General features: G+C 43.2%; 1 protein-coding gene across 1 annotated transcript; it reads left to right on the forward strand.

Moving 5' to 3' along the window:
• The first annotated feature begins 90,012 nt into the window (after positions 1 to 90,012).
• CAP2 (cyclase associated actin cytoskeleton regulatory protein 2) lies at positions 90,013 to 239,873 on the forward strand. Its single transcript, XM_068236942.1, has 13 exons — positions 90,013 to 90,372; positions 121,889 to 122,021; positions 125,118 to 125,218; positions 138,027 to 138,104; positions 186,546 to 186,689; positions 200,500 to 200,585; positions 214,204 to 214,309; positions 223,911 to 224,088; positions 226,432 to 226,607; positions 229,654 to 229,777; positions 231,930 to 232,012; positions 237,012 to 237,152; positions 239,460 to 239,873. Exons 2-13 carry the CDS (start codon positions 121,898 to 121,900, stop codon positions 239,541 to 239,543), a joined length of 1,425 nt encoding a protein of 474 aa, XP_068093043.1. The 5' UTR covers positions 90,013 to 90,372; positions 121,889 to 121,897; the 3' UTR covers positions 239,544 to 239,873.
• The last annotated feature ends 6,216 nt before the right edge of the window (positions 239,874 to 246,089 follow it).

Genomic DNA, 246,089 nt, shown 5'->3' on the forward strand with positions numbered 1-246,089 from the left:
GTATATGAGATCTCCCACAATGCATGCTAAATATGCAAATTGTCCATTAGTTGTCCCTGAAAAACCATAGCTATGGCTTAGCTGCTGCTCAACACAATGCCAGGACATGCTATGAGGGGTGGTATAGTTGGCATGAAAAAGGCAGGTATGTACACTCTGAGGCCCGGTGCACACCAAAAACCGCTAGCAGATCAGCAAAATGCTAGCAGATTTTGAAAGGTTTTTTCTTTTTCTGTAGCGTTTCACCTAGCATTTTGCGGTTTTGTGAAGCGTTTTTGGTGTAGTAGATTTCATATATTGTTACAGTAAAGCTGTTACTGAACAGCTTCTGTAACAAAAACGCCTGGCAAACCGCTCTGATGTAGCATTTTTCAGAGCGGTTTGCGGTTTTCCTATACTTTACAATGAGGCAGAACACCTCCCGCTCTGGTGTGCACCACCCCATTGAAATACATTACCCTAGCGTTTCCACATCCGCAATCGGATCTGAAAACGTGACCGAACCGCCCTGGTGTGCACTAGGCCTTATACTTATAAGTGGTGAGGGGATCCATATTTTATTTTATTTTTTTATTTTTTTTTTATACCGGTTCAGCCTCACGGCTATTTTCACCTCAAGGACTGAAGCAATTTTCCCCGGTCAGCGCTCCTCTCATTCATTTGCCAATAGCTTTATCACTACTCCTCACACACACATTATCTAGATCTTGTTTGGCTTTTGGGGGGTGATATTTGTTTTTAGTAATTACTAAAATTTCTATGCATTTTAAAGGGAAAAAATTATACTATTTCTCCAATTCCAGCCCTTATAGATAAATAAAATAAACCATGCTACTGAACATTTTACTCCTTTTATCTGCCTATTGTGGTTATCACAAGATTTAAATTATGTCCCTAGTACATAGTATGGTGACAATATATTATTTGAAAATAAATGTGCATTTTTTTTTTCCTATGTTGTGGTTTTTTTTGTTTTTTGTTTTCTCATTGCACACTACCAATGATTACAAGCCCTTATCTGCTAAAATAACAGTAATACACCCTCATGACATACATATTTAAAAAGCTGAGTCCCTAAGGTAACTAAGTATTCACTTTTCAATTGTCACTTTTGGTGTTATCTACAAGTGTATTAGTTTGGTGCACAGTATATGAAAATAACAATTGCATTGCTTCTCACTTGATTTGCTTCTAAAACAAAACAAAATCACATCACGTATGCTTAATTTCTCAAAGACCCCAAATACTATTCTCTGCCTTGTCCCAGTAAAAAAAAAAAAATGATACCCTATACACATAATCAGATTGCTTTTTGGCCACGCAATACTCTGTTAACCATGAGCAGCACTAATGCATTTTTCAAGGTCATTTTTTGCACCAAACGTAATTATTTCTTAGCAAAGCCCCTGGAGTGTCAGAACATTCGAAACAGGTTACAAATGTCAATTCTGAAAACTAGGGACCCAGGCCTACTCAGATATACAGGATCTTCTCAAAAATTAGCATATTGTGATAAAGTTCATTATTTTTTGTAATGTACTGATAAACATTAGACTTTCATATATTTTCGATTCAAATACACACAACTGAAGTAGTTCAAGCCTTTTATTGTTTTAATATTGATTTTGGCATACAGCTCATGAAAACCCCAAATTCCTATCTCAAAAAATTAGCATATTTCATCCGACCAATAAAAGAAAAGTGCTTTTAAAACAAAAAAAGTCAACCTTCAAATAATTATGTTCAGTTATGCACTCAATACTTGGTTGGGAATCCTTTTGCAGAAATGACTGCTTCAATGCGGAGTGGCATTGAGGCAATCAGCCTGTGGCACTGCTCAGGTGTTATGGAGGCCCAGGATGCTTCGATAGCGGCCTTAAGCTCATCCAGAGTGTTGGGTCTTGTGTCTCTCAACCTTCTCTTCACAATATCCCACAGATTCTCTATGGGGTTCAGGTCAGGAGAGTTGGCAGGCCAATTAAACACAGTAATACCATGGTCAATAAACCATTTACCAGTGGTTTTGGCACTGTGAGCAGGTGCCAGGTCATGCTGAAAAATGAAATCTTCATCTCCATAAAGCTTTTCAGCAGATGGGAAGCATGAAGTGCTCCAAAATCTCCTGATAGCTAGCTGCATTGACCCTGCCCTTGATAAAACACAATGGACCAACACCAGCAGCTGACATGGCACCTCAGACCATCACTGACTGTGGGTACTTGACACTGGACTTCAGGCATTTTGGCATTTCCCTCTCCCCAGTCTTCCTCCAGACTCTGGCACCTTGATTTCTGAATGACATATAAAATTTGCTTTCATCCGAAAAAAGTACTTTGGATCACTGAGCAACAGTCCAGTGCTGCTTCTCTGTAGCCCAGGTCAGGTGCTTCTGCCGATGTTTATGGTTCAAAAGTGGGTTCATGCTTCCATCTGCTGAAAAGCTTTATGGAGATGAAGATTTCATTTTTCAGCACAACCTGGCACCTGCTCACAGTGCCAAAACCATGGGTAAATGGTTTACTGACCATGGTATTACTGTGTTTAATTGGCCTGCCAACTCTCCTGACCTGAACCCCATAGAGAATCTGTGGGACATTGTGAAGAGAAGGTTGAGAGACACAAGACCCAACACTCTGGATGAGCTTAAGGCCGCTATCGAAGCATCCTGGGCCTCCATAACACCTGAGCAGTGCCACAGGCTGATTGCCTCAATGCCACGCCGCATTGAAGCAGTCATTTCTGCAAAAGGATTCCCAACCAAGTATTGAGTGCATAAGGGCCCTTTTCCACCAGCGCGTTTGCGCTGGCTGAATCGCAAAACCGCAAACCGCTAGCGATTTTACAATCGCTACGGTTTGCTTTTTAACATAGGAATCGCGGTAGGTCATTTCCACTACCGCGATTCGCTTTTGTCGGGAACGCGAATGCGTGGCGGAGCGATAATTGCCGCAATTTTGCTATGCAGTGCATAGCATAGCAAAATCGCGGCTGCAAACGTCGGGGGAATCGCCGGTTTTGCGATTCAGCAATCGCTAGCGTTCAGCGTGAACGCTAGCGATTGCAGGTGGAAAAGGGCCCTTACTGAACATAATTATTTGAAGGTTGACTTTTTTTTGTTTTAAAAGCACTTTTCTTTTATTGGTCGGATGAAATATGCTAATTTTTTGAGATAGGAATTTGGGGTTTTCATGAGCTGTATGCCAAAATCATCAATATTAAAACAATAAAAGGCTTGAACTACTTCAGTTGTGTGTATTTGAATCTAAAATATATGAAAGTCTAATGTTTATCAGCACATTACAGAAAATAATGAACTTTATCACAATATGCTAATTTTTTGAGAAGATCCTGTACATGTTTTAAACAATTGGACTTCTGCGGTTTTGCTAAAATTGAATCATAACTTGGAAAATGGTGATATGTCCAGGTTAAAAAAAAATTAATAAATCAGTAATCTGCAATAGTGTGGGAATCCCCAAAAGCAGGGGCCCCCAACCTTTTCTGTCCCGAGGACCGCTTTCTGACAATTTTCCGTGTGTGTGTGTGGTGTTATAGTGGACAGTGTCGTGCGCGGCGGGTTACTGGGAGGGGAGAGACGGGGCTGGGGTGCGGCGGCATAGATAGCATAGTTGCCCCAGTATGGGTATAGTGCCCAGCATAGCTAGTATAGTGCTTCAGTATACTTAGTATAGTGCCCAGTATGGATAGGTAGTGCCTACCCCCCCCCCCCCCCCCCCGCGGCTGCCTCTGCTGTTACCTTTAGCTGGCGGCCGCTTCCTTATACTGCCTTCCCCTGCGTATTATTGTGATTCCCAGCAGCGCGCCCCGCGCCCGCCCTCCTGCTTCTGCCTCATCACAGCAGCCGCGGGGCACACTGCTGGAAATCACAATACGCAGGAGAAGGCAGTATAAAGAAGCAGCCGCCAGCTAAGGTAACCGCAGGTGGGGGGAGGGGGGAGCAAGGGGACAGTCCCACGGACCAGTAGTGGGCCGTGGACCAGTGGTTGGGGACCCCCGCCCTAAACCACTTGATAAAACACAGTGCTGGGGCTGAGGGGCAATCTGGGCAAAATATCTCGACTCACACCTTCTCTTGTGCTTCACACACTCTTTTCAGGGGGGCTTTTTTCACTTCATTGGGGGGGGGGGGGGGATTAGTTCAGGGAAATCTCGCTCCCTCAGTCTAATGGTGTTCTCCAAATGAATAGTATCTTGTTGTGTGATTTGGCCAGGGATATACATTAGGGACTTGTGGACTTGAATCTGGAACTCAAGAAAGGTGTACTGTTGACTTGTTTGATAGACCACAAATGCATTGTGCATGGTCGTCTGCAACAAGAAGGTAATTTTTTTTTTTTTTTTTGTACCATGCTTTCCTCCTTCTTAGCAAATAATCCGCCAAGACTTGGTCTAAGTCCACAGCTCCCATATTTTTATTGTAGTCGACTATGGCCTCTGGCTTTGTAGTTTCTTCTGTTCTTAATGTGGCAAGAACTGTGGCCTCAGTGTGGATGGTAGATGGCATCAGCACCTCTCGCTTGTCGTGGTACTTTATTGCCAGGAGCTCTACACATCTGAGGGCGTAGGACTCTCCTCTGCATAGGTTTTTTTCTTTTATTAACTACTTGTTGTGGGATGCCTTTACGATTTGCTCTCACCGTCCCACATGCGCCAGTCTGGACTGACAATAGGAACTTAAACAATGGCACACTCGTGTAAAAGTTGTCTAAGTAGACCTGGTAGCCTTGGTGGAAAAGTGGATTTAATAGGTCCACCACTATTTTCCCACTGGTGCCAATGTACTCAGGGCACCCAGCTGGCTGCAAAATGGAGTCTTTGCCTTCATACATTTTAAAGGTGAAGGTATAGCCAGTGCCACTCTCGCATGCCCTATAAATTTTCACCCCACATCTTGCCCTGTTGCTTGGGATGTACTGTTTCATGGAAAGTCTCCCATGAAACGGTACCAGGGATTCGTCCACAGAAATTTCCCAGTGTGGGGTATACACATCCATGAACACTGCACTTAGGTGGGTCAACAGGGGTCTCAACTTAAACAGTCTGTCATGGGCAGGGTTGGTATGTTCCACACTTTGCGTGTAGTCATTTAGGTGGAAAAACTTTAACCGCTCAAAACGCTGCCTGGGCATTATTGCTGGATAGAGGGGTGCAATTAGGATAATGGTCCCTGGACCAGTACATTTTTATCTGGGGCTTTGGGGTGATGCTGAGTGTGAAGCCTACATAGGATTTCATTTTGGGCACGTTGGTGGGGTGCCATTTTCTGGCGCTATAGCTGGTGGGGTGGTCAGCTAAAAATTGTAGAGCAAATAAATTAGTTTGCTCTACTAAATGCTGCCACATTGCCTCCGTCATAAAAACCTGGAAAATGTCAATTGGTGCCTGATTGACAATAGGCACTGACACACCATCGGTGGCTGTGAAGGGTGGGATGTTGGACGCAGCATAATTAGGGGGTTCCCAGGTGCCATTCAGTATATGAAGCGGTACCTCCTGCTTGCGAGGTACCTGTGGCCGCCCACCCTGTCTGCGCCTAGCTCCCCCAGGCCAGTTAAATAATCGTATTCAATGCCAAGCCGCTGCAGCTAAAGCTAATAAAATTTTGAGATTCATTGAAAGGGAAAAAATTTGAGATACTAGCATAATCTTGCCTGTTTAACTCTCTAGTAAGGCAACATCTGGAATATGGAATTCAGTTCTGGGCACCACATTACAGGAAAGATATTGCAGTTTTAGAGCAGGTGCAGAGACTAGCAACAAATATGGGCAATATGGAGGAAAAATGTTTTAGCCATTTATTCAGGAAAGGGTTCTTTACAGTAAGAGTGATTAAGATGTGGAATGCATTGCAACAGGAAGTAGTTATGGCAAATGCTATATCTGCGTTTAAAGGGGGCTTAGATGCTTTCCTTGCGTGTGAAAGACATCCATGGCTATAATTATTAGGTAAAGCACAGTGGTGTTGATCCAAGGATTTTATCTGATTGCCATGTGGAGTTGGGAAGGAATTTTTTCCCTTCTGGGGCTAATTGGACCATGCCTTGTAAGGGTTTTTCGCCTTCCTCTGGATCAACAGGGAAGTGTGAGGGAGCAGGCTGGTGTTGTACTTTATTTTATGGTTGAACTCGATGGACGAATGTCTTTTTTTTTTTTTTTCAACCCAAATAACTATGAAACTGCATATTGGAGCACAGACTCACTCCTTAGAGTTTGTGCTCCGCCTGAGCTGATTGGTATGTCATTGTCCAGACTGATTTGCCAATAAAGATTGGACTTTCCTTCTACCTGTGTCATAAGCGCTCATCAATTTAATGAAAAATATAAGAGGTGGCAGACTAGTACAGGTTCAACATTTTTCACTAAACACTTCAAACAGACTTTCCTTGTACCTGTGTCATTTGGTCTGGTTATGCCTTGTCCTGCTTCCATTGGTATGGTGGTGTGGTGAGTCTGGTTTCCTCCTCAAAATGATGAGGGCTGCGCTTTGGACTGTTATGTAAATGTTTTTTTCCTGTTGTCATGGGATGACCAACAGAGCTTCAAACTGACACCAGCCATCTAGCAGACACCTATCACTGCGACGATTGCAGCAAATGCAGTTAGTTCTCTGTCTAATAGGCAATTGGGTGTGAAAGGTCTCACCAGCCACTCCTAATTCCTATGCTGCCAGTATACAGTAGTAGGCAGAGCCATCGCTAGGATCCCAGAAGAGCTGGAGCACTGTGTACCAAAAAGGGGATGTGGTGCAGTTTGAGGTTTTGACCTAGAAATCGACAGGAAGCATTGACTTCTGAACCACTGATTGTCCTAATGTGAATTTTTTTTCAAAGCAGGATCATTTAACCCATTAGCAGCCACGTATAGTAAAGCTATATGTGGCTGCAGAGCTAATTTTTTTTTTTCGCTGGGAAGTGTGCCTTCCCCAACCTGACTGGGTGAGCAGACCGGCGCAGGGAGCTTTCATATTTAAAGGACCTTTGTCGCGAAAATCTAAAAATTTAAAATGTATGTAAACATATACAATTAAGAAGTACATTTCTCCCAGAGTAAAATGAGCCATAAATTACTTTTCTTCTATGCTGCTGTCACTTACAGTAGGTAGTAGAAATCTGACAGAACAGACCGTTTCTGGACTAGCCCATCTCCTCATGGGGTGTCATAGGGATTTCTTCATATTCAAAATGCACTCAAATTGCTCCGTCCAACTGCCAAAAAAAGTGTATGGTGAGCAGGGAGGCTGGTCAACATCTTTGTATAATTCTTTTTCAGGGAGTGTCTTTATAAAGAATAAAGGCCATGCTGAGAATCCCCTATGGAGAGATGGACTAGCCCAAAACATATCGGTAATGTCAGATTTCTTAAAGAGACTCCGTAACAAAAATTACATCCTGTTTTTTATCATCCTACAAGTTCCAAAAGCTATTCTAATGTGTTCTAGCTTACTGCAGCACTTTCTACTATCACAGTCTCTGTAATAAATCAATGTATCTTTCCCCTGTCAGACTTGTCGGCCTGTGTCTGGAAGGCTGCCAAGTTCTTCAGTGTTGTGGTTCTGCTATGAACTCCCCCTTCCAGGCCCCTCTCTGCACACTGCCTGTGTGTTATTTAGATTAGAGCAGCTTCTCTCTTCTCTCTTATCTTTTACAAGCTGGATAAATCGTCCTCTGAGCTGGCTGGGCTTTCACATACTGAAGAATTCCAGACAAGGGCAAAGCTGTTTGCAGGAAGAAACGAGCAGCCTGAAACTTCATTGCATGAGAACAGGGGGAAAGAAACACACAAATGATCTCTTGAGATTCAAAAGGAAGGCTGTATACAGCCTGCTTGTGTATGGATGTATTTTCTATGTGTGGACATACTGTACATCAACCTACTTCCTGTTTTGGTGGCCATTTTGTTTGTTTATAAACAAACTTTTTAAAACTGTTTTTAACCACTTTTAATGCGGCGAGGAGCGGCGAAATTGTGTCAGAGGGTAATAGGAGATGTCCCCTAACGCACTGGTATGTTTACTTTTGTGCGATTTTAACAATACAGATTCTCTTTAAGTGACAGCAACATAGGAGAGAAGTAATTTATGGCTCGTTGTACGCAGGAAGAAATGTACTTCTTATTTGTAAGTGTTTTTACATTTTGAGATTTTTTGCAACAGTTCATTTCATCAACAGTTCTGCTTTAACTGTCCCGACATAACCCAGGGGATAGTGTCATATATGATTGGAACTCCGAAGAGGATACCGGGAATGCAGTCCAACTGGTGGATGAAGAGAAGCCGATCCAGCCACCTGAAACAGTTAAATGTAAAGAAGTTCCCCGCGCCTACCTGCACAGCTGCATTAGGCAGCTAAACGGCATATGCCACTTAAACAACCTAGCACGTATTATCTATCTCGAGATAATGCAAGCAGGACTGCTAATAGGTTAAAAAAATAACTTTTTTCCCCATTTTTTTTTCTTTCCCCATTTTATTTAAAGGGGAACATTTTTTACAGGATACGTAAAGTGAGAGTTATATGGAGGCTGTAATCATTATTTCCTTTTAGACCATACCAGTTGCCTGGCTGTCCTGCTGATCTTCCTGGCATGAGTAGTGTCTGAATCTAACACCAGTAACGTGCATGCAGCCAATCTAGGTAGGGCCCTTTTCTGCTAGCTGCGAATCCGCAGTGTTTATGTTGCATTTTGAAAAAAGCATTCACATTCACTTGAAAGAATCGTGGCAAAATTGTTGTGCCCTATTTTTAAAAACGCAGTGATTTTGCTGTGATTCTCATTAACCACTTCTGTGCCAGGGCTTTTTTTTGCTGATCAGTGCTGCGTGGGCTCTCCAGCCCGCAGCACCGATCAGATAGCAGCCAGGGCGATCAGACTTCCCCCCTTTTTTCCCCACTAGGGAGATGTCCTGCTGGGGGGGTCTGATTGCCGCCGGCTGTTTGCGCTTGCGGGGGGGGGCTCTTCAAAGCCCCCTTCCGCAGCGCTTTCTGGCCTCCTTCCCTCCCTCTCCCTCCCCCTGTGAGCGGCGCAGGACGGGTTTCCGTCCTGCGCCTGATGGGATAGGCTTTAACCTATCAGATGCCGGCGATCCCCGGCCAATCAGAGTCCGGGGAGCGCCGATCTCCTCTACGGCGCTGCGCAGCAGCAGCGCCGTATATATGTAAACAGCGGGGAAGATCTTCTCCGTGTGTTTACATTTACCCTGCGAGTCGCGATCGCGGCTCGCAGGGTGTTCACGGAGACACCCTCCGTGAACTGACATGGAACTGGAATCCACTTCAGGATTCAGGGGCGTACTTAAGCGTACGCAGAATCCTGAAGTGGTTAAAGAGACTATGTAACAACATTTTCAGCCTTATTTCTTCTATCCTATAAGTTCCTATACCTGTTCTAATGTGGTCTGGATTACTGCAGCCTTTTCTAGTTGCACTGTCTCTGTAATATATTCTATATAGTATGTATAATCTTTTCTTTGTCAAGCTTTATCGACCCAGGGAGGAATCTGCTGCCTTTGCTGTGATAGGGAGAAGTTATGCACGCCCCCTGCACGTCCACCTCTGCTCTTCTGTGTGCTGTGCGTATGAGTCACAGGCAAGGTCTCTGCTCATAGCCAGCGTCTCTGCAAGGCTGGTGGAGCTGTGACCTTGTGAACAGCTGTGAGTGCAGAGGATCAGAGCAGAGCCCAGACAAGCAGCTAAGGCAACAAGTGCAAGAAACATTCCAGCAGTCATGTCATGTTTGAGAGGAGCCTCTGCAAACAGGTACCTGCTTTGATGATGTATTTCCTGTTTGGCAGCCATCTTCATTGTTTACAAAAACAATTAATAAAACAGTGATTTTATCACCAAGAAAGCAACGGGGAGCTGCGAAAATGTCACAGAGTTGGCTAACCTCTGTAGGCTTCCTCCAATCAGCTTACGGAGGTGGGGAGGGAAGGGACACAGGCAGGGTGCCGCGCAATAGAGGAGGCGGGGGAACGGTGGTGATAGACAGCCTTAAGTAAACAGCCGGCTAGCGACAATCTGCGTGTCGCTAGCCTGGCGGGTTTTTTATGGTGGACAGCAGAGCACGGGGTGGGGGGGGGGGAGACTGGGGGGACACTGTACGGACACAGAGGCTGGGCATTGTATGCAGAATGTGCCTCTGTGTCCTAATAGGATTTTTCAAACCCACCTCGGGTTCTCTTTAACCACTTGATGACCCAACCTTTACCCCCCCCCCTTAAGGACCAGCGCTATTTTTAGTGATCTGTGCTGGTTGGGCTCTGCAGCCCCCAGCACAGATCAGCTGGCACGCAGAGCGATCAGATCGCCCCCCTTTTTTCCCCCCTATGGGGATGATGTGCAGGGGGGTCTGATCGCTCGCTCCTCCTGGCTGGCATGTTGCGGGGGGGGGGCACCTCAAAGCCCCCCTCCGCGGCGAAATTCTCCCTCTCCCTCTCCTCCCTCTCACCCCTGATGATCCGGGCTGCACAGGACGCTATCCGTCCTGTGCAGCCAGTGACAGGCTGTCCCCTGTCACATGGTGGCGATCCCCGGCCGCTGATTGGCTGGAGATCGCCGATCTGCCTTACGGCGCTGCTGCGCAGCAGCGCCGTACAATGTAAACAAAGGAGACAAATGTCTCCTACACTTACATTTAGTCTGCGAGCCGCAATCAGCGGCTCGCAGGCTATTCACGGAGACCCGCTCCGTGATCTAACAGGAAACGGCCGCTCGCGCGAGCGGCCTTTCCTGATTAATTAGGGAGGCACCTGGTGACGCAGATCTGCGTCGCTGGTCCTCCAGCTACCACTTTGCCGCCGCACGGTATGAGAGTGCGGTCGGCAAGTGGTTAAGTGAACCTTCTACTTACTCCTAATACTAACCAATCTTTCTGCTGATAACTGTGCTGCAATCTCAGCCGCTAAAGTATCCCTCTGCTGATTTCTGTGCTGCCCTCAACCACTGTTACACTGCTAAATATTGTTAGCGTGCGCCGCTGGGCCCCCAAATTATACATTGGGAGCCACTATGTGGTGTCCATATTACAAGCTGCCCGCTGAAGGACCAGAGCTTTTTTTTTTAAGTATAACCCTAATTATGTATACTCTCATTGCTCTGTTTAATTCACAGGTGGTCTGTCGAAATCTACATCCTGGCAAAAAAAAAGGCTGCAAGAATGGGATTGCAACAGCCTGTGTCCAGTAGAATATGGCCAGAGTGCCCGTATACATAAACCTTTCATGTAAAAAGGGAAAAAAATATGTTTTGGTTGAATAACTCTTAAAATGATAGTTGTCCTGTAATGTGCCATGTTCCATTATCAGTGTTGCAGTTACAAGATACGGTTTCATGCAGGCTGGCTTAGTGCCACACAATGAGAACATTCTATTCCTCTTTTGTAAACGAGCAATAACAGCTCTGTGCTCTCTGAATTTCAACAACCTTTTGCTTCATCTGCACTACATTTTTATTAGTTGTTAAAACAACGTTGTTTTATTGATCCAGTAATATTGAGGGAAGCTGCTGCTACAGAGCTACAGTGTATGATGAATGGGGTCTTGAAACTCTAACCTGTCCAGATCAGGTAGCAATTATACAGCACTGGGTTCCACTGTCAGGTTAGCTCATTAATGGCTAATATTTAATGAGAGATCTGTGTCCTTGAAGGTGTGTCTCTGCGACAGCACTGCGTCTAGGTGTGCAGGTGTGTTCTATTCAGAGCTTTATTAGTATTTATTTTTGGTGAAAACTTTCCATTTATGCACACACCACAGTTTGTATACATATTCCAAAGGAACCATTTCAAGTATTTCTATTGTAAATGCGTCACCACATCTTTGATTCCTTTGTTGTAAATTACAATAATGTTAATAATATTGCGGCATATTGGTTAGCACTCTCGTCTTGCAGCACTCAGTTCGTATCTCAGCCAAGGCACTATCTGCATGGGGTTTGTATGCCCCCCACCTCCGGGTCTGCGTGGGTTTCCTCCTGGCACACCAGTTTCCTCCCACATCCCAAAAACATACAGATAAGTTAATTGGCTTCCCCCTAAATTGGCCCTAGACTATGATACATGCACTACACGATACAGACATATGACAAGGATTACATTGTGAGTCCCTCTTAAGGACAGTTAAAGGAATACTATCGATACCCAAGTGTTCTAAAATGACAATGTACAAATAATGTCTAAGTAGCTGTGTAAACATTTTCTTACTTTTCATGTTAAATATCAGAGGCAAAAGCTGTAATTTATTGAGGGTAGGATTTAGCTATATTGGGACAAATCAATTGCAGAAGGGGTGTCAGCTTCAATGCACAACCGGAGTTGCATATCAGACTACAGAAAGCAAATATCAAGCATATCAAACTCTGAAAGCAAAAACAGTATGATAAAGCTGTGACAATTAGTTACATTTCCTCTGCTCTCTTCAGACAGGTCAGTCAGAAACACAGGACACAGGAGCTGCAGCTGTTGGGGGCTCTCTTCTCTGTCACACACAGAGCTACACATAGAGTTAACTGATCAAATGTGAGGGGAATTTCCCCTCTCCTCATAGCTCAGTCAGCCGTCAGTTTTGGCATCAGTAAAGTTTGAATGTATATTGATAACAGTAAACAAAGAAGTTGCTACTAAAATGTATACACCAGTACTTAGCAGCACTTCCCAAACAATTCCTGTGTCAATTGAAAAAAATATGTGAATCAATAGTATTCCTTTAAGTAACAAGGCTATATACTCTACAGCGCTGTGGAACATGTCAGAGCTATATAATACTAAATAATAATATTGAGAAGGCAGAATTCATTGGAGACAATCCTGATGCTGGGAGAAGGTCATGCTGGCAAAGATGGAGGGGACGGCAGAGAAAGAGATAATTAGATAGTATCATAGAAGCAACAAACATGAACTTGGACAAGCTTCGAGAGGCAGAAGAGGATAGAGGGGCCTGGCATGCTGGGGTTGCGGAGAGGTGGACTCTGCTGAATAGCTACTGAACCACAACAAAACATACGTTTATTAGTGTATAATATAGCTCTTCAAATTACAGAAAAGAGATTCTTTTAAATGAATGCCACCTAGATGGATCAGAAGCTATGCCCCAATCCAGGCCATTCTGTTTAGATCATGTAGGTGTCATAACATTATTGGGGAATGAATGGAAGCAGCTCTGAAATGTGAAAAGGTAACCTAAATTGAGGATATGGATTTTTCCTTTTAAAATAATACAAGTTGCCTGACTCTCCTGCTCATCCTGTGTCTCTAATACTTTTAGCCACAGCCCCTCAACTAGCATTCAGATCAGGTGCTCTGACTGAAGTCAGACTGGATTAGCTGCATGCTTGTTTCAGCTGTGTGATTCAACCACTACTGAAGCCAAAGAGATCAGGATTGACAAGCAACTGGTACTGTTTAAAAGGAAACATCCATATCCCTCTCAAGTAAGGTTCCCTTTAAGGGAAAGAAACCCCTTAGTAGTGAAGTGGTTAAATACACAAATCACCTGTGCACTGATGAACACTTGCCAGTGTAATGAGGGGGGCAGAGCAGACCTGATGGAAGACTGCTTCAGTAACATGCAAAGTATACATGCATATTCATGCCTCTCACGCACCCACCCACCCAAGCTCTGCAATCAGCAATGTGTCCAACCCATCGGCTCCAAGTCTCCTCCTGCAAAGTGAGTCATAACCCGATGACTCTACCTACCAACCAATGACTCCGCCCAATGGCATATCACATGACCGGCCCACATCCTCAGAGTCCATGGCCAGTGGGAGGCAACAGCACAATGCAGCCAATCACGAGCGGTGGTGGTGGGGTAACAAATGTAAATACAAGATTGGTAACATAGTAAAGCTGACCAGCCCAAGGTGTTCTACATCAGTGTTTCTCAACATTTTATCAGTGTGTACCCCTTTTAAAACCCTGTACTCACCAAGTACCCCCTAGCATAGTAAACATTATCACAAGTACCCCTTAATAAAATATAGATTTAATCATAGTACATGATAATTGGTTCTAACCAATTCCCAAGCATTTACTATTGCTTTTAAATTAGCTAAACTACTAATCTGGCATTGTTTAAATAAGATTTATCATTTTCTAAAACTCTAAATTTGTTTTTCTTGGCTAAGTATATCAAGCCTGAGTACCCCCTGGAACTATCAGAAGTACCCCCTGGGGTACACGTACCACACGTTGAGAACCTATGTTCTACATCACCTGGTCCTTATGTCCCACAAATTCATCTGTAGTTTCACAGGGCTATTCACACAAGTGGGAATACAATCTTCTTACTTACTACAGTAGTTTCATATAATGCAATGTTGTTCTTTTGATAAACAGTAAATATTTTTAGCTAAAATTGTATTCCTGCTCTTGTGTAGTGCCAATTCATTTATTTTCATCTCACATTTATGATGAAATTGCCACTGTTATATGTAAAAACACTGCTTGGTGTTTTGTTTCCAGGGTATTTACATATTTTCATGAAACTGGTTTTTCCATTCCTGTGTTTTGCAAGTTGTTTGGTTATTGTTTCTTAATGCTGTTTGTGTCACACATAGCTGAGAATAAATTGACTGTTATACAAAAAATATTGTTTGCATAATTCAGTTTGTTCATAGAGCATGCATATGTTGTGAACAAGTACTGTTTCTAATCATGTGTTAGGCAGATTCATTGCTTATTTTCACACTGCTGTTTGTGTGACAAATCTGGAAATGAAGGGCCATTGTTTTGTATTCACTTCTGTTGCCCACAAATAAATTATCCCAATGCCAGAGAATACTGCATGAATCTCAGATGTAAAACACCAGAGAGGTTTCATAAAAGTACAGATTTGAAACTAAAATATATAGTACACCTTCAGGCTAGGTTGACAGTGGGGTGTTGCATTGCCTTTGCATTGCCTCCCTGTAAAGCAGGAATGCATATTTATCAATATTAATCATTTGCCAGATCAAGTTTACCAACTTGCACCAACTGATTTCTGTCAGATTCACCATCAATTAAACCTTCCAACTTCTACCTTTTTACTGATTGGTGCAGTACAGAGCTATTCAGCAGTTGACTGCCTGCTGCTCTCAGCTATGGTTCTACTCACGCAGAAAACTGCTAGTGTGGCAAAGAGATAGAGGTGCTCCCTGCTTGCAAAATGCTAGTATGAAGACACTTTTTATTATTTGATCTGAGGAAGTGGACTGTGATCCGCGAAACGCATTATCTTTGAAGTATATGGTTTCTATTAAAATTTTATTTTATTTTCTTACTAGCTGATTGCCCGGCGTTGCCCGGGTATGTATTTGGCTGGTGTCGGCTCCACCCACTTTTTCTAACCCTAACAATTACTCAATGACCAAGTTTGTGAGCTTTATGGTCTTTGGCATCAATAATTTGCATTGAAATGAAAAAATCTGATGGGTTGTTTGTGGCTCCACCCCCTTTTCTGAATTTGAACCCCAGTCACCCAATGACCAACTGTACCAGGTTTGAGGCCTGTGCCATTAACAGTGCAAGAATGGTAGCAATTAAATATTCCCTTGAAAAGCAATAGGTGAAGCTTTATAAACTTTTGTAGGCTCCACCCACTTTTCTGAATATTAATCCCATTCACTGAGTGACCAACTGTGCAAAGTTTAAGAACCCTCCCATTAACAGTGTAAGAATGGCTGCAGTTTACATTTTCACAGTGAAATTTGTATTTGTCTCCACCCACTGATGACCTGGCATTGCCCGGGTATGTATTTGACTGGTGTTGGTTCCGCCAACTTCTTCTAACCCTAACGCACAAACACTCAATGACCAAGTTTGTGAGCTTTGGGGTCTTTAGCATCAATAATTTGTATATTCCCATAGAAATTAAACAAATCAGATTGGCTGTTTGTGGCTCTGCCCCTCTCCAGCATTTGAACCCCAGTCACCCAATGACCAACTGTAGCAGGTTTGAGGCATCTGCTATTACCAGTGTAAAAATGGCAGCAATTTAAATATTCCCCTTGAAAATCAACAGGTGAATTTTGATTGGCTATTATAGGCTCCACCCACTTCCCGGAATATTAATCTCAGTCACCCAGTGACCATCTGGGCAAAGTTGGGGAACCCTGCCATTAACAGTGTAAGAGGGCCTGCAGTCTACATTTTCCCAGTGAAATTTGGTTTTGGCTCCGCCTACTTTTTGTAACCTGGACATACAGTCACTCAATGACCAAGTTTGTGAGCTTTGGGGTCCTTGGCATCAATAATTTGTATTTTCCCAAGAAATGAAACTGTTTGTGGCTCTGTCCCCTTTTCTGAATTTGAACCCCAATGACTAACTGTACCAGGTTTGAGGCTTGTGCCATTAACAGTGCAAGAATGGCAGCAATTTTAATATTCCCCTTGAAAATCAACAGGTGATTTTGATTGGCTTTTTTTGGCTCCACCCACTTTTATGAATATTAATCCCAGTCACCCAGCAACCAATTGTGCAAAGTTTGAGAACCCTGCTATTAACAGTGAAGAAGGGCTGCAGTTTACAATTTCCCAGAAAAATCTGTTTTTGACTCCACCCACCTTTTGTAACCTTGACACAGTCACTACTCAATGACCAAGTTTGTGAGCTTTTGGGTTCCTGGCATCAAAATTGTGTGAATGGAAGCAGTTTATCCAAAAAAAGCAAATCTGATTGGATGTTTGTGGCTCCACCCCTTTAGTGAATTTGAACCACAGTCACTTGATGACCGACTGTAGCAGGTTTGAGGCCTCTGCCATTAACAATGTAAGAATGACAGCAGTTTCAATATTCCCCTTGAAAATCAATAGGTGAATTTTGATTGGCTCTTGTAGGCTTCACCTACTTTTCCGTATATTAATCCTAGTCCCCCAGTGACCAACTGTGTCAAGTTTGAGAACCCTGCCATTAAAAGTGTAAGAATAGCTTCAATTTATATTTTCCCATGTAAAAAGTTGTTTTTGGCTCTGCACACTATTTCGAACCTTGACATACAGTCACTCACTGACCAAGTTTATGAGCTTTGTGGTCTGTGGCATCAATAAGTTGCATTTTACCATTGAAATAAACAAATCTGATTGGCTGTTTTTGGCCCACTCCCTTTTCAGAATTTAAACCCCAGTCTCCCAGTGACTGACTGTACCAGATTTGAGGCCTCTGCCATTAAGAGTGTATGAATGGCAGCAATGTAAATATTCCCCTTGAAAATCAAAAGGTGAATTTTGATTGGCTGCTGTAGGCTCCACCCACTTTCCTGAATATTAGTCCCAGTCACCCAGTGGCCAACTGTGTCAAGTTTGAGAACCCTGCCAATAACAGAATGGCTGAAATCAATCTAAAAAATGTGATTGGCTGTTTGTGGCTCCACCCACTTTAGTGAATTTGGACCCCAGTCAACCAATAACTGACTGTATTAGGTTTGAGACCTCTGCCATTAACAGTGAAAGAATGGTAGCAATGTAAATGTCCCCCCTTGAAAATCAATAGGTACATTTTGATTGGCTGTTTTTAGGCTCCACCCCCATTTCTGAATATTAATCCCAGTCACCCAGTGGCCTATTGTGTCAAGTTTGGGAACCCTGCCATGTAAAAAATTAAGTTGTTGGCGCCGCACACTTTTTCTAACCTTGACATACAGTCACTCTATCAAGTTTATCAGCTTTGGGGTCCTTGGTATCAATACTTTGTATATTCCCATTGAAAAATAAACAAATCTGATTGGCTGTTTGTGGTTCCGCCCCTTTCTGATTTTGAACCCTAATCACCCAGTGACCAACTATACCAGGTTTGAGGCATCTGCGATAAACAGTATAAGAATGGTAGCAGCTTAAATATTCCCTTTAAAAATCGAAAGGTGAATTTTTATTGGCTGTTGTAGGCTCCACCTACCTTCCAAATTCTTATCCTCATTCACCCAGTGACCAACCGTGCAAAGTTTGAGAACCCTGCCATTAACGGTGTAAGAATGGCTACAGTTTATATTTTCCTAGTCAAATTTGTTTTTGGCTCTGCCCACTTTTTGTAACCTGGACACACAGTCACTCAATGACCAAGTTTGTTAGCTTTCAGGTTCCTGGCATCAAAAATGTGTGAATGGAAGCAGTTTATCCACCAAGGAAATCTGATTGGCTGTTTGTGGCACCGCCCCTTTAGTGAATTTGGACCCCAGTTACCCAAAGACAGACTGTAGCAAGTTTGAAGCCTCTGCCATTAACAGTGTAAGAATGGCAGCAGTTTAAATATTCCCCTTGAAAATCAATAGGTGAATTTTGATTGGCTGTTGTAGGCTCCACCCACTTTCTTGAATCTTAATCGGATTCACCCTGTGACCAACTGTGGCAAGTTTGAGAACCCTGCGATTAACAGTCTAAGAATGGCTGCAGTTTACATTTTCCTATTTAAAATGAATGGCTGAAATTTGATTGACTGTTTTATGCTCCGCCCACTTTTCCTGGATTTGTAACCTCGGTCACCAAGTGACCAACTGTGCCAAGTGTGGGGACTCTGGCTTGATTACTGTGAGAATGGCAGCCTTTTACATTTTTTCCATTGACTTGAATGGGTGAAATCTGATTGGCTGTTTGTAGCTCCGCCCACATGTGCAGGGGGGCCGTGAGACCCCCAGAACATATCATCCCAGGTAGTAAGGGATCTGTATACCAAGTTTAGTTCAAATCGGTCAAAACACACACACACACACACACACACACACACACACACACACACACACACACACACACACACACACACACACACACACACACACACACACACACACACACACACACACACACACACACACACACACACACACACACACACACACACACACACACACACACACACACACACACACACACACACACACACACACACACACACACACACACACACACACACACACACACACACACACACACACACACACACACACACACACCTTTTATATTTTATCCATTTGACATTCCCACTTCCACACATTACATCTTGGGGCACCTCCTCCCTCCCAGTGTGGCAAAGAGGAGGCCTTTCTCTGGCCGGATGATTTATGGAGGCACTGCAATAGGTTAAAATTATAGAGCAGCACTGCACTAAGCCACACTAGTCTAGGTATCGGGGCTCTAATTAAGGATTTACTTGCTCAGCACAGCCTAAAGAGGAAGGGGACAGGGATGTGGGAACCCTGTTCTGTAGGGAATTATTTTAGGAATATTGCATCTCTGTTTTAATTGATTTTAATACAAGTAAAACACTTCTTTGGCTTTAGTCATACATCCTTGTAGAACCAGAACCAGACTATTACTATATGTACTCGAGTATAAGCCGACCCCAACTTTTACTAAAAAAACCCCGGTAAAAATGTTTGACCCAAGTATAAGCCGGGGTGGCAAAAGCCGAAACCACAACACCACTCACAGCCATGGCCGGCCACAACCATATATATTAGAAAAGCAGCATAAATTCAGCAGGTTGCAATAATAAGCCAGAACATAGGTCTGCAATGGCGATGGGCATGCAAAAAACTGCTGTTGCAAAGTATAAGCTAGCAAAAAGATAAAGCAAGGAATGCAGAGCCATATTGTCATGTATCTAAAACTTGATATATGAATGCAAGGATTCTCACCACCAGTAGACACTGTCCCTGTATGCCTTCCAAGGCTACAACTCGAGATAAGGTTAGCTGGGACCTCCCATGGAAATGTAAAGTGTGTGGTCTCCCTCATATTATGTACCACTGTGCATATAGTGAGGTTACTGTGGGGGTTACTCAAAGAGTAGCGACTCAAATAGAAGCCGAAATCCCCACTTTTGGGCAACTTTTTTGGGGGCCCAAAAATTAGGCTTATACTCGTGTATACACAGTATACTCTTAAGTAAATAAATAATGCTACAAATCTGTATAAATATTTTTCGGTGTTCCATCACCAAGAAAGTGAAACATACAGTGAAAGATACTTGGCTCTTGAGTGCACACAAGGGGCTTGATTCACTAAAATGTGATAACTCATATCACGGCCGCTCTAGCAATCAAAAATTTTGCGACACGCACAAAAAACGCTATCGCGGCCGTGATATTTATGAGGTATCGCGGTTTAGTGAATCAAGCCCAAAGAGTGATATTGTCAATGCAAGGCTTTCTTAAAGAGAACCCGAGGTGGGATTTAATAAAGTTAGTAGGGCACAGAGGCTGGTTGTGCACACTATCACTAGCCTTTGTTGCCCTATTGTGTGCCCCCAGGACCCCCCTGCGCTCTGCTGTCCCCTGTAACAAAAACCGCCATGTCGCCAGCAGGCTGTTTACCTGTGAGTGTCTGTCACTGCCTCTCCCCCGCCTGCTTTATATTGGTGCTCCCAGCCCGCGTCCCTTCCCTCCAATCAGCGGGATGGAAGGGACGTGGGCAGGGAGCGCCGATGTAGAGGAGGCGGGGGAGCGGCGGTGACAGACACTCACAGGTAAACAGCCTGCTGGCGACATGGCGGTGTTTGTTACAGGGGACAGCAGAGCACAGGGGGGTCCTGGGGGCACCCAATAGGGCAACAGAGGCTTTAATTAAAAGCATTGAAATGTATATCAATTCTTTAAAAATCAAAGTAGTATCTCAGCACACAGAATAATAGGACACATCTTGCAGCCCTGTGAGTCTATTGGTGATGAGTCACATCCCATAACCACACCCCGATGAAGCGTATCACATGGACGATACATGTTGGTACATTGTCGCCTCTATGTCTGTCTCACCAGGGGTGGACTGTGCATAGGACATCTGACACAACAACACTGGTGTCCTTTTATTACTAGCTGCCATGCACGTATGCACTCCCTAAGGAACATCCTATACATCACCATGAGGTGGTAACTATACTGTGCTTACCAAGGACAGTATGCAGTTATAGTATTGTACTTGTGTCATGCGAGTCTGAGCCAAGCAGGTAAGAGTCTCTGTCAGGTATTACATATGGGAACCATTAGCAAAGTGGGTAGCAGAACGGTTGCTGGTTGCAGGCTGCGGGTTTAGGTCTGAAAATTCAGACCTGTGTAGGTCTCTATACTACTCCCAGATGGATTTTATAAGTTGTATTACTAATTGCATCTTTCACATCCACAAACACTTAGAATGGGAGGCAGCGGCAGCGACTAAGAAGCAATTAGGCACAGCATTGAATTATTGGGTACACACTGTCAGGTTGGCTGCAAAAACGTGATTTGTTAGCTTAACAGACGACTGCGGTATTTCAGAACATGCTTTTATAAGAGATTTATCACAAGCATGTAGTCCTGCCTGGATCACTGCATGCAGATGTATTCAATGTAGACTTTCTCACAGATTTTCATTATTGAGAAATGAACAGAAACACAATAAAGGGAGCTAATCACGGCATGTAATTTCCTTCTGTGTAGAATACGTGGGCTCAAAGTATAACAGTGCTGTGAGTGGCTAACGAAGAGTACATTGTGAATTATTCTTTATAACATGCTGAATATAGGGGAGGAAAAGTGTTTTCAGATTGCATTTCCAAAACAAGATTTTATGAAATAATATATTTTCAGAAGGTGACTTGGTATCCTTAGATGACATAAATCTCTTTTAGGGCTCTTTTCCACTAGCAATTGCCTAATGCAAACGCAAGCGATTGCGATTTTTCATCAATTGAGATTGAGTTTATCTTTGAACATTGAAGTGCAATCGCACTTAAAATCGCTCCAAAAAGCAATTACGCTCCACAAAAAAGGAATCGCAAAAATGGAAAGTACTTTCCACGATCCCTATTTAAAAATCACTAGTGTTTTGTGATTTTATTTCAAATCGCGCTAAGTGAAAAATACGTGGAAGTGGAAAACTGGATATTATGACACCTGTATGTAAGTAGGGGGAAGGAAACAGTGAATTATTACTGCTATTCATAGCTAGAGATGGCCCGGAGGGTTCGCACACGAATTTATTTGTGCGAACTTTGGTGTTTCGCGTTCACGGTGAACCGCAAACTATATGCGAGTTCGACCCGCCCCTATACCACATCATTAGGGTCAACATTGACCCTCTACATCCCAGTCAGCAGACACAGGGTAGCCAATCAGGCTACACTCCCTCTTGGAGCTCCCCCCCCCTTAATAAAAGGCAGGCAGCGTCAGCCTTTTCACTCACTCTTGTGGCTGCAGTAATTAGAGAAGGGAGAGAACCTGCTGTAGACATAGGGAAAGCTTAGTTAGGCTCTTGTGTTAGGCTTGTTAGCTTACTCCTCGCTGATACTTATTGCTAAAAAGCACTCCTCATCCTCAACAGCTCTTTTGAGAGCTAATGTTGTTCTTGTGATTAATTTTTTTTTGTGTGTGTCCCACAGACACTTGTGTTGCATATACAGCCCTGTCAGTCAGTCGCAGCTGCTGGACCTTAGCCCCTTAGTAATTCCTACTGTGCCACTGCCAGGCCCAGCACATTCAGTGACTACCTGTGTGTGTGACAGCTGCACATTTGTAATACCAATCCTTGCATACCTGTTCAGTAGTGCACCTACCTATGTGACCGCAAGCAGTATTAGATTATATACCAGTCAGTCGCTGCACCTGTTCACGGTCCCTGTGTGTGTGACAGCTGCACATTCATAATACCAATCACTGCATACCTACCTGTTCAGTTCACCTACCTACGTGAGCGCACGCAGTGTTATATACCACCAGTCACTGTACCTGTTCACGGTACCTGTGTGTGTGACAGCTGCACATTTGTAATACCAATCACACAGCGTTGGGTCAAGGGTCCATTAGACCACTTGGTCTGTAAAGCACAGTCAGGCCTGCCCAAAAGACTAAGTCAGTCCTCACACACAGCATCTCTGCCTGCATGCCGTGTGACTGCCTGCCCCAAGACTAAGTCACTCCCCACACAACATCTCTGCCTGCAGGCCGCTTGACTGCCTTCTCCGCCACCACCAACAGGGTCCAGGACTCCAGGCGGATTCTTGAATTTTTAAGGCCGCTGCTAGCTATAATAATTTTTCTGGTGCGTGTACATGCCTGCCTAATTTTTCTGGCACTGCAGCTACAACAACAAAATAAAAGGCATGTACATGTGTCAAATCCCCGCAGTGAAGGGTCTTGCATATCACAATGAAGCAATGACCGCCGGCTATATTAGTGTCTCGGGGGTGGCACACCAAAGATAATAAGGTTGTTGCTTCATTGTGGACAGACCAAATTCGATCAGCTTTACAGTCACTGTTGTTCTGTCATTGAGCTACCTCAGCCCGCCGACCATATGGGCTTGAAAACCACTATCGCCTGCACTCTCGTCATGGTGCGCACCAGTCCAGCACGGCCGTCACTACATAAACAGCTGTTTGCGGTGCGTTACACAGTGAGTTTGGTCTGTCAGTGTGAAGCAGTACACTAATTACACTACCTGATTGATGTATACAAATGCATGATGTTTTAAAGCACTTTAGGCTTCCAATTTAGCATGCTATGTGATTTCTGCCCTTAAAACGCTGCTGTGCGTCAAATCCGGATCTTTCCCAGGGACTTTTGGCGTGTATCCCACTCCGGTGTTAGCCCTTGAAACATCTTTTCCATCACTTTTGTGGCCAGCATAAATGTTTCTAGTTTTCAAAGTTCGCCTCCCCATTGAAGTCTATTGCGGTTCGCGAAAGTTTGTGCAAACCGAACCTTTTGCAGGAGTTCGCAAAACGAAAATCGAAGGTTCAGGCCGTCTCTATTCATAGCACATGTAGAGGTGACCATTACCACTATAGGACCAATGAGAAACTAATGCAGTGGCTAAAGATGCGCCCTACACAGGCCCTCTGATCCTGGGGCCCAGATGTGGTTGCAAACTCTGCATCCTCTATTGCTATGCAGCTGCACTACACAAGACGTTTTGTAATTTACTATTATCTGTCAATTTATGTCAGGAGCTAAGATAATGTTCTAGTGAACTTGCTGGAAACAATGGCAAAATGATAGGGCTAATGCTAAGTACACACCATACAATTTTCTGTTAGATTTTCTGTAAGATTTACCTGCCAGATAAATAATTTCTATCTAACCATCTATCTGCCTAGCAATTAGGCATTGTTCTACTCAGCAGGAGATAACCAGAAGCACCAGAGATAATGAGCAATCTCTACAGAAAATAATCTAACAGAAAATTGTATGGTGAAATCTAACAGAAAATTGTATGGTGTGTACTAGGCATTAAAGACTAGGCCTTGATCACAGTGGTCTTTGCATTGCGTTCTCTGTGACAGCAGGCATGCAACGCAACAGATGTGGACAGTGGCACCACATGTTATGCTAGCTTTTTGTTGGGTACAGCATACAGTCAATGAAAAGAATGCTTCACTTTTACAGTTCGTGCACGCGTTTAGCGCTAATGCACTGCATGCAGTGTATTATGATGCAGAAACCTGTTATACTGCAACGCTCCCGCCACACTGTGAATGCAATACAGTGCAGTAAGCCGTGTTACAAAGTGACCGTTACACCGCAAGGCACCGTTGTGAACATGGAATATAATGAGGATCAATCAACCCTAAACAGGTTGTATGCATGTTGGATTATTGTGGCTGACACATCATTGTATTCCAGTGGTTCTGGAGGTGTGTTAAGCTTTCAGGGACATCAAAGAGATGATTTGCATAGTCAGCCGTGATGGAGGTGTGGCTGGATTTCAGGGACATCAAAGAGATGATTTGCATATTCAGCAGTGATGCACTGGGAGACATCGTAGAGCTCTCTCCAACCTGAATAATTGTAAATACCTTCTGTTTTAACCACTTGCCGACCACCCAAAGCCGATGGGCGGCGGCAAAGTGGACGCCGAAAGGACCGCAATACGCCCAAGGGCGTTGCGTCCTTTCGGCATGCCGGGGGAGCGATCGCGTCATTGATGACAACTGGCTCCGCCCACCTGCGGCGACAACCCACCGTCCGTACGGAAGCGCCGGCGGGTTGTTAACCCCGCGATCGCCGCTACAAAGTGTATAATACACTTTGTAATGTATACAAAGTGTATTATACAGGCTGACTCCTGCCCTGGTGGTCCCAGTGTCCGAGGGACCACCAGGGCAGGCTGCAGCCACCCTAGTCTGCACCCAAACACACTGATCTGCCCCCCCGCTCCCTGATCGCCCACAGCACCCCTCAGACCCCCCCCCCCTGCCCACCCCCCAGACCACTGTTTTCACCCAATCACCCCCCTAATAACCCATCAATCACTCCCTGTCACTATCTGTCAACGCTATTTTTTTTTAAATTCCCTAAACTGCCCCCTGGGGACTCCTGATCACCCCCCCCCCCTCAGATTCTCCCCAGACCCCCCCCCCCCCCAGACCCTCCTCCCTGTGTACTGTATGCATCTATCCCCCCTGATCACCTGTCAATCACCCGTCAATCACCTATCAATCACCCATCAATCACCCCCTGTCACTGCCACCCAACAATCAGCCCCTAACCTGCCCCTTGCGGGCAATCTGATCACCCACCCACACCATTAGATCGCCCACAAACCCACCGTCAAATCACCTCCCAAGTGTATTGTTTACATCTGTTCTCTTCAGACCCTAATCTGCCCCTTGCGGGCATCCAATCACCCGCCCACACGCTCAGATTGCCCTCGGACCCCCCCTTATCAATTCGCCAGTGCATTAATTACATCTGTTCTTCCCTGTAATAACCCACTGATCACCTGTCAATCACCTGCCAATCACCTATCACCCATCAATCACCCCCTGTCACTGCCACCCATCAATCAGCCCCTAACCTGCCCCTTGCGGGCAATCTGATCACCCACCCACACCATTAGATCGCCCGCAAACCTGTCGTCAGATCACCTCCCAAGTGCATTGTTTACATCTGTTCTCTTCTCTAAACACCCACTAATTACCCATCAATCACCCATCAATCACCCCCTGTCACCACCTGTCACTGCTACCCATCAGATTAGACCCCTATGTGCCCCTAGGGCACCCAATCACCCGCCCACACCCTCAGACCCCAGTCCTGATCACCTCGCCAGTGCATTACTTGCATCTATTCCCCCCACTAATCACACCTTGAGACACCCATCAATCACCTCCTGTCACCACCTGTCACCCCCTAGCACACCTACCCATCAGATCAGGCCCTAATTTGCCCAGTGTGGGCTCCTGATCACTCGGCCAAACCCTCAGATCCCCCTCAGACCCCCTTCCGATCACCTCCCCAATGCATTGATTGCATCTATTTTCCCCTCTAACCACCCCCTGAGACACCCATCAATCACCTCCTGTCACCCCCCTAGCAGTCCTATCCATCAGATCAGGCCCAATACAACCTGTCATCTAAAAGGCCACCCTGCTTATGACCGGTTCCACAAAATTCGCCCCCTCATAGACCACCTGTCATCAAAATTTGCAGATGCTTATACCCCTGAACAGTCATTTTGAGACATTTGGTTTCCAGACTACTCACGGTTTTGGGCCCGTAAAATGCCAGGGCAGTATAGGAACCCCGCAAGTGACCCCTTTTTAGAAAAAAGACACCCCAAGGTAATCTGTTAGGTGTATGACGAGTTCATAAAAGTTTTATTTTTTGTCAAAAGTTAGCGGAAATAGATTTTTATAGTTTTTTCACAAAGTGTAATTTTTCACTAACTTGTGACAAAAAATAAAATCTTCTATGAACTCACCATACACCTAACGGAATACCTTGGGGTGTCTTCTTTCGGAATGGGGTCACTTGTGGGGTTCCTATACTGCCCTGGCATTTTAGGGGCCCTAAACCGTGAGGAGTAGTCTAGAAAACAAATGCCTCAAAATCACCTGTGAATAGGATGTTGGGCCCCTTAGCGCACCTAGGCTGCAAAAAAGTGTCACACACGTCATATCAACGTACTCAGGAGAAGTAGTATAATGTGTTTTGGGGTGTATTTTTACACATACCCATGCTGGGTGGGAGAAATCTCTCTGTAAATGGACAATTGTGTGTAAAAAAAAATCAAAAAATTGTCATTTACAGAGATATTTCTCCCACCCAGCATGGGTATGTGTAAAAATACACCACAAAACACATTATTCTACTTCTCCTGAGTACAGCGGTACCACATGTGTGGCACTTTTTTGCACCCTAAGTGCGCTAAGGGGCCCAAAGTGGGGTTCCTATACTGCCCTGGCATTTTAGGGGCCCTAAACCGTGAGGAGTAGTCTTGAAACCAAATGTCGCAAAATGAACTGTGAAATCCTAAAGGTACTCATTGGACTTTGGGCCTCTTAGCGCACTTAGGGTGCAAAAAAGTGCCACACATGGTTTCAAGACTACTCCTCACGGTTTAGGGCCCCTAAAATGCCAGGGCAGTATAGGAACCCCACAAATGACCCCATTTTAGAAAGAAGGCACCCCAAGGTATTCCGTTAGGAGTATGGTGAGTTCATAGAAGATTTTATTTTTTTGTCACAAGTAAGCGTAAATTGATTTTAATTGTTTTTTTTTTTCACCTGTGAAAAAGGTCTTCTTTCTAAAACGGGGGCTGTAAATGGACAATTGTGTGTAAAAAAAAATCAAAAAATTGTCATTTACAGAGATATTTCTCCCACCCAGCATGGGTATGTGTAAAAATACACCACAAAACACATTATTCTACTTCTCCTGAGTACAGCGGTACCACATGTGTGGCACTTTTTTGCACCCTAAGTGCGCTAAGGGGCCCAAAGTCCAATGAGTACCTTTAGGATTTCACAGGTCATTTTGCGACATTTGGTTTCAAGACTACTCCTCACGGTTTAGGGCCCCTAAAATGCCAGGGCAGTATAGGAACCCCACAAATGACCCCGTTTTAGAAAGAAGACACCCAAAGGTATTCCGTTAGGAGTATGGTGAGTTCATAGAAGATTTTATTTTTTGTCACAAGTTAGCGGAAAATGCCACTTTGTGAAAAAAAAAACAATTAAAATCAATTTACGCTTACTTGTGACAAAAAAATAAAATCTTCTATGAACTCACCATACTCCTAACGGAATACCTTGGGGTGCCTTCTTTCTAAAATGGGGTCATTTGTGGGGTTCCTATACTGCCCTGGCATTTTAGGGGCCCTAAACCGTGTGAAAAAAACAATTAAAATCAATTTCCGCTTACTTGTGACAAAAAATAAAATCTTCTATGAACTCACCATACTCCTAACGGAATACCTTGGGGTGTCTTCTTTCTAAAATGGGGTCATTTGTGGGGTTCCTATACTGCCCTGGCATTTTAGGGGCCCTAAACCGTGAGGAGTAGTCTTGAAACCAAATGTCGCAAAATGACCTGTGAAATCCTAAAGGTACTCATTGGACTTTGGGCCCCTTAGCGCAGTTAGGGTGCAAAAAAGTGCCACACATGTGGTATCGCCGTACTCAGGAGAAGTAGTATAATGTGTTTTGGGGTGTATTTTTACACATACCCATGCTGAGTGGGAGAAATATCTCTGTAAATGGACAATTGTGTGTAAAAAAAATCAAAACATTGTCATTTACAGAGATATTTCTCCCACCCAGCATGGGTATGTGTAAAAATACACCCCAAAACACATTATACTACTTCTCCTGAGTACGACAATACCATATGTGTGGCACTTTTTTGCAGCCTAACTGCGCTAAGAGGCCCAAAGTCCAATGAGCACCTTTAGGCTTTACAGGGGTGCTTACAATTTAGCACCCCCCAAAATGCCAGGACAGTAAACACACCCCACTAATGACCCCCTTTTGGAAAGTAGACCCTTCAAGGTATTCAGAGAGGAGCATAGTAAGTCCGTGGCAGATTTCATTTTTTTTTGTCGCAAGTTAGAAGAAATGGAAACTTTTTTTTTGTCACAAAGTGTCATTTTCCGCTAACTTGTGACAAAAAATAAAATCTTCTATGAACTCACCATGCCTCTCAGTGAATACTTTGGGATGTCTTCTTTCCAAAATGGGGTCATTTGGGGGGTATTTATACTATCCTGGAATTTTAGCACCTCATGAAACATGACAGGTGGTCAGAAAAGTCAGTGATGCTTCAAAATGGGAAAATTCACTTTTGGCACCATAGTTTGTAAACGCTATAACTTTTACCCAATCCAATAAATATACACTGAATGGTTTTTTTTTTATCAAAGACATGTAGCAGAATAACTTTCGCGCTCAAATGTATAGGAAATTTTACTTTATTTGAAAAATGTCAGCACAGAAAGTTAAAAAAGTCATTTTTTTTGACAAAATTCATGTCTTTTTGATGAATATAATAAAAACTAAAACTCGCAGCAGCAATCAAATAGCACCAAAAGAAAGCTGTATTAGTGACAAGAAAAGGAGGTAAAATTCATTTAGGTGGTAGGTTGTATGGCCGAGCAATAAACCGTGAAAGCTGCAGTGGTCTGAATGGAGAAAAAGGCTCTGGTCCTTAAAGAGACTCCGTAACAAAAATTGCATCCTGTTTTTTATCATCCTACAAGTTCCAAAAGCTATTCTAATGTGTTCTGGCTTACTGCAGCACTTTCTACTATTACCATCTCTGTAATAAATCAGCTTATCTCTCTCTTGTCAGACTTGTCAGGCTGTGTCTGGAAGGCTGCCAAGTTCTTCAGTGTTGTGGTTCTGTGATGCATCTCCCCCCTCCAGGCCCCTCTCTGCACACTGCCTGTGTATTATTTAGATTAGGGCAGCTTCTCTCTTCTCTCTTATCTTTTACAAGCTGGATAAATCCTCCTTTGAGCTGGCTGGGCTTTCACATACTGAGGAATTACATACAGGCAGAGCTGTCTGCACTCTGCAGGAAGAAACAGCCTGACACTTCAGTGGAAGATAGCTGCAGGGGGAAAGAAACACACAAATGATCTCTTGAGATTCAAAAGGAAGGGTGTATACAGCCTGCTTGTGTATGAATGTATTTTCTATGTGTGGACATACTGTACATCAACCTACTTCCTTTTTTGGTGGCCATTTTGTTTGTTTATAAACAAACTTTTTAAAACTGTTTTTAACCACTTTTAATGCGTCGAGGAGCGGCGAAATTGTGACAGAGGGTAATAGGAGATGTCCCCTAACGCACTGGTATGTTTACTTTTGTGCGATTTTAACAATACAGATTCTCTTTAAGGGGTAGAAAGACTGTGGTCCTCAAGTGGTTAAGAAGGTAAACTTCCATGGATTAGAAAGTAATCATACAAATAAATGTACAGGCATATATTTAAAGTTTATAGCAACAACATATACACAACAATCCATGTATAGTGGTATGTAACAATATACAGCAGGATCAAGCTCATCCTGATAGGGAGAAAAAAACAGTGCAAGTCTGACTCACATTAAAGGGCACCTAAAGTGAGAGGGATATGGGGCTGCCTTATTTATTTCCTTTTAAACTATGCAAATTGCCTGGCTGTCCTGCTGGTCCTGTGCCTATAAGACTCTGAAGAAGCATGCAGATCAGATGTTTGACTGGCATTTGCCGCATGCTTGTTTCAGGCGTGTGATTCAGACACTACTGATGCATGAAACAACATCAGTACACCAGGCAACTGGTATTGTTTAAAAGGGCATAAATATGGCAGCTTTTATATCCCTCTCACTTCAGGTGCCCTTTAATTTTGGGATAGCGATTGCTCTGATAGCTGAAGATGAGCCTATTTACAGACTCAATGTCAGGATTACATAACATGCAGTTTGTGATGTTACTGTCAGCCTTTCATTAATTCTGAAATAATATTCTGCTTGTAAAGACATCCCTGCAAACTGCTTTCTGACCAGATTTCAAACCCGGGTTGACAAAAACCAGACGCCCTGCTTTGGATTTTGGTCTACAGGCAGATTCTGGTAAAGGAAAGACTATTAGCATTACAGAATTACATTGCAGATTACAACATTGTATGTTTCATCCAACTAATAGTTATTTGACCGTGGCCATATGTAAACTGAATCTGTACAGTGCATTTGTGTAGTTAGCTAAAATCTCAAATTCAGGCATTGTTTTTAATTTGTACTTAATACAACATTTTACATTTATTACACATTTATAAAGGTTTGAATAAAAAACAATTATCTGCTGCATTAATTCATAAATCCTCACCTCCTCCCTACTGACCTAAAGGTGCCTGCTCAATCTGGGTCAGTCTGGAGCACCCCCCCCCTCCCCCCATTAGTCACAAGGACATGTTTGCAGGGGAGGGGGGGAAGGGACTGCTCTGTCAGCTGGAATCCTGCCTCTCTACTGACAGACTGTGTATCTTGCCTGTCATTGTCTAGTGGTGAGACATGGCTTGATACTGACTGGGAGGGTAGGGTGTGCATGGGCAGTTGTAGGTTGCTGAGGAGGTGCTATGAATTGTTGTAGCAAATATTATTTTATTCAATTTTCAACAATTGTAAGTTTTATGAAAGTGTACCTAGAGGGAAAAAAGAGACCCAAATGGATGCTTACCTTATAAGAGGGAAGCCTCTGTATACTCCGGAGGCTTTCCCAACCCCCCTCACCTCCACTGATCCAGCGCTGGGACTCCTGGAACCCCCTTGACAAGGGCTTTGTTCAGAGGTGCGCATGTCCACACTCCCATCCGTGAGCGAAGGCAGTCATACTGTGCAGGTGCAGGATGCCTTGCTCCTGCGCAGTAGCATGGATTTGTTTGCTCTGCTTTATTCCACTGAACCTGAGCGACTCCATGCTGCTGCATAGACACGAGGTGTACTGCACATGCTCATTCATGGACGGTAGCGCAACCACAAACATCTAAGGGCCCACTGGATCAGTGGTCGGGAGGAGGATGTGGGAAGCCTTTACTGACATAAGTATCTACATTTTTGTCCTATGCATCTCACAGGTTTGCTTTAAATACACATAAAAAACAGCCTATTGAGAACTTGGACTTTAATTAGTTAGCCATATTTATAACTAACAGTTAACCGATTTGTGCTGCTATTAATAAGCCAGAATGGTTATCTTGGCTGCTTTCCTCGGAGTTCATTAAATCCTACTTTGCAACACTCACACTCCAGGGCTGTACACTGACATACAGTATATCAAGCTTTATAAACACACTGTAAAGGAGGTGGATAGGATATATTCCCTTTCAGCTGCTTTTCATTGTGCCTGCCAAAAAATGTTAATCCAATGAATATTGAGGGTAGGAATTGGGGAGCTGTTCACACCCAACTCAGGCAGTTCCTATGTCCCCTAAGGGCCTGTTCTCATTTGATGCTGATTCTTGATACTTTAAACAGCTATGGATGAAATGTGAAGAGAAATCTATGAATTTGAAAGAATGATAAAATAAATGGTGAATTTCTACGCACCGCCAAATGGAATAATCAACACCTTAAAAGGAGTGTTTATGAAGAAACTATGTGAGCACTAATAAAGTATTGTGTCTAGTGTAGAGACACAGGGATTAGACACCTAAAGATGAAAACTTCACAGTGTTTGATTGAATCTCTATTTCACATACCTGTTTTTTTAATGCATATTATGTAGGATATACAATAATGTGCAATACACTAAGTTTTGTACATTAAATATTAATCATTTTTTTATTGTTATTTATTTTATTTCCTGTCTTGCTGGTTTTGCAATATTGACTTCCTGTCCTAATGTCAGATGCAGCATGATCAGACTGAATAGCAGTCTATGATCTCTCTCTCTCCTTCTCTTGCTTCACCCTTCTGCATTATCACCCATATATGGTCAGGGAGGAGCTGGTAGGAGGCGTCAGCCAGTCTTTTCTTGTGAACACAGAGCTAACTATGCATTCCTCCTTGCTGTTTTACAGGACAGAGCAGAGCAGGAGGGCTTAGTCAGGTGATAGCCCTGTGCAGAGGCAGCCTAAAGCGAAGGTAAAAAAGGCGCCGGAGGCACAAAAACGGTGCCACCATAGGCGGCAATATTAAAAGCCTTGTTTAGTGGCTATAAACTGTAATGTAGGTGCCCAAGGTTTATAGCCGCTAATCACAGATTTTAACATTGCCGCCTACGGCTAAGGGTTTAGGGGTAGGAGGGCGTAATCTTTAATGTTAGGAGTGTGGGGGGTCATTGGGGTTAAGATTTGGATAAATTGATTGATTCAAGTCATGTATACTCAGGTGTATATGGGGCAAAGTCATATACCCACACAGAACCCACATTTTTGAGATTCCAGAAATTGTATGTAAGAGGAAAATTCTGGGCAATATGTTTAAATAAATTAAAGAAAATTCTGTTTTTATAATTTTTATCATATTTTTCCTAAATAACGAGCATAGATTTAAATTTCAATTTATTTTTTTCAACCTTCAATTTTTATTGAGAATTTCTGCAGAAAGAAATAAAAAAAATACGTGTTGTACAGCATTATAACACTTATGTGCCCATCAAAGAGGCAGAAATGCCAATTTTTAAGATTAAAAAAGAAGAAAGTTTTGATTAACTTCAAAAACAGTACATATTTTACACTAATACAAAAAGCAATGGAAAAGTTAGTACAGCTGAATGTAAATAATGTAAAATGATGAAAATCATCGTCGTTAGCTAGGCATGAAATAGGTATGAATGAGTTGTTATTATTAGTAGTAAACATGGTTTTATATTGGGTTGTGGTGTTTAGTAACAGTTGTGCCTGGCACACACCATGCAATTTCTCATCAGATCGACAGATCGTATCGATAATTTCCCACAAATCTGATCAGGATTCCAATTGTTTTTATGTTCTATTTTTTTGATGACTTCTGCACAAAATCGATCAGAAAATCTATTGAATCTGTCAGACGTTATCGTTTCGACCTCTCGATCTGACGGAAAATTGCATGGTATGTGCCAAGCATTAAATAGACTCATTGTCAAAGCATAAGTGACAGGGATAAGTACTGAAGTCTATTAAAATCTGTATGTGAATGTGAAGTGCAAAGCTGTATTTTTTTTGTTATTTGAGGAAGTTAATATAGGTGCAGTGTCTGTTGCAAGGACACATTAGTGTTTTGGGTGGGGAGATTAGCATTCAATTCACTTTGTTAAATGGAAAGAGACAAGTCAGGAAACTTTCATGCCATTCATAATATGTAAACGGCTTCACAATAACCCTGTTTGACTTGGAGCAGGGAGCGTCTGACTATTTTTAAAAAGCCTCTAATTTCAGTTTTGCTCACATTAAACAAAACCCATACAGATTAGGTCCATGCCAAGGCAAGGGAGAACTTTTACATAACTTTTCTTAGAAAATAAATAAATAAAGTCTTTTAATAGAAGTAGACTTCGTCTCATTTTGACCTATTAATTTTAGTTCCTCCATGTCCTAACATAGGCTTTGTTTTAACAGACTGGGAAATGCAGCTTTTCTTTTTCTATAACAAAAATACTTATTGCCAAACATGAGTGTTTTAGGCAGATCCAATAACTTTGATCACATCTGTAGGTGATCTATGACCTCTTTCCTTCCTGGAGGCACAGTTACGATCCTACTAACGGGGTTACATGGAGTCATCAATATAAGAATTCTCCCCCCCCCCCCCCAGTCATCAGCAGAGCACCCTGCAAAGGATGATGGACAGGTAACCCAGTAATCCTCCTGTGGACCCCCAGGGTGCAGCTACTAGCATTGCCCCAATGCTAACTGGTGGGAATCCTATATAATAAAATCGAAGTGTCTCTGCGTTCATGTGTGTCCCTGTGTGTGTGTGTGTCCCTGCTCATAACGCACTGCGCATGTGCGCAGAGACACTGAAGGGGCGTGACTTGCGGCTTCATGATTCGATTCAATTTGAATTGAATCGAATCATGAATTGGACATGTCAGGTTGAATCAAATCGGATCAATGAATCGAATCTGCCAAAGAATCATATGGTGTAGATGGGACTGATTCTGGCTGATTCTCCCAGCAGCTTATGACTCTTTGCACAAATGACTCCCTGCACAGGCTGTCTGGTTGCCTAGCAACAATGTAAACACATATTGAGGAGCTCAGCAGAGCTCAGCTGTTACAGTTATAATGGCAGCAATTCCTGCTAGCAGTGGATTATACCACTGAAAACTAAATAGGCAGGAGTTAGGCCTCTTGCACACTGCATGCATTTCAGATTCCGATTCCGCTTTTTAATCTGTTTTTACATCCGATTCCGATTCAGATTTTTAATCTTAACTGCATGCTGCGTTTTTTGATCCGTTTTTCTGTTGAATGTATTCAAGGAAAATCGGAAACGGAATCGGAATCGGAATCGGAAAACGGATTTGCAGTGTGCAGGGAGCCTTATGGTTGTGAAATGAAAGTAAAAAAAAAACACCCCTAACAAATGGATTAGCCTCCCAGTCCATCATGCGTCACTGTTTACATTACATTATATGTTGTATTGATGAAACCATTCATTTTTAAAAAAAAATTTTTACACTATTTTAGAAGGATGTTTAATAGTTTATGCATAAACCACTTTTTATTTTTTTCCTCATTCGCGAAAGAACCCCTTTAAGCACAACAGTGGGCTATGATTCCAATACTCCAAATGGGCTTTACAGGATCGAACTGCGTAGATCAGTAAAATATAACTTTTAATGTTTGGCCTCTTCAATACATCACAATTTGCTGCAGTGGAGACCATGGGATGTAATTGCGTATTACACTTCTAGTGTATATAGATTATTCCCAGGCTACATGTTACAGCTTTTTACTCCCTGACCCTAAATTATAACTGTTGTGTATTAAATTGGATAGGGGGTCAACTGGAATATTTTAGCCTCTGATGAAGCATCCCGGGGCTGTGAATTGTGCATCAGGCACATGAGGCACTTCATATAATACATGCATAATGTCTTTGTAGTTTAATATTGTTTAGCGGCATATGGTCCGAGCACTGATAGGCTGACCCACCACCCCTTCAACATCTGCAGTAATGCTGCCAGCACTTGTACATCTATTTGTAAAAGACAACCACTGGTTATGACACTGAGCACCTGCACTCAGTTTGGTCAACCTGGGCGAGGCCTGTTCTGAGTGAAACGTTTCCTGTTAAACTATTGTATGGTCTTGGCCAACCGTGCTGTAACTCAGTTTCAGGGTGTTGGGCTATCATTTCATAGGCCTATCTTTATGTAGAGAAAACATTTTTTTTTTTTAAGTTCCTCAGAGTTTTCTGTCATGAGGGGCCAATGCCATGTTGAACTTCCAGAGACCAGTATGTGAGAGTGAAAACAACAAAATTAACACACCTGCCCCCCATTCACACCTAAGACCTTGTAACACTAATGAGTAACATTACCCCGGGGAGGGAAAATGTCTAATCAGGAATTTTTGCATTCTTCACTTAAAGAAAACCTGAACTGAAAATAAAAGTCAAAATAAGCATACACAAGTCATACTTACCTTCCATGTTGTCTACTCCTCAGTGTCTTTCTCCTGTCCCGCGTCCTGTTTGTTCACTATGATCAAGGGAATTTTCCGTCCTCCATTTTGAAAATGGTCATTACCCATAACAGCTTTCTGGTCAGCACACAGTTAAACTGTAACATCGCCCACTTGAGCCATAGGGAAACATGGACATTACCTGGTACATCAGTTTTCCTCTTAGCTATAACTGACAGCAACTGATATTTTATTGACAGCAACTGATATATTTCAGATCTGACAAAATATTGTCAGGACTGGAAGGGATTATTGTCAGAAGAAAATGGTGAGCTTCTGTGAGGAACTGATGGCAAGGTAACTATGTAATGTTCATTTGAAGTTACCTCATGTGTTTATTTGAAATATTTTTACTCAGTACAGGTTCTCTTTAAGGTGCGTACACATGTAGTATTGTAACAAACGACGGGTCCGTCAGACCCTCCCGCGGGGCGGTCGTTCTACCGACAGTAGTACGTGAGTACAGGCTGTTGGCTGACTGATCCGCCGGGCTGATCAATCAAAAACAGTCTAATCAGTCTGCCGACAGCCTGTACTCACGTACTACTGTCGGCAGAACGACCGTACCGCGGGAGGGTCTGATGGACCCGTCATTTGTTACAATATTGCATGTGTACGCACCTTTAGAGGTGTACGCCTTTTTGTTGCCAGTGGAGATTTTCATTAGATGTGAGTTTTCTATTGGATCTAACTTCTAATCTATAAGAAAATATTTAGCAGGATGTACCTATGAGATGGGAACATTGAGAAAGGATCTGGAAATTGCAGCTCTCTCATCCATTTGTAAATAATGAAATCACCCTGTTGTGCTTTTAAAAAATAGTGAAGTCAATAAAATCAATAAATTTTTTTTGTACTATTGATTAGGAGCAGTTTTCAAAGGGTTCTGTAAATATGGCTTTCGAAGTGACCTTGAGGTGTGTACACTCCTTCAGTAGTTGTCACCTATAAGGCTTGAGCCTGAGGGCCCGTTCACACCTATAATCGCAACCGCCAGTGTTTTGTAGGAGTGATGGCGATTAGCGTGCTTTGCATGCTAATCACAATCGCTAATCGCGAAACGCAAATCGCCGGCAAACCGCTGCATGCAACGCTGTTGCGGTTATTGCTAACCGCAAACGTGGCAGTGAGAACACTGCCATTTGCAACAATGTGTAGTGGTTTTTACAACACCGCTAGCGGTTTGCCATGAGCGGGAATCGCGCGATTCCCATTCAGGTGTGAATGGGCCCTTAGAGCAGCACCGCAAGCATTGAGCGCTATATAAAGATGCCGCTCAGGTACAACTGTGTGGTGTCTGCTGGAGAGAGGAGGTGGCTTCCGGCAGTCGAGGGTAAGAGAATAATGACCAATGAGCTACCACCTTGGTATCATTTTCAGATCCAGCAGCAGCAGAACACTTTTCTGTACTTCATTTTGAAAGTGTTAGCAGGAAAATCTGCTTACTTACATTTGAAATGTTTAAAAAATGGGCTCCTTATCAATAATGCTATTAGCATGCATGACTTATGTTTTTCTCTTTTTAACCTACAGACAATTCACAGTATATTAATCTGTACCTGTACTGGTAGTAAACAAGCTACAGTTTGTGCACGGATCCTTGAAACTGTTCCCGCTGCTTCTGCATAGTATTGTTCATTAGGTCCTCATTATAGGTTCATGTAAGCACACTTACTGTACTGTATATGTAAATTACGCTTTAGATCCCATCTCCAAGAACAGATAAACACTGACTCCCCTCAGATACTGTCAACAAGGACTATCCGGAAAACTCCATCTTGCAAAGCACAGGTAAAGATTACCCCCTCCACACAACAGCTTAATCCACAGATGTACAAGGCTACGCAATGAGCAGTTTGTGGAAATATTTACTAGCTTCATTGTATACAACAGTACACGAAATACACAGCTAATCTCCAGGAAGAGATCTAAATATACCACCTGAATGCAAGAGGGCAGGCTCACAATGAGCTGGAGATTGCAGCCACCGGGCGGATCGCTCAAACTCACCCTTATCAAGTGAACGACAGTCTGTACACACGCCCGATTTAGCGGGCGAACGACGGAACGACGGGACGTTCAAACGACCCGTCGTTCGTGGAAATCCGACGTGTGTATGGGCCTTTAGAAACATGTGGTGAGAGAAGTTGTTGGTGTTTAAAGAGGAACTTCAGCCTAAACAAACATACTGTCATTAAGTTACATTAGTTATGTTAATTAAAATAGATAGGTAATATAATCTCTTACCCAACTTGTTTTAAAAGAACAGGCAAATGTTTGATTTCATGAGGGTAGCAATCTTTTTGGTTGAAAGAAGGTGACAGGGAGCATGAGACACAGTTCAAACTGTCCTGTGTGCTGATCACCCCTCCCAGTTGCTAGGCAACGTGAATAACAACATAGGAAAACCTATCATGCTTTGCACAGCATCAGGGAAAAAAAGCCCGGGCAGTTTTCTTTGATGGGGCGGAGCTTAGCTTTTGTACAGCTAAAAATAAGGCTTATGTAAGAAAAACAAAGTTCTGATGCTGTGAAACTGTTAAAGAAACACCAAGCCTTTTCAGTGCTGCTGAGATTTTTAGTCTGGAGGTTCACTTTAAGCACCCTACCAAGTACTTTCAAACTAATTTACATGACATCAGCTAATCGTGGAGCTTATGCACTGCCACTGATAATATAACAAGCACTGCCACTGAAGCATTTGTACCTGGAGCCATACTGTTAAAATATTCTCCATTCTTCCTAGTGTAGGTATTATGACTGGTTGATATGTCTCATTTCACTCCAGGGCCCATATGCAATTCACTTTTCACCTGAGTTATCTCCTAGGAGAATTCTTTTTATCTTCTCTTTAAACTACATTTCCAGCATTTTACAATTTAAGAAGTACTCAAAAGTTGATGAAAAATAATCATCAAATTTATTTTGAGTATTTTCTTGCTTGCTGGTTGCTTAGAATGGATTTTATGACACGTTGTGAATATATCAACTAGGAGAAAACTCAGGAAAAAAAGTGAATTGCATATGGGCCCAGGACTCTGCACATATAACATTGCTGTTCAAGTCTTAAAGGGAACTTAAGCTGCCCATACACCTAACGATTTGGCCGCCGATATACAGCAGATTTGATCACTATGATCAAATCTGCTGTGAAATCGTTGCACAAACGCTGACAGAACGATCGATTTCCGTCTGAAATCAATCGTTCCCGTCGATTCCCGTCAATCCGTCCGTGTGGAATATTTCCCTCGAACGCCGGCGGGTCGGGAGTGCGTCGATAGCGGCGTTCGAATGCCGACGACCGACGCTAGCGGCAATACATTACCTGCTCCGGCCGGCGCAGCTCCCCCTCTGTCCCCGCAGCGTCTTCTCCATGCTGGGTTCTGGACCGGCTGCCGCTTCATTGAACTTCCTGTCCCGGCAGGAAGTTTAAACAGTAGAGCGCCCTCTACTGTTTAAACGTACCTGGCAGGAAGTTCAAAGAAGCAGCAGCCGGTCCGGAACCCAGCGCGGAGAAGAAGCTGCGGGGATAGAGGGGGAGTCGCACCGGCCAGAGCAGGTAATGTATGCGGGCGGGCATGCAAGCGGGGGCAGCGGCAGCACCACTACCACCACAGATTGTGATCACTTTCATGCTGAAATCGATTCAAAATCTGTTTGCAGTAAAGGCAGCCATACGATCCCTCTCTGATCAGATTCGATCACAGAGGGATCTATCTGTTGGTCGAATCTGATGGCAAATCGACCAGTGTATGGCTACCTTAAAACTGAGAAGCATATGGATTTTTCCTTTTAAAATAATAGCAGTTGCCTGACCCTCCTGTTAATCCTGTGTCTCTAATACTTTTAGCCACAGCCCCTAAACAAGCATGCAGATCAGGTGCTCTGACTGAAGACAGACTGGATTAGCTGCATGCTTGTTTCAGGTGTGTGATTCAATTACTACTGCAGCCAAAGAGATCAGCAGAACTGCCAGGCAACTGGTATTATTTAAAAGGAAACATCCATATCCCTCTCAGTATAGGTTTTCTTTAAGTATGTGGTACCCATTGAAGAAGAACACCACAGAATATAACTCGATTGAGTACTGAAAATAATTAACTTTTTGTCCTTTTTACTTTTTCAAAAATGTTTTCATGCTGAAGTTATCACCTAGTGGCTGGATGTGTGTGTACTGGTTAAAGGCTCTGCCTCTGACACAGGAGACTTGAACTCTGACACAGTTCATATCTCAGCTCTTCCTGTTCAGTAAACCAGCATCTATTCAGTAGGAGACCTTGAGCAAGACTCTCTAACATTGCTACCAGGGGCGTAGCAATAGCCATAGCAGCTGCTATGGGGCACTGGAGCACAGGGGGCCCAGGTGGTAATAGATACATTTACCATTAACTTTCTTGTGTTTCTCCACCCTCTGACTTTTGTCTCAATGACAATGTGCAGTGCTAATTGCATGAGAATGTAAATTGTCCAATTAACTCATATACATAGGGTAAGGGCAGGTGGCATTGCTACATCTGAGGGTCCCATGAAAGTTTTGCTACGGGGCCCCATGATCTCTAGCTACGCCACTGATTGCTACTGCCCATAGAGCACGTCCTAGGGGCTGCAGCTCTGGCACTTTGAGTCCACCAGGAGAAAAGCACAATATAAATGTTCTGTGTCTTGTCTTGACCTTCAATAGTTTTAAACACCCACTCTACCCAAATTGTCAACTCGCCTATCTGCAATTCAGCTAAAACCTGATCAATATTGAGTGCTGCGAGGTGGCAAAATGATCAGTATTTCCCAATCATCTTTTGTTCAGGGAAATATTATTGTACCCAATGTCAGGTATACATTTGTGCCAACTTTGAGCCTTGTACACATAGATGTAGATGGTTCCCTGCTGATTCCACCGGTTAGGACTGCCTCTGCCAAGAATCTACCACGTGTGCAATGACCCCCAATATACATGAAATCACCCTGGCGAAGCAGGTGGTTACCAAAACTGGGCACTGCCAAAGCACTAGTGCTATACTATAAGCTACACACAAGGGTAATTCAGGGATCCAGTGATCGCCGGACCCCAAATGACTTCTCCCTCCAAGTTGCAACAATTTGATGGGGGGATTGTATTTAACGCCGCCGGAGATTTGAGCAGCAGCATCGCTGAATGTATACAAACACCAACCTGGTGGATCATCTCAGCCAATTTCAGATTGAGAACATTGTTTTCCTACTCACCCCGCTCAGTCAATTGCACTTCGCATCCATCAGCCCTCATCCCCCCTGCTGTTTCAATTATTTTATTGAATTATATTTAAATCACTTTGATAAAAGACATAACATAGCGTTTACATTTTTGGGAGATTTTCCATAGTTGAAAGAAGTTGAACATATAGATGGCAACAATTAACATACAGTGCAAACTATAATTGTAACCCAGCAGCTTTTTGTGAAAAAGAGAACAAAGGGTGAAAACCCAAGTACTTCTGTAATCTTTTTCCTTTTGTATTTTCTTGTGTTTAGTTGACTTTGGGGTTATGAAGTGAGTCTGGCATTATTGCTATTTGTATTGTTGGGCTCACAGCTTTGATTTTAGGGAGAAATGTCAGTAGGATTAGGGTTCTACGTAGCAGTTGACCTTTTAGTATTCTAGTAACTGAGCCAGTCTGGCAGGGCGAACGCGACAACAAGGCTTCAAAGGGGTTGTGTGTATGTGGTGATCGTGCAGAGTTATAGGCGTGTAGATCAGAAGGAGTTTGACATGGTTTGTTTATAGAAGTCTGAGTCTTGGAATTCATACCATGTGGCCCATATGAGGGTTATTTTCTCGGCTTTGTCTTGGGCTAATAGGATATTTTCCTCAATCTCTTTGATTTTTTCTACTCTTTGGATCCATTGTCTGATGGTTGGTATTGAGGTAGATTTCCATAGGGTTGGTATAAGTGCCCTAGCTGCATTTATAAGGAATGGGATTGAGGATTTTTTATAGCTTTTTATAGAGTCTAGGGTACCCTGCAACAGAAATGTTTCTGGATTGAATTGCAGTGAGGCGCATGTTATTTGGTTAATTAGTTGTATTTGGGTCCAGTAAGGTTGTATTTTGGGGCAATCCCAGGCAATGTGTTTTAAATCTACATTGCTGTCTTGACATCTCCAGTAGGTATGTAGGGTTGAGGGAAAGATTTTTTGAAGTTTGGCTGGTGTACGGTACCAGGAAGTGACAAATTTATAGTTTTGTTCTTGGGCGGAAACATTTAAAGAGGATTTGTGGGTTTTAATATATAGTTGTTCCCATTGGGAATCAGTAAAGTGTTTGCCTAAAGCTTGGTGCCATTCTTTCTGGAATGGGAGTAGGATTTGTGTGTCGGCTGGAGAGAGTAAGTTATATAGCCAAGAAGTTACATGTCTCTGATGTTCTTGTGCGTTGCACTTCTGGTCAAAAGTAGTATAGGGATTTCTTAGATTAGATATGGGTTTAATTGACATGATGTAGTGCGCGATTTGTTGGTATGTCCAGATAGGGATGTGAGATTTCTACATTGCTCGTAGGAGCTCACCTTGCCATTCGTTAGGAAATCACCTATTTTAGGGGGGTTTTGAGGGACCCATCCTCTCAGAAAGTTTTTACTCCAGCCAGGTTTGAATTCTGGATTACGGAGTATTGGTGTCATAGGTCCTAATGGGTTGGATAGCATTTGCTGTTTTACTGCTTTATAAAAAGCTTTCAAGGAGGCATCTATAAGAGGGTGGGGAATTGTTAGTTTGGTGGTCATTTTGGAAGGGCACCAAGGTAAATTTGCTATTCTGGGGCCCACAAAAGCTTGCTCTAAGTTCACCCATCCCTTGGAGTCTGCATGTACAGACCAGTCGACAGTTCTGGTGAGCTGGGAGGCCATATGGTACGTGCTGAAGTTCGGGAGGGCTATTCCTCCTTCTAATTTTGATCTCCGCAATGTGGCTAGTGCAATGCGGGGTCTTGTCTTGGCCCAGACAAACTGGTGTAGTTGCTTATGGAGGTTTTTGAAGTAGGAGGGTGGCAGGTGTATGGGTAGCGCCTGACTAATATATAGAAACTTGGGTAATAAGGACATTTTTGCTGCGGCGACCCTGCCAAACCAGGAGAGAGAGGAAATAGAACTCCAATCTTCAAGGAGTTTCTCAAAATTTTGTCCCAAAGGGGCAAAATTGAGTTTATATAGGTCTTCGAGCCTCGCAGGAAGCTTAATCCCTAGATATGCTATTGACTCTGGATCCCACCGGAAGGGGAAGAGATTTTGGCACCTTTTCAGAGTATGAGGTGACAAGGATATGTTAAGGGCAAAAGACTTGGAGTAGTTAATTTTTAAGTTTGATATATTGCCAAAGTATGCAAAGTCAGATACGAGAGTGTGCAGGGACTTCTCTGGGTCAGTTAAGAAAAACAATAAGTCATCTGCAAAAGCTGCTATTTTGTATTCTGTGTTGGAGATAGAGACTCCTTTTATATCCGTATTAGCTCTCACCAGGTTGAGGAAGGGCTCCAGAGTCAAAACATAGATAAGGGGCGATAGAGGGCACCCTTGACGGGTCCCGTTTTTCAGAGTGAAGGGGTCAGACAAGGTACCATTTACCGAGACTCTAGCAGTCGGGTTGGAGTATAGTAGTGTCATCCAGGATTGTATCACAGAGCCCAATCCCAGGTTTGTAAACACTGCAAACATATAGTCCCATGCCACTCAAATGCCTTCTCGGCATCCGTGGATAGAAACATTCCCTCTACTGGATGCCGAGAAAGCCAAGAGTGAATCCCCACTGCTTTGGTTGTGTTATCACGGGCCTCCCTGCCCATAACAAAACCCACTTGATCGTTCTTGATTTTTTTCAGCGATTATTTCTTGGAGTCTTGCGGCCAATATCCTTGCAAGTATCTTAGCATCAAGGTTTAGCAGGGATATTGGCCGGTAGCTCTGACAGAGACTGGGATCCTTACCAGATTTGGGGATCACTGTGATATGTGCTTCGAGGAGTTGTTTGGATGGAGTTTTCCGGGGAGGAAGTTTGTTAAAAGCTTGCAAGAATGGAGTTGTCAGAGCAGCAGCATAAGACTTATAATACTGCGAAGTTAGGCCATCAGGGCCTGGACTTTTCCCGAGTTTTTGTGCTTTAATTGCTGCTAGAAATTCTATTGCCGAGATATCACTATCTAATTCTTTCTTTTGCTCTGGGTTAATAGGAGAGAAACCATGTTTGGACAGGAAATTGTTTATTTCTTCTTCTCGATTTTGCTGAGAAGATGGAGAGTTAGAGTTGGCATTTAGGTTATAAAGTTGGGCATAATAAGAGTGGAAAGAGTTGGCTATCTCAGGTAGAGTGTGGCATAGTTTCCCATTAGGGTCTTTTATTTGGTGAACAGCTCTGCTTGTTTGTTTTTTCTTTAGGAGTCTAGCTAGAAATGGGCCTGCTTTGTTGCCATACTCATAAAACAGTTTGGTTTGTAACATGAATTTGCGCCCATACTCTCTGTTTAGGTAGGTTACTAGTTCTTCTCTCAGGTGAGTAAGTTCCATCAAGGTAGCCTGCAGTAGTGACATCTTATGCTGCTGCTCCAGTTTATGGATTTTAGAGATAAGAGTGTTATATCTCTCAAGATTTTCTTTCTTTTTAGGGGCTCCTATCTTAAGGAATTCGCCTCTGATGACCACTTTGTGTGTCTCCCAAGTTGTTAATGGTGAGACATCATCAGTATTGTTGTCTTTAAAGAAAGAGGTCAAAGTTTTAACTATTGCATCATGAGCTTCAGGATCTGTCAAGAGTTGGGGGTTTAGTTGAATTGTTTATTTCTGATTGTTGTAATCAGAATAACCATGTAGACAGGGGCATGGTCAGAGATGTCAATGCTGCCAATTGAGGTGTTTCGGACTAGATTTAAATCTGATTGTGTTATGAATAAGTAGTCTATTCTAGAATAACACTGAGCAGGGTCAGAATGATAGGTATAATCTTTACCTTGTGGGTGGAGAATTCTCCAAACATCCATGAGGGATAATTTGTTCAGTTTTACTTTTATTGCTTTTAAGGCTTTATATGTAAGCACTGAGTGACCGGTAGAAGTGTCAATGATGGGTAGCAATGGTACATTGAAGTCACCCCCTAATATGATCATCCCTTTGGCTAACAGCTGCAGAGAATTTAAGGCTTTGGTGATAAAGCTAAGTTGGCCTGTATTTGGCGCATAAATGTTGGCAACAGTGACATCTCTCGTCCCGATAGTTCCTTTTAAGAAAACATAACGGCCCTCTGGGTCAGTCAGGATTCCTTGCTTTTGGAACATGCAGTTCTTGCTAAGTATAATAGAGACACCTTTGGTTTTAGATTGTGGGTTAGTAGCGTAGTAATGGGTGTTGTAGTGTCTGTTGGTTAGTCTAGGGACAGATTCCGTTTTAAAGTGGGTCTCCTGCAGGAGGGCGATGGTAACCTTTTCATTGTGTAGTTTGTCAAGGATTTGGGATCTTTTCTGAGGTGTGTTCAGACCGTGTACATTGTAGGAGCAAATTCTCCAGTTAGTTTGGGAGTCTTGGGTGAGACTTGGTGAGGTCATTTTAGGAGTATAAAGGTGCAAAGTTAACCTAAAGATAATATGCCCCAGTAGCAGGATAAGTAAACTGTGAGCCCTATAGTACATTCGGATCAGTCAGGTTAGTCAAAATACTGACTGAATATAATATCCGACAGGTTTCAGATGTGCAGTCAGTCAAGAATGCACACTGGGTGGGGAGGGTATAACCGAGTAGGTAGGAGAGTAACATGCTCAAAAACCACTAGGCCCTGCGGCCTAAAGCGTAATATAAGTCAGTGAGGAACCGGATTATAAGAACAGAACATGTAGATTAAATATGCTAATGAACATACTTGAATAGCTAGCACAGACTTAAGGTTTAAACCTTTCCTTATCAAACATTTGCATTCTATATATGAAATATAACATGTATAACAAGATTAGGGATTGGTAGAGGTGGGGCATACATATAGAGTCAGACTTTGTTGATCAAGGGAAAGTTAGCTTGGTTCCTGTATAGGAGAGAAGTGTTAGATTATAATCACATACATTGGTATTGATCAAATATACGACCTGTGCATGTGAGTTTACATGTGGTGAGGTATCCTCTGATTAGTCCAGGCCAGATTGAAGTAAGGTATATTTGATCACTGTAGTCCACTATGGTGGCCCTGTATGTCCCCTGGTCATAAGAACAGTCAGAATGTAGGGTAGAAAATCCCTCAAAGTGACCAGGCCTCAAACAGGGTGTAGAATCTACAACAAACCAGGAAATCATTTATAGGGTACGATAGGTAGACTGTGCTAGCAACAGGCAGTGTTAGGAAGTGTTACCACCGCATTCATGAGTCCTCGTTTTCTTGTGCTTGAGAGGATGGAGGCTTTGAGTTGCATGCGGAGGAACGTAGATTCCTTCTCTCGAGCTCTTTTATCCGGGAAAGTTTTGGTGCTCTGTCCCGTAGCCGGCTGGATGTTGATTTAATGGAGCCCTCATCAGATTCTGAGGAGGATGGATGTCGTTGTCTACGTGTGTCTGATGGTACTGTAGGTTCCAGCTCTGCATACCAGTCCGGGATCTTCGGTTTAGGGATCTTGAATGTCTGGCAGAAATCTTGGAGATCTGCAGGTGCACGGAGGTTTGCTGTCTTTCCGTTTTTCGTAGCAGATAAGCAGAAGGGAAAGCGCCATCTGTAGATTATGTTACGCTGGCGCAGCTCATCTATCAAGGGATTTAGTATACGTCTGTTTTGCAGAGTTATTAGTGAGAGATCTTGGAAAAGTTTGATTTCGGTGTCATTAAAGTATATCGCCTCTTGAGTACGTGCTTTCTGCATGATCTCTTCTTTTAAGCTGAAGCTTTGCAGGCAGCAAATTATATCGCGGGGGGGATCATCGTCGGATTTACGAGGTCTAAGTGCTCTGTGAGCCCTGTCCATTATTATAGGGGAATCCGATTCCTTCTCGAGTAGGTTATTAAATATAGAGAGTAAGGCTGACCTGATCTGATCGGTGCCAACGGATTCCGGAACCCCTCGGACTCTGATGTTATGTCTCCGACCTCTATTATCCAGATCCTCAAGTTTCCTATTAAAAGTTATCATCTTTGTGTCTTGGTTTGCAGATGTCCTCTCCAAGTTTTCTACTTTCTGGAAGAGTTCACCATCTTGTTTCTCGAGGGAGCTTACCCTCGTTGCAAGGTTGGTCACTTCCTCCTTTAGGTCCGTGATGGCTGCCGTGAAAGTGCGTTTAATATCTGCCACTATAGCTTGCATGATAGAAGTGGTAGGCATGTCACGAAGCATGTCCACCACTATTCCACCTTCAGGGTTCTCTTCAGAGTGTTGGCTAGGGTTGGGCAGGCATGTGTCGTTGTTCGCAGTTGGAGCGGGCGCCATATTGGATGCAGGCTGCGTGGTAGGCCCCGTCTTCCGTGGGCGGAAAATCTCAGGAATCTGACGGTTCTGTTGCACCCCTTGGTCCCCAGAGGGTTTAGATAGTGACATGTGGTCGCTCCGGTTCCTCGATTTTAGATTGGAATGGTGCGGCGGGCCGATTACAGGGAGCTAGCGGAGAAGCTCTTCTCTCAGGCGGCCATACTGCTCCGGCGTTAAACCACGCCCCCCTCATCCCCCCTTCATAGCTACAAATGAATCACTAGCCTGAAGGCTAGTGACACATCTGTACAGAACCCGCCTCTGTACTATCAACCCAAGGCATTGATTCCCGATCCCCATGGGCAAGAGTCCTCGTATGTGTGTACGAGTCTTTAGACTGTACAGTTTCTATCTCATAGAGGTAACAGCTATATGTAATCTTTGATTGCTCAGCAGCTAGATCAAAAACATTTCTTGCAGTATTTTATACTTTGGGACTCTGACTATGACTGAGCAGGAGTAGCACAAGAGCTTAGTTATGTTTAGCTAAGACACTAGACAGAAAGTGTATGTTACACTCAGCTACGTCTGCACTTATGAGATGTTGCAGAAATGTATACTGCTACACATAAATTTTTCTCTTAAGAGGAGACCACTGTTTGCTTTATTTCACATTCTAACAAGTATGTAGTTGCATAAGGCTGAAGGAATATCAATGTTCAAAACGTTTGATGAGTGACCTAGTGGAACAGTACAATGAATAGATAGCAGGAAATATAAGCGAAATTTCCGGTAAAGTACAGATTTTCATATGTGCATAGTATGGTCTAACTACCAAAAATCTGAATCAAAATATATAGGTTGGACCCTGAAAAAGTGGCTCTATCTCGATTAAATAATTTTAGTTAAATAGCTTTACCTGCCCCTCCCCATCATAAAGTAAATGGGGCATAATATAGACAACAAAGCTCTGTTCACTGATCTAGAACTAACACCCAGAGATGAGTCTTGGTATCCATTTCTGTTGCTCAGTCCAAAACGAGGCAACAAAAAAGGAGAACACAGGGAAATGGACATTTATATAGCAATTTCTGCATGACATTTTTGGATGCTATAATATTATGAAACATTTTGGCCCATATGCAATTCACTTTTTCTCCTGAGTTTTTTTTCTTGGAGATACATTTTCATCTTCTATTTAAAATAACTTTTCAGCACTCTGCAGTTGACAAAGTATCAAAAAGTAGGTGAAAGGCGCTATCACAATTACTTTGAGTACTTTCTTGGTTGCTGGTGGCTTAAAAGACAGTTTAGTGACAAGTTTGAAAATATCACCTGGGAGAAAAAGTTAATTACATATGAGCCTTTATGGGCTTTTGGATTTCAATTTCCTTTTTCTGTGATGGAGATACACTTGAACTCTTAGGAAGTGATCAGAGAGCATAAAAAACACCCCCTGCCCCATACCATTACTCCCATAGTGCCCAATGTCCTTAATTTTGAGTGGTATCCAATTATGAATCCATTTTGCCAACAGGGTGTGTGCTCAAACAACAAGTGAACCCTTATATACCTATCTGCAGCCTGTTTCCCCATTGGGGTGTGGAGCTTTACCGGGCTTGGGGTGACCTATGCTTCACTCCCCCCCCCCCCCCCCCCCATTGTAGTGCTCCCAAGTCGCGCACTTCTGGCCTGGCATAGTAATGCACTTGGACGCAATATGAAATAAGGTAGGTCCTATCCTTTGGGAGGTGGGTGCGGGCGCCCCTCCCTGGAGGTGGCAGCGCTTGGGGGGGCACCCTGCACTTCTTAACCTCCCCCCCAGGGGGGCGGCTGCAGAGTCTCTGAGCAGTGAGTGTGCTTGGAGTGCCCTGTTGGTCCCCCTTTTCCTGGGATCCTGGGGGGACCTACACGTGGCGATCCTGGATAAGTGCTAATTGCTGCGCAAACTAATCCCCCGCAGGGCAAAAATTTTGCGGCGAGTTACTTGGCAAAACCCTGCATATCCTGGCATGTGAAAGCGAATGCAGATTTGCTTGAGCAGCGTCTCATGAATAAGCTAATTAGGTCTTATCTGCAAAGCCAGGCATATAAGGGTTCACTTGGTGTTTGATGCACACACCCTTTTTGCAATATGTATCCAATTATGAATGTGGAAAAGTACATGCAAATGCACAATTCACCATTTATTTCAGTGGAGCTGATTATGTCATCTTATGTGCAGAAAGCTGCAGGCAAAGCAGTTCATTTTGGTGCAAGTGGCCATTCAGTAAAATGGGCGTGGCATCCACCGTAATGTTAATTGCAGCAACTGCGACACCCATTGTAAATTTTAGGTGCCGGAGGCGGCACAGATACCAGCAGAGGGAGTATTTTGCTGCGGAAGGTGGCTCTGATATCGGCAGAGCTTGTGGCAGGGGTAGGTTAGTGTTATGCATCAGTAGAGGGAGGGTTTGTGTGAGACGAGAAGAAAAGACAGGGACACAGAGAGCCCAGTATAGTGTAGTATGTATTGGTATGTCGTAGTGTTCGGGTTCTGCAGAACATCACCCTGTTCGGGTGATGTTCGAGTTCGGCCGAACACCTGATGGTGTTCGGCCAAACTGTTCGCCATATGGCCGAACTAAGAGCGCATGGTCGAACGTTACCCGAACGTTCGGCTAGCGATGTGATTGGCCGAACGGGTCACGTGTAGTGTTGGGCGAACATCTAGATGTTCGGGTTCGGGCCGAACATGGCCGCGATGTTCGGGTGTTCGAGCCGAACTCCGAACATAATGGAAGTCAATGGGGACCCGAACTTTCGTGCTTTGTAAAGCCTCCTTACATGCTACATACCCCAAATTTCCAGGGTATGTGCACCTTGGGAGTGGGTACAAGAGGAAAAAAAATTAGCAAAAAGAGCTTATAGTTTTTGAGAAAATCGATTTTAAAGTTTCAAAGGGAAAACTGTCTTTTAAATGCGGGAAATGTCTGTTTTCTTTGCACAGGTAACATGCTTTTTGTCGGCATGCAGTCATAAATGTAATACATATAAGAGGTTCCAGGAAAAGGGACCGGTAACGCTAACCCAGCAGCAGCACAGGTGATGGAACAGGAGGAGGGTGGCGCAGGAGGAGAAGGCCACGCTTTGAGACACAACAACCCAGGCCTTGCATGAGGACAAGAAGCGTGCGGATAGCAATTTGCATTTTGTCGCCATGCAGTCATAAATGTAATACAGATGAGAGGTTCAATAAACAGGGACCGGAAACGCTAACCCATCACAGATGTTCATTGTTCATGTTACTTGGTTGGGGTCCGGGAGTGTTGCGTAGTCGTTTCCAATCCAGGATTGATTCATTTTAATTTGAGTCAGACGGTCTGCATTTTCTGTGGAGAGGCGGATACGCCGATCTGTGACGATGCCTCCGGCAGCACTGAAACAGCGTTCCGACATAACGCTGGCTGCCGGGCAAGCCAGCACCTCTATTGCGTACATTGCCAGTTTGTGCCAGGTGTCTAGCTTCGATACCCAATAGTTGAATGGTGCAGATGGATTGTTCAACACAGCTATGCCATCTGACATGTAGTCCTTGACCATCTTCTCCAGGCGATCGGTGTTGGAGGTGGATCTGCACGCTTGCTGTTCTGTGTGCTGCTGCATGGATGTCAGAAAATTTTCCCACTCCAAGGACACTGCCGATACCATTCCCTTTTGGGCACTAGCTGCGGCTTGTGTTGTTTGCTGCCCTCCTGGTCGTCCTGGGTTTGCGGAAGTCAGTCTGTCGGCGTACAACTGGCTAGAGGAGGGGGAGGATGTCAATCTCCTCTCTAAAGTCTCCACAAGGGCCTGCTAATATTCTTCCATTTTGACCTGTCTGACTCTTTCTTCAAGCAGTTTTGGAACATTGTGTTTGTACCGTGGATCCAGAAGGGTATAAACCCAGTAATTGGTGTTGTCCAGAATGCGCACAATGCGTGGGTCGCGTTCAATGCAGTCCTAGGCCGAAGAGGTCATAGCCTAGGGTCACAAAAACCTGTTTATTTGGGCAATTTCAATGGTAGTGATGCTGACGTACATAAATCTCAGCCATGGCCGTTAGCAACGTCTGAATTTCACGAAATGTCTCATGCAGGTAGAAGACATATTGTTAGACTTGGATTCCAAAGATGATGTCCCTACATCTCTGCAAACCAGAGTTACAGGGGTCCAAAATTGGTAAAATCCCCCATAGGCTTTCATTGCCTCCCTATTTCACTTTCCAAAATCTCACATCTTTTCAAAGGGCAATTGCTCAGCAGTGGCAAATTTTCTAGCATTGTAGGGACCCTTAGGGGGAACATGACTGGTGAGTTTCGGGCCCCTAGGCCAAAGAGGTCATAGCCTAGGGTCACAAAAACCTGTTTATTTGGGCAATTTCAATGGTGGCGAGTCTGACGTACATAAATCGCAGCAATGGCCGTTAGCAACGTCTGAATCTCACGAAATGTCTCATGCAGGTAGAAGACATATTGTTAGACTTGGGCTCCAAAGATGGGTTCCCTACATCTCTGCAAACCAGAGTTACAGGGCTCTAAATTTAGTAAAATCCCCCATAGGCTTTCATTGGGCCTCCTATTTACAGTTCCAAAATCTCACATCTTTTCAAAGGGCAATTGCTCAGCAGTGGCAAATTTTCTAGCATTGTAGGAACTGTTAGGGGGATCATAACTGGTGAGTTTCGGGCCCCTAGGCCGAAGAGGTCATAGCCTAGGGTCACAAAAACCTGTTTATTTGGGCAATTTCAATGGTAGTGATGCTGACGTACATAAATCTCAGCCATGGCCGTTAGCAACGTCTGAATTTCACGAAATGTCTCATGCAGGTAGAAGACATATTGTTAGACTTGGATTCCAAAGATGGGGTCCCTACATCTCTGCAAACCAGAGTTACAGGGGTCCAAAATTGGTAAAATCCCCCATAGGCTTTCATTGCCTCCCTATTTCACTTTCCAAAATCTCACATCTTTTCAAAGGGCAATTGCTCAGCAGTGGCAAATTTTCTAGCATTGTAGGGACCCTTAGGGGGAACATGACTGGTGAGTTTCGGGCCCCTAGGCCGAAGAGGTCATAGCCTAGGGTCACAAAAACCTGTTTATTTGGGCTATTTCAATGGTAGTGATGGTGACGTACATAAATCTCAGCCATGGCCGTTAGCAACGTCTGAATTTCACGAAATGTCTCATGCAGGTAGAAGACATATTGTTAGACTTGGATTCCAAAGATGGGGTCCCTACATCTCTGCAAACCAGAGTTACAGGGGTCCAAAATTGGTAAAATCCCCCATAGGCTTTCATTGCCTCCCTATTTCACTTTCCAAAATCTCACATCTTTTCAAAGGGCAATTGCTCAGCAGTGGCAAATTTTCTAGCATTGTTGGGACCCTTAGGGGGAACATGACTGGTGAGTTTCGGGCCCCTAGGCCGAAGAGGTCATAGCCTAGGGTCACAAAAACCTGTTTATTTGGGCTATTTCAATGGTAGTGATGCTGACGTACATAAATCTCAGCCATGGAACCTCTTATATGTATTACATTTATGACTGCATGCCGACAAAAAGCATGTTACCTGTGCAAAGAAAACAGACATTTCCCGCATTTAAAAGACAGTTTTCCCTTTGAAACTTTAAAATCGATTTTCTCAAAAACTATAAGCTCTTTTTGCTAAATTTTTTCCCCTCTTGTACCCACTCCCAAGGTGCACATACCCTGCAAATTTGGGGTATGTAGCATGTAAGGAAGCTTTACAAAGCACGAAAGTTCGGGTCCCCATTGACTTCCATTATGTTCGGAGTTCGGGTCGAACACCCGAACATCGCGGCGATGTTCGGCGAACGTTCGCGAACCCAAACATCTAGGTGTTCGCCCAACACTATGTCGGGAAAATGTTAGAGTAAGTATAGTAATACTCACAAATCGGGGTTTCCGCTTAGGCAACCACTGTCAATGCAGGTGGGAAGATTAGACCTGTTCCCACTCAGGATTAAGAAGTCGCTCTCTGTACATAGGAAAAAAAAGGGATTTTGCCCCTCCACCTGGGGTGGACTTGTACAATACACGAGTGAACAAAGGTGCCGAAAGAATAAAATGTGATAACATTTTTAAAACATGGAAGTGGTAGTGGTGGACTTACCCACTCCAAAGGACAGGACAAAACAAACATGTTAATGTTTAACAAGAAATTTATTGATACGCTCCACTCCTACAGAGACACTTGGCACAGACCTGGATGGCATTTGCTGTATACTCCTATCTGACCTTTTTGTGCTCGGTCTTAATGTTACTCCTATCTAATTGCCTGATGAAGCGGGGTCACGCTGGTGAAACGTGTTGCAAAAAATTGGGAAGTGTATCAAGAAATTTCTTTATTGACATCTCACCCTGCCCCTATGTCTTTCTCTCACTTCTGTCTCCAGGAAGGAAATATACAGGGTGTCTGTAGTCTTTAGCGTGTGTGTGTGTGTGTGTGTGTGTGTATGTGCGCGTGTGTGTGTGCGTGTGTGTGTGCGTGTGTGTGTGCGTGTGTGTGTGTGTGTGTGTGTGTGTGTGTCTTTGGCTTTTATTGCAGCCTGTGTTGCCAGTATTCGCTGCTGTATGAAAGCATTACCGATATTGCAATGAATATCAGTGACAAAAACACACAAAAACAGGAAGTGAGAGAGTACAGGTGCTCTGAGACAGGGAGCGGGGGAAAGCCTTTCCTCGGGAATTGGCCGGCCAGCTCTTGTCAGGTCATGTTCTGGCAAGTCAAAGTCCAAAAGGAGTAAGTTGAATTCTTGAATTGGCCACAGTAGTCAGGCACTTCACGTATAGGTGTAGAAAAGTTGTTTGCATTGCAATTACTTTTTTCCATATGAATAAAGGTTTTCGGTATGTATGTTTTTATCTATAAAGGTTATGTTGGTAGCAAGGAATAAAGGACTGCCCTAAAGTAAGATTACAACACAATATGTGTGAGAAAGGTTTGCTACTCTATCAGTTATTCAGAGAATTCTTTGTATTATCTGCATTGTAACACTGTTAAGTGGTTCCTTCCCTACAGTACATGCAGTCAGCATGTGTCCATATTTGGGTGATCTGCTATAGAGTTTGATACTCAGCCAAGCCACACTTGTAACATGCATGAATTAATGTGTGGATATGTATTGGCTGCATCTATTCAAACATTCAAAATATTCTTGTGCTATTTTATGGGCTAGGATGCTGAACAATTGATTATGATGCTTCATTGAGCCCATATTATTCAAATTATTCAAACATGCTTTTAATGCAAGTATACACATCACGGCAGTGCATAATCTCACCCTCTGTCTAGTATATTTCCAATGCTTTACCAAGCTTGTAATATATAAACTATACATTGCATCGGATACCACATTAAAGGACAGGTCCGAGCAAAAAACAAACAAACAAGATCTACTTACCTGGGGCTTCCTCCAGCCCCCGGCAGCCTATCTGTCCCTCGATGCAGCTCCGGTATCCCCAGATCCCCTTCGTTGAAGATGCCAACCTCGCCAGGTCAGCATCTACTGCGCCTGTACGAGTGCACGGCCACACTGCTCGCGATCACGCTCGCATAGCCTGGAGCATTCTGTGCAGGCGCAGAAATACGATCCCGGATATGAGAGCGCAATCGCAAGCAGTGTGGCCACGCACTCGCTCAGTAGATGCGGAACTGGCGAGGTCAGCATCTGCAACGGTGGGGATTTGGGGACACTGGAGCTGTGGCAAGGGACAGATAGGCTGCCAGGGGCTGGAGGAAGTCCCAGGTAAGTACAGTGGGATGCAAACGTTTGGGCAACCTTGTTAATTGTCATGATTTTCCTGAATACATCGTTGGTTGTTACGATAAGAAAAAGTCAGTAAAATATATCATATAGGAGACACATACAGTGATATTTGAGAAGTGAAATGAAGTTTATTGGATTCACAGAAATTGTGTAATAATTGTTTAAACAAAATTAGGCAGGTGCATAAATTTGGGCACCGCAAAAAAGAAATGAAATCAATATTAGTAGATCCTTCTTTTGCAAATTACAGCCTCTAAATGCTTCCTGTAGGTTCCAATGAGAGTCTGGATTCTGGTTGAAGGTATTTTGGACCATTCCTCTTTACAAAACATCTCTAGTTTATTCAGGTTTAACCTGCTGGGCGGTCTGGACGAGCTCAGCTCGTCCAGTACCGCCGGAGCCTGCCGCTCAGGCCCTGCTGGGCCGATTTGGCTCAAATAAAAAGCAGCACACGCAGCCGGCACTTTGCCAGCCGCGTGTGCTGCCTGATCGCCGCCGCTCTGCGGCGATCCGCCGCGAGCAGCGGCGAAAGAGGGTCCCCCCAGCCGCCTGAGCCCAGCGTAGCCGGAACAAAAAGTTCCGGCCAGCGCTAAGGGCTGGATCGGAGGCGGCTGACGTCAGGACGTCGGCTGACGTCGATGACGTTACTCCGCTCGTCGCTATGGCGACGATGTAAGCAAAACAAGGAAGGCCGCTCATTGCGGCCTTCCTTGTTTATTCTGGGCGCCGGAGGCGATCGGAAGAACGCCTCCGGAGCGCCCTCTAGTGGGCTTTCATGCAGCCAACTTTCAGTTGGCTGCATGAAATAGTTTTTTTTTAATTAAAAAAAAACCCTCCCGCAGCCTGCCTGGCGATCTTAATAGAACGCCAGGCAGGTTAATGGATTCCGAGCATGGACAGCTCTCTTTAACTCACACCACAGATTTTCAATTGAATTCAGGTCTGGGGACTGAGATGGCCATACCAGAACATTGTACTTGTTCCTCTGCATGAATGCCTTAGTGGATTTTGAGCAGTGTTTAGGGTCATTGTTTCGTTGAAAGATCCAGCCCTGGCACAGCTTCAGCTTTGTCACTGATTACTGTACATTGGTCTCCAGAATCTGCTGATACTAAGTGGAATCCATGCTTCCTTCAACTTTGAGAAGATTCCCAGCCCCTGCACTGGCCACACAGCCCCACAGCATGATGGAAACACCACCATATTTTACTGTAGTACAGTTATGTTGTAGAGGTGGCACACCTTACCCAAGGTATGGGTGCTGTAACCTTTGGATGCTGAGCCCAAGCATCCAAAAATGTAACAAGCAAGTAGGAAGTCCAGGTTAGCACACCGTTTTAAGATGCAAATTGCTTCAATTTATTGCTTCATTGACACATGAATATGACAATTGTTTCGGGGCCACAACGGGTCCCCTTCTTCAGATAGTGCAAACAAATTGTTTGCTGACATTTTATCGTAACAACCAACGATTTATATAGGAAAATCATGACTATTAACAAGGTTGCCAAAACTTTCGCATCCCACTGTAGATCTTGTTTTTTTTAGCTCACATCTGTCCTTTAAAGAGAAACTCCAACCTAGAATTGAACTTTATCCCAGTCAGTAGCTGATACCACCTTTTACATGAGAAATATAATGCTTTTCACAAACAGACCACCAGGGGGCGCTGTATGACTGATTTTGTGCTGAAACCCCTCCCACAAGAAGCTCTGGGTACCGCGGTACTCTGGGCAAACTGCCACAATGTAACAATGTTCACAGACAGGAATTAGCTGTTTACAGCTGTCTCTAACAGCCAAAACAGCTAGGAGCAGCTACATAACCTGCCCACAGTAAAAATGTCACCATGTAATAAATGTCAGAATGTAATTCGGGGAGAGGAAAGCTTTTACAATGAGCAAACACTGACTAAATCATTTATACATAATTATGGTAAAAAATGAAGCACTTTTTTTACTACATGTTTTCACTGGAGTTCCTCTTTAAGGATGGCTGAGTCAGAGTCTACCATTGCAGTTATGTAGGGCAGATATTTATGATAGTGCTTGTGAATTAAAGTGATACTGACATAAAACATTAGTTACTTAGTCAACTTGAGGGGAATAGCTATTGCATAGGTTTTATACAGTTGCCGTTATTCTCGAGAAAAGTTTATCTTCTATATATTTTTTAATTAAAGGGTACCTGAAGTGAGATAAAATATTACATTTGTGCTCCTATAAGATGTGCAAAGCTCTTACTGCTGCTCATTTAGGATCCCTCCCATTCCCAGTTCTGATAAGTTTTTCTGTTTTTTTACCCAAACAAATGTTTATTGAAAAATTGAATATAACTTACAACAGTGCGGTGCAACACATAAGGAAACATTATAGAGCACATACAGATCTATGGTAGGACAAGGAATAATCATGATACAGTACAAGACAAACAATGTTACACGTTAAATATACTGGAAGCTTAGGGCTTCCTGTTGGTTTGTAAAAAAAAAATCCAATGTGAATCCTACCTAGGAACAGGGAGGTTCTCATTGGTCCACTATGAACCAATGAGAATGTTCTTGTTGCAGGAGGATTCCCATTGGATTTTTGCAGACCAATGAGGAGCCTCACGCATCTGCTGGTCTTGAATTCCCTTCAGTGGACTGAAGTGCGGTGATGGAACCAAAAATCCATGAGACAGTTGAGCGATTTGTATGCGGTGACTAGCCTAGTGGGAACAGACACATCAGTTCTCATAGGCTTCCATTGCGTCTGATTATTGGAATGTACTTCATGTTCGCATGTGTGTTCCTCTTGACAGAGTAAATGCAAAATGCAGCATTTTTAATGCTCAGTGTGAACGAACCTTTACAGTTGCATCCTGTGAGCTACAAGAATGTCTCCTCAATTGTTTTAACCTAGTTACAGAGGTGATTTAATGTCAGAGAGTCACTGTATTCCACATTCTTTGTTTTTGTTGTTAAGGACATCCGAGGTTAAAATTAACTGATGAGAAAAACAATTGTATCTGTCCTCCTTTTCCTAAAATGATTTTTTTAGATATCTCCCAGTTTTATTTTATATTGAAATCTAGTTTTTAAATTTTTACTGTCTCTGCTCAAGGACACCTTCATTGAAGTATGCCAGAGCTCAAATCTAAGAACTATTGACCCTTTCTAATTTCTTTCCTGCTCTCAGAAGCCATTTACTGACAGGAAAGTGTTTAATGGCTGTAATTACTTATCAGTGAGGGTTATGCTATAGTCTGACCCAGTTCCGACCCGGACAGAAAATGTCACTTGCATACCTGATGTTTAACTCTTTCAGGCAGAGAAAGAAAAAAAGGAACACAGCATAGTAATTTGTGTGCTTGGCACAGTACATACACATGTCTATCTCATCATGTCACCTCAGTTGTCCTTTAATGAGAACAAGCTTAATGTGAACAAGCTTAAAGTAACACTTCAAAATAGCCAACCTGATTGTGTAAGGCATATAGCAGTGTTTTCAAACATAAACATGGATGAGGGATTTTATTATGTGCATCTGTCTTATTCTCAGTTTATCACAATAATGGCATTTTTTCATTTCAAAGCTTTCTCCTCCTAGGTGATATTTTCACATCTTATCAATAAAATGCCTTTTAAGCCACAGCTAGCAAGATAATACTAGAATAATTTTGACATGAACCTTTTCACCTACTTTTTTGTTACTTCTTCAGCTGCAGAGTGCTGAAAAGTTATTTAAAACAGAAGATGAAAAATGATCTCCTATGAGAAAACTTAGGAGAACAAGTGAATTGAATAAGGGCCAGTTGTGGGCAGTTGTTCTGCTGCATTAATTACTCCTTGAGGTGCATTCACAGTATGCATATTGCGTTATCCTGCATTGTCATTAATGATAGAATCCAGGCAAAATTAGAATTGGATAATCTCTATCTGACATGTACTAAGCAAGTAGTAGCAGGATGGTGTAATGGCTAAGGGCCCCGCCTCTGAATGTTTATCCAATAAAGAGTCCTTGGGCAAGACTCCCTAACACTGCAGGATGGCCTATTGAGTGCTCCCTTAGTGGCTGCAGCTCTTTTTGGGCCTGATGCATTAAAGTATGGTAAAATTGCTGTAAGCAAGGAGTGCGTGGCAATTTTACTGTTACTAGCACAGGGTGAGCACCCGCCATTAGGGCCCGTTTCCACTAGTGCAAATCTGCATGCGTTTTCTGCATGCAGATTTGCATAACCAATACAAGTCAATGGGCTTGTTTCCACTAGCCCAAAAATCTACGTGCTGGGCTGTGCAGAAAAAATCTGCACAGCAGAGCCATCAGAATTCGCACACCACAAGCATAGTGTGCAATTCGCATGTAATGTAGTTAAAAGTAAAAGCGTATGCATTTTCACCATGCGATTTTCCATGCGAACCTCCGCATACGTTTTCGCATAAAAATCAATGTAAAAGCATTGACATGGTTAAAATCGCATACTTACAAAAATACACGATACGCGTGCGATTTCGCATTACAATTCGCATACAAACACACTACTGGAAATGTAGCCTTAACCCGTTAGTGGCACGTGTGCTACCGTGGTAATGCATGTGTTACTATGGTGGTTACCATATTATTATGTAGTATTTATATAGCGCTGACATTCTCCACACTGCTATATAGAGTATGCTAGCTGGTCGCCCGGCGTTGCTCGGGTATGTAAATGGCTAGTGTTAGCTCTGCCCACTTTTTCTAATCCTAACACACAATTACTCAAGGATGACCTAGTTTGTGAGCTTTGCAGTCTTTGACATCAATAATTGGCATTGAAATGAAATAAATCTAATTGGCTGTGGCTCCACTCCTTTGAAAATCAATAGGTGAATTTTGATTAGCTTTTTTAGGCTCCACCCACTTTTCTGAATATTAATCCCAGTCACCCAGTGACCAACTGTGCAAAGTTTAAGAACCCTGCTATTGACAGTGTAAGAAATACAAAAGTTTGCTTTCTTAAAACAGAAAGAATTTGCGATAATTCAGGTTGGAGTGAGCTTAAAATGTCGCCCAGTGCATCTCTGTTGAATATATGCAAATTAACCAATGTTACCCTTAAAAACTAAACACACCTCCAGAACTGCTAGAATGCAATGATGTGTCAGTTTGTTAATTTGTACAGAGCCATAATAATCCAACATGCATACAGACTGTTTTGGATTGTTTGATCCTCATCAGTGCATGCCATGGATTAATTTGGCTCTATGCAGTAGGGTTTGTAACACCGAGAGGTACAGACTAACCAGCCAGCTCATGGTGACCCAGAACTCATTGGAGTGTGTAAGGGACTACAATGGTCCTAAACGCCCCCTTACTAAGATGTTAAGAAAAACAAAAGTTTGCTTTCTTAAAACAGAAAGAATTTGCGATAATTCAGGTTGGAGTGAGCTTGAGATGTCTCCCAGGGCATCACTGCTGAATATATGCAAATTAACCATTGTGCCCTTAGAAGCTAAACACACCTCCAGTGTAACAATGTAAGAATGGCTGCAGTTTACATTTTCCAGTGAAATTTGTATTTGTCTCCACCCCCTTTTTGGTTATGGGAATAAAAAGTATCCTATACTTTATTCCAGGTAATGTACTATGTGTGTGCCAAATTTAAGTTTACATTCTAGCAGTGAAATTTGTATTTTTCTCCACCCACTGATGTCCTAATGTTTCCCGGGTATGTATTTGGCTGCTGTTGGCTGTGGCCACTTTTTCTAACCCTAACACACAATTGTCAATAGTCAATTACCAAGTTTGTTAGATTTGTGGTCTTTGGCATGAATAATTTTCATTGAAATGAAACACATCTGATTCGCTGTTTGTGGCCCCACCCCTTTTCTAAATATTTAACCCCAGTGACCCAATGATCAACTGTACCAGGTTTGAGGCGTGTGCCATTAACAGTGCAAAAATGGCAGCAATTAAATATTTGCCTTGAAAATCAATAGGTGAATTGTGATTGTTTTTTGTAGGCTCCACCCACTTTTCTGAATATTAATCCCAGTCACCCAGTGACCAACTGTGCAAAGTTTTAGAACCCTACAATTAATAGTGTAAGAATGGCTGCAGTTTACATTTTGTCAGTGAAATTTGTGTTTGTCTCCGCCCACTGATGACTTGGCATTGCCCGATTATGTATTTGGCTGGTGTTGGCTGCGCCCACTTTTCCTAACCCTAACTCTAACACACAATTACTCAATTACTCAATGACTAAGTTTGTGAGCTTTGCGGTCTTTGGCATCAATAACCTGCATTAAAATGAAACAAATCAGATTAGCTATTTGGGGCTCCACCCCCTTATATAAATTTAAACCCCAGTCACGCAATGATCAACTGTACCAGGTTGAGTCTTGTGCCATTAACAGTCCAAGAATGGCAGCAATGAAATATTCCCCTGAAAAATCAATAGGTAATTTTTGATAGTTTTTTGTAGGCTCCACCCACTTTTATGAATATTAATCCCAGTCACCCAGTAACCAACTGTGCAAAGTTTGAGAACCCTACCATCAACAGTGTAAGAATGGCTGCTGTTTACATTTTCCCAGTAAAATTTGTATTTGTCTCCACCCACTTATGACCCTGCGTTGCCCCCTTATGTATTTGGCTGGTGTTGGCTGTGCCCACTTTCCTAACCCTAACACACAATTAATCAATTACTCAATTACCAAGTTTGTGAGCTTTGCGGTGTTTGGCAACAATAATTTGCATTGGAATGAAATAAATCTGATTGTCTATTTGTGGCTCCACCCCCTTTCTGAAATTGAACCCCAGTCACCCAATGATCAACTATACCAGGTTTGAGGCTTGTGCCATTAACAGTGCAAGAATGGCAGGTTTGAGGCTTGTGCCATTAACAGTGCAAGAATGGCAGATATATTCCCCTTGAAAATTGACCAACTGTGCAAAGTTTGAGAACCCTACCATTAACAGTGTAAGAAAAACAAAAGTTTGCTTTCTTAACACAAAAAGAATTTGCGATAATTCAGGTTGGAGTGAGCTTGAGATGTCTCCCAGTGCATCACTGCTGAATATATGCAAATTAACCATTGTTACCCTTAGAAGCTAAACACACTTCCAGAAACACTGGAATGCAATGATGTGTCAGCTTGTTAATTTGTACAGAGCCATAATAATCCAACATGCATACAGACTGTTTTGGATTGTTTGATCCTCATCAGTGCATGGCATGGATTAATTCGGCTCTATGCAGTAGGGCTTCTAACACCGAGAGATACAGACTAACCAGCAAGCTCATGGTGACCCAGAACTCATTAGAGTGTGTAATGGCCCATACTCACGAGGGACTTTTGTCGCCTCAACACGCGGCGCGCGCGTGTTGCGGCGACAGGTCGCCCGTGAGTATGGGCCGTCGCACACGCGCACACCCCGAACTGTCGCCCGCCGCTCATGTCGCCATGCGATTGAAACTTTCAATCGCATGGCGACAGTCGCCGCTGCCCCCCCGCCGCAACTGTCGCTAGTCCGCGTGAGTACGCGGACTAGCGACAGCAACCTCCATGTAGGTACATGGAGCTTCCGGCGGGGGGAGGAGGAACGTCAGCGACAGCTTCCGCCTTGCCGCTGGTCCCTCTTCCGCGTGTGTACGCGGAGGGACCTGGCGAGAAGCTGTCGCCGGCCTGTCGCCCACACGCTCACGTGTGCTGGCGACAGGCCACATTTCTCGCCCGTGAGTATGGGCCACTAAAAGCCCCCTTACTAAGATGTTAAGAAAAACAAAAGTTTGCTTTCTTAAAACAGAAAGAATTTGCGATAATTCAGGTTGGAGTGAGCTTGAGATGTCTCCCAGGGCATCACTGCTGAATATATGCAAATTAACCATTCTACCCTTAGAAGCTAAACACACCTCCAGTGTAACAATGTAAGAATGTCTGCAGTTTACATTTTCCAGTGAAATTTGTATTTGTCTCTTTTTGGTTATGGGAATAAAAAGTATCCTATACTTTATTCCAGGTAATGTACTATGTCTGTGCCAAATTTCATTCAAATCCGTTCAGCCGTTTTTGCGTGATCGAGTAACAAACATCCAAACATCCAAACATCCGAAAAACATCCAAACATCCGAACTTTTCCATTTATTATATTAGTAGGATTGTCTTGTCTCTTACTCAGAGAGGCTCACACTCTAATCCCTACCATAGTCATATGGCTATGAATGTATTGTGTAGTGTATGTATCGTAGTCTAAGGCCAATTTAGTGGTAAGCCAATTAACTTATCTGTATGTTTTTGGGCTGTGTGAGAAAACCAAAGTGCCCGGAGGAAACCCACACAGACACAGGAAAATCATGCAAACTCCATGCAGATAGTGCATGGAATGCAAATCGGGGACCCAGCGCTGCAAGGCGAGAGCGCTAACCACTACACCACTACACCACTGTACCACTGTGCTGCCACATAGCAATGCGCGTGGCGCTAATTGGTTAATTGCCAGTGCTCCCCCTGTGCTAGTAACTGTAAAACAGGTGTGCACTCCCAGCGCACTGAAACTTTACCGTACATTATTGCATCAGACCCCTTGAGTCTGACAGGAGAAAAGCCCTATACAAATGTCAACATTATTATTATAAGTTGGCATGTCGATCCTTCTGCTCCCCAGATATATCTTCAGTATGTTCATTTTTACCATGTCTGTTAGGCAGCATCCCATGGTCTCTCCTTGCCTTGGAATCAAGATTTCCAGGGTGGATATTTTGGCTTGGCGTGTGATTATTCGGAAACATTTTAGCTGTACATTGTTCCTGCACAGTTGAATACATTCTAGCCTTACTTATCCTAATTGACTGAAGTATCACAATGCACACGTTGTTCCTCCATTAACATTTATGAAATTTGCCCATCAGGACTGCATAATGGTAACACAGGCTGCAGTTATTTCATGTAACATTACCATATGATTTTGAATGAGAAACACATTGCTTGTGGATCTGTGTGGTTTAAACAATGCTTCTTTATAATATGCCAGCCAGCGAGGCTTTGTTGTAAATTACTATGCAGCGCATTGGCATTTTTGCATAGTGAAGGTGTTGTGAAGTGCTGTTCTGTTAATATTAATTCATACTGTAAATACTTCTATCCACGTAAAACCCTGCTGTGATGATTTGCTCAGCTGCCTGTGCAGGCAGGCAGCCCTTTGACCATTGTGTAGGTTTGCATGCTGCAGGACTCTGGAAAGAAGAGCTTCTGTCAGTTTTGCAGCTTGTGCTTGCAGAGGAATTTGCATACGTTGTCATGCAAATTGCCTGGCCACATTCATTGGAGGAGTGTACTATAAGTACTATGTCTTTCCCACAATGCTTCGCTGGTCATTTCCTTTCCATGGTCTGTTCCTGATGGACACTGCTGGAGTGTCAGCCATTGCTATCTAGTATAGTTAATTCCTGGGGGTTGCTTTAGGCTCCCCTTCTAGCCCAGTCAGGTTGAATTATCTGTATTGCCTGTTCTGTCTTGTCTAGCCTGTTGCCATTGTCCTGCCCCAATGGTGGTCGACAGGAAATGGTTCTGATCTCTGTTCTTGGAGTATAGCTGGTGCAGCGGTTGCTACCAGCTATCTCTTCTGTTCTGTCTCCCGGGATCGCGCTAGCTACTTTTCGCGAGCGCTGGGGATCCTTCTGTTCTGTCTTCTGGGATCGCGCTAGCTACTTTTCGCTAGCGCTGGGGATCCTTCTGTTCTGCTACTCTGTACCTGGATCACGCTAGCCACTTTTCGCTAGTGCTGTGGATCCTATCTCTCGTTTGTCCCTGTTTTCGTGTGTCTGTCTTGTCCGCTACGCTTGCTGGAGGCTCGGTGAGGTAGCCGTTAAGCAAGCGCTCGCGTCCTCTGTTTCATGTTTGTCTGTTAATGGTTAGTTAGGCGTGCTTGTCTCTATTGTGCTTATCACGTGGAGATCGCGCATAACCGCGTGCACTGCTGCGAATGAGTGCGGTGTTCGCGGTTAGCTAGTGTTTGTTATTTTCCGTATCTCCTTATTGTATTTGCTGTGCCTTTGCTACCCTCGCATTCTATTCTGATCTGCCTTGTGTCACGTCTGGCGATCGCACCTCTCGCGATCGCGTTCCTATTTCGTATCTGCTGTTGTGTGTGTGCACGGTCGCGGGGTGGCGACTGGATTGGCGCACACACATACAACCTATCCCTTTGCTCAATCTCATTTGCAATCGCCTCTCTTGCGATTGCGTTCTGCGCTTCGTACAATTCCTGTCTGGCACTTGTGGAGGTACAGAGGATTGGTTCCTCTGCACTCCCCAGCGCCATCTGCCGACAGGAATTTCCCTCTACAGGTGCGTAGCACCTTTTGCTGGGTGCCTGCAAATATACGCTTGTGGAGGATTTCCGCCGTGTCAGCGCACGCGTTGTGCGCTGATCACGGAGAAAGTTCCACAATCGTTACACCTGCCCAACCTTGAATAGCTGTTTGCCTTATTTTTTATTAGGCTGAAAAAATGCTAAGTTTAAAACTCTTTAAAGAGAAACTCTGGACTTCTGGAAAATCCCTCATACCCATGTCTTACCCTGCTCTGAGGTACACTTAAAAGAAAGCTTTAAAGAGTACCTGTAGTGAAAATAGGTGCCCCTAGGGGATACTTACTTCAGGAGGAGAAAGCCTCTGGATACTAATGAGTCTTCCCTTGTCCTCCTCACTACCCCCAATCTAATGATGGCCCCCCCAAAAGTCCGCCGGCAAGGGTTTGTCGGCGGGTCGCGCAGACGCACTAACTAGCTTCCTATGCTGAGACCCCAAACAGTGTGCGCCACTCGCAGACACAATAGCTGCTTGCTGCTTGGGCTCCGGCAGAAATAGCCGAACTCAATCAGGTCCTCTCTACTGTGCCTGGGCAGTAGAGTGGACTTGATCGGGCTTGGCTATTTCCAGCGGAGCCCAATCGGCAAGTGGCTACTGTCCCTGCATAAGGCGCACACTGTTCGGCGTCCCAGTAGTGGGAAGGGGTCTGTTGTTAGAGGAAGCCTCTTTAGAATCCAGAGGCTTCCTCCTCCCTAGGTGAATACCCCCTAGGGGAAACTTTTTTCCTTACAGGTTTACTTTAAATAGTTTGGAATATGCCTATGCTAGCAGTAAAGCTGACCTTACTTCAGTTACCATTCCATTTTGTTTTTGTTCAATATAACAATCAATTATGTTACAAATTGAATTTACTATTGTAGTCCACAGAGACTTAAAGTAAACCAGAAGTAAAAATAAACTTGACAGATATGTATTTTATCTTTGGAACTAACTCTAAACTGAGCTTTCCTGAAGTTTTGGTTTGAAGTCTTAGCTTTATTTCACATCACACTTACATTAATACTGTTAATGCAGCTCCCGCACAAATAATGACTTTTTAAACTTTTAATGACTATCCTACAATTATATAGGGGTTGATGCCTTATAGTATATCAAGCTATTCAGCATGAGGTAAATGGAGGAGCCCGAGGTAAATGGAACGCTGCCAGCAGGGTAGCATGCACTCTTAAGGTGCGCACGCTCATTATAAATTACCTGCAATTAACGTAGTGGCGGCTGCGCTAGTCAAGTATCATGGTCGCGGTGCTGCACTAGTGTGCGCATCTTAAGAGTGCACTCTATGCTGCCAGCAGCATTCTATTTACCTCACGCTCCTCCATTTACCTCGTGAGATATACTATAATGAATCAACCCCAATGTCTCTTTTCCATGGCCTGCTGAAGGCCGTGAATTGGGCAATGGACAGGCACAAACCCCCCCCCACCCCACCACCTATATGGAGTTGCATCTAAGCACAGCGGTGATTGCAGCTAAATGGTGCTTATGACCTGGAGGCTGAAGTGCCCAACAAGTGAGCAGTTCAGTGGCCCATGGAAAAGAGCCCATTTTTAGTGTTTGCACAGCTCACGTAGGTTTTATGCCCTCTTATTAGTTATCAGGTGAGCAGCAGCTGTAGTCTGAGGTCCTGCATAGATAAAGCGCTTTTTAATAGAAAAAAAATACCACTTGCAATGAAAATTAAAAAGTAAACAGATAAGCTCTAAGTATTTGGTACTATATGCCCACAAGTTTATCTTATAATGCCGCATATCATTGCAGGTACACTTTAAAGTATTATGGTAGGCCTAGTAGGTATACACTATTAGATTTGTACATGATCCAGCACACACTATCCCTGATATCAATTGTTCGACAGATTTATTGCATAGTACTAATGGATTCTAAACATATTTCAGGAGAACTACATTTGAAAATTCTTCAAAACGCCACTAAAGTTATCTTTGTACCAATCTGTGCAGTACAAAGATATTCAGCCTTCACCATTACCACCACTGCTGATAAAATGACCACCAATATTCTGATGTAATATTGACTGGGCCCTCTGCTACCTATATTGGGGTGGGCACAATTCGGGGTGGGGGGAGTGCACTTTGGAATTTATGTAAACTAAAAGAAAATAGCTTGGCACTCAGCCAGGGGTTGAGGCCGGATACAGCTCCACCAAAGGCTTAAAAAAAAATCACAGCCCCTTCCTTATGTTATATTGCTAGCATCTTTATGAGTCTAAAGGCTCATACACACGTCCAACTTCATGCACAACATAACCAACCACACAAGTTGTTTAACTGACAAGTACGTACACACACACACCGATCAACCAAAAAACCAACTCACCTAAATACTATACGTGCAAGGCAAATGGCAAACTGCATAACATGTTCGCATTCAAAAACAATAAAGTTATTCAAAAGACTTGTACACACGTTCCAACCTGCATGATAATTGGGCAGACTGATCCACGGGTTGGATCTGGCAAACAACCTGTTATCAGTTGGTCATCTGGTTGTTTGCCAGCTGTACACACGCCCAACTTATCTTCCAACAGACAAGTTTGGAAGATAGTTGGATAGATTGTTGGTACATGTGTAAGAGCCTTTAGAGCACCTACACTTTATTTTATCATGTTTTTTTCCGAATGAACAGCTGGTGGGCGGTGCAATAGGCAGAGCCACTGAGATTAAGTCGGAGGTCCCTTCACACTGCCCCCACCTCTTTCAACTCCTCTACACCTGCACACTGCTGGATGCTTAGGATGTATACCGCTGTATGTACCACCCTGTCATGATGAAGATCTATTGCAAGCTAAAAGAGGCATTGGATGAGGCAGTGCCAGGCCTATGTTTCTTATTGTACCTATTGAACTTTGGAATTTCTGCCTCTGGTGCTGGAGAGCCTTGTCTTTGCCCAGGTATTGGTGATCAGAAACGTCTTCCATTTTATCAAAGCTGTATATATACTAGGTGGAATGGTGAACTCTGAGTACATTCAGGAGTGTGACACCTACTCACTGGCTGAGGTATATGGAAACCACATGGGGAAAAATCATAACCTCTTACCAGACTCATAGATTTAGTGGATAAAAACATCAAGTTCATCAGGACACACAAAGCAGCAAATGATCCATCTTGGACTGTATGCTGCATGTCAGGAGGGACGATAATTAGACATAAAAGGCTAAAGGAAGTCTACCAACCGAGAGCACTATTTCCTTTTTTCACTCCCACCATCCGCTGGCTCGGCCTTAATAGAACTCTAGCTTTGCAAAAGAAAAGCATTGGAAATACAAACACCTCAGACAATCTTCAAAGCCTTATTTCAGCCTCTCATTTTTATTACATATGATAGTAAATTTGCATTAATTAGCAATGCTTAATGTTTTGCGCATTGCATAGCTGTACTTTTTGCAATATATAAAATAAAGTTACAGGGCCGGTCTTTATTGTCCCATTTCCTATTGAGGTGAAGCTGTCCAGTCTACTTTCCCTGCCCTATCATTATTTGCATGAAGTTGTCAGGGAAGAGCCATCAATAAACAGGGTTGGTGACATTTGAAGTAATTTGTCATCTACATACACAGCTTGCTTGCCTAGATATCTTGGAGTCAGTAAACCTGCCAGAAGCGTCTGAAACGATAAACGTTATTCATACCTGGGGCTGCTTTAGTGTGCAGATAAGCTTCCTAGCTTTTAGTGGCCTTGCTTTCCATGGCCCTGCAGTAGCCCTATTCCCAGCTGTGGTCTGAGCAGAGGGGTGCATGCTTTGTGAAGCCACGTGCCATCTTTGAGCATGCTCCCCCACAGGTAAGTGGAAGTGCACTGGGCATTTGCGGTTCTGAATGTTAGCAGACTGTGCATGCACAAGACTCTCACATCTCTGGCTTCTGTGCACAGCTGTGAAGAAGTGTGTGATAGAACCCACTGTACCCCTACCCCATCTTGTTCCATGTCCCCCCATTCCCCCCTGCTTGGGCAATGCCTTTATGAATCTTGGTCATGCCAATAAAGCTATATTTGATTTGATTTGATAGAACAGGGCCTGTGGAATAGATATAGCTCGGGCCCACTCTGACTCGGCTAAGTCACTGTGGTGAAAGGGGGCTACGGTGGGACCACGAAGGACAGTGCAACTAAAGAAGTTTATCCGTCAACTAAAGAACTCCTAGATATGGATAACTTAACATCTCGAGTCACCTCAGGTACGCTTTAATCAACAGGGGAATAATAGCACCAATAAACTAGTCTGCTGGCTTAAGTGGAATATTGTTACATAGTTACACAGTTATTTGGGTTGAAAAAAGACATACATCAGTCGAGTTCAGCCTGAAAATATGGTTCAACACTAGCCTGCACTCTCACGTATCGCTGTTCATCCAGAGGAAGGCAAAAAAACCTTACAAGGCATGGTCCAATTAGCCCCAAGGAAAAAAAATGTTCCTGACTCCCAGGTGGCAATCAGATAAAATCCCTGGATCAACACCACCAGTTTTTCAACACAAGGAAAGCATCTAAGCCCCCTTTAAACGCAGATATAGAATTTGCCATAACTACTTACTGTGGCAATGCATTCCACATCTTAATCACTATTTCCTAATTAAATGGCTAAAAACAAATTCCTCCATATGTAGATCATGTCCCTTAATGCTTTGCACAAGCCTAGGGACAAAAAAATAATTAGTTAGATCTCCTCTAGGGCAGAGTTCCCCAACCCTGTCCTCAAGGCCCACCAACAGTACATGTTTTGCAGAAAACCACAAAAATGCACAGGTGAGGTAATTACTGTCTCAGCAGAACTGATTACCTACCTCTGGAATTCCACAAAACATGCACTGTTGGTGGGCCTTGAGGACAGGGTTGGGGAACACTGCTCTAGGGCATCTTGTGTGCATATAAAATGTTTGGGAAATTACTTTACTCATTAGAACTGAAGAAGTCACTCTGTAGGTGCGAGGAAACATCTTCTAGAACAGAAATAGGTATCGAGATTAAAGGACATCCGAGGTGACATGTGACATGATGAGATAGATATGTGTATGTACAGTACCAAGCACACAAATAACTATGCTGCCTTCCTTTTTTTTCTTTCTCTGCCTGAAAGACTTGAAAATCAGGCATGCAAGTGACAATTTCTGTCCATTTCAAAACCGGGTCAGACTGTAAGGTAACCCTCATTGATAAAGAATTGCAGCCATTTAACACTTTCCTGGCAGTCAATGGCTTCCAAGAGTTGGACAAAGATAAAAAGGGTCAATAATTGATATTCATATTTGAGCTCTGGCATACTTCAATGAATCAAAAAAAAAGAAAGTCATTTTTAGAAGAAGGAGAATAGATACAATTGTGCATCTCATTAGTTAATTTTCACCTCTGATGTCCTTTAAGCTACCTTACTATTCTTTGGATAGACAGTGGCAGAGTTCAGGCTTCTATACACTGTTATTTGTCTTATCCTATCTCTCATGAGAGGAAGAAAGTTCTGAGCAAAACTGGAACTGCTTATTTTTAGATCCTTATTTGTATTATTATAAATAACTGACTTCAAATGTATTTTGTAGGAAGAATAAAGGGGACACTTTAAAAAAATCTCACTTATCAAGGATTGAATTTGTAAAATGTAAAAAAATGAAAGCATAGAAGCCTACCACACTTTATTTAATCTTCATCTGGTTGCAGGTTCAGTTTCTATGGCAACGTTTCCTTCTTCTATTTACAGACAAAATTTTTATGCAGCTTAAAGCTTCGTACACATGTACAATGCTCCGTTAACTCAGTTGTGGCGGCAGATTAATACTCGTTGAAGAGCCTGAGTCTAGTATGAGTACAGCACCCACTCGACATCACCTAAAAATCTGGTATGCACATTTATGGTGTGTACGTAGATTTACGCTAAGTCTTGTGCACGCGCTAGATGAAACTCACAACAACCACCTCTGTGGCCAATGCAGCATGTCTACAGCAGCCCCCGACCCCTCGGCCACTCGGCGAGCACTCCACCTGGCCAGGCTAGCAACGCTTCTGTACAGCCTTGGCCCTGCAATGTCATCCAAGGGATTGGGTCCTGATCGCTGCCGAGCTACATGTGTACGAGGCTTAACACTGGCAGATCGATCTTTCAGGTATCTGAGTTCTGAATTTACCTATAACAGTCGTGATCACCAAAGTAATTATGCAGTGAAAAGCAGTTAAAGCTACCCATACATGGGTCGATAATGGCGTGATCCAGCAAGACAACTGTGTAGTAGTGATTGATACAAGACAAGACAAGACAAATAACTTTTATATCGCGATTTTCTCCTGGCGGACTCAAAGCCCCAGAGCAGCAACCACTAGGGAGCGCTCTATAGGCAGTTAGGGAGACTTGCCAAAGGTCTCCTACTGAATAGGTGCTGGCTTACTGAACAGGCAGAGCTGAGATTCGAACCCTGGTCTCCTGTGTCAGAGGCAGAGCCCTTAACCATTACACCATCCAGCCACCGCTACAACCACCTTGTCCATTGGATCTTTATTAGAGCAGAAATCTGCTTGAAAAAAATCAATCGATCCACTAGTGCTGTGCTGGACAATGCAGAGCAATACTATGTATCGTTGAATCCATGCAGCTCCACCCCGCCTAATACTCGACAAAGACTTTCTGCTATGCTGATCACCATGTTGACTGACAGTTAGGAACATTTAGTAAGTGTAAATGTGACCACACACGGCTTAATTTTTCCGACAGAAGATTTGATGGAATCTAGTGGTGATCTAGTGGTGATCTGTTGCCGAATACAAATCTGATTTACTGGCCTCCTATTGATTGGGGACACTTTGTATATTGAAAAAGCGATCAGGCACTAAGTTTCTAACGAATGTGCCGGGGGATCAATAGCTGTAAAGCATTGTAGTGCATCAAGTTGTACAACACTAGCAGTTCTAACCATTCAGAATTAGATTTATGCTGAAACGTGATCATGATTGAGGCAGATGACACATCATTTGGTATTACCGATCGATTGCAAGATCAGGCTATCATCGACCCATATATGGCTGGCGTCGCTCCACTCTCATCAAAAAGAAAAAAAAAGATATAACAACCTGTAAGCATTATGACTTGTTTGATCTCAGACTTCTAGACTTATGAACATGTTTCTGAGAAGGATAATCACAAAGGGGATGAACCGTTTGTAGTGGACATGAAAATGTGCCAAGCATCCTTATCTTCCACAAGGATCTCCGTGTCTGTGTTTATACATGTCATTTCAACTGAAGTGAACTTCACTGAGAAAAAAAATCAAACACAATCTGTTCTTGCTACAGAATTCCAGCTAACTTTCCAGTATATTATATGATGTAGAGGAATGTGTGTTTCCATTTATGGGAAGAGATTCTATTAAGTGCACTCCATGACCAAACTCAGCCCAGAGGGGAGAAAGTACAGAACGGAAGCCAGGTGACAATCCACTGTTCTAGCGTCTGTAATCTCCCCTACATGGAGCTTACTGGCCTGTGTTTTTGTTTTCATTATTATGCACAAGAACAATGCAATGTTGTTGTAAGATCCTATGGCTTTTTTTAATGAGCACCTTATTTACCAGGTGCTACTTTTGGTCTTTCAAACTTGCTGCAGTTAAATCCTGCCACCGTGTACAATATACACTCAGTGAAAAAAATAATACTAGTCCGGTAAGTAAAGATAAGATGATCGTTTGTGCTTTTAGTCATGATCAGTATTAAAAGAGACAGTTTAACTGACTTTTATAATGTATAGTACATATACCACATTAGTTGTCAGTTTTTAAGTTTGCATGCTAACATATCGCATCTTATGCATTTTTAAAACTCTGCTGCCTAGACAAATTCAGAGCAAAGAAAAATGAGGTTGTAGTCACACAGAGTCACACACAGAGCAGTCATGAGGTTGCAATCTGTATAATGTTTTTCACAGGTTTGCTTTACTTCACAGGGTTTTGACAGCCGTTCACTTTAAAGCATACACGAGTTGACGTGATACGATGAGATAGACATGTGTATGCACAGTGCCAAGTACACACATAATAATAATAATTATTATTATTATTATTGATTTATAAAGGGTCAACATGTTCCATGGCACTGTACAAAGTAAGAAAACAAACATGAATTACTGTATGGATCCTTCCTGCAGCATGTCCTTTCGGTTGCAGTGGAGCTGCAACTGAGCAATTTTGAATTCTCTGCTTGCATTTTGTTGCTTAGTTTTGATTGCATTCGCAATAGGTCTCATTGCCATCTGCAATCACTCTACAGTTCAGAGTAGCTCAGGATGTTGTCATGAATCCATCTATGGCTTGCTGCAATTGAACTGCAGCCAGACAGCTATGGATTGCTTACATGCATGTTGTTGCATAATCTGGCATGCTTATGTAATGAGAGTCCTTTCCATTCACAGTCAGCTTGCAGCCTTCCGGCTTCCTGCACACTGCAAATCCGTTTTGCGATTTCTATTCCGTTTCCGATTTTTAATTCCGATTTTCCCTGAATGCAATCAACAGAAAAACGGAGGAAAAAACGCAGCATGCAGTAACGATTAAAAATCGGAATTGGAATCTGATGTAAACAATGGCGGACGAAGCCAACGATGGGCCCCTGTGCAGAATAAGTGAAGCAGGCCCCATGTGAGTGGGCGTGGTCATAGCAGATCATAGTTGAATCCAAACAATGCTGATAGGATAAAAGTACATGAGACTAAAGGTGTGTACACATTTGCCTCAGGCGGCAAAAAGTCTAGGTCCGGCCCAGGTCACAAGGATTGCAAGATACAAGACACAGAATTCAGGCTCATCTACTTTATGTGGACACTTAAATATTTAAATTGAAAGAACTGAAAGATTCATGGTCTCAAACAGCAAAGTCAATTAACCCTTGCAAATCCGCACAACTCTAGCCCTATAACATGCAAAATGTAGCATGCAAGCCTTTAGTGCATCAACCTATTAAATAGCTTAGGAGCACATATCCTTATTGCTCCTCTCATGGGGCAGTGCATCAAGACTAACCTTTCCAGGGTGCTACAGTATACCTCCATTCGCACCATATGCACACACCGGCAAGAGCTGTGTAAATGCTGACGGGGTAATTTGGTTGCCAGATAAATATTGTTTTTAGGCAGCGTGAATATCGGCAGATGAGTTTTTAGCAGCGAATGTGCAACTGATATCAGCGGATATTGTGGGAGGGGGTAGGTTGGTGTTAAGCACTGGTAGTGGGAGGGTTCAAGAGCAAATAAGTTAGGTTTAGCGATAGTAAAATATTGGCAAAAATTAATGTTATGCTACTCTCGTATTACCCATTGACCAACTGTAGAATATTGGTAATTTTACCCATATTCTACTTGCAGCTATACCTGGCACCCAAATTACCACTGCGCCTTTATTTATATATGGTCACACATAGAGCATGATTCACAAAAGCTTGTCAGCTCAGACAGCGTATGTCAAAATTAGCGCGCAGGCACACTACAAACGTCAGTGGCAGCGTAGCGTGCACACTTAATTTACGTTCCCCCTACTGCCAAGCGATATGCTAGTAGCGCAACCTCCACTAGCGTAGCCGCTACTATGTTAAAGCATGGCCGCCACTATGTTAATTAATGTAGCAGTGGCCGTGCTAGTGGAGTAGCGCCATCATGCTGCGATCATAACGCGCAGCAGTAGGGGGATTGCGCATAAATTAAGAGTGCGCGCTTCACTGCCAGGACCGCACATAGCGTGCATGTGCCAATTTTAACACACGTCGCTGAGCTAATGTGCTTTTGTGAGTCAAGCTGATAGTCTGATAAATTAGTACAAGTAAACTGCCATGTTAACTGTTGATAATCATGTCTATCACATAGCAACAGGAGCTGCTGCTATGTGAGAGACATGCCCATATGGCAGTATGAGGCTTCGCAGCATCCAGCTGCAACTGAGTAAAGAGTCACCGACCGCAGCTAGAAGAGGTAAATAAATCGGAGCTAGTCTACTTTAGGGGACCCACCGTAAATCCCCATAGAGAATTGGAGCTGTGCTGAAAACGGAACAAATTTCCGCTTTCAGCTCTTTTAAACCCCCACAAGCTATATATCTTTGGAAAGGTTAGAATCTGCTCTAACGAATTATGCTACTTTCGGTGAGCAAAAGGTGCAACTCACCATGTAGGAAGCGCCGGAACGGCCGCGATCGCGGCTCCGTCGGCCATCTTACTTCTGTGCTGCTTGTTAGCTGGGGGCGTGCCAGAAACTGCTCTCCCTTCTCCCCGGACAAGACCAACGCAGAACTAGCTACTGACGTTTTTTTTTGTTTTGTTTTTTTTTATCTCTGGCACGCCCCCAGCTAACAATCCCTCCAATGAGGAGGGAGAACAATATGAGCCAGCACAGATGTAAGATGGCCGACGGAGCTGCGATTGCGGCCTTTCGCCGCCTCGTTCACGGTGAGTTTCAGTTTCTTCTCACCGAAAGTGGCATCATTCGTTAGAGCAGATTCTGAGCTTTCCATACATGTATAACTTGTGGTGGTTTAAAAGAGCTGAAAGCGGAAATTTGTTCCGTTTTCAGCACAGCTCTAATTCTCTATGGGGATTTACGGTGGGTCCCCTAAAGTAGACTAGCAAATCAAACTAAACTAGTAAAGCAGCTCTGCTTTGCAACTCGGCATATTGTTCATTGAGGGGTGGGTGGAGGGGAGCACAGGGGGTACACAGTATGAAAAGGGGGTGTGGGGAGCACAGACAAAGGGAGCCTAATACGGGGGGGGGGGGAGGTGTAAGGCACAGAGGGCTGGGGAGGTGACAGCCTAATACTGCCCCACAGGTACTGCTGTTGGCAGGCGGAGCAGCCTAATTCTACCATGGGAGTTGGGTTGGGGGGCACAGAGGGCATACAGTAATGCTATGCATGGGAGGGAGCACAGAGGCAGCCAAGTACTGCCCACACGGGGGATGGGGCACAGGGGCGGCCAAATACTGCTATCTTGGGGGGTGCGTAGGAAGCACAGAGGTAGCATAATACTGCTGTCTGGGGGAGGGGGAGCGTCGAAGCTGCCTAATACTGCCATCTGAGAAGGGGAGGGGGTTAGCATAGAGGCTTCCCAGTACTGCTATGTAAGGAGGGGGCACAGAGGCTGCATAGTGCTGCTATGTAAAATAGATGGGGAGCACAGAGGTTACCTGACTACCTAATACTGCTTCTGTCACGACATCTTTGATCCAAGGCCACATAAAAGCAGGTAAAAATACACCATTGACTCTAAATATGTTTGCTTTTAGCATGAAATTGCACAGTTGATCCTAGCAATGGTGGTTATTGTGGTCTCTCCCATGGCAGGGAGTGGCTATGGGTCTTCACTACATCACCATGCAAAGGATGATGGGCTTCCACCCCTAGTGGGTGGTGTACAATTTTGCTGCCTAGTAGCTACCAGGTCACCGTCCCAGGACCCCAGAACACAAATTGAGAGGCCAGGAAAGGGAAGTAACTGATTGATTACACTGAAGAGTTTCTCTCTCCTGTACATAATTTTAGTCTATGGAGGAAGGTGTGTTATAGGGGTTGGCATCTGATTGGGCTGTTATGATAGCTAGTAATCCAGACAGTGCTAAGTACAATGTGTCCAGCCCAGAGTTCTAGCTTGCATGGTGCGTCCTGAATTGTACCTCGTATGGGGCACACAGAATATTGCTGGATCCTCATGTTGGCCTTGGCTTTTGAACTGCAGGGCTGGAGCTAGGAATTAAGATAATTAAATGTGAATTGAGAAGTTTAGAAGACACAGTCTTCTTCACCCACTGCCTTGAAAGCTCCTTTTTCATTGATTAGATCCATCATAATTTTTTTTCTGAATTTGAATACAAAAGTAGAAAATATAAAATCTGGTGTATGCAATCCTTTGGATTAATCACGTGTGTGTGTGTTCATTCCTATGTTACTTACACCTTCCGACCTATCTAGGGTATCCAGGCCAAACAGCACCTTTGGCAAGCACTCAACTTGCACCCTGTTTAAACAAGAAAAGATAAAGTGAGAAAGGGGAGGGGGGGATTTGTTAGGTGTGGGATGTGCCTAAACTGTATAAGAACTAATAATCCAGGCAGAATAGTGGAGATTGAAACATCAGATTCAGTGAAATATAAAATCCAGGACCCCATAACATGTACCACCTGTTGGGTCATTTATTGTATACAATGCCCCTGTCAAAAAAGATATGTCGGTAGAACCAAGAGATCCCTCTTAAGAAGGGTAGGAGAACATTTCAATAATATTGAGAATAAAAATGAGGGACACCCCCTCTCTAAACACTACAAAGAAAAACATGAGGGAAAAGTGAGAGGGACCATATTTTTTGGATTGGAGATCGTGGAACCAAGTGGGAGAGGGGGGAACTCCATAGAAAAAATGTCAAGATATGAATCAAAATGGATTTTTCAGTTGGATACATTAGCTCCGAGAGGACTAAACAGCGAAATGGAGTTATTTGCATTTTTTAAATGATCAGTGGAAACCAGGATGATCATAAAAGAAGAATAGAGATTACTTTTTGTTTTGATATTTGCTTGCACTGAATGTATGAGGTTTGAAGAGTGAGAACTGTGGAAAGGGTCAAAGGATGAATGTGTGGGATTCATGATGCTATTGATACACCATTTATATGTATGAATGGTATATTTTAGTAGACAGGACATAGTTAACTCCTATTATAATGGTGGAATATAAGTAATAAATGCAAACAATTTGGAGAGAAGGATGAGTTCCTTTAATAAAGAAAACAAGGAGATAACGTGACCCTTTAACCTGAGGAATAGGAGGAGCTGTTAGTATACAGGAAAGGTATATATGGAAGGAAGAACATGGTGGCCACAGACTGTCAAAATCCTCCTGAGGAAGGCCAACGTTAATTGGCAGAAACGCGTAGAGGTTTTAATACAACTTGTGAACAATAATAAGCTGAAATATCCAGGATTATAGGTGCACGGCAGGAGCGCGCAGCGGCCGCCTTGAATAAAGATCCAGGAGACCTAGTGGTGACGTCACCCATAGAGAACAGTGCACGCTGGAGTGAACTGGGCGGAAGAGCAGTGAGCGGACTTCAGAGTCTGACAACCGGAAGTGACGCAGGCTGCATCTAGTTACCAGCACAACGAGCGGAGCATATCAGCTATTACGAGGAGAACCCGGGCTGACGGCGGTGAAACCGGGGAGACTACTGGCCATCTGAAGTGTGGAAACACACAGGAGCCACTCATATATTTTCAACTACGGAACTGTAAGTGTTAACTATATACAGTACTGGGAGAAACCTCGGACTGTTGTTTAGTACTTGTGGTGACTACTATTCACAGGAAGGAACTATTGGAGTATATTATTGTAGTCTATGCACTACCAAACGGACACTATTTTTTAAGCAATTATTAATCATCCATTTTTTATGATATTATTCCTTTTTATCCTTTAGAGGGAATTTCAATAGACCCTTGTGCGCACATAGAAGTGAGAATACCTAGAAGGGCCCTTCTGATAGGACTTTTCTATGTATGTGTATGAGACCTAGAATGAATGGATTGAATGGCCGATTTTAAATTAAAGTGATTGATTTTAAATTAAAGTGATTGACTTTGAATCAAATCTAATTGAATAAACCTTAGGATCTTTTAGCGCGTGTTAGTAATACTTTACATTCTGTTCAAACATCTGACAACCCTTTTTACAGCACATCATTTTACTGCTAACATCATCTTGCTGCACAATATTTTATCACTCCGCTTTACTTGGAACAGGTAAAATGGATGCATGTTCTGTCTAGTATAGGCCGCAATGCAATTAGCAGCTATGGAGGCGCAGGTGAGTAATTTGGGTGCAGGAGTGCACCACTGTAGCCGAACTCCAGCTAGCTGATTTGGGTGGCTTTAGGGCCTGTACACACTGAAAAACGCAAGCAAAATCGCAAGCGCATGCGTTTTTAAAGTGCCTGTAGTTTTAAAAACGCATGCGCTTTTGCCTGCGTTTTTTGTGCGTTTGCGTTTTTCTTGTAATTGCTGATTGGCTAAAGAATCCTTTGTTTTTTTTCTAGTTTACATTTCAACAGGAATCAGGAGATTGCAGAGTCTTCTGGGATACTGACTTCTGAAAAACGCAGGCAAAAACGCAAGCGCATGCGTTTTTAATGCGTTTTTCATGCGCTGCACTTAAAAAAGCGCAGCAGGCACCCGGTTTGCGTTTTTTTAAAAACGCATCGCACCAGTGTGTACAAGTTATCACGATTTTCATTCTTTTTCAAAAGACCTTGCGTTTTTAAAAACGCATGCGTTTTTAAAAACGCAACGCAAGCGCAGCAGTGTGGACAGGCCCTTAGAGTTGCTGTAATTAGTAGCTTCCCAGCTGCTCAGGTAAACTGTGGATTTACAGCTGATGTAATTAGCAGCTTTAGAACCACTCGGCTAAATCTGCGGCTTTATAGCCTCTCCAGTAAATTGTTGAGCTGCGGTTTTCAAGGGCTATATAGCCGCTTGGAGTGCATCAGCGTTTGGCCTACAATTTAATCTAAATAAGAGCCCACTCTGTTGCAGGAACTGGACACTGTAGTTCGCAGGAGTACAGCAGACTTTCAACACCAGCTTTGGCATTGGGGTGGGGTTCAGTGTGTTGGGTTATCATGTTATCATTGTAGGAAAGGTGGTGGTGGTGGTGGGGTGTTAGTGTAAGGCCCCGTTCACACTTGCGGTTTTGCAAAAACCGCACCGGATGTCCGGACCGCACCGGAGCCGGATCGGACCTGAACCGTACGGTTCCTGTCCGGATCCGGTCCGGATCCGGTCCGGTTGCATACGGTTTCCGTGCGGTATGAACACGGTTGCGGTCCGGATCCGGATTCTTAAAGAGATAACAACCTGTATAAATACCTGGGGTTCTGGGAGGTCAGCAGAAGCTCTGGGGTCATTGTTGGAGACAGCTGGACGTGTGGAGACCATCCTTGGATACAGAGACAGCAGTTGGGACCATGGATCCAGTCATTTTTTACGCTTATTACCTGGGAATTCTCTCCTTCCTGTTGTTTACCTACTACTATGTGGGGAGAAGGCGTGCTCCTCGCAGGAGATGGTGGGTGCACCCTCTACTAGCCAGGAGGCAGAGGAAGGGAGAGTTCCAGGCCCTCTACCGGGACCTCAGACGACACCCACAGAAGTTCTACAGCTACACTCGGATGTCTATTCCCCTGTAAGTATATAGGCCTAAATACACCAACCCCCACCATTCCTAAACACCCCACCCTCACCCCCACAACACCTCATCCCTGTATACCTAGCTAAACACACCACCCTGACCCCCACACCCCTGTATACCTAGCTATACACTACACCCCCACCCTCCACAACACTCCCAAACCTCTGTAAACACACCTCCCCCATCCTCCACCCAACACCTTGTCCCACAACATACTTTACAGCTTCTTCCTTTACATCTCCTGACAGGTTTGATACCCTTTTGGAGATGGTGAAGGATGACCTTAGGAAGAAGGATACCACGTTCAGGAGAGCAGTCACACCACAAGAACAACTACTCATCACACTGAGGTATGTAAAAACATTTTTTTTTATTGCAAAAACAACCACTTTCCAACATGGAAACATTCTTCCAACATGGAAGACAAAAAAATAACATATCTATGGTATAGCCCGGTCAGTTTTAAGGAACACCAACCACCAACTTTGTGCTGGAAGAGTTGCAGGGCATAGCTGCCCAAGTGTCTTTCGGGGACACCAGGCCCTAATAAATTGAAGTGCTTCAAAAACCTAACCACTGGCACAGGACCCTCTGAGCCATGGGTGAAGGACACAGGTCAGTGAAAAGGCTAGGCCTCTCACCGACCAGTCAAGGTGTCCTTCATCCATGGTTCAAAGGGTCTTGTGCAAGTGGTTAGGAACAAGAACAAAGTGAGGAGCAAGAGGAACCGATGGCAGAGGAGCAGGACTACAGGTGCAGTGCAACAGGCACAAGGTTGTGACCCATGTAGTGTCTTTCGGGGACACCAGGCCCTAAAATTGAAGTGCTTCAAAAACCTAACCACTGGCACAGGACCCTCTGAGCCATGGGTGAAGGACACAGGTCAGTGAAAAGGCTAGGCCTCTCACCGACCAGTCAAGGTGTCCTTCATCCATGGTTCAAAGGGTCTTGTGCAAGTGGTTAGGAACAAGAACAAAGTGAGGAGCAAGAGGAACCGATGGCAGAGGAGCAGGACTACAGGTGCAGTGCAACAGGCACAAGGTTGTGACCCAGGTAGTGTCTTTCGGGGACACCAGGCCCTAAAATTGAAGTGCTTCAAAAACCTAACCACTGGCACAGGACCCTCTGAGCCATGGGTGAAGGACACAGGTCAGTGAAAAGGCTAGGCCTCTCACCGACCAGTCAAGGTGTCCTTCATCCATGGTTCAAAGGGTCTTGTGCAAGTGGTTAGGAACAAGAACAAAGTGAGGAGCAAGAGGAACCGATGGCAGAGGAGCAGGACTACAGGTGCAGTGCAACAGGCACAAGGGTGTGACCCAGGTAGTGTCTTTCGGGGACACCAGGCCCTAAAATTGAAGTGCTTCAAAAACCTAACCACTGGCACAGGACCCTCTGAGCCATGGGTGAAGGACACAGGTCAGTGAAAAGGCTAGGCCTCTCACCGACCAGTCAAGGTGTCCTTCATCCATGGTTCAAAGGGTCTTGTGCAAGTGGTTAGGAACAAGAACAAAGTGAGGAGCAAGAGGAACCGATGGCAGAGGAGCAGGACTACAGGTGCAGTGCAACAGGCACAAGGTTGTGACCCAGGTAGTGTCTTTCGGGGACACCAGGCCCTAAAATTGAAGTGCTTCAAAAACCTAACCACTGGCACAGGACCCTCTGAGCCATGGGTGAAGGACACAGGTCAGTGAAAAGGCTAGGCCTCTCACCGACCAGTCAAGGTGTCCTTCATCCATGGTTCAAAGGGTCTTGTGCAAGTGGTTAGGAACAAGAACAAAGTGAGGAGCAAGAGGAACCGATGGCAGAGGAGCAGGACTACAGGTGCAGTGCAACAGGCACAAGGTTGTGACCCAGGTAGTGTCTTTCGGGGACACCAGGCCCTAAAATTGAAGTGCTTCAAAAACCTAACCACTGGCACAGGACCCTCTGAGCCATGGGTGAAGGACACAGGTCAGTGAAAAGGCTAGGCCTCTCACCGACCAGTCAAGGTGTCCTTCATCCATGGTTCAAAGGGTCTTGTGCAAGTGGTTAGGAACAAGAACAAAGTGAGGAGCAAGAGGAACCGATGGCAGAGGAGCAGGACTACAGGTGCAGTGCAACAGGCACAAGGTTGTGACCCAGGTAGTGTCTTTCGGGGACACCAGGCCCTAAATTATTAGTGCTTCTAAAACCTAACCACTGGCACAGGACCCTCTGAGCCACGGATGAAGGACACAGGTCAGTGAAAAGGCTAGGCCTCTCACCGACCAGTGAAGGTGTCCTTCACCCATGGCTCCAAGGGTCTTGTGCAAGTGATTAGGAACAACAAAGTAAGGAACAAGAGGAATCAAAGGCACAGGTGCAGGACTACAGGTGCAGTGCAACAGGCACAAGGTTGTGACCCAGGTAGTGTCTTTCGGGGACACCAGGCCCTAAATTATTAGTGCTTCTAAAACCTAACCACTGGCACAGGACCCTCTGAGCCACGGATGAAGGACACAGGTCAGTGAAAAGGCTAGGCCTCTCACCGACCAGTGAAGGTGTCCTTCACCCATGGCTCCAAGGGTCTTGTGCAAGTGATTAGGAACAACAAAGTAAGGAACAAGAGGAATCAAAGGCACAGGTGCAGGACTACAGGTGCAGTGCAACAGGCACAAGGTTGTGACCCAGGTAGTGTCTTTCGGGGACACCAGGCCCTAAATTATTAGTGCTTCTAAAACCTAACCACTGGCACAGGACCCTCTGAGCCATGGATGAAGGACACAGGTCAGTGAAAAGGCTAGGCCTCTCACCGACCAGTGAAGGTGTCCTTCACCCATGGCTCCAAGGGTCTTGTGCAAGTGATTAGGAACAACAAAGTAAGGAACAAGAGGAATCAAAGGCACAGGTGCAGGACTACAGGTGCAGTGCAACAGGCACAAGGTTGTGACCCAGGTAGTGTCTTTCGGGGACACCAGGCCCTAAAGTTCAAGTCCAGCAAAACCAAAAGTTCCCTGACATGGTCATCTGAACACCTCTGAACCTTGGTTGAAGGAGATGGGGCAGGGAAAAGGTTGGGCTAAAAAGCCCTGTGATGGTATCCTTCCTCCGAGGATCGGAGGTATTCAGAGGAGCATGTCCAGGAACAATTTGACTTTTTTTTTCAAATTGTATCGGCACCACTACTAGAAAAGGTGGGAGTTGCTGCCTGGAAATCTGGACTCTCTTGGGTGCTGGTCGTGGATGAGCTGGACCCTGACAGCGGTGGCCCATATTGACTGCCTCTGTAGCCGGTGTACATCTGTGATGATTGCCAGGTGGGCACCGCTGTTGGTTGTGGGGGTCTAAAAATTGGTGGTTGCAATAATGGCGTGTCCATGTGCTGTTTAATCACCTCCAGCAAATTGGAATGGCACGCCATCAGGTTTTGGGAAGGCACCTTTTCCAAATATGGTATTAGAGACATCACAGTGTGAAAACACGGGTGTGCCTGCAATTTCAGTAGTTCCTTGCTTTGTTGATGCATTTGCTGCATCATGTTCTGCAGCTGGCCCACCGACTGATGATGCTGCGCACGCAGTTGGTCGATTTCTCCTCTGTGCATCTCATGCATCATTTTAAGCTCGTCCCTGTAGTGCCCATGTACAGCGTCGAGCTCACATTGCAGTGAAGTGATGTGGGACTTGTACTGCTCCATGATATGGCCCCTGTCCTCATCTTGCAACTGCCGGGTTATGAGAGTTTGGTGGCTCTGAAGAATCCCGAGAAGTCCGGAGACAGCCCCGGACATCTCGGACTCTGTCTCTCTCCTTGTTGGGGGGAGGGTACCTCGACGCCTCACTGGTGTGGTGGTCCTCACTGGTGGTGTGGCAGCATCTTCCCGTCCTCTGGCCTGTGTCGGGGTTGCCCTGCGCGCTGGTTGTGCTGCAGTCTCTCGGTGCGCCTCACTTTGTTCTTGTTCCCCTGGAGCTTCCATAGCGGTCGATTGTGGAGGTTCAGCTTCTTCCACACTCGGTCCTGCAACCTCAACATCCAAGCTCTCTTCTGCCAAGTCATCATCAAAGGAGAGAGTTGGGATTAAGGACTCCCTCCTCCTACTCCTCTCCTCGGGGCAATAGGTTACATCGGCGACGTCTACATCCACCAAGCTCTCCTCACTGCTGAACCGTGCCTCCTGGGTCGGTTCCTCTTGCTCCAAATTGTCTTCAGTCCTGTAGATAAAAACAATATTTATTGGTGTGCCAAACAGCATGTGGCGTCAATTCACAGAGCTAGCAAACACTAGCAAACACTTTATCAACCGTTTCTACCCAACATTTGATAAAGCTTGTGAGAAAAGTTCGCTAGCCATGGGAATTGAGGCCATAGCAATACATGGCCGAAGTCATGGTAAATGAGCTCTCAGTTCCTGCCCACAGTAGTGGTACTTACAGTCTAGGTTCCAGGCTTGCATTGATGAAAGACAATTGCTTGGCAAATTGGTAGTCTTTTTGTCGCCTTCCCCCGCCACTGCCACTTCGTTCGGCAAGTTTTTTCTTCCGTAGCCATTTCACGTATGCATCCCGTATATTGCGCCACCTTGTCTTGAACCTTTCTCCTGTAACGACATGAAAAATTGATTTCGATTATTTCTCTTGTAGGTACATCGCAACTGGACAAACATATACATCGCTACATGTCACATTTCGTATTGGGAAGAGCACGGTGGCAGGCATCGTCGTGAGGACTTCGAGGATCCTTTGGACGCGACTGAGGGCCAGATACATGCCTGTGCCGGACACCACGAAATGGGAGGAGATCGCCCAGGGCTTCTGGACCGAGTGCAAGTTTCCTAATTGTGTTGGCGCACTGGATGGGAAACACATCCGGATTCAGAAACCCGTGGGGAGTGGCAGCCATTATTTCAACTATAAAAAATACTTCAGCATTGTTCTAATGGCAGTGGCAGATGCGGACTACAAGTTTGTGTACGTGGATGTGGGGTCGTACGGTAGTTCCAATGACTCTGGAATTTTCCAGCGTACGACCCTTTGCCGGCTGATGGAGGAAGGCAGACTGCGTCTCCCCCGTGACAGACCCTGGCCTGGGACAAGGGCACCGGCCTACCCCTATGTGTTTGTGGGGGACGAGGCCTTCGCCCTGTCCGACCATGTAATGCGTCCGTACCCAGACAGGGGACTTGATGCCAGCCAGCTACACTTCAATGCTCGGTTGAGCCGTGCAAGGAGAATGGTGGAGTGCACATTTGGGATCCTGGTGTCAAAGTGGAGGGTGTTCCACACGCCCATGCTGCTGAAACCGGGCAACGCAGTTGTCGTGGTGAAGGCAGCATGCATCCTCCACAACTTTGTGCGGCAGGAGGAAAGAGAGACTCCGGAACCCCCGAATGTGCTTCCACTAATGCCCCTGCGGAGGTATGCAACCAGGCCAAGGGTAGTGTCACTGCGGAACAGGGACCAACTGAGACTTTATTTTACCACACCACCAGGACGAGGGTGAATGTTTGGTTTTTAATATGTTTTGTTGAAATGTGTTTATTTTGGAGTTTCAAGTTTTTGAGTGATTTTAAATGTATTAATTTTTTACAATAAATTGATGTATAATAATTGGTCATTGTGTATGTTTTATGTGCACAGGTGGGGTACATCGCAGGTGGGTGGGATACATCACAGGTGGGTGGGATACAGCACAGGTGGGATACATCACAGGTGGGGTACAGGTGGGTGGGATACATCACAGGTGGGGTACAGGTGGGTGGGATACATCACAGGTGGGATACATCACAGGTGGGGTACAGGTGGGTGGGATACATCACAGGTGGGGTACTGGTGGGTGGGATACATCACAGGTGGGATACATCACAGGTGGGGTACAGGTGGGTGGGATACATCACAGGTGGGGTACAGGTGGGTGGGATACATCACAGGTGGGGTACAGGTGGGTGGGATACATCACAGGTGGGATACATCACAGGTGGGGTACAGGTGGGTGGGATACATCACAGGTGGGGTACTGGTGGGTGGGATACATCACAGGTGGGATACATCACAGGTGGGGTACAGGTGGGTGGGATACATCACAGGTGGGGTACAGGTGGGTGGGATACATCACAGGTGGGGTACAGGTGGGTGGGATACATCACAGGTGGGATACATCACAGGTGGGGTACAGGTGGGTGGGATACATCACAGGTGGGGTACTGGTGGGTGGGATACATCACAGGTGGGATACATCACAGGTGGGGTACAGGTGGGTGGGATACATCACAGGTGGGGTACAGGTGGGTGGGATACATCACAGGTGGGTGGGATACAGCACAGGTGGGATACATCACAGGTGGGGTACAGGTGGGTGGGATACATCACAGGTGGGGTACAGGTGGGTGGGATACATCACAGGTGGGATACATCACAGGTGGGGTACAGGTGGGTGGGATACATCACAGGTGGGGTACAGGTGGGTGGGATACATCACAGGTGGGTGGGATACAGCACAGGTGGGGTACATCACAGGTGGGGTACAGGTGGGTGGGATACATCACAGGTGGGATACATCACAGGTGGGGTACAGGTGGGTGGGATACATCACAGGTGGGGTACAGGTGGGTGGGATACATCACAGGTGGGGTACAGGTGGGTGGGATACATCACAGGTGGGTGGGATACAGCACAGGTGGGGTACATCACAGGTGGGGTACAGGTGGGTGGGATACATCACAGGTGGGGTACAGGTGGGTGGGGAACAGGTGGGTGGGCCACGGGTGGGTGGGCAACACGTGGGTGACACAAATCCATAGCAAAAGTGGAATACATCACAAGCTAACCACAAGCCCCCCCAAAAACTTCTAGTCAACATACCCTCTGTGCCTTGCTGTCTCTTGCTCAAGTGCTCAAAGTCCTCCACATACAGCTTGGCAATTTTTTTCCACAGGCCTCTGCATTTTTTGATGTTGCTGTGGTCCGCATCCCCCTTGTCCCACAGGGCTGGTACCTGCTGCACCTGTAGGATGAGGTCTTCTGATGTGTAGGGCCTCACCCCCTCGCTATCAGACAGATCCTGCTCCATATTGCTGCCAAAGAGCTCCAGCATGAAGTCACTGCTGCTCCACTCTGTGAACGCTGGTGCCATGTGGTCCCCATCCAAAATGGCCACCATACCATAGAGTCAGCATAGGAAGTGTGGTACAACATCCGGTTTTTATAGCCAGTGTGTTGTGCGCTCTCCGGTTCTCATTGGTTTCCATTGGCCGGATGCAACATTCCGGCTCCGGTCCGGATACGTCAGCCGGACCAGCCGGACCAAAAAATAGCGCATGTTGGAACGGACGCCGGAGTCCGGATCCGGTCCGGCTCCGGTCCGGATGAAACGGACGCATGTGAACGGTCGCATAGACTTTCATTGCTATGCCGTGCGTCCGTTTCGTCCGGTCCGCATGCGGTCCGGCTCCGGCACGGCTCCGGCACGGCGATTCCGGATAGCAGCCGCTAATGTGAACCGGGCCTTAGGCAGGCATATAGGGGCATAGCTCCCAACTGTCCCTCTTTTGGAGGGACAGTCCCTCTTTGGGAGCCCTGTCCCTCTTTCCTCCTCATTTGTCCCTCTTTCAGGACTTTGTCCCTCTTTCTATGTAAATATATATATTTCTCTACTAAAAAATGTTTTTGATTGACTCTAAACTTAATTCCTATCCTTTAAATTGATATATTGCTAATTTGAAAATGTTAATATGAAGGAAAATGAACCAGGATAGAAAGGACCAGTGTAGTTTTTTTAGAATTATAAAACAACATATTTTTTTTATGAAATCTTTAAGGTATGCGTGACTAGGGGTGTGACAGAGGCGTGATCAGGGGTGTGGCTTAAGTGTCCCTCTTTCTCATCTCAAAAAGTTGGGAGGTATGTAGGGGGATGTTAGTGTTAGGAGAAGGTAGGGGGAGGTTAGTGCTAGGTGTGGATGGGGAGGGGGTTAGGGTCCTTTTACACTATACCAGTTGCTGTTAGGTGTAACTGAGAGGACAACTGATGTGCAGGCCAGTGTCCATGTTTCCCTATGGCATCTTTCACAATATACGCTGAGAAACTGAAGCTTTTTCACAATGCACTGCTATGGAGGAAAAAAAAACGCAGAAACGTAACGCATAGCAATGCATTAAAACGTATTAAGTGTAAAAGAGCCCTTTGTGTGAGACTTATTACTGATACGCTATTTGCATTTCCCCTTCTACCAGGCACCCCATCACCAAATTGGCTGTATAGCGTTGTTGTCCAAAAAGTGGTACTAGCAGGGGCGTAGCAATAGGAGGTGCAGAGGTAGCGACCGCATCGGGGCCCTTGGGCCAGAGGGGCCCCGAGGGGTCCACCCTTCATCACAGTATTAGCTCTCTGTTGGTCCTGTGCTGGTAATAATCACTTTTATAGATGCTTTGAATAGTAGTAATCCTTAAAACACTGTTCCCCATCTCCTTCTTGCAACTCTGACTCTGTGGTTGTCTTTGGCAGGTTTTGGTGCGCCAAATCAATTGTTATGTATAGAGTGCTTGGGGGGGGGGCCCCATGTAAAACTTGCACCGGGGCCCACAGCTCCTTAGCTATGCCACTGGGTACTAGCAATCAATTCCCAATTTAAACTAGCTGATGGTGTGTATCATTAGGGACATTAGACTACTATGGTAGCTATTACAGTGAGCTCTTTTGTGATATAGGTATACCATTGTAAAGTGCAGCAAAAAATGTCAGTGCTTATATTGCTTGAATGAAAATCTGGGCAGTTGGGTGAAAGAAAAATCTACACAGATTGCAGACTGATCCCTGGGAGTCAATGCCAGATCCTTATCACAACTAGGGAGGGGGGGGGGTTTGTATACTGGAAGAATAATTCTTCTTTCATTTTCTATCTGAACAACCACAGCTGGGCTGGAGGGCTGAACGCAGAGTGCGCCTCTGCTTCTATTAGAAAGCCTAGTAATATGAATCCAGAGCTGAATGCTTGCAGCAGTGAATGAGCGTGTGCTGGCTGCAGTGCTCTGTACATGCACGCTGGGGAAGCAGCAGGCAGAGCTTGTGCTGGAACAGACTGCCTCTGTCCATCTCTCCATCCTGCACTCATTCTCCCCACCCCTTCTGCCATCTCTCTCCTCGTCTGCAGCCCCCCAGAACACTTGTCTTTATTTGGAGATGCCGGAAAGCACAGCCATCTCTCTCCTTCTTGACTGACACACACAGGGAGTGAGCCGCAGCCTATGTTTATGCCTCCTCCATCTCTTCTACATCACGGGTATTCATTTTCCACTGGAAATAGCGAGCTACAGCGAATCTGCATCCTTTCGGCCTCGGGAAACAGGTAAGGCGTGCTGTGTGGCTGGGGATGTGATCTCTGGGATGAGCACATAAACCCGTGTGAGAGATGCTGTTATTATAAAGGATGGGGGCTTCCAAGCTTGCAGGTGCCAAAGATGATCCCTGTGTTCAGGGTGCATGGCAGTGTCACGTTCAATTATGAGGTCCAAGTCATCAAGCATGGCCAGTAGCTCCCACCCCCTACTCCCTCCCTTCTGTACTGCCACCATGGCCTCTCAAAACCCATCACTGCAAACACTGGTTTATGCTTTTGTTTGAATTAGGCGTTTTTTACTGGCTGGAAAATATTTATGAACTGTGTGCTTTGTGATCATTTTGCCTAGGCTGTTGTAAACCTAAAAAGTTACATTTATCCATATCTGTGGCTTGTTTGATTACACTGTATTATTTTGTTACAGGTTATGTTTATGATCATTTCTGTTCTTGTGTTAACTGTTTTATTTTATGCATGTAGGTTCTGCTTATTATTATCATACCTTAGCAGTGAGGAAAGCACGTGACTGTCAGCATCCATTCTTAGGTGGTGCATAGTCATGTACCATTTCAGGATATTGCAGAGTATGATGCCTATGAAGGAGCATTTTATGTTCATAATGAAAAATATAAACTGTGTGTAAGATCAACAATAAACATGTGAACTGTGGGACTTCTGTATATAAGCGTATTTAAATGAAGCTCAAGTAGAAGAAATTCATTTCCTAGACAGATAGACAGAGGTCAGGAGCAGGGCCATCATCAAAGTTATCTGGAAGCCAGAGATAAAATTACCTGCTGCTTAGAAAAGCATCAACCAGACAATTTCTACAATACCAAATAAATGCACTTGGGAATTACTACAGTATACCACCATTACTGGAAATTACAAGCATATATAAGTTGTATGGGGTTTTATACAATTATGACTATTACAAGGTTTTGGAGCTAATATGTAAGGGCCCTTTCACACCGAGTCAGTTGTGTTGCGATCAGGTCACAAAGCAAGGTAGACAAAATATCGCACCGTACGTAAGTCCTGCTCAGAGCCGGGTCGAGGCAAAGGCGAGAGAGGCTCCAGCGTCAGGTCGCAGTGTAGGAGGACATGTGCTACTCACTCAGCTCTCATTTTCATATTGTGTTTGAAACAGAGAGATATAAGAAAAGGGGGTACCTGGCAGTGACTGCAAGCCAGAGAACTAGAGATTAACCCTCCTGGCGGTCTATTAAAAACTGCCAGGGGGCAGCGCAGCAGTTTATTTTTATGTATTTATTTTTTTAAATTATGTAGCGAGCCTAGGGCTCGCTACATAACAGCCGCTGTGCAGCGGCATCCCCCCACCCTCTTCGATCGCCTCTGGCGATCAAGCCCGTCCGGGAATCCCGTTCTGAACGGGATTTCCATTAGGGCTTCCCCCGTCGCCATGACGATGGGCGGGATGACGTCACCGACGCCATCGACGTCCTGAAGTCAAAGGGAGTCCCGATCCACCCCTCAGCGCTGCCTGGCACTGATTGGCCAGACAGCGCACAGGGTCTGGGGGGGGGGGGTGGCGTGGCGAGCGGCGGCTAATCGGCGTGGAGCGGCGGCGATTGGAATGCACATGCAGCTAGCAAAGTGCTAGCTGCGTGTTGCAAAAAAAAAACAACTATGCAAATCGGCCCAGCAGGGCCTGAGAAATCCTCCTGCGCGGCTTACCCCAAACTACGTTCGGGGTTACCGCCAGGAGGGTTAAGGTGTTGGGGGGGTTCTAGGCCCCCAAGTCTAATAGCAACTAGTGTGTGATGGCTGGGGGTGGGAAGAATGGGGGGGGGGGGCGCAGCCTTGGGTGCTGGAGGACTTTTCCCAGCTCTGCTCCTGCTGTGCGACTATACAGTAAGGCATACAGTACAATGAAAGTATGCTTCACTGCCACTGTAACCACACGCATTACCCAGTTAACACACAGCATTACTGCGTCAGAACCTGCTATGGCACATACGATGTGTAAAGCCCCATAGGAATATCATTGCTTTGCAGTGCAATTAAATTGTCTGGTGTGACACGATGCGTGGAAGGGCCCTAATCCTCAGAGAAGGCTAAGCCTCGCATGATGCATTCTGTGCTGTGATATATTCCTTGGCTGCTCCAGGGCCATTCTGACATTTCTGCCCAACCCAAGGCACTTTTTAAATGTGTACAGCTTGGCTCTTGTGTAAGCCCTGACTGTCCAACTGATAACATGTGGTGGTTGACCATTATCACATGGGGTTAAGAGGTTCCATTGGAATGTTTAAAATTAAGTGGTTTTGTGATTTCCAAATTAGAAGTTCTGGTGCAGGCTTTCTCAACCAGGGTTCCTTGAGGGTGTACATCAAAAAAGGGTGCCACTGTAATATGGGTGCTGGGGATAACCACTAGTAGACTATTGATAAATTACCAATATTCTACTATTGGGCTCTAACTTATTTCGATAGTAACATATTGGTAATTTTTACTAATATTTTACTATCGCCTATCCTGATCTTATTCTCACTTGAGAACGATGCCTAACTCTAACCTACCCTCTGTGCAGCAATCACTGCTGATAAAAGCGCCATCATAGCCGTTAAAACAACCTCCTCTTGATATTCGCTAAATCTAATTACGATAATTATTAGGTGCCATAATGTTCTATGTGGTGCCAATTTTACCAGATGGCGCAGGCACCAAAATTACGTGCTTTGTCCTTGAGGAGCCTGCAGAGTTTCCCTGGCATTTTCCCCTCTGGTGAGAGACATCTCAGTAGTGGGTGGCGGTTCAGTTCCTCTGCTAATGCAAAGCAGGGGTTCCAAATGTTTTAATAAGGGATACTGCAGGGTACAAAGGTTGAGTAAAAACTGCGCTAGTGAGTTGCCATTTTGAGAACAGGAATGTGTAACAACCTCCACCTTATGGTGCTGACTGCCAACACAGAGCCTTATTTCTTGTATTAATTGATATCATTTAAAGTACTCCATTGTATTAATTATTATTGAAAGCAAAATTCATTGAATCCAATGTCTAGAATCCACCACAGTACAAAGTTTTTCCTGGGCCACTACCCACTCCAGTTAAAGCAGTAGACTAAAATCACCTTATTTCTTACACATCACAAGATCAGTCTTACCGGTTACACCCTGGATTCTTTTCACAGCAATTTAGCAATAACGGTAATAAATATAATGCAGTACAGTGTAAGTTAGTATATTGTTAAGCCTCATGCTAGATGAAACTCAACCAAGGTGGCCAATCCTGCCCGTATCTGACAAAAATCTAGCATGAGTACAGGTGTCCCCCGGGTTTGATTAAAGATCGAGCATGAAGGATCTTTAAGCAACAGCAATCCCTGGGTGCATTGTTCTCCTCCCTATCCCGCCCACCAAACATCGCACCATTGCATGCCATGCTGCCATCCGTTCACCCCATCCATAGCAACAGTACGTGTTGCTCTGGTATACCAGAGCAATGCAGCTGTACAGCACTTGTTTCCTGCAGTGCCACCCACAAGGATTGAGCTTAATCCTGACATGCACCACTAATGGTGTGTGTGGTGCACCTTTAGTGTGTTGTTGTTGGCAGGTCAAGCAGTTGGGGTGCTGTCAAGGCATTGGAGAAAAGGATTGTGTACATACAAGACTCTGTGCTGCAATAGTAAGTAAACAAAGAAGCCTGTCATCTTCTCAGATCTTCTTACAGGTGAAAAAAGTATAATGTGTACAGTATATCTTATTGATAAAGAGTTATTTTCAAAAACTTTCAGTACAGTTATATTTTAAACCTTATATAGTCATATTTGAAGCCAAGCAGAGTGTAAAGGATTTTAGCGTGAGGATCCTGTGAATATTCCCACACATATGAAAAAGAGCTACTGAGGTTTTATCCACAACAGCCAGTGAGATTCCATCTTTCATTTTCACTTTGCAGCTCACAAAGTAAAACTGAAACCTGTCTGTTGGCTGTGTGCAGCAGCCCTGCTCCTTCATCATATTACATTGCAGAATACATTCAATTGGCAATCTCAAGTGTTTTATGGTAATGTTGACTTCTTTGCTTTCTAAAAATGCTGAGTTTCACTTGCAAAATTAAAATTGGTCAGCTTCCGCCAGTCTCCAGCCTGCACAAAAAGAAAAACTGGATAATATTATAGGCACTCCTTATTTAAAGCAAACCTGTAACTTTAAAAACAAAAATGTACATACTTGCCCACATAGAGGAAAGCCTCTGTATGGTCCAGAGACTGCAGTGTCATCCCTAGGATTGATTTTGTTCCTGGTGGGGGACACAAATTTAGGAGACATTGGCTTACGTACACACTTTTTTTCTTGGTTTCAAAATGTAATGTAAACATACTGCTGTCAGGGGAGCTCAGACATATAGATTACAAACCCATTAGTTTCTAATGTTACTAAACTCTGCAGGTATTTGTTGAGGTTGGGGTAGCAGAGCCCCACCAGGGTGTAGGCAGCGTGTGACAACAACAAGGTTGTTCATAAGCCACCATCCATTCTGAGACCTGTAGGGCATTCCTCTATTCCTGCAAATATTCCTCTGGAAGTGAATAAGGTTTGACAGAATGTAGAAGCTCCTTAGTTTTGACAACTCTTGATGGGACTCCAGCTGGATGGATAGTGAGATACTGTAGGCGTTCTACACGTAGGGTGTCTTCTAGTTTCTAACGCTTCTTCCCCTCTTACACAATTTCAGCCACGTTTTTGTGAAACACAGTGTGATTCGCAAGAACACTGGAAGTGCATAGACTGCACTTTTTGATGTCCCCATATAGGCGTTGTAATTCACTGCAGAATTGCAATACATGGTTGCTGACAAATTCCCGCAAGTGCATTGCAATTTTCATTCATTATAATGAATGGAAACCACAACAGATTCGGAAAGAATTGTATAGAAATGCAAGTAGCATGCATTGCAACGACACTTGCATTACACAATGTACACAAGTGGAGAATAGGCCTTATAGGGAGTGGTGTGATTGAAATGACGAAGGCTGAACCTCTACAGGTCTTTCCGGGTTAATAGTCAAGGATTGATGGGGTAGGCAACACAGTACTGGCCTCCTCCTACTTTCTTCTTCTGAGATCCCTACTGTCTTTCTGTCTTCCTCTCTGGCTGCTCTGTACAGTGCCTATTTCTCCTACTGGCGGCCATGTACTCTAACCCTTAGCAGCTTAAGCTGCAACCTTTTCTATTTCTTTGGTCCCCACCATGTTTCCCCCATAGTGTATAGGGAAGTTGTAGACTGCCATCCACCACTTTCCCTAATGGTCATGTGCATCCTGCCAGACTGCCTACAATCAGTATGCTGCACATATCAGAGACCCCGAGTTGTAGAATTCTATTTTCAGTAAAACTTAGATGTAGATTTCACTATTTTCAGAGCTGTGGAGTTTGTCCAAAAATAATCTGACTCCCAACTCCGACTCCTCAGTTTTTTAAACCTGGTGAGAAAAATAGCGCTGCAGGCGTTAGTCAGGCACTGTGCACGTTAAATACATATTGCAATTTGTGCTATTTGCGCAATGCACGTTATATACTTTTTGTAAATGCCAGTGAAATTCAATTGTGTGGTGCGGGCACATAAATTTAACTGCCAGTTAGTTAGGCCTCGTTCACACTATACGCGCTGCCGTTCGCATTTCGGCAAGGTGTATGGTGTGTGATCAGCAAGAATATCAGAAGTGCATAGACAGCACTTCTACAGCAATGCATGGCAATGCTAATGGTGTGCGATCGGGTGCGTCCCGAACGCACGCCCATATGCATTGCCTAATGTGAACGAGGCCTTAATCTGTATCAGTGGCTGCTCCTCTGTAGGTCATCACAGTGGATAAAGATGTTCCTATGAGAGTACAGCAGAGGTGTGTGACTGAATTTTGCGCAAGGGAAGAGTAGTAATGAATCTCTTGAAGAAACAATAAGCTGTGCTGCTGGATACTCTCACCCGAATGTCTACTTCATCAAGCGTGATGACACAAGCAAGGTGCTCCCACTTACTGTGACAGGATGCTGAAGAATATGGCTGTCCAATTACAGGTTCCTATTCACAAACATCAGCACAGCATAGGAAGCCTGTAATGTTCAGTGGATGAGAGCTGAAGGGGGAAAGAAACACACAAATGATCTCTTGAGATTCAAAAGGAAAGCTGTATACAGCCTGCTTGTGTATGGATGTATTTTCTATGTGTGGACATATTGTACATCAATCTACTTCCTGTTTTGGTGGCCATTTTGTTTGTTTATAAACAAACTTTTTAAAACGGTTTTTGACTACTTTTAATGCGGCGGGGAGCGGCGAAATTGTGACAGAGGGTAATAGGAGATGTCCCCTAACACACTGGTATGTTTACTTTTGTGCGATTTTAACAATACAGATTCTCTTTAAGGAATTAAGAGATAAGATAACTCTTCCACTGTGTGGAGGTAAGTTTATTCTTGCCTTATTATCTCCAGCATGATCTTAGTGAATTGAGGCCTCTTACTGTTTTATGATACTGGTCATGCTAGTTGCCTGTGTGTTGGAGAGCCATATGTGTATAGCAAGCGTATAGCCAGTGGGGTCAGAGTGAGTCAGAACACATGATCTACACAATGGTTTTAGGTCAGTGACTCAGAAAGTATTAAACGCAGAGACTCTCCATGACTGCCAGGCAAGCACCCTCTTTTAGAATGAGATGAAGGTAGGGTTTCATGATTTCATATTATAGGTTAACTATAACTTCTTTCATATCTGTGTCATAGCTGAAAATATTTTATTTCCACCTGTTTTGCCACTGTGAAAGGAGTTGAGCTCAGTCTTTGGCAGTTTCTTTCCAGCTGCTACAGGGGGCTGTGATTGCATGACTGCTATTTCACTAACCTTTTAGCAAGCCTCACTGTGATCTGATATGACACAGGTGAGAGTTCCAAACTTTTGCCATCTAACAGTATAATGGCCTCAATTCACTAAGATCATGCTGGAGATAATAAGGCAAGAGTAAACTTGCCAACACGCAGTGATAGCGTTATCTTATCTCTTCATTCCTCAGGTTACCTCCTCTGTAGTGAAGTTACCTCCTCTGTAGTGAAGTTACCTCCTCTGTGTTAAGTTACCTCCTCTGTTGTTATTTTCACACGCAGTTATTTTCACACGCAGCCTGCCTTTAACTTTAGAATTCTGGAGTTATTTTAAGGATTGAAGAGTTAACTTAAAGACAGAAGAGTTAACTTTAGGTTTGCCTGAGGTAAAATGTTTCCTGAATACTCCATGCTTCATCACCATGGTGATAACTCTAGAAACGTTATTAAAGACAGGAGATAAGCTTAGTGAATTGAGGCCATAGTCCAGATTTGCTCGATCACACCGGCTTTCCTCTGCGGCTCTCCAGTGAATGGGGACCATAGGCACTAGATTATAGCCAGCATAAAGTGTAATGATCAGTCTTTATTATAAATTGAAAGTGTTTTGCTTCTGTCCTAAATTGCGAGTTGAAGCAGCAGCTGTTGAAAAACACGCACGCACACACACACTGTTTTTTTTACTTCTCTCTGATTGTGGCATCCATATTCATTTTCCTCCTAGGCTTGCACTGTCATCTTCATCCTGGTGATATTTGTTAAACATGGGCCTATGCTTCCTCTCTGCATGCAGTGTTTTATGAGGGTTGAATGAAAAGTAATGCCTCCACCTCCATAACTTGGGTTTGGATGGGAATATTTTAATAAATCAAACACAGAAATAATCCTTAGAATGTGATCTTTAATATTCAATATTTACTTTTCCACAAAATCGCCATAAAATTGGATACATTTCTGCCAACGATGAACAAGTTTCCTGAAGCCGTCACGAAAGAAGTCGACACTCTGTTTCCGCAACCAGCTTCTCACAGTTCTCTCAACTTCTTCATCGGAAGCGTAATGATGTCCCGGAAGACTTTCTTTTATTATCGGGAACAGATGGAAGTCAGACGGCGCCAAATCTGGACTGTATGGAGGATGCCGTAGGGTGGTGAGGTTCAGTCTCTGCAGTTCTGCTGTGGTGGCATTTGATGTGTGTGGTCTGGCATTGCCATGCTGCAAGTCAGATGTTCTCACCTCAACATCTTTAAATTTACTGGCCCAACGACGCACAGTACTCACATCAACACAATCACCATAAACAGCTTTCATTCTCTAGTGAATCTCCTTTGGGGTGACACCTTCTGCTGTCAGGAATGCAATAACAGCACGTTGCCTAAATCGCATTGACCGACCTTCTGCGCAGGGTTCCATACTTTGCACTGCAACAACACAACCGTCCAACGCTAAGGCTTCCTACCAACTGGAACTGTAGAGGAGGGTCTACTGAACAATCCAGTACTTGCCACAAACCAGTGCTGCCATCTGTTGACGAGTTATGGAGGTGGAGGCATTACTTTTCATTCAACCCTCGTACATGCTGCAAATGACATTTGTTTCCCACAATGCTTCTGTGAGGAGAACCTTTAAGCTTTTTCCTTAGGGAACATCCCCATGATGGAATCTTTAGCATTACTCTGTATTCGAATGAGGCGCACTATTTCATGGCAAAATAAATGAGTTTGTGCACAGTCTTAGTGGTTTCAGGCGTGTCCACGGTATGCCAAATCACTTTATGTTCCTCTGTGGAAAGAAACAATGTCAGCAAGGCCTGTCAGCGGATTACTGTACAAGTAGATCATTTTATTGCAGGTATCAGACATTGATTATTTGATGTATATGAGTACCATACAGCAGAATCATGCAGCAGAGATCATTGACTGATTCTTGACGTTATTACATTAGTGTGAGCGAGTCTTGTTAAGGGCATCATCCATTCATAGTTAGTGAATGGAAATGACTTGATTAACATGTTGGTGTAAAAAGCTTCCTTCACACTTCAAGAACATTAAATGAAAAGCCCAAGCAGTGCATCTGTAGCCTCATTTCTGTTTTCAAAACATTTTTATTGTGGTGGATACATACTGTACAGATGTGAAATCAGTCACCGTTCCTTAGCATGCCTTTATTAGATAGGAGCATGACTTCCTTAGGAGCGTACCTTACTTATATAGGAGAGTGTCTTCCTTAGGTAGGAGCATGTCTTCCTATACATAGTTAATATGTATAGGAAGGTACGCTCCTATCTAAGGAAGGCATGCTCCTAAGGAAGGCACACTCCTTACATAGTAGTAAGCGCTGCTATGTAAGGCATGCATAGTGGCCGCTCTTTCACATTAAGGTGCGCTACTTTAGCAGTGCAGCTTAATGAATCTAGCCCTTTATCTATAACATTGCAGAAGGGTGCTCATAAAAGAAGGAATGGGGGGAAGCTTTGCCGCCCAGCCTCCCCCTCCTCCTCACCACACACACACTATCTTTTACGTTGTACCCTCATTGTTTTGGGTTTTGTGGACTGGCATTGCTTCTGTTTGGCAGGCATGCGCTGACTCCATCTCCAACAGCCAGGAATCACTTCCTATTCTCATTTACTATCACGCCTTATATACAAGCTCACACGTCAATTGCATCCTTACATTTTAGTGGATCACCATTCCCGTGAGCATTGATTGGAGTTTCCTTGGCATCATTAATGTTGGCCTGATTACAACACAGAGCATTAATGGTCAGGGAATCTTGTCAGATGTATTAAAAAACAATTCCTAGGGGGTTACCTGCCAGAACCAATGTACATTACAATACTTTAGTCACTTTTGCGGTTAAGCCAGCCTTGCTACCTTTCTCCAAATCAATAAATGAAGACTGTCATTGATCTGTGAGATTGAGGTTTGAAACATGAGAAGGGAAATGAGAAGAGACAGTCAGAGCAGAGATATACATGTACTTTGGTGGCTAATGATATTGCCAACACATCTTGCACAGTTCAGGCAATAGATTTCCACTAATTGGCTTTGGCTATAATATCATTTTCTATAAAGTCTGTGTAGAGTAACATGAGAAAAAAGTAATTTGGCCTTTGAAAGCAAACAAAATACCTTGTAGCAGCTTGGGGATATAATATATCTAGCTGCATGTTTAGGTTTGTTAGAAAACTACGGTATATGCACAAAGACCAAAGGTAAACAGTAAATTACAGCTACCAGTGTGATGTATGATTCCATTAGGGCCCTTTTACACTTAGTGTGTTGCTATGTGCTGCCATGCATGCTTTGCATTTTAACGCAGTTTTTTTTTCCTCAGCAGCGCATTGGGAGAAAGCTTCAGTTTTTCAACATATAGGGCTTGATTCACTAAGACAAATAGCATGCCTTATCAAAGTTAAAACGCCTTATCAGAGTAGCATAGTGAGCGCTATGAAGCCGCAGGGGCTCAGGGCAGGACGAGTGGAGCTCTCGTCATTGCCAATTAGCAGGCATAAGTTCACTGTGCTACTCACATAAGGTGTGTTAACTTTGATAAGGCGTGCTAACTTTGATAAGGCATGCTATTTGTCTTAGTGAATCAAGCTCATAGTGTGAAAGGGCCATAGGGAAACAGGGACACTGGACTGAACATCAGTTGTCCTTTCAGTTACAACAGTCAGCAACTGATATAGTGTAAAAGGACCCTTAGGTTCACAGTGGTTCATTTGCATAACTCATGCATTATAATGACTGTGAACTGCAATGGAGACTGGCCATAGACTTTAATACAAAGCCTGCATGCAGCGAGTTAAAATAACACAATCCGTTTCTGTGAACAGGCCCATAGAATTGTATGGGCAGTGAGTTGACATGCAGAATTATTCTGCAACGCAACTGACCACTGTAAACTAGGCATTTGTCTTTAAACTGATATCAAAGAGGCATACACTAATGTGGATTTAACCTGTGACTGCTTCAAACATTCAGACATACCGATTACATTTTTCTGCTTAATTCTAATGACTGAAGTATTAACATGAGCATTATAACCTGCTATATACACATCTTATACCACTTAGTACAGCTTTCTCTAGAAAACTTCCTCATAACTTTCAAACTTGTGATGACAAGAAGGGTAGCGAGGCACAGCTGGCCTAAAAGCCCTTTATTGCAGTCTGGGCAGATACAGTGGTATAAGAAATGAGGGTGGCAAACTAGCCTGACAGCTAGAAAATACATTTGAAATTTAAAAAAGCTTTGTATTATTGTAAATATCCCAGATTGCAAGCTTTAGCAGGAAATGCTGGTTATATAGTCGTGGAAGCTTCACACTACAACAAAGATTACTGTATTTTTGGACTATAAGGCTCACTTTTTCTCCCCCAAAAGTGGGGGAAAAAGTCACTGCGTCTTATAGTCCAAATGCAGGGAGTTCCTGACTTGGGAATGCCTGCCAATACGAACCTCCAACCCGCTGCAATGTCGGGGACTCCCTGTACTGTGCCCATGCAAAGGAGAACACGGGTGACAAACAGAGGCCACAAGGGGAAACAAAGGGGCATAGAGGAGGACACAAGCGGGACACAAAGGGGCGTAAAGGAGGGCGCAAAGCGGACAGAGGTGGACACATGGGGGACACAGGAGGACACAGGGAGACACAAGAGGTACAAGAGGCCATGAGGTACAAAGGGGGGCATAATCCACAAGATGTCCCTTCACCATGGATGCACCATGTTTTGTATATATTTGTTGCCCCTGGTTCTTGTCCTCTAAACCTAGGTGCATCTTATAGTCTGAAAAATACGGTAGATTACTTACTTCCCATAACATATTTTAAAAAGATAATTCATGTTTTTCTTCAGGAATTGATACTTTTTTATGAATGCCCACCCAGAAGTCTAAAACACCGCCAGCGATGTTTTCCCGCACTGATTCTCCATACCAACAGCTCCTTTATGAATGATAGCCTATGTTTTTGTACTGAACTAGATTACAGTGTCTTAAATAATGTTTTTTGCTAATGGCTAATGACCCATTAATACAAATCTATACATTTCCTGATGTGTTGTGTTCTGCTTCTTGAATCTCATCCACACACATGTACCTAACGAGCAAGCAATACTCTCTGTACTTTCATAAATGTGTGAGAACCATGGTGTCCTCAAGAGTATAGTGTGAATGAATGAGGGAGACAATGGTCATGTCTTAATGAATAATGCAAGGCCAGAAGAGTCATACAAGATTCAGTGATGTGTGTGGATAACATCTCTAAAGGCAGAGTAGTCCATCTACCATTCCTTCTGAACATTGAAATAAGTGCAGAACATTCTATCTAGAATACATGTTGCAGCTTTATGGACTGTTTGCAGTAAAAGTCCCTTTGCTTGCTAAAGCCCTAACGCAACCTTTTATTATGATAGTAAGTGTGCATTAATGATGAATGCACAAAGTTTTGTGCATTGCACATCTGTACTTTTGCAATCAATATATTGTACTTATAGCAATAACAAGCTCAAGTAAAGAAGTGTCCATGCATTAATGTTTCTCTTCTCCTCATCCCTCTTTCCGGCGGAAAACACAAATTTGAAGGTCTTTATTAAATGTGCTAAACACCTTCAATTTTACCTTTATTGCTGTAGTCATGTGACTCACATCACACTCACTGTGATTGCATCCAAATGCAGGTTACTTTCTGCACTTCTTGTAAGCCTGCCAGGTGGAACATGCACCTCCTCTCTGCTGGCCACTTCCCTTTTATCCCCATCCAAATGGCAGAGAAGGTAATTGGCAACTCAACCATGCCCCCTTTCAAAACGCAATCTAAGAGACTAGCAGTCTATGCCAAGACACCACCCCTATACATCACAAATAGGGAAGCTGGGTGGCCACTGAGCTACACCCCCTTCCAGAACATTATCCACATTGCTTTAGTGCAGGGATGCCCATTGCATCGAATCACGATCTACCAGTCAATTGCGAAGGACTATTGGGTAGATTGCAAGCCGACGCTGAAGACATGTTGAGCACTGCTTGCTGACAGTACAGTGTCGGCCAATGAGGGCAGCGAATGATTCTGTGGCTGCCCCTTCCTGTGGGCACTGAGCAACAGCCAATCAGTATGGCTGAAAAACCTGTAATGTCACATTCAGTCTGGAGAAGGGGACGTTTCACCAGCGCTGTACATGTGCATGGCTGGGTCTGTGGGATCAAGCAGCTCCTTGGTTTGCCTGCCCGATGTGCTGACATGAATTGCAGCATCACATCACCTGCGTGTAGTGTCTCCTGCCCTGCTGCTGGCTGGGGCAGTGGGGATAAAGCAACTCCTGCCATCACACATTTCAAGTTAGGTGAATAAATCTACTTATCTTACTGTGCCAACACCTTCATGGTCTTTCTGAGATTACTGGTCAAAGAATTATCTCCTGGTAAGTGTTAATTTAATATCTGTAGATCTGTGGATCTATTGATTAAACTGCATGCACAATTGCCACAGGAGAACTGTATTAATTGTTACTTAGTAGTTGATATCTATTTATATTTTTTTTTTTTGGGGGGGGGGGGGGGGGTAGGTGGTAGATGCCATTGACTCAGTGGTTATCAATGTAGCTCATGGACCGAAAAAGTGTGGGCACCCTTGCTTTAGTGGCCTCAATTCATCAAAGGCTGTACGATAAGAAAAGAAAAAAATACTGCATTCCGTATTTTAGACTTTTTTTGCTAATTCATCAATATATTCACATGTGCGGCAGAAGTTCGGTAATATAAAGAAATAAGTTGCTTCAGTTCACAAAAACCTGTTTGGTAACAGCAGAAGAGTGTGGAGCTGTCTCTGTGTTGTTACATGCTGTCCGTGCAGTAATGGCATTACAATAGTAAGAGGCATCCAGACATCCCTTTAGAATGTACATGTTTGTTATACTGCCTTTGCTCACTCTGAATCTGTTAGTCTTTAATTAATTTTATTTAATTGCCACAGCTTAGATGAACTCCAAAAGACATTACACATGCCATGCTTAGGTGATTTCCCCACTTGCTCCTCTGCATCTTCAAATGGAAACCTAAAAGCTTAAACATCTGAAGAGAGGCAGGGGAAACCGCTTTTGTTCCATTCTCTCTGCTCAGCTTGTTCCACCTGAGAAGCTATCGCTATCAAACGTAGTAACAGGAGATAGAGGCTGTCCCTGTTGCCTCTCTGCTCCTGTCAGTCATGGGGATATCCACACGGAAGGCATTCGAAGCTGGTTTTCGACAGATAAGAGCTGCTGGTAATTAGCGAACATGTTCCTGGGTGTTACTGCATGCTCTGATCTTCATGAATTGACATTTGCTGACATGTGTTGGGGGTGTTTACTGCACAAGTCAGTAATTTACCTCACTGCTCAGTAATTTCAGCTTGCCATAGGGTAACAACCTTGATGAATTGAAATTTTAGTAAATACTCCGTAAACTCAGCTGTTTTCAGTATTACCGAATGCGGTAATGCTTGATGAATTGACGCCAGTGACGGCTCATCTGCCCCACCGTCATAAGGCAGAAATTATAACTTTTTTAAACAATACCGTACGTTTTTTAATTGAAATTTCAAGATTATACAGATAAATTAACAATGCATTGGCAAGTAGCATTTGTGATACACTATAATGAGGTGTTAGTAGTCATGTTGTAACCGTAAACAATTTAAAACCAAACAGATTTAACCATTTATGCCACGCGGAAGTGACCCTCACATCTGCAGCAGCAGCTGCTACAGCCGCAGGGACGCAAAAACAGTGTTTATTCTTAAATAGAGTCGCCGCGCTTCCTTCCACCGCCGCTTTCCACCGCCGATCGATTGTTCCCATTCATTAATCTCCCCGCAGGCCACCCGTGATCGCAGTCTTCCATTGAAGCCTGCGTCACTTCCCTAGTTACTATGTAGCAACACATTGTTTCCTATGTAGCGTACTTGTACGCTACATAGGATTTGCTCAGCAGGGACATCTTGTGGCCAAATAGTAAAATTACACCTACTGACTTTAGGGATTAAAAAAAATGTTTATGTATGTCTAGAGGGCATATTATTATAAATGTATGGGCTAAAAGTTAGCGATGGATGTAAAAGTGAAAAAATGTACCTTTATTTCCAAATAAAATACTATCACTACTAGGGATATAATTTTAATAGTGCAATAACCAGGACAAATGGGCAAATAAAATGTGTGGATTTTAATTACAGTAGCATGTGGTATTTTAAAACTATAATGGCCAAAAACAGAGAAATAATGATTTTTTTTTCTTAATTATTCCTGTTAAAATGCATTTAGAATAAAATAATTCTTAACATAATGTACCACCCAAAGAAAGCCTAATTGGTGGTGGAAAAAACAAGGTATAGATCATTTCTTTGTGATAAGTAGTAATAAAAATTATTGGGAAATGAAAGGGAGGAGTGCTGAAATTTCCTCTTGTCCATAAGGGGAAAAATACCCACAGGCTGAAATGGTTAACAAAGGAGATTTAACATATCCAATCCTTGTGATAACAGTCCATTGTAGTATTTAGACTCTAGGGGTCAACCTAATTATATTGGATTTGCTCAACATTGACAAGTCACCTTGGTTTGAACCTTTATTAGTGTAAAAGTTGACTTGTGTCCCTGCCCACTAATGATCTTGGCAGGGAGGGCCAGTGTTCAAGAAAGGAGTCTGCCTCAGTAGATGGGTATACAAAGGGAAAGGGGGGGGTGGGGCATGCCTCCAGGTTTAAATAGTTTATCTCTCTTTACTGAGGTTGTTAATCATTGTCATTTTAGACCAAGCTAGAGGGGCTTGGAGGGTTATTCATCAGTTGGAGTTGTAGGGGCCAATCAATTGGGGGTTACACATATTTCAAGGGTGAGTTTGTCTTGAATACGAGCCTACAATCCATGTCCAAGTTACATTGGGTAATTTGGGTAATGTTGTGTAAGGAGGGTATCTGAGGTGAAGCCCAGTTGACTAATAAGGCCTGTCTTGCAAATAATGTGGGCAGTGGGCTGTTGTTTTTGTAAAAGTCAGTGGTATTTTGAGATATTTATGAGAAAGAGGGTTAATTCAGGTGTGAGCCTGAGTTTTATGCCTGTAATGTTTGTTAGCAGTTGCTCAATATCCAGCCATAAAGAATTGATTGCTGGGCATTCCCACAGTAGGTGGAATAGAGTGCCTGTGTCACCACAGCTTCTCCAGCATTGTGCTGGGTGGGTGGGAAGAAGCTTGCCAAAAGCCTTGGCGAGGTGTACCATTTATAAAAAGTTTTTTTTGTTAAAAATTATTACTTTTTAAGTTAAAATTTTGTTACATTTATTATCTATATTGGGAAGAATGGCATAAAATATGTCATATTTTTAGAAAGGGAAGGAAGGGGCTTTTCGGGTTAAGCTACAGTTACTACATCAAACAGCTCTCCTGGTACTCAGACCTTTATTAGTGTGGACTGCAAACCATTCCACCCACGTTTCCTCACAGGACTCTGTTATATCCTGGAGAGCTGTAAATGAAGCCTGTGGAGGAGAAGGTTGGGAGAGGCTGACAGGGTCAATATTAAAGCTAGCAATTAAAACATGTGTCTACTTTGACTTTTCTGTATTGCAAGGTGGTTTCTTTTATTTGAATTTAGTGAAGGCTAAAATCTAATTCTAATCATTTTTGTATAATGATATGCAAAACTGCAGATGGTGATACATTTTTAAAAGTTCTGTTCATTTTGGACATATGGTGCTGTGCACAATTCCCAAATACTGGTATTAAGCGTTTCTGGTTTGCTCTAGAAATAAGTAAGATACCATAGAAAAGTTACAGATGACCCTCCCTCACTTTATGAGTTCTGTCCCCAACAATGTTATACATCCCCATTTGTTGAGATGAAGAAGAGAGCCATAACCATATATTTTGTCAAAAAGGGGTATATAGCATGTCAGATATGTACAGTATATACAATTGTGATATTGCTGGTTGAATTTGTGATGGTTCAGCTGAATTGGTAGTAATCATGCCATAGAAGGGTCTAACATACCAGCCAGCGAGTCTTTTAGGGTTAAAATATAAAGTAAAAGAGCTTTATTTCAGCCAAATGTCCAGAAAGGACTCTGCTTGTGTGCCATCCTTCACCTCGGGTTATCTCCAGGGTCACTAGCAAAATCCTTCAGTCCTTTGCATTTACCAGCCTTGCTGGCTCACCTCTATGAGTTTACACTCCTCCATGGGCCTAATAGCACTGTCTATCACTCAGACTTCCAGGCTTCTCCTGGATCCTCCAACACTAGAATTACAACACCAATCATTATCCAGAATCTTTCCTTCCAAACCCAGAGCAGAACTCAGTACACATTTGCTTTGAACCTTATACTGTATATAGTTCTAATCCTACCTTACCCTCAAATGTCTAGCTCTCTCTAAACTTGAGTTTGCGATATAGATATAGATTGAGATATAACATAAAATGAAAATGGCTGCTATCAGCAATAACTGCATGGGGAAATGCATTTTTTGACAGATAAAATTATCATGTGACAAAGCTAATTAGGATAACTAGGGAATAAGAATTGGGAGGCAGGTTTTCATTATTTGTTATACTAGACTGCACTTCCTTTTTAACATATTGACTGTAATGGAATTTGAAACTTCCCTATTGCTGTACGTGTCATTTGCAGTCACGGATGAGAATAAGCTTGTCACAGCACCCAAATCATTGAAACACGCCTACAGTGGCATCACACACTGAAAGCTTGTTTATGTTTAATGTGCTGTCTTTGAACATTGTTTAGGGATGATCTGGGTGCCTCTCAAGACACTTAATCACCTCCACCAACCCACCCATGGTCTTAGCTGATGCTCCTCACGTCTCTTCTCCCTGTGCTGGCTGTCTTATGTTCTTAGGAATGGGTGGGTAGTGTCAAGATGCCTAAAGTGGGTGGAAATAAAACAGCAGGATTTTTCATATTAGTTCATCTCTGGCTGAGCAGTGTGTTATAGAATGTCTGAAGTGGGTGGAAATAAAACAGCAGAATCTTTTATATTTTGCAGCTGCCATAACTTAGCAATGCTCTCATGTCAGTGACACATTTGTAGTTGAGTATAGGAGATCAGGACTGTTTGCTACTAATGCCCTTCGATGAAGACAGTGATATAATTGGGCTGCTTCCACCTAAAGCTGGAAATTGCGCATGTTCGTGTCCGGAAAAAAATGTTGGTGCTTGCAGTGTTTTTCTAGATGACCCTTTCCTCCATAGGGTAGCTTAACATCAACTCACATGATGCACACCTAATACACACATGCACCTGAAAGCCGCATCCAGGGTGGCCATTATCAGCCACCTCAGCCAAGAACCATCTAGCGTGTGTACAAGGTTTAACTCTCTCCAGATAAATGACAAAGGCTTAATGACACAGGAACCTGTTTATTTACTGAGGGAAATGGATACTGGTGATTGGAGCTAAGAAGGCCATTTTCTGAGCTATAATCACATGAATGAACAATCTTCAATGTGTTTCAAATATCGCTTTTGCTGCTGTCACTAAAGTAACAGTATTACGAAAGTGACCACATATTGAAAGTGTTGCGTACTTTCATGAATGTTGCAAAAGTACTTTTGTCAGCATTGTACTGCTTATCGCTAGTAAGGGCCCATTCAAACTAGGGCGATTCCCACTAATCACCAAAGCACTAGCACTTTTTAAAGTGCTAGTGCTAATCCAATCTATGGCAGTGTTCTCACTCATTATGTTAGCTCAGCTAAGAGGGCACCTATTATTATTATGATTATTATAATTGTGTATTTAAATAGGGCTGATATCTTTCACTGTATATAATGCTGCCACTAACTGTGTCTCAGAAGATCTGAAAGTCTAATCATTCATAGATGTAAAATTCCAGGTGCATAAATAGTGTACATCAATGGTCTGCTTTTAACAGTTTTTCTCTAATGTCTGTGGGCAGTTTAATTTATATTGGACTTTATGTTGATTATAATTCAAAATTCTTTATAGTAAAATTCGAATAAAAAGTCCAATGCAGCCACCTGTCTATTGCTATGCAGAAGACTGAAAACTGCATCATAAGCTTCTGTCCTGCCATGGAAAAGCACATGTAACCCTCCGTGAGCAGGGAGACTTTGCCTTTTACAGCAATGTGCAGGAAATCTACAGCAATGTCCAGGGAAAAGCTGCGGCAGTATATAAAAAAAAAAAAGCCCACAGCCATGTCCTGTTGAAATCTGTGGCACTGTTGAAAAGGAAGTCTTCAGCAGTACATCGGCAGCATTGTCTTGAGGAAAGCTGCAGTGTTGTCCTGAAGAAATCTGCAGTGTTTTCCTGAGGAAATTTACTGCATTGTCCTGAGCTGTTGACCATAATCCAGATCCATGGAGGACGCCATCCTCCCGTTTGTTCCGCCATGGCACCCGCAGTAATACTGGCCCCGACCGGGGCCGGTATGAACGGGAGGGCGTGGATGGCGTCCTCCATGGATCTGGATTATGAAATGGTATTTAACTTTTTTCATACTTGTGGCCTCGTAAGTCCTTTAAATAAATTAAAAAAAAAAATATATATATATATATATATTATTTTTATGTGCTGAGTGTGGGAAATCTGAAAAAAAAATGATGTGGGGTCCCCCCTCCCGAGCCTCTGTAACCCCTTGTCCCCCATGCAGGCTGGGATAGCCAGAATGCGGAGCCCCGACCGACTGGGGCTTCGCACCCTGAGCTATACCAGCCCGCATGGTCCATGGTATATGAGGGCTCCGGGGGGGGGGGGGGGGAGGGCGGCCAAGCCTAATCCCTTTCCACCCCCCCACCCCGGAGCCCTTGTCCAATCCATGGACAAGGGGCTCTTCCCCACCTCCGGTGCCCCAGGAGGAGGTGGGGGCGACGACTTCCTGGGGGGGGGTTCATGGTGGCATCTGGGAGTCCCCTTTAAGAAGGGGACCCCAGATGCCCCCCCCTCCTCCTCCCAGGAGAAATGAGTATAGGGGTACAAAGTACCCCTTACCCATTTCCACAAAGGGTTAAATGGAATAAAAAAACAACCACGGAAAAAGTCCTTTAAGTTTCTTAATTAACCAGAAATACTTACCTGTACCTTTAAAAAAATTTCCCACACTAATAGGGGTCGGGACCCGACCAGGGCCGGTATTACTGCGGGTGCCATGGCGGAAAGAACGGGAGGGCGCGGATGGCGTCCTCCAAGGATCTGGATTATGAAATTGTATTTAACTTTTATCATACTTGTGGCCTCGTAAGTCCTTTAAATTAAAAAAAATATATATAAATAAATAAATGAAAATAATAAAAAAATAAAAATAAAATATATATATATATATATATATATATATATATATATATATATATATATATATATATATATATATATATATATATATATATACAGTGGGTTGCAAAAGTATTCGGCCCCCTTGAAGTTTTCCACATTTTGTCACATTACTGCCACAAACATGCATCAGTTTTATTGGAATTCTACGACAAAGACCAATACAAAGTGGTGTACATGTGAGAAGTGGATCGAAAATCATACATCATTCCAAACATTTTTTACAAATAAATAACTGCAAAGTGGGGTGTGCGTAATTATTCGGCCCCCTGAATCAATACTTTGTAGAACCACCTTTTGCTGCAATTACAGCTGCCAGTCTTTTAGGGTATGTCTCTACCAGCTTTGCACATCTAGAGTCTGAAATCCTTGCCCATTATTCTTTGCAAAACAGCTCCAGCTCAGTCACATTAGATGGACAGCGTTTGTGAACAGCAGTTTTCAGATCTTCCCACAGATTCTCGATTGGATTTAGATATGGACTTTGACTGGGCCATTCTAACACATAGATATGTTTTGTTTTAAACCATTCCATTGTTGCCCTGGCTTTATGTTTAGGGTCATTGTCCTGCTGGAAGGTGAACCTCCGCCCCAGTCTCAAGTCTTTTGCTGTCTCCAAGAGGTTTTCTCCAAGTTTGCCCTATATTTGGCTCCATCCATCTTCCCATTAACTCTGACCAGCTTCCCTGTCCCTGCTGAAGAATGATGCTGCCACCACCATATTTGACAGTGGGGATGGTGTGTTCAGAGTGATGTGCAGTGTTAGTTTTCCGCCACACATAGCGTTTTGCATTTTGGCCAACCAAAAAGTTCCATTTTGGTCTCATCTGACCAGAGCACCTTCTTCCACATGGTTGCTGTGTCCCCCACATGGCTTGTGGCAAACTGCAAATGGGACTTCCTATGCTTTCTGTTAACAATGGCTTTCTTCTTGCCACTCTTCCATAAAGGCCAACTTTGTACAGTGCGTGACTAATAGTTGTCCTATGGACAGAGTCTCCCACCTGAGCTGTAGATCTCTGCAGCTCGTCCAGAGTCACCATGGGCCTCTTGACTGCATTTCTGATCAGCGCTCTCCTTGTTCGGCCTGTGAGTTTAGGTGGATGGCCTTGTCTTGGTAGGTTTACAGTTGTGCCATACTCCTTCCATTTCTGAATGATCGCTTGAACAGTGCTCCGTGGGATGTTCAAGGCTTTGGAAATATTTTTGTAGCCTAAGCCTGCTTTAAATTTCTCAATAACTTGATCCCTGACCTGTCTTGTGTGCTCTTTGGAGTTCACGGTGTTGTTGCTCCCAATATTCTCTTAGACAACCTCTGAGGCCCTCACAGAGCAGCTGTATTTGAACTGACATTAGATTGCACACAGGTGCACTCTATTTAGTCATTAGCACTCATCAGGCAATGTCTATAGGCAACTGACTGCACTCAGTTTAAAGGGGGCTGAATAATTATGCACACACCACTTTGCAGTTATTTATTGGTAAAAAATGTTTTTACAATAATGTATGATTTTCGTTCCACTTCTCACGTGTACACCACTTTGTATTGGTCTTTCACGTTGAATTCCAATAAAATTGATTCATGTTTGTGGCAGTAATATGACAAAATGTGGAAAACTTCAAGAGGGCCGAATACTTTTGCAACCCACTGTATATAACTTTTATGTGCTGAGTGTGGGAAGTCTGAAAAAAAAATGACATGGGGTCCCCCCTCCCGAGCCTCTGTAACCCCTTGTCCCCCATGCAGGCTGGGGTAGCCAGAATGCGGAGCCCCGACCGACTGGGGCTTCGCACCCTGAGCTATACCAGCCCGCATGGTCCATGGTGTAGGAGGACTCTTGGGGGGAGGGGCGGCCAAGCCTAATCCCCTCCCCCCCCCGGAGCCCTTGTCCAATCCATGGACAAGGGGCTCTTCCCCACCTCTGGATACCCCAGGAGGAGGTGGGGCGACGACTCCCTGGGGGGGGTTCATGGTGGCATCTGGGAGTCCCCTTTAAGAAGGGGTCCCCAGATGCGCACCCCCCCTCCCAGGAGAAATGAGTATAGGGGTAAAAAGTACCCCTTACCCATTTCCACAAATGGTTAAATGAAATAAAAACACAACCACGAAAAAAGTCCTTTAAGTTTCTTAATTAACCAGAAATACTTACCTGTACCTTTAAAAAAATTTCCCACGCCAATATCCTCGGTAAACGATCCAACGAATAATGTTTCCTCTTATGTTGCAATCTTCAATTAAGTTGGCTTGAAGATCTCCGACGCCCCCCACATAGCAGAGAATGTGTCCTTTGGGATGCATAGCTGCCGACTCCGCTGTCTCTCCCCACCTGCCTTCACCTATCACCCTCACCTAGGCTGGCACCTAGTGCACCCATGGGTGCACTGGGTGCCAGCCTAGGTGGAGGTTGACAGGTGCAAGCATTTGGGGAGAGACAGCAGAGCCGGCAGCTTCACGTCCTGCTCAGGATGCATTCTCTACTATACTAACGGCTCATGAATGAGCAGGATCTTTTTAATGAATCATTCTTTTTTAATGAATCGACTCTTTTTTCTTTGAAACTTTCAAATCGATTTTCTCAAAAAGTATAAGGTCTTTTTGAAAAATTTTGTTTCCTCTTGTTCCCACTGTTCTTCTTAAAATTCCCAGCAATTTTGGTGTTTCTAGCTTTTAAAGGGGCTTTGCTATTAACCGTTAAATTCGGCAGGTGTATATTTTCCCACGGTCAGTGTAACGATTGTGGAATCGTATTCTCGGTCAGCGCACCAGACGTGCGCTGACGCGGCGGATTTCCTCCACAAGCGTATATTTGAGGACACCCAGGCTAGGTGCTATGCACCCGCAGAGGGCAATTCCCTGCGGCAGATGGCGCTGTGGAGTGCAGGCGAACACAGTCGCTGCACAGCCACAGATGCCAGACGGGAATTGTACAGATCCAGGACAAGGTACGATCAGGCAGGGCTGGATAGCCCACAAGAAACAGAGCAAAGGGACAGAACCAATGTGTGTCCACCAAACTAGTCGCCACCCAGCGACGGTGAACACACAACGGCGGAAACGAAGGTGGAATGCAATCGCAAGAATGGCGATAGCCGACAGAGACACAAGACTGAGCAAAACAGGGCACGAGGGTAGCAAAGGCACAGCAAATAATACAATAAGGAGATACGGAAAATAACAAATCCTAGCTAACCGCGAACACCGCACTCATTCGCAACAGTGCACGCGGTTATGCGCGGTCTCCACGTGATAAGCACAATAGAGACAAGCACGCCTAACTAACCATTAACAGACAAACAAGAAACAGAGGACGCGAGCGCTTGCTTAACGGTTACCTCATCGAGCCTTCAGCAAGCGTAGCAGACAAGACAGACACACGAAAACAGGGACAAGCGAGAGATAGGATCCACAGCACTAGCGAAAAGTGGCTAGCGTTGTCCAGGTACAGAGTAGCAGAACAGAAGGATCCCCAGCGCTAGCCAAAAGTGGCTAGCGCGATCCCAGAAGACAGAACAGAAGGATCCCCAGCGCTAGCGAAAAGTAGCTAGCGCGATCCCAGGAGACAGAACAGAAGGATCCCCAGCGCTAGCGAAAAGTGGCTAGCGCGATCCCAGAAGACAGAACAGAAGGATCCCCAGCGCTAGCGAAAAGTAGCTAGCGCGATCCCAGGAGACAGAACAGAAGAGATAGCTGGTAGCAACCGCTGCACCAGCTATACTCCAAGAACAGAGATCAGAACCATTTCCTGTCGACCACCGTTGGGACAGGACAATGGCAACAGAACAAACAAACAGATAATACAACCTGACTGGGCTAGAAGGGGAGCCTAAAGCAACCCCCAGGAATAACTATACTAGATAGCAACGGCTGACACTCCAGCAGTGTCCATCAGGAACAGACCATGGAAGGGAAATGACCAGCAAAGCCTTCTGGGAAACATAAAGCTCTTATAGTGCCAGTCATCAAAGAAGGCAGGTAGGGGATTTGCATAACGAATGTATGCAAATTCCCCAGCAAGAGAACAGACCAGAAACTTGCAATGGAAAGACAGGTCTCTGTTCCAGAGACCTGCAGCCCACAGACAAGAGGAATGGACAAACAGCTGTCTGCCTGTGCAGCCAGCTGAGCGGATCATCACAGTCAGAAGGAGAATTTACATTGAAACTTTAAAATCGATTTTCTCAAAATCTATAAGGTCTTTTTGAAAAAAAAAAAAAAATGTCCTCTTGTAGCCAGTGCCCTCCTCTACATACCCTGCAAATTTGGGACTTTGCTATTAACCGCTAAAGTCGGCCGGGCATTAAAGTCTATGGGAAAAATGCGAACCAAACTTTTTTGAAAAAAAAATCCTGGTTCACTGCGAACACGAACCACCGAAGTTCGCCGGCGAACCGTTCGGGCCATCTCTAGTTCTGTTACCAATGCCATTTGTACCGCATCCAATTCCGGATACGACAACCATTGTACTTGGCGAATAATGCTTTCTGAGGAAATCTGCAGTGTAGTCTTGATGAAATATGCAGTGCTGTCTTAAGGAAATCTGCAGTATCATCCTGAGGAAATCTACAATGATGTCCTGAGGCAATCTGCAACATTGTCCTGAGGAAATCTGCAACATTGTCCTGAGGAAATCTGCAACAATTGTCCTGAGGAAATCTTCAACATTGTCCTGAGGAAATCTGCAACATTGTCCTGAGGAAATCTGCAGCATTGTTCTTAGGAATTCTTCAACATTGTCCTTAGGAAATCTTCAGTGCTGGCCCGAGGATCTCTAAAGCATTATCCTGAGGAAATCTACAGCATTGTCCTGAGGAAATTTGCAGAAGTGTCCTGAATAAATCTGCAGCATTGTCTTGAGGAAATCTAAAGCATTGTCCTGAGGAAATCTGCAGTGTTGTCCTGAGGATATCTACAGCATTGTCCTGAGGAAATCTGCAGCATTGTCCTGAGGAAATCTTCATCATTGTCCTGAGAAAATCTGCAGCATTGTCTTGAGGAAATTTGCAGCATTCTCCTGAGGGTATCTGCAACATTGTCCCGAGGGAATCTGCAGCATTTGTCCTGAGGAAATCTGCAGCATTTGTCTTGAGGAAATCTGCAGCATTTGTCCTGAGGAAGTCTGCAACCTTTTGTCCTGAGGAAATCTGCAGTATTGTCTTGAGGAAATCTGCAGCATTTGTCCTGAGGAAGTCTGCAACCTTTTGTCCTGAGGAAATCTGCAGTATTGTCCTGAGGAAATCTGCAGCATTGTCCTGAGGAAATCTGCAGAGGTGTTCTGAGAAAATCTGCAGCATTGTCCTGAGGAAATCTGCAGAGATGTCCTGAGAAAATCTGCAGCATTGTCCAGAGAAAATCTGTAGCATTGTCCTGAAGAAATCTGCAGCATTGTCCAAAGGAAATATGTGGCAGTGTTCAGAGGAAATCTGAGGAACTGTCCTGAGGCAATCTGTAACAGTGTATAGAGGAAAACTGCAGCAGTTTCTCATGCAAACACATCTAGCATGTGACCCCATGAGTTTGCATTTTATGGCCCTTTAAATTACTTAACTGTGCAGTTCCAACAAGCACTGACTGCAGGAGACCTGCCAATTATCCTGTCCATTGGAACACATGCAGGAGTCTTGTGAATATGAACAAAAGATTTAGAAAATTATTTTTATACACATGTGTGGGTGATCCGGTTCAGTCTCCCAGACAATAATCCCTAACCATACACAGCACGGTGCCTATAATTCTGAATTAGTCATTTCTTTTATGCTTTTCAACAAAAAAATTTAGAATTCCCTGATTATAATGCTTCCTGAACCGGTCCGTGTTCTGTGCTATACCCTGCATAATGAGTTTACTTGTTAGCAACATATAATTACATGACACACGCAGCACTTTAGAAAAAGGTGATTACCTTTAATGGTGTATGGGAATGAACGCTGAATGCAGTGCAGCATAATGCAGTACCTTCAGAAAAAAAGCAGAGATTGACGTGAAAATGATTATAGTGCTTGCCTGGTGGCAGAAATCCATGTAGTACAGTAAAAATGACAGCTTGGAGACATAAGGATGCAGAGGAGGGATGCCAACATATCTGCCTGCTTTCCTTGTCCTAGCACAGCTCCCAGGATTTAATTAACAGAAATTAGAGATAAGCTCGTTTTATACAGATACTATTGTATTACGATTTTTCCAAATATAAAAATAGCTTTAGAGGAGGAAAATAATTTCACTGACAAATGTAGTTATGGAACTAACACGTTTGCTTCCTCTAGCCATCTGTGCTTCCTTCAGTGATGTGACGCCTGTGCCTTCGTGGTAGAAGATATTGCATGTTAGGCCACACATCAAACACTAGTAATTATTATTTGAAGACATTAGACCTTACTTTTAAAAAGGAAATAAACCAGATTGCAATATCTGATGCTCTCCTTTTTTGACAGTTAAAGGGACCCTGAACAGATGCCAGAAATGGAATTTAAACTTACCTGGGGCTTTCTCCAGCCCCCCGTAGCCTGTGGGGTCCCTCAGTGCCCTCTGTTCTCCTGCTGGTGGCTCCGGTAGTGCATGACGTCGCCAGCAGTCGTGTGCAACTGCGCATGCATGGGCCCATCCGCATGCCTGGCTCGATCATGCGCCCAGTGACCTGACCATTCTGCGCATGTGTGGTTCTCAAACTAATGCACTGTGCTTGTGCAGAATGCTTATGGCGACTGGCGCGTGATCGAGTCAGGCGCACGGACAGACTGCGCATACGCAGTTGTGCATAATTCCCGGCGAAAGTCGTACGCTACCGGAGCCGCCAGCAGGAGAACTTAGGGGACCCAGAGGATGCCAAAGGGCCTCGTGGGCTATGGGGGTTTGGAGGAAGCCCCAGGGAAGTTCAAATTACATTACCAGTGTTTGTTCCAGGGCCCCTTTAACTAAATTTCTACCAAAACTCTATTCTAAATCTTGTAATTATAACACTGACTTCTTAATGTAATTAAATAGGGCAGCCTCCAAATGCCAGTCCAAAACATTGTGTTAAAGCTTTATTTGAGGACAGTAAGTGGACCCATGCAAATAATGAATTTTTCTTCCTGTGGTTAAATGAGCCACCCTGAAACATCTAAGGTATAGGACACTTTTATCCCCAAACCCCAACTAAACCCAAGAATGAACCTAGAAGGCAAATTCTGAGAGCAGTTTTGATGTTGAGAGTAACTGATCAGAATTACCTTTGGATCTTACTGTATTTATACAGAGACAGTAATAAACTAGCATCTCACTTTTATTTCCTGTTTTATGCAAACCAGAATTTTATTTTCTTTGGCTGCTACTGCCTGGCATTGAATACTGTTGGTTACGGTAATTTATTTTAATTCAGTATTGAGTCTGATATTCCCAGCTGTATCTGGTGCTATGCCGTTCCATATACCAGTGCACCTTTTGCACACATTCCCCTCCTTTCTACAACATATAAATGCATGTTTTTTTTTCTGGTAAAAATAAATTCTGAAGCTGTAAGCTCTTTTGGGTACCGTATGTACTATACAGGTCTGATTTTTTAATATACTCTCTAGATATAATGTACAACACAGTGTAATATGCTGCCACTTTTTAAATGAAATCATTAAATTGATAGTTTTACGCTTTGTGTTGGTATAAAAGTTCTTCAATGGTGAATATTTGCAATCAGTGTGCCATGCAATAAAGCAGAATATAGAATATTACAAGAATGTTCATGTGACTCATTGAAACAGAGTGTTATTGTCTGAGAAATGTATCATATTAGAGTTTGTATCACATTAGAGATCATCCGGTACATAATGAATTTCATGAACTGAGTTCAGGAAACTGCTGCCATTTACTTTCACAGCTTTGATAAAGTAAGAAAAAAATTGATACAATAGGATACAATGTTACTAAAAATGGTCAATGGAGCCTTTGACGTTCTAACAATAGAGCAATAAGGAGGATCAGTAGTATGCTTACGAGTGTGCATGACAATATCACTCAGTACACCTGATACTGACTAGATTTACTATGATCTTGTTGAGCTTTCCATAGACACAGAGACGTATGACTTCAATATTATAAACTCACTAACCTTTCAGCAACCTTTGTTATGTTCTGATATATTCCAGAAAAGGGCTGCAAACATTTCCCCCATGAGCAGATAGTTTTGGATAACTACAGTCTAGGTTTGCAGGATGTCTTATGATCTCCAGTGATCTCTAGCCTGAAAGGACCTTCGCAATAAATACCTATATGTTCCTCTCTCACAGAATAGTAATTTCCGAAAAGAACACTGGTGGCACCAAACACAAATAATTGCTTACAGCAGAGTTCAGTAGTTATTTTTTTCCCTTCAGTTAAAGTGCACCTGAGAGGTTGCCATTGCTGAATTATTTACAGGGTTATCAGCTTCAGATTTCATTTGCTGCATTTTTGTTCTATGCAATTGACTCAGTAGGTAGTGAAACTAAGGACAGGTTACGAACCCTGAAATATGCACCTTCAAAATCAGGTAATGGCAGCTCCCTTATTTATTTCCTCACAGGCTCACAGAAGTTAGAATTTGTTTCAGGAATCTAGACATAATTTAGGCTAACCACAGCACACAGGAGTGATGTAGGTTACTAGCACTTAAAGAGAAACTCCGACCAAGAATTGAACTTTATCCCAATCAGTAGCTGATACCCACTTTTACATGAAAAATATAATGATTTTTACAAACAGACCATCAGGGGGCGCTGTATGACTGATTTTGTGCTGAAACCCCTCCCACAAGAGGCTCTGGTACCATACGGTACTCTGGGCAAACTGCCACAATGTAACAATGACACACACAGGAAATGGCTGTTTATAGCTGTCTGTTAAAGCCAGAACAGCTACATAATCTGCCCACAGTAACAATGTCACCATGTAATAAATGTCAGAATGTGAATCTGGGAGAGGAAAGATTTTACAATGAGCAAACTCTGACTAAATCATGTATACATAATTATTGTAAAAATTAAGCACCTTTTTATATTAAATTATTTTCACTGGAGTTCCTCTTTAAACTGCTACAGTAATGAACTGTCAACCTTGTTAGAGTGCAGTGTGGTGTGTCTGTTGGTGGAGCTAATGACTTGTGAAAACAGTTTGCAGTCTAAAAGCTTTCATAGTAGCTAATGAAAACATAAGTAGGTGCTCATCCGGCTTGGACCACCAGAGTCAGAGTGTCTTCTTTGTATACGTTCAGCAGGCTCCCTGTGGTTGTGAACAAGAGCAAGAGCCTGTCCACCTGTCACATTACCACCCAACTATATATTCTGCTAGACAAGAGCTGACTTCTAACGCAAGGGGGTTTGTTTATGGACAGCTGTATGAGTCTGACCTATGCACTCCAGTAGACAAAGCATTAGGGATCTTCATGTGCATCCAGAAAACTCACCACTGTTTTCATAGTTTGAATTGTGAGGATTGCAGGATTGTTTGTAAAATAGAAGATATTTGCAATTGTTCACTTAACATATAAGTACAACCATGAGCATTGCTTGAGTAAAAGAAGGCAGAACTGTGCAAATCATTCCCTTATGCCCTTAGAGGACACACATGCTTCCAGGGCCATTTATTGTGGTGGATGTTCATAATTCAGCTGGGCAGCCTTTATTGTGTGTAATGAAACCTAGGTCAGCACACAGATCATTGAGATCAGTTCTAGGACTCATTTTGAAGCCTATTTGATCCAGGTGTCTTATTTTAATGTAGACATCTAGCTGACTTAACATTCTTTTACTGAAAAGTGTGTATCACACAGCAGAACAAGTGATTGTAAAAGAATTCACCATTACTTCACACTTACGAATAAAATCAGACTCCTTTTGCTGGAATACAGGCCACTAAGGGACACACAACACAAAAGATTTTTTTACGGCACACTTGTGAGGAAAGTGCTCCAAATTTTGCTCCAAATTTCAGTTTCTCGTTGGCTATAAGCATACAATATTAATTCTCAGTTATTTTTTTAAATGGTATTAAATACCGATGGCCCATATGCAATTATTTTTTTCACCTGAGTTATCTCCTAGGAGATAATTTTCATCTTGTCTTTAAACTAAATTTTCAGCATTTTACCATTAAAAAAAGTACTCAGAAGTTGGTGAAAAGGTACTATCACATTTATTTTGAGTATTTTCTTGCTTGTTGGTAAATTGTCCTAAAAGGCATTTTAGGACAAGTTGTAAAAATATCACCTAAGAGAAAACTCAGGAGAAAAAGTGAATTGCATATGGGCCTGTCTACGCTTTATAATAAGCAAAGTAACTCCAAAGCAATATTGAGATACTTGTTCTTTATAACAAGTACTTATATCTTTATAATTGCTAATGTATTCTCTTAGACAATATTGAAGAACTGTATCTTTATTCTTTATAAGAGTAAAGACAAAATAATTGTCTGGGGAATTACTTACACACTTATTGTTTATATAAGGCAATATTAAGGCTCCTATATAATAAGCAAAGTCTTGTTGTTACTGTTATTTAGTATTTTTATAGCGCTTACATCTTCCGCAGTGCTTTACACAATATAAAGTCTTGTCACTAACTGTCCCTCAAAGGGGCTCACAATCTAATCCCTATCATATATTCATATGTCTATGGTAGGAAGTAAAGCCAATTTTAGGAGGAAGCCAGTTAACTTATCTGTATGTTTTTGGGCTGTATGAGGAAACCCACACACAAAAAAGGGGAGGATATACAAATTGCAGATAGTTGAGCCAAGGGAGTACTTACTTTTTCCAGATAAAGAAAGTTTTATCTGTTTTTTTTATTTATTTATTTATTTATTTTGAACAATTGTTTTAAAATTATTTTTTCATAGTTTTCTTTTCAATTACTTAACCTTTCTAAAAGAAACACTTCACACATGGGACCATTTGCAATTAACATTTTCTCGTTCGTTTTCTCCAAGGTGAGATTTTCAAAATTGTCAATAAAATGCCTTTTACATCACTTTACACCACCAGCAAGCAAGAAAATACTCAAAATAATGTTTGTTGGCAGTACTTTTTCACTTACTTCTTGGTACTTTTTTAGTTGCAAAAAGCTGAAAAGTTATTTTAAAAAAAATGATCTCCTAGGAGAAAACTCAGGAGAAAAAGTTAATTGCATATGGGCCAAGGAGTGTAGACTTTTTCACATAACGGCAGGTCCAGACACTTCTCCATTATCTCTAAAACAAAAAATATATTTTATACTTACTATGAAAGATATTTTCAGTCTATTTGATGCCATTAATAATGTGTTGTATAGTTTGAGATGTTACTTTTTCTAGTGGAAAATACTAATGTGTTTGTGTTTCCTATTCAGGTGTGCAAGATGGCAGACGTGCAGGGATTGATGGACAGGCTAGAGAAAGCTGTTATTCGTTTTGAGACAGCCCTGTCTTCATCCAGCTTTTCCAAATCAGCAGAAAATGATGTTGTGAATGGCATCAATGGAGGTAATGTGTAGAGAGTTACTGTACAAATGTAATATCCTGCTGCAAAATTTATGCAGAGGCAAGGACTGGTCTGAAACTTCTTCCAGACAGCAAGATCTGAGCCCTTTTTACTTTTCCTTTGTGAATACTGTGACTGGCTCAGAGTGATCATAGGGTCAGGAACCAATGAAATTGGTTCCTGAACGGCGCACAGAGCTAATGACAGCTGAGTTTAGTGGTGACAGAAGTGCAATTGCGGTGATAGAACACAGAGCCAGGCTATTGAAGTTTACTCCCTGACAGACATTAGAGGCTGCAAATGGCAGACATTAAAAGTAGTATTTGAGGCACACAGGCACACTCACACCATCCTCAGTAAAGTATGTCTACAGGGCCGGGTGGCCCATGACACACCAGGTGAGGCAGCTTCCTCAGGTGGAATGGGCCCTAGGGCGGCATATCCTGCCTGCCTCCCCCCCCCTGCAGACAAAAGGTATAGGTAGTATAGTGTCTACCAGTGTCTGCTCCCCCCTTCCTTCCTCTCCACAGCCGCCACTCTGTTACCTTGTGAGCTGTACGCTGCTTCCTCTATGTTTGTACGACTCCTTCTCCTCCGTCATAGAAGACATCTTCAGTCACAGCGGTGTGACCAGGCTGCTTTGCATTGGAAACAGATTAGCAGTTCCCTTCAGCGGTGATATACGGGAAGTAAGTACTTTCTGTATATTGCCATTACCAGGGGAGCTGCTATTCTGTTTCCTCTGCACAGCACCTGGGTCGTGCTGCTGTGACTGAAGACATTTTCTATGACGAAGGAAAGGGGTCTGCTGACGAGCCAGGATGAAGAAAGCGGCTGCCAGCTCACAAGGTAACAGAGCGGCGGCCACGGGGAGGGAAGGGGGAGCAATATACTATCTATACCGCGGCAACTATACTAGCTATACTGGGGCAACTATACTAACTATGCTGGGGCAACTATACCACCTATACTACTGCGGCAACTATACTGGGGAAACTAGACTAGCTATGCTGGGACAACTATACTAGCTATACTGGGGCAACTATATTACCTATACTGCAGCAACTGTTCTAGCTATACTGAGGCAACTATACTAGCTATATTGGGGCAAATATACTAGCTATATTGGGGCAAATATATTACTTATAGTGGGGCAAATATACAAGCTGTACTTGGGCAACTACACTAGCTATACTGTGGAAACTATACTAGCTATATTGGGGCAACTATACTAGCTACTTATAATGGGGGCAACAATACCTGGCTACCTACCTACCTATACTGAGGGTGATTTTTTTTTTCAGTGCTGTGCGATCATTCCAAATTGGGGTGGGGACGCATCCTCACAAGTTTGACTCAGGCAGCAAAATGTATAGAACTGTCCCTGTATGTCTATGTCTGAGTACGGGGGGGGGGGGGGGGGGGATGAAGTGTTGGGTTATTTTAAAGCTTGTGTCAGACAACAAGAGATCTTAAAGATGACATGGGTGCACCAGTTTCATTGGAATAATGTGCAGCATGCATTGCATCTACCTGCCAATGTATGTGTTTGCAGTGTCAGTGAAGCATAATTTCAGTGTACTGTATTCACTACACACGCAATATGCAATTTTTTTGGCACCCTTGTGTTGCAACGCAATGTGCAAAAAGCACAAGAGCTAATTTAGACTGAATCAGTTGCTGTCAGCTGTAACACAATGGTTAACTGATGAAAGAAATTTTCTGTGTTTTTCTAATGGTCAGACAATATCTATGCTTTTTAACTGAAAGCTTTTTCACAATGCACTGGCTACAGCATTTTTGTGTTCATTGTGGTGGCAACTGAAAGAAAAAGAGCAGAACAACCGATCAGTTAAAATGTATCAGTTGCCTGCCCAACCAGCAACAGATGCACAGCATGGTGAAGGCATTTTCCACGCTGCAAAATGCCCTAAAAGAATTTATGTGGGAGAAACAAGTCAACCACTGCGGGATCGCATGACACACCACAGATCCACTATTAACAGCAGGAAAAAGGATATTACAAATTATATTGATCTCCCAATACCAACACACTTTTGTTTACCTGGACAAAGTTTAAGCGATTTTCGCGTCACTGTATTAATGGGTGGCTTCAAATCGGGAAACATGAGACTAACACAAGAAACTAAGTTTATACATTGGTTCAAAACTGTAGAAGATGGTTTAAACAAGGACTCCAACTTCTTGTGCTGGTACGATGGGTTTTAAATGCCACAGTTCTTTTAATTTTAATTTTTCTATCTTTTCATTAATTTTTGTGCCATATGCTGTGTAAGATGGAATTCACTGTCACTATTCATTTTATTTGCTTTCAGGTGCTGGCTTTAAATGCCACAATTCTCTTAAGCTTAGAATTAATGGTGCATGTAACCAGGCCAGTTACCATTTGAATTCGGAATTTACGATGTCTCTTCATCACCAGAGTCTGCTTTATGTCATGTTGAGGATTCTATTGATCTTATCAATTTAGATAGGATGCCTGGGAAAGCCTCCTCAGTAACAGTTAAGGCATCTAATTACATTTATGTTTGCTAAAGAATGTTTCTCCTCTGTATGTCAGTGTATATAAGCTGTGTTTTTCAGTTCTGGTCAGGAACCAGTCCGACGAAGGCTTTTTATAAGTCGAAAGCTCACTGTTTATTCATCTCTAAGTTAGCCAATAAATGGTATCATCCTGATTCAAAACTTCTTGCTTAAACTGAGGAATCATAGGGTTTATATGTGCTGGCAGTGTAAACTGAGGAATCATAGGGTTTATATGTGCTGGCAGTGTAAATTGAGGAAGCATATGGCTTTTCCTCACCCAGTTTTATTCCTCCTACTCAGCTTATTCTGTTTTATTTATTTGCTATGTTTAATCTGCGTGTTGTTTTGTTGATCATTAGAATCCATTTGGTATAATTATTTTGATCATGCATTGGACCAAATGCCTAGAAAATCCTGTACGGTTTGTCTGTATCACTGCTGCTTTAAAGGCAAACGTTGGTCAGACATATATTGAATATATATTAAATTTGATTTAGGTGTGTTTGTATTTTATGTTCCACATCTTTCAATCCCTTTTCTATACTCTTTAGGTCTCGCTCCATTTGTGGAAGCTTTTGATACCCTGCTGGTTGGGGCTTTAGAACAGTATCTGGCAAACAGCAAGATCATTGGTGGAGATGTAGAGACACATGTGAGTCTTTTTTTTATTCCGTGTGCATACAAATACAAATGTTACAACAAATGATTTTAGATATTAAGCCTCTTGGCTTGATACAGCCTATGAGACAACAGCTGCTTGTAACACAGGGAATCTATGGGATGGAGACCAATGTCTGCTCCATCACACACATATCTTATAACACAGATTAATTAAGGGTTGTTTTCCTTGGTAGAACACAGTTACAATCTGATTGCAATTTTTGCACTTTTGCAGCACGTGATTATCTGTGTTTTATGTGTGATTTGTATTCATATGTATGCAATTTTGCTTTGCGATTTTCATTGCATTGGCTAGGAATAAAATGCATGTTTCCGCTATTTAAAGAAATAGTTCAAGTTTTTCTTTGATTGTATTCATTAAAAAGTGGGCTCTTGGACTTAAAGCAATTGGGAATCATGTAAAATAAATAAATAAACAAACCAGATACTTACCTAAGGAGAGGGAAGGCTCTGGGTCCTATAGAGCCTTCCCTCTCATCTCCTGGTCCCCTTGTTGCAGCGGCAACTCCTCTGTTTGGAACCCCCACCGCGGAGATCTTCGGGAGCTGAGTCCTCCCGAAGACAGGCGGCTCCATACTGCGCACACATGAGTGAGCGAGAGAGGGCACTCGCGTGTGCGCCGTATGGAGTGGCCCGTCTTCGGGAGCACTCAGACTCTCAAAGACTTCTGAAGCATCCTTTGGTGGCAGGGAGAGAGCAGAATTTGACCAAATTGGCTGAATACTGCTACTGGGGAGCCAGTGCTGTAACGGGGACAGAGAGAGGAGCAGGAAAGCTCTATAGAACCCAGAGCCTTCGCTCTGCTTAGGTAAGTATCTGGCTAATTTTTTTTATTTTACACTATTCCGATTTCACCCGATGTTCCCAAAAGATAGACACACAGCACATCGATTTTTAATAGATTTCAACATGAAATCCATAGTGCATTGTGCTCCAAGAGCTTGTGATGGGCCCCTCCCCAGGTCTCCCCCCAGCTATATTACTTTGTCATGGACCATGCAGAGTATTAACCTGCTGGGCGTTCGCGGCCACGGGAGGGTTTTTTTCCCCCAATTTTTTATTATATTATGTAGCTAGCCTAGCGCTAGCTACATGATTCTCCCCTTGCTGCTGACTCCCTCCCACTCTTCCGATCGCCGCTGGCGATCACGCCCATAAGGAAATCCCGTTCTGAACGGGATTTCCTTTAGGGCTTCCCCCATCGCCATGGGGATGAACGGAGTCCCGATCCACCCCAAAGCGCAGCCTGTCGGCGATTGGCCAGGCTGCACATGGGGTCTGCGGGGGAGGGCGCTCTTTCGCGTCGGGTAGCGGTGGATAGGCGGCGATCGGGTAGGACTCGCAGCAAGCAAAGTGCTTGCTGCGTGTGTTTTTTTTTTTAAATTATTCAAATCGGCCCAGCGGGGCCTGAGCGGTGCGCTCTAGCTCAGCTCGTCCAGAACGCTAGGGAGGTTAACGCAGTGGAGGACCCTCACTTGTCTGGCCGATGCACTCCCTCCAAATTTACCATCCGGGCCTATCCGTAATGTCGATTGATTCTGGGCGGAAATCAAACCAAATTAGGAACGGGAGGCATTGATCTTCGGCATTAGGTTTTTCAATATCCACCACAAATTGCAGCTAAAAATGTGCTCAGTTTCATGGTGAAAATCAAGATCATCATCCCAGCGCGTTTGCAATGTAGATCACGATTTTCAATGCATAAAGGCCCAAGGTTTAGATCACACTGATTGTGATTTTGCAATGCGATTCTCAGTGTGATTTTTAAAGGAATTTGTATTTTATGTGCACATTGCTTTAGGCTGAATCGCTCCAAAAAATGTACATGTAGCAAGATTTTGATTTTCTAAAAAAAATCTAAACACTGCTGTGGAAATGCCTTCATAGGGGTGCACTGCACCAGTGTAAACCAGCTCTAAAGGAAATGTGTTACATCGATTAATATTGTATTGCCATATCCATGTGTAGCGATTAGCGAATATTGTAAATTATGCATAAATTAAGCAAAGCCCTTTTGGTGAAACAGATGTAATGATTTGTTAACACAGGTGGATGCAGTTGCCCAGAGCAACCAATTCTTTTTTTACCTTGACGCACCATTAAAATTGCCACCAAAAAGGTTTTCTTTATTGGATCGGAAGGCGGCAGATAATGGCCACTTGCAGAAGGACCTGTTCCTTCAGTTCTGATGAGTGAAACGCAAGCTTTAGCAATAAACAATAATTCCAGACAGCACAAACGCTGTGGATGCCAACAGTATCAATAAAAGACTATGAAGACAGATAGTGTCTGCTCTCACTTGGCTGATTACCATACACCTTCCTGCATTCTGTCACCTACAGTTTTCTGTCATCTTCTATCTTCTCTTCTGCCTTTATCTGCCACCTTCTCACTGTTGCTGCCACTCAGGTCGCCTGCTGCTGGGGACAAGGGCTGCAATACAGATGGGAGCCCTGGCAGAAGCATATTGCTTGGACTCCCCATTGGATTGAAACAAACCAATAAGAATCTTCCTTCCCTTGGGAAGATTCTCATTGGACAATGATAATCCTCCCTTGGAAGGGAGGATTCTTATTGATTTGTTTCAATCCAATGGGGAGTTCAGCAGCTGTAGAAGCGGCAGCAACACCTAATGCTTCCTTATCCTGACCCTGGCTGCCAGCTGACAAGCTCAGCTTCTTTGAAAGAGTATTGAAGTGTCAGAACACAACACAAGCTATGAATAAAAGTGTTAGTTTTCTAAACTATTTTCCAGAGTGGTTGCATTTGGGACCTTCTTAATTTAAAGATCACAGTTATTTGCCTCTGTTAGAAGTTAGCATGACAATATGATGATTAAACGGCAGTTTGTACCTTTCCTGTATATGCACCTTGGTACAAATGTTTGGATGGAGAGCCTTTTACATTTAGAGAAAGTATACTGTAGACATAACAACTCCATTAAAATAGATCTGCATCAGTCAATGGCACATAATATATGATATAATGCAATAACTGTAGCAGTGGATGAAAATAAACATCAATCACCCTGGATATATTGAGCAGGCACTGTTCCTATCCAAACAGAATTTCTTCTGACATTCCAGAGCACATATGCCTGGTGCAGTAATTAACTAATGGCATTATTTGAAGGAAAAATATACAGTTTACAAGTAGGCTGTATTTACATTCTATCTCTGTATGCTTTCACCTGCTAACATAAATGGAATATGCGGTTGGCATTGCCAACATTTGAGCACTTGGCATAAATGGAAGTCATAAAATACCAGTCTAGCCTTGTAAACAGCACATGTGGATCTAGCATCTCCAAGAAGTGCTCTCTTTCTCCAGATTATCAATACAAAGGCTGCAATAAGGGCTAATTGGATCAGTCCATAAGAACCAGGTTTCTCTTTAGAGGGTTATTTAATCAGTCAACTGGAACCAGAATTGTCACTAAATTAGGTTCTCTTCCTCCAGATTATCAATGCAAAGGCTGCAATAAGGGCTAATTGGATCAGTCCATAAGAACCAGTGTTTTCTTTACAGGGTTATTGAATCAGTCCACTGGAACCAGAATTTTCACTAAATTAAGCTGGTGTATGTTTCCTGAAGATCCTTAGAACATCACTGATCACTAACACGCTTGGGGGAGGGGTGTGGACTGTTTTTGTGTTTGTTAAGTTTAATTGAATTAGACGACGCTCCTGTTGCCTAATTTTAGAGCTCGTCTGCACTTATCGCTGGCAAGTTTGGGAATTGCATAGGGCCCAATGTCTTTTAGACCACCAACAAGCAAGAAAATACTCAGAATTATTTAGACAGCACCTATTTTTTGGTACTTTCTCAATTGCAGAGTGCTGAAAAGTTATTTTAAACTAAAGAGGAAAAATGATCTCTTAGGAGAAATCTTGTGAGAAAAAATAAATTGAATAAGGGCCAATATCTGTAAGAAGCCGTTTACCGATCATGAAAGTCACACCGCCCATTTAACGGTCATCAGTGATATTCCAGGCAGTGGTTTCAGTGATAACTAGTAAATAACCGTGTATTTTGTAAGGAGATGTTGAAGGAATTCACTACAACTTCAAATAAATAATTTTATCTAAATATTTTGCAGACTTATTTTTTATTATAAGTAAAAAAAAAATAATATCACAAATTATGTATCCGCTAGAGATGCCAACCAAACCCTGTCCTTGATATGGCATTCATTATTAGGTAGGTTGGAGTTGAGAAACCTACCTCCCCTTGTAAAGCACTTTTGTTTGTTCCAATGTTGATGGAGAAGGGGTTCTTCCTCACATCTGTCTTTCCAAAAAAGCTATGGGGATAATAGGATGGGTGCCTATCTGCTATGTGAAAGCTCCATTAATCAGGAGAACCGGATAGCAACCTCAACCCCAGTGAAAGAGAAAAGGGAGTTTTTGGTTTGTTTGTTTTTTTTCAAATCCCTTAGTTTCCTCACTCAAGGGCTAAAGGAAATTACCTACACGAAGTCATAATATTTAGAATAAATATAAATACTGGCTTTTAGATTAAGGCTGGTTTTACATCTATTTTTTTGCGTTGCGGTGGGGATCCGATGCTCTTGCCGCAAAGAAAAATATAACCCTGCAGCAGAATGCGCCGACAAGGTTATGTGCATAGCACCGCCCCCTGCTCAGTGACACACTCTCTGCTGGACAGGAAATATAAACCAGGCAGTAAATATATACTGTGTTACTTGCGGTAACGAGCTGTTGCCCTTGCGTCAGCACAGATACTTCCAGCGCACCGAAAAGGACTGCAAGAAGCGTGAAAGTCTCCATAGTCTTTCCTTGTTTTTGGGTAATAGGGTAACCCAACGCAGGTATAGCTTGCTAGTTTAACCTTCCTGGCGGTAACCCCGAATGTAGTTCGGGGTAAGCCACGCAGGAGGATTTCTCAGGCCCTTCTGGGCCGATTTGCATAATTTGCTTTGCTAGCTGTGTGTGCACTCCTATTGTCGTCGCTCCACGCCGATTAGCCGCCGCGCCGCCCCCCCAGACCCCGTGCGCTGCCTGGCCAATCAGTGCCAGGCAGCGCTGAGGGTTGGATCGGGACTCCCAATGACGTCGGTGACCCTCCAGGAAATCCCGTTCTTTGAACAGGCGATCGAAGCGGGTGGGGGGATGCCGCTGCACATCGGCTATCATGTAGCGAGCCCTGGGATCGGTACATGATTTAAAAAAAAACAAAAAAAACTGCTGCGCTGCCCCCTGGCAGTTTTTAATAGACCGCCAGGAGGGTTAAAAGGGGCCTACATTTTATGCCCATAATTGTAAACACACTATAGTTATGATGTAAATCCTTGTATATCTTTCAGATTCTCTGTGAGTCATTCACTAAAGATTATTATTTGTATTTATTTATTTATTTAAGTATTTATATAGCGCTGACATATTACACAGCACTGTACAGAGTATATTGTCTTGTCACTAACTGTCCCTCAGAGGGGCTCACAATCTCGTCCCTACCATAGTCATATGTCTATGTATGTATCGTGTAATGTATGTATCGTAGTCTAGGGCCTATTTAGGGGGAAGCCAATTAACTTATCTGTATGTTTTTGGGATGTGGGAGGAAACCAGAGTGCCCGGAGGAACCCCACGCAGAGACAAGGAGAACATACAAACTCCTTGCAGATGTTGACCTGGCTGGGATTCGATCTACTGCAAGGCGAGAGCGCTAACCACTACGCCACCGTGCTGCCCATGTAAATGGGCAGATATGTAAATGTACAATGTAAAAAACTGGATATTAAACATTCACTTAGCCCAAAAGAAAAACCCTGTAGCCTGTGACTGCAAGGGGTTGCTAGGAAAACTGAAAATGTCTATAAAACAGACTTGGGTTGCTTTAAAAAAAAAAATTGACTTTATTATTATTATTATTATTGATTCGTCAATAAAAATACATTTTTAAAAATGATCATGGAATGCTCAGCAGTAAATCCAAGTATTGAGCAAATATTAAATTCAGGCATAGGGTTATGAATTATTTCGTATAAAAGAATGTTCAAAACTGCAGCCATATCAATCACTTTTTCCGGCAGAATTTGAAATAGACTCTATTAATTTATGTGACATTTTCCACATACATCCTTTCCTGTGTGATGCCACTAATCCAAAGGCAATAGGTATATTTTGACAGATTAACGCATCACTGTACTTAAAATATACACCGGCATCACTGCTGTCTCTTTTGATGACACATTCAATAGATGCTATACAGGTCTTCATGTCACTGGCATAATATAAAATATATGAGAATATGTGTAATATGTACAAACATAGGAAGATTGAATGGCTGTCTCTATACGTCATTCTTCTATTTGTTTAGGCAGCTGAGCTGCATTGTGCATTCTGTTACATCCACTAACCAGAAGATGTGTCAATGGGAGCTCAGTGAACTGGAATATAGAAGAATAAGGTCATAGCATAGTGTCAGCAGAAATGTAAACAATGAGGTCTGAACGACGGCTTGCTGCCCTATTGTACTAAACAAGATCCACAAATCATCTGCGCTCCATTGGAAGGACCGAGTGAGATAACACTATGAAAAGCATCAGCCAACAAGCATCACCTACTGCAGATTTTGTTATTCCAATTGCAATCAGGCTGATGCCTATTCAGATTCTGTGACAGGAAATGATTTTGTTATAGTTCAGTAACAATGGTGAATTCCACATACTGACAGAATTGGCATTCCGGTTTGTTTAGAACTCAGTGATCACTAATAACTCCCCAACATTAAAGTACACCTGTCCCATTTCTGTGAAGTACAGTGTACAATATGCACGTTGCTGTGTTATAACTGCCTCATGTCTTGTTTCACTGTAGTTTCTATGCTTTGCAATGTGTGCCCCTACCTCTTTCACTGCTCTCAGCTGAGGCTGCTCCTATTGGCCAATGGTCAGCATTCGATATGACCAATGATATGCTTATAATTCCAGTTAGCCGAAATTGGGCCAGTCAAAATTTATCATGAAATATATTAGAGTGACACAGATGCGCCTAGATTCTTATTTATGGCTGTTTATACCTTATACTATACATTCTCACATTGGGCTCGATTCACAAAGCCGCGGTAATAGCACGCAATGTTACTCGCGCAAAGTTTTACGCGCACAGGTTTACCACGCGCGCCAACAAAGCTCTTTGCATGTTAACGTGGCACAATGCATGCATTGTGATGCGTTAACACGTGAAGAACTTTGTTAGTGTAAGCGTGTAAATCTGTGCGCACATAATGTCAGTAACATTGTGCGCTACACGCATAGCACGGCTTTGCTATGCATTAGCGCGGCTTTGTGAATCAAGACCATAAAGTGATAGAGCTACCTACTTATATTCCCAAGTTTGACTTAAATTCTGAGTATTGTTACAGTCATTGTAAGTAAAGCTGTTTGCTTTTATCTCTGATAAACTCTAGGCTGGTTTACTGAAGCCACCCTAAGCACCTTTGAAAACATATTTTTTTTTCTGTACCTTGCATCCTTGCTGCAAACTGACAGGGAACCCAAAAGTTGACATATTTGAGTTTCCTGCCGAGCTCTCTATTGGTCCAGAACAACAGTCCTCAACACTGACAGAAGAAGTTTTTTTTTTTTTTTTGGAGGGGGGGGGGGGGTGTTCTTCTTGAAGCAAGTCAGGTTAGTGCGCTCTTTTCCCTGAGCTGCACCTGATCAGGGCGCCACCATAGACATAATGTTATTATGTCTATGACCGGGCAGTAGTGTAATTTATATGCCCCCATGTTGCTACGACTCAGAGGGGGTATAGTAATTAACACCGCCTGGAATTTGAGCGGCAGCAAGGTGAGCCGTCATTTGGCTTAGCCTGCGCCAAAGTGCATGGGTGTTTATAATCAGCGTACGCGATTCTTCCCTGCTGTCTCACAATATGTCTGCAGTGTTTAAAGCCATATGGTTTGGTATGACTTAGGGGAGGAATGCATGCAGGCTTACTTAGGCTTAGGTACATCAGGCACCTTTTGACTCAAAATCAGCCTATCACTTTTTGGAATAGTGAAAAGGACTGTAAAAAAAACCACATGCAACAAGGAAGCTCATTCCTTGCTAGTTATTTTTAAGTGATTTTAAACTTTTTTTGTGGTCCAGGAGCTATAGAAGGATTACATTGCTGTTCTAGCCATGGTTAACATTTAAAATCTAAAAACTAAAGACATTTTTTTCCTGCAATAGGCGAGCTGAACCTCTCTCCCGTTGCGCACAGGTTATTCCTGTTGTTTGTTTACTTGATTTTTTTTAACTAGATAAAAGGTTATTTATTTGTCATAAAGTGGTCATAACATACAAAGGGTAACAACTAAATGTACAAAATATTTCTATCTGCAATGCAAGAAATGAGGGAGTATTGCTGGCATAAAGGTGAACAAGACATTAAATGCAATCAGGAGTGCAGAGGTATACCAACAGAAAGTGCAGTTCATAACAGTAAATATGGTAATATCAATCTACAGGGTTAATTTTAATTAGGTCATTTTTCATTTTTAAAGGTTTTTATTAGAGTATCAGAAACAGTTTGCAAATCCAACAGATTCCCTGCGAAGGGGGCAAAAATAAGATACAAATACTAATCAAATTAAATTAAACACCAGTGGGTTAACACTAAGTATCCAAATACGGCATATAAGATAGTCCAATATTACTCTCATAGGCAGTCCAAGGTGACCACGTTTTTGCAAATGTCATCATACGGTACCAGCAATAGCAAGTTAAAATATCATAATTTTATGAAATCTGGTAATGACTGGATCGGTATCCAGTTTAGCACACTTCTAATTTGCTGCAAGATATGACCTCGCCGATACAGCACTGTGTTGGGAAGACAAATGGAAGGTTGGCACATTCTACTAGCTTTATTGCCTAAGAGCAAAATGAAGGGTCCTTCTGGAACAAAATGTTCAGGACATCAGAGATTAGGTTCAAAATACGCATCCAGAAACAGGACACCAAGAGGGAGTCCTACCAAATATGGGCTAAAGATCCCTTTGCCCCACTTACCCTATAGCAGAGATTTGTGGCTTACTGTTTAGATTTTTTATATAAATATACTATACACGCTGATTTTCAAACCATAAAGGAGCAATACAAAAATGTGCAATATGTTGTGTTGGGCTAAGTTGCTCAGCAGCCACAGCTGATACCTTCAACTCCATAGAAAGCAGAAAAAATAGCTTTGCTCCATTCCCTCAGAGTTGTAAACTCTTCAACAGAAGGGGCTTCATCAGGCAACGTCTTGAGCCTTAAGTGATGCGCAGTAATAGACCTATACTTTTCCAACTCCATCTGAAACAAAATAAAAAATTTGATGTGGAGTTTTACTTTATTTGTGGACACACACTGTCAGCGTTCAGGCATTTGATCCTCTTCAGAGATAACTGTTAAAGAGACACTGAAGTGAAAAGAAAATTATGATATGAATTGTATGTGTAGTACAGAAAATTACTAGAACATTAGAAGCAAAGAAAATATTCTCATATTTTTATTTTCAGTTATATAGTGTTTTTTTTTATAACATTGCATCATTCTCTATTATTTGCAGTTTACGCACTACTCGGCATTTTAAATGATTTTACTGTCAGGATCTCTCCTGTAGCATGTTCTGTCGGTTGCAGTGGAACTGCAACCGGGCAGTCCTGACTTATCTGCTTGCATTCGGTTGCGCATTAGCAATAAGTCTCATTGTCATTTGCAATCACTCTGCAGTTCAGAGCAGCTCAGGATGCTGTCATGACTCCTCCTATTGCTTGCTGCAGTTGAACTGCAGCCAGATAGCCCTGGATTTTCTACATGCATGTTGTTGCATAATATTGCATGTATTTGTCATGAGAGTCCTTCAGCTAGCAGCTTGTAATCGAGCTTGCTCAGAATTGAGTAATTCAGCTGTGTGGGAATTTGCATGCCTGCATCCACATAAAAATCTGCCTCCCATTTCAGACTCCCTGAGTTGTTGCTGGGTCCATGCTGTGATAATATTGTTTAATGACTTGCTTTGTATTTCCATGCCTGCTGGATGTTTGCTGAACCCGCGGGAGTCAGTAAAGTCCACTATCCTGATAGCTTAGATTCTGCCTTCACCACGCTGGTGACTGGTAGTTAACCTTCTTGCCTTGTTCCTGAGGACGTAACTGAAGCAGCGGTTGCCATTAGTTATGCTTCTACCTGTTTGTCTTGTCTAGGTGAGTGTGAATGTTTGCCGTCGCTGGGGCAGTGATTAGATTGGCAAAGCATTCCGTCTGTCTGTCTGTTGTTTGTCTTGTTACTCAGCCTGGGGATTAGTGCGGCATCGCACTAAGCAGCCATTGTATATTAATGCAACTTTCATTACTCAATTAATGTATTTCAATGCGACTGCCAGACTGACTTAGGGCTCTTTTCCACTATGAAATGCGATTGCAATTGCGATCGCGATCGCAATCGCGTTTCAATTTCCACCATGCGATTGCGATTGCGATTGAGCTACTATACTCATTATAGTCCAGCTCAATCGCATACAAAACGCGGCAGGACGACGATTGCGCTTTGACCAAAATCGCATCGCAATCGGATCGCACTAATGGAAATTGCTGCTGCAGTTTCCAGTAGTTTAATGTACCTTGCGATTTGCGATCAGCAGCAAATCGCAAATCGCAGGCTAGTGGAAAAAGGCCCTTAGATAGGACCTTAGCTTTACTGACCATTCTCTCGCCTAGTCCATTGTACCGCAATCATCTGATCTGACGTGTATGACCTTAGCCTGTTACCGACTCTGATTCTGTCTAGTCCACTGTACCACTGATATCTGATCCAATGTGTATGACCTTAGCCCAGGCATGGGCAAACTTGGCCCTCCAGCTGTTAAGGAACTACAAGTCCCATAATGCATTTGCATTTATAAGTCAAGACTGTGTCTGTCAGACTCCTGCAATGCATTGTGGTTCCTTAACAGCTGGAGGACCAAGTTTGCCCATGCCTGCCCTAGCCTGTTACTGACAACATCTGTTGTGTATTGTATCACATAGCATCTAGCGTGATAGGCGGTATCGGAAGCCCAGAGCTGCAGTTGCTCTGGGCAATATTGCTCCCTTGTTCATTACTCCTGTGGCCACCTGTGTAGCCTCTTCCATTACCCAGCTACATAGTCTTGAGCACACACGCTGACTCAGAAAGTGTACCCCCCAAGAATTACATTTACAGAGCAGGTTACTGAATTTTTAAACTGTACTCTGGGGAAAAAAACTATACAATGACTGACAGTTGAGATAATAAGCTTCAAAAGACAAAACTCTTTGCGGCTTTGAAAGTCGTGGAGCTCAATGGCCTTTTTGCATAGATAACTGGAGTTTCTTAACTCTTCCTGTACTGAAACAATATTAGACTCGTATATCAGCTGCTAAGGTTTTATGTCTTAGCTGTACTACACATACCAATCATTATATCATAATTTTTTTTCGCTTCAGTATCTCTTTAAAGAGGAACGTTAACCCAGGATTGAACCTCATCCCAATCCGTAGCTGATCACCCCTTTCCCACAAAAAACCTTTACCTTTCTTCTTATGCTGGGAATACACCATGCGTTTTTTCGGCAGATAGATGGTTTGATAGATAATTTCCGACATGTCCGATCTCACTTTCGATCGTTTTACCGCTTTATTTCTGATAGAAGTGAATGGAAATTGCTAAGAAATGATAAGAGAATCGAGCGGGAAATTGAGTGCAAAACAAAACGAAAATCGATCGAATGGTAAATCCACCAAAAAAACGCATCGTGTATTCCCAGCATAATAGATCATCAGGGAGTGGCTGATATTGTGGTAAAACCTCTTCCACAATGGCCTCTGTTCACAAAACTTCTCTTTCAGCACATTTACAAAGAAAATAATCACTCAAAGTTAGTTGTTCCTGAATAACTTCATTTCAATATTACTTTTCTTACCTTGATTATATTACATTTTTGCTCTTTGAGACCTTAAAGGATATATCCAAGCTCACAAAAAAAATGAGATCTACTTACCCGGGGCTTCTTCCAGCCCCTGGCAGCCAATAAGTCCCTCGTCGCAGCTCCGGCGTCCAGGGATCGCCTCCGTTACAGATTAACGCCTCTGTTACCTCTCCAGGCTGGCATCTACTGCGCCTGCGCGAGCGCCAGGGGCTGGAGGAAGCCCCGGTAAGTAGATCTCATTTTTTTGTGAGCTCGGATGTATCCTTTAAAAAAGCAACATAGATAAGGTGAAAAAGCTTTGTGAATCATGCCCAATGTGATGTCAGGACCATTTACTGTCTGTGAACCTCGCTGCATTATGGAAAATAATGGCTTTTTCCAACTGCCAAGCAAGCAGTATCTCCCTCTGTGCATAGAACTCTCAGCAAAACGAACATTCTGCACAGATCACCTGGCAGAACTAAAGATGTCACCACCAGTGATACATTTCTAAATGTACTGTAAATCAGGGAGAAGAAAGAGTTTACAATGGCCAAACACTGACTAAATAATCTATAAATTATTATTGTGTATTATAAGTAAGCAATTTTATTAATGATGTTATTTTCACTACAGTTCCTCTTTAAGCAGTCAGAATAAGGTCACACTGAAATAAGGCACAATATTACCATGGAAGTAATGTAATGTGGCTTTAGAGAAAAGTAGTAAGACCGGTGAGGTTAGCTTGTTTTGTTATGGGGGATAAAAGTACATTTTGTAAAAATGATTGGATTTAATACATTTTTAGGTCTTCTTATTCCACCAATAATATCTCTTTCTTTTCTGTTCTAGGCAGGACTTGTGGAAAATGCCTTTAAAGCAGAAAGAGCATTTTTGGTTTATGCATCCCAGCACCAGAAGCCCTCAGAGGTAAGTGTGATACAGTAGTGAGCGCAGTTATGCTTCACTTACTGAAAACTACTAATAACAATAATGTCAATGTAAGAGGTGAATAGTGCATTATGGGCTCGATTCACTAAGCATTACTGCATTTGGTTATGCAAAAAATAGCAGAGCAGCAAACAGCTGATTTTACCGGACATCTCATTAAATGTGAATTTACTAAGGCTGTTCCTGCATAGCAAACTGAAATTACCGACCCATGAGGTGAATTACCGACTTGTGAGGTAAATACCTAAATAAATGCTAAGAAATATTAATCCACAAATATTGGACACGTGTTAAAACCGACTAAGATGTGAGTTATTTATCTCCGTCTTTGAGCTGTAGTTAACCGACAATCAGGGTTGATAAAATGTCACAGACAAAGGAGCCAGCCATTAGGCGGAGCCACCCATTAGAAGGATCCACCCTGTCCTGCTTCTACCTCCATTTGTGCCAATATGCTATTAGGTGGGACACTTTTCTCTCCCCCAAGCAGCAGAGAAGAGAGCTTTCTCCTGCAGCCCTTTATGCTAGGTACACACCATACAATTTTCTGTTAGATTTTTTGCTGGAAATTATCTATCTAACCATCTATCTGCCTACAATTAGGCATTATACAATAACTAGTAGACCCAAGCCCGTTTAAAAACGGGCTCTAGGTCTTTTTTTAAGGACTTCGGAGGCCAAATAAAAAAAGTAAAATACCTGCATCATATTTTACCGCCGTCGCCGCCCCCAGTCTCTGCGCATGTGCACGCACCCGCCGCCGCACGCAACTGCCCGTCCACCCTCCCACCCCGGTCCCTGGTCTCTCCAGCAGCCCGGCAGTAAAACAATACCAGGGACACAGGGGCGCTGCAAAACTGTTGGACGCAGCGACACTTGGACTTTATTGTATAGGATACAATAACATTTGTAAAGCGCTTTTCTCCCATAGGACTCAAAGCGCATAGTTGTGTCTCAGATCAATACAGGGTTGCAGTCTGGACTGTGTTACAGAGGAGATAGTCAGGTGTTCATGAATGCCAGACTGAAGGGGTGGGTTTTCAGTTTAGACTTACAGTAGCTTGCAAAAGTATTCAGCCCCCTTGAAGTTTTCCACATTTTGTCACATTACTGCCACAAACATGAATCAATTTTATTGGAATTCCACATCAAAGACCAATACAAAGTGGTGTACACTTGAGAAGTGGAACGAAAACATGATTCCAAACATTTTTTACAAATAAATAACTGCAAAGTGGGGTGTGCATAATTATTTAGCCCCTTTGGTCTGAGTGCAGTCAGTTGCTCATAGACATTGCCTGATGAGTGGTAATGACTAAATAGAGTGCACCTGTGTGTAATCTAATGTCAGTACAAATACAGCTGCTCTGTGATGGCCTCAGAGGCTGTCTAAGATAATATTGGGAGCAACAACACCATGAAGTCCAAAGAACACACCAGACAGGTCAGGGATAAAGTTATTGAGAAATTTAAAGCAGGCTTAGGCTACAAAAAGATTTTCAAAGCCTTGAACATCCCACTGTTCAAGCGATCATTCAGAAATGGAAGGAGTATGGCAAAACTGTAAACCTACCAAGACAAGGCCGTCCATCTAAACTCACAGGCCGAACAAGGAGAGTGCTGATCAGAAATGCAGTCAAGAGGCCCATGGTGGCTCTGGATGAGCTGCAGAGATCTACAGCTCAGGTGGGGGAATCTGTGCATAGGACAACTATTAGTTGTGCACTGCACAAAGTTGGCCTTTATGGAACAGTGGCAAGAAGAAAGCCATTGTTAACAGAAAAGCATAAGAAGTCCCGTTTGCAGTTTGCCACAAGCCATGTGGGGGACACAGTAAACATGTGGAAGAAGGTGTTCTGGTCAGATGAGACCAAAATTGAACTTTTTGGCCCAAATGCAAAACGCTATGTGTGGCGGAAAACTACACTGCACATCACTCTGAACACACCATCCCCACTGTCCAATATGGTGGTGGCAGCATCATGCTCTGGGGGTGCTTCTCTTCAGCAGGGACAAGGAAGCTGTTCAGAGTTGATGGGAAGATGGATGGAGCCAAATACAGGGCAATCTTGGAAGAAAACCTCTTGGAGTCTGCAAAAGACTTGAGACTGGAGCGGAGGTTCACCTTCCAGCAGGACAACGACCCTAAACGTAAAGCCAGGGCAACAATGGAGTGGTTTACAACAAAACATATCCATGTGTTAGAATGGCCCAGTCAAAGTCCAGATCTAAATCTAATCGAGAATCTGTGACAAGATCTGAAAACTGCTGTTCACAAACGCTGTCCATCTAATCTGACTGAGCTGGAGCTGTTTTGCAAAGAAGAATGGGCAAGGATTTCAGTCTCTAAATGTGCAAAGCTGGTAGAGACATACCCTAAAAGACTGGCAGCTGTAATTGCAGCAAAAGGTGGTTCTACAAAGTTTTGACTCAGGGGGCGGAATAATTACGCACACCCCACTTTGCAGTTATTTATTTGTAAAAAATGTTTGGAATCATGTATGATTTTCATTCCACTTCTCAACTGTACACCACTTTGTATTGGTCTTTCATGTGGAATTCCAATAAAATTGATTCATGTTTGTGGCAGTAATGTGACAAAATATGGAAAACTTTAAGGGGGTCGAATACTTTTGCAAGCCATTGTAAATGCTTCCAGGGATGGAGCTGTCCTGATTGGGTGTGTCAGGGAGTTCCAAAGTGTAGGGGCAGCATGACAAAAGGCTCTGTCTCCAAAGGTTTTGAGGTGGACTCTGGGCATGACAAAGGTGTTACGTCCTTTTGATCTAAGATTGTGGGGGGTGTGATGCAGTTGCAACAAGTCCTTCAGGCATCCAGGGCCCAGATTGTGCAAGGATTTGAATGTCAGTTAGCCAATCTTGAACAAAATTCTCAATTTTATCAGTAGCCTGTGGAGTGAGTACAGGGTTGGTGTTATGTGGCAATGGCGGGGTTGGCTCGTTAACAGCCTTGCGACGGCATTCTGTACTAATTGCAGGCGGCGTAGGTCTTATGAAGGCCTGTGTAGAGAACATTGCAGTAGTCCAATCTTGATGTGACGAAGGCATGAACTAGAGTTGGAAGATCCTCTGAGGCCTGTTACACATCTACAACGCGTGCAGGAGCCGTTCTCCTGCACGCGTTTTACTAGCCTGCGGCTGTCGTCGGGAACCTGCGGTGCGACGCTGAGTAGCGGCGGTAGTATCAATTAACCCGACGGGGAAACGCTGATTCCCGACGATAAAATGTGCCGGAATGCGTTGTACCGCAACCCATCGAAACGCAGCGTCGGGTGTGAAAGGTAAAATGAAAGTCTATGGACTATAGTATAGACTTTGCGTTAAAACGCTGAAAAAGGACTGTGGTGTGAAAGAGCACTGAAGGAATGAGGTGTTTAATCCTTGCAATATTCCTTAGGTGAAAGAAGGAATGTTTCACAACAGCTGAGATTTGATTCCTGAAGCTTAATTTCCCATCAATCAGTACTCCCAGTCCCAGGCTGCGCACACAGTCTGATTTGTTCAGGCCTGAGCTCTCTATCCTTAGCGGTGCTGCTTGAGACTGGGGCTGCTTTGCTGTTGGGCCCTGACCCCCGATAACAAGAACCTCAGTTTTGTCAGCATTAAGTTTTAGCCAATTATTATTCATCCACTCCTGAAGCTCAGCTAAACATGCGTTTATTTGTGGAGTAGGATCTGTGACGCCAGGTTTGAATGACAAATATAGCTGGGTGTCATCAGCATAGCAATGATTTGTCAGCCCATGTTTTTGTATGATTTCTCCAAGTGGCAGCATGTATATGGTGAAAAGTAAAGGGGATAATATTGCGCCCTGAGCTACACCATATTTTAGTGGTACAGGGTTGGAGAGGAAGGGCCCTAAGGCGACCCTTTGTGTTCTGCCAGCCAGGAAGGAGTTGAACCACCGGAGAACGTCATCTATGCCACAGTACTCTTTTAGCCTGTTGAGCAAGATTTCATGATCGACTGTGTCAAAAGCCACTGAGAGGTCGAGCAAAATAAGGATGCATTGTTCTACTCAGCAGGAGATAACCAGAAGACAATGCACCAGAGATAATGACCAGTCTCTACAGAAAATAATCTAATGCTGGGAATACACGTTAAGTTTTTACTTTAGATAGATGGGTTCGATAGATAAATTCCAACCTGTCAGATCTGGTCGATTCTACTTTCGTTTCTATTCTCCTCATTCAAGTGAATGTAATTGATAAGAAAAGATAAGGAATCGAGAGGGGAATCGAGCAGTGAATCGAGAGTAGAATCTATCGAAAGCGAAAACGACGGCAAAAACGAACGCAAAAACGCATCGTGTATTCCCGTCATAATAGAAAATATAAAAATCTAATGCTGGGCATACACGGCTCGATTTTGCAGCTCGATTCTCCTGCCTGATCGATTCCCCGCTCGATTCCGCAGGCGATCCTCTTATCTTCCGCTCGTTTTTCTTATCTTTTTCCAATGTCCTCAATGCTGAATTGAGCACGGAAACGATCGGGCGGGAGATCAAACATATCGGAAATTATCTATCGAGCCATCTAAATGGCTCAGAATTGAGCCGTGTATTCCCAGCATAACAGAAAATTGTAAGGTGAAATCTAACAGAAAATTGTATGCTGTGTACTAGGCATTAGACCAGTGTTTCTCCAAACTGTCCTTGTGACTCCCTAGCGGTGCATGTTTTTCAGGCAACCTCACCTATGCACAGGTGGGATAATTAGTGTTTCAGCTACAGTACATAAAATCCACCTAGCTAAGACACTAATTACACCACCTGTACATAGGTGAGGTTGCCTGCAAAACGTGCACTGTTGGTGTGGGAAAACGCGGAAAAGCCGCCGCGTGTACTGGCAGCAAGGCAGCAGTTTCCGCATCCAACGCGGCGGTTTGCACGCAGCAGCGTGTGTCTGGTGTGGCTGGGTCTGTTAGTGCACCTGGGTGGAGAACTACGCGTGCGAGCCAGAAGTCAGGACCTTTATGCCAGCAGGAGATGGATCAGCTGATCAGGACGATCAGTTGATTCCTGCTGGACTCCTGATTGGCTGAGTGACTTGGGCCAGGCGGCAGAGTCCTGCAACTATATATATATAGCTTGCTTGCCAGTTGCTGGTTGTCTGCCGTTGCGAACACTTACGTGGAAGCATTCAGACCATAGTCAGATCCTACAGTGTGCTTGAACCAGGAGGACCTGGGAATTCACACTGAGCCAGATTACTTTTGATTACCATTTGTGTTATACTCCAGACTAGTTCCAGGGTGCTGACACCACGGCCCTCGCAACCAAGACTAGGGAACTGTATTATCATTTGTGTTATACTCCAGACTAGTTCCAGGGTGCTGAGACCACGGACCTCGCATCCAAGACTAGGGAACTGTATTATCATTTGTGTTATACTCCAGACTAGTTCCAGGGTGCTGAGACCACGGACCTCGCATCCAAGACTAGGGAACTTTATTATCAGTTGTGTTATTCTCCAGACTAGTTCCAGGGTACTGAGACCACGGACCTCGCACCCAAGACTAGGGAACTGTATTATCATTAGTGTTATTCCGTTGCCAGACCCTGCTTTGCCTTGGATACCGAATCAGCCTTCTGTCTTTGTACTTATCTGTCAGTGTGTTGCCGACCTGGCGAGTCCGACCTCGAGAGCTATCTCTCCTATTAAGATGTAGTCTCCAGACCAGATAGTGACATCCACCTTCAGGTGTCACTCACTCTCTGGCCTTCCCTATCTTCAGCCTGACTCCACTCCTTGAGGAGTCTCAGGCTGCTGGAAGGTTCCTGTGCTTTCAGAGCAGTGTCTCTTTACTGTCTATTATCACCTGCTCGGCAGGTGCATTACTCAAAGTACTACTGTTGCACCAAACACTCACATACCAAAAGGTGTCCAGAGGTTAGCAATATATCTGTATTATCGGTGATTCTGCAGATCATCAATAATCAGGTATATATCTGCATTCTTGGTGATACTGCAGATCACCAATAATCAGATTCTCTCTGCGTGCTGACACCAATAATCAGATTCTCTCTGCGTGCTGACACCAATAATCAGATTCTCTCTGCGTGCTGACACCAATTGTTACAGTTGGGTAGTTACAAAGACAGGTTTGAGAAACACTGCTTAACCCTTTTGACTCCTGCTCCAAGTTGCAAAGGAGCAACTGCTGAAATCATCCATTATCTTATCTCGTGTTTATTGAAAATTCATCTAAACTCAGGCTATAAAAAAAAAAATTGTTAAGAAACACTTATACACAGATTCAGAGTGGCTGAAAGGGAGCATGCTGATCTATGGGATCCGGGGATGCTTCTTAATGCTTTCACTGCACAGAAGTGGGAGAACATCACGGTAACAGAACAAAGCTTACTGCCAGATCTACTCCACAGCTGATTAGACTTCTACTGTTTACTGAACAAGTCTAATGCTGGGAATACACGGTTCGTTTCTGGTGCTCAATTCTCCTCTTGATCGTTTTTCCCGCTCGATTCTGCAGTCGATTCTCTTATCTTCTGCTGTTTTTTTTTCATCTTTCTCTATTCACTTCTATCAGCAATCGAGCGCTGAAGGGATCGAAAGGGAGATCGGACATGTCGAAAATTATCTATCGAACAATCTAATCACCTCAAAAACAAACCGTGTATTCCCAGCATTAGTGACTTGAAGCCAACTAAGCCTAACTTTAACCGCCCCCCCTGTCGCAAACCCCCTTCCTTAGGCCAAACCTTAAAGTGTACCTGAGACGGCGCATATTGCAGTATTTATACTTATGTAAAAAATATAAAAAATGGAGAAATTCTCTCCCAGATTGCAGGCCTCGGGTCTACCTGGAAACCAAATAGTTATGCATGCATAATTGAGAGTCTCACACCGAAAGTGGACGGTATAATTATCTGCCCCAGATAGTTCGGGGAGAGCATTTTTATGAAGCTTATGACGTAGGGTAATCACATGTTAATATGATGTATAAAAATGGGTTGTGTTATGGATATACATAGTCCACATAAAATAATAATTGCTGAACATGGTAGATTAATGTTAGATTGTCCATTGGTTAGTGAAATCTTCTGGTATAAGCATTCTTCTGGTTGAGTAATGTCTGTTGCTGTCTTTTCATAATCTTGTGATTGTCTAGTTCCAATAAACTGTAAGTTAAGCATCTTGTCATTGTCTTGTGATTGTCTGGATAAGTTGTTTCTTCCAATCATAGGAACAGAAGTATATATTGATCTGATACACATTACCGGGGCTCTCTCCAACCGCATGTACTCCATTGCCTCCCTCACTGTCCATGAGTGGGATGGGCTGGGCTACGCATGCCCAGTGCAGCCGAACGGAGCCGCCCGGGAGGATGGTGAGGGAGTCAACAGAGTACATGGGGCTAGAGCCCCAGGAAAGTATAAATGCTGCCATATTGGTTTCAATTTAACTTAAAGCGTGGTGCCAGAACAGCCGCAAAACCCCCTTTCTGATGCCTAAACTCCCTAATGCCCCAAAATCCCCCCTCCCCCCCCCCCCTTCCCCCCGCTAGAATCGCTGCGAGCGATTGCGATTAGCGGTTCTATACATGCTAATCGCGACCGCTTCAGAATCGCCGCCAAAAATGCTGCAGGTAACATGTTTGCAATTATTGCTAATCGCAAAATGCCCACGAGCGCGGCAGTGAGAACACTGCCATAGGGTACAATAGGACTAGCAGTTAGCGGGAATCGCCCGATTCCCGCTTAGGTTTGAATGAGCCCTTACCCATATTTAATACGGTGCAAAAATTATAATGTAGTTGTAGATTTGTTAATTGTGTTGTTGCCAATATTTACCGGGCTAATGGGCATCATGGTAAATCAGTACACAAAAATATTTGTTGTCGATATTTACAGTAACATGGTGCCCAAATTTTATACAAACTTGTTTATAGTTCTTTGTATTATTTGAATACTAATTTTTTACAATTTGAGTGTATTCGGATGTTGACTATATTTGGGGCTTAAAATGTACCTGAGCTAAAGAAGAGGGAAGCCTCAGGATCCCATTGATCCCACTAATCATTAACCCCCTTGACGATCTGATTCTTTCCAGATCTTAGGGTCTAAAAGCGGTGCCGTTTTTTGCAGGCTTTTAGACCCTAAAACCAGGAAAAAAATCACACCGCAGAGAGATCATCAGCAGCCCCAGCACTCACTCACCTCCCTGGGATCCAGCGCTGCAGTTCTCCCTCCATCCTCCAGTTGGCGCTGTAACCCTATAGTGAGATTGCCGGCTGTCGTCATGACGACAAAAGGCGATCTCACCCGAAGGATCCAGAGACTCGGAGGACAGGAAGGAGAATTGCTGCCAATGTCTGGATCCACGGGAGGTGAGTGAAACCTTCTGCTGGCGGCTACCATGAGTCACGCTCGGGGTCACCGCTCCTGGCTTGTTTTTCCACCCCAAGCCTGACTCGTGATAACTGCCAAGGAGGTTAATGCCCCCCCATCTGAGCTTGCCCTCCCCCTCCCCCCCCCTTCCCCCCCCCAGAAGGTTGGCAACAAGGCATGGTGTAAAGAAATACACAGATTACTGCTTGCTGATCGGCCTTGAGCAAGAATTCATCTTCTATTGACCTTATCTATCATTATTTTTAGACAAGACTAGATACATAGGCCCATATGCAATTACCTTTTTCTCCTAGGAGATAATTTTTCATCTAGTATTTAAAATAATTTTTCAGCATTTTAATTACAAAAGTACCACAAAGTAATTGCAAAACTGCTATCAAAATTATTTTTAGTATTTTCTTGTTTGCTGGTAATTTAAAATACATTTTATTTACAAGTTGTGAAAATATCACCTAGGTCCTAGGAGAAAACTCAGGAGAAAAAGTGAATTGCATATGGGCCCCAACATTTATATCGCAGACTCAAAGTGCTTCAGGACTGCAGCCACTTAGGGTGCGCTCCACTTGCAACAGGGATAATTAGGGGGCCTTGCTCAAAGACTCCTTATCGTTTTACCTACTGGCTCTTGAGCTGGGATTCAAGTGTGGACATAGGCCTGTGCAGCCACACAGGGACCCCATGTCCTCTGGGGCCCATGGGGCTGCACCACAATCAGGGTGACATTAGCCTCCAGGCTTGTATATGTGTCGGCACCCACCCTCGGGCCGCCCATGAGGTGGGGTGAGGCAGGTTCCTCAGGCGGTGGAAGTGGGAGCGGCGCATGCCTGACCGTGGGTGGGGGGGGGGGTAGATGAGCTTTAGGGGTAGCAGCCAGGAAGGGGGGCAGCAGGCACAGCGGCGGGGAGGGGGGTTGAAACCCCCCTCCCTCACCTGGGTCCCCCCCCCTCCCGTCCGCGCTCTCCCTCTAGCTATGAGCGCAGCGTCTCCCAGTATCTAAGGCAGACTTTAGTGATGATCGGTGGTATGCACACTGGAATGCGGAAGGAAGAGGCGAGTAATTACTTCAGCCACCCGCTGCCTTACACACTGGAAGGAGGAGAGCGGATGGGGGAGCACATGCTGTGCCCGCTGCCCCCCCCCCCTTCCTGGCTGCTACCCTCTCAGGCTACCTATACTGAGGGCAATTTTACTACCTATGGGGGAGGGGGCATCCTCACAAGTTTGCCTCAGGCGGCAAAAAGTCTAGAACCAGCCCTGCCGGCACCCAGCAGTTCAGTAGCTGTCTGTGTCATTCCCCTCCATGTAGATATTTTTACCTCCATGTCATTTTACCCCATGTGGCTGTCTCTCAGTACGGCAGTCTTTACTTCTAGTAATAATATGGTCGAGAGACTTTTGCCTATAATTGTGGTAGGATTAGATTGTACACGCTTGTTATGACTGATGAGAGTCAGTGACATGACTGCACTCTGTAAAAACCACAATGGAGGATATCGGTGCTATGTAGATAGATTAATAATACATATAAATAATTATGATAGGGTAGTTTTTTTAACCATTTACATTTTTACTAGTTTTCTTCTTTTTCTTGGGATTGTGTGACACTGCTGCACACAATCCCAAGAATATATTGCTGTCCTTGACTTGTAATATACTGTACATACTGTCTGTCCTTGTATTGTGTGTGTGTGTGTGTGTGTGTGTGTGTGTGTGTGTGTGTGTGTGTGTGTGTGTGTGTGTGTGTGTGTGTGTGTGTGTGTGTGTGTGTGTGTGTGTGTGTGTGTGTGTGTGTGTGTGTGTGTGTGTGTGTGTGTGTGTGTGTTGCGTTTGTTTAGCAACTGCCAAGACAAATTCCTTGTAGGTGCAAACCTACTAGATGAAATAAATTGATTCTGATGAGCAGATGTGAAATTGCTTGTGGCCCAGTAAATTATGAGACATAATGAGTAGGTTGAAAATATGTGTACATTAATACAGTGCCTACAGAATGCAACCTATGTTCCAATACTTTTATGTTATTAGCAATTTTTGGATCCTTCCATGATATTTTATGACCACACCCATTCGCATGGGGCCCCCTTCATTTAGTCTGCACCTTAACCAGTACGGTGTCCAGCTAACCCTTTATGCACCTGTTTGACTCCATTACCTAAAGGCTCTTGACAGTCCCCAAGGGTAACCCCTAGGTTTATTCTTTTCCAGGCACAAACTCTTGGGTTGCTGGCATTTCCTGCATTTTTCTGTACACATGTATATTAAAAACAACCCCACTATTCATACAGTAAACATCTACATCCGCATAAAAGGCCAAAAATCTGTGACATAGTGCGCTGGCTGAGACCTGCCACAGCCAACAAAAAATAAAAAATCATTCACATTTTATACACAGGAGATAAAAGGTAAAGCATTTATAAATTATATATTAATACTTATCTCATTTCCCATTTGCTTTAAAAATGTATGACTTCAAGACACTTTTAACCACTTGAGGACTGTGGTGTTAACCCCCCCTTGTGACGAGACCATTTTTACTTAATTGGGCCACTGCAGCTTTAAGATAAAGCTGCAGGCCCGTACAACTCAGCTCACAAGTGATTCCCCCCTCCTTTTCTCCCCACCAACAGAGCTCTCTGTTGGTGGGGTCTGATCGCCCCCACATTGTTTGTTTTTATTTTTATAAATATTTATGTATTTCATTTTTAAATAAATTTTACTTTTTTTCCCCCTCTCTCCCTCTCCCCTGCCGGCCAATCACGCGATCGCGATAATAGTCTCCCGAGCAGCGATCGCCGCACGGAGACTGAAGGCGGGGCGGAGCTCCGCCCCCAAGCAGGAGATGCACGCGCAGCGTGCGCTAGATCCCCTGCTAGCCCTTTAGAAGACAGTTCACGCCAATGGGCGTGGAGTGGTCCTGGGGCTGCCGCACTGCTCACGCCAATTGGCGTGGAGCAGTCGGCAAGTAGTTAATGCACTACAGATTTCTTAAATTATCATAATACACCAAAAATGCATGCCAGAAAAACACATTGCTCTTAAAAATAAGCAAAGCAACCTAAGGAGGTTGAATGGCTACCAGTCATTTTTAGCCCAAAAAGACCTTAAACAGTCGGATTAAAGAGCCAGTAACAGTGTGAGAGTAGTGTTGTTATTCAGTGTGGTTTGTTTTAGCTGTAGGTGAAAGGATAGTGTTAGGCTTACAGAAGGGACTATATTTAGTGTTAGAATTACAGGAAGCACAAACTAAGGCTTAAAGGACTACTGTAGGGGAGTCGAGGGAAAATGAGTTGAACTTACCCGGGGCTTCTAATGGTCCCCGCAGACGTCCTGTGCCCACGCAGCCATTCACCGATGCTCCAGGATCTGCCTCCGGTTCACTTCTGGAATTTCCAACTTTAAAGTAGGAAAACCACTGCAATTGAGCAGCCGTGCCCTCCCTCCCTCTGGCATCACCAGGATTGCGCAGGCCCAGTATGGTCTTTGCTTGCGCAGTACGCTCCTGGTGACGTCAGCGGGAGCGAGGACACAGCCGTGCAGGCACAGTGGTTTTCCGACTTTAAAGTCGGAAATTCCAGAAATGAACCAGAGGCGGAGCCCGGAGCATCAGTGAGTGGCTGCACAGGCACAGGACGTCGGCGGGGGACCATTAGAAACCCCGGGTAAGTTCAACTCATTTTCCCCCGACCCCCCTACAGTAGTCCTTTAATTTTGGATGGCTTAAAGCATATGTGATATAACACATTACATGATGAGATTACTATGGGTACGTATAAGTAAAATATTTTTCTATGAACCTATCTGAGGTACCTTTTTTATTTTTTTATTACAAGGGTTAATAAATTAGAGCTTTTATCTATGCAAATGAGGCAGGTGAACAGCAATTAAGTGCAGGCCTGGCCCTCCTGAGAAGTAGGGATGGACCTGCCTAGGAGAGCTCATGGAGAAGCATGTGATCAGTTTGATCAGCTGATAGACTTGTAAGATTCTGATTTGCTGTGATGACTTCCTGGTTTAACACATGATCATGAGCAGCAAATCAGAGCCTTACAAATCTATCAGCTGATCAAACCGATCAAATGTTTCTCCATGAGTTCTCCTAGACAGGGCCATCCCTACTGAGAAGTAAACAGAAAAAGTAAACAAAAGCCAAAACACTTATATTTGGCTGAGGAACTACTGCTGATAACAGGACAGGACCGAAAGTTTAAATATTGGTATTTCTGTTTTGCATCTGAATGAACCATATTTTACATCAGACTGACATAGCTGCTGTTTAGAAATAATTATTCGAAATTCTGATCTTAAATGGACACTGTGGGGGGGTCATGGGAAAATGAGTTGAAGTTACCCGGGGATTATAATGGTCCCCCACAGACATCCTGTGCCCACGCAGCCACTCCCCAATGCTCCGGCCCTGCCTCTGGTTCACTTCTGGAATTTCAGACTTTAAAGTCTGAAAACCACTGCGCCTGCGTTGCCGTGTCCTCACTCCCGCTGATGGCACCAGGAGCGTACTGCGCAGGCCCAGTATGGTCTGTGCCTGCGCCATGCGCTCCTGGTGACATCAGGGGAAGTGAGGACACGGCAATGCAGGTGCAGTGGTTTTCAGACTTTAAAGTCTGAAATTCCAGAAGTGTACCGGAGGCGGGGCCGGAACATCGGTGAGTGGCTGCGTGGGCACAGGATGTCTGTGTGGGACCATTAGAAGCCCCGGGTAACTTCAACTCATTTTCCCCCTACCCCCCTACAGTATCCCTTTAAAGAAAAGCTTAAGTGACATGTGACATGAGAAGATAGACTTGAGTATGTACAGTGCTTAGCACACAAATAAATATGCTGTGCTGCTTTTCTTCTTTCTCTATCTGAAAGAGTTAATATTCAGCTTTGCTAATAAGTGTTAATATACAGCTGAATTGACAGTTTTTATCTGTCACTGATAAGAAATTACAGCTTTCCTGGCAGACATCTGGGCTTCTGAGAGTAGGGGATAGATAAAAAGGTCAATAGTTCATATATTTTAGCACTCAGAGATATGGAACAGACTGTTTCATTGAGCTCACACAAAATAAAACATTGTGAATATCTAAAATTTATTTTTAGAAGTAGGATAGATACAATTGTTTATCTAATCAGTTGATTTTCACATATGTTTCAATTTAAACTGCAAATAAAAACATGGGACTCCAAGAGAGTAGTACACATACAATTAAGGCGGAATATAACCCTGCATTTCAACTTTGCTCTAAAATATTATTTACAGCATATTATATGCAAAAAGCATTTTTTTTTACTAGACCAGCATTGGAAGGGTTAAACACAGAGGTTTAAAGTTCCCTGGAGAGATATGCAGAGGTTCAGATTGTTACATTCTATCTAGTTATATGTATCTATTGATAAATGTTACACATTCTTTGGCTGTCCTCCAAGATCCTTCTCAGTCAGAGAGATGAGTCACATTCAACACTTAGATACATTTATGTAAACAAAATGTATCTATTTCAGCTTCGGATGCGTCTGCAGAAATCTCCAGGAACTTTAAAGCACTGTGTAACCCTTCCAATGCTGGTCTAGTAAAAAAAAATGCTGGTTGCATATAATATACTGTAAATAATGTTTTAGAGCAAAGTTGAAATGCAGGGTTATATTCCGCTTTAAGTATCTAGTTTTGCTTTAAAGGAGTTATAAGCCAAATTACCTAAAATGAGCTTTGCTCACCTGGGGCTCTCTCCAGCCCCTTGCACCGACTGTCCCACACTGACCTCTCTGCTCAGAACTACTGCGCCTGCGCTGTTCTCCACGGCCCACGTGTCCATGATTGACAGCGGTGATTCGCACAGCCGCAGTAAGGCTGACCCCTCGGTCGGCCTGAAGAATGAGAACGGAGACCGGGACAGCGGCGGGGAGCAGAGTGGTCGGCGTGGGACAGTCGGCTGCAAGGGGCTGGAGAGAGCCCCAGGTGAGTAAAGCTCATTTTAGGTAATTTGGTTGATAACTCCGTTAAGTTTTAAGTTAGGCAGCTCTGTCAATAAATCAAACCTACATTGCTGGCCCCTCAAATAAGCAGAATAGTACAGAAATCACAGCGCATTTTGATCTTCTAGAGATTAAAATATATAGTATACTTAGATACTGTAGATTAAAATATACAGATACTTGTAGAAGTTAAAAACAGTGTATATATTTTTTTGTTGTTGTTTTATTGTATTTATTTATTATGTGAAGTGCTAAAATATTATAATTTACTTCTCTTATTATTATTTTTACTACTAAATAGAAATGTTTAAAGTATCTTTATTTTTTGTTTGGAGACTATTAAGCCTCTCAAGTGAAAATGTAATTTGTTTAGAGCTCCATCTGCTGGTTAGACTAGAAATCTTTGTAAGTACTAGAATTGCTTTGTCTTGCTACCGTGTAATAAAAATAAGATACCTAAAAAGCTGGACTTGGTTACCTGTGAGTAATGTTTGGGCACTTAACTACTGCAATATAAGAGATTTGTTTACTGCAATAAAGAGGCTAAGTTCACTTAATGGGATATGAATCCCTATATACTTAAAGCGTGTAGGCAACTCACATGGGCCCGTATGCCATTCACTTTTTCACCTGAGTTTTCTCCTAGAAGAAAATTTTGCAATTGAAAAAGTACCAAAAAGTAGGTGAAAAGTACTATTAAAACTGTTTTTAGTATTTTATTGCTTGCTGGTGATTTAAAGGGCATTTTATTGACAAGTCTGAAAATATCACCTAGGAGAAAACTTGGGTGAAAAAATGTATTGCATGTGGGCCATTACGTTTACCAGGATTTAACCAATTATGTAACCTGCATAACTTGTATTATATATGCAACACCTAAATAATGTGCGCTGCCTTCACACGTGTACCACCCACACACGCAAAGAATTTACAAATTCCATGCATATAGTGTCCATAAAGCAGAAGTATTTTGAATAGGGTTAAGTTAATATACCCCTATGCGTGTTGCGTAATGCCTGCACTACAAATCGGGTATATTGCAACGCACACTCTGCAGGTTGAAATGTGCACGTTATTTTTTATAGCTTGAACAAGTGCTGCATAACATGGGCGTTATCGCACACATTATCCAGAAACACTGTAGAAAGTGAGTTTGGACAATGTGGTATATTAAAATAAAGGGATGTGATCTTGGTGATAAAATTATATGGGCAGTGAGGTCAAATGCAGCTGGCGGTTTTCAGTGCTTGGCTAAAAATGATAATGTACCGTATGTGTGCATTGTCACTGCATTGCAATTTCTATAAATGCATGCAGCATTTTTGGAGAGATTGTGTTGCATTTCTCATTCTCCAAACTAAATCGCAAAGCGCAATCATCAAAATTCACATTGCAATATTTTGCAATTGTGTGAACTAGCCCTTAAAAAGAACCCGAGGTGGGCATTTTTGTAAAAAAAAAACTAACAAAAAAAACCAAGCTACCTGATTCAGGGGGCTAGCCGGATCAGGTAGTCTCAATTACAGCCACTCTCCACTGCTTCTATGGCCAGAAATCCTCTACTTTTGGTTTCCGTGACCCCTGGGGTCACAGCCCTGCAGTTCTGTGCTCTTTGTGTCTCAACACAGAGCAGGAAGGTGGAGGAGCAGCACGGAAGAGGCAGAGCTGCCCAATGAGAGTTGGGGAAGGGTGTTAGAAACGCCTCTAGTGGGGGGTTTTCAGGAGGGCCTCTCCTGCAAGCAATGCCTCTTCGCTACGTGTCAGCAAATTCGGGGGGTTACATCTATGCGCACAGGGGCAGAGAGTGGTGCATAGGGGACACAAAGGCATGTCATGGACTAGGGAACATGCCACTGTGCAACTTACTCCCCCCCCCCCCTCCTTCCCTCTGCGCCACCTCGGGTGGACTTTCAAACTATATTTTAGTTTTGACATGCACATGGATATATGCTGCACAAGGGATTTTGTAATTAAATACTACTAAATATGTTCTTGATATTTCACTTTGCAGTCAGCCAAGTATTTCTAAAAATGTCAGTTAGGGCTTGTTCACACCTAGGGCATTTTCGACCTTTTTTTAAGTACTGGCGATTTGGAAAATTGCCCTAAAAGCGCTTGTGCAATGATTCCGTATGCTAGTGTTCACATCTGAGCGGTTCGTCAGGAAGTGGCAAAACAAATCGCTCTGCAAAAGCGCTTAGCAAAGCACTTTACTAAAAATAGTACCATGCAGGGAAGTGCCAGGAGGCGCTAAAAAAACACTCACAAAATTGCAAATCGTTGGCATGGGCGATTGCGATTTTAGATGTGAACAAAGCCTAATAAGCTGAATTTGCATTTCATCTGGACTCTGGAGCTGACTTATGGTGTCAGGTGCCTGGAAAGCTGATGCAAAAGTTCAGCAGTTTCTCTGAGTGCTCATTCACAATCATCATTTAATTCCTCAGCTGAGACCTGGTTAGTGTAGCTGCTCCACTTTTCCCTTTGGTTTTCTTTGCACCTGTCAAAAACCTGAGCGGTTCTTGCCTTTTTCATGATTGCTAACTCAGTAAAGGACCAGCCCTTAAAGCGTTGCTCTCATATAAATCCGGCATAGCGGGGTCTGAACCTTCTATAACAGTAATTATAGATTGACGGTATACCTTGAAATGAATCAGAGCACTCAGTATATGATTTTATAAAAAAAATTGTATTAGCTTATTATACAGCATATATACAAAATATGAACAGTTCCAAGTAGTGTTTCCTCCTGACAGTATTCCTTCTCATCATGGCCTTTATAGCCAAGCGATCATCAATCTTCTAAGTACATTCAAAAAAGAATATAACAGTTGTGTTATGTAGAATAAGATCAAATGTAGTCTAATCTGTATCAATAGCTGTGTATCTAGTAGCTGTGTAAAACTTGTAGTAATCTTCTTAAAGAAATGGCATAAAAATAGTTTCTAAAAAAATTCTTGCTAACATCTTAACAGAACTTAATGCTGAAAAATTAATTAAGTAAATCACCAGAATATTAAGCATATTACCCCCTTCTCTGTCATCTCTTCAGCATCTAGAACCACTTGTGGGAAGGTAGCTTCTGCCTCGTGTGTTTTCTCAGGAGATTGGAAGGCTAGTGCAAATTATGAGCTTTCAGCTCCTACTTTATAGGGATTGGATGCAATATGGCTGCCTAATCTGGAATCTCCCTAAATCCCAGGTTCTGATTGGCTGAAACTTTGTGCGTCAATGCTTTATCATGTTTTGAATACCTGATATCATAATATTATTGTTTATAAATTCTGATTAGGTCATTTCTGACGCAGTTAATTAAAAATGGATGTCACCAGCCATCTTGTCTGCTGGTTGACTTTTTTGCCCCAGACATTGAACTTCCAAACAGTAAACAATGTCATTCATGACGCATTTCTGATAATGTGTCCTTCTGCTAATTAGTTTGGAATGTGTCTGTCCTTTTTCAGACATAAGATTGGTCAGGTTGACACTGTAACACTGTAAAGAGTCTTCAGCAATTTAAGGCTTATTGAAACATACAGGGCTTCTAATATACTTATTTAAATATAAAGCTTATTATATAATTCTTCTTAAAACAATTAATCATATAAGATATAATTGCACATTAAAATGTAATAATATAAAATCATTTTCTATATATTTGTCTTTCTTAAGAAGATATAAATATAATATTTTCAACCGCCAGATGTCACCATTTTAACATCTTTAACTAATTGAGAAAACCCCTTCTTTTTGTTTTATATTTTATGAGGCCTGTTCCCAAAACATAGCCTATGTTATCAGCTGTGAGTGTTCAGCTAGCTGAGACAGCCTTGTAACAAGAACACGTCAACAATCCTCCAGAACCAAAACAATCCCACGAAAATGTTTAACTGGCCCAAAGCATCACTGGCAGAATCTAGCATTTAACTGTATTTCAAAGTATTAAATTCTATTATTTGTAATTATGGGGTTTAACAATAACTATTTCTTTCTTTAGGAAGACTGTAGTACAATTTTACAGAGACCCTCCTTGTATAAATAATTAGTTGCACAGGAGAGGAGCTCTTGTTACTTCTTCTCAACATTTGCAGTAATTTACTGATTGGCAGCACACTTATATAACAGTGTCAGAATGGAATGGATGTGTTTTATATGTACACAGAAAAAGTAGTCAAGCTGACATGATATTTGCCTTTAACTCCTGAAGTGAAGTATATATAGCTAAAATGAATGGCTTGCATTTTTTCTGAAGTAAAGTAGTATTTACTTTTGAGATACAAACAATTATAGATTGCCCAGTAAGCTCATGATGATCCAGAACTCCCTAGAAGTGTGTAAGGGAGGTGTGAAAGAGACCAAAAAGCCTCCTTACTAATGATTTCCATATTCAGCAGTGATGCACTGTGGGACACCAAACTCCAACCGAACTATCGCAAATGCCTTCTGTTTTAAGATGGCAAATGTCTTTTTGGCAGATACAAAGAAGAGAGAGATTTGGTTCCAACACAGGGGCTGTGGCCCTATATGACGGACAGTTTGGATCTATGACGTTGTGATGCCATTGAGCTCTGTTCACAGCCACTTTGGAATCCAAACAGGAAAGCTAACCATTAGTTTATGAAAATGCAGGGGGATGAGAAAAGCGAATGAAGATGACAGCAAATCTGCAAATGCCTGAGAGAAGGGGTAATTCTGTCATTCAGCTGTCTAGACTGTTTGTTTTAGTAATGTAAAGCTGCGAATGAGCCATTGAGTCACAGCTGAAGCACACAAGCTTTGCAGAGATTCGTAGACAGCGAAGTGGAGACTGAGAGGATTTATGTTGCTGTTGTCATTCAGTGTCACACAAGGTGACTTTTTCATCTAAAATAAAATATTTCTCAGTACCTCCCATATTAATATATGCAGCAGCTGAAGAGCTTACTGTTTAGATTCTTCTTGCAGATACCATGTTAGGTACTTTGCATTTGTATATATATGAACCTGTGTATTACGCAAGGAGGCTTAGCAAAGTTATATCAAAGTAGGATAAGAGGGATATGCTTTCATTATTGTAACAGGACCTGGTATTGGGATCAACCAGAGATGTTCTCCCAAAGGAAAATTCATGAAGAAATTAGATTGATAAGGTAATTCATTTGAAAGTCTCAGTGTGAGTACACACATCCAATTTTGATTGGCCAATGATTGCCCAAATGTACCACTTCCATGTAGTATGAGAGCTTACCTACAGAATCTTTTCAAAGTTTTAAAAAATTTGTAGGTTCACATACTACATGGGTGTGGTAAAACCTCGTACACTTGTACAAGACATGCTGCCTGGCATGGGATAGGTACTTGATCCTTTGGGCGACACTGCAGTGCCAAATTGTACAGATGTATCACTAGCCCAAAGGCTCACAATGTGTTCTGTTGCGGGGACGGATGGCCGATGGAGTGGCAAGGGTGTGAAATCACCCTGTGGGTTGTGTGAGTGATGAGAACAATACTTTAGCCCATCACTCTGAATCGTTCCACTAGGCAGATAGCTGGCTTTAAATTGACCAAGAATTGGTTAATCAGAATTAGATGTGTGTACCAGGCTCCTTTTTATTACTTTGCTATCAGTGTCTTTTTTTCCCATTCCTAAAACAATACTGCGCTGTATAAGAGATTCACTAAAAGTCACAGTCTCTTATTGAGGCGGAGCACAACGAAAAATAATGTAACCAACTTTACATTTCAAAGTTCACTGCTCTTCAAGCTCATAAGATGATTTTAAATGATGCGGGGACCAGAATGTTCTCTAAGGGTGGTTTCACACTGGGGTGGTGCAGGATTTTACCACACCCCACCGCAGCCCAATGAAAGTCTATGGGGCCGTTCATAGGATACGACCCGCGATACAACGAAATCGACGTTTTTGCTGCATCTCTGACGCAAGGACAGATCTATGTTACAGCACGGTTCTGTGGTGACGTGCCTCGGACCAATAGTCATATAAATCTATGGTGGCGCAGGGTGCTTAAAAAATGTACGCGGTGGCATTGCAGCATGCATGCATCGGAGCGTATTTTTACAATACGCTTCTGTGCACTTCTGTATTTCCAAAACAAGAAGTGGGTGTAAGAGAGCGTCACTTCCTGTTTGGCTGTCAGCCAGAAGGGGATTATCAACACGGTAATTCCTGATCCCCGACGGCTTTGGCGGTGCGGCCTCTGGGCCCGGCCGCCGTTACTGCCAATCCATAGTCTGAAACTGGCCTAATCAGTATACACAATTGAAATGTCACCAAAAGGAGATGCTTCATGTAAAGAGATAAAAACCCAAACATGGGTAGTGCTGCAAAAGCCAATTTTCCATCACCTTTCTACCCATGACTCAAATAAGCACTTTCACCCTTCACAAAAACAATCAATGGTACAATTTTTATGAATGATTCTTTATTTCAATCAGATGAATTTGCTAGAATCATAAGTAAAAAAAGGGTCAGTAGTTGCGCATGATAGATGAAAAATGATCATGCTTAGGAGAACTAATGGAGAAGCATGTGATCAGTTTGATCAGCTGATAGATTTGTAAGGTTCTGATTTGCTGGGATGACTTCCTGGTTTAGCGTGTGATCATGAGCAGCAAATCAGAGCCTTACAAATCTATCAGCTGATCAAACTGATCACATGCTTCTCCATAAATTCTCCTAAGCATAGCCATCCCTAATTATCAATTATGATGGTTTACTTATTTTTTGCACCTGACTTTTTTCGCTACATAGAATTATGGTATGAATATTCTGAACTACTGACACCGTAAAACGTTTCTGAATGCCCTTTACATGGGAGAGAACACATTGTGTAGACTGACCCCTCTCAGCAAGCTGCTTCTTATAAACTGCTCTTCTCTCCGCACTGTGAAATGAGCCTGCGCTGGGAATATAATTCCAGTTGGCATACCAATCCTGCAGCAACTGTAATAACTTACTGCGTAGAGGACCTGCTCCGTGACTTTTTATGGTCATGTTCTATATTTGTATGTGCGATGGGAACAGTCAGATGGCTTCCTTACCTGATATAAATGTTTATGTGTACCAACTAGTGGCCGCTGAAAGTACAAAGCCCAGATACGCTGGGATATTACAATTAAGCACTGTTGAGGACTGACATTCCTGACGAGGACATTTTAGCATGAAATAATCTTCCATCATTATTAGCCTTGCCCTGCTCCCTTCTAATGAGAGAGATATATAAATAGACCAAGAAGGGTCTTTGCAAAAACAAGTTTGTTATATCCTGATGTGACCTGCTTTGTGCTTGTAGATCAGCTCTTTAAAGTGTAAGAATGTACAGCAGGAGGTTAGGATCGATAAACCGATACTTCTGTTGTGGATTAATCAAATAAATAAAAACACTTTTATTGCCATCGGTAGACAAAATTCATTTTATATATCTGGGTTAGATGTAGCTGTTTTGTTTTGTAATGCCCTGCTGATATTTTATATGCAAAAGACTGGTCAGCTGTGTTACCTTTGTGTTACCATGTTCCTTTAAAAAAAAAATATTTCTCAGTGCTAAACAAGCATTATTGGAACTTAAAGCAGGATTAAACTCTATACATGAATAAAAAGACAACACATTACTTGACACCCTCACAATAAAGGTACTGTACCTGTAACCCCTTTTCCTGTGTTTGAATGCTGGCACAATGGTAAATACTCACCTTTTCTTTATACTCATCCTGGGTGAGCATCTATTTTCAGCTCACTTCTGTATGAAAAATGCAAACACTCCCCCCAAATAAATGACAATCGCTCCAAAATCCTAGTCGCTGAATTAAATACTTCCTCTTTTTTGGCTTCAGAAATAAGGGACTGCATGGTACATTCTCCTGACTGTATAATAATTATTTATTGAGAGGGGGGGGGGGGCAGGGGCATAACTAGATCAGCCCCTGCGCTGTAAGGGGTCCCCAACTATTACTTCACTCCCTCTGATAAAGGGGTCCATCCTCCAGATCAGGTGTTTTTGTGGCTGTACTTGTGATGTGTGTGAAGATAATGATGCCCCCACTTGTTTTATGAGCCTTGTAAGGTGGTCGCCAATCTGTGAGGGTCACAAGAGGTTGGCAAGGGAAAGGGTGTAAACATTGGGGGGGAGGATCAAACTATTGCTGGGGACCCCATGAATCTTAGTTATGGGGGAAGGGGGGGATGATTTATATACAATTTAACCAATATCTAATTCATTATTTATTTATTTATATAAGTTACATTTCCAATTTGTAGCCAGTTATGAATTTCTAAAATTGTGAGGTCACTCATATGTTACCTCTGTGCTGTTATGGTTTACATATAGATTTGTATACAGATTATCCCCTAATTCCCATATTCCTGCATGAATAATTTGCTGCACACACCAGAAAGTAAAACCTTAGCATTCATTTTCTATTTTCTGGGTTGCTGAGATCAATTGGAGAGCACACATCTGTAGGAAATAAGGGGATGGACTTTTTCTGATAACTGCCCACCTGGGGTTGTTCAGATTATTATAACAGAGTAATAACACAGTTAACTTGCATTTTCTATTAGGAATCCTTAGTAGAACTGATTTACAAACATGCACACAAGACTTCCTTTAGGTTACATGGTGCTGTATACATAGTCTAGGGCCCCCCTTCTTTAAAGGGAACCAGAGACGCCGGAATCCTAAAAAGAAAAAAAGATTTTATACATACCTGGGGCTTCTTCCAGCCCCACAAGCCTTCATCGCTTCCACGCCGCCATCCTCCGCTTCCTGGATCGCTGGTACCGGGTCCCGTCACTTCCCGGCGGACGCGGCCATATGTCCGCATGAGCAGGGGCTCCCTCCATACCCTTATGCGTGCGGCTGCGCAGTATGCAGCTGCACGCGTACGGGTATGCCGGGAGCCCCTGTGATGCGGACAATTGTCCGCGTGCTGCCGCCGACTGGCCGAAACTACGCGACCCGGTACCGCCGGATACAGGAAGCGGAGGATGGCGGCGTGGGAGCGATCCGTGCGTATGGGGCTGGAGGAAGCCCCAGGTATGTATAAAATCTTCTTTCTGGGGCCTCTGGTTCCCTTTAAAGGGAACCTGGAGGGAATATGGAGGCTGACATATTTTTTTCCTTTTAAACAATGCAGATTGCTTGGCTATCTGCTGATGGTGATGGTCATGTCTAGAAGAACTTATGGAGAAGCATGTGATCAGTTTGGTCAGGTGATAGATTTGTAATTCTTTGATTTACTAGTCATGATCATGTGCTAAAGCAGGATGTGATCCCAGCAAATCAGAGCTTTGCAAATCTGTCAAACAAATCACATGCTTCTCCATGAGTTCTCCTAGACATAACCATCACTATCTGCTGATCCTCTGCCTCTAATACTTTTAGGCCTCTTTCACAGTGCGACGTTAAAGTCGCACGTTAGAAAATGTTCCAACGCAGACTAACGCACAGCAATGCAAAGTCTGTGCGACATTCACAGTGCGCACATTGTGTTGTGTAGCAATATTTAGAAAGTTCTGCATGCTGTGTGTGTTTAGCAATACATTTGCTGCGTTATGTGAGTTGCACATGCTCAGTAATGTTTTTTTTTTTTTTAATGTAATGCATGTGCCGTTTTCATTCCTTCAGTATGCAACGAAAACGGCGCACTAAGAGACACATAACGTAGTACAAAATAACGTTCCAATTTTATAACCTACATACGCTGCGTTAGGGGCACGTTGTGCGACTTTAACGTCGCATCAAACGCACCGCCCCACTGTGAAAGAGGCCTCTGCCATAGACCCCAAGCAAGCATGCAGATCAAATGTTTCTGACTGAAGTCTGACTAGACTAGCTGCATGCTTGTTTCTGGGTTGTCATTTAGACACCACTGCAGCCAAAGAGATCAGCAGGACTGCCAGGCAAATGCTATTGTGTAACAGTAAATAAATATGGAAGCCACCATATGCCTCACACTTCAGGCTCCCTTTAAATCATCAATCATTCTCTTTCATAATAATACACAGTTAAATATATTAAGAAAAAAAAATAACCAAGTGCATTAAAACCTGTGTTCAGCCATCCATTTTTATGTGCAAATGATAGTACATTTGTATTAATTAGAAATGCAAGCAGTTTTGTCTATTGCATGTTTGTACTTTAAATAAAAGACAAAAAAAGGTGTTGTACTCTATACAGCCCTTATTTTTGGATGCTATGGGATATTGCACTATATATAAGTTGTGCATTGTATCTTTAGTACTTATTAATAGGTCTATGGACCTCTGCTAGATGCCATAATTTCTTAGTTACAATAATTGTATTAAAAATAATATCCTTTTAAAGTATATCTTTGTGGAACAATCTCACTGATTGTGATCACAGCTCCTTCAGTCTGGAAAGTTCTGTTTTTAGAATTCGAGGCCACCCAGAAACATTTCTGTGAGAATGTGCTAAAGAAATCAGGTCTATTGTATGTGAAGTGGTTCCCAGTATCAGGTGCTGCTGGTGCTGAGCACTCCTGCTGGGTGCACAAGTGTCTGATGCCTGTCCTTGCAGTGACCTCTGCTGCCTCAGAGAACCAGGGCCTTTGCTAACTTGTCTGCTTTAGTAACGTGAGTTTGAGTTGTGGCCAAACTTCAAATGTAGTATTTTAAAACTATTTGTTTCAAAGCTCACCTCCGGGAAAAACATTTACTTAATAAAGCCCCTGTCTCCTGCAAGTGATTTTGATTGGATCTGAAGCCTTCTCCGGTGGGTCCTGCTTTCCTACCCCCAGGCAGTGAGCGGAGAGAGATGGAACAAAATACTCGTCCCCTGAATCCCTTAGGCAGTTTAACCTCTTCCATTCCTGTTTGAAGAGGCAGAGAGAGTAGCTAGTGGGGAAATCCTCTAAGCAGGGCATGTTTTAAGTTTCTTGGAAGCTCATCTAAGCTGTGGCAAAGAAATAAAATGTTAAGAAAGACTAATGGAGACTAATAGAGAGATTCAGAGCGAGCAGAGGCAGTATAACAAAACATGTACATCTAAAGCAGGGGTCTTAAACTCGCGGCCCGCGGGCCATTTGCAGCCCTCGATACAATATTTTGTGGCCCGCGCCAGCAAAAGCTTCCTTATAGTTCGCTTCAGTGCTCCCAAGTAATCCGCCGCATCCCCGCCGCTAAACGAGGGCTGCAGAGCCCCCAAATCGCCCGGGGGGCAATCCGCCGGCATTTCCTGGAAGGGGCAGAGCTTTCAGCTCTGCCCCTCCTGACGTCAATCGCAGCGCATCGCCGCCTCTGCCCGCCCCTCTAACTCTTCCTTCACAGAGAGGGGTGGGGAGAGCCGGCGATGCACCGCGATTGACGTCAGGAGGGGCAGAGCTGAAGCTGAAAGCTCTGCCCCTTCCAGAAAATGCCGGCGGATTGCCCCCAGGGTGATTTGGGGGCTCTGCAGCCCTTGTTTTGCGGCAGGGACACAGCGGATTACTTGTAATGGGAGCACTGAAGCGAACTATAAGGTAAAATAGGCTAAATAGTTTGCTTCAGTGTGAATTTGATTTTTAAATAAAAATCAATGCAAGGGACCGGGGGGGGGAGGCATATGGTGGCGGTTTGCTGCTGATTGACTTTTTTTGTGAAATCCCTTATGCGCCCAGCCTCATCCTGACTTTGCCTCCTTAGGTAAATTGAGTTTGAGACCCCTGATCTAAAGGGATGTCAGGATGCCTCTTACTATTGTAATGCTGTCTCTGCTCAGAAAACAGCATGTAACAAGACAGACAACTCACACTCTTCTGATGTTACCGACAACTGGGCTTGGGGAAATTACCAAACTTCTACCACTCCTGTGAATATATTGATGAATTAGCACACAAAAGTCTAAAATATCGAATGCAGCATTTTCCTGAAGAGTTTTTTTTTTTATTAAACAGCCTTGATGAATTGACCCCTATGTCCCCATTTTCCATAATTCCGATCCCGTAATCCTGTTAGCTCCTTGACTTTAATATAAACTCAACTTCAATATGAGCCGTAAGGTAATAAGGGGCTGGTTTACTAACGTTCTCTTGAGCCGATAGAATAGATATAAAATTATTTTGTAAATGCTGCCTGGGTTTACTAGAAATTGAGAGTTGTTTAGAGGTAAGTGTATTAGCAGTTACAGTTTATTACTTTTGGTGGCTTAATTACTCTCTCTGTTCCTGCTGGTAGTGTTGCTATTATAGCTCTGTTAACCCCCTGCCCAACTTTTCTGCTATTTATTAATCAATTTGTCTGACATTGCCCTTTGTATGTTATGCTGTGATCACTGCACATAATTATTTTCAAGTTTATTTTGAGGGTGTGCTTCGTTTCTTGTACTACATGTATTCTATGGTGGGGACTGGGATGTCACTTTGTAGGCGTGGTTCCTTTTTTGTGCTGCATGTATTCTATGGTGGGGACTGGGATGTCACTTTGTAGGCGTGGTCCCTTTTTTGTGCTGCATGTATTCTATGGTGGGGACTGGAATGTCACTCTCTAGGATATAGCACCCCGCAAGTGTTATGTTACTTTAATTATTGCTGTAATGCAGGTCTATCCCGCTATATTTTTAATTTATCGGTTAACCGGTCAGGTGCAGATAAAGTAAAGACAACAGAAACTTCTTTGCACTTTTTAAGTTAAAAGTCAGTGCAGTTTGCTACACACCTTCTTCAGTAGATCAGCCCCCCAAACTGAAACTAATACTCATGTTATACCTCCCTCACCATGCATATTCTGTGGTCAGTTAACATGTGGGCCAATACCACATTATTTCAGCAGAAACATAAGTCATTCCGGGCTCATGTGCTGATACATGGTTATTGGTACAGTGAGATCAGTGTCACAGCAGCCCATCTTTTAGAAAAGGCAGTATAGAAACTCTTCTCCTAGTAAACCTGGGGTGCTTAGACTCTTCTTTTGGACGAAACGAACCAGGAGGCACTTCTGACTTACGAATTTTAACACAATCTTCTTGACCGATTGGTTTTATGACAATCATGACGGAATCTAAACCAACAGTTTCTTATTTTGGAACAACCAATTAAATGCAAACTGACCCGAGGCAAAGCTGCCTAAGTTAAGCACAGTGGTATGTTGATGCTGAATCCACATACCTCTGTGCGTTTTCCATTCCTCTCCTTGGGCATGGGCTTTAAAAACTGCTTGAAACATCCCAAGACTACAGTGCTTGAAAGTTCTCTTTTTCCCAAAGTGCCTCTTATGGCTAGTTCATCCTTGCATTACTATAGGATGTGAATTAAAGCCTTATTTACCTCCTGCCCAACCACCTCACAAATAACCTAACACTGCACCACCCACCCCAAAATCCCCTTCCTGTCATGCTCAGCTACAGCCAGAGACAGATTGAGGTGAAATGAGGCCCTAGGCAAGTAACAACTTTGGGCCCACCCTTGATGACCACCTGGAATTTTTGGTAAGATTGAGTGGGGACTAGCATCAACTAGGCCCCTAGACAACTGCCTACATTGCTTTATGGATGATTCAGTTCTGCCAACAGTCATCATGCATGGTGTAGGTGAAGATAGGAGGGGCAAGGTTTTGTATCTGGGTTAGGGCTGAGCCACGCTGCAGAGTGTTTTTGATCTGTCAGCACTACATTTGCGATTTAAAAAAAACACATTACTTATTGACGTGCATTAAAATTGCAGTAAAATCGCAAAAAAGTAATTTTACCAAGATTTTAGTGCAAGTCAATGGGAGTGCGTTTTTATAAAAACATAACACCGACTGATCGAAATTTGCTCAGCCTTTAAACTACTTTGACACATATTAAACCGGTATTTAAAAGTGATAATTCTAGAGCCATCCTGGACCAGGGAATCCGGCAAGATAAGGTGGTCTTTCAGAACTGTCAGTACTGTGCTCAGTGACATGGCCATTTTTTGAGGGGTTCCTTCAGGCCAACATTAATTTACTAAGATTTTGTTGTTAAAGCGTACCTGAGACAGGCAAAGTAAAAGATTTTTATACTTACCCGGGGCCTCCTCCAGCCACATGTGCACCAATATGTCCCTTGCTGTCCTCCCAAGTGCCTCCATTTGTGTGGTATCGTTCCTGGTAATCTGGCTCAGTCGTGCCAGTCAGCTCTTCTGCACGTGCGTGGAAGGGCCAGGCATGCGCAGAAGAGCTGACTAGCATGTAAATTCTTTTACTTTGCCCATCTCGGGTACATTTTAACCACTTTACCCCCGCGCGTACGTATTTCTCCGCCCCTTTTTCCATCCTTTAAAAACCAGGGACGGAGAAACACGTACTTTCCGCGTTCCCGACGCTGCCCGCGCTCCCGCTCGTAAACACGCCGCCCGCCGCTAGTAAACACGCCGCCGCCCTCTCGCCCAGAGATCAATGAACGGGAAAATCCATTCCCGTTCGTTGATCTAAGCCCCGCAATGATCAGCTGCTCTCCTATGGGCAGCGCGATCATTGTGAGAAAAAACTCACGTGTCCAGCCTCCTTATTCTTCCTTCCGGAAGCTTGGAGGTCGCATTAAAACAAAAAGTTACTGTGGCCATCTTGTGGCCAAATAGTAAACTACACCCTACACATTTTTCACATACAAATAAATGACTTTTACACATAAAATTAACTCATTACCTCCCACACTCCCCATTTTTTTTTTTTTTGTAATTAAAAAAAAATTAAAAAATTTACAATTAAAAAAAATACATAAATAGTTACCTTAGGGACTGAACTTTTTAAATATTTATGTCAAGAGGGTATAACACTGTTACTTTATAAACCATGGGCTTGTAATTAGGGATGGACGCAAAACTGAAAAAAATGCACCTTTATTTCCAAATAAAATATTGGCGCCAAACATTGTGATAGGGACATAATTTAAATGGTTTTATAACCGGGACAAAAGGGCAAATACGTTTCATGGGTTTTAATTACAGTAGCATGCATTATTTAAAAACTATAATGGCCGAAAACTGAAAAATAATTATTTTTTTCCCCACATTTTTCCTATTTTCCCATTAAAACACATTTAGAAAAAAATTATTCTTGGCATAATGTCCCACCTAAAGAAAGCCTAATTGGTGGCGAAAAAAACAAGATATAGTTCATTTCATTGCGATAAGTAATAATAAAGTTATAGACGAATGAATGGAAGGAGCGCTGAAAGGTGAAAATTGCTCTGGTGCTCAGGGGGTAAAACCCCTCAGTGGTGAAGTGGTTAAGTATGATGCATATGTTTTGTTTTCAAGTTTAATATTGAGTTCTGAAATACAGAAGGGGTTAATTAACCAAAAATCAATGGATGATTGAAGATGACTCATCAGGCACAGCAGCACTTACCGCTTCTTATAAACAATCTTAAGAAACTCTGTAATAAAACAGAAGTGTTTATGTAAGGGATCCTAAAGTAATCTGAAGCAACTGTACCCTGTCTGAAATGACAAGACATTTCATAGAGCACATGCCTCAGTCATGCTGGAGGTTTTTCCAGATCACTTCTGCATCTTCTCTGCTATGCTGGCTTTTTTTCATGATTGCACACTGTCGTTGGCTTGCTTACTGCTTAAAGAAGAAGCGCTATTTATATCCTCCGTCTCCATGTGCCAGTCCCGTGTCTAGGGCCCTCCGATTTCCAAATAACTCATCATTCACACACTGATAACAGTCCTTGCTTCATCATGCCCTACCTAGAGAAGGCACCCAGGAATTGTTCCTGTGACACACTAAATTATACAGGGCTAAAACATAATTCCAAACATATAAGGAATTATGCTTTAATGTTATTGTACAGTGCTGTGTAAAAGGCTGGCTCTTTTCATTAAAAAAAAAAAAAATGACAGTAGTTATGTCTTATCAAAATATTAGGTTAAGGCCATCTATTACTAAAGTAAATTGATAAAACGAATACATGCACCACAAGCTAGCAGAATGTACGTATGTTTGAAGTATACAAGCAGAAAAATAAAAGCGCTTATAGTCTAATCTCAGTTTTCAAAGTCTTAACTTTTAAAATGATATAGTTTTTTAGATTTTCTTAATAGAAATAATGAGCATTTTCAGTTCACTACCTTGCATGAAGCATAGTATCGGGAAGGACATGTGTTAATAGAGGGGCACTGGAAGGAAACAAGTCTTATATGACTGACCACCAGCAGCACTGTCTAAAGCTAAGTACCAACGGGCAGATAATAACCAGATGGATCAGGGATCTTCGCTGATAAAGGATCGTTCCCCAATCCATCTGGCCGATTCTGCAATCGTTGTCGTCGTCTGAAGCACTTGATTGTTTAAAAGATCATTTATACGATAGTGGCAAAAGTCAATGAGAAAAGTCATTGAATGATCCTCCATGATTTAAAGCTAAGTACCCACAGGCAGATCACAGCGCGTGCAGGGGGAGGGGGGGGGATTTAAGTTACTAAATAAAGTACATATTTTCACTTAAAAAAATAATTACAAGTTTGTTTAATATACTGTATGCAAATGGAAATAAAAACTTCGGTTTGGCACTGGTTCCTCTTAAAATCTTTGCAATGTGCACTCTATATCTATTGTACACTATCTTTAATACTAACCCTCTAAGCTCCAAATTTCGCTTCCAAGAAGACTGGGAAGCAGACATCGGCACATCACTCTCCGACGACCAGTGGGTCCAATGTTTCGATACCTTATCAAAGGGTAGTCTATGTGTAACCGACATGGAGGTTGCCTTGAGAGTATTGCATAGGTCATACCTTGTTCCTCAGAGACTGCATGCGTTTAACCCAGATAGATCAGCTTTATGCTTCAGAGGTTGTACCAACACAGGTTCAATCTACCACATATGGTGGTCCTGTCCCATTGTGGCTAAACTATGGAGGAGAGTAATAAGCAAAATCAACTCAACGCTCTCACTCCACCTGCGAACTGACCCAGCTATATGCCTTTTGGGCTTACAACCTGAAAAGATGCCCCACTCCCAACACAAACTCATACAGTTCATTATGAATGCTACTAAAACCTACATTGCTTCGCAGTGGCTCAAGCAGACCCTGTCCTTTCAATGCATACTTTCCCGTGTCCATACTACCATGATTAACGAAAAGATTAAAGCCAATCTCTGGGACAGGACTCACCATTTTGAAAAAATCTGGCGCCCTTGGATACAGCTGAGCTCACCCCCTGGGGTCCAGAACGCCTTACAGGCATTATAATCCCTTCTACTTTTGAGCAGTACCTTATCGATAAAAAATCCCCTGAGTCCCAATATGAGCAGTGTAATTTTTCTCTTGTTAAAACTTTTGGTGTTCTTATGTCTTGATTTGCATATCACATAGTTAACGATACCAGACCTTTTAGCTACATAGGCTGGGATCTCGACTGGTTAACCCTATCGTCAGATGACTTCATCAGCCTTTTCCTGCTACGTCTTTTAGTTAAAATACTGCTATGACATGTTATAATAGATATTATGTATCATTTGAAGTGTCCCAGCCCATCCCTTTTAATGATTATTTCTTCTCTTTGCATGTCTGGAAACTGTTAATTCTGATACTGCTATTTTCGACTATGTATAACAAGTGATTACGTTATCTTTTATTACTTGATGGTTTTATATGTCTCCCTATGACTTTGTTGCTACTCAATAAAAAAGTTTTTGAAACTTAAATCTTTGCAATGTGTGTATCGAACTTCCACATAACAGGATGCACACACCTCACACAGGTGCTCACTCACTGCAACTCTTTGAAAGAATAAACTCACTGCAACTCATCTTGGACTGTAATGCTCAGTCTCCTTACAGACTTAAGTCTAAGTTGGGACCGTAACATGGTTAATGCTCAGTACAGGGCTGTGGTGAGCATTAAAGTGGACCTGAACTCAGAAGTGCTCTCTGCTCTAAAACATACACAACAGCATAATAATCTTTAAACAAAAAAAATGTTTGTTACAGCTGATACAAATCCTAAAATAAATCTGCACAGTTTCTACCATCTGATTCATGGAAGCAGACATATTGTTTACATTCTGTACTTTAAAATGGGCTTATCTGCCATAGGCAGTCATGTGAGGGGGGGAGATCAAATTACAACTAGTGATTAGACACAAATGAGGGGGGATTACACAGGCTAAACTCTTTAAATACATATAGGGTGCATTTCTGTTATCTTTACCTTGTGTCCTGTGCAAGAGTTCAGGGCCACTTTAACCATGTTACAGTTCCAACTTATGTCTGTAAGGAGATTGAACATTACTGTCTAACATTTGACCACTTGAAGAGTTGCAGTTTGATGACAACGATTCAGAACAGAGAGGCTGTTTATCACATGCTACATGACAGTTTGGTCTGTCTGTAACTCTGGTGACTGAGCACCTGAGTACTAGTTATTATTCTGTACATACTATCCTCAAAGATAAGCACAATCATCATGGTAATTCTTCAACTTTCTTAACCCCTCCAAAAAACGGTATCCTTAGTTAGTTGAATTGCATCATTATCCAATGCAAATCTCTGAGCCATTTTGCAAAGCCAGAAAATAAAAAATAGTCTGAAAGTCAGGTGAATAAGTCCTGGACACACCAGAAGCCTAAACACTTATCCAGTTTCTGCTGTGTTGCCAGAGCACTGTGTGTTGGGTCATGGACCTGCAGAAGCAGGACATCTTTCCACAATTTGCCCTGTCCTTTTTCCTAGCCAGCATGGCTGGTTCTAGTAACAATGGGGCACACGGGCAAAATATATCTGGGGGCCCCCCTGACAGACACCCCCAAACCAGAAAGCAGCATGAGGTGCCCTTTATTGCAGCCAAATTGTGCCCATGAGCCATCTTCTGTCCCTCCCCACCACCAACTTAACTGTGCTCCCTGGAGCCCCAGCAGAGTGTTGGGCAGAGTAGTGTCTCACCTGCTCTTGCGGGTGCATCACTCTGTCAGTCCATAGCTTCTGCAATCCCAGACTTCATCCTCACAAGAGCGTCTTTCCTTCATGACCTGGCGCATGTTATTATGTAATATCATGCCACAGGTCACAGAGAAGATGCAACCACTGATGGATGAAGACAGGAGTGCATGGAGCCCGAGCAGGTAAGCCACTTCTCTGTAGAAGACCGCCCCAGGAAGCAATGGTTAGGTTGGGGGGACATCTTGGGGGCCCCTAAAGGCTCTGGGGCCCTGGGGAGGTTGCTCCATTTGCCTCTATGGTAGCCCCGGCCCTGGAAACATCTGCTGTGGACACACTTCCAGGTTTTCCTGATCTGCTGATATCTTCTGTAGAGAAATCACCCTTCTTAAAATTAGCGACCTACTTCTGAACTGTGCCATACAGACAGGTGTGACCAAGAATTGAACTTCATCCCAATCAATAGCTGATACCCCCTTTCCCTTGAGAAATCTATTCCTTCTCTCAAACGGATCATCAGGGGGCTCTGTATGGCTGATATTGTGGTGAAATCCCTCCCACAGTGTGATTTCAGGACCATGGTCCTGACAGTTTCCTGTCTGTGAACCTCATTGCATTGTGGGAAAAAACAGCTGTTTACAGCTGGGTCCAACTGCCAAAAAAGCAAGCAGCAGCTACTTCCAGTGACATCACCTGCCAGCAGTAAAAATGTCACCATGTGATAAATGTCTGAATGTAAATCAGGGAGAGGAAAGATTTTACAATGGGAAAATGCTGACTAAATCATTTATACATAATTATTGTAAAAATGAAGCACTTTTTGATTACATTATTTTCACTGGAGTTCCTCTTTAACCACTTGAGGACCTAGCCTTTACTCCCCCTTAAGGACCAGCGCTGTATTTTCAGATCTGTGCTGGGTGGGCTCTACAGCTCCCAGCACAGATCAGCTGGCATGCAGAGCGATCAGATCGCCCCCCTTTTTCCCCCCCTAGGGGGATGATGTGCTGGGGGTGTCTGATCGCTTCTGCATGCTGTGGGTGGCGGGGGGGAGGGGGCACCTCAAAGCCCCCCTCCGTGGCGACATTCTCCCCCTTCCTCTTCTCCCTCCCTGCCCGAGAGATCGGAGGCTGCACAGGAACGTATCTGTCCTGTGCAGCCTCTAATAGGCTCCCCGCTGTCATGTGACAGCGATCCCCGGCCGCTAATTGGCCAGGGATCGCTGATCTCCTACAACGCTGCTACTGTAGCAGCGTTGTAAAAATGTAAACAAAGCAGATTATTTCCGGTTGTGTTTACATTTAGCCTGCGAGCCGCGATCGGCGGCCTGCAGGCTATTCACGGAGCCCCCCGCCGTGAATTGACAGGAAGCAGCCGCTCGCGCGAGCGGCTGCTTCCTGATTAATTAGCCTGCAACCGGCGACGCAGTACTGCGTCGCTGGTCCTGCAGCTGCCACTTTGCCGACGCGCGTTATGAGTGCGCGGTCGGCAAGTGGTTAAGTCCTAAGGTTTCACTTCAGCTTTATGAACTTATTTTTGCTTCTTCTGCATCTTCTCAGTCGCACGCAGTTTCATTGCGCTGGATCAAGATTTAGGAAGACATCTTTTTATGCTGGACTTGAAAGTAAATAAAGATGAAAGTAGTTATTGGTAAAATGTAACAGATATACAAAAGAAACACTACCTTACCTTTTACCAGTAATATTTTTTTCATGCAATTTTGGAAACATGGTTGGGCTTATATGTTTTCAGCACCCCCTACAAATATTTATAGAGACTGAGCCATACAAAACATGATGTCTACATAGGACTCATTGCTCTGTGGCACCAATATGTGTTTTCTTCCAAAGCATGCACATTCAGATTGCCATTGTCATTTGTAGTCATGCTATTTTAAGCAAGGAATCTAGGGCTGTGGCATGAGAGCCATAAAACTTAGACAGGGAAACAGGTGCAAAGAATGCAAATAGACTATGGTGATAAAAAGAGCAGCAGCTGGGTATTCTCATTTTCAACTGAAACTTATTGAGCTGAGTAGCTCCCTATTATCAATCACTGATAAAGTGACTCATTCTGGAGTCTCAGCTGTTCATGTCTTGCACTGGCTGCTGGTCAGTAGGCACTTTAACTTGTAAGTTGTCATTGCACACTCATCCCTCAATGATAGCACCCCACAGTACATTAGCTATCAGGCCTCATATTGGTTTATCACTAAGATAACATTATCAGTGGAATTAAAAACTAGGCTATATGGAAGTGGACGGTGTTGTTTCTGGTGTGAAAATTTGCTTTCAGTTAATGTATTAAGATAAGAAACCATGCCTTTAAATATACATTTTCAGCTAGATGCTACACTTAAAACCGATAAGAAAGAATGCAACAAAACAGACTTCCTTACAGCAGATAAGAGTTTGGTGATTTGTTTGTTTTAAATAAACATGAAAGTTGTTGAAAAGAATACGATATTTTACAGGGGACCTGCGTCCATCTCCTGTGAAGTTAATCGAGTCTATGAAAACGTTATACAGGTTAACATCATATGATTGGCCTGTGTCTGGCTTCAGTGTCATTTTTCTTTGCCATGATATTGGCTTTTTCTCTCTTGCTCGTGTGTATGTAATGAGACTCAGTCCTGAGTCATATATTGTGTCCACAACTTCCTGCTTTTATAATAATCAAGCACTGCAAGCAGTGGTCCCCTGCAACAACCACAACAGTCATGCAATAATTAGGTTACTTTCACACTGGTGCATTTTGGTCTGTTTCATTGGTCAATATAAGTTGCAATCTACATGTTGCCACTCGGTACACTTATCCAACGACATGGCCTGACGTACCACTGCTACGCCGATAACACACAGCTATACCTGTCCTTCAAACCTGGTGGAACGGACCCTACTCCAAAAATAAACTCTTGCTTAGCTGAGCTACAGGCATGGATGAATGATAACTGGTTGAAACGGAATGCTGACAAAACTGAGGTCCTCCAAAGCCAGCACTCGCCATCAAAACAGCTCTATCCTAAAGCAACACCAATCAGGATTGGGAATTCAGACATAAACAGCTCCAACCTTGTGCGCAGCCTTGGCGTACTAATCGATGGGGATTTGAGTTTCAGAAACCAAATTTCATCTGTAGTTAAATCTTCCTACTTTCATCTGAAGAACATTGCATAGATTAAACATCTGATTCCCCCAGAGGATCTTCGCTTTGAGTCCTATGGGAGAAAAGTGCTCTACAAATGTTATTTGTTGTTGTTGTTTTGTTGTTGTTGAATATAAGGCCGTTTGGGCACTACATGCAATTCCGATTTTTTTTATACGTTCCTATTTTCGATTCCAATTAAAAAACGTAGCTGCATGCAGTACTCTTTTTAATTGGAATAAAAAATCGGATCGTATAACAAATCGGAATCGCATGTACTGTGCAAGAGGCCTAACTGTATTGCTGACACGATTCAGTCATATTGTAATGGTACTGTTTACATCAGAGCATTAGCAGTGCAGTGTGATGCATCCGTTGGCACTTGAAGTGAACCATACTTTCTATGTACTGTATGCTTTACTGTATGCACTGAACCGCAGTCAGTTTTAAGTGGAGTTGGTCTGTGAACCTCTTGTAAAATAGCATCTTTTCATTTGTACTATGTGTCAGGAACCGACCCGCGGCACGCCTGCGTATACGGTTCCTGACTGCGGGTTTGACCAGATCGAGAGGGGAAGCAGCCTTAGTCAAGCTAAAACAAGAATGTGACCCCTCAGAACACTTCTCACTGCCACCACTAGCTGTTGCTAGACACTTCCACTCTGCTGTCGAGTGCTCAGCGCGCAATCCGTGTTTTCGTATTCGGGTCAGCTTTGCGCTTTAGGCCGAATACGCGCACACACACGCACAATTGCAATCTTACACTGTAGTGAAGCAAAACCACTAACAGTCATTCCGAACGATACTGTTAGCCACTCTGCTGTCGAGCTACTCGCACTGGCGTTTTCGTACGTTGGGTCAGCTGCGCGCTTTAGGCCAACGTATGACAACGCCCCACACACAATGCAATTACAATCTCATACGGTAGGGTTGCTCAAATGTAAAATCAGGCATGGACTTATACACAGTTACACTTCAGTCTCTTCTAGGCTGTGAGTGTTAGTTTAGTACAGCAGAAGTCTAACTTATTAAATAACAATTTAATATTCCAGGAAAAAAATGGAACAATGCAGAAAATAATATATACAAAAGATTTACAAAAACAAAGTAAAAATTACAAGGATAAAAGTTACAAGAATACGCACAAGGATATTTGCATAAAAATAAAATGGGGATCAAAACGGTACCAACTTGAAGGGCTAAACATTGTTTGCGGGAGAACGCGGTTCCGGCCAGTAGCCGGGGAAGTTCTAGCATTGTTGCTATCTCCTGGAACTACGAGTTGTGACTCTCCTAGCTGCTGTTTTATAGCCCGATTTGGGGCCTCGGGCAATAGATGTTCCATCCCATAATCTAATGCAATTTTCCCAACGTGTGACATCACCGTCTGCCGAGCCCCCTGATTGTTCAGTTTGTCGTCATCCCCCTTCTGTGTTATGCGAACTTCCCCAGGTTTTTCCTGTACACTTTTGAACTTTACAGAGATTTCCCATCCCCAGGTGACAATTTGAGCAAGGCTTTCAACATCCCAGAAGGATGTCATATGCAAATGCCTGGCTCAGGCTGGTGTGAGCTGCGTCAAAGCATACTGCAGCCAGTCCAGGTGACAATTGCTCCCAAGCACAATACACCTCTGAGACAGTATTCAGACAACAGGGTCAGACCACCATCCTAATTACCTCTTTCCCAATTAGGAGCAGACAATGGCTCCCTCTGCTTGCCATTGAATGCAGAGTTAATTTACATTATATAAGGAACTCCAGGAAGCCAGCTGCAAGCCTTCAAATGAACAAAAAGTCTTTTATTCTTCAGTGTTCAAAGTTCATAATTCTTCAAGATTGCGGACAAGTAAGCACAAGACCCAAATACAGGACTCCACATCAAAACAAAGGACTGCCTGACACGTGTTTCACGGTCAAAGACCGCTTCCTCAGAGGCATACAGTACATACACATATCCAAAGTTGAATCAAGGGAAATGTCGCCTAGCAATCTGTAAGATCAAATGGAGAGCGCTCCTGGAGAAAGTCCTGGAAGCCAGAGCGCATCCCGGAAAACGTTCACTTTCCGGGATGCGCTCTGGCTTCCAGGACTTTCTCCAGGAGCGCTCTCCATTTGATCTTACAGATTGCTAGGCGACATTTCCCTTGATTCAACTTTGGATATGTGTATGTACTGTATGCCTCTGAGGAAGCGGTCTTTGACCGTGAAACACGTGTCAGGCAGTCCTTTGTTTTGATGTGGAGTCCTGTATTTGGGTCTTGTGCTTACTTGTCCGCAATCTTGAAGAATTATGAACTTTGAACACTGAAGAATAAAAGACTTTTTGTTCATTTAAAGCCTCATTGTAATCCATGTGGACTGTTTGCGACATTTTGTGAGGGGTGGAACTACACTGTTGTGTTTTAAGTGATCTTGTATTGCAAGCCTTCAAAGCCAGACTGGCTAACAGACAATCCCATATGATACAGTCAGAAAAATGAAAGAAATATGTTCCTGTATTATCCTTAACATTATCAGCATCATAACTAGCTGCTATATTGCTGACACTATGTGCTTCACATTCCACAGTATAGTGTTTGGTTTGTATCACAGCTTTATATTAAAAAGGAACTGTAGTGAAAATAACAGAATGAATAAAATTGCTTATTTATTTTACCACATGCATTTATAAATGATGTAGTCAGTGTTTGCCCATTGTAAAATCTTTCCTCTCCCTGATTTACATTCGGAAATTAATCACAGGTGGGGTATCTTTAGTCCTGTCGGGGATCTCTACATAATGTTCGTTTACTGAGAGCAACCAAACCAGTACAACATTTTCCTAGTCTCCAAGAATGCTCTGAGGAGGAGAGGAGCATAGCTAAACAGCCTATGGGTAACCATCACATAGAGGGCGGGGTTTTATACCAGTACATACTGCAATATAAGTATAGCAAGTGTTTCTGATGTCTAACCATGGAGGAAAATTACCGTAAAAGTGGATATCCTTAATAATTTACTGCATGCTACTGTACTGCTGTATGTCACTACAGTGCCCCTTTAATGGTGGTGTTCAAGAAAAATAAGTAGCAATGAACTTCTAACCATAAATATAGGCATAGTGATCTCGGCACCTGCAGCTCTGGAACATAGGCCAAGTCCCTTTTATTTGTGCACATGGGAAATAAGGGACACAGTGTTGAGCTTAGTGTCAGCTAATACTGTATTTCCCTCCATACTTCTCTGGCTCTGAGCCAGAATCACCATCATTTTCACAGCTGTGGTCTTCATCAAAATGACAACAATACCAAAATATTATGGCTTTTTGGTTGTGTAAAAGCAGGGCAACCTATAAAGTTAAGACATTAAAGCTGCAAATAAACTCTTTCAAAATGCATCTGGGGGATAATGTACACTGCTCCTAGTGCACACCCCCTGTCTGGATGTATTCAGTCACTCGCGCTCCACAAAGCCAATTCACACTTACAGAGTAAAAGATCTCCAGCAAAATAAATTCTTGGTCATGACATTGTCATCGTTAGAGGATTTAAATCATGACGTTGTCTGGATAAGCTTAACTCAGAATCTGAACTACTGTAAACGCATTCTGTTCAACAACCAAAAAAATGATTAAAAACAAAAAATGTAAGTTAGTGTTATACTCTGTGTAATAAAACATATTTGTTTCTGTATCATATCAGAATCAGTTCTGACGAATTGTGTGTCTGTTTAGAAACATGAGAGTATTTTAAAAGTACTGAATACTGATTTCAAATTATTCACTGACATCTAATACATGCAGTTTAAAGAGCTATGGACAGTGTTCAGGAAGACTGCTAGCAGATTTACCTCTTCTTACATTGATATTTTATTATTAGAATTATTTGTTTTAAGTTATAAGGTCCCAAATGATCACGTGCTGTATTATATATTAACAAGGTGTGTAGATTCCATATGTGAGGTCAGAGATGGATTAAGATGAAATCAGGCCCTAAACAAGGTAGTAGGGCAGTTGGCCCCCCTGACACCCACTGGGCCCCAGGCACTTGCCTAGGTTGCCTTGTGGATGATTCTGCTCTGTTTGAGGTGAAAAATCTGGAAAACAGGACATAGGAGAAGAGGCCCCAACTTCGTTAGTCTTACAAAGAGTCCTAAAAGGTAAGTAATCCCAGGATCTGGAGGTACTGGGAATTAGTTGCTGGTTACTGAATAGTTAGAGGGGAGAGAAAGATGAGTACACAGTTTTAAAGAGGTAGGTTTTGAACTATTTATTAAAATATGTTAATGATGAGGAAAACGTCTTATGGGGTAAGGATTAGAGTTCTATTGCATATGGGCAGCCTGAAAACAATATGGAGGCTATGAGTCTCTGAACAGACCTACAGTGGGTGGTGCAGGCTCATCCAGCAGAACAGACCTACAGTGGGTGGTGCAGGCTCATCCAGCAGACGACCCCCCCGGTCTAGCACCTCACAAGGGAAAATGGGCTGGTACCTGAATGGACACTACACTCTTTGCTGCCGAGGTTTCCAAAGTTGCAACCCCAAAGACAGTCCCACTGACAGCAGTCAAATACTAGAAAGGTTACTATGGGAGACCCTAAGCAGAACAAGGAGGTGGTGACAGTATGGAAAGGACTAAGTGAGGTCAGGAAACGATCATCTTTCACAACAAAATGCAGGCTTACATACCTTCAAGAATAAGATGTTCTAATGGGAGAAGGTAAAACATGCAAAATGTAAAAAAATCTTCTAAGTTATCATGGAGAAGTGGGGGTGTCTTGACATCCTGGGGAAAAAAAGACACAAAGACAATGGGAGCCCAGATAGTGCAGCATGGGGAAAATACCATCTGGATGTCACAGTGGCATCCACCACATGGCACCAGAGGGAACTCCTCCAAACTAGATGGGGGGTCGTCACTTGTCCTTGTCACTTCTAAGTAGTGTTGGGCGAACACCTAGATGTTCGGGTTCACGAACGTTCGCCGAACATCGCCGCGATGTTCGGGTGTTCGCGCCGAACTCCGAACATAATGGAAGTCAATGGGGACCCGAACTTTCGTGCTTTGTAAAGCTTCCTTACATGCTACATACCCCAAATTAGCAGGGTATGTGCACCTTGGGAGTGGGTACAAGAGGAAAAAAAATATTTGAAAAAGAGCTTATAGTTTTTGAGAAAATTGATTGTAAAGTTTCAAAGGAAAAACTGTCTTTTAAATGTGGAAAATGTCATGTTTCTTTGCACAGGTAACATGCTTTTTGTCGCCATGCAGTCATAAATGTAATACAGAGAAGAGGTTCCAGGAAAAGGGACCGGTAACGCTAACCCAGCAGCAGCAGCACACGTGATGGGACAGGAGCAGGCGCAGGAGGAGAAGGCCATGCTTTTTGAGACACAACAACCCAGGCCTTGCATGAGGACAAGAAGCATGCGGATAGCATGCTTTTTACCGCCATGCAGTCATAAATGTAATAAAGATAAGAGGTTCAATAAACAGGGACCGGGCGTCAACGCTAACCCAGCAGCAGCAGATGTGATGGAACAGGAGGAGGCGCAGGAGGAGAAGGCCACGCTTTCAGGTGCAACTCAGGCCTTGCATGAGGACAAAAAAATGTGTGCGCAAAGCAATGCAATGAGTAGTTTTCAGGACACAATGGGCTATTCGGAGGAGCTATTCCCACCCCCACAATCTTCTACCTGTGAAAGGTCAATGGAACAGCCACAAATGTTGTGCCCGGATTCACAACCTTTTTCTGTGGAAAATGCACCTCGCACTGAAATGCAAGGCGAGGCCGAGGATGAACATGACGTCAACAACTCAACATGACGCAAAATGGGGGCGGAACAGAAAGCTGCTTTCAATTTTTTGAAGGCCTTAATTGCCTCCGGTGGCCAGTTAGATGCATCATTCATCACACCCAAATCCCAGAGCAATGTGTGCAGGAATTTGAATCGCAGGAGGTGTACCGAGATCATCTGGACAAGTGACCAAGTGACAAAGTGAAAAGTGACAAAGTGACCAGTGACAAAGTGACAAAATGACAAAGTGACAAGTGACAAAGTGACAAGTGACAAAATGACAAAGTGACAAAGTGACAAGTGACAAAGTGACCAGTGACAAAGTGACAACTGAGAGGTTGTTCTGGGGAGCTCCACTGCACTCAGTCACATATGAGGAGAGGTCTCGTCGGGACTGCTGATCCTCCTCAGCTTGCTCAAAGCCTTGAGGGTTCCTGAAGATCCTCTGCTTGGAGTTCGCCGGGGTTCAGCTTGGTGTCGGGGTCGGCGGCGTCCTCCTCACTCCAACGTGGCAGATCTTCTGTTGAAGGAAAAAAAAAAAAACATTGTTAAAAGTCCAGTACCGCTTCTGAAGGACTCACCAAGAGATGCAGGAGCGCTTCAATCTAGCGCACCATCGCTCGCTGGGTGATGTCCCTCCCTACGCGCTGGAATTCTACGCTGCACATGCTAGCACGCTTTTGCGCAGTGCCGAGGCGCATTCCAGCAGCTAGCTACCAAGCTTCTGTGGATCTGATTGGGCCACCATGTTGGATCTCTGCCAAGTCCTCCAAAATTTTGAGCAATCCACGTTGCGTGACTGAGCAGTGACAACTCTACAGTCAGCATTACAATACCACTGCTGTGTTTACTGAAGAAATCAATGTTGAAGATGGAAATCGCTGGCATGATGCAAGTGGGGGATTCTGAAGATGAAAACGATCAGCGTGATGATACCAACATCAGGCAACCTGCCTCAGGAAACGCTGGTCCCAGCTATGACAAAGAACAGGACGAGGAACAGCTGGAGTTGGAGCAGGAATTGGATGCCCCCACTGCCGAGGGACAGAGCGGTGCACGTTGGACTTCCACAATTTAGCGGGAATGGACAGCAGAAGAGGAAGAAAGTGATGCTGGTGACGAATATGGTGCATCACAACAATCACAACGCTCACAAGAACATGAAGACAGAGGAGTCTGGCAGGACTCTCTGGCACACATGGCTCAATTCATGCTAGACTGCATTGAACGCGGCCCGCGCATTATTCACTATTCATTATTATTCATTATTCTGGAATCTGGACAACACCAATTACTGGGTTTATACCCAGTTTATACAAACACAATGTTAAAAAACTGATTGAAGAAAGTGTCAGACAGGTCAAAAATGGAACAATTCCAGCAGGCCCTTGAGGATGGAGACTTTAGAGAGGAGATTGACATCCTCCTCCTTCTCTAGCCAGTTGTACGCCGACAGACTGACTTCAGCAAACCCAGGAGGACCAGGAGGGCAGCAAAGAACACAAGCTGCTGCTAGTGCCCAAAAGGGAATGGTATTGGCAGTGTCCTTGGAGTGGGAACATTTTCTGACACCCATGCAGCAGCCCACAGAACAGCAATCGGGCAGTTCCACATCCTCCAACACCAATCGCCTGGAGAAGATGGTCAAGGTCCAGGACTACATGTCAGATGGCGTAGCTGTGTTGAACAATCCATCTGCAGACAGACGGTGAGTGTGACAGGCAGCACAGAAGGACCATGGCAACTCACTCATAGTACCACAGTTTGATAGTGCTGCCCAAAAAATTATATGGATCCGTGGACCCGGGCACTGCGGGCAGTACTGGGAAGTGGGAACGCAGATTTTAGTACCTAAACACACGATACAACATGTTTTCCGGGGTCGGACTCTGAGGCACATACAGATGGTCCCGATCATCATCCTCATCATACAACTCTTCTCCTGAGTCTGACCCACCCACCACCTCTGCCACCCCAACATCCCCAGACACAGACCCCTCATCGTCCTCAACATTAACTTGGGATGCTGGCCTGAGCCAGACCTCCTCCTCCACATCAGGCCCCATCATTTCCTCAATGGCAGCCCTCATTAATCGCTCTGGCGACGGACCGATGGACACAACGTTCTCCTCCGGGGAGGGCTGCTGCTGACCACTGGCTGCTGGGGTGGATGTTATAGCTTGCGTGGGGCGTTGGCCGTTGCTGTTGTTGGGAGTGCTGCTCACAGCGGAGGTCTCTGAGGAACTCATGGTGAGCTCATATAGTGGTTGGCGGTGAGTGGAGTATTACTGATCCCAGCAATATACACACTGACTGGCAGAGTACACACAATGCTATATAGTCTGGCTGAGCGGTGTACACAGAGTGGCAGTACACACAATGCTATATAGTCTGGCTGAGCGGTGTACACAGAGTGGCAGTACACACAATGCTATATAGTCTGGCTGAGCGGTGTACACAGAGTGGCAGTACACACAATGCTATATAGTCTGGCTGAGCGGTGTACACAGAGTGGCAGTACACACAATGCTATATAGTCTGGCTGAGCGGTGTACACAGAGTGGCAGTACACACAATGCTATATAGTCTGGCTGAGCGGTGTACACAGAGTGGCAGTACACACAATGCTATATAGTCTGGCTGAGCGGTGTACACAGAGTGGCAGTACACACAATGCTATATAGTCTGGCTGAGCGGTGTACACAGAGTGGCAGTACACACAATGCTATATAGTCTGGCTGAGCCGTGTACACAGAGTGGCAGTAAACAATGCTATATAGTCTGGCTGAGCGGTATACACAGAGTGGCAGTACACACAATGCTATATAGTCTGGCTGAGCCGTGTACACAGAGTGGCAGTACACACAATGCTATATAGTCTGGCTGAGCGGTGTACACAGAGTGGCAGTAAACACAATGCTATATATAGCGTGGCTGAGCGAGGTACACAGTGGCAGTACACACAATGCTATATAGTCTGGCTGAGCGGTGTACACAGAGTGGCAGTAAACACAATGCTATATATAGTGTGGCTGAGCGAGGTACACAGTGGCAGTAAACAATGCTATATATAGTGTGGCTGAGCGAGCGGTGTACTACTGTTCCCAGCAGCGACACACAATGACTGGGGGGGACCCTGGCTAGCGTGGCTGGAGAGCGAACTACCCTGCCTGCCTACCCAAAGCTAAACCCACAGACAAATGGCGGAGATATGACGTGGTTCGGGTATTTATTTACCCGAACCACGTGACCCGTTCGGCCAATCAGAGCGCGTTCGGGGTCCGAACCACGTGACCCGTTCGGCCAATCACAGCGCTAGCCGAACATTCGGGGAACGTTCGGCCATGCGCTCTTAGTTCGGCCATGTGGCCGAACGGTTTGGCCGAGCACCATCAGGTGTTCGGCCGAACTCGAACATCACCCGAACAGGGTGATGTTCTGCAGAACCCGAACAGTGGCGAACACCGTTCGCCCAACACTACTTCTAAGCTATCATACTTGCCAGAAGTGGGAAGGTGGAATATTGTGTTTGCCAGTTTCACGGGTTGCTGTTCGATTGTTTTGGATCCCATACTAGAAAATCATTATAATCAGGTCCCATTAAAGTGGACCCAAATTAAAAATACAAGATTTCAGAAATAAAATCTATTTTCTAAATTATAATAATAAATAGCAGCCTTTTTTCAGCTGCATGATGACAAATATAAAATATTTTACATTTATTGGAGGAACCCCTCCCTTCCTTTCAAATTGCCGGGATTTTTCCGGCAAACTGGAGGAGTAGATGGTGTCCGGCAATGGAGGAATTGCTAATGGCTGCCCCCAGTATAACCCTAGCTATGAAAAGATAAGGGTGAAAAGCATGCACTGAAATGATCATAGGTTTGAAGGAGTGTTTATTTATCTTTGTATGTGTCAGAGTGGTGCAACTAAATATTTTTAATTAAAAAAATGTTTGGTTTGGGTCCGCTTTAACTGTTTGTCAGAGCTCTGTGGTGCCTAGTGCCATAGTGTGTCACATGTTTTTGTGTTGCCTGTGCTGTGATACAGCTTGCCAGTGCTCTGTATTGTGTCACTACGTTATAGTATCAGCAGTGCTGTGTCTCTAATGCTGGGAATACACGGGTCGATCCGGCGGCCGATTAGCCGCCGGATTGACCCCAGCCGCGTCCCTGCTCGCCCGCGCGTGCGCGCGGATCGATTACCGCTCGTCCCCACCAGTGCTTCCTTATCAGAGCTCGATTCCCTGCCATTGTCCGCCGGCGGGGGTCGAGCGGCTTGATCGGGCCAGCTGAATATTATCAGCTGGCCGGATCAGCTGGTCGATACACGGTACAGAAACGTACCATGTATCCCCAGCATTAGACTGTCTCTGTTTTGTTGATCAGAGGGAGCTGTCTTTTGGGCACATCAGGAGAATCGGGACAAAGTCTTCCAGTGTATGGCAGGCTTACAGTGTCTTCCTCAAAGTGTGTCTAAGCTTTGCACTTCCCCCCTTAGTGTATCCACAATTTTGTATTATTTTTCGCTTTCCAATGCACTCTACTTTGTTTCTGCTCTTTTTGGATCAAACATTCCGCAATGATGCTCCTTGCCAGCACTAAATATGTCTTCTCCTGTGATACATTTATGAATGTAAATAAAGGAGAGGAAATATTTTACAGTGGGAAAACACCGACTAAATCGTTTATAAAGTCATGTTCTATAAAATAAGCACTTCTCTCATGGCATATTCAGTAAAGTTACTCATCAACTTTCTTTTGCCTGATCCCTATGCTGGGCATACACCATACAATTTTCTGTTATGCCGGGCATACACGGCATAGATTATGCACCGGATCAAGCCGCTGGCTCGATGCCGGCGCATCCCTGCTCGTCTGCACGTGCGCGCGGATCGATCCCCACTCACCCCCGCAGGCGGCTGCTAATCAGCCGCTCGTTTCTCCCATTGTTCTCCCCGCCGGTATCGAGCGCAGTATCGATCCGGCGGGGTATCGGACAGGTTGGATCTTATCAATCGAGCCATCAGGCTCGATTGATAAGCCTCCCTCCTGTCTGTGTATGCTCAGCATTAGATTTACCTGTCAGATAGATAAAGTTCAACATGTTGGGAATTTATCTATCTTACCTTCTATCTGCTGAGCAATTAGGCATTGTTCTACTCAGCAGGAGATACACAGAAGACAATGCACCAGAGATAATGACCATTCTCTACAGAAAATAATCTAATTATGCATTCTAACAGAAAATCTAACAGAAAAATCTAACAGAAGAATCTAACAGAAAATTGTATGGTGTATTCCTAGTGTGAACTTGCCATCTGAAGGATACCTAATAGCATTTAACACTTATGCTGGGCATTTTCAGCCATTATCAATCGAGCCGCTGATGGCTCGATTGATAATATCCGACAGGTCCGATGACCTGCTGGATAGATTCCCTGCTCGATCCCCACTGGCGGACAATAGCGGGGAATCGAGCAGTTGATAAGCAGCGCCAGCGGGGATGCGGCGGCATCGAGCCAGCGGCTCGATCCGGCGCATAATTGGCTAGGTGTATGCCTAGCATAACAGATAAGTGTACACTTATATTTGATTGTCACTAAAGGCCAAAATCTTCATAATCAGAGCTTTGGATATGTAATAGTTGAACGTGAGTACCCAGATTAACCTCTCATGGCTGAAATAACCAAAGCACACAGGAAGCCGTTTGTGCTATACAACTAATAGGAATTTCCTTTCACTTGAAGCAGAATTATAATCAAATCTTTTAGGCATATTACATACACATATGTGTTGTATTGTTCTGCAGTTATCTGAGACAATGGCCTCAATTCACTAAGATCATGCTGAAGATAATAAGGCAAGAGAAAACTTACCTCCACTAGTAAGAGCGTTATCTTATCTCTTCATTCCTTACGTTACCTCTTCTGTAGTTAATTTACCTCCTCTGTAGTTAAGTTACCTCCTCTGTAGTTATTTTCACATGCAGTTTATGAACAGCCTGTCTTTATCTGGAGTTATTTTAAGGATTAAAGAGTTAACTTAAAGACAGAAGAGTTAACTTTAGGTTTGCCTGAGGTAAAATGTTTCCTGAATACTACATGCCTTATCACCATGGTAACAACTCTAGAAGAGTTATTAAAGACAGGAGATAAGCTTAGTGAATTGAGGCCAATATCTATTATCATACCTCCAAAGGCATGAGATAAATTACAAATTGATAAGCTTTCCTATTCCAAGTAAAGACTGTTTGTTTTTAATTATGAACATGTGTATTATTTTACAGGAGGAGATAGTGGTCATCTTAAAACCAGTATCAGAGAGAATGCTTGAGATCCAGACATTTCGAGAGAAGAACCGCGGGAGCCAAATGTTCAACCACCTCTCTGCTGTCAGTGAAAGTATCCTGGCACTTGGCTGGATTGCTGTGGTGAGTTGTAACTGTTGATATAAGTAAATACACATTAATGTCTCTTCATACTTGACTGAAACTGAACTTGAGCTGCAATCTTTCCTATTCTCTGCCACAAATACTTTCAGACTCAGTGATTCAGAGTCAGTATGCAGATCAGGGGATTGGGTGGTAAGTGGGCAGCACACTTGTCTTGCAGCACTAGAATCCTCAATAGAATAGCCCAAATAGTATGCGTATAGAGCTTGTATATTCTTCCCATGTTTAGCATGGGGTTCCTCCAGGCACTCTGGTTTGCGCTTAAATTGCAGGTTTATATGTTCCTGTTCTGCCTTCTCCTGTTAGGGATTAGCAGTACAAGGAATATTTTTTTATATTATACTGTATTACTGTTAGTACAAGTTCCCTTTTTATACCACTCATAGCCAACTGGTGTTGCCAGGACTGAAAGGAAGTGGTGTAGCTAAGGAGCTCCTCAATTAAAGTGGACCCTAGATAAACGTTTACTCATTGCATAATTGTGTTCTTTTCATATAGTTTATAGGGCATTCCTCAAATCAAATACTTTTTTTGTTTTGTTTAAATACTCTAATTCCCTATAAACTAAACAAGCCTCGCCCACAGCTTTTTAGAGTGCCTTGGCACTGTAGCAAGGGCTTATGGGAGCTAAGTCTGGGCAGGAGGAGGAGGAGGAGGTTACTAGCCAGAGATTTCAGAGGCAGAGGGGAGGAGGGAGGAGGAGAGGGGACTGAATTTACACACAGGCAAGCTGGTTAGCATCTCCAGCCCTCAGCCTGTGACAATGTGACAAACAGAACATGGCTGCCCTCATTGTATCACAGTAATAAATAATCATAAACTTTTGAAGCCGTTTGCAGCTAGATATGCTGTGTAAACTATCTAAACTTTAGATAAGATATATAGACAAGTTACTTGTTATAGTTAGTTTTTCATCTCAGATCTGCTTTAATATAACAACTGATATGAAGCATCAAAATCTGCCAAGAACATCCACAGCCCCACACAGGTTTAAACAGGGGAGGGGAACAGTAGAGGCACGGCCGGCCTTTGACCTGAGCGACCGGAGCGGTCGCTCAGGGCGCCGGCTTCCAGGGGGGCGCACGCTTCCCTCCCTCAGATAAAAGTATCTTCCCCACCCCACAGCTTCCCTTTTTCCCTCTGATTAATGCGCCCAGCTCTGAGCACCTCTTATTTCCCTTCCTTCCCTCCCTCCCTCCTAGAGAACGGTGCAGGCAGTGGCTCTGGCTCACCGTCCATCTCGCAAACAAACAGCAGCGTTGCTCAGCTGAGCTCCCGGGACATTCTTCTGCATTGTGGCTTTAAGGGTCCTCGCTTGATGAGGTCATCAAGCAAAGCCCCTATGTCCCGGGAGCTGAGCAGAGCTGCTGTTTGCGAGATGGATGGTAAGAGATACTGTCTGCACCATTCTCTGAGGGAGGGAAGGGAAATGACAGGTGCTCAGAGCGAGGCGCATTAATCAAAGGGGAACTGTGTGCCGGGGAAGATACTTTTATTGGAGGGAGGGAGGGAAGCTGAGTGCCAGGGGGCCTCTTATTTGACTCCATGGGGACTTTCTGTGAGGGAGGGGGGGGGGTGTGCGTGTGATCTGCGTGTGTGTGCTGCTTGTATGTGATCTGCGTGTGTGTGCTGCTTGTATGTGATCTGCGTGTGTGTGCTGCTTGTATGTGATCTGCGTGTGTGTGCTGCTTGTATGTGATCTGCGTGTGTGTGCTGCTTGTATGTGATCTGCGTGTGTGTGTGTGCTGCTTGTATGTGATCTGCGTGTGTGTGCTGCTTGTATGTGATCTGCGTGTGTGTGTGCTGCTTGTATGTGATCTGCGTGTGTGTGTGCTGCTTGTATGTGATCTGCGTGTGTGTGTGCTGCTTGTATGTGATCTGCGTGTGTGTGTGCTGCTTGTATGTGATCTGCGTGTGTGTGTGCTGCTTGTATGTGATCTGTGCGTGTGTGCATGTGCGATCTGCTTGTATGTGATCTGCATGTGTGAGTGTGTATATGTGTGTGTGCGAGATCTGCTTGTATGTGATCTGCATGTGTGAGTGTGTGTATATGTGTGTGTGTGAGATCTGCATGTGTGTGTGTGTGTGAAATCTGCATGTGTGTGTGCGAGTTCTGCATGTGTGTGCGAGATCTGCATGTGTGTGTGTGTGTGATCTGCTTGTATGAGATCTGCATTTGTCAGTGTGTGTATATGTGTGTGTGCAAGATCTGCATGTGTGTGTGATCTGCTTGTATGAGATCTGCATTTGTGTGTGCGTGCGTGTGTGTGTGTGTGTGTGTGTGTGTGTGTGTGTGTGTGTGTGTGTGTGTGTGTGTGTGTGTGTGTGTGTGTGTGTGTGTGTGTGTGTGTGTGTGTGTGTGCGAGATCTGCGTGTGTATTTGATCTGTGCCAGTGTGTATGTGTCTGTGTGATCTGTGTGTGTGCGTGAAGAGGATGAATGGGGGGGGGTGAAACCTAAGGCCAGCCCTGAGTAGAGGTGATTGTTTTATGCATAATAAACAGAGATAGATTAACCACTTGATGACCCCCCCTTTACCCCCCCTTAAGGACCAGCGCTGTTTTTACTGATCTGTGCTGGGTGGGCTCTGCAGCCCCCAGCACAGATCAGGTAGCAAGCAGAGAGATCAGATTGCCCCCCTTTTTTCCCCCCTATGGGGATGATGTGCTGGGGGGGTCTGATCTCTTCTGCCTGCTGGGTGATGCAGGGGGGGGCACCTCAAAGCCCCCCTCCGCGGCGAAATTCCCCCCTCCCTCTCCTACCTGCTGCCCCCCCGGCGATCGAGGCTGCACAGGATGCTATCCGTCCTGTGCAGCCAGTGACAGGACGTCCCCTGTCACATGGAGGCGATCCCCGGCCGCTGATTGGCCGGGGATCGCCGATCTGCCTTACGGCGCTGCTGCGCAGCAGCGCCGTACAAATGTAAACAAAGCGGATTATTTCCGCTTGTGTTTACATTTAGCCTGCGAGCCGCCATCGGCGGCCCGCAGGCTATTCACGGGGCCCCCCGCCGTGAATTGACAGGAAGCAGCCGCTCGCGCGAGCAGCTGCTTCCTGATTAATTAGCCTGCAGCTGGCGACGCAGTACTGCGTGGCTGGTCCTGCAGCTGCCACTTTGCCGACGCACGGTATAAGCGTGCGGTCGGCAAGTGGTTAAGGGGAAGTGGGGCCCTACGACAACTTTGGCCCAACCATGATGGCCAAATTGATTTTTTTGGTAGGAGTTGATGGGTGCTAGTATCAACTAGGCTCTTAGTATCTATTAGTGGCCTACGGAACTACCTAAGTTGCCTTGAGGATGACTCGGCTCTGCCCATGAAGAGCTAATACAGTGGCTTAACAAAAGCCTCCACACCCTTCATAATTTCTGGTCCTTTTAAAGACAGTTAAAAAATAAACATTCATTGTAATAACTTAATCCGATTCAAGGTATTTCCTTTGGTCCAGACCTGGAACAAATCTGTGTATGAGCTTGGCTTCCACTTCTAGACAAAAGGCAGAGTGCTGCACTTTACATGTCTGAACTACCCATAAAGAAATCATCCCGGCTGAACTCGACCCTTTAAAGTGCATATCAGTGATTTATTGCATCATAGTAGCAGCTGTACAACAGCAATGCAACAGCATGACGTTTCGGGCAAGAGCCCTTTATCAAATGCATTTGATAAAGGGCTCTTGCCCGAAACGTCATGCTGTTGCATTGCTGTTGTACAGCTGCTACTATGATGCAATAAATCACTGATATGCACTTTAAAGGGTCGAGTTCTGCCGGGATCATTTCTTTATTGGATCATTCAGCTGAGGAGTGATGGACCTCTAACCTGGATAGGACTCCCTAAAATATATACCAGTAAATCCAGAGGCGGGCAGATATTACACAGATTGCGATTGAACTACCCATAAGTCATTGGGAAATATTTCCCCATCTTCTGTCCGTTGTTGTTACTGCATAGTTTTCAAAATGATTTAGATTTTTGATTTGCCTTCATATTTTTATAAATGATTTCCTGTTAATAATATTTTCTTTAATATTCCATCTGTAATATTTTAAAATCTTCAAGGCAATTGTGTCTACAGTGATAAAACTGCAACCTAATATTTTTAATTGCTACTTAAATCTATGTTGCAAATGTAACTTGTTATAAACATTTAGATAAAGTTTTCATAGGCTGATTTGTACTTACTCTGTCTTCCTGTTTCTTCCAAAAAACATTCAGTGCCGGGTGATTAGAGCTTAAAGGGGAACTTCAGCCTAAACAAACATACTTTCATGAAGTTACATTAGTTATGTTAATTAGAATAGATAGGTAATATAATCTCTTACCCACCCCCTTTTAAAAGAACAGGCAAATGTTTGTGATTCATGGGGGCTGCCATCTTTGTCATGGGCGCAGCCATCTTTTTGGTTGAAAGGAGGTGACAGGGAGCAGGAGACACAGTTCCAACTGTCCTGTGTCCTGATTACCCCTCCCAGCTGCACACGCTAGGCTACAAATGTCAAATTCAAAATGTAAAAAAAAAAAAAAATTGCACCAAAACAGCAAAACGAGAACAACATCAGAAATCCCATCATGCTTTGCACAGCATTAGGGGAAAAATGTCTGGGCAGTTTTTTTCTGTGCAGCTAAAAATGAGGCTTGTATAAGAGAAAAAAAAGTTCTGATGCTGTGAAACAGTTAAAGAAACACCAGGCCTTTCCAGTGCTGCTGAGTCAATTTTTAGTCTGGAGGTTCACTTTAACATGGAGTGTACTGTTGTGAACAATGCAGAGAGCCCAGTGGTAGCATATATCAGTGGGATTAGTGTTAGTCATATTTTATTGCATTATGTTTGGCACCAACCTACGGTAATTAACTCATTGTTAATAAGAATGTCACCCAAGCAGATTTGTTTACTTTTGTTGGCTAGAGATATGACAAACGGTGTGATACACAAATCCACTTGAAGATTTGTAACTGTATAATTACTTATTCTTCTATCCAAGATAAATAATAAGCCAGCCTGCTAGTAAACAGCTGAAGGTGGAGATCCATTTTAAACCCTTTGTTGATTTGGTATTTACCTTTTATCAAAGTTGCCCAACCTGTTTTCATTTTCCAACAACAGAAGTCATTTTATAATGGAAGTGTCCTTCCAATGAGATTACAGGCACAATGCTTAGTGTACCTGAAATTTGAATGTCTTTTTAAATAAAGGTATTTATATCTACTCCTCTGAGCCAGGATTATGTGCATGCCGTTAGTATGACAAGGGCCAGCATTTCCATAGAGGCAAACTAGGAAATTCCCCAGGGCCGCAGAGCCGGCTGTAAGGGCCCCCAAGTCTCCTCCTTTAAGGGGGGTCTTCATATGGGTTGTGACACAAGCTACTGGTAGCCCCCAGATTTGTTGGAGAGTGCACATAGAAGAGAGTGATCTCACCTGTCTGGCCACCTGGCATGCTACCTCCTCCTTTCTTCAGAACCCTTCTATCTCCATGGCTCCCCACCGCATCGCTGTCCCCGTAACCTGCCAGCATGTAATGTAAGTATGTACATGCCTGCGGGAAACAGAGACGATGCGCCACCAGGGATGGAGGTTCAAGCACACTGAAGAAGAGAGTGCCAGGTGGAGGGGTGAGCTCACACTCCACTGTGTGCACCCTCCATGTCTCATTAGGGAGGTGAGGGGAAGGGCACCCTAATACTGTTATGAGCGGACAGGGAAGAGATAAAGGCCACTCAACACTGCTATTTGAGTGTTTTAATGGACAAAGACTCCACAAATACTGCTGGGGATGGAGGGAGGGGGGGGGGATGACTCCTAATGATATCTGTGAAGGGGGGGCAACCGAAGCTGCTATCTGGGGGGCCTAATACAGCAATACTGTATTAGGCAGTCAGGGGGCTCCATGTTAAGTTTTATTTGGAACCAGACCTAAGTATGACTTGATAACGACTGCCTCTGCTGATAATCTAGCATGTGTAACATTACAGTGGCCCCCGATACCTCAGCCAGCAATCAGCTGGGTGGATCAATTCATCTGATTGCTGGCTGATAGCTTTGTTCTCCTTACTTACCCACCATGTGACGTCACAACCCCTCCAGGCGACATTCCTTGTACTGGTGCATGAGGCTTTAGTCTCATCTCTCAGATATACTCACTTCCTCCCTTGTTGATAGACTTTCTGTACTGTGCCCCCCTTCTTGTGTAAAGTGTTATCTCAGAGATGCTTAGAAGCAAGAATTAAAGCAAACCTTTGGGATTGTTAGGACAAAAATGTAGATACTTCCCTCAGTAGAGGTAAGACTTTGTATCCTCCAGCGGCTTTCTCCATCCTTCTCCACCTCGCTGTTTCAGTGTTGGGACCTCCCCCCAAGCTTGCATCCACGCCCCCTACATACATGCCACCCAGGCTCGGCAAAAGCCTATTCGATTGCGTGCTACTGTGCAGACATGGAACGTCTGCACCTGCGCTGGGTAGCCGAGCTTCTGTGGGTCCCAGCACTGGAACAGCGAGGTGGAGGGAGGTGGATAATCCAGAGGCTTCCCTTTACTGAGGAATGTACCCAAATTCGGCACTTTTTTTTCCCTTGAAGGGCAGAGGGCCACCAGATTCCAACAACAGATAAAACCCTCTCTGATAAAAAACTGATCAGAGTCACGTAGTCATGTAATATACACCGGGAACAGGCACTCTAGCAGAGATGCAGACAGGACACAGGAGGAGTGTGACGGCAGACAGGTGAGTGTGCGTCCAACATGGGCCTCTGCATGGGCCCTGGGGGAGCACATTGTACATAAGGGAAGATTTCAGTCAGAATTGATTGAAATTGTCCAGCCAATGTTATTTAGGTAAGGGGAATGTGGCAGAGTTTGCAGTTCAGGAAACTGAAAAATATAGATATTTTCAATCTGTTTTTAAACATTTTTGTAAAAAATGTGTTTTGTAAATACATGTTTGACAAGAAGTACAGCAATATTTATTTAAACACAAACCCTTGTGTTTTTTTAATGATAAAGCACAGCAGCAGCTGCATGCCTGGAGTCAGCTCTCTGCTGTCACGGTGACAGCAGAGCTTCCGTATCTCGGTTGGGTTCTGATTCTGTGATTATTGTGAGCCAATCAATAACAATAGGGAAGAGACAGCTCTGGTCCTTAAAGGGGAACTGAAGAGAGAGGTATATGGAGGCTGCCATGTTTATTTCCTTTTAAGCAATACCAATTGCCTGGCAGCTCTGCTGATCCTCTGCCTCTAATACTATTAACCATAGCCCCTGAACAAGCATGCAGCAGATCAGGTGTTTCAGACTTTAAAGTCAGATCTGACAAGACTAGCTGCATGCTTGTTTCTGGTGTTATTCAGATACTACTGCAGAGAAATAGACCAGAAGGGCTGCCAGGCAACTGGTATTGATTAAAAGGAAATAAATATGGCAGCCTCCGTATACCTCTTACTTCAGTTCCCCTTTAAGGGGCCAGAACCGCCCGGTTTCAAAAGGGTTAAATAAATATTTGATTATAGAAGCCTGTTTGCAATACTGAATAAAACAAATATTAAAGGAGTTATTGTCAGGAACCAGTCCGCGGCACGCCTGCGTATACGGTTCCTGTCACAGGAGCCCTAGTGGTCTGACCGCACTTAGCTTTCTAAACAGTGCCAGCGCACAGATCGTGCGAACTCTGGTCGCAGTCAATGCGCAGGAACCGTTAAGAATTAGCCGCAGACAACCCAGAAGGGGGCCTGTGAGACACGGGTAATTACAACGTACACACGATTCCACGGTATCTGCCACCACCACTGGTATGGGCCAGTGGACCCGATTTACTGACTGACTAGTCCTGCGAATAAAACGGTTAAACACACAGTATTCTGTCTAGCCAACAACAAACAAACAGTAGCGTATCTTCAGAGACCCGGGATAAGTTCTGTGTGTGCTGATAAGAAGGGTAGCGGACAGTGAATGACTTGGAGAAAGTCGTTTATTCACGCAATATAAATAATTAATATATACAGACAATTATTAAAATCAACAATTATTAAAACAGTAATAGCCATTATAAAAAATAAAAGAAGGGAGAAAAATACTTAGTTCCTGGAAAGATGTCCTTTTTGTGGGAAAAATCAGAGTTCTGGGTTTCAATCAAAGTTCAGAGTTCAGACCAGGTGGATGCCAGCATATCCTCAAGCTGGCACCGATGAGTTCAAGATGTTTTCAGGGTGGAGGACTCAAGCCCGCCTGCTGGCTCTGTGCTTTTGATGAAGCTGGTTTGGGGGTGTGGCAATGCCGGCCCCCTCTGAGCTACCAGCAAATGACAGTTCATTCCCTCTGAGAGATTTTAGAGCTAAACTTATGAATTGCTGTAACTCCTGAACCATACACGTTACATTTAGGGGGGTAACAGCTTCATACTTGGAGGAAAATACAGATTAATATGATATCCGACATGGCTAGTGCCGCAGATCAGGGTCCTGGGTAGATTAATACCTGGGTTGTAGGGGCCCCGGGCCCCTCTCAACTGGTATCAAGAGATCCAGCATGACCCTACGGATCCAATGATACCGCTCTCATAACCACCCTATTTATTGTATTTTGTGAATGGGCAAAAGATTATATAGTACATTCATTTCTTCCTGCTAAGGCTGTAGTCAGCCTGACTGGAGTCCAGCTGTGTCTGCTTTTTGGGATCTCCCTCTATGAAAGGAACCTTATGGTTCCTGTAATTAGCATCTGGATGTGAAATCAGCTGGGACAAGCTCTCTGAACTCAAGGGTTTGCCCCTGCTCGTTAGCATATCAAAAGAGCCATCCTGCAGTTAAGGTGATGCTATTTCTCTGCTGAGAAAGGACTGCAGACCTCCTACACAATAAATCCAGATTCTATCGATTTGAAGCGCAATCGATGCAGAGAATCGAGTGCGATCGCTTTTTCTTCACAGGCGTTTACAGGACGCGCCTGCGGCCCCGCAACCGTCCGTGACAGTTCCCGACTGCGGGTTTGACCAGATCAAGCGGGGGGGGTTAAACACACACACACAGTTGCAATCTTACACTGTAGTGAAGCAAAAACCCACTAACAGTCGTTCCGAACGATACTGTTAGCCACTCTGCTGCCGCTACTCGCACTGGCATTTTTCGTACGTTGGGTCAGCTGCGCGCTTTAGGCCAACGTATGACAAACGCCCCCACACACAATGCAATTACAATTACAAGACAAGTACAGCTTCCCCAAAGCCAGATGATGACCCATACATACGCATCTGAAGTACATAGCAGACAGGAAAATGAAAATATTATCCTTACATCATACGCACCCCAGTATATTCCTGACACGCCCCCTCTTCCAGATGGCGCCGGCAGATGATTCTAACGAATCGTCCTGCCAAAGCCGACACTGACGGCCGGGCCTGGGGGGGTAACTCCTTAGCTCCAAGCTACAGGACTGGAAAGCTAGGTCAGGTTGCTGCAATGTGTCATTGCCCCTGACAACCTGACGTAACCAACCAGGGGAATGCGGGTCAGTGGCGACCGTGAATTCGCAACCATAGAGACCGTGCTGCAGCTGGGGAAGGGTTCCAACCGTCGCTACATGCACTTTCTCTATAGTGGCAGGAGCTATCTCTCGGTCCCTTTGGGAAACGATTATCTGCCGGTCTGCCTCCTCCACTTCGGACAGCTCTGAGGGAATAACTTCCCAGGACCCTCTCAGCCCGCCCCTCCCAGCTGGTGACCTGCTGGCCAGACCCCTGAGCTGTTCCAGGCTGCTGTCAAATCGAACAGCCCCAGAGAGCTCAGTGCTGCCTGTCACGCATTCCAGGAAGGCTGCAGACGGAGAGGCCCCTGGGCCCTCAGGGCCAGGTTCCGAATTGGATGTGGCTGACCCAGCAACATTTGTCACTTCAGTGGACAGTTCCTCTGCTGTAGACTCGCTAGCACTGCGGGTTACCACGGCAGCTGAGGGGGCGCCCACCTTACACATATCATAAACCACATCACCTTTGGTCTTGAAACCATCTGAAGGGGAAGGATCTGGCCTGGTGCCATCTGCCCCTTCAGTGGACAGTCCACCTGCTGCAGCCCAGCGAGCCCAGCTGGTTACTCCTGCAGCCGACGGAGTGTCCACCTGACACACAGCATTATGTAGCACAACACATATGACATCAGCATTATCCATCTTACACATATTGACATTTAGAACATTACATTCCACATCAACATTATCTGCTGCATTATACCCAGTGCTACCCAGCACTTCACAAGTAGCATCAACAGTTCTTGCATCGATCGCCTCGATAGTCCGTGCGTCATAAAGGACATCATCAGTTTCTGCATTCTCCGGATCGACATGTCCCACTCCAGGCCTAGGCACTGGAGAATCACTAGGGCTGGCTCCTAGCACACAGTCCATAGCCCCTGGGGGCCCACTAGCACTCCCCACTTGCACAGCATTATCAAACAGTACCTTGCAAGAGTCCTGAACTTCTGCTGGGGAAGCGGGCTCCACGGGGGTTGGATTAGGCTCATACCGGGCTACTAACCGTCCCAGGTCAGTCCCCAGCAAAACGTTGGTGGGGATTTTGTCAGTTACCCCAACTTCTTTCAATCCGCTGCCGGCCCCCCAATCCAGGTGGACCAAGGCGGTGGGTATTGCAGGGGTGACACCCCTAACTCCTCTGACAGCAATCATTTTCCCAGGTATGTACTGCTCCGGGTTCACAAGCTGGGGATGTATGAGAGTCACTTCTGCTCCAGTGTCTCTCAGCCCAGTGGCAACTATACCCCCAACCGTGACAAGCTGCAGATTCTCTGCATAGCCAGTGGCATTCCTGGTAGCACACAAAGCCGTTGGGACTTCACTGGGGTTTGAGGCCTCACTGGATTTTGGGGCCTCCCTCTTCCTCTCTGGGCAAGTCGTGCTGATATGACCCACCCTGTCACATACAAAGCATTTCCGAGTGTCAGTGGTTGGTTGCCTGAATCCAGGAGACAGCGGTGACTTGCCTCCTCTGGGTGCTGGGGGACACAGGTTTAGCACTCTGTTCTCCCCTCCAGCTGGGCGTAGTAGTCCTCCGGGACTCAGGTGCTCTATGGGCGGTGTAGGAATCGGCCATTTCCGAAGCCTCATCCACGGTCTTTGGTTCTCGATCCAGCACAAACAGCCGGACCTCAACAGGACAGGTGTGTAGGAACTGGTCTTTTATCATCAGCTCCTGCAGGGCATCCAAGGTTTTGACTGACAGTCCTTTTAACCACTGCTGGAAGGCAGTGCGCAGGTTGCAAGCATGATCCAGGTAGCTGTCATTAGGACCTCGCTGCACTGTCCTGAAACGTTTGCGATACACTTCTGGCGTGAGGTGGTATCGCGCAATAATGGCTTTCTTAATCGCCTCAAAGTCTATTTCTTCCTCCTGGGGGAGACTCACAAACACCTCCAGGGCCTTGCCTCTCAGCCCTGGTGTGAGGTATCTTGCCCACTGCTCACGGGGCACCCCATACTGCCGACAAGTCCTTTCAAACCCCTGTAGGAAAGTGTCTATGTCAGAGTCCTTGTCCATAGCGGGTAACTTATCGAGGAGGATTCTGTGGACTCGCTCACCTTCGCGCTCTGTGGGTCCAGCAGACCGGTTCTGCTGCTGAAGTTTAGCCAGCTCCAGCTGGTGTTGCCGTTCAGCTCTTCCCTCCTCTGCCCGGAGTCTGTCCCTCTCAGCCTGGAGTCTTTCACTCTCGGCCTGGCGTCGCCGTTCAGCTCTTCCCTCCTCTGCCTGTCGGTGCAGTAGGAACAGTTCAGGATCAGCCGAATTCAGTAGCTGTAGATCAGCTTCCAGAGATGGCATCTCCCTGCTTGGTGGATCGTCCAGGACATCGTCTCCACTCGCATTCTGTGGCGGGAGCGATTCCTCCTCTGGCATGTCGTGAGCTGCATCCGCCGACGTTGAAGCACGGGCTCGCTCTGCCTCATCATACTCCTCGAGCGCACAAACGAACTGCTCCTTAGTCTGGCCGCTCACCGTCTCGATGCCTTTGTGCTCACACAGGTTGAGTAGTATCTCTTTGTTTTGCCTTGCATAGCTGGATGCTTTCTGAGCCATCATTTTGCAAAAAAGAAAAAGAAAAAAGGGGGGAGGGAAAGCAGAATACCAAGTGTGTATCTTTGAACAAAAAAAAAACGTATATAGATTCTGCACTGACTAGACTTCTGTAGGCTAGTTGCTTCTAGCAAGCTTCCAGCCTTTAGTACTCAGAATAGCGAGCTAAACTGCGTACTAATGTACTAAACGTTCCCACCACTGCCAGCCAATTATGTCAGGTACCGGCCCGCGGCACGCCTGCGTATACGGTTCCCGACTGCGGGTTTGACCAGATCAAGCGGAGAGCAGCCTTATTCGAGCTAAAACAAGGCTGGGACCCCTCAGAACACCTCTGACTGCCACCACTAGCTGTTCGCTAGACACTTCCACTCTGCTGTCGAGTCCTCAGCGCGCACTCCGCGTTTTCGTATTCGGGTCAGCTTTGCGCTTAAGCCGAATACGGGAACACCACGCACCCACACACACACACAGTTGCAATCTTACACTGTAGTGAAGCAAAACCCACTAACAGTCGTTCCGAACGATACTGTTAGCCACTCTGCTGCCGCTACTCGCACTGGCGTTTTTCGTACGTTGGGTCAGCTGCGCGCTTTAGGCCAACGTATGACAAACGCCCCCACACACAATGCAATTACAATTTCATATGGTAGTGTTGCTCAAGCATACAATTAGGCATGGACTATACACAGTTGCACTTCAATCTCTTCTAGGCTATGAGTGTTAGTTTAGCACAGCAGAAGTCAAGCTTATTAAATAACGATTTAATATTCCATAAAAAACGTGGAGCAATGCAGAACAGATTATATACAAAAGATTACAACAAATAAAATAAAAAGTTACAAAGATAAAAGTTAGAAAAATAAGAGGTTACAAAGATACACACCAAGCAATTTGCTTACCAAAATACAGGAATCCAGATAGAAGAACCTTGGACTTTTGTGGACGGACACAATTCTGGTTAGACCAGGAGTCCACTAGCTTGGGCCAGGAGACCGGCTGCCGCTACCGTCAGGAGGGGACTGATTTGAGGTAGCTGTCCCCTGGTTTTTATAATGAAATATTCGCCTCGAGGCTGTAAGCCTGTGTGGACGGGGGGGGGGAGGGGGGAGCTAGATTTAATTACATCCTCAGTCATAATTGGATTTCCAGAGGCCTAGTCCATACATAACGCGCGTCATATCCTTTCCTGTGATATGCCACTTGGAAACCTTTCCTGTCTCAGTTTTCAGATCATCAAAAAGGTCTTTTCCCCACTCCAGGTGACAATTGATTAAGGCTTCCTTCCCATCCCAGCAGGCCTGTCAGATGTAAATTCTAGAGTCCTTTGTTAGCCTTTGAAGTTCCCTGACTCTGTCCTGATTTGTATAATGGGACAATAGGGCTTCTAATTAGCTCCCTGCTCTCAGAGGAACTGAGGGTAATTGTATTCCACACTGTCACACAGACAAGTACAGCTTCCCCAAAGCCAGATGATGACCCATACATACGCATCTGAAGTACATAGCAGACAGGAAAATGAAAATATTATCCTTACATCATAAGCACCCCAGTATATTCCTGACAGTTATGTTATATGACCTCAAGTCCCATGTATATAATGACAGTTTTATGGTGTGCGTGGCAATTGTATGTGCTTCCTGTCTATTAGATTTTTATATTATATAAATTCAGCAATACCGAGTTGTTGTCTTCTGCCTACTAATCATGTCTTGTATTTAGACCCCTGCTCCAGGTTCCTATGTGAAGGAGATGGCGGATGCTGCTGCATTTTACACAAACAGAGTGCTGAAGGACTACAAAAACACGTATGTGCACTAACTACCCCTATTTGTTTTTAATACGTGCAATTTCCATCAATTAGGGATGCACACGGTTTTCTGCTCTGCTTATCTGTGCTTTTTGCAATACAGGCAGTCCCTTACTTACAAATGACTCAAGTCACGTTTCAGAGAAACAAACCAATTTGTCTTCATGTTCATTATATACAATACTGTTTTTTTTATTACATATTTTTGTTGTTAAATGTTAGAGTATTGCATAAACTGTTATATTTAGATTAAAACAATTTACAACAGTGATCTGCAAACTTGGCTCTCCAGCTGTTAAGGAACTACAAGTCCTTTATGCCTTTATGAATCATGACTGTGGCTGTCAGACTCCTGCAATGCATTGTTGTTAGTTCCCTAACTGCTGGAGAGCCAAGTTTGCGGATCACAGCTTTAAAAGCACATTGAAAACAACCTAAACATAGTTTATACTATTTGTCTATATGAGGGAGAGCAGAAAAACCTCGCCTCCTTGCAGAGGAGTACGTGTTACTGCAGCACCTTATCAGTTGGGCGCTGGTATAAGACGCAATTAGTAAAATATTGGCTTTTCTGGCACCTATTCTAACCTTGTCCCTCTGGTAAAGGTGCCTAACCCTAAACCCACTGGAGATGCCTAACCTTAAACATCCACACACACACCACCACCTAATGCCTAACCTTAATCCCCTAAAAGTGCCTAACACTACATGAATTTGGGCGCCCAAACTACCGATAGTTGTAGCCGATTTTCTACTATCGTCTCCAACCATTAAAGAGGAACTGCAGTGAAAATAATGTAACAGTAATTATTTATAAATGATTTAGTTAGAGATTGTAAACTTTTTCTTCTCCCTGATTTATATTTGGAAGTTAATCACATGGCGACATCTTTACTGCTGGCAGGTGATCTCTGTGGAAAGAGATGCTGCTTTTTTGGCAGTTGGAAACAGCTGTTATTTCCCACAAATGCAACAAGGCTCCCACATTGTGATATCACTACCTAGTTGCTGACATCACACTGTGGGAGGGGTTTCACCACAATATCAGCCATACAGACCCCCGTGATGATCTTTCTGAGAAAAGGGGGTATCCGCTTCTGAATGGGATGAAGTTCAATCCTTGGTTACATTTCCTCTTTAAACTGTATGTAGTATCCAATTGGCTACTGTTCGTATCATCCACCCAAATGGCCGACTGGGCACCTTATTGCAGAAATTGAAGGCATCTATGAGACGCCTGCCAGTCGCAGCACCCAGTCGACCTGATCTGCATTCAGAAGGCATCTTTCACAACTGGAAGGACAAAGGGATAAAATGTAATGAATCTGTCATCATTTCCAGTTGCAATGATCTTTGTCTTTTAGGAATAATAATGGCAATGATGACAGTAAGTTTTATTTTTCATACCATTATCATCAGAACTTTATTATTAGCAGGGAAAAAAGGATGATCCCTGGAGGTTGAGACAAGCCAAAGCTCTGCAATGAGAGAGACCAGGAGCCCGATGGTGCAGTATCGTTAGGTAAAATTGGTATGAGTAAGATATACTCACAAGGGTGGGTTGCACTCCTGCAACCACTGACAGAGCTTATAAAGCTCATAAAGAGGTGCCCACAGCTGTGACTGCTACAGATTTAGGCACTTTCTTATTGACCTGAGGAAGCGGGCTAGTACCCTTGCAACGCATTGTCTTTTTTGTGCATCATTAAAAACTTTTACTTGTATGGTTTGTCCGTTTATAGAGGTAAGACTGAATTACTTCTATACCTTATGCGTTAAGATAATTATATTCTGGGCGCCTCCAACAAGTTTTCTTAGTTATTATTAGCAGATATGTTATTAGATATGATTGCAGATCTCAGCAGTGGGCTGATTCAAAGTTTCCCTCTCCAGCGGTATTTTCCATGGCAGGATTGGATAGGATTACACCACAGACCATTTACTATATAAAGCTTCACACTCACAGCTTTGAGCATGGGTTGATATATGGGTGAATGAATGCTTTTTACTCAAAAGCTAATTTGCTTCCACTCTGCTGTAGGTTAAAATGCCAGTGCCAGATATGGTTTGTTATCATATCAGTCTGTGGGGCTCCGTATGACGTAACAGGATAAATGAAGTAGCCATTACTTATTGTCTTTCCATTCAGAACTATGAAATGTTTTCTCACCATTTAATAAATATTCATTCTGGACAGATAAATACTGACAGTGTTGTAGGAAATGTTAACATCATTTAAGCAGATAATAATAAATCCGCTTAAATATTAACAATGTGGCTGAAGAGGACACTATGTAGTAGGAACACTGGGAGGGGGAAGGGTGTGAGAATGTGTATTCCAAATACTGGTTTCAGAATCCTTACATTGTATGGAGCTGTCGGGAGTCCACATTACTGAAAGGGGATTGTTCATGGCTTCTTCAAATTTTACATCTCTGTAGAATGTGCAAGTAGGAATTCAATAAAAATAGCCATAACAAAGATAAACTACAAAACAAACTGCTGGGCAGAATTAAATGAACTGATATTTGTCTGAATGGTCATATTTTGGTGGTCTGCTTCTCTTTACTCTTTTATTATTATAATTATTATTTGCTATTTATATAGTGCTGACATCTCTGCAGCGCTATTCACAGTATAAAGTCTTGTCACTTAACTGTCCCCCAGAGTGGCTCACAATCTAATCCCTACCATAGTCATATGTCTATGTATGTATCATGTATGTAGTGTATGTATCGTAGTCTAGAGTTAATTTTTTAGGGGTAGCCAATTAACTTATCTGTATGTTTTTGGGATGTGGGAGGAAACCGGAGGACCTGAAGGAAACCCACGCTGACAGTGCTACTCTTTTGAACATTATTCTGGATATATGAGAAATTATTGTGCTCTACAAGGATATTTTAGATATATATCGTATAATAATTTAGTTTTAAGATGAATAAAATCTAAAGATAACTAGAGGGACAATGGACAACAAGCAGTACATGTCCTTTCTGTGAGGTGAGTACTGCACAGTGAGCTCAGCTTACTTTAGCCAAGGAGCTTGCTATAGAGAGGAGAGTGGGAGAGAAGCAGGAATCCTCTTGCCATCTTGTTTAATGGAAATATGATAGTTGTTGACCGTTGAAAACCCAACACAGCCAGTCTACACTTCTCCCTGCTTATAATCACCCATCAGAGATTTGGTGCAAATTGCTAATGCCTAAAAATATCAAACTAGCTTCGAATGTAATGGTTATTTTGTGTGTGCATGTAGCATTAGGCTTTATAATGGTGACAAAGTAGGCTGCTGATGCTCACAAAACACAATCTAACTTCTAGGTATAGGACCGCACAGATTCTCTGACTGAGTGAGACCTGAAATATCAGGCATCATGGGGTCACTGAACAGTTTTAATAAACTCTTGTAAACCAATGAGAGCTTGAAAATCCTATGGTTTGCAGAATTCTTGCCAGTGAGACTCACTATTAAACCCAACACGCTTCTCCCATCTGTTATATGGTGCTGTGCTACATAAGTGCAGTTTGCAACAGCGTACAGCCCAAGTCAGAGTCTCTGGCTATATGTTCTTATACACTGCACTGCTGCCTTGCGGTAGCATTGTACTTGTTAAAGGGAACCAGAGAGGTTGGGGGGGGGGAGCTTCTATACATACCTGGGGCTTCCTCCAGCCTCATACGCACGGATCGCTCCCACGCCGCCGTCCTCTGCTGCCTGGATCCGCCAGTACCGGGTCCCGTCATTGCCGCAAGTCGGCCAGTCAGCCGGCAGACGCGGCCAAATGTCCGCATCACACGGGGCTCCCTCCTTACACATACGCATGAGGCTGCCTACTGCGCAGCCTCATGCGTACGAGTATGGAGGGAGCCCCTGTGATGTGGACAATTGTCCGCGTCTGCCGGAAGTGACGGGACCCGGTACCGCCGATCCAGGAAGCGGAGGATGGCGGCGGGAGGGATCCAGGCTTATGGGGCTGGAAGAAGCCCCAGGTATGTATAAAATCTTGTTCTATTTTTTCATGCTGTTCCTCTCTGGTTCCCTTTAAATGTTTATTGTAATGCCCTGATAAAGCCCTTATGGGCGAAACATGTTGGATTTTTAGTTATTACATGATGAATGTTCATTAACTGTGGGATATTTACCTGTTCTTTGGGGATACTGTTGTGTGACTGATTAGGACCTTCTTGGTCTAATTACTACAGCTGCAGATCATGGTAAATCAATTGGGTTGATGGAATATTTACCTACTATATACTGCAATTTAGTGGATGTTCTTTAACCACTTGAGCCTATCTGGACGAATATGTTCATCCAGATAGGCTGTGCTGCTCCGCCGCCTGCCGTTAGCCCACAGATCAATGATTCATCGATCTAAATCCCCCGCAGAAAAACCGACGGCCTCTTATCAGAGGCTGCAGTCTTTCTGCAGAAAAAAAAGTTTCCCTTCTTCTTCTGTCTAGTTCCTGGAAGCGAGATCGATCGCTTCCAGGACTTTTTGACTGTGGCCATCTTGTGACCAAATAGTAAAACTACACCCACATCCATTTTTTATTAAATAAATACATTATTTTACATTTAAAATTAGCTGTTAACCCTCACACCAAAAATTACCCCCCCTCCCTCCCCCGCAAAAAAAATTACAATAAAAAAAACAAAAAAACATAAATAGTTACTTAAGGGTCTGAGCTTTTTAAATATACATGTCCATTTTTAAATTATAGGCTTGTAAATAGTGATGGATGCAAATTGAAAAAATGCACCTTTATTTCAAAATAAAATATCGGCGCTATACATTGTGATAGGGACATAATTTAAATGGTATAATAAGCGGCAAATAAAATACATGGGTTTTAATTATGGTCGCATGTATTAATTTCAAACTATAATGGCCAAAAACTGAGAAATAATAATTTTTTTCCAATTCTTAATCTTCCTGTTAAAATGGATTTAGTATAAAATAATTCTTAGCAAAATGTACCACCCAAAGAAAGCCTAAATGGTGGTGAAAAAAACAAGATATAGATCATTTCAGTGTGATAAGTAGTGGTAAAGTTATTGGTGAAAGAATGAGAGGTGAAAGTTGTTCAGATGCATAAAGTTAACAACACTGTAGGCTGAAATGGTTAAACGGCCCATATTACTCAAGACCCCCAATATGTTTCAGGTGGTGGGTGTTTATTGTATTTGCAGCCTCCGTGTTATTTTAATAAATTACTGATTGCAAGTGATGTTCTATGGTATTACATTACCCGTTTAGCGATGGGTTATATGAGAATGGTTTCTGGTCCTTGTGTTTGGAGAGCATGTGTAGAACACAGGTTGGGGTTTACATTTTTTACTTAGAATCGTGCATATTTGAAGCTCTTGCGGGTTATATAAAATGTCGAGGCTGGCCGCATTCAGCCCACAGGCCTTGAGGTTGATACCTGTGGCTTCGGAGGTGGAGGGTCACAGCCAACATCTGAGGATGCCAGCTGTGTACTGGAGGGGAAGGGGGATTTCTACAGATTGAGGTCAGGTTTAGTTTTGCATCAGAAGCAGCCTCCCCAATACTCCTGCACAAGGCAAAGAGAAAAGAAGCCCAGTTCTTATTTTTGTTCCCATTTCTGTCACATTGCTGATTTGATGACATTTGCAGAAATTATACACTAATAGCAAATACAGGAAACACAAACTTATGATCAAAAGAAAAATCACAGATTAGTTGCTGCATATGTAGCATCTGCATTTGCAGGAATAGTGCTAGACTCTGGCTGTAAGTCACTTGATAAATCCCTCCATTGCATTTATCATCTTTTGCTACCTTATATGGCAGCAGACAAGAATATTCCACAAAGTACTGTTTTGCCTATTTCTTTCACCAGCTTACATTTTACAGTTTTATAGCTCGCTGTGATAAGGAAATGGAATAATTACATAAAAAGAAGTGACTTATTAGATTTGAAGTGAACTTGTGTCAAACAACCAAGCCCCAGTATTTATTATTATTATTATTATTGTGTACAAAGCTTGTCCAGAAAGTATCAGCCCTTTTCAATGAATGAATTAAGGAAACATTTTTATTTATTTAATTTTGGACACTGTATCTTCTGATTATTTCTCCACATAGTCGCCACCTTTATTTAAGTATTTAACATATCATTTTACAAGGTTCTCAGTCCCAGTTGTTGTTAATGCAGCAGAACAAACAGTTACTGGCATTCTGAAGTCATGTGACAAGAAGTGGGGAGAGAGAAGATGTTAGCCTGATTGATACCCCTGGTTCTAGAATGTCATTTCACTTTAGCACAGGTGCCCCTAAGGAATATTTTCCACCCATTAAGTTTAGCTAAACCTTAGTAAATTAAGCCAGTTATTGTATCCTTTCTGTAGAAAGCTGTAGCCAACAATCAGGTGCATGAATGTAGCATTTACTATAGGACAAGAGTCCTGCCATGCCCACTTTTTTAATAGTAAAACCCTTCCATTGATGGCATTATTAATCTCCCTTTCCCCTTCCCTCACCATTGTCAAGCTTGCACCGCACTCGACACGATTCAACATATTCAGTCAATATTCAATTGATACTTCAATCTAATATCAATCATTTGGGTGGTGCTTTCATTTAATAGATTTTCATTAGGTTTGATAATTCAAATGGAACTTAAATAGATTAGATTTCACTTACCTGAGACTTCTGCAAGCTCCCAGCAGCTGTCCTATCCTGCGCCAGTCCTCCACGAGCCTCCGTTCTCCCGCCGCCGCTCCATTCCTTGACTTGTAAGTCGAGGCCAGCGCAGCCCTGCCAAGCGGATACTATCTACACGTTCCCGTCTACAATTGCGCTATTGCAGACTGGAAAGTGAAGAAAGGATACGCGTGGCCAGAGCTGCGCAGGCGCAGTGGCCCGGTAACAAAACCGAAAGTAGCTGGCGGCTGGAGAACAGAGGCTCATGGAGGACTGGCGTGGGACAGGACAGAGCCAGATTAAGGCTAAATGGGGCCCTAAGCAAAGTAACTGATTTGGGCCCCCCATCATGTCGTAATAGAATCAGAAGATGCAGCTGCACAGCAACATGCCGCACACACTGGGGCAGCCGAGCTACTGGTTGCTACTGGTTGCCCGCTTTCCTCTGTGGGTGCACAATGCAGAGAATAGCAGCGGCAAAATGCAGAGTGAGAGATGAATGGCTGGGACATTTGCACTCTGGGGCTGGGGCACCCCTGTGAAGAGGGCACCAGATATCACAGCAGCAGCACTTTCCCCCTGCATCTCCAGCCTGGCAATAGCAGAAAGCTCTGGACACCGCCAAACCGGAAGCCGTTCCCCAGACAGAATTACATAACCACCCCCATCACTGAACAACCGATTTCCTCCCAAACTAGACAGCCACCATGCAGCCTCCATCCCAGTGAATACGATAGTCCAGCAGAGAAGGCAGCCGCAGCGGGGGAGAATTACAGCACCAGATGACTCACATTCACCTATTGCGATCCAAGCAATAGAGGTCCCGTCATCCGGAGCCCATCTGTCTCCTCTAGAGTGCTGCCGCTCTGTTACTACTACTATTACTGCTTCCTACTTCCTGTCTGATCTGAGAATCAGGAAGTTCAGAGCGAGCGGCTGCACTGTAGAAGAGACAGATGGGTTTCAGATGACGGGATCTCTATCGCTTGGATTATGGATAGGTGAGTGAACGTTTGCCATCTGCTGCTATCATTCTTGCTGCAGCTGTGGTTCTCTGTGGGAAGGGAGGGAGGGGTGGGCAGCGGCAGAGCACACAGTAGCAGGAGGGGGACCTAGGAGGAGAGCCTGGCTCTGAAGACAATCAGCAGCGCACGGCATCATTTGACAAGACAAGACAAATAACATTTATATCGCGCTTTTCTCCTGGGGGACTCAAAGCGCCAGAGCTGCAGCCACTAGGACGCGCCCTATAGGCAGTAGCAGTGTTAGAGAGACTTGCCTAAGGTCTCCTACTGAATAGGTGCTGGCTTACTGAACAGGCAGAGCCGAGATTCGAACCCTGGTCTCCTGTGTCAGTGGCAGAGCCCTTCAAGGGACTCTGAGCAGTGCCTGTGGGTATGCCTTTAAGCATACCCACAACTAATTAATTACATCCTCACACCTACCAGCATGATGTTTGTAATTATATCCCCCTGGGTTCCTTATATTTCATTGCATTGTGCTAAATCGAGCTGCCGACTTTGGAGAAAAGTCGTCCTGTGTAATACAATGTAACTATGGAAAGATGCATATCATTTTGAAGCTCTCTTTCTCCTCTTTCTAATGATAAACTGCCACCCTATGCCTTTTAGTTTTCGCTATTTTCGCGTTTGAAATTGCCGTGGTCGCGATTTCGATCGCGGAAATAGCGAAAACTAAAAGGCATAGGGCGGCGGTTTATATATAATTGGAAAGAGGAGAAAGAGAGCTTTAAAATGATATGCATCTTTCCATAGTTACTACACTGCTCAGAGTCCCTTTAACCATTACACCATCCATCCACCGCTGACAGGATGGCGAAGGCTGGTTTATGTGCTGATGGGGCCCCTTTGACTCTGAATGGGGCCCCAAGCGACTGCTTTTTTTGCCTGGTTGGTAATCCGGCCCTGGGACAGGATGGCTGCTGGGGGCTTGCAGAAGCCCCATGTAAGTGAAACAGTTTGTTTTAATCTATTTACAGTTCCACTTTAATTCAAATCTAACATTTAATACATTTAAAAAAATTACACTGAACAGCTGTCTTAATACACTACACTGCACGTAGTATGAATGAACCTTTGGGGAGAAATCAATAAGTTACATTGAATTAGGCCAGTAACTTATTGAGGTGGTGTTTTCTGAAATACTGCCAGTGCCACGTGCTACATCTGAGAGACAGAGGGAGCTTAGGGAGTTAAATAAGTGGCTGAGAAATTGGTGTAGGAAGGAAGGGTTTGGGTTCCTGGAGAACTGGGCAGTCTTTGCAGTCGGCTACAGGTTCTACAGCAGGGATGGGCTGCACCTTAATGGGGAGGGTGCAGCTGCATTGGGGGAGAAGATGGCTAAACGGTTGGAGGAGATTTTAAACTAGGATCTGGGGGGAGGCGGGAGAATAAAGTCTCAATACGTAGACAAGATGAGGTAAAAAGACAGTGGGAACCTATCATTATGGAGGGTGGAGAGGGGGGTGGGGACAGTGTAAAGATTAAGGAGGTTGGTAAAAATTCAAGTAGCCAATTTCATGTAAACAAAATTGGTAAATGTGGTGGTAAAAATATAAAGTGCATGGTAACCAATGCTCGGAGCCTTGCAAATAAAATAGACGAACTAGAGTTCATTCTGAATGACAAAGGCTATGACATTGTGGGAATAACCGAGACATGGATGGATGAAAGCCATGACTGGATAGCTAATTTAAAAGGATACAATGTGTTTAGGAGGGATAGAACAGGGAAAAAAGGTGGAGGGGTTTGTCTCTTTGTTAAGAATTCTCTTACAGCTGTCCTCAATGATGAGATGGAGGAAGATTGCGAAGATGTGGAGTCCGTTTGGGTAAATATTCATAGTGGAAATAAAAGTTGCCAATTGCTTATTGGGGTATGCTACAGGCCACCTCTTATTAATGAAGCTGCAGAACTGCGATTACTACAGCAGATTGAAAAAGCTGCAGGTAAAAATGAGGTCATAATTATGGGCGACTTCAACTTTCCAGACATTGACTGGAGTATTGAGGCTACCCATTCTGGTAAAAGCAGCAGATTTCTGGCAGCACTACAGGACAATTACTTGACTCAAATGGTAACTGAACCAACTAGGGGGAATGTGTTACTGGATCTGATCATTTCTAATAGACCAGATAATGTATCAAATGTGCAGGTTCAAGAACATTTGGGAAATAGTGATCACAACATGATAACGTTTGATCTGGTGACTGATAGGCCACGGGGCAGCGGGACCACTAAAACTATGAATTTTAGAAAAGCAAAGTTCACTCAAATTAGGCAGGCACTAAGTTTGGTGAACTGGGATAATGTACTACAAGGGGAAGACACTGAAGGGAAATGGCAAGCTTTTAAACTTATACTCAATCAATACTGTAGTATGTATATCCCATATGGAAACAAAATGTCTAGGAATAAAAAAAGGCCTCTATGGATGAATAGAAAGGTTAAAGATAAAATGAAGAGGAAAAAGAATGCCTATAAGGTCTTAAAACAGGAGGGGACCGAGGCTGCACTAAGCAATTATAAGGAGTGCAATAAAAATTGTAAAAAAGAAATTAGGCAGGCAAAGATTGAAGCTGAAAAACAAATCGCTAAGGATATCAAATCTAACCCAAAAAAGTTTTACAAGTACATTAACTCTAAAAAAAGAAAGGTTGACTGTATAGGATTCCTAAAGGATGAGGATGGGAACTCAATGGTGGATGACCAAGGTAAGGCAGAGTTATTAAATGCTTTCTTTGCTTCTGTCTTCACAAAAGAAACAGCACTGTTGCAAACTACAGAGGCAGAAGAGTCTCAATCTTCTAACTGTAATATTAAATACTTAACGCAGGAAGAAGTGAAGGCAAGACTAAATAAATTAAATATAGACAAGGCACCTGGCCCGGATGGCATGCATCCTCGGGTCCTAAGGGAATTAAGTTCAGTTATAGATAAACCCCTTTATCTTATCTTTTGTGACTCTCTTGCAACTGGCAGAGTCCCAGTGGATTGGCGTATAGCCCACGTTTTCCCATTATTTAAGAAGGGCAAAAAATCTGATCCAGGAAATTATAGACCTGTAAGTTTAACATCAGTTGTATGCAAACTATTTGAGGGGTTACTAAGAGATACTATACATGACTTCATAGTAGAAAATAATCTTATTTCTCAGCATCAACATGGGTTTACTAAAGACAGGTCCTGTTTGACTAACATGCTCAGCTTTTATGAGGTAGTGAATGCTAATATGGATATTGGGAATGCTGTAGATGTGATATACTTGGACTTTGCAAAGGCCTTCGACACTGTTCCCCACAAAAGTCTGGTGCAAAAGTTGAGGATGCAAGGACTGGGGAAGAGTCTGTGTTCATGGATAGGGAACTGGCTAACGGACAGAAAACAAAGAGTTGTGGTCAATGGATCGTACTCAAAATGGGAGACTGTTAGCAGTGGGGTCCCACAGGGGTCTGTTCTGGGTCCAGTGCTCTTCAATTTATTTATTAATGACCTAGTAGATGCAGTAGTGAGCAATGTTGCTATTTTTGCAGATGATACAAAATTGTGCAGAATCATCAACTCTCAGGAAGATAGTGTCATATTGCAACAGGATCTGGATAGGATGGCTATATGGGCACATACATGGCAGATGAAATTCAATGTTGACAAATGTAAGGTCATGCATTTTGGACGTACTAATGGTCTAGCACCATACAAAATAAATGGGATACAGTTGGGGACATCAAACTTGGAGAAGGACTTAGGAGTACTCATTGACAACAAGTTAAATAATCGTACTCAATGCCAAGCAGCTGCAGCTAAAGCTAACAAAATTTTGGGATGCATTAAAAGGGAAATAAAAACTCGAGATGCTAGCATAATATTGCCCCTCTTTAACTCTCTAGTAAGGCCACATCTGGAATATGGAATTCAGTTCTGGGCACCACATTACAAAAAAGATATTGCAGTTTTAGAGCAGGTGCAGAGACGAGCAACAAAATTGATGCGTGGGATGGAAGGTCTCACTTATCGAGAAAGGTTAGATAAACTGGGTTTATTTAGTCTAGAGAAAAGACGCCTTAGAGGGGATCTAATTAACATGTATAAATACATCAGAGGGCAATATAATACCTTGGCGGATGAGCTTTTTGTCCCTAGGCCTTCTCAAAGGACTAGAGGACATGATCTGCGCATGGAGGAAAAACGTTTTAACCATTTATTTAGGAAAGGGTTCTTTACAGTAAGAGTGATTAAGATGTGGAATGCATTGCCACAGGAAGTCGTTATGGCAAACTCTATACCTGCATTTAAAGGGGGCTTAGATGCTTTCCTTGCGTTGAAAGACATCCATGGCTACAATTACTAGGTAATGCCTAATGATGTTGATCCAGGGATTTTATCTGATTGCCATCTGGAGTCGGGAAGGAATTTTTCCCTTTAGGGGCTAATTGGACCATGCCTTGTAAGGGTTTTTTCGCCTTCCTCTGGATCAACAGGGATATGTGAGGGAGCAGGCTGGTGTTGTACTTTATACTGGTTGAACTCGATGGACGTATGTCTTTTTTCAACCAAAATAACTATGTAACTATGTAACTATGTTCTCAAACTTTTTCAGGTAAGGGCATCCTTGGTGACTTTCATATTTTTTTTAGGCACTGCTTGACATACAGAAAGCTGAAGGTGGTGAATTGACAACAGGTCAGCTGCTCCCTCTTGCCAATCGCTTGCTAACACTTAGCTCGGGTGGGGGAGAGCCACCACTCAGCATGGCTGTTCACATGCTCAAACACAACATGTTGCTTCTTTTGCCATCAGGTAAACCCACTGCGTGTCAAACAATGGCACATGTGGGGTCACAAATGCTACCATGCGACTGCATTACATTGCAGCCAAAAATGCACTAAGCAGATGGAAGGATCTATATAGGATTTATATAGGCATCATCCCTCTTTAGGCAGACAGTGATCCCCTTTAAATTTAAAGTGACCCCCCCCCCTCTCCCCCACACACACCTCCTTTAGGTAGGCAGCATCCATCTCCAGTTAGGCAACAAGCAGGTATTAAAGTGTACCTGAGACTACGAGTAGTTAAAGTTTTTTACATACCTGGGGCTTTCTCCAGCTCTCTCTGCACAGATCGCTCCCTCAGCGGTGTCCAAAGCCTCCTGGATTCTCCCGTATCTTCGGCCAGTTGGCGCAGATGCAATGCGGCCAAGCGCACTCCCCTGTCTCCCTTTTATTGTAAAACAATAATATATGAAAACTCCCCCTAAAAAAAGTCTAGTTTGTCTTGAAAAAAAACAGTGTATACATCATTAAGGTGTCATAAGCAGTGATAAAGTTATTACTGAATAAAGAGGTACATAGCTAAAATATCAAAACTGTTCTAGTCCCTAAGGGGAAAACGGATCTAGGTGCAAAGTGGTTAAAGCTGTTTGCCCTTCTAACTGTATTAGATGAAAACAATTTCAATGACCACCACTGCAGACTTTTTCTGTCTTGTCCGTGAGTTTTCTAGATCTATTAGGATGCCAGCAATGCCCCTGCATGTTTCAATCTGCCTGTTTCTATTTCACCACTTGAAGCAATGCTGGGTCCCCAATTCGAATCCCAGCCAGGGCACTATATGCACAGAGTTTGTTTGTTCTCCCCGTGTTTGCATGGGTTTCCTCCAGGCACTCTGATTTCCTCCCACATCCTAAAATCATACAGATAAGTTAATTGGCTTGCCCATAAATTGTCCCTAGACTATGATGAACACATGACTGTGGTAGGGATTAGACTGTTAGCTCCTCTGAGGGACAATGATAAGACTATATATTCTGTAAAGCGATGCAGAAAATGTCAGCGCTATATTAAAAATATATTATGAAAAATAATAATATGCCTCTAACATGTAATCTGTAAATGTCATCCTAGCTAATGACGTTTTATTTATTTTTTTGAAGGGATACACGACACGTTGACTGGGTAAAATCTTACCTTAGTATTTGGAGTCTGCTGCAAGCATACATTAAGGAATATCATACTACTGGAATCTCATGGGGTCATGCAGTAAGTCCTTTACTAATCCTTAATTTGCAGTACATAAGACATCTTTGTTTTTCATGTATTGTATCACAGACAGTATTATTAACCACTTTACCCCCGCGCGTACGTATTTCTCCGCCCCTTTTTCCATCCTTTAAAAACCAGGGACGGAGAAACACGTACTTTCCGCGTTCCCGACGCTGCCCGCGCTCCCGCTCGTAAACACGCCGCCCGCCGCTAGTAAACACGCCGCCGCCCGCTCGCCCAGAGATCAATGAACGGGAAAATCCATTCCCGTTCGTTGATCTAAGCCCCGCAATGATCAGCTGCTCTCCTATGGGCAGCGCGATCATTGTGAGAAAAAACTCACGTGTCCAGCCTCCTTATTCTTCCTCCAAGCTTCCGGAAGGAAGCTTGGAGGTCGCATTAAAACAAAAAGTTACTGTGGCCATCTTGTGGCCAAATAGTAAACTACACCCTACACATTTTTCACATACAAATAAATGACTTTTACACATAAAATTAACTCATTACCTCCCACACTCCCCATTTTTTTTTTTTGTAATTAAAAAAAAATTAAAAAATTTACAATTAAAAAAAATACATAAATAGTTACCTTAGGGACTGAACTTTTTAAATATTTATGTCAAGAGGGTATAACACTGTTACTTTATAAACTATGGGCTTGTAATTAGGGATGGACGCAAAACTGAAAAAAATGCACCTTTATTTCCAAATAAAATATTGGCGCCAAACATTGTGATAGGGACATAATTTAAATGGTTTTATAACCGGGACAAAAGGGCAAATACGTTTCATGGGTTTTAATTACAGTAGCATGCATTATTTAAAAACTATAATGGCCGAAAACTGAAAAATAATTATTTTTTTCCCCACATTTTTCCTATTTTCCCATTAAAACACATTTAGAAAAAAATAATTCTTGGCATAATGTCCCACCTAAAGAAAGCCTAATTGGTGGCGAAAAAAACAAGATATAGTTCATTTCATTGCGATAAGTAATAATAAAGTTATAGACGAATGAATGGAAGGAGCGCTGAAAGGTGAAAATTGCTCTGGTGGTCAGGGGGTAAAACCCCTCAGTGGTGAAGTGGTTAATATATTTGTTTCATGTTTATACAAAGGCATTTTTAATGATGTTATGTTCTTCCATAAAGGAATTTGTTTATCATTTGCATCTTTCATTAGTGACTGATTCAGCACTGAGCAGTACATTTGTAATGTCTTACTGAAAACATAAAATAGCTACAGACCAAAGTTAACTGTACACTTGGCAAAGATTTGAATCGTTTAGACGTTAGCTTCCCAAACCTATTGAATTGTATGGGAGTTAATTAAAAACTGGGGTCCAATTGATTGATTTGTTGTGTAAAATGTTAATCAAAACTTGATTAGGAAAGGCCATTATTTTGATTGATTGGGCATTTGCAGGACTAGCATAAGAGGCTGTATATCTTTATACTTCATCAATCTATTTAAAGATAGCAATGGTAACATTTTAATCAAATTTCAAGCAGATTTTTGTCAGAATCTGATTGTAATTGAGTGTTGCAAGGCAGTACAATGATCACTAGTCCTGGTCCATTTCCAATCAGAAATATTGATCATATGCCAGATCCAGCAAATGTTTTGTAGTGTAAAGCCAGCTTTAAGATATTTGCAGGCATATGATGATTCTTGGCCCGTGCAATCTTCTGTGCTTAAAGCATTTTTACTGGGTAATCGTACACTTAATAGCTTTGCATGAAAAGGTGCTGGTGGGGAAATGTCAGTTTTTTATCCAGCCTAGGCAAATAAATAGAAAAACCTTCACAAGTGCCTTCTGGGAAGGTTATGTCATTACAGCTGTCAGAGAGAACCAACCCTCTCACTTGTGTATACTGGAAGTCACACTGCTGAATGTGTTTGTAAAGCTCTTCCTCAGACAAGGCACAGGAGCAAGAAATGGAACAAGGGGTCTCCAGGGACCTCTCACTCAGTTTCCCCTTCCATAAGTTATCACACCAAGTGTTTTTAGCCATCCCTCACCCACAAACTACCTTCCAATCAGTGGGGCAGTCTGCCTGGAATATTGAGAGACCCTTTTTAAGCATCTGACCATCTTCAATGACCATACAAAGTAGAAGAATTCCTACTTCCTCCATTATTATCAGGGGTTCCCTAACACTGGCAACCAATATCTTGTGAGTGACCACCTTTACCCATAATTGACCAGCTCTTTGGCATAATACACAAGGGCCAGCTGCAATGGATGCTTCTCTGCTTTTGTAACAGACAGACACTTTTTTCTTCAGAACGTCTTAAAACAGAAATATGAAGCGGTGAGAAGCTTTTAAACCTGCACCTTCTATTTGAGCTGCAGTATGACATTATTATTAATATTATTATGCATTTATATTCCACATCCACAGTGCTTTTACTGAGTAGTGATAGCAATTCTTATCACTATTTGCCTTTTAGGGCCCTATTCCACTTTTCCTGCATTTTGCGTTTTGATTCCGACCACTAACGGATCACAAAACACATGGTACAGTAAAACTAATGGAAACAGCAACAACCATTTCCATTAGTGCGATCCTATTGTGTTGCGATTTTATCCCCAGGACAATTGTAGTCCTGTTGCGTTTTGGATGTGATTGAACAATGCGATCATCATCACATCTCATAGAGCCCTTAGGAGGAGTTCACAGTCTAATGTCCCTGCCACAATCTGGGGTCAGTTTTGTGTGGAAGCTAAACTGCCTGTACATTTAGTACCTGTATTTTTATCTGATGATGAGAGACAATCACATGCTTTCTCTGTACAGATAGTATTCCGGCCAGGATAAGAACCTGGGACTCCAGTTCTTCAAAGCAGTGCTAGCCACGTATCCACCAAAACACAGATAAACAAAGGTCTTTCTTTGACTTCATGCCCACTTATAAACACCCACAGACAGAATTAAAGTGCCAAAAATAATTTCTTGAACAGCTGCAGCAAAACTGATAATTGTACAGGGCATCTTCTTTATTGATATAAAACAACCTTGGCACTAGCAAACCTTGAATTTCACTTGTGTGCTTAGTAATGGTCATATGACTTTACACTTTCTTAATACAGCTTTGTGTGTATTATGTGAAAACTGTGCTATTTTTAGTCTTGATTTACAGAGTAAAGCACAGTAACTTGTTTCCTGAAATACACAAAATAACTTTGTGATACAAGTTAAGCAGCTAGGTACAGTCAGTGTGGTATACACTCTGGGGCCTTAAATGGACCAGAAGATTTATCTATAACTATGTTAACTTTGATATCCATTGTGAAAGCTAAGGTCTTATAATCTGGGAAAAAAATCTTTATAATGTCTATAATTACTATTAAATATACCTGTTGATAATGACCTAAATTAACATTTTCTTGGAGGGAAAAAAAGGAATTCAGCTTCCAATGGACCCAAGCCCTCCAATTATAATCACCTTTGACATTAGTCTTTGTGGTTGGGAGGGACAAGGCATCTGGTCCTTTCCCATAGCGCACTTTATCTCGAAATGTATCTGAACTGAGAGCTGCTTTCATGGCCCTCAATGACTTTCCAGAACTGATTTGGGGAAGTTTGTTTTCATGAACATAGACAACTAAATGGTGGTGGCCTACATTCAGTAGTAAGGAGGCATTGGGATGAGCCAGTTGTTGAAGTAAACAGAGATAATTATCAGCTTTATAGAAACTTACCTTTCTTCTACTAAAACAGTATACCCTCCAGGTCCCCAGAGAATACAACATCAGATTTTAAAGTGACACTGAAGTGAAAAAAAATGATGATATAATGAACTGGTTGTGTAGTACGGATAATTACTAGAACATTAGTAGCAAAGAAAATAATGTCATATTTTTATTTTCAGTTATATAGTTTTTTTTTTTATAACATTGCATCATTCTCTAATATTTGCAGCTTACACTTTACACTGATTTCACCGAGCAGGCTAGTGAACTTTTGAACTTTCCTCTGCAGAAAAAAAATACATTGAAAGACACTTGAGATAATTAGCTTTAGAAGACAGAGCTCTCTGCGACTTTGAAAGTTGTGGAGAAATCAGTGGCTCTTTTGCATTGATAACAACTGAGGTTTAAAGCTTCCTGTACTGGAAACAATATTAGACTCATATCTCTGCTGCTTGTGTTGTATTTCTTAGCTGTACTACACATACAAATCATATCATAAGTTTATTTTCACTTCAGATTCCCTTTAACTCTGCTAGACTATGGATACCAGTGACCCAATGTCTTCTCCTAAAAGCAGTATACATTCCAGGTACTCAGAATACAGCATCAGATTTTAACTCTGCTAGACTATGGATACCAGTGACCCCATGGGTGTAGCAATAGGGGGTGCAGAGGTAGCGACCGCATCGGGGCCCTTGGGTCAGAGGGGCCCTGAAGGGCCCTCCCTCAACTACAGTATTAGCTCTCTATTGGTCCTGTGCTCATAATAATCACTTCTATAGATGCTTTGAATGGTAGTGATCATTAACAAACTTTTCCCCATCCCCTTCTTGCACCTCTGACACTGTAGTTGCCATTGGCAGGTTTTGGTGTGCCGTATCAATTGTTATGTATAGAGTGCTTGGGGGGCCCCATTGTAAAACTTGCATCGGGGCCCACAGCTCCTTAGCTACGCCACTGAGTGACCCAACTTCTTCTCCTAAAAGCAGTATACATTCCAGGTACTCAGAATACAACATCAGATTTTAACTCTGCTAGACTATGGATACCAGTGACACAACTTCTTCTCCTAAAAGCAGTATACATTCCAGGTACTCAGAATACAACATCAGATTTTAACTCTGCTAGACTATGGATACCAGTGACCCAATGTCTTCTCCTAAAAGCAGTATACATTCCAGGTACCCAGAATACAACATCAGATTTTAACTCTGCTAGACTATGGATACCAGTGAGTGTATGCTCAAGTAAGAACGGAAATAAAGGTAATTGTGAAACACCAGTTTAGCTCTAGACTGGTGCTATTGTAGGACAGACATCCTACACAAGTGTTATTTTAGGTTTCAGTTTGTCCTTGTCCTACACTGTCTTATACATTGCAGCCTTTACAATAAAGACATTGAAAATCTTCTTTATAGTTAGCAGTTCGAGCCTGTTACCATGGCTGACCTTTGCTAGATGCTAACAGCTGGAGCAACTGTTCCTTTTATTTCACTAGCACCTGCTAGAAAGTAATTGATGGTCATGTTGTTGAATTACAGTTGGGTGTAGCACTGGAGCTGCTAAATGTAGAGAGGAAGAAGGCTGACAACAGCTGTGTCACAACCAAACAAGAAGGGCTATTTAGCACTGGTTACATTGAGTATCAGACCAGTAATATGAAAACACACCTCTAGAGTTCCCTGAACAACTGTTGCTATTAAATGCCTATCAGCACGAGTCACATAAAAAGCACATGTTAAAAGCAAAGAGCATATGTTAAAGAAACGCCAGGAGTGTGTGCTTGAAAAGAAAATAAAACATTTAAACTAAAGAATAAACAATTTGAATGAAAAAAGGGCTTCATAATGTTTGGGAAAACCTAAATAGTGGATGAGACCCCACTGTAACTGATTAGTATTAAACTGGAACAGTGGGTATCCATCATCCATTATGATTAGATTGTGAGCCGCTGATTAGATTGTGAGCTCCTCTGAGGCACAGTTAAGTGACAAGACAATATACTCTGTACAGCACTGCGGAAGATGTCGGTGCTATATAAATACTAAATAATAATAATAGTCATTCAATCCTAATACATAAAGCAAAAATGGGGAAAATCACTTTAATACAGACATTAGGCAAAACTAGTCAGTATTATTGAAGGGATACTGCAGAATACAGAGATTGTCGTCATGCTTTCTGAAGTCTTTCTGCACTTTTTCTCTAGAATATTTGGAGGGTACTGAGGTCTCCTCTTTTTGTCAAGGTCTTATGCCTGGAAAACACCCTGCAATTTCCCATCAGATCGAAGGGTCGAATCGATAATTTCCAACAGGCCATTTGATTTCTGATTGATTTTCTGATTGATTTTGTACCAAAGTGATCAGAAAATTCATCAGACAAACGATCAGAAGTCAGATGGGACCTGTCGAAATTATCAATTCGACCCATTGATCTGATGGGAAATTGCATGGTGTGTATCCGGAATTATGGCTGGCAGTGACTACTGAGGTCTGCTCTCATGCACAGTTATTTCACTTATCTGCTGATCCTACCCCAGGTTTAGTTTTGAAGAGGTTGATAGGGACAACCAAAGTGACATCTGTAGATCTCAAATTAGACTGTGCTAGGGACATTTGACAGTGACCATGCTAACTAGAATGGGAACTCCTCCAAAGGACAGTGAGGCTCTGTTGCCACGTGAGTAGAGAACGGACATTTTTTGTCTGTTCTCCGATCATTGCTAAATGGACAGTGAGCAGCACCTACAGTGAGCAGCACCTATTTTATAAATAGGAGGCGTTCACACTTGTTACTCTGCAACAGATCCGTGGGATCCATTGCGACAAGCGGACCGCACTTTTCTGCAGTCTGCGATATTCCTGGGCAGGCGGATGTGTTCCCCCATATAACCTATGGCTACAGCCGGACCATCGGAGCAGACATTACACTGTCTGCTCTAGCTGATCAGGGACAAGTAGGAACCATTCCCACTTGAGCGGATACAAAACAAGCATGGTAAGTGCATCCACTGCAGTACCACTGCTGCTGTAAAGGCCTGGCAGAGCCCCTGATGTGAAGGGATTGTGTTTTAAAAATGCTTTAGTTGCTGAATTAAAGCTAAAAGTCTGCACTTTAACTGCATCTAAAATTAATTGTGGTAATGTACAGAACCAAAAGAAAAAGTCAAATATTTATAGTCCTAACTATATATTATATAATTATAATAATAATACATAACTTGTAATGATAGTAAAGAGTGACCTACCTAAATTGCATACTTGGAGTAACATCTTCCCAGAAGTTTAGGAGACTGCAAAGGAGTTTGGATTGAAAGCTACACTGCTTGCTGGCTCCAAATACTATACAGTATATATAGCTAGAGAGAACACTGCTTATTCCCCCATAGAAAATAGATACAACAGATGGGCCAACGTCAGCCTAGATGTTCTACACAAGATGATAGTACCAATTTAAAAGGGCAAGCAACAGATAATTTTGAGTTTCTGCATGTCTGTTAATGATAGAATGTAACACAGTGATTGACAGTAGCCAATCAATCATGCTGCCATTGACTTGCTTTGCAGAGAAAGTAGGAGAAGATTACAAGGCTGGAGCTAGAGGAGCATATGCAGACACAAGCAGGACCAGAACAATTATGCTCAAGATAAAGCATGTTTGCCGGAACACAGTGAAAGAAAATTCCCCTTTCAGAGACAAAAGTTAAAGTGCCTGAACATCAGCTGTTTTATCTTGTAAACTCTATACATGAATGCACATTAGCGCTGTGTGCCGACAGGTGGCCATAAGAGCATGCTGAATAGAACAAGCATCTATATTTACAGAGGGAGCACCTTAACAAAGGATCAGTGTCTGCATGACAATCCACCTGTCCTCCAAGGAGGCAATCTGATATGTACTGTGTTTTACGCCTTACCATGTGTCATTGCAGGGTGGGGAACATTTGTTACATAGCCACGTGTTGTGTTATCACTACACTTTTGTATGATAGATTTGTCCTGTTGAAAGTATATTCCAGTAGCAACCTCTGCAACAATCAGATGGCTAATTTACTAATGCCACGGAAGGGGGCAATGTCGTGTGATATGAAAAATATCCCAAGAAGTTTTGAATGAGGATGATACCATTTACTGATGGCTAAGATGGTACAATGCACTACTGAAAATATCCCAGTCACAGATTTGAAGGGAGCCTAAAGTGAGAGCAATACACGCAGCCATATTTATATCATTTTAAACAATACCAGTTGCCTGGCAGTCCTGCTGATCTTTCTTCCTGCAGTAGTGTTTGAGTGTGACTATTTGGCTAATCCAGTCAGACTTCAGTCAGAATATCTGACTGAGGCAGAAGATCAGCAGGACAGCCAGGCAATTAGCATTGCTTAAAATGAAATAAATAAGCCAGCCATATCATTCTTAAGGTTTCCTTTAAAAAAGAAAAAGTACATGATCCACTCATATGACCCCCAGAATGGCACATCAAGAATTTACAAATGTATTCATATTTTGTAATTACATAGCTTTACGTTTCAGTGATCATCCGCAAATAGCTGGCAATGCTGGATTTTAACTAATTCCTGTAAATAGGTAAAAGGGGCTATTCAAATCTGCATTGATGAGAAATATGGATGGAGAAATAGACCAATGGGAGGTTTTAGTGGAAAATCCAAATATGCCCAGGCACGCACTTAGTCTGTGCTGGAGAAGCCATGGATGTAGATGGTAGGGGACATGCTGCGGTTGAGCAAGAAGTACAGTAGAAAAAGATAATTAAAGGGAGACAATATTTTGAGAAAATAGATCTGGATTATGACATTGATTGTGATAAAACATTCAGTGGCGTAGCTAAGGAGCTGTGGGCCCTGATGCAAGTTTTGCATTGGGGGCCCCCCAAGCACTCCATACATAACAATTAATACAGCGCACCAAAACCTGCCAATGGCAACTACAGTGTCAGAGGTGCAAGAAGGGGATGGGGAACAGTTTGTTAAGGATTGCCACTATTCAAAGTATCTATAGAAGTGATTATTATGAGCACAGGACCAATACAGAGCTAATACTGTAATTGAGGGATGGTCCTTCGGGGCCCGCAACCTCTGCAACCCCTATTGCTACGCCCCTGAAAACATTTTAAAAGCAGGTGTTTGGCTTCACCCCATTATACAAGGGTTACCAGATAACAACATAGGCCTGCCTCATGATATTATTCCCATTTATTCCTGGGCACTGACGTTGGGGAAAAGTGCCAAGCCCAATTCCGGAAATGAAAAAAGTGACAAAAGTAAAATAAAGATTCTGATTCTGACAAGCTCCTTGTCCTAACTGTAGACAAACTTGCATTGTGGTGGATGGGGTAGGGGATTTTGCTACCCACCTTGTAAGGTAACACCTTCCCCCATATCTTAATCTCTGCACGTGCGCATATTTGCACAGTGTTTTAAAAAAGTATTCATAAGGTTAATTCACCATGTTCATGTGGCAAAGAGGCTTGTCACTTTTTTCTTCAATGTAAAAGATGTGTACTGCCTACAACCAAGGAGGTGCAATGCCTGGCAATGAATAGAGAAGATGCATTTTAATCAAGTTTAGAGAGTCTATGAGATGCTTGTTGCCTTCCACTCTGCTCTGCAGGTCCAAATGCCTGTTTCCTTCCTAAATCTTCCTCCCAACATGTTTTGCCAACATCGAGAGACTCATCATGGGATTCTCCCATGAGTTTTAGTAACATATTTTAAAAAAATAATAATAATTTGGCCTTGTCTTGTAACCATGTCATTTCTTTGCCATGCTTACAAATGATGTCATATGCCAGGGTCGTCATATTTGTAGTAGTTTACATGGGCTCATAAAATTATAATATGTAATAATTCCTTCTCTCTCTATATATATATCATTACAGTTATCAAAAGGAGAACCTGTGGTATCAGGAATGACTCATCCACCACCCCCTCCCCCACCTCCACCTCCAGGACCTCCTCCAAGTTCTGATATTTTTCTTAGTAAAGCCAAAGATGACATGTCTCAGGATCGTTGTGCACTCTTTGCTGATCTCAACCGAGGAGAAGCCGTCACAAAAGGTAAAAAAAAATACATAAACGGGCACATCACTGATCTTACTATTCCTTTTCAGAAATGTTGCATCCTCTTACATGACAATTATTTGTCCATCACAGCATACAAAAAAATCCATATTTATCCATTTACTAAACACAGCCAAATCTCTTAGACCACACTACAGTGGAAATTGGTTAGTTTCACAGAACAGAGGAATCGACATGTGTATAGATCCTGTGCTGTTATGGAATGTCCGATGCAATGGACATATCTGAACATAGGGTTAGAGCCGTGGATGGTGAGATCCTATGTACTGTCACTGTCCATTGCACTAACCCTTGGTAATGTGAACCTAGCATGTTTTTTAAAAGGATTAAAATAAGAATCACTAAATTGGATAAAATACAATTTATGTATGAAATGTAATAAACAATGTATACATTTATTATAACTTGAAAACCAACTGCCCATAAAACTTTGCTGGAAATTATGCAAGGTATGTAACAGTTATTACGCTAATAGTGCAACATGCATTATGCACCTAAAGCGCACTGTGCTTGTATAATGCACATTTCCCTATTTGCATAATGTTATGAATGCATAGCGCACATTAGCTGCACAACCTGAGTGGGATAACATCCATCCGTTTTACCAGCAGGTAATGAACTTGTCCAATTGCGTAACCTATGGGCGATCTCTTCGATCCCCTCTTCTCTCCCTCCCCCCCCCACACCCCACACTTTCTTTAAACTCCTTGTTGTTTTGCAGGGAAGGAGTTCAGAGAGACTGTGTGAGGACTCATGATTAAACGCCTTCATTTAGCAGCACACTATCAATCCCAAGAAAGGGCTCTTGACCAAAAACTGTTGGTTTCCACTTCATACCAATAGCAATTCCAGAGAAGGTCAGCAGACCAAGTAATGTTGCAATGGGATTTTATTCAGTTATCATCAACTGCGATCAATGAGAATTGTTTTGGGGGCCTCACAGGGTCCCCCCTTTACAAGGCACAAAGAGATGATATAGTTAATCAGAAAAAGAAGTGTTCACTTATCTTTCCTTTCTGAATTTTCATTGTAAAAGATGCATTCAGTACCTATAATTGTTTAGAATACAATAATTTTTGGTACTTATCTCTTGCATACTATTTTTATACTTTTGTAATTTGCCATAAGGTGCCATTTATGCAATTTTCATGCTGGTTTAATGAGATGGTCTGACAGAGAAATGTTGCCATGTAAGCTATTGTAAGGATTCCTCCTGTAGCGCATTCTGTCAGTTGCAGTGGAGCTGCAAACGGACAGTTCTGGCTTATCTGCTTGCATTCGGTTGTGCGTTTGCAATTGGTCTCATTGTCATTTGCAATCGCTCTGCAGTTCTGGGCAGCTCAGGATGCTGTCATCATTCCACTAATTGCTTGTTGCAGCTGAGCTGCGGCCAGATAGCCCTGGAGTTCCTGCATGCATGTTGTTACATAATACTGCATGTATTTCTTATGGGAGTCCTTTGCATTCACAGCCAGCTAGCAAATGGTAATCAAGCCAGCTCAGGATTGAGTGATTACCATTAAGCTGTGTGGAGATTTGCATACCTGCATCCATTGGCTCATGCCAGCATAAAAGTCTGCCTCCCATTTCATACCCCGCCTGTCATATTGGTCAGTACGCTGATCTGCTGGGCACCTTGTTACTCTGTATAGTTCTGTTATTGTAGTTCTATGCGACCTTATTACTTGTGCTTTAGCTAGTTCTTGATAAATATATATGCAGACTTGCTAATATATATTTATTCGTTAGTTGAGCCGTTTGTTATTTTTCTTATTATTGTGTATTGCCTAGTTCCATGCTTGATGAAAGTTCGCTGCATCCACGGTGGGTCAGTGAAGTCCATTATCCAGATAGCTTGGATTCTGCCATCACCACGTTGGTGACTGGTAGTAGTCCTGCTATTCTAGTTTCTGGGAACGTAACTATAGGCTGCAGTTGCTATTAGTTATGTTCTATCCAGTAGTCTTGCCTGGGTGGATGCTTGATGGTGACTGTTGTTAGCCAGCTTGCTCTGCTTCTGTGCCTGTGTAACCTCTTCCATTATCCAGCTCTTAGCCTTATTGCGGTGGGTGGTCAGAAAGTATGATCCCCCAGCATTACAGCTATGTAGTTACTAAGTATAGTTAGCTATCTTTGCAAACTAAGCATTAAAAATAAATGTACAACACGGGGTATTTTACAGATTCCCACTAAAGTTAACTACTGTATCTACGATACTTCCTTATTTTACTTTTGAGTAACATAACCAAAGACTAATGAAACAAATAGTCATATATATTAAACATAATATTGTATTGTGTATATTGTATCTTTTTCCAGGACTAAAACATGTTTCTGATGACCAGAAGACTCATAAGAACCCTCAACTACGAGGGCAGGGGGTACCAGCCAAGTCCCCAACACAAGGTCAAAATGCAAATCCTAGCTCTCCGAAGGTTGCACCTCCGCAGTCTTATGCTCCTTTGCTAGAGTTAGAAGGAAAGAAGTGGAGAGTGGTAGGTCACTTCTTCTAGCTACTCAGCTCATCACATTTTATTTAGTGTGGAGTTTCTAATGTGATATGTGAATTTGTAAAAGTTAGATCTTATTGATGTACCAGAAATAAAATCACAGAAAACATTGTATATACTCAGGTAACTCTGAATACAATTCACCTCCCTAATATTTGACACTACTTAGATTGAAGATGTGAGCAGTCAAGTATAATTTGACACAGAAAACACATATTGTAAAGTCATTTTATAACAGTCTGTGCCCTGTATTGACAAAATCACATTAAAGAGAATCTGTATTGTTAAAATCGCACAAAAGTAAACATACCAGTGCGTTAGGGGACATCTCCTATTACCCTCTGTCACAATTTCGCCGCTCCTCGCCGCATTAAAAGTGGTTAAAAACAGTTTTAAAAAGTTTGTTTATAAACAAACAAAATGGCCACCAAAACAGGAAGTAGGTTGATGTACAGTATGTCCACACATAGAAAATACATCCATACACAAGCAGGCTGTATACACCCTTCCTTTTGAATCTCAAGAGATCATTTGTGTGTTTCTTTCCCCCTGCATCTCTCATGCACTGAAGTTTCAGGCTGCTCTTTTCTTCCTGCAAACAGCTTTGCCCTTGTCTGAATTTCCTCAGTATGTGAAAGCCCAGCCAGCTCAGAGGACGATTTATCCAGCTTGTAAAAGATAAGAGAGAAGAGAGAAGCAGCCCTAATCTAAATAATACACAGGCAGTGTGCATAGAGGGGCCTGGAAGGGGGAGTTCATAGCAGAACCACAACACTGAAGAACTTGGCAGCCTTCCAGACACAGGCCGACAAGTCTGACAGGGGAAAGATACATTGATTTATTACAGAGACTGTGATAGCAGAAAGTGCTGCAGTAAGCCAGAACACATTAGAATAGCTTTTGGAACTTGTAGGATGATAAAAAACAGGATGCAATTTTTGTTACGGAGTCTCTTTAACACTTATAGATTAAACAGTAAAATAGCTATGTTATAATGGTCCAGCTAATTTAATTCTTCATTAGTTTGTTAAAAATTATAAAATTGATAACCCCCTCCATGCTTTAACCCCTTGTCCTTCTAGCAGGCTGAGCATGCCAACATTCAGCTACCTCACTTGCCAGCCCACATGGTTTTTGATAGGAGTGGAGGCTCTCTGCAGGTGGGGACAGAAAGCCCCCTCTCCCCTTGCAGAATATTATTTTCCATGTCAAGAACAACTGGGCTCATCCTCACTTTAGTGCTTAGCCCATTACTTTGTGCCTGCACAGTGCGGCTATACTAATACACAGAGGTAAACAGGGCTGCGAGCAATATTCAACATTCATGTTGAATATTGTAAAAAGGGTCCTAGCACAGGAATGGAGGGACATTGGAAGACTGGGGAAGCCTCTGGACCATCTTTTTTTCCATGACTTCAGGTACTCTTTAACACCAGCGATAGTTGTAATTGCATCAGGCCCATAATCTTGTGTCAATCTTTTGTCAGCTAGGTCTTCTAGAAAGGTAATTAATGTCCAATTATGGCCTCTCCAGAAAAATAATTAAAGGATACCTTAGTGCAAATATAATTTTAAAAATGGGGGGAGCAGATATGTTCTCCTTCATCCCACTCCGTTACTGTACACCGACCCCTCAAACTTACTTCCTGGTCGGAGGGATGGGTGTGGCCTGCACAGGCCCGGGACTGTGCGTCACAACTACGTAGTGCTCATGTGCAGAGCGCTCTTAGCTACGGGATCAAGGACACGCATTGCCGGGCAGCACCTGCGCAGCCTGCACCGACCCTCCAGATAAGGAAGTACTAAAGTATCCTTTAATGCTTTCTGACTGCAATATCTCTCAAGGGCCATATGCAATACACTTTTTCACCTGAGTTTCCTCCTATGAGATAAATTTTCATCTTGCATTTAAAATAACTTTTCAGCATTTTGCAAGTGAAAAAGCACCAAAATGTAGTTGTAAACTACTATCAAAATTATTTTGAGTATTTTCTTGCTTGCTGGTGGTTTAAAAGGCATTTATTTATAAGCTGTAAAAATATCACCTAGGAGAAAACTCGGGTGCAAAAGTGAATTGCATATGGGCCTAAGAGTGTTGTTTCATGAACCACATAGGCCCATATGCAATTAACTTTTTCTCCTGAGTTTTCACCAAGGTGATAATTTTAATTCTTTCTTTGAAATAACTTTTCAGAAATTTGCAATTGAAAAAGTACCCAAAAGTAGTTAAAAAAGTACTCTAAAAATTATTTTGAGCATTTTCTTGCAGGCTGGTGGTTTGAAAGGGATTTTATTGACAAGTTTTAAAATATCACCTAGGAGAAAATTCAGGAGAAAAAGTAAATTGCATATGGGCCATAGTTTCTTCTGTTCTGCTGACTGCAGTAAAAAAAACATTCAGCTCTGCTATGTACTGAGATTTCACCCAGCTGCAGTATCCTCAGTGAGTTCCAAGGAAGTAAAGTTATTCAAACTAACTGAATCTGCATCAGTCATTCAAAATGAAGCATGTGCCTTGCAACAACAGCACTGAAGCCATCTAACATTTATTTGGTCATCTACAGACTTTTTTTTTAGATGTAAGTGGATTCTCTGAATCTGTTTAATGTTAATAATAAATTAGAAGGATGTTTTTACTTCAAAGAGGGGGGGCTAAAATAAAGTGGGAAAAAAATACCGTTAACTTTAATATTAAATAAATAAAACTGCACCAAAGCAAGTTAAAGATGTACTGAAATGACCAAGGGGACAAGTAATGTATTCAGTGCTTTACCAAATGGAGACAGGGCAGCAGTGCTGTCATTCTACTACAAGAGACAGTCTAGCATGCAACTTGTTTAATGCTTAGCATGTGGTGCTGTCTGGAGCTTTAGGCAGTGACCTAGTAATCTAAGGTTGAAGTGTTAAAGGAACAGATAATACACAAGTCCTTGTTTGGTAAAATGTGTGTTTTTCTTAGATTAGGGAAGGTTCCATTTGCAACTGTTTCTGTTCAGCTATGATCTAATTCATGATGCCATTCTAATTTTAGGAATACCAAGATGGAGTAAACAACTTGGTGATTTCTGACACTGAGTTGAAACAAGTGGTTTACATCTACAAGTGCAAGAAATCAACGTTACAGATCAAAGGGAAAATTAATTCCATAATCATAGGTAAGAGGACTTAGTGAAACACGAGAAAGACATTTCATTGTGACAAATTATTCCTTTATTTTCATTGTGAGTTCTGTAATTAAAGGCAACCCAGTTACAGTAGTGAGAGTGTGAGTCATAGCTTTTGAAAAGACTATTATTTTGTAGTGGCTTCAGTTGCAGTAATTCAGTTACTTTGTGTTAAAGTGTACCTGAGATGATGAAAAAAAAAATACATACCTGGGGCTTCCTCCAGCCACCTTCAGGCTGATCCGTCTCTTGCCATCCTCCCAGGCTGCATGGATCCTCCTCTTAATCCGCCAGTCGGCGCAGGCGAAGCCGGCCGTGCGCGCATCCCCATCCCACTCCTGTGGCAGGGAGCATTCTGTACATGCAGTTCCCCCTAACTGGAGGAATCTGGCGCAGGACACTATTGCAGACGGGAATGCGTGCAAGGATACGCGTGGCCAGGGATGAGCAGGCACAGCGTTCCGCCAACTTTGAGTTGTCGAAAATGAAACTGACCCACGGCAGGGGACCGGAGCATTGGTGAGTGGATACGCAGGCACAGGGCGGCTGCAGGACGCTGGTAGAAGCCCCAGGTAAGTGGAACCCTTTTTTTTTCAGGTGACTTAAAGAGACACTGTAACATCAAAAAGTTCTCACCTCGGGAGGGGGAAGCCTCAGGGTCCAAATGAGGCTTCCCACACCGCCCTCTGTCCCACGGGGGTCTCGCTGCAGCCCTCCGAAAAGCGGCCCGACAAATCCGTCAGATTGTTCAATATTTACCTTTCCAGTCTCCAGCGGGGGAGCTGTTGCGGCTTTCGGCTCTGAAGTAGACGGAAATACCCTATCTCAGTTGGGTCCGCTCTACTGCGCAGGCGCCGGAGACTTGCACCTGTGCAGTAGAGCAGACCCAACGGCGATCGGGTATTTCCGCCTATTTCGGAGCCGAGAGCCGCCACAGCGCCTGTGCCGGAGCCGGGAAGGTAAATATTTACATCGCCGCTGTTCGAAGGGCTGCAGGGAGACCCCCGAGGGACGGAGGACTGCGTGGGAAGCCTCATTGGGACCCTGAGGCGTTCCCCTCCCGAGGTGAGTACCCCCCAGGGGAACTTTTTGATGTTACAGGTTTTCTTTAGGGATCCCTTTAAAGTGTTTGTGAATAAATGATCAATGAATGATCATGGCTTCAGCCAGCAGACAGTGATCAATCATTGAAACACACACACACACTTCCTGTGTACTGTTTTAAGTACACAGAATAAAGTTTGGGGGCATCTAGTGGACAAAAAGTAAAATAAAATACATCCACTACAGTAATTAACCCTTTCTTCCCCCTCCACCATAGTTACCAAAATAGGCAAAAGAGCCAAAGTGACAGCATTTAAAAAAATATGTAAACAGTTACCTTAGGGACTTAGCTTTTTTTTAATATGTATGTCATGAAGGTATATTACTGTTACTTTTGCAAATAAGAGCTTATAGTTATTGATATAGTATAAACAAATACGAAATGGAAAATATACACCTTTATTTTCAAATAAAATATTGTCACAGTACATTGCACTAGCGTCATCATTTAAATGTTGTAATAACCAGGACAAATGGGCAAATAAATCAGAATCAGAATCAATTTTATTTCGCCAAGTAAGTTTGCACCTACAAGGAATTTGTCTTGGCAGTTGCTTAACAAACGCAAACAAAAACAATACAAGGACAGACAGTGTATATTACAAGTCAAGGACATTTATGCAAATATAGTGGCAGTAAGCAATGTGAGAATTGTTCATTTACAGTTCTGTGCTGATTACTATATAAAATGGGTGGGTTTTATCTATAGTAGCACTTTTTTATATTTAAACTATAATGGCTGAGCAATAATGAATTCTTTCCATTTTTTTCTTATTCCTTTTAAAATGCATAGGCAATTAATTCTTAGCCAAATGTACCACCTAAAAATTATCATTTAGGTGTAATAGTTAACAAAAAAGTTAGTGGCGAATGAATGGTAGGAGCATGACATGGGAAAATTGCTCTGGTTTTAATGGGAAATAACCTGTGGTAGGTATGTGGTTAAATCACTAAGTTTGTGTTTGGTTTTGTTCAGTGGCAATGCAGTTGATTTTAATCAGCAATTTTGTTAAGTATTTTATTTTCATTTTTTTTACAGACAACTGCACAAAGCTTGGCTTAGTGTTTGATGATGTTGTCGGCATTGTAGAAGTAATTAACTCTAAAGATGTTCAGATACAGGTAAGGATAAATATCTTACATGGTCATAGGGATAGATCAGCAAAACTTTATTGTGATTTCACATTGAAAGGACTAGATTGTGAGCCCCTCTGAGGGACAGTTAGTGACAAGACAATATACTCTGTACAGCCATGCGTAATATGGCGGCGCTATATAAATACTTAAATAAATACATATTAGCAACATTTCCATGAAAACTTTAATTTTTACAAGAATTTTCAGTATTAATTTGCAAAATCATTTGATTTGAAAGTACCAGAGGCTTGATTTGATTGAGGGTACTAAAAAGTTGTGACATCCGAGTTTCTTTTTGCACTGCATTAGACCCAGTCTATCATTATATTACATTACCGTGTTTGCCTGAAAATAATACCTAACCAGAAAATAAGCCCTAGCATGATTTTTTTGTTGTTGTTGAAAGACAGTAATATAAGCCCTACCTAAAAGTAAGCCCCAGTTTACAAAGTCAGCCACCTTAAGGGAGTGCATCCATGCGTTGCAACCCATAGGGGAATACTATTTTAACTAAGGATGAGCTAAAGGGTTGCTGGCAGTTTCACAAGATTTAATCAAACTTTTGATCATTCGGCAAGAATCACACAAATCAGTTTGATGAAACTGGCACATTTGTTTAGACAAAACATAAAAATATGTAAAATAAAGTGAAATGACAATTATTAAGGGCTGAAATCAATCAAAAGATTGTACTATCGTTTTACTTTCATTTAGAATTGCTTACATAGAAAACCCTCGTTCTCCCCTAGTGTGACTACATGGTGAAAATGTAGGTTGTTGTACCATAAAAGTAGTGGTAGATTGTTATACGTGAAAAAAATTCAACATCCCCTGAAAATAAGCCCTATTGGATTTTTTGAAGAAAAAAATAAATATGAGACCCGCTCTTATTTTTAGGAAAACACGGTGGTACCCCCTATCTATTCCTGAAACGTAAAAAACAAAACAAAAAAAAACAAACGCAATTTCCTGTAAAAAAATTGCTTTCAGTCCTTCACCATAATCTTCTTACCAAGCTTTCCCAATCATAATCCCATGGGGTCTTCTTAAAGAGGAACTCCAGCCTAAACAAACACACTGTCATTAAGTTACATTAGTTATGTTAATTAAAATAGATAGGTAATATAATCTCTTACCCACCCTGTTTTAAAAGAACAGGCAAATGTTTGATTTCATGAGGGCAGCCATCTTTTTGGTTGAAAGGAGGTGACAGGGAGCATGAGACACAGTTCCAACTGGCCTGTGTGCTGATCACCCCTCCCAGTTGCTAGGCAACATGAACAACAACATAGGAAATCCCATCATGCTTTGCACAACATCAGGGGAAAAAAGTCCGGGCAGTTTTCTTTGATGGGTGGAGCTTAGCTAAAAATGCAGCTAAAAATTATGCTTTGGTAAGAAAAACAAAGTTCTGATGCTGTGAAACTGTTAAAGAAATACCAAGCCTTTTCAGTTTTGCTGAGTAGATTTTTAGTCCGGAGGTTCACTTTAAAGGAAAACTTAAGTCAAAAAAAAAAAATGACATTTACTCACCTGGGGCATCCCTCAGCACCCCGAAGCTGGATGGTGCCCTCGCAGCCCCGCTCCGATCGTCCTGTCCCCGCCGGCGGCTACTTCCGGTTCGGCGACAGCCGCCGACAGGCTGGGAACGCGGTTGTTTTTCCGCGTTCCCAGCCGCTGCTATCACCCTCTATGCTGCTATAGCGTATATATATACGCTATAGCAGCATAGAGGGTGATAGCAGCGGCTGGGAACGCGGAAAAACAGCCGCGTTCCCAGCCTGTCGGCGGCTGTCGCCGAACCGGAAGTAGCCGCCGGCGGGGACAGGACGATCGGAGCGGGGCTGCGAGGGCACCATCCAGCTTCGGGGTGCTGAGGGATGCCCCAGGTGAGTAAATGTCATTTTTTTTTTTTGACTTAAGTTTTCCTTTAAGTTCTCCCACCTCCCCAACATGCCAAGTACATGCTGCACTCCACCGCAATACAGAGAAGCACAAGCTTTTTTAAATGTCCCCATTGGTCCATTGATTTGGACCAATGAGAATCCTTGCTGAGCGCTATCACAAAAATTGTAAAATTTAAGATATATACATTTAAAATGTACAATTGTTCCAGAGTAAAATGCACTATCAATTGCTTTCCTATCTTGCTTTCAATTACGGTAGGTACTGAAACTCTGATGGATCTGACAGATTTTAGACTACCGGTAGTTTGTATCCTCGTGGGGGATTCAAAGTGTTACCTTTATTCTTTACAAAAGCACTCCCTGGAAAAGATCTATACAAATATGTCAGCCAGCTTCCTTGCTCTCTTGTACACTGTTTTGGCAGTTGGCCTGAGCAACTACAGTTCAGTAAGCTTTTGTAAATCTAAAAATAACTGAGAACCCTCCATGAGAAGATAAACTAGTTCAAAGTCTGACAGATCTGTTAGGTTTTCACTGCCTATTGTAAGTTAAGGTGACGTAGGAAAAAATGAAATTTAAAGTGCATTTTACTCTGGAAGAAATGTACATTTACTGTATATGTATGTATTTTACATTTTAACATTTTTTTACGATAGTTGTCCTTTAAGTGGTCCAATGAAAAGAACCAGGAGAAAATGTAAATATACTTTATACCAGAGCTTCTCTCTATCCACTCTGGGATATTATTTGTATATCTACAGTGATGTGAAAAACTATTTGCCCCCTTCCTGGCTTCTTATTCTTTTGCATGTTTGTCACGCTTAAAATGTTTCTGCTCATCAAAAACCGTTAACTATTAGTCAAAGATAACATAATTGGACACAAAATGCAGTTTTAAATGATGGTTTTTATTATTTAGTGAGAGAAAAAACTCAAAACCTACATGGCCCTGTGTGAAAAAGAAATTGCCCCCTGAACCTAATAACTGGTTGGGCCACCCTTAGCAGCAATAACTGCAATCAAGCGTTTGAGATAACTTGCAACGAGTCTTTTACAGCGCTCTGGAGGAATTTTGGCCCACTCATCTTTGCAGAATTGTTGTAATTCAGCTTTATTTGAGGGTTTTCTAGCATGAACCGCCTTTTAAAGGTCATGCCACAACATCTCAATAGGATTCAGGTCAGGACTTTGATTAGGCCACTCCAAAGTCTTCATTTCGTTTTTCTTCAGCCATTCAGAGGTGGATTTGCTGATGTGTTTTGGGTCATTGTCCTGCTGCAGCACCCAAGATCGCTTCAGCTTGAGTTGATGAACAGATGGCCGGACATTCTCCTTCAGGATTTTTTGGTAGACAGTAGAATTCATGGTTCCATCTATCACAGTAAGCGTTCCAGGTCCTGAAGCAGCAAAACAACCCCAGACCATCACACTACCACCACTATATTTTATTGTTGGTATGATGTTCTTTTGCTGAAATGCTGCGTTACTTCCACGCCAGATGTAACGGGACACGCACCTTCCAAAAAGTTCAACTTTTGTCTCGTCAGTCCACAAGGTATTTTCCCAAATGTTTTGGCAATCATTGAGATGTTTTTTATCAAAATTGAGACGAGCCTTAATGTTCTTTTTGCTTAAAAGTGGTTTGCGCCTTGGAGATCTGCCATGCAGGCCATTTTTGCCCAGTCTCTTTCTTATGGTGGAGTCGTGAACACTGACCTTAATTGAGGCAAGTGATGCCTGCAGTTCTTTAGATGTTTTCCTGGGGTCTTTTGTGGCCTCTCGGATGAGTTTTCTCTGCGCTGTTGGGGTAATTTTGGTCGGCCGGCCACTCCTGGGAAGGTTCATCACTGTTCTATGTTTTTGCCATTTGTGGATAATGGCTCTCACTCTGGTTCGCTGGAGTCCTTAAGCTTTAGAAATGGCTTTATAACCTTTACCAGACTGATAGATCTCAATTACTTTTGTTCTCATTTGTTCCTGAATTTCTTTGGATCTTGGCATGATGTCTAGCTTTTGAGGTGCTTTTGGTCTACTTCTCTGTGTCAGATAGCTCCTATTTAAGTGATTTCTTGATTGAAACAGGTGTGGCAGTAATCAGGCCTGGGGGTGACTACAGAAATTGAACTCAGGTGTGATAAACCACAGTTAAGTTATTTTTTAACAAGGGGGGGCAATCACTTTTTCACACAGGGCCATGTAGATTTGGAGTTTTTTTCTTACTAAATAATAAAAACCATCATTTAAAACTGCATTTTGTGTTCAATTATGTTATCTTGGACTAATAGTTAACGTTTTTTGATGAGCAGAAACATTTAAGCTTGACAAACATGCAAAAGAATAAGAAATCAGGAAGGGGGCAAATAGTTTTTCACATCACTGTATTTAACTCTACTGTAAATCCCCTTCTGGGACAGTTAATGTGATTTTAAACTCTGTTTGCACATTACTGAATCTGCTTTAAAAATCAGAAATCAATGTTAAAAATATGCAATCAGTAAGGAAATCAGCCCACTGCAGAGCAATGCAATAGCAATTAGCCAAAAAAACAAATCTGATGTGGCCCAGAGCTGTGGAGTCGGAGTCAAGGAGTTTTTGGGTACCTGGAGTCGGTGGTTTCAATAGACAGAAGAGTCAGAGTCGGATGATTTTTGCACCAATTCCACATCCCTGGTAAGAATTAGACTAAGGAGTCGGAGTTGAGGGGTCGGAGCAATTTTGGGGAACTGGAGTCGGAAGTTTCATAAACTGAGGCAACGGAGTTTGATGATGTTTTTACAGACTCGACAGCTCTGATGTGGCCAATTGCTTTCACGTTAAAGGAGTTATCAGGGTAAATTTAATAAAATGAGCTTTACTCACCTGGGGCTTTCTCCAGCCCCTTGCAGCCGACTGTCCCACGTTGACCGCTCCGCTCCCCGCCGATCTCCCGGGCTCCATGATCGGTATTCAGGCCGACCACGGGGTCGGCATTACTGTGGCTGCGTGAAGCGCCGCTGTCAATCATGGCCACGTGGGCCGCAGCGAACTGCGCAGGCATAAAAAGCATAAAGCAAATGTTCTTTTTATGTTACTTACAGGTCCTACGGAAAGTGCCAACAATTTCCATTAACAAGACGGATGGCTGCCATGTTTATTTGAGTGAAAGTTCCATCGACTGTGAGATTGTCAGTGCCAAATCATCAGAAATGAACATCCTTGTCCCACACAATGGCGATTATGTAAGAGAGATACGTTTATCTTTTTTTTTTTATTTCTGTTGCCATATGTGGGCCTCAATCACCAATCATTTGGGCATTTTATCAATCTGATTAATTTTGCCATTGGTGATCAGTCAGATGACAATTCCATAGCAACATACAATATGTGCAGTGCCTTTTCTGTCCAATCCTTGGTTGCTGAGCAAGTTCTTGTTGGTCCCACATGGTGTCAGGCAGTCGTTTGCCAGCACATCTGATAGAAAAACCACCAGCTGGACACTGAGTTACAGATTGTTTCCAACTGGATTGCAGCAGAGTGATCTGGGTTCTGGGTTCATAAATGTTCTCTCAATTTAAAACATAGTTAACCATTTTTATAAAAACGGGTGGCTCAGCTTTGTACAATACTACAGGTGTTCAGTCCATTGCACATGTAAGCTTTTAGCATCTTTACTGTATGTTCTAATTGTTTATTGAAAAAAAAAAGACATTGGAACGATAATCAATAGGCATGTTCTTTTTGTAGCATGACCAGGCCAGAGCTTCCATAGGGTCAAATTGGGCAGTTGCCCAGGGCCCCAAGTGCCTTAGGTGCCCCACAAGTTAGGGACAGTAGAGGTCACAGATTAACTGTCAGTACAGTATGAAAATTAAAGGGGCCCTACATTCATTTTTTTTCTCATGGCCTCATTTAACCTTAAACCGTTCCTGAGCACTTTTTGGGTGAGTAGATATTTGCATGTTAGAACTCTCTGCTTATCAGTAGTTCTCAGTTTAAGATTAACATTACTTTTCCTCTCAGTGTGAGAGCTGCTGTACAGTTGGTTGTAGAACACATATTCAGGGACTCACACTAGTTGTATGTAAAATACTTTTTTTTTTTTGACAGGTAAATGCAGGCAGTTTTTTAAAGTTATTAAGTTCCCATACTGACATAACTGTACAATTAACCGTATTAGCTGTTCCCTGCACTCTAATTAGTCGACTGAAGAGAAAGTGTCATTTAGAGTCTTGTATTGTTAATCCTAACAGTGAAAGAAAAGTAAAAAGGAACATAAGCTAGTTCTAAGCAGGACTGTGACTGTGCATAAACTTTTGTCTCATAATGGGTTTAATTCACCAAACGCCTTTAAAATTGCTGTGAGCAGAGAGTGCAGAAGTTTTAACAGCACTTACGCAAGTGACATAGCGCATGTTGTGCTCATAGCAAAACTCTTATTATATAGGTAACGTGCGTATTGCTAGTATAATATGTATTACACTACTTATATAACACGCTTTATAGAAACAATGTACTCTATATCACTTGAGTAAGTACCGGTAAAATTGCTGTACACTCTCTGCGCACAGCAATCTTCCCCCTTGTTACATGTCACTTCAGACTCTCTTTGAATAAAATGTAATGAATATTGCCCATGAAAAGTGCACAGTTTTATACACTGATAAAAGCAGAGATGAATGAGTATAGTTTCAGGACAATGAAACTGTTCCTGCTTGTGTCTGAGGAAGGGCTGCCGCAGAGAGCCTTATTTTACATGGATGACGTCCTCTTGTCACAGTGCTCCATCCTTCCGACACTTCCTGCTTTACAGCCGGAACTGCCACGAAACTGCCACAGTGTTTCTACTAATTCAACATACTGCAAAGGCACATTCTTCGCAAAAGTTAAAGTGCCTATTAATGGTACAATCTCCTGAACGATCAACCCTATGATTGATTGGATTCGGGTACTAGCAATGGTGCCACTCGACGATGATCAATCATTCTAACGATCATTTCATTGATCCGAATTTCTGAATTATTCTTTTAGTCTGCTCAAATTGCTTATCATTTCCCCCTTCGTTGGTGGGCCCAACTGAACGGATTGAAGGGTCGATCATTTGTAAAATTGGATCATTAATGGGCACCTGACAAACCTATCATGTTTCAGCGGTTTGATGGCAAAGTCAATGGATCTGCAAGCCAAACTGAATCATTCCAGCTCCAAAAAATGACATGATATATCCATAGCAACCTTTTGTAGTCCGTTGCTGTATGACCTTTGGTATGGTTTATACAGTGAGATCACTGTGCATTTTCCATGCAGCTACAATATGAAAGCGATCTTTGAAAAAGAGATGGCTGTACTATGTATGACCTCAGCATGATTCCTATCTCTGTGCTAGAACAACAGTTTCCTGGGAGTTTTAGTGGACAGAAGTTCATAATCCATGCTTGTCTGATTTGGAAAAGCCTCATCAGTCATGCAATTTGAATCTTATTCTCTCCAGTTTATGTATGGTATCCCTTTGTTTACATAATGTCCTTTGTTGTTTTGTCTCCCTACAGAGAGAATTTCCTGTTCCTGAACAGTTCAAGACATCATGGAATGGCTCAAAGTTGGTCACTGAACCTGCAGAGATGATGGGCTAAATACTTTCATCCTGTTAATGCATCAGATCCAGCAGATTGTTTTTTTAAAGAGTTTTACACGGCGGCGCATTGCACTTCTTGTATGCAATATGCATAACTAAAAATCGTACAGACACGCAGCACTAAATGTCCTGGAAGTAATTTGTTATAAATTCACAATGGAAGCCTATAGCTTTTATTATTTTATGCAGCTGCAGGCATATCATATGATACTGGTCAGCAGCAGCAGCAGCAGCATCAGCAGTGATCATAGTGTCATCCTCAGTACATGAAAGGATTGTTCTCTAGCAAAACACATTAAAGCCACCTGATTCATTCTTTCTCTGTCAATCTGCTTGTATTCCTTCTTCTGATTTTTAGATGACGAGAGACAGGACTGATTCGCAAACTACTGTATCTACTGTGTCTACAATACCTATTGTCATAGTTACCAAGCTTCTGGTGACTGAGAGATGTAAAATAACTTGCTCTGTTTAATGCACTTCTTTTTCAGTTATTGTCTCTTTTGTAATATGAAACAAAAATTGTTTTCTTTAGCTAGCACTGTACTAATCGTGGCCACTAATGACCCAATCTTTTTCATCCATTCTTACCATTTCTATGTAATAGAAGTGAACTGCCTAAATTATCCATTCAATATATTTGCTTAATTTACCCTATACTAAATAAATTTGGTAAAATTGGATCATTAAGGTGGCCACTAATGGTCTAATTTCAAACGAAAAATAATTTGAGCAATCAGATCATTCCGATGGATTGGTTGTAAATAATCTCCATTATTGGGAACAATCGGTTACGAATGATTATAAAAACAGTCGTCCGATTGGATTTTTGTTGAACCAAAATTTGGATTTTCTTGTTGGTTGTGATAGATAGAAAGCAAAGATTGGTTCATTGATGTAATGAATGATATATTACGATATTTCACTTCCGATCAGAAATATCTGATCTCTCGAACGATTTTTCGCTAGAAATTGGATCGTTAGTGGCCAGCTTCAGTGGTCACCATAAGTTGATTTCTAAAGAAATATTTTTGACATCCAGTGCACTTATAAGTACAAACATAAAGTGTTGTGGAATTTGTTGAAGCAGTTCATCCTGTTAAGCAGCCAGTGACCATTAAAGATGGTCAATAAGATACTAAAAATTGTGGTTTGTATGCAAATTTTATACATCTTGGAACTAGACACATCAAATGCAATTTCTATTGATATTGATTGCCCCAGTTAGAAGCTGCCTACAATTTAAATTCAAGCCATATTTATTAGCATATCATTAACTGTCTCTAGTGGTTATGCTTGGTGTTGTTGAGAGGTCATCAGTCAAATTAAAATCAGTCTCCCCCTGGTGCATTCCTTTGTTGGGCTGTCTGCTGTGTATTTCTACCTGGTACACGGCTCCTGCAGCCTCTGGTCCTGCAGCTTCCTGTCCTGCACTAGATATTCACTTCCTGAATCTGGGCGCATGCACATTTCTTCTGTGTATCCTTTCAGGTGAGGTGTGTGGTTCATTTTTGTAAACACAGAATTCACATTTGTAACACAGAATTCACACTCTTGTTGCCCATTGTTGTTTATTGCTTATTGGCTTTGTTTGCTGCTTTCAAATGGGCCCAATAGGTGACTTGCTTGTTTGATCTCGTCTGAACTTAAATGGCACCTTTCACACTTAACGTGTTTTAACTGACATATTCTTCCCAATGCACTGCTATGGAAAAAACGCGTACCAACGCGCACTAACTCGTACTAACGCACACCAGTGTTCTCCCCAGAATATTTTTCCAGCCGGGTGGCATGAAGAAGTAGCCGGGTGGGTCACACTGGGTGTGGAATCACACTGGGGGGGGGGGGGGAGGCGTGCTAGGTAGTACTGAATGGGTGGGGGCGGCCAAGGATAAAAACACACACACACACACACACTATATATGCACACACTATACACGCAAACACAAAATATATGCGCACACACACGCAATATAGGCACACACCACACACTATACACACACCCAACACACACACTATACACACACCATACACACAATATACACACACACACTTTAAGAGGACCAATCATCTGTAATGAAGATACTCTGCTATGAATATCAGCAGGAGGCTGCTGAATAAAGTGCTCTGAAGTTTAGACTGCAATAACCACAAGTATTTTTCCAAGTTTAGATAAAATTACAGCTAAACTGCTTTATTAGTTTCTAGAAATAAGGTCAGTAATGCCACCTTTTTATAATCTATCAGCAGAAATCTGCTGTGACATTACAGCTCTCCTCTCCACATCTGTTTAATCACTAGTTAGTGAGGACAGTACGAGTGTGTGTGTGAAGCTAACTCTGCATATAAAAGGCATTTATCACAGCAGCGCACAGCCCCCCTCCCCCGTTATGACAAGAGACTTGCAGGTCGGAATGAATAGAGCCAGGCGTCCCGCGGTGCAAGTTTATCTGTCCTGTGTGTAACTTAACAGCTTTCCCCGCCCTTCTACACTAGGAAGGGAGCTTGGGAAGAGGGCAGCCGGAGATGACGTCCCTGAATGACAGCGAGCTGGCTGCACAGACACAGCCGCTGCTGTTATAATGATTCAAGAGGAAGTAATTCTGCTACAAACGGCAGCCGGGCGGGAGGGCAGGGTCAGGTGGGCGCTCCGCCCAGTTGAAAGGCTCTGGGGAGAACACTGCACACTAACGCATACCAACTGATTAAGTGTAAACGGGGCCTAATTGCAGTCGGAAATGCGGAAAAAGCTACGCTGGCCAGTCCTGACGGGCCTGTCGGGAAAAAGGAAAATAGCTGGCAACGGGGGACCAGAGGATTAGTGAGTGGCTGCGAGGGCACAGGACTGCTGTAGGGGGCTGGTAGAATCCCCAGGTGAGTAAAACTCATTTTTCTTTCTAACTTAAGGTTCACTTTAAGGTTAAAAGTAAAGAGACTTGCTGATATTGTGTAAATCACCTTCTATAGGTGTAAAGGAAAAACTGTCTTTTCTTGCAACAATATGCACGCTACATACAGTACCTCTCTTAAAAGTGCAAACTATAAGCAATGAATGTATGCTTATTTGCTTTTATACAGTATGCTATCTATACATACATACACAATTCCCCATTGCTTAATGTGGCAGTGAAATCCTAATTCACATTTATCTGCAGATAAAATAAAACTATGTGATGCATTCTTAATGCATTTAAAAAAAGAAAAAGCAAAAAAAAATATAAGCTATGTGAGACTTTATGCATCGTTCATTACTTATACAAACATTATCTAAGAATGTTCAAATAACAAAGAATATATAGAGAATGATCCCATTCTCTTAAACACCAGGTTAATGCGTTTAACAAGTGGAGCAGCTTAAGAGAGCAGCAGCCAGCTTGGGGCCGCTCAATAACTCAATAACTTATTCATGCATTTAATAAGTAAGATCTACATTGTTTAAGGAAATAGAATAAAAGAAAAGGAAATATATGTTCTACTGTTACAGCATTGTCTGCATCAGATTATCCAATTCTCTATGTCTGAAGGATTTACCATGTGCAAGTCTAATAAAGGAAAACAAATACTGTATATTCCAGCATTACATCACATATATTTTTACTCTGGACATTTTATACTGTCCATAAAATGGTTAAAAGAAGAGGATACAGTAACTATAAAATACAATCTTGTCTCAGTAGTTTATGAAAAATGTAAATACTCTAGAGTGCTTCTAAGAAGGTAACCACAGCCTTTATTTCTTATGGCCTGTTGACCCCCGGTATTCAGTTTACATTTTTTTTCTTTGTGTAGTTGTTCCAGTCTTTCAGTAGATGGCACTGCTGGGACATAGGTGACAGGTTTGTGGCTTGTATTTACTATCACAATGTCTCCTACCTCCCTGCTCTGCCCTCTAGATGCAGCATGTAGTTGTAGTATCTGTTAAAATGAAAACATAACACAATGGCGAAAGGCAGCAGGGTGATAAAGCAAAACCAGCCTACTGGAAGTTGCTTCGAAGACTAATTGAGATTCCTCATAACAGATTTCAGTGATTTTTTCATTGAAAGGGATATGTTCTTGCAAAATTGTCTTAATTGGATACTTTAAAAATAAATTTTGAACATGTATCTATATTTGCATTCTAAAATTACACATAAAAAAGCACAAAGGGGTATATGCACTTAACTCATGTAATGCATTGTATGTAATGTACAGTAATGTCATGGTACTGTATTGTACACTGCTGCAATATGCAGCGGTGTGGGGTGATCGCAGGGCCGGCCCGCTCATGAGGCGGGGTGAAACATTTGCCTCAGGCGGCAAATTTCCAGGGGCGGCACCCGCCCGTCCGTGGGTGCGGGGAGCCGGCCGCCGAGCTGGAGGGGTAGCTGGCAGGACGGGGATATTGGGCCAGCGGCGGGGAGGGGGGGTCGGACCCCCCCTCCCTCGCCTGGGTCCCCCGTCCTCCGCTCCTCTCCAGCCTTAAATAGAAGCAGCCGCTATGTGTAAGAGGCACGGGCGGGGAGGACTCACCTCTTCCTCGTTCCAGCGTGCGCTCCACTGACGTCACTTCCTGCAACGCTGCAGGAAGTGACTTCAGTGGAGCGCACGCTGGGAAGAGGTGAGTGTCCTCCCCGCCCGTGCCTCTTACACATACGGCTGCTTCTATTTAAGGCTGGAGGGGAGCGGAGGACGGGGGACCCAGGCGAGGGAGGGGGGTCCGACCCCCCTCCCTGCCGCTGGCCCAATACCCCCGTCCTGCCAGCTACCGCTCCAGCTCGGCGGCCCCCCAGAAGGGGGGGGGGGGGGCGGTGGCAATTTTTTAAAAATTTGCCTCAGGCAGCAAAAAGTCTAGGGCCGGCCCTGGGTGATCGTTATGTGGGGGTTTCATTTCATAAATAGACGGGTCTTTGGTAGTCAGGTGATGTTAGTGATTATATGTTGCTGATAACTCATCACTAGTAAAGAATCACTGGAATGTTTTCACACAGCAGCAGCAACAGCATCTCTAGGAATGGAACCGTTTGATGTTGTGGTTCTAGTGGGTGAGTTCTGTTGCTAGGGGTGCTGTAGTTGCTGTGAAAAATATATTATTTCATGTATTTGTACAGTGCTGAGTTATTGAGAAGATCATTATAGAATACATAGAACCATTCATATCTGCCCTTCTTTCCACAGTTACTCATACTACGTAAGATTTGTTATTAGTCAGAGAGTCAGTGGGTATGTACTTCCAGCCCTGGATCCACCCTCAGATTACTTCTCCAGCAATACCTTACCTTGGTCCTTTCTTAGTTCCTGACGTTCATGCAGGATGTGAAAGCAGCAGAAGTGGATGGGTGGTGGGGGTTCATTAACAAGTAATGTTCTTTTTATAGGGCAGCTGGCTAGAGGTGAAAACGAGGACTACAGACAAAGATTTGTGCTGAAACTGTTTATAAATGTACATACTGTCTTCTCATATCTCAATATAGGAGCAAAGCCAGTGCGTCATTTTATTTCCATATTTATAAGGGGCTATTTTGACAATTTCATCTATGAAAAATCAAAGCATGATCACTTTCATAAACAACACTTGGGACACTTAGGAATCTCTGCCTCTGGAGAACCTTGTCAAACAAACAAACACAGAACATTTATATCGCGCTTTTCTCCTGGCGGACTTTAAGCGCCAGAGCTGCAGCCACCAGGACGTGCTCTATAGGCAGTAGCAGTGTTAGGGAGTCTTGCCCAAGGTCTCCTACTGAATAGGTGCTGGCTTACTGAACAGGCAGAGCCGAGATTCGAACCCAGGTCTTCTGTGTCAGAGGCAGAGCCCTTAACCATTACAGTATTGTCCTGGCCCTGGACACCAACCCAGCACATTACGCTATACATAGAAATTCTCATGCTATGAAAAATAACACGAATGTTAAAATCTCCAAAGTCTGTGTTATGTTATTACCACCTTGTAATGTGGGTGGTACGCAAAGTACATAGTGTGAACTTAGCCTTATGCATATTGTGTGGAAAATACAACAATTTGCAATATGCTCAGTTTTAGTCATTGCACATGAACCAATCTTGCATAATTCATTATTTATTAACTGTTTTGCCAAATTGACTTTGTACACTGAATGGCTGTCTGTGAAGTGTCCAAACTCGCTTTCACCCCCAGCAGGCTGAACCCTGGATTTCATTCCCCTACTGTGTTCGTTTCCCTTACACAGTAGGTGAATTTTATCTATTGGAAAGAAGTTTAGTTTTTCCCTGTGGTTGGAATTTTTTATTGCTTTTTGCCTGAAATATATGGTGAGTTGTTTGTTTGGAAAGGGAAAATCAGAATTGAGATTTCTTAGGGTGGGACCAAGTTTACCGAGTATATTCACCACCGTTCAGCTCAGCGCAGGGGGAGCTGAATGATAGCCCAGCTGGCTGCCGCTGAATTTCCAGGCAGCGTTAATACTATTGCCCCTCTGAGTCATAACAACTTGGAGTTAGAAGTAATTCGGGCTTCGTCTATTGCCGCAACCCGATTTACATTGTAAATGCTGCTGAACCGCTATAGACGTAATAACATGATCGT

This window comes from Hyperolius riggenbachi, chromosome 5, assembly GCF_040937935.1.
Source record: "Hyperolius riggenbachi isolate aHypRig1 chromosome 5, aHypRig1.pri, whole genome shotgun sequence".
In the NCBI taxonomy this organism is placed as follows: domain Eukaryota; kingdom Metazoa; phylum Chordata; class Amphibia; order Anura; family Hyperoliidae; genus Hyperolius; species Hyperolius riggenbachi.

Coding starts and splice junctions, on each gene's coding strand:
- CAP2 (XM_068236942.1), top strand. CDS start 121,898: ATGGCAGACGTGCAGGGATTGATGGACAGGCTAGAGAAAGCTGTTATT. Junction 125,219..138,026: donor GTGGAGATGTAGAGACACAT/GTGAGTCTTTTT, acceptor TTTCTGTTCTAG/GCAGGACTTGTGGAAAATGC. Junction 229,778..231,929: donor AATTAATTCCATAATCATAG/GTAAGAGGACTT, acceptor TTTTTTTTACAG/ACAACTGCACAAAGCTTGGC.